Source organism: Gambusia affinis, linkage group LG16, assembly GCF_019740435.1.
Source record: "Gambusia affinis linkage group LG16, SWU_Gaff_1.0, whole genome shotgun sequence".
Taxonomy (NCBI): Eukaryota; Metazoa; Chordata; class Actinopteri; order Cyprinodontiformes; family Poeciliidae; genus Gambusia; species Gambusia affinis.
In genome coordinates, this window is record NC_057883.1 from 18900958 (window position 1) to 19136935 (window position 235978).

The 235978-nt window shown below is 37.4% G+C and overlaps 8 protein-coding genes across 11 annotated transcripts; 5 read left to right on the forward strand and 3 right to left on the reverse strand.

Moving 5' to 3' along the window:
* Window positions 1-431: 431 nt before the first annotated feature.
* gabrb1 (gamma-aminobutyric acid type A receptor subunit beta1) lies at window positions 432-34921 on the forward strand. Its single transcript, XM_044143560.1, has 9 exons — window positions 432-952; window positions 1055-1146; window positions 1223-1290; window positions 15313-15533; window positions 22638-22720; window positions 28229-28372; window positions 28607-28759; window positions 29807-30060; window positions 30920-34921. The coding sequence occupies exons 1-9, from the start codon at window positions 858-860 to the stop codon at window positions 31259-31261; spliced, it is 1452 nt and encodes a 483-aa protein (XP_043999495.1). The 5' UTR covers window positions 432-857; the 3' UTR covers window positions 31262-34921.
* Window positions 34922-37132: 2211 nt separating this feature from the next.
* Window positions 37133-40051, reverse strand: commd8 (COMM domain containing 8). Its single transcript, XM_044143730.1, has 5 exons — window positions 39843-40051; window positions 38353-38508; window positions 38122-38274; window positions 37643-37798; window positions 37133-37252 (listed from the first exon to the last, which is right to left on the reverse strand). The coding sequence occupies exons 1-5, from the start codon at window positions 39954-39956 to the stop codon at window positions 37232-37234; spliced, it is 600 nt and encodes a 199-aa protein (XP_043999665.1). The 5' UTR covers window positions 39957-40051; the 3' UTR covers window positions 37133-37231.
* Window positions 40052-40054: 3 nt separating this feature from the next.
* On the forward strand, window positions 40055-66935 carry LOC122846652 (phospholipid-transporting ATPase VD-like). 4 transcript variants are annotated; one of them, XM_044143728.1, is made up of 23 exons: window positions 40110-40289; window positions 43117-43466; window positions 45662-45856; window positions 51577-51781; window positions 53782-53867; window positions 53961-54067; window positions 55883-56014; window positions 56156-56268; window positions 57408-57660; window positions 57762-57979; window positions 58864-59055; window positions 59130-59799; window positions 60092-60198; window positions 60344-60470; window positions 60934-61118; window positions 61195-61465; window positions 61546-61622; window positions 61737-61862; window positions 62360-62560; window positions 64092-64172; window positions 64259-64363; window positions 64468-64655; window positions 66021-66935. In XM_044143728.1, the coding sequence occupies exons 2-23, from the start codon at window positions 43198-43200 to the stop codon at window positions 66214-66216; spliced, it is 4104 nt and encodes a 1367-aa protein (XP_043999663.1). In that variant the 5' UTR covers window positions 40110-40289; window positions 43117-43197; the 3' UTR covers window positions 66217-66935. The 4 variants fall into 4 exon arrangements, 3 of the variants coding, with proteins under 3 accessions (XP_043999663.1, XP_043999662.1, XP_043999664.1); XM_044143727.1 differs by having other exon boundaries at window positions 40189-40289; window positions 42826-43466; XM_044143729.1 differs by having other exon boundaries at window positions 40189-40289; window positions 43120-43466.
* LOC122846654 (phospholipid-transporting ATPase VD-like) lies at window positions 47959-48942 on the forward strand. The gene has a single exon (XM_044143731.1). The coding sequence runs from the start codon at window positions 48425-48427 to the stop codon at window positions 48914-48916; it is 492 nt and encodes a 163-aa protein (XP_043999666.1). The 5' UTR covers window positions 47959-48424; the 3' UTR covers window positions 48917-48942.
* Window positions 66936-68029: 1094 nt separating the features above from the next.
* On the forward strand, window positions 68030-76965 carry dapp1 (dual adaptor of phosphotyrosine and 3-phosphoinositides). Its single transcript, XM_044143732.1, has 9 exons — window positions 68030-68193; window positions 71046-71168; window positions 71394-71527; window positions 72030-72160; window positions 72924-72971; window positions 73149-73211; window positions 73362-73447; window positions 75793-75880; window positions 76376-76965. Exons 1-9 carry the CDS (start codon window positions 68135-68137, stop codon window positions 76397-76399), a joined length of 756 nt encoding a protein of 251 aa, XP_043999667.1. The 5' UTR covers window positions 68030-68134; the 3' UTR covers window positions 76400-76965.
* Window positions 76966-77167: 202 nt separating this feature from the next.
* Window positions 77168-80344, reverse strand: lamtor3 (late endosomal/lysosomal adaptor, MAPK and MTOR activator 3). The gene is made up of 7 exons (XM_044143733.1): window positions 80245-80344; window positions 80011-80049; window positions 78782-78816; window positions 78645-78703; window positions 78372-78505; window positions 77524-77587; window positions 77168-77451 (listed from the first exon to the last, which is right to left on the reverse strand). Exons 2-7 carry the CDS (start codon window positions 80017-80019, stop codon window positions 77378-77380), a joined length of 375 nt encoding a protein of 124 aa, XP_043999668.1. The 5' UTR covers window positions 80020-80049; window positions 80245-80344; the 3' UTR covers window positions 77168-77377.
* A 15103-nt stretch (window positions 80345-95447) lies between these two features.
* dio2 (iodothyronine deiodinase 2) lies at window positions 95448-104105 on the forward strand. The gene is made up of 2 exons (XM_044143734.1): window positions 95448-95846; window positions 99898-104105. The coding sequence occupies exons 1-2, from the start codon at window positions 95622-95624 to the stop codon at window positions 100471-100473; spliced, it is 801 nt and encodes a 266-aa protein (XP_043999669.1). The 5' UTR covers window positions 95448-95621; the 3' UTR covers window positions 100474-104105.
* A 6013-nt stretch (window positions 104106-110118) lies between these two features.
* Window positions 110119-226403, reverse strand: nrxn3a (neurexin 3a). The gene is given in 25 exon segments (XM_044143735.1): window positions 110119-113701; window positions 113704-113893; window positions 113896-114143; window positions 125392-125476; window positions 126635-126939; window positions 127697-127786; window positions 128354-128525; window positions 129074-129255; window positions 143203-143322; window positions 145896-146069; window positions 146519-146709; window positions 146889-147149; window positions 147882-148002; window positions 148226-148345; window positions 151787-151813; window positions 153301-153504; window positions 158263-158646; window positions 159574-159721; window positions 159872-160165; window positions 170612-170773; window positions 172381-172682; window positions 201274-201300; window positions 202381-202401; window positions 212073-213156; window positions 226202-226403. Coding segments are annotated over 24 exon segments (4971 nt in total). The 5' UTR covers window positions 212758-213156; window positions 226202-226403; the 3' UTR covers window positions 110119-113243.
* Between the last annotated feature and the right edge of the window lie 9575 nt (window positions 226404-235978).

Here is a 235978-nt window from a genome sequence, read left to right on the forward strand (position 1 = left end):
GAAAAATATTTATATTTTTGTTTTCAATCACTAGTTTTTTAGTGTAGCAATTTATGTATTTTATGTAATTTTTTTTTATATTAAATCAATTTTATAAAAATATATTTTTGGTTACTTTTCTCACATTTCCTGCAGTTAGTTTTGCTTCCTGTTGTAGCAGGTTGTTTAAAGAAATAATAAGAAATATTATTGTTTTATTGAACCTCAGTTTTAAATTGCCACACCAACATATACAATTCCCAAGCTTATCCTTTGGTTTTTGGTTCTCTTGTGCCCCCCCAAACCCCTTCTGACCACCCTTTAAAAACTTTGTGGATGTGCCCCTGCTCAAGAAGACTCGGGAAGCTACAAGTAAAATCGGTAATTAATAACCTGATTCTCTGTAAGCTTCCATGGTCGATCAGTCACAGATCAGCGTGCATCAGACCCTTTGCTATTTCTGATTAAGTTTCTGTGCATCCCGTCACACCGCCAGGAGTTGTGCGCAGCTTCCCGGACGTGCTCGCGTCGCGCCGCGCCTCCCACTCGTCCCGTTCTCCCTCCCTCCAAAGGTGACCGGAGAGTCGCGCTCTGTGCCCGTTATTTACCGTCCCGAAGTTGAAGCGGAACCTGACGCAGATCAGCTGATGGAGGTTCTCTGGTGGGCGTGCAGCTCTTCTCTCCATCCTTCCCCTCTGCAGGTGAATCGTTCCTCACATGTTCGTGTCCGCGCTGCTGCGCTCTTCTTCGCCCGGGCTTCGTCTTCATTCAAAGTCATGTCCCCCCTGACGCTCAGATGTTGGTGAAAGGACGCGCATGCGTTGATTTATTTTGGAATACTAATTTTGTCTCCTAAGTTGCGTCCCGGCGAGTATTCGATGTGGAAGCCGCTGGCAGCATCAGAGTTGCCAGCAATGTGGATTACAGTCTGCAGCGTGTCTCTGCTCATCACTGTGGTCTGCGGTGCGCAAAGGTGAGATCTGACAGCAGCACCTCTGATTCCACATAGGCCTGAGTTTATTTTGAGTAAATCTGAACTGGAAATGTTTTCTCTGCTCCCCTCCGAATCTTTTAGCGCAAACGAACCCAGCAATATGTCCTACGTGAAAGCGACTGTTGACAAGTTGCTGAAGGGCTATGACATCCGTCTGCGGCCTGATTTTGGAGGTAAACTGCAGCCGGTTGCCATGTGCGGCTCAGCGGGGCTGCTGCGCTGCTTCCTAACGCTCTGCTGTCTCCACAGGAGCTCCGGTGGATGTGGGAATGAGCATAGACATCGCCAGCATTGACATGGTGTCTGAAGTCAACATGGTAAGTTTGAAAGCAGCGGAGGGTGGAAATGTGTGTTTCGCTTTGGTGCAGCGTTGCTCCTGAAGGAACTCCCCTCACTGACCCCCCTCCACCCCCCAAAAAAAACACACTCCCCTCCCTCCCTTTCCCCCTCGTCCTCCTCCTCCTGCTTTTCCCTTCAGCACCGTGATGAGATCCGCAATGTGTCAACCCCAATCCGCATGCATCAAGTCCTTCCCCGCGGTGTCACAGCCGGCGGTGGCTGAGAATTAACAAGGCAGGCAGCTGAGAGGCTGCTTAGTGATTCCACGCACGAACTGCGGCCTCAGCGCGGCGTGTGGGACAGAGTAGGTGATCAGAAACACACAGACGGGGTGGGGGGTAAAAAATACGAATCCTTTTTCTGTACGTGTTCTGCTCGTTTCTAGCCTCAGCGAAGTATTTGCATAACGGCTGTCAGACAGCAGGCAGCGGGCTGCGAGTCTGTCTGCAGAATATGATGTGACCACTTCATACAGAGCATGAGTACAGCGCTGCCAAGGTGCACAAAGGCTGAGAGAGTCTGACAGATTCACACGTTTCCCCTCCCCACGCACTCTGGGATATACACACTTTGACTGCTGCATGTTTGACTGAATGAAGATGTAACCCAAACACACTCACACACACAGAGTTGAAATTGGGCGGCTCGGAAAAAGTTTGAAGTCAAAGCTGATGGGCTGGTGATTTAACCTTTCTTCTAAGGTTGTACCACTGATGTTGACCAAATGACTTTGAAAAGATAATAAATGAAAGGTGGCAGGCTTTATTTAAACGAACCTGAAGTAACACTAACATGGAAATCTGTGTAAGTGTGCAAATGCCTTTTGCTTTTTTGCATACTTAACTTAGTTCTACTTACACTCACCTTCCACAAATTTATGTACGCATTTTCAAGCCATCTAGGTGTGATAAAGAAGTCTCACGAAATTTCAAGTCAAGTATCTGAACATGAAATACAATTTGAGCAATTCCAAATTAAGGTGGTTTTGAATCTCTCATGTAACAACCAAAGTAATGCTATTGATCTACTGTCCTGGTGAAAACCTGCCCCTTGTTCTAAGTTATTTACCTCATACAAAGGGTCTGAACCCTTAGCTATTGAGAAATTATTGCTTCCTCTATTGAAGTTTTAACTGTTACTCAACTGCTAACATTTGCCTCTGACATGTAAGGCACCAGTTTGACGCAACGAAAATTGTCTGCAGTTTAAACAACCATTGTCCACAATGAAGCTGAACTAGACGGCTGTTAATGTTATTTTGTGGCGGATACAATGTATGTATTTCACACCAGAATGTATACTGACTTCCACAATTTCAATGTTTGGAAGCGTGGCAAATGTGGACTGAATGGCTTTGTTCACTTCCTCCACTGGTTGACAGCAGTAAGCCAAATAACCATGTAAGATGGTTCTGACACCACCACATTGCATGTCACACGTACAATCATAATAGTAATGCAGTACCAACTCAATATGGTCAATTGATAAAATCTCTTTAAAGGAAGCTATGTGGATTACATTAAGTTATTGACTTTACAGCAGTTCCTCATACTCAGCAAGTGTCAGTAGAAAGGAGCAAACGTCTTTCAAACCTTCATTCATTCGAGTATTTAAGATGTAAAAAAAACTGGTGACTAAAGCTCATAGTTCAGGAGTACTTTCTAAGTTCAGTGTACAAAGAGCAGTAGATGCTCCAGTAATAACTAGAAGTGAAGTTATCCTATCTTGTCTTGTTAGTACCCCAATAATTAACACACTTGGACAATAGGATCATTGTTGAGGATTTCAAATACTTCCCTCTGAGTGGTTTAAGTTACCTGAGTGGTTTGAAAGAATTAGTAACTTCAGTAGTTGTGTGTACTCTGATATAAGTTCCCAGTATTTTCCATTTTCAGTTTTGAATTCAAAATTCAAAATGAAAGGCAGGAACTGTTGACAGAATTTTTCTCCAAAATGGAAATGTTGACTTAGAAATAAAGATCTCAAAACCCCAAATAGCTGCTTCAGGGTTTAGTGTGTAAAATTCAGCAATAAATAGTTTGTTTGCTCTGCTGCCAGTTTGAGTCTCATTAAATCATCACGCTCACAGAGCTGTCTAACCTTATTTAGTGAACATCTTGTGTGAATGCATAAAAAGCAGAGTAATGTGCTATTACTTGTTCATGCTGGTAATCGTTGCCAACTCCATCAACACCTTATGCTGATTTTCTGACTTGCAACTGCAAAACTGTTGTGTGATTCACTTCCACAACTGATGCAGACGTGAGACTGTGAGTGGTTTTTACAGTTTTGCTCTTAACTTTGGAACTAAGAGCTCTAACCTTAAAAGTTAGAGCTTTCTATTGCTTGTTTTTGCATAAACCTAGACTGTTTTCCAACCTAAAAAGTCCTGGAGAGAAAAAGAGAGCACAGCTTGTACAAGAAGATATGAGACGGATGTTTCTTTTGCTAAACTTTCTCAATACTTCATCTGTCCTTCTCTATTTATCCCCTGGGTTTGTGATTCGGCACCCTGCCAGGCTGGTGACAATAGAGACGAACAGTCAAAGCAACCTCATGGAGATAACTTATGTTGGCTGTTAGTCTTCCATGATTCTGGCTCCTGTACCCCAGCTGGAAGTTCTCCTAAATATGTTTTAATGAGTCTGGGAAGGTGGCTTTGTTATCTAATTTTATGTAATCTGATTTCAGGGTTTTCTTGGATACACTTTGAACTACCATGTTACTGAAATGTCCTTTACACAAAAAAAAATATATATTGATTATTAGGCCTGAGTGTTGCTGGTTAAACAAACAAGTTGCAGTTGCAAGTAGCCCACCTTTACTTCACATGCATGAATCAGAATAACCCCGTTAAGGGATTTATCTTGATATACCACTCCCTTGTGATTTTCCTGTTAGTTTTGGTGGATTATACAGTGTTCCCATGCTGATAGACATGCAGTCTCTCCAATGAGTTCTCACCCCTCTGTCTGTTTTTTGTAGAAAGGTATAAGGAAAAATATGGATTTCTGTTCAAAAATACTTTAATGATTCCACAGAGAAATTAAGTAAAACACATCCAGAGTGCAGGTGGGTCCTAAACCCTAAAAGAAAACTCCTTTTTATACCTAAATGAAAGCAGCCACATGTTTTCTTCAGTTAAAAGATTGCTGAACTTATGAACAGATGGGGTGAATCGGTTTTATTTTTAACAGAAAAGAAATGTGAAGAAGGTAGTTTCAGCAGGTTTACTACTTCAAGACTTTGTAGTTTATGTATTTTAACTCACGCTAGATCTGTCAATATTTTTTCTACAATTCATGCAAGCTGAAACAGTGATTCATAATTATTTGCAAGTCTTGATTTACTGATCATCACTTTGACTCAATATTTTTCTACAATTCATGCAAGCTGAAACAGTGATTCATAATTATTTGCAAGTCTTAATTTACTGATCATCACTTTGACTCTGGTGCACAAATACATGTTGGAAATGAGCAACAGTCAATTTCAGCTCATGGATGCTTTAGAGTCTCAAACTAGCGGCTACTGCCCGGCCTAGCCATGAAACCGTGATTCATTAATTCATCCTGCTACAATTGTGTGGGCTTCTAACGCTGTTTAAATTCACATTTGCACCTACTAAGGCTGTAATATCACAGTAGTTTCTGCACGTCTAACACCACTGCTGCTGTGTGAGTTAGAACAAACCGTGAGTTACAGAGTGAAACTGAAGTGTTTGTCAAAAGATGTTCAGATAGGAAGAGTTGGGTTTAAATCCGATTTTGTTCTTTAAAACAAATCTGTTGAAAATGTTTGCACTGGACAGAAATCCAGTTTGTAAATATTGTATTATGCATTGCTACAAAATATTATAGCAGTCTGTATTGCGCTGCATGTGTGTGGTTTTTTGGAGGGGAGGTACCAATTCTTGTGGAGCAGTGAACTTAAAGGACGTAGGTCGGCATTTTTACTTTTTACTTTATCTCTTCAGTTGTCTGTTCAATTTATGACTCAGTAATGTTCAACAGAGAAACACACTAAAAAAATTTATAAAAAAAACTGTGATGGTCTAGAGTGGTGCTGAAGACTGATTGGTTTGGCCTGGATCTGGTCTAAGTTATTAAATTTAATTTGTTTCATAATTCAGGAGGAAAAGATGTTTCCATAATTTTTTGATGGGTGAGAAGAAATGAGCTCTTCCTACCTGTGTTTACTTATATGCAGCTAAACAGTGTTTGTTTACTTCAAAATAGGATCTTCACACCTAAATTGCTCATGATATTCTTCACTAGTAAGAAGCCAACCATTCATCTGACATATCCTCACTAAAGTAGCATAATTTTCTTTATGAAAACAATCTATTCTGTCAATATTATAAGACACTGCCAAATGTTCTGTTTCCAGAGCTCATGACCATAAAAGGTAGTGCTTCACTGTTTTAAAAGGCGTAATTCAAATAGTTTTTTTTAAACAGGTTTTAAGATAATTTTCCCAAGATCAATTTATTTCATTCTTCCATGATTTGTTAATTTTCTGGCTCTAAAATATAGTTATATATCCTCTGTGATGGAAAAAATGAATGTGAAGAAATCTGACTTGACAAATAGCACTTAACAGTTCCTGTTTTTTTGCTTTAGCACCCTATAATTTATACTTGGCTTCTCATGCACTTATTTGGTGGTTAAACCTCATCACTTGTTCAGCCGAAGGTCAGCAGGGAAAGAGGTGGAAGGTTCAGTCCCTGGTCTCGCCGTGATTTAACTTTTTGTGGCAGTCTCAGGTTATGCGTGTCTAAAATTAGAGGTCTAATAATCCTCTAATAAACTCACTTCGCTTTTAGACTTAATATGTCTGGATTTGAGGCTATGTCTGCAGTTAATACAGATCTAATTTCCACCAAACAAAGCTCAGCAGGTAAGAGATGTTCAGGGAGAGTTTGGGAGAATTTGTTTCAGTTTATTCATCTTTTAGGAAAATGAGTACAATACAAACAAAAATAATATGTGGACAAGTCTTTTTTTGTTTGTTTGTTTGTTTTCACTCTTCCTTATTTTCACTAATAACTTTACAGATGAATCCTGTAACATATGCACAAAGGACAAAGCGGCTCACTCAGTGTTCCCTAAGGACACGTCTCATGTCATTTTGAGACAAATCAAGCACTCTTGTCCCTGACGCTGACTCGACCCCAGTGGTCAGGGCCTGTACCAGTCATGAGGCACAAGTGAACTTGGCAGTTAGTGAACAGATTACAGGCGGGTTTTCAGATCATTGTCAGGCCTCTGCTGGTCTAAGTCATCAGACATGGTATGCTGTCAGAATAGAGGGCAGCTGGGGAGGTAAAATAACGGTGATGCAGTGTGATGTTTGTCTAAGAGTGATGAAATGTGGCACCCTGTGGGGGGTACAGGACTTAAGAAAAAGACATGAGCATGTAAATGGGTTTTAGGCTTGCAAAGGTATGTGCATACAAACATTTTGGTCCAGGGATGTAGATTCAGTGTGAAAAGCTAAAGAGTTTGGGAATTCATTGCAACTCACTGTCTAATCTCAATTCTCGGATGTCTTATTGCCACCAGTTTCATATATTCAATCCATTAATATTTTATTTTCAGAGATGTGTGTGAAATACAGTGATATTTATTTAAATACATATCACTCTTTTTGTCATTAAAGGGTTTTGGTCTGTTTTGCGACCCGTTCATCATTTAATCCACACCATATGAAGACTTTTATTTTTTGCTAGTGCTGAGGAGAAGAATTATCATCTAGAGGGATTTAGTGTGTTCTTGTTGTTATTTTGGCTGCTGTGTGAAATGATGAAATATTCTCTGGCAGAAAATATTACCCAAGATGCTTTAGGAGGCTGGCATCTGAAAAAAAAAAATTGATGCAATCAGCACATAGCCAATAGAAACCTTGCTAGCTGCTAATGAAAATTACATTAAGTCAGGATCAATTTCCCACTTTTCATTGCTTAAAAGCAGAATGTATGAGATAAATGTTAAAGTATTCCGCACACAAACATGTTGAGAGTGTGCTGTGTTTTTAGAGTCATGGGTTCTGCGTTCATCCAGCCAGTTGGTGCTATCGATCAGGACAGAGGAGTGATGGGTCTAGCGCCGCTGTGGGATTAGGATTTATGAGAAGCGGTGCGGACCCCTCTTCATCTCTGCATGGAGAAGATATCAAGGTGTCAGAGGAAGATATCAAGGTGTCAGGATTTGCTCAGTTAGACACAGCCCCTAACCTCCAGCCTTACAACGAAGGGATCCCTAGTTGAAAGGCTCCCTTATGACTAGGGAGCCTTACAACTAGGGAGCTCTACTCCCTAGTTGACATGAGTTTTGTTTTTTTAAATGTGCGAACCTCCACATAAAGCATGATTTAATTTACCTTTTGTTTATCAAAGGGTAAGTAAAAATTATGTTTTGATGAACTTTATTAAAACATCTTTATTTTACCGCAAACACTTTATTGGAAATGGAACAAAGCAACTAGTGTAGATAGTCAAATTGTTTTTATAATGTCCAATTAGGACTTAATTTATGTAGATATCCATCCATCCATCCTTCCATCCATCCATCCATCCATCCATTTTCTTACACCCTTGTCCCTAGTGAGGTCGGGAGGTGCTGGTGCCTATCTCCAGCTAATGTTCCGGGCGAGAGGCGGGATTCACCCTAGACAGGTCACCAGTCTGTCGCATATAGATGTACAGTAACTTGAATATATTCTTATTATAAAAATTATGAAAAGTAATAAGTTCTTGCTATAAAGAACTTGACAGTCTCAGATTTACACACAGAACAGAAACAGTTCAAGTCAAACCTACCAGTGTGATAATCACAGCCTCATTTGTCACTGCAGCTCTGCTTGCTTGGAATAAAAATGTAGTGCCTGACCACCTGATTAAATGAAGCTCCGTTAACCTCCAGTTTAATGTCTCTGTCTGTCTGCTCAGACTGGAAAGTGGAAACCAGAGAAGTCAAACCAGGACATGTAGACTGAGAGCCACTTTTCTCCTTGTTTTAACAACTTCAGAAGGCATTTGTTAAACCATATCAAATATAGAATCTCACATTGTCAAAGCATGGTTTCCCACAATGCTTAAGTTGTAAATCAAATGATTCCAGAATGCAAACAGCAGTCCGTGTGAGACAAGGATTGACAGAGGTCAACACAGATACCAGAGCTCACACGCAACAAAATGCTTATGTTTACATGCTGCTCTAACTTTTAGAAAAAAGTATTCAGGCTGTTCATTGCAACTGGTTGTAAGCTCGAGCCTTGGTACAACAGACTGATTATTTTCTCACTCACCCACAGCTCTCATACCTGCTCCATATCTTTATTATCACTGCCTTTGTGCTCAAATTAAGCAAACTAAGCCCTAAATCTTGTAGATCTTCCACTACAAGATTGTATTGTGGGTGTAAAAGGTTCAAGTAGGAAACTCTGAAAGTCCTTGCCTTAAAACTTGTCTTGAAAAATCCGCTTATGTGGAGTCTTAAATCGGTAAGTTGCAAGTTTGAACCTCCTCTCTGTCAGTCTTAGTTGTGTTCTTAGACAAGATAGTTCACCCGACTCGTCTGTTGATGGTGATCAGAGGGCCTAGTGGTGCCGACGCATGGCAGCCTTGTTTCTGTCAGAGTCCCTCAGGGCCACAGTGCAACTTGCTATCGAATGTGTGAGTGAATGACTGTAGTATGTAGTGCTTTGGAGTATGCTACTACAGTCACTTTAATTTTGTAACCTGAAAATAGTTCAGGTTGCAAACGTTGAGGCTTGCATTATGAGTCAGTTAGGAACCAACTTTGGTTGAATTGCATTAACATCCAACCACCCATTCTTGGATGACTTTCTCCTGTCGGCAGTCAAATAGCTGCCTCAAGATTTCTACATTTAGAAACTTCTCTATGGTTGCAGTCACTGAGTATTTTTAACAAATGACCAATCTGGTTCCTCATGAAGAAGCAGACTTTACTGTGAGCTCCTATCCCTAAGGTGAGATTTCACCTTAGTGATTTCACCTGTTTCACCTGTTTGTATTAATCTCATTCTTCTGGTTGTTACCTACAACTCATGACTACGAAGTCAAGTTCAGCTCCCTTAATCATAGCCATGACCCCAGTCTTTCTGGTATCCTGGTTCATTTTTCTTTACTTATGGACACTTTCAATTCTAAAGGTAATGCAAAAACATATCTCTGATCCTTCCTCAAATCTCCAACATCTCAAGTAAGAAGGGTCACTCAAATGTGAAATCATGCTGGTAAGTAGCAATAGATTGTGTTTTCACCTGTGGGCTGCAGTCTGAATGACCTTCAAGAGACTACATTCATGTGAACTCAACACTGAAAGCAGGCATAGTTGGGATTACTGAAACTTTCAGTGGAGAGCAGTCATTTTGGTCCTCGGTACAATTGGCAGTTGTTGAAACTTGGTTTAAAGACAGACTTTTTAAACTCTTATCTGTAGTTATTTAAATACCCAGCAAAAGGAAAAGAGCATGCTCTTCATTTGCTGTGGGAGTGATATCAGCAGGGCTTTTCTCCAGCTTCTCTCCCAGAGCCAAAGTGTTAAACTTTGCTTTCAGCAAACTGTCTACATGATTAATGTTTTACACTTTGCTTTGCATGAGCTGCAAGCTACAAACTCACTTTATCCGTTAACTAAGAAACGTAGTCACCCTAAGGGACATCTGATTGACACAAATGTGTATTGATTGATTCCTCCAGTGAGTAGTGGAGTAGAACAGGGAAATGGGTGGCAGCAGTCATGGGTGCCAATGTGATTGGGCCCTTCAGGAAGTCACAGGAAATCTGTTTGGCACACAGGAAAGATTCTGTGCTTAATTAATCCTACAGAGGGCTCAGCACTAATTTGTTAAACTTCAAGGATTCTGGTAATAACTGTAAACTAAACAGTTTTCCCTTCATTTGCCTCCTATGTATTTAAATCACTTAAAACACTGGTGATAGTATAAACAACCAATCTCTCAAATAAAACATATTCATTTTTGCTTCATATTTGGACTAACTTGATTTGTCCTTGTGATTGTTTCTGCCAGAATCTTGATTTATAGTGATTTGTCTCTGTCTACTTCTATGGGAAAGAGCTGGGGTTGGCATGGGAACAAGGAAAAGGATGCTGGTTGGTTTGGCAACAGTGAAAGCCCTGATGGGTGGAAGACAGCAAATGATTAGCATCTGTATTCTTATTGATCTTCACATCACTGATTTGTGCTATATTAGAGCATTTCTGGATATTTGGTCTGACTACAGGATTCAGGAAAACAACACGTGCTGTTTACTACGTTATTGTTTATGGTAAGACCAAATCAGCCAGTCACGTCAATTCAAGCTTTATTTCTTGTGTTGTTTCAAGAGCTCAGCATGGTTGGACTGACATGTCGAAATGTTCTCATTATTGCAGTTGTGTAATGAAAATTGTCATTTTGTTCTGAGCTTCATATACTCCACTCCTTTTCACAACCTTTCCAATGAGCATTTTGCCCCCCTCTGCATGCAAAACAATTGTGTGATTGGCCTAAATTTTGTGGGTGTGTTAATGTAGAAAATATATTTGGACCAATGGTGCGATAAACCCACTGACAGGCTGGTACCTACAAACTGACTTCCAGAAGTCGGTTTTATCATCTATAGAGTAGGATGGATAGTTTGCAGAGTCATTGTCAGAGGTAGTGAGGAATTGTGAACTGTTGAACCAAAACGCCAAACTACCCATGCTTTCAGTTGTTTTTTGGCTTCCAGTAACATATAGAAAAATAGATTTTTCAGCATTTTGCCAGGCAGTGTATGTTCCAGAGCTGCAAACCCCTTATTATTACTTTGATATTTCAGGAGTTCATAATCACTGACTTGTGATCAGGATGTGTTTTACATCATGTGTCCTGGTTCTGCTGGGGTTTCAGTATTTTCTGATTAAGAAGTGATGTTGCCTTTCCTCCTACCTCACTTTGTAATCCCTTTTCTGATGTTTGCTCAGTTTCCACCAAAGATGGTTATAGATAAGGAGGAATTAGGTCAAACCGCAGCACACTGCAGTGAGGTTATTGCAGTAAAAGACCCTTTGCCGCATGAAGATGAAAATATACATAAGGGTAAGTCAGACCCACAGGATAAAGAAATGGAACAAGTGTAATAGTGTTACAGAGACATATTTTCACAGATTAGGTAAATGTTTACAAGGAAGCAAAGCTTCAACATTAGGTCATCTAGGTTTGGTGTCCACATGAGGTGCAGGTCAGTGTGGTTTCACTGCAGTAAGGAAGCACCTCCTGTCCCTGATTCTAGGCTATATGAACTCAGTATTCAGTTCACGTTTAGGCTATCACTCAGCCTCTGAAACACCAAGGTGCCACCTTGATGATGGACATGTGGGTGCTAAGGGGAACAGCTGCTTCTAATAATAGTTCCATCCCCAAAGAGACTGTAAACCCACCCTCGCATAACACAAGCAGGTCTCTCTGCTTCATATTCTGTGTTCTCAGCTTTATGAGGCAGCATTTTCTCGCTGTTGCCTCATGAGACATAATGTCATCTCTAGTTTATTATTGCAACTAACAGTTCCAGTGGCTGGCTGAATGACTAATTCTTGTTTTATTGCTACTATTAAGCTGGATGTTTGGATATAACATTCTGCTGGTTAAAATGGATTCTAGTGCTGAGACTGGTCAGGATTTACAAGTTCATATTTGATCTATTTCTAAAAAATGATATGAAAACCAATTTAGTTCTTCCACAAAACATTGGTTTATGTCTTGAGTTTCAGTCCTTTCTAAATTACTTAGAGCTCAGAGTTGGGAAGCTTGATATATAAAATCCTTTACAAAAGTAACAACTGGAGTAAAACTGAGTACAAACAAATCCATCCAAAGGTCACAAAAAACTCTGAAAGACCTTTGAAAAGCATAGAGAATGACTGATCAAGAGCAATTATTCTCATCTGTCTACTTGTCCAGAATTTCACACTTCAAACCTTTTGATATCACTTTCTGAATAATACAATGTTCTTTTATCTTTTATTTGAACTTGCAATTACAGTTTATTTTAAAATTACGACAAAGTAGAAAGCTTTAAAAACTACACACTAGTTCAGTAGTGCAGTTTGCCTCATTCTCTGTTTGTATTGTCACTGGTTTTCTTTATCTTGTTAGTTCACTTTTTTTTTACCTTGCACCATGTATATTTGACTTGTTTTTATCACCTGTTTTCACAAAACTGGCTGAAGATTTTCTTTTGATTGAACCTTCTGCTGCTGAGAAAAATAAGACATTCAGCTGACTCCTCCTACTGTATGATTTGCTTTTGATTAAAATTTGTTTTATCTTTGCAGCTATGTAGTTTAAATCTGCAAATCTGTTTGTTCTACAGCCTGCAATCTCCCTACAGTCTCTGTGTTCTAGTTAAAGTATTTAACAGGCCAAAGCAGTTGCAGTGGTTGCCTTATTTTTTGCTATAGCCACGCTCATCTTGGTGTTGAACAGTGACCTCTGACGGTACAGATGGCCCTCAAACACACACATGCGGGTTTTTTTTCAGAAAGTTTGTTTCCCTTGAGCTTCCTGAGAAATGCACACATAAGCATCTTGGCAAAGTGCAACGGATGCTGAAAACGCTGAATAGCTGTGAAAAGAATTTTAACGGCTGCTCTTCTCCCAGATTAGATCAACTGAAACCAGGTGATTTTTCCTCTAAATGCTACCAGCTCTCAGCTGAGACATTTTGATGAGTTGTTTGTTGAAACATTTTAGATGGTCTGAATGCCTGTACTGTCAAAGGAAATCTAATTACTTGACCTTATCCAACATGGATCACTATGTTCTAAAGTAAGATTCATCCATCCAGTCATACATCTTCTTCCGCTTATGCGGAGTCGGGTTACGGGCGTCCGGTAAAGTGAGATTGTTGATTTTTAAATCATCCAAGAAGCAAAGTCTTGCTGCCAGATGCTTGTACAGGTGCTACTGGAGAGACTGGGCTCCAGACTTGGCTTTGGAGGATGTGGTTACGTTGCTGGGTTAGGTGTCAGGTGCCCTGCATCTCTCTTTGTGCCTCTTTGGCTCCGGGACTGTTTCGCTGCAGATCTACCATTTTGTTGGAGGTGCCTGAGGTTTTCTGCTCACGGATGCTGCAACTTTGAGGGTCACAACTGCATCCTGATGCACTCTGCCACACGGTGGAAATCAGTTTATTCCTATGGTAGGCTATATCTAAAATACAGATAGTGGAGATGCAAAAGAAAGTCAGACAGTAATGCAGTGTGGATAGGTAATCTGACCAAAAAATGTGACGAGTCACAGTTCGTGATTTAACAAGATATTAAATCACATAGGCCCAAGTTGGTTTGGGATAGCTTTTATCTCCTTAAAATACTTAGAATACGTCAGGAGAAGTTAAAGGGTGTCTGACTTTTCCTCTTATCTCCATTGTACGTAAGTAGAAGATAATATGTGGTCACATGTGAAGCATTAGATTTGCCTGTTACGAAAACATGCCTTAAAAAAGTCTAAAAGTCTTAACCTGTTCTTATATCAGCTTTTATGACTCTAGCCTCTCCTTTTCATGACATCACTTCCCTGGCTTCCTCATTTTGTTCCAGTCAGCAGCTAATTCGAATGCTCGAACACCTCGTGTATTCAAAGCCCTAACAAAATGCAATTTGAAGGGTTAGAATTACATAAAAGGAGGAAGCACACAGGACTACCAGCATTTTAATGGACCCGGCTGGAAAGTGAGAACATGAGTGGAGTGCCTTCCCGATGTTGAGATGTTAACCCTGAAAGCAAGAGACAGCAGTGAAACACATGTTCCCTGAGGCTCAGACATCAACTCTGAGCAGCAAAAAAATAAATAAAAAAAATAAAAATGACTGACGATTCATCCCTTTTAAGCTTCTTCTGGAAGTGCTACTGTTATGTGTTTTATGTATCAGATGTCTTAATCTGGTCCAATCCATGCTAGATTTCCAAATTCATGCAAATGTTTATATTGAGAGATCTTGGCTCTCACTGGAGAAAACTGCATTGTTTGTGTCTTTGAATGCTTTATGACAGCTCTTATGTAAAATGGGTTCATCTGACATTAGATGTAGACTAAGCTCAGTGATGCTTTAAAAACAAGACATCATCCCAAGTTATTTTTATTCACATCTAAACAAATAAATTTAGAACACCATTATGACTCTTCTATTGCATTATTCCACTATTCCTGTCTGAGTCACGGTAAGAAATGACTGGTGCAGCAGTTGCAGAGTTGAGACTGATGCAGGAACGGGAGCCTCTGAGGAGCAGGTGAAGCTGGGAGTTCCAACTGTCTGAGTCTCAGAACTGGAGCATGGAAGCCAGTGACTTTCCCCATTGCTTAATAAGAGCTGACATCACACATCATAACTCGCTTCTGCAGTCTTTACTGCTGCTGGAACACGTGTTTTTATGAGGGAGGAAGAGTAGGAGCTGCATAGTTTGTGGGAGTTGTGGGAGTTTCACCAATAACCCACATAGCAGTTTCAGTGATTAAATATTCAGGTCAATTAACCTTAATCCTTCCATCTGAACTTTGACAAAGTTCAGACTAGAAGAGGAAATCAATTCATGATGTTTTCATCTGGCATAAGGCTAATTATTTTAAACATTTATCTGGAGATGTCAGACATATTCACAGAAGATCTGAAAATGTCTGGCAAAGTTTTCACAGATTACTTTTGTGTCATTTTGAGTTTTATTCAGCTAGAAGTAAACATAAAAATCAAGAGTAAAACAGAAATCAAAGCACACACAGTTTCTCACAAGCTGGAAAAGCTAGCTGTCTGACAGGGCAGTTTTTACTACAACACTGGTGTGTTCTGAGAAATAAGTTGAACTTATGCAAGTGTGATCACCAAATGCACAAACCAGACTCTCAACATTGGAATAGACAAAACACTGAAAGCTGGTCCGATATCAAAGGGATAATAAGAAACTAAAGTCTTTCTGTCTCTGTGCCCCATCAGGACTACACCATCACCATGTATTTCCAGCAGTCTTGGAGGGATAAGCGGCTGTCCTATACAGGCATTCCCCTAAACCTGACCCTGGACAACCGGGTGGCTGACCAGCTCTGGGTTCCTGACACCTACTTTATTAATGACAAGAAGTCTTTTGTCCATGGGGTGACTGTCAAGAACAGGATGATCCGACTACACCCTGACGGAACTGTGCTTTACGGCCTCAGGTAACAATTAACTATCTTTTTGGCGATAGTCTGCTAAAAAGAAGACTATCGCCTTCTTTTTGGTACATTTTCCTGTTGGTCCTCTATAAAACATCCTGCATCATTTAAAATTGATGCTTTTGACAATAACCAATCTGCATCTCTCTGCCAGTTGCTTAAAGAGAGTCATAGATATTTTTCTAGATTTCCACAAAGGAACCTATTAGGTTTGTAAGAATAGCACAAAGAAGAAAAGAATATAACTTTTTGTAATGAAGCACATAAAACATTTGAAGTTTAAAGCTGGCAATTACACACGGTGCAGTGTTGCTCTAAATTCTTTCTATCATCTGGATAAATCATCTTGGAAACAAAGGATTTTGTTGAGGATGTTTGTACTAAAGACAAGGTTTTCTTCTAATGACATAAATGCATTCACACAAATCTGCCATATTTGCCATATTTCAACAAGCTTGAAATTTCTTGCTCTAGCGGAGGTTGATTTAAAGCTGTAGATTGTACATATAAAAGGGATTTAGGGACCAGGTTTTAATGAGGAACAGTGCTGCCTCCGGGATGTTTGTGTTTCCAAAAGACTTCTGTTCAAAGCATGCAAATCTTTCCCAGGGAATACTAACCCAATTAATTGCTGCAATTGTTGTAAAACCCAAATTCAGTTTTGATCAATGTGTTGGTGTTACCAGTGTGTAGCTTCAAAGAGATGATTAATCCACTAACAATCCGTGAGGCTGAAGCGATTTTGCTGCAAAAGACGGGGACATTTAAAACGCCAAAATGTAGCAGAAAATCAATGGATTTTTTTTTTTTGTGATTTTGTTTTTGGGTTGTAACCCATTAGACCAAAGATAATGTGAAGTTAATGGGAAAAAAAATTACTGACACAATATCAGTCTTTGCATAAATTAAAATTGGTGAGAATTAGTTGTTTAAAGGCTGAGTAATCTTTTATTTAGTTCTTCAATGGGCACAAAATTTCTTCAAATAGAAAGTCAGAAAACCTGGTCTGACTTGTAAATATTAAACTCATCAGCATTGTGGGCTCATCCAGTGCATATTTTGTATTCACCTTTTTCAGAAATAACTTGATAATTTCCTCCTCAGTTACATTTTCATTTTTATTTTTTAAGAAATTGCATTTATGGTTGGGGTTAATATATCATCGTTAACCATTTCTTACAAGATGAAACTTGCCTGTTAGCAGAAAGCTTTCAGAGCAAAATAAAACATTCATTTTGATTATAAAGAAAAATTATTGAAGTCATGGAAATTTCTATCAATGATGCACCAATCCTAACCCACACCATAGAGGATTTGGTGAAGAGATGCCAGGTGGCTGAGCAGCAGGGCTTTGACTGTTGACCAGAGCAGGATACAAAACCAACATGGTTTTCATGGCAACCCTTCATTTAACTGGAAATCCTTTGGTACATTGCTCCCTGGGATACAGAATACGGAAAGAATGTTGATGCACTCATAGACATATGTCTTTCAGTATGGTTCAAGTCAAACTGCAGCACTGACATACGGCATCAGCTGCCCAGGGAGTAATGGCTTCCTTAGTCTCATATGTTGTTCTGCTGTGAATAAACAGATACAGAGCTATATATTGTCAGCATATATACATTTTGGTATATTAAAGAAAAATCCATAATAGTTCTTTAATTTGAAAGACTTGTACTTCCAAATCCATAACAATTCTGTTGAGACTGGCTGTTTCCAATGCTGATACTACTTCTTCCTAACCTCATTGATTCTCCTCAATGAGATTAGATCTGGTCAGTTTGGTTTTTGAGAACTAGTCACATGGTTGATTAAGATCAGGAAAATATTTCTGACCACAGGTGCAAAATGTCAACATTTGGATATTCGAGCTGCTTCTTTGTCTTGTCTTGACACGACAGTTCATTGTGTTGTGAAATCAGCCAATTTGGTTTGTCCTGATCTTAATTTTCTCCCCAATATTGATCTTTTTTTACAAATGGGTACTGGAAGATACAGACTCTAAGTTCAATACCTGATTAAAGTTAATAAATTTGATGCCAGGTATTGAAAGACACATTGCCTTTCTTTTGTAACACACTTACTTCCTTGCTAGAAGGATCCAGGATGTTGCAGTTTCTCAACAGCAACAAATATGTTGCTTTAATAGTTTTTGTGGAACATCTGTAGTATGCCTTTCCAGCACAGATTTAATTTGTTAAGGATGTTATAATATTCTAATAAAATTTCACCTGCAAAGCTCAGAGGTAACTTGATTTTTTTTTCTGACTTTACAATCATCTACTTACAGGGTTTACTCTGAGAGCATTTTGCTGCAGTGCAAGGCTAATTGATGACTTCTTAGCATAATGTGATGACTCTTTCGTAATTCAGCTCATAACTTATGTTTCGATACAGTTTTATTTAATTGTGTGCAGGTAAAACATGAACATACCCTGCTTTTTTAAACTGTGTTTTTAAAGTTAAGAACTGTGTTTAATTCACACTAAGCACAGTTTCTTCTGCTACACAAGCTTCTTTCACAAAATATTTTTGTGATAAACCTTCGAAGAAGAGCTGACTCTGAGCTCCCTCTGGGCATTTATAGATCACAAGATATTCCACATAGCTGTTCGTTTCCAAAAATAAAGCCAGCAGCGCTGAACGACAGGAGGTGTGGGGCTACATCGCCATAAGCACTACTCATAAAATATGCATTCTTAATGTTTTGAAAAATACAAAAGATAGAATGCAAAAACTAACGCCAGACAAAATATGATATAATCTTGAAATGGCAGAGGAAATGCTTAAAATTAAACCTGTATATCTCTGGCCTCTGTATATAGCCTAGCAGCTGGCAGGGAAGATTATGAAAAAACTGTGATAAAGATGTGATTTACAGTGATACTAAAATACAAGAAAACAAGCTACAAAAAAAAATAAATAAAATCAAATTCAAAACAGGCCGTACCTTGTTTGAAATGCAGTTGACAAAATCACAGTCAGCAGACTAATAATTAGTGGGTTTTAGTCAAGGATATATGGTGACACGGAAGACATTTTGAATAATATCAACTTTGTATTAAAAGTGTCATGATTTACCGAATGACACTTTATGACAGCAGTCTTAAATATTTATGTATACTTACTCATGTTCATGACAGGTGTTATGTCATGTTTATGACAATGTCATGACAGTCTTATTCACAACCCCTCAAATAAAGTGTCACACCAGATTATTGGTAGAAGTTGCTCTTGGATGGTATTTTCATCGGTTTTCTTATCAGTTGGTCTCAAGTGGCAGCATTCGCCTTTTCTTCTCTAGACGAACTAAACAGTTGGGATGAGTTACTTGAGTCTGCTCACAGGAGACTCAAGTAAAGATTCACGAGAAAAAAATAACAGGTTTCAACTGGACATCCTTGAACTTCCTGCAGAATTTCATTCTGTCCGTGATAAATATTGTTGCTGCCTTATTCGTTTAAAACAGATGCTCTCACTCATACTTGCTGACTGTGTCAATCAACCTCTCACTATTAGCAACACTCTACAAATAGTTGCATTATTGTGCTAAAAAAATGACTCTATGTTCCTGGCAAATACACAATACTGCCCCTTAAAGAGAAACAGAGGCTGTGGGTTTTCTCCAGGTATCCCATCAACAAGTCAGATTCTGTGCAATCTGCTCTAATGCATTAACAAATTTAATTGAATTAGTTGATTTGCTTAAAGGCTTTTGTTCAAATTATTTGGTCCAAATGCCTTCATGCTTCTTAGGGGTCATTATCCTTCACAAACACATTATTACTATTTCACTTTTTTTTTTACATTTGAACAAACTTGAAATTTCTGGACTTTTATGTTTTTTGGGTGGTGGTGTTGTTTTGTGTCTGGAGGAGCTGTCTGTTCAGATCAGGGGTTTTTTAAAGTCCACATTGAAGCAGCTTTTCAATGCAGAAACAGGGATACAATGAGAGAGGGAAGCAGAAAGCATTAAGTCAGACCTGAAGCAGCCCATTGAAAAGGACAGGCAGGCTGGATTTACCCAGAAACAACTTTTCTTTTGAGGCTGAATGAACATGGGCCTTGCGGGCTGTTTTCAGCACTCTGTCCCTTCCTAAAGTGAAGCAATTCTCAGTGTATTCAGATAGACAAGACTATTTCCCTCTAAGCTAGTTTCCTTCCCCCGTTTAATCTCCAGTATGCATACTTTTCATTTCCCTCATTCTTGTTGACCTTTTCACCCCACCCTGGATCAGAATTTCCATCCTAAATAATATGTGTGTTTCCAGAACAATATAAAATTTAATTATTACAGAATATTGTCACTGTTCTCATTGTTTGGATAAAAACCATGAATCTAATTTGTCCTCTCTGTAAGCACTCAATTTCCATGCTCTAGATCATGGGTGTTAAAGTGTAACCCCTAGGTAATTTGTGACCCTTACAATGATTGTCTGTCCCCCTGGTTGGGGTTGGTCATATTTTTTTTCAAGCTTTGGCCTCACATGCAAAATACTCATAGGAGACTCAAGTAAAGGTTTAACAAATTTATTGAATAAAATGAATGAATGATGCAATGGTCCAGGAGGTTCTCCCTGCATTGCTGGGAGTATATTTCTCCTTCCTTCTCTACTTTGGCCCCAGAATCGGAAGGACTGATGATCATATCTTTCACACTGCTCTGCTGCAGAATCATTATCCCCCAAAGGCTCCGACAATTATTCATCCAGTGTGCTCGTTGCTGAGACAAGGGCTATATTTAGGTTTCCCAAAATGACCTCAGCTTTGATTGGCACTCTCACATCCCAATTATTGGAAATTCAGCACCTTGGAATAATGAAGACAACATCAAAGACCTGTTTATCTCCACATCATCAGCGGCAGATCTCGGGTATGGTCACAACTAAGAGAAAGCTTTTCTGAGTAATGGAAAGAAAAGATGACACAAAGGCTAAGTTTAGTCTGTGCTGCTGGGCCTGAGCTGATGCAGAGTCTGAAAAGCTTCTATTTAACGAGTCATAGTGATCACGAGGCCATATGTGGGGAAATCACAGTAAAAAGTCAGAGGTTATTAAATAACAAATACACATTACAACCACCGCTCTTGTTTTGTCATATTTGTCGGGTAGATGAAAATGTATTCATTTATTTGTGTTTATTTGCAATTTTATTATGGTTTCTGTCTTTTGACTTTTTCCTAAGGCTCTGTGCTTCAGAAAGTATTTTCTGAAAGGAGACTGAAAATAGCATGTCCAGAAATTCCAGTGTGACTTGTGAAAATGAAAAAATCCTTTAATACCTCCTTACTCTGACAGTAAAAGTTCAGCTGTCTTCACGTTTTCTCAGCTCTTACACTGTCATGGACGCTAAAAGCCCATAAAAACATAAATATTTATCCTTTACCTTCAGAATATTCCTGGCTATTCATCTTTTTCTTTAACACACTGAACACTTTAGGAAGCTTTGGATAAGTCTTAAAGCTGGTGAAGAGGCATGGACAGACAGTACAAATGGGAAGTGTCCATTCACTGACTTGTAAGGAGAAGGCTGCAGTTCTGTTTTTATAGTTGTGAATCCCTTAGAGTCACACAGTTGGGTGCACAAACTAGAGCCCAAGAATACTTTTCATTATCAGTGGAGTTCATATTATGCCATGATGGAATAGCTTTTTCTCCAAATCAAGAGAATACAATGGAATCTTGGAGAATTTGTTGCAGCTCCCCTTTTATTTTTGTAAGCAATGTGGTTCTGTTGGTGTTTTGGAGTCTTGACCTTCAAGGTGTACTAGATTGGTTCACAGTTAGTTAAGTATGAAGCAGCAAGAATGAGACAACACTTCCAAATCTGAGATACAGATAATGACAGAACCAGTGGTCAGGTTATACATGGGAACCTCCTGGTTGCTTCTTTTTACAATATTTGTAGACGTGACTATCGGAAGAAGAGACAGGGGCACAGCCAGAGCTGAATGGAGCTGAATACTTTGGGATTACTTATTCCACTTTACACATTGAACAAATCTACATTCCATGGTGACAAAATGAGGTGTAGCATGACATTGATATCTGCAGGATCTCTGCTAATGACTGGCTCTGATAAGACAAACCTGTTCAGCCGCCACCAAATGTTGGCCAAAGTGGAAAAAGTTTATTTTCACAACTGTTTTGAACCAAGGTGCTTACTCACGTTTTTGTTTTATGAAAGTATAGTTGCTACTTTATTGCATTTTTACCATGAAATCCGGACAAAAATGAAAAGTAGTTAATTTTCTTCACAATGAAGGAAAAAAAGAAACCAAACATTTAAAAGAATATTCTATTCATTATAAGGGGTGTATTAATTTTTTTTCCTCATCTTGTTGGGGTGGGACTGGCTGGAAAAATGTTCTCTAAATAGCTTCAGAGCTACTGCTCTAATTATACATTGAAGATCCCAACTGTGTATGTCAGTAAATCAACCTAAGAAATGAATAGGAATGTTTTATTTTAGACAGATTGTATTTCATTTGACAATAAATACTTTTTAATAAGCTTCACTGAGTATAATGCAGCTTTACGTATGTCTAATTAAAGTCTATGAAGCGTGCCGGCGTGTTTGTTTGCTCCATGTATTCCCTACGCCGCCAGATTTTTCTGTCTGAATGAGTATAAGTGCAGGTCACCCAGAAAAATGCCTGTAATTTATCCTTCCATTTCAGCACATTAATTATAATCTACCTACATGCTACAGTGGATTTCTGGGATGACCTTTAATCGTGTTTTCTGTCGTACACACAGATTATGAGGCTGTAAATAAGGTGTGGCTCCATCCGTACGGAGAACAGTTTGTGACTGTTGTTGCTTAAAACTTCACTGAGAGTTTCATCCGGTTTTATTGTTAACTCCTAATTACTGCTTGCTATAATTGAGATATAAAACACAAAGCTTTACAAAGGGAGAAGAGCTGCAGACGTCAATTCAGCAGAGCAAAGGCAATTATGGGAATGAGACGGATGGTTTCGCTCCACTCAAGGTTTAAAAGGATTTGTGTAATTCGAGGTTTAGAAGGTCGGTTCTGTGAGTTATACTCTACCCTTAAACTTCAAAAAATCAAATGAACATTTTTTTTGTTGTTTTCACCAAGGATCACCACGACAGCCGCCTGCATGATGGACCTTCGCAGATACCCGCTGGATGAACAGAACTGCACCTTGGAGATCGAGAGCTGTAAGCAACACAGTTTTTGTGACCAAACTAATTCAAGAGATGCTGAGTGAACCTGGATAGATCGGTCTGTTTTCAGATATCACACAACTCTGACACAAGAATCTGTCATGATCTTCATGTGGTGAAACTAAACACCTGATTTTCATCAGGGACACCAGAGATGAAGAAAGCCACAATAATGTAAAACAAAGAATCAGTTCATAGATCTAGATGAGTTTTACTAGAACTTGTTACTACATGCTTCAGGAGCTAAAACCAGGTGTTAGGGAAGCTATAGAAAATCCAAGTGATAAAAATGGGCAAAAGTACACAAGCCTGAGATAAAAGAATTATAAAATCCAAAGAAAACACAGCTTGTCAGAGCACCCTTTATAAATCTGAAATGATCATAATTCTGATTAATAAAGCAGGAAATTAACTACATGGTAATTCGTGTGCATGTCAGATTTGTATTGTTAGAATCTCAACTGCTTGTTAATAAACCCACATTACATTTGACTGTACATCCAACCATTTTTCCATCCCTGTTTCAATTTTGGTCCAGCCATGTTTCTATCCATCCATTCTTCATTTTTCCATTTGTCCATATCCCTCCTCTTGGAAATCCATAGGTGTTCATGATAAAAGAAACTTAACTGTGGGTCTTCACTGTGTTTTATTTCTTCAGTAAATTGATTATACCACCCAGACCATATTTGTCCTGGTTGTTGTTTTATTTTCAGTTTTTCTATGGAAATGGTTCTCAACCTACCCACCAAAAGAAGCTTGATAATTCTGCATTTTTATTAAAATTATCTGAAACATCAGTTTCCCAGGTCAGAATCCTCTGAGGTTGTTAAGGTCACATTCAGCTTAAAGCCATCTAATGTGAACTGACAGTTCCTGTTTAACTGGACCTGTCCGGAGTGCCGCAGTTAAATAATTAACAATGCTTACATAAATAGTTAAAGTCTCACACATTATACAGTATATATCTACATTTAGAGAGGGTGGAGCACCTTTCTGCCTGGAGCTTCATGCATAAGTCATGCATATGCAACAAAGCCATATGAGCTCTCCAAAAACTCATTAATATACATCAGTTTATTTATGACTGTTTTTAGTTTTCTATAGAAGTTTAAGCAGTGATCAGGTCTGAAAATTAACCTTTGGCTAGACATGACGTATAAAGCAACAGATGAAGTAGAAATTCTGGAAAAGAGCTAATCTTTATTCTAATGGATGACGGAATGGATTGCAGCTGCTTGTATAAAGGATCTTAGTCAAAATCCAAATCTTATGAATGTTATAAGTTAGTTTGGGTACAGATGGAACAGTTAAATCAAAGTTTAGCTTTTCAGATGAATTGCTTTGTTACCACAATAGACTAAAGCAACAATCTCATTGCACACCCTAATCCCTAATCATCCACACATTCTTGATGTCTATTAAAGATAGATAAAATGGGTTTTCTGTAATGGTAAGAGGGGGTGCTCATTAGCTGTACTTGTGTCTGTTAAATTATAACTTTCTCCCTTCTCAATTTTCTGACAGATTAAACTGATGCAGGCTAAGAATTTGTTTTGTGCCATAGTTTTAGAGCCTTGTTCATTGGTTACATTGGGTATAGAAATAAGGCTCATTGCCATGGTCCAAGTTCTTCAATTTTACTGTGTCTGACAGATATCAGCTGTCCTTAATAATCGAACAAAAGCATGCTCATGCATGCTCTTCTGGGCTGTCTTATTGAATCTAGTCAGTGTAGTATAAAATAGATATTACATTTGAGCATGAAAATTAAGTGGTGAGACCTGGTAGCTCTGAATCTGAAGCACACAAACATTTCATACTCAAATACAGATTGAATTAGATCAAAATGCCTATCCATCTTAATGTGTAAATTTCAATAGCTAAGAAAATTGAAATTAGAAATAAAGACTAAATCTCTAAGGATATTATAGTGGGCAGCAAAATTATATTTCCTTGCATATTTTATTACACAGCAACTCAAGACTGTAGTCTATTTTGTTTGGTTTTATGTGATAAACTAACACAAAGTAGACAAAGGAGAAGGCTAAAGGCAGAATTGTATTGAAAAACAATATCACAATTTTTGTACAAAGCACTGTACAATCAATGAACTGAAAATGGAAAACATATGGCAAAACTTCAAGTATACAAAGAGATGGGTGTCCATGACAGGCAGGATAAACAAAGTAGCCAAAGACCCTATGCTAGCTCTGGAGGAGCTACACAACTCAGTTGGGAGAATATTTTAATTGAACCATAAGCCATTCAATGTGTCAAGCCAAATAGAAAGCTAGGCTAAGTTTCTAGTTATGAAGCAGCCATTGAGATGCTCCCCTGCAAACATGTGGAAGGAGGCGCTCTGGTCAGATAAAACAATAACTTAACTTTTGGGCCACTTGCAAAACATTGTGCACACTTTTCTCCACACTAAGACATTACTCTCAAGAAACCAAACCCACAATAAAACATTGTTGTGGCAACAGCATCCTGTGAGGGCGCAGCAGAGATATTAAAGTGGGGTAATTGATTTGAAGACTCAATGGATGTCAGACTTTTAATAACGAGCACCTACATACCAAATTTTCCAAGTACCACCACCATCACATACTACAAAACAATACTACAATAGCACCTTTATAATAATTCATATAAACAAAATTTGCCATTTTTAATTTATGATCAATTGAATGTTTTGATTTTAGCATGTTTTATTATTTAGAAGGTAATTTTTTTTCAGGTTTTGAGTTGAAAATGAATAGAAATGTCCAATGATACAGTCTGAGCCTAAGTAGACAGGGCGTCTACCTACTATTCATGAACAAAACTGGGAGATGGTTTTACAAAGGAAGAGATTATATTTGAAAAAAAGAACTCAGGTGTGAAGATATGGAGCCTTTTTTTTATTTATAAAACATGTTGTAGTTCAGACAGGTAAAAACACAAACTCAAACTGAATTTAGTTCAATAAATCAGGAGATATTCGGAATATTTGGAAGAACTGACATTATAATAGGCAATTCTCCTTTTTAATCATTCAACGTGTTCAAATTATTCTAATTGTTCACTTAAGCCGTTTCTAAAATGCTCCTCTTCGTACTGAAAAGGGATGAGAAAAATGAAGTAAAAGCATAATGAAGCTCTTCCGCTCTTGATAAGCTGTTAATTCCCAGAAATCCTTCAACTGCCTGCAGATAAGATGGAGAGCCTGAAAAGAGAAACACATTGGCCCAATTAAATGGGTCTAATTGCCGATGGGGCATTGGGGGCCGGGTCACTCTGTTTCAGCCCGTGGATATAGCCCAGAGACCTGCCAGGGAACGTAAAGGGAAAGGCTTTATTTCTTGTCCAACTCAGCCTCTGGGAAACTGGAGGATGTCCAGCAGCTGGAAGGAAGCATGAATTTATTAAAATACTGTCAGTTTTGAGTTTAGAGGACAAATAATATGAGATACCACATTTAGCATCGGATCTGCAGCTTTTGTTTGCTGTTGTAATGCACTGAGCATTACAACAGCAATAAAAAGGTTAGCACTTAGATCAAGTAAGAAATGGAATAAAATGTTCTCCTTTGGAAAAGTTGAGGAGTCGGTAATATTTCATCTGGTAGAAAATTATTTAATGAAGACAGCATCTTGCTGTGTGTGTCATCTTAGAGATTGCTACCATATTTTTTTTTGTTGTTGTTATTTTTTGCAAACCTAAACCTTTTAGGCAATTAAAGAAAATCTAAGTAAATAGAAGATGCAGTATTCAAATTATTTCCTTTATTAGGTACAAAAAAGCAACTGCAGCAGTAGCTGTCACTTATTACAATAGCTGGTAATGAGTCTTTTTTTCATTTCTGTGGAGTCTTGAGACACTGTTCTGTACAGAGCTGTTTTATTTCAAACACAGCAAATGATTTATGAGCATATTTATAATATTGCAACAGAATCACAATTGGATTTTGGCCAATACTTTGACTCAAGAATCTGTTTTTGTCCAACTAATTCATAGGTGGGCTTGTCTTGCTGCATTTTCCAAGTGTGCTTCAATGGAATCTCTATGAGGACTTTTCTACTAGGGAGAACTATCTGTAACATCACCAAATTGTACAGGTCCCGAAGACGTAAGACTCTGACCATTACAAGTCTTAGAAATTTATCTTTCATTCTTTTTAAACCAGGAGATAATTTGATCTGTTTTTAAATTTCTTTGTTTAGAGAACTTGCCTCTTTTTTAGGATTGTCAGACAGATTTTGCTTTTGTCAGTTTGTATTTTGTCCTGCAGTTCTGGTTTGTGGCTATAGAAAGTCAACCATGTTAAGTTAATTGATGATTTTACAAGGGGGGTGATATTATTTTTTTATAAGCACAGGTTTATTTGGATATATTTTTTTCTCCGCAATTAATTGAAAGATATATTTACTCCATTTATCTTTGTCTGATGACTAAAATTTGATTGATCATCTGAAACATTTTAAGTGTTGGAACTAAATCAAAAACAAGAGAAATCTGTAATGGGGTGAACACTTTTTTATGGCACTGTACATTGACATTTTGTAAAAAGTTTCAGTACTTCTTGTCCCCACGGAATCTGCCCATATTATTTAAGGTAGGGCAGAACAAATAGTTGTTAAAATGGTTATAGCCAAGGCTTCCCCCAAAGCCTATGACTTATAACCAGGCTTTCTCTTTTGAAAGATTTAGATTTAGAAAAAGACAGTACACAGATTTGGAATGCTATTCTTCAGTGTCCTTAATCCACCAGTAAGGGTCCTGAAATTGCTCCTCACTAAGACCAGGGACTATGCACCACTGTCAGAGCTGCTTGTGTGTGAACTCCTGGTTTGTATATCCAGTGAGGTGTCACATTTTTTTGAAACTCTTCCTGAAAGCAGTTTGCTGACTGATGAGCACCATAAACCATTTTCATTCTAGCTGATTCATTCCAGACTTCATGTTCTCTGAGTGTGAAAGTATTTCCCTCGAGTCATTTTTTTCAACCTGCAATATATTTTCACTCTCCTTTTTATGATGTGAACGAATTATACTAAAACAGAAATAAAACTCTGGTAGATGTTCCCAAAGGATCTGCAGCTTATGTGGGTTCACATCCTGCTGAATAAATGTGTTGACAATCCATTCAGGAGGTCACCGACAGTTCAGGCTGTTCAGTCACACACTAACACAGCTGTGAATCTCCAACATCTGAGAGATGATGTCAGAGTGACTTTCTTACTTCCCTCACCAGTTTCTCTTCCTAACATCCTGCTTGTTGAAGAGGAGATTGGAAAAAAAAGGACTAACCCCTGAGTAGAACTAGACCAAATGCACATTCCCCTCCATTGAGTTTCATTGGTTTCTGGTTGTGGGTCCTAAGGCATCTGACCTGTGACTACCATGGGAATTGTTTTTAAGGACAGCTTTGATCTCTCCTTTCTTACTTGTGCAAGTACCCAAAGATAAATATTGACTTTAACTTTTTATTTTTATTTTGTGTTTTTCTGTTTCTCTCAGATGGATACACCACAGACGACATTGAGTTTTACTGGCAGGGAGGAAGCAATGCGGGGTCAGTCACTGGAGTTGAGAACATCGAGCTGCCTCAGTTTTCCATCATTGATTACCAAACCCTGTCCAAGAAAGCCGTGTTTGCCACAGGTAACAATTAACCTTTTTTTAATAAATTTTAAAAACGTATTTTAGATGAACTGTATACAATGTTTTGTAAATCTTGATACTGACAATATTCATTGTTTATACTGGAAAAGTATAATGTATGGGAAAAATGGACCTATTATGTCATAAACATTATGTTGTTTCTTTTAGTACGCATCTTTTTACCAATCTGTAAATAGATCACCACAGACTAATACTATTTTCCTTACCAAACAGGTTCGTATCCACGACTGTCACTGAGTTTTAAGCTCAAGAGGAATATTGGCTATTTCATTCTGCAGACTTACATGCCGTCCACCCTGATCACCATCTTGTCCTGGGTCTCCTTCTGGATAAATTATGATGCATCAGCTGCCAGAGTGGCTTTAGGTCAGTGACTTTTATTCATAATTTCTCTCAGGTTCACTCATTTTTGTTAGCTCTTATTATGTATATAGACAGCAATCTTCAACATATATATCATGCAAGTCTATAAGCTTACATTATATTTGTATCTCAGATTTGGAGAGCTGAAATTTATGGAGATAGAATCAGTCTTCATGAGCAATTGTCATTTGTAAAGTCTGTTCTGTCAGTTTTAGACTTGAATCTACTCAATAATTTGTTTTGGCAAATATAAGATTTTTCAGCTAATTTTATTTAAATATAGGATTCTCCATGCTTTTGTTTTGTATAGAAACTGGGGTATTGATTCTCTTCTTGTAGTCATGGTCCAACATTAGATTTCACATTATTTTTCAGGAAATACTTCTAGGCTAAACTTAAAATTTCACTTTATATGGATGATGACTTAAAAACAATATCACAAATTAATTAGTCTTAAAGACTCAAAATCTTTCTGAGAGATCAATTCTTGACCTTGCCTTAAAATGGCCTCAGCCACATAAAAAGCCAGTGGTTGAGGGGTAACCTACGACCCTAAAATTTACACTTCACTAAAACTAAATCAGGAAAACTACCTACTTTGGAATTATCATAGAGGAAGTGCACAATAATGTTACTATACTACTTCTACTCTACTACTAAAGAAAATCTTATTCTCCTTACAGATCTAACAGTTGTCAAGACTTTGAGCCTCTCAGGAGCTTAACAAAGGGTTTCATTACCTAATTCTGGTGGTTATTTCCACTTTTTTTCTGATGAGTTCAAAGTCTGTGGACCACTCGAAGTTGTCAGCTTTTGCAATCAGTTGTTGGTTCTCTCTTGGATGTATTGGTGGTTGTTTTTTGTCGGGTTCAGAACTAGGTTGGATGGCAAAGTTAGACACTGAATAAGCAATGTTGGCAACATGAATTTGGAGGAATGGCAAAATCTCGCAAAGATTGTCACAAAAAAAGGAAAAATAGTTCTTACAAGTGAAATGTTGAATCTGAGATGTCTGCATGTCCTACACTGTTGACTTTTGCACATCTGCAGGTATAACCACGGTGCTGACCATGACCACCATTAACACCCACCTGAGGGAGACACTGCCAAAGATCCCATACGTTAAGGCCATTGACATTTACCTCATGGGCTGCTTTGTCTTTGTGTTTCTGGCCCTGCTGGAGTATGCCTTTGTTAACTACATCTTTTTTGGACGTGGTCCTCACCTACAGAAGAAAGCAGCGGAAAAGGCTGCTAAGTCCAACAATGAGAATAAGGGCCGACTGGAGAGCAGCAAAGTGCAGGTGGGTGAAGATCTGAGTGGAAAATATCGGTCACTTATGTCTACGGCAGGTTAAAATAAGTCTGGGGCAGTGTTACTTGTCTGATGACCAACCCACCTACCCATTAGATAGGTATGAATGCTTTAAAAGCCAAATTTAGAAAACTTAAAATACTTTTTAAATGTAAATCTTAAAATTTAAGCCCTAACTTCTCAGCTTTGCATGATGATTATGGATAACTTAGATTTATGGTGTATAAGGTGTTGCTCATTTAACCTTTTCGCTTTTTTGTACCCATTTAGTTTGAGCATGAAACAGAGCCATCTGCAACTGGTTGTTTCATATCAATCATGCACCAGTTCTTGCTAATAAAAGGTGGACATTTCAAGCCTTCTTTGAAAACTTAGAATTTAAAGTTTTTTTTTTTCATATTTTAAATAAGTAACATGAACATTCCTCCAACAAATAATATCTACCAGCAGAAAGTCAGGCGGGGTTATTTTGGTCTTACTAGGTGTCATAATCTTTGATTTCAAGAAGATCAACTAATCCAAATGGAGATCAGAACAACAATGAATACAAAGCTAATTTACTAGCTGCAAAACTAGCAAATGGTTTGTGTACAAAAAAGAAATAAGATGAGAGGAAATGAAATGACAACGCCTGGATACAAAAAGTGTGAATTGAGGAAGGGGTAAGTCTACCCCTTCCTGGACGTTTTTCTCAACTAAAATCACAAGAACAAAACCCCCTCAAATTGAAAGCAAGAATTGTAGCAATGACAAGGCAGATGCCTGGAGGTGGCTAGCAGATTTATTTTTGATTTAACTTTCTTTTTAGTTGAAAATAAAACTGAAATGTTGTCTTGTTGCCTTTTAAGGTCGACGCTCATGGCAACATCCTCCTGACGAACCTCCCCTCTGAGATGGGGGGACCGGATATGATGGGCGCCCTCAACGATCCCCGGGCCACCATGTTCTCCTACGACAGCGCCAGCATACAGTACCGCAAGCCCATGACGAGCCGGGACCTGTATGGACGGCCAGCCCTTGACCGGCCAATTGGACACAAGAAAAGCCGCCTGCGGAGGAGAGCCTCACAGCTGAAAGTCAAGATCCCGGATCTCACAGACGTCAACGCCATAGACAAGTGGTCCCGGGTCGTCTTCCCGATCGCATTCACCTTCTTCAACTTGGTCTACTGGCTGTATTACGTCCACTAGAGCAGTGGTTGTGAGCATGAGTGGTGGCTGATGGGTACTCTTTTTTTTTTTTTTTCTCAAGGGAAGCTCAAACCTGTACAGTAAGGAAAGTAGAAGAGCCCATTTGTACAAATCCTCTTTTGGAACGAGTAGTTCTAGTCTTTACAGTGTAAATACAATTTAATATATGAAATATATAAATCAATATATATATAAAGACAGAGATATAATTTATTAAAAAAATTCAATTTTGCTGTGTACATACAGTTAGTTATAGAGAAAGAAGTAGTGGTGAATTAAAGACAGTAAAGTTTTGGTATTTACAGGTTCAAAGATGCCAAACACATTGGTGGCTTTTGTTTGTCTTCTTTTTCTTTAAGCCCTCCTTTTGCATGTTAATAGAAGTCAAATTTTGTTTGCTTCCAATGCAAAAAACAAAATAGAAACCGAACAAAAACACAAGGTAACTCAAACAGGATCAAACTCCAGCTGAGTAAGGTTATTGTGAAAAACAGAGGGACAAAATATAAGACTGATGCAGAGACAGATTAAACTCTCCATCCATCCTTGCATACTTACTACATCCATAGATCTGTATAGGTAACAAACCAATCCCTCTCTCTTCTTATAAAATAAAAGTGTTGCCAAGTCAGAAGGAATATGTAATCCTTTCACTTCTGTTTCTGCATCCAAGACTCCTCTCAGTGGGCTGTACCTGAAAATCCTTCCAGCCGAGGCCTCCTGATCAGAAGATCTATTCCTTTAAGAGTTGATCTGTAACTAATGACCAAAGGTGAAGGTGGGAAGGTCGACCAGTAAATCCAGAGCTTAGCCTGAATCCCAGCTCAGTTTGGTCTTCACCATGATAGACAGCAACAACATCTTCATTACTCCAGGCAAAGTCTAATCCATCTGTTCATTTCCTGCTCCATCTTGCCATCATCCGGGACAAAGCACCGATGTACTTCCTGTGTTCCTAGACCCAGGATCACTGGGGGTACCCAGGTCCCTCCATAACATTAAAGTGGTTCTGCTGAAGGAATTTTGTTCTTGATTGAGTTCTCACTGGTCTCTGACCTTTTTGTTGTTTGTAGAAAACTGATGCACATTGAAGATTAACTAGAATTGTTAAGCCTGCTAAAATTAGGCTTTATTATTCATAAATGCTGGCAATACTCTGCCCAAGAGCTGCAAGTCTGGTATCTCACCTGACCAACTGCTGAATCAGCTCTTCATCAGAGAACCATCTGAATTGAACTTAACATATATGTGAAAGTCACACAATGAACCAGACTCCAGGATTTAGAGTACACATGGATTCAAACCTCTACTGTAAATTAATAACTCTGGTAATGTTATTTGAAACTTAAACGTCAGCTAACTTTTTGATCCCATCCAGTGAGCTTTGTGCCATGTGTGTATTAAACAACATTGGCTCCAGTTATAGGTTTCCCAGCTCGGGTTTATCTCAGTCTAGATGACATGTCAGTAAAGATCTGTTGTATTTTTGCCTCTCTTTCTTCTGGCCTTATGTTTATAGAGATGGTAGAGCTAAGTTTCATTTTATTTACAAAATGGAAACTTCTTTTCATTATGTCACTGTTTAAAGATTTCACAGCCAGAGATAGGGATATATTGGAAAACTGGTGCTTATATTTTCTACTGCACAAGTCCCACAAATCTTTATGGAAGGCGCCAAGTCATCTGGCTTTTTCAGCAGGAAAGGCCTCTTTTGGCATTTAGAGCTGCGTCACGACTTTGGATTCTGCAGCAGAGAGAAACGATTAATTTTTCTCATCTACAGAGACAAACACTTCCTTTGGAAAAAGTCCACCGAATTTTATCTATGAACTCTTTTAATCTGGTTATGCTGCTATACTTTAGATCATTTGGAGATATAGGATAGATTTTTATCCTCTGAAAATGTTACTTTGTAAAACTTAGAGCAGCAAATTCCACACTATGCCTTTTTTTCCTCATTAATTTTACAGTTCTTGACAAAACAGTTTAGCACCCAGAGAGTGCTGGAAATTAAATTAACTGACTAACTAAATTGCGCCACTAGAAATGCTGCCATCTTTGCTCTAAGATTTTTTGCCATAAGACAACACAAGGTGTTGTAAATAGTGATTCCAGAGAGGTCGTAATGTTCGGAGCACAATGGAGTGATCCTCATTATGGTTAGCCTTGGATGACTGGAACCTTCATTCACGGTAACCCATTAGTTCAAACATCTGACCATTGAAAGGTCTGTTTACTGGCCTAGGTTGAGTAGATTGTGGGCCTCTGGGCTACACAGTTACAATAGATTGATGGTTTTTACGTGTTTGGGGTTGAGGGGTAGGTTAGAGTCAGTGTTGTGACATCATTGTCTTAAAATAGTTGTGCATTGCTTATCTATATGAAAATTCAACTGATGGAAAGCACTTCATTTGATATGAGCTTAGAAGTTAAAATTAAGTAACTTACCCTAAAATCTGTTGAATAAGACCCACCTTTTCTGAAAAAGAAAAGGGGGTGATAGTGTGAAAATCTTGGGATGCTTAGCTAATGCACCTGTTGGATCCTTTTTTATTATCCAGGTCAGTTTGTACCATTCACATGCTGGTACTCTACATGCTATGGTGCCTAAACTCATGCAAACAAACAATGCAAGCTCTTTTAAAATCCTTCCAGTTGTAATACAGCAGTTTCTGTCTCCTGACCTTCTCTCTTTGTTCTGACTGTCATATGCTCTGGTTAGTGCCAGATGCCAGCACTTACACTCTGTGGTGGCCATTTGAAACTCCATAGGAATAGAATCATGTCCATCTGTCACTGTTGTGCATGTGGACCAAAATACACCTAGATCAGGCAATTCCTTCTGGAAGCTGATCTGTTTCTCTCAGTCAGTGTATTATAAAGTCTTTTTTAAATTTATATTTTTTAATTCACTTTTCTGCATACGATTTTTCTTAAGAATTACCATTCTGTCCAATCACAGCTACAAGGCAAAATTAATCCCAACATGTTTTTCTTTGTTGTTATTTTTGTTATGTGAAAGTAATGATCCTCAGATGAAAGGCTGCAAGTTTTATGAGGGCTTTAATTACAGAGAATCAAATAAACACCAGACAAGCTTCTGCTGGACTCGATCACAGCGGTGTGCTCTTTCTGTGCGGCTGAACTTTGTGCCTTTATACCAAGAATCTCAACATTTTACAGGGTTATCTTATGAGTGGTAAGGAAAACATGTTGAGCTTTTTGTAGAACAATATGAATTGGAGACAGAACTCATTTCTCAGACTCTATTGTATGTTACCATTATCTAAGCGTAGATTGTAGTGAGACATTCCAGCATTATGACGACAATCTTTCAAAGAAAAAGGAATGGATGCTTGGCTTCCCTGTCAGAACAAATGAAGCACCAGAGATGGACCTCTTTTCTGTGGACGGAGGAGCTAATGGATGCAGCAACTGGTTTCCCTGCAGGCTGCATCTGCAGAGGATGAAGCTTCTGATTCTTTAAAGTGATGTTCCACATGTGCACTCAAGTGGAACGGCCTGTGCGGATTTCAGCAAACACAAGACACCATGTGTGACTGTCTGTGTGTGGAAGGTGAAAGAATGCCATGGACAGGAATCATTTGTGTCAACTTACAGAGAATTAAGAGTCCAAATAAAGCTGCTGAGATCTCTGCATACAAACTGCTTCAGGTTCATTTATTTTCACTTTGCTGAATAGTTGTGTGCAAAGCTGTGTTTTTCAGCCAATTTTCCAGAAAATATTTTGTCAGCATATGCCCTCAGTCCATGCATCAAATGATTAGATGTGTCCTAATAGTTGAGTTAATGAGGCTGCTAAAAGCCTAAATGTGTCCCTGTGCGCAGCTGAATGAGCAGCTTCAGCACGTTAAGTAATCATTATCTGGAAGGAGATGACGTCAGAAAATACTTATAAAGATCTCTATTTCTCTTTAAAAAAGGCCAATATCGCCAGTTGTGTTTGGAGTTTTGCTGGCTTGTTTCATTCTAGATGGTGACCACTACTGCCCCCTGCTGTCCACAACCCACGGGTCAGTTGATTTACCACAATTTAGGAAGTAAGCCCAAAAATGTTTCTTATGCGTTTGTTATATGTAACAATAACCCCGAATACATCGCAGTGACAGCTTTTTTGTGTTTACCCCTTTTATCCAATCCAAACAAATTTTAGTGGAAAACTGAAGAGTTTCCAATATGGATGGAGATGAAGCACCTGGAAAAGATTCTGATGAATAAGGACGGAGATACACGCTGAAGATAATGAATTTGGTCTTTAGCATTTTCTTATATACAGGCCTCTTTTGATTCTTCAAGTACACCAACTTCTGTATGAGACCTCTTGCTTTCTGCAGCTGCCAGTGGAAAAAATAATACAAAAAAATAAATCGCCATGGAATTGCTCAAAATCAAACTTTTGATAAATTCAGAATATTTCAAATTATTTTACTTTAATCATAACTATTATATTGCCTGATTATCTCTGAAGATAAAGAATAGTATGTTGAATCAGCTTTTGTTTAATTTCCAGAATTTGATCTGCTTTGATTCCACCGGCCAAATAGAATCTTATCAACTGTTAACAAAGTCGACCATCATAGATCCTGAGATTTGCTCTCTTGTGCCATTTGGCTAGTTGTCCTTTGCAAAGTGGTTACATAATATCAAAATAACCCTCATTCAATACAGTTTATTTGAGGTGTAAGTTTTTTGGGATTTTTTTTTGTTGTTTTTTGACATTACTCAACCAGGAACATTAAGTGTTGAAGCGTAGGATAGAAAGTGCATGCTAGATCAAAAGAAAAAACTATGAGCTAAAACTTGTATTTGTGCTATCAAATTCTTTAGTCAAGGTTTCAGAGAGATATTTGTTTTTACTTAAAATGTTAATAACTCTTTTAGAAGGGCATCTGTAAGTATTTTATAGTGAAACCTGCAGCTTGGATTCTTTCTTTTAAACTCCAGCTTGACTCATGTGAGGGGTCAGGTCTTTACAGAAAATGAGGCAGCATGCTGATGCCATTAGCCCAGTTAGCACGTCTGCAGCTGTCAGCACTCAGGCTCTTTCCCATGATTAACTGGACACTCTGGAGTGAAGACTAACATCATTACCACATTTAACTTGGCTCTGTCTGTCAGCATTTGTTCCAATTCTCATTAATAATCAGTCAGACTGACCGGGAAGCTTTAAACATTACCTCCACCATCTCATAGCTCCTTCTAGCTTCTACCCCTTCTTATACTTTGTTTTCCAGCGTATTTAGTGCTGTACTTGCTGAAATCTTTGCCTGCTCTTTTGGCTTTAATCATCTGACATCTTTCATCTGACAGTGGATTTTCTTTTCCTAATAGTGCCACAATTTAAGCTCTATTGATGTTTGTTGTTTGTTTTTTTTTAATCAATGACTCCTCATACCTCAAGCTTCATTTAAAACATCCCAAACTGACAGTTCTGCCTCTCTGCTTCAGGTTGTACAAGGTTACTCTTTTCCTTGAACCCTATTTTGCTTCTGTAGCAACTCTGTTGCTGTTGACCATTTGGTTCTGTGAGCTATTACACACCTTCACACGTTTTTAGTCTGGGAGTCAGGGATCACTGTTGTTATATTTGTTCACTGAAATTCCTCTAAATCTCTCCCTGAATATGGTTTCATCATTGGTTGTCTTAACAAGCTGCATAGTGGCACAGTTGGTGGCACTGTTTCATTGCAAGAAAAAGGTCCTAGGTGAGTCATGGGTACACTGGCTGCCTCCCACAATCCAAAAAGCTGAGTTAGGTTAATTGGTTTCTAAATTGAGAGAGTGGTGTGTATATATAGCAGTGTGTCCAGGATGTATTCTATCTCTCATTTTTGACAAACGTCCACAGAATCAGAAAGGCAAATATGGATTTTATTATGGAACAAAAGGCATGAAAAACATTAAGTTATTATTACATCAAAAACATCAGCTTCTTTTCGGATCAGTCCATCATTTCAGCTGCAATACCACCTGAAAGACATTTAGAAAAGATCATCAAATCACTTAGGACCAGGGATGAATTCCAAAGCAACAGCTTCTGCTTTCACTCTGTTCCTCAACAAAGACCTAGAGAGAATCTTGTGATAATGCTGCCTCCTAGTGTTTAAACTGCATCAGCTTTCAGATTCAATCATTTAAGCACTTTAAATTGCCTTGTTGCTGAAAATGTGCTTTCCAAATGAAATCGCCTTGCCTAGGTTTAAAACCTAAACTCCATTAAGTTGAGGAGCGACATAGAAGTGTTAATAATGACTGGAGTGTTCATCAGCATGAGCCTATGTAGAGCTGCACTCAGGGTAAACAGGGTGTCATGTTTCACAGTCACACATTGATAAGGTGACACGTTGCCTGTGTGTGTACCTTGTTAGCAGCCTCTAGTGAGCTGATGAGCATGCTCACTTCCTCTCTGTTCAGCTCCATGGTGATGGGCCGAAGCGCACCGTTCTCCCTCACATCCAGACAGAGGCTGAGGAGTGGCGTGTTCAGAGAGGAGATCTTATCGCTGGACAAAGCCAGCTGTAGAGGATGAAGGGAAAGAAAGGCTTGGCATAAAACTCAAAGCAGGTAGATTTGTGCAAAGTTCCTGTTCATTTAGGGTAAGTTACTGCAAGATAGTGTAAGGGATGCTTCAAAGTTCCTAGAGTTTCTGGTTAACGTTTGGGTTTAATGTTGGCACAAGGAGCCATGAAATAGTAAAGATGAAAGCAAGAAAACATGCAATAAGAGCCTACTTTTAATAGCTAAAAGAGCTTTGTTTTGTGGTGTTTATTATTACCCAAGATACCCAGTTTAATTCATTAGGGATGCAGACTAACACCAAATGCTGATGTTTGACTGACCTTCAGCTGCCAGTCAAAGTCCTGCAAGGTTGAAGAGGAGATGCTGCTGGTTCTATCCAGCAGAGCTCGCCGGATCTCCTCCCATCGTCCTCTGAGAACGCTTAGCACCGCGTCTGCGTGGCTGTGATCTGCATCCGAGAATTTAGCCAGGACCTGCACGGAACCAGCAGGACAAGATGTGACGATCTGAGCCGAGAGGCAAAAAACACTAGCCCCGCCTGCTCCTCTCACCTCTTCATCTGGGATGTTGTTCCCCACCGCCAGGCGGAACAGGCTGGTCAGGAAGTCTAGTAGCTGCAGCCACTCCTCCAGGCTCCAGGTGGTGCTGTAATCTCTCCTGCATGGAGGCTCCCGCCCACACAGTCCATCCACCACTCTGTGACACAGCTGGAAACATCAACAGCAGATCAGTGTTTCCTTTTGACTTTGGCTGATTTATATTTTAAAAGCAGATTAAAGGAAAGTTATTTTCGCATTTAACCTTAACTGTTCAATATTCTGACAGAAAAAAAATAATGATGCATCAAACAATAGGGCAATTTTTCCACATGGGTTGTGATGTGCAGGTGAGACACTGAAAAACTCTTCATGGAAAACGTTTTTTCACCCTTAAATGCAACATGTTTTCTGTTGATCAAGGAAAAAATGGGATTGGATTCAAAACTACAACCTCTGATGAAGTAATAGATAGCACTTTTTAATTATTTATGTTCATAATACTTTAACATTAAATAAAATCAAAGTTTTCATATGACTTTGAATGAACTGTAGTTGATTACAAGAAGACCTGAAATCAGTATCATGTGGTAAAACTGATCAGTTAATCAACAGTCACTAGAAGGTGTTTGAATTAATTGTTTCTAGAAACGTATTTATTTTCAAACAATTATCAAGCATCAAGTCTGTGTACATTTTCACCATACCTAATGTGCTTGGGAAGGCTTTCATACTGCTTCAACTTTTTCACAAGGTGTCACATTATAGCCACAAATATCAGCGTATTTTGTTAAGAATTTGCGTCTTATTGCCACAAACTAATGGATACTTACAAATTGAAAAGAAAATCAAGATTGCATTCTCCTAAATAAAATTCAATGCGGTGTGAAATTTAACCTCAGTAAAAAAAAAATACAGACGTCGTGGATAAAGTTGTGGAGAAGTTTAAAGTTATCCACAACGTTCAAAAAGTTTAATTTTTGAACGTGTCACAGAGCTTTGTTCAATCTACCATTTAAAAACAGAATGTGGCATAACTGCCAACCTACCTCGGCGTAAAGCTACACAATATTTAAGACTTGGACAAAGGTTCACCTTCCAACAGAACAACAACCCTAACAATACAGTCAGAATAACAATTGGATGGATAGATCGTAGTTCATTCATGCATTAGAATGAATGAACTATGATGTATGGACCAGTCAAAGTCCATACATAAATCTCGTTGTTGTTTTCTGCCAGTCTCTAGCTATTTTGCAAACACTATAGGTAAATATTTTAGTCTCGGGGTGTGCAACACCGTTAGGAAACATGTCTAAAAACAGAACAGATTATAGCAGTGAAAGGTAGTGCTGCAAATACTGACTTCAACCGCATTAGATCAGAAACAAAACGTCAGAACCTCATAGTTTAAAGTATAAATCAGGTTAATAACATCACCTTGGAATTTCTTCAAAATTATTTTATCAAACATGAATCATAACTAAAATACGTTTCATGCTCACTTTGACACAATCTGTTGCTGATATTCTGCTCAGAATCTCCATCCTATTTTTATCCAGTTCCACCGAGCTGCTTCTGGTCAGCTGATCTCTATCACGTGACCGGACGAGCCGCATTCACTTGCAGTATGAAAAATACTGCCCCCCCAATCAACCTTCAAGTCACGGAAAATAGAGCGTTGTTCAGCTCCTCTCCGAACAGAGGAGCTGTCCCATTGCTTTTTGAGACAAAGCGCCGGATGCACCAGTTCAAGTAGTTACAAACCCGACTGCTAAAAGAGAAGTAGATGAGCGTGTTCGTCACTACTTATTTACCAGGGGTATGTGTCTCGCATCCTGCTTCTTTTAGTTTCAAGTCTTCTGTTGCGGCTGAAACTCCAGAGATGTGACCAAAAAGATCCAGCCGACAGCAGTCGTCGAGTCCGGCCACGGATGGAAACAAACAGCTGGGTACGTAAGGAGGAATAAGGGGTAACGGGACTCTGGTTTCCAGGAGGGAGACACGAGTAGATCTCTGAGGTTTGCTTTGTTCACAGCTGCAGTTCAAGCGATGTAGCAGCAGGCCTCCGTCTGTCCGACTGTCCTGAAAGTAAACACTGTCCTTTACCGTTCGGTAAAGCTATTGTCATTTAAAAGTCCTGAAATCTTTGAAAGAGGTGCGAGGTTTACAGACTTTTAGAGCTTTTATTTTCTTTTTTTGGACTTTGGCAAATTTATGCGTAGTTTCAGTTCAGTTTTTCTAATACAACTGTAGATTGTTCGGGGTATTTCTGTCAGGTTTCAACACGAAATCTTTACCCATGCCTTGTTTGCAAAATAAATCAGACTCAGCTATATTGGATGGAGGATGTGTAAACATTAATTAAGTCTTGTCACAGATACTGAGCTGGATTTAGTTCAGGACTTTGACTGGGCTATTCTAACGAGTAGGCTTGGTGGAAGGGAAATCGTCAGCTTCCCTATTTCTGCTTATAAAAGGAATAATGTTTTTCATATATTCTTGCTTATGAAAGGAATAGTGTTTTTTTCTTTTTTCTTTTTCATATAGGCCAAAAATGTTGCGTTTAGTCATCTGATCTGTGCGCCTTCTTTTTTTTTTGTCCACAACATGGCTTGTCACTTGGAAACAACTTTTCATGTCTTTTTTCAGCAATGCTTTTCTTCTTGTCATTCTTCCTTCAGGCCAGGATTTGTGGAGTTCGCAACAAATAGTTGAAGTATCAACAGGTTTTACATCTGAGTTGAGCTTAATGGCTCATAGTAACTCTGGATATTTAAAGGCTATTCTTGCCTTTTGACACCTGCAGAGCTTAATCTATAATGTACCTGCTGTGTCTTTTGGCCTTCAGATGTTATTTGCTCACTAATAAACCTCTGAGACCTTCAAAGAACGGCTGTAAAACGTGTCAACAAAATACATGAGTTTGGAGGGCATAAAGGGTATGAAATACAAATATGCCACACTCATTCTATTTTTATCCACAAAATAAATAAATAAAATACACATATTTTCTTTACAATTATGGGCTACTTTGTGCTATAGGTCACCTAAAATCCAGATATAATATAAAGAAATTTGATTTTATAACATGACTAATTGTGGAAAAGTTCAAAAATTACTATTGCAGAGTATGGCATGTGCAATACCAGTCTGGCCCATCCCTAGTATTTAAGTGTTTAGCTGTCAAATTATTCTTAAAAAGGTAGAAATCAAATATTCCTCAGTAAATTTTCAGGCATTATTCTGAAACTGAGGGGAAAAGCAACCATAGTAAATAATAGGCACCTAGTTTATAACTGTTCTGGATGTCAGAACTTCCAGAACAGGTTGGTATACTCTAAATAATATGGGGTGTGCTGTTTGCTAATGCTGAACCCAAATCTCACTGCAAACAAATGTTTTAAAAATAACAAAGACCCTTCGCTGACCTTTGGATAATGTTAAATCAAAAAGAAAAAAAAAATGAAAGAACTAACTTCAATAATGTGTTATTATAGGTTTTAAAATACCGCAGGGCTAGTATTTTTACAATGAAGCATTTTATTGACATGTCCAAAATATTCCAAAGTTTAAACATTAAGCTGTGCTGCAAATTGGGGGAGGGGAAAGTTTGAGCACTCCTTTCCTGTGATCATCACAAACAAGAATTATTCTTATGGCATCTGTAAATAAAGCACCCGTAAATGAAGTTTAGCAGGTTTGGCCTGTTGTACAACTGCAGAGTTCTGACCTAGATGCGTTTTGGACTTGAAGAAGAAAATGTCATGTAAAAATTTAAAAAATTAAAGGCAACTACCGGTAAAGACATTAGATTCTCACCATATGATATGACTGAAAGAGCTGCTGCTATTCTGTTCAGACTGCCACCACTGCAGGGAAAAAATCCGACTGCATCCATTTCCCGCATGAGGACCTGAGATTTTTCTGTAAGATGTGAGAACATAGGAAAAATGAATAAAACTGATGGAGTTATTTGAATAAAGACGGGTATTAGAGCCTCTGGAAAAAAAACAAAAAAAACAAACAATTCTGACAGTTTTCACAGAATTCTAAAGTTAATCTCAAAATTCTAACTTCGATCTCAGATTTCTAAGAATTTTGAATGTAAGGATTTTGACTTTAATTCCAGAATTATTTTATTAAATGACCTTAATCCTCTATTGTATTGGAGGGGCAATATACAGGAGCATCTAAAAAACATAGAATGTCATGAAGTAAAACTCTTTTTATAGAGATTTCAGCCAATAAAAATCCAAAATACAGTTTCTCTGAAAATGTGATTTGTATGTAAGATTGATTTAAAAGAATTCATTACAGAATATTATAATATAAAGTATATATCATGGTACAGAATAGGCATTCAATGCTTCATCAAGCCTTCTTTAAAAATGAGATCCCATGCAATCATCAAGATGATTTCTGTTTCATGTCTTTTGTTTCTTTACGGTAGCTAAAACCTGTTTATCTGCACCGTTTTCATTCTAGGAACTGTCTTCCTCTTGGATGCAGACATAAACGAAAACGCCTTTCGTTCCAGTTGAGGTCATGCTGTCATTGTGTTGAAACAAGGGAAGAAGAAAAAGGGAAATGCATTGTCTTGCGGATTGTATCACATTGCAATTGAGGCATAACTTTTTATAACTTTGTGTTGTCTTTGTGAATATTCTTTGTAGGTGACAATGTTTGTCAGTTATTTAACACTCAACCTTGATTTAGACCAGATCAATCAAAATGTTGGAGAGGATTTTAAACTGACTTATTGTTTTACGTCTGCAGAAGGACGTCGTTAAAAGAGTTGAGGAAAAAGTCGGAGTTCCACGCAGGAGTAGGGGCCCGGCCGCAGCTTGGGCTGCGTAGATGGAGCGCTTCCACTGGGTGCGACATCGCTGTCGGCAGCTTCTGTCCGTAGACTCGGAGCGAGGCTGGTACTCTCCGCCTAATGGCTTTTCGAGCAAAAGCTCCCCTCAAAGGGCCAGCGGCAAGAGGAGGACAGTGTTGGCCCGCCACGGCCCCCACCAGCAGGAATATGAAGCCGTGTCCAAGAAGTACAAGGGCAACGGCATTCGCACGACGAAATACAGTCTGTTGACATTTATCCCTATGAACCTGTTCCAGCAGTTCCACAGGTCAGTATTTTTAGATATGTCACTATGTATAATAGGTTTCTGCTGAAGTTTGACTGCATAAGCTTGCTCGTACCGTTTTTTTTAAATTGCAATTTCCGTTTAGCAAATATAGAACACAGAAAGTGGTAAATATTTAAGCTTGTAGAGTTTAAAGGTAGCGTAACACATGTAATTTGATAAAGCAGTTACTGTACATGAAGGAAAAACTCCAAAACAATTTATGATCTAGATAAGATAAGCTTGGAAGCTGCACTAGAAGGTCTGTCTTAACTACTTCGTTAAGAACTTATTCTGGGATCTGAACAGATAATTAGCTGTTTCAGAAAGTTAGAAAAGTTAATAAATTCAACCTTGGATTTGATTTTTGAAATGAGATCCTCTCTGTGGTGAATTCAGTCATCCCATGAAAAAGCTTTTTTTATGTTTGTATGTTATTCTTTCTGTTATGATCCACATCTTATGACCTTAATTGAAGGTTAAAATGTAGACTAAACAAAAAATTCAGAGGTTGAACATTTTGTCTCAGATCCTTCTTTATCATGACAGATCAGAGCAATGTTATCCAGCAATCCATGTTCTGCCCCATCCTGCCCACAATCAGGGTTTAACACACCAAAATACTTAGTTCTCCAATGTCATTCCAGAACCAACCTAGACTTGAGGAGACTTTAAGAAATGTGCAAACACATAGTTAGCCCTTAAAAAGCTAGGTGAATGCTTAAAGAAGGAGACTTGGGAAGGGAAATGTAACTCCAGTCTGACCTGAGAATGCCTTGGAAGCGGCGGGAGAAGCTGGAGTGTCACTGCGTGTCAGGATGACCCAAACTCCTTCCTAGAAACTGATGGAGTTATTTGAATAAAGAAGGGTATTAGAACCTCTGGGAGAAAAAAAAAAGCTTTGTGTTCTTAAGATAAACTTGGACTTTGTCAGGATGGGGGAGAAATGTTTGTGAACAGTAATTCCAAGTTCTCCTGCATATTCTCGGTTGTATTTAGGTCTGGACTTTCAGTAGGCCTTTCAAACACACAAAAATGCTTTGATCTCTTACAGCTCTGGATGAATGTTGATGAATGTTGTCTTGAAATATGAACCTCTGCCCCAGTCTCAAGTCTTTTATAGTCTCTTAACATCTTTTTTTTTTCACAGGATTGCATTCCATTTAGCTTAATTCATCTTCCCAGTTTTGAATGTTGGCCAAAAATGCAATAATGAACACCTTTCTGTATGATCATGTCCCAGGAGGTTTGTAGTTGTATCATACGGTTTCTGTTTTCAGAAGATGGCTTGGGAAATGCTCTGGAAGATGAAAGCTTGTGATATTGTTTTTAACCTGACTATGGTTTAAACCTCTCCCCCACTTTCTCTCTGACCTGTGTGCTGTGTTCCTGGGTCTTTGTGATGCTGATTGTTAAATAATGTTCTCTAACAAACCTCTGAGGCCTTCACAGACTGTTGGATTTATACTGTGATTAAACTACACACAGATGGACTAAATTTACTAATTAGGTGGTTTCCAAAGGGAATTTGCTTTATTGGGTTTTGTTAAGGGCAGCAGAGTAATGATTTCATTGAGATGCACACCACACTTTTCAGATTTGTTTTTGTAAAGTACATGTTAATACACGTCTGTCATTTAGTTCTAATTATGTTTCTTCTATTTGATAACATTGTGATGTTAATAACAATTTGTGGTTGTGATGGGTAAAATGGCTTACAGTTTTGTCAAAATAACATTTATCAATGCCACATTAATCATTGTGGTAAAGATAAATGTGACAGTAATAGCTATAACACAGCTGTCATTGCCCTACAAACACAAATAGTGCTCTTGAAAACATTTATTTGTTAAAAGGTTCTTCAGGACAACAAGCCATAGGGTTTAGTGAATTTGTATCACTAATTAACACACAGTAGTTAATTATATTTTCAAATTTATCAGTATTTATTGGTACAACCATTGAATAAACAGTGGAGAAAATGGCATAAATAATAATTAACAACACAGACAATTTTACGGTTTTCTATAAATTGGAATTTGTTGAGAGAATGATAAATCAAAATTCTTACCATGACATAAAATTTATCATGATAAACAACACGATAAATGCTCATCCTTACAGCCTTGTCCACCCTCCTTAATGGTCCCACTGACTACACAGTCCTTCAAGATACCATGTTCCTTTGGTCTCCACAGGGCGGCCAACCTTTACTTCCTGTTCCTGGCGTTGCTTAACTGGGTTCCGGTTGTGGAGGCCTTTGAGAAGGAGATCACAATGATCCCTCTACTGGTGGTTCTCGCAGTTATCGCCATCAAAGATGCACTGGAGGATTACAGGCGGTACTTATTTGACAAGAAGGTCAACAACAACTTGGTTCGCGTGTTCTGTGGGTGAGTTCATCCAAACTCAAATCTTCTACTTGCCTCCATTGAAAGCATTTGCACTTTAGAAATGTTGCAGATGAATAAGCCTGTGTTATTTCAAGTGGAAATCTAAAGTAAAATGGTTTAAATGAAAGTGAAACGATTGAATAAAAAAATTTGCCGAAATTAAACTTTCTGTTTCATTTTGACGTTCATCAGTGCAAAAAAAAAAAAAAAAAAAAAAGAATGAATAAATAAAAAATTGGTTGAAACAAAGCTGCAACAGGAACTTTGAGATCTTAAGTGAATGTTTGCTGTCTGACAATGTTTGGGGAACTGAATGTTTTATGCATGTGACTAATGAAATGGCTGAATATATTTCCTTGAAAAGATCATACATTATTGTTCTGGAGTCGAACCAGAAACCAGCTGTAAACCTACAACCTGAGAGCCAAATGCTCTGTTAAGACCATATGGAGCAATCAAATCCCTGATGTTTTATGGAACTTTATTGTTAATGCCATTATATGGAAGAAGCCAGTCTTTTTAAATTTAAAATTCTTTTCTGAAATGAACAAGAGGCCAATGAAGAGAAGCTGAAACCTTTTATTTTAATGATGTGTTACTTTTTGAGGTGAACTACATCAACTTTCAAGGTGCATCATTTCCATAAGTGATGCACTTGCAGCACTCATGGAAGTATTTAGTCATATTTGCCTGATGTTTTGCAGAATTGAACCACGTGTTGTATTTTCTCAAGGTAAAACACACCCATTTTATGAAATAAGACACATTTTTTTTGGTTGTATTCTTTCTGTGTGCACATCTTTCTGCCCCACAGATATTATAATTTAATCAAAGATTTTGGATTGGTTTATGTGGTTGACAAAGGCTGTAGTTTCATTACTTTAGCTCTGGGGAACAAATCCCACAATTTAATTGCTCACGGCTGAAAGATGTTTCTAATAGCCTGTAAGAGTAAGCCAGAAAAGCACTTAAGCAGTCTGTGAAAGCTTATTTATGGTTTAAATTGGTTTTAAGTAGTTTTCACCACAACATGCAGTTTGCACTGTAATCCACCACCTTGTTACAATAAATGAAACTGCTCTTGGCTGAATGGGCAATAAGGCTAATCCAATTTGCTAATAGAGTTTGCAGTCTTACCATGTGTAATTTTACATGAGAAAAGGGTTAGAAAAACTAGTATTGTTGGTATGAAATGCCGGAGCTTGAGTTGCATCAAACCTGATTTAACGGTTATATTTATTTATTCTGCAAATTGATTTCAATATGATTTCTGTTTGCTTGAGGTAAGGTACCAACTAGCCAGGTATGTCTTGGTACTCATTTCTCAGAATAAAGCATTGGGTAGCAGCGCCACTGTTTCACACTTTCAAAGAAAAATAAATATTTACCACAAAGATTCTCTACACAAACTTGTTGGTTTTCTCTAAAACAGTTGAGCTTTACTCAAGTATTTGAGTAAAGCTACAATTTTGCCAATTGTAGTTTTAAACAGTTTCCTCTTATTGAGGTCTATTGATGGGGCTTCTTCAAGTTCCACATCTTGTTTTTTGTGACCTGAAATAAACCAATAAAATGTTTCCTGTAACGTTGAGAAAAATTCTTGGAGGCTTCTTTCAGTCAGCTGAACATGCTTGGAAGAGGTAGAACTGTGATATGCTGTACTTGCCACTGCACATAAAATTGTTAATTTTTTTCGACAACTTTTAAGAAGAACTCCACACTATCACTGGAAATTCAAGTGATGTTGTCAAAGTAACCTTTTTTAAAGCCTCTGTGCATGGATCTTGAACACTCTTTTTAATGAGAGAGTGCAATTTTGGTATCAATAGGATTACCTTGGACTCCTAATTTAAAGTAACATTACAATATCTGTTGTGTATTGAGGGTGACTACAAAAATGCTTTTATTCTCTCTGGACTGCTTTTCTCGAGAGGTTCTCTTGGTGGGAGTGAAAAATGGACTCAAGGAAGTTAGGAGTAAGGGAAAGAATCCAGATGGGTAAGATCTGGATCTTGCTTGTTGAGTTATATATATAAAAAGACTTGCAAAGTGGTCCTTAAGCATAACTTTATCCCCATCTAAGCTCCTGGAAGTTAGTTTTCCTTTTTATCTCCACGTTGGTCAGGAAGTCACAGTTGATCTACAGCTTTGTATTTAATGAAGGCCATTTTGTAGATCCACAGTCTGCAGCTCTGATCTTTGAGAAGTTTCTTCAAAGTAATTGAAAGCACATGGCCTTTTCAGATGTTTGGCACTCCTTGTTTGTTACATTTGGTTGTATTATCTATCAGTCTTCGGAGGTGGCTGTAAAAGTTGAACCTTGGTCTTGCTCTGTGGAGGAGTGGCATTGAAGCGCGTCATCCATGCCAGTAACTCTTCCAATCCAACCTTTTTCCGGGGTTTCTGTGCTTCAGCAGGATGTGGTGGACAGACCAAAATAATCTGATCCGGATAAAGGAAGAACAGATTCTAGATGAAAACTACTACTTGGACAGAACATTGAGGACAGGAGGATAGCATTTCAGAGTCACATACCTCTAGGTTGGATTTTACTGCAGAAGTTGACCGATGTATAGCTTGGAGCGGCCGACTGGGACATACAAGGAACACCTGAAGAAGAGGAGGACAGTAGTACCTTCCTTCACTGAAGATGAGGAGTTGAAGCAACTTCTAAAGTTATACCAAAGCAACAGGATCCGGACCACAAAGTATTCCTTCCTGTCCTTCCTTCCCAAGAATCTGTTTGAGCAGCTCCATCGGTTTGCCAATGTCTACTTTATCTTCCTTGCCACCTTAAACTTTATCCCGATTGTGGAGGCCTTTCAGCCAGAGGTTTCGCTGATTCCCATTTTACTGGTGCTGTTGGTTACAGCCATTAAGGACATCTTTGAGGACCACCGCAGGTTTAAATCGGATCGCTTAATCAACAATCTCCTCTGTCAAGTCTACTGCAGGTTTGTCCTTTGTGTTCTTTCAAACTTTAACAGATTTCCTCTAATTGGAAGTCAGATTCTCCCCCCTTTTACTTACAAACACTTCTCTCAAAAAGTTAAAGACTAACTCTTCTGGCTTGAAAAGTTCTTGAAGGCAATGACAAAAAAAAAAAATTATATTTCTTAGTGCTGTTAGCGCTATAAACCTGGTTTATTTTTAACAAAGGTAGCCAACAGTCCTCCACTAACCTAGAGAACAAAATTACTAAAAGTAGTTTTATCTTTTAAAGAGTCCAAAGAAGCTGTGAGCTTGAAATTAAAAGTATAGAGCTTGTTGATGTCTCTTGATTAAATTTGTTCTAGAAATAAAAGGAAAACTAAAACCTTTTCAGCTGTTTTAGTTTTGGCTACTCTAGGAAAAACAAGTCTACCAACAAATTAAAAGATTAGGCCATTAAGGGACTTCTATTTAGATATTTATAGTACTGTTTAAAATTAATCAGACAAACAAAACAGGAACCCTAACACCAAGCTATGAAATATTTAGAGAAATAGTTCGACCTGGACTCATTCAGTAGCAAAGTTATGGATAATTTATTTCTACTCATGATGGGAGTCTGAGCTCCTAATTTTAATTATAGAAATGAATGACTGCTTTGAATAAAAGACAAACTATAATCGAAGTACCACAAGTATTGAGCACTTTTAAATGTATTTAGATGAGAAACTCCATCATCTGGAGGATGTGCAGAGTAAGCTTGGAGTTTTTGCAAGACGCATTCTACTGGGACTCAGTGGAAAAACAGAACTTTGCTGCCAAATATATTCCCTCAGCCATTTAAATGCTTGAATTGAAGTGTTTCAATCACTTCCATTGAAACAAGTGTATGAAATCCAGTAATATGGCACTCAGGCTTTTTCTAAAAACTTTTGTAAAAGAATGGATTGTGCATTGAATGATTTCTTTCTGCAGTCAATAGCTATAGATAGTTATCTGCAGTGACAGAGCCTTCTTCTCAGTTTGACAATACAATGGATATTTCTAGCTTTGGGTAAACAACGCTGGACTACCTGAATTCTGTCAAGTGTAAACTTTGATGGAAGGTAGGCATAGAGGTGTTACACAGTTTTTCAGGTATAGGGCTTGGATCCATTTTTGGTGTATTGACATGTATGTTTTCATTGTGCATAGAAGTCTTTCATAGTTGCATGCTTTTAACTTTTTGAGGACTAATTGGGAATGCTCCCTTCCTCTTCTTACATTAGGGGACCAAAGTGCAAAGGGAAGTTCTTAAGGATACTTATAAGCAAGTTTGGTGAGGAAGAACTTGACTAGGTTGCTCAAGGTGCTGACTTCAATTTTAAAGGACTTCTTTAGAATTAAGTGGAGCAGAGACTGGAAAACATGCCTTTTCTTTTATCTAACATTATTGTCTGACTTTACTAATGCATTCCTGTAATTGCACTCCTAAACATTATGTTTCTTAGTAGAATTAAAGCTGTTATAGTTGTGTGTGAGGCAAGCAATTTCAGTACTTCCATGAAGTGCAGGTGAAACTATTGATCATAATCATTTATTAATCAATGTTTTGAATGTTTATTGGTCTTACAGTAAACAGGAACATCCAGGTCAGTGTATTTAAAGTGTCATAAACTGGCATAATATGAGTAAACATGCACTTTGAACACTTACAGTCTGTCCTTTGGTTGCAATACACATGGGCAGCATGTCAAAGAAGACCTGGAAGTTTATTATCCTTATAAGATGTCTGAAGAAATCTGAGGAATGTTAAAACTCCCCTCAGAGCTGGATTTCCATCAGTCTGTTTTTTCTAAATGTTTTTATGTTCAATGACAGCTATGCAGTGTCATTGATTATTAACAAGAAGTTATTGCTGAATATTTTTGAACATCTTATCTCCACACTAAATGGTATCTGAACAATAACAGTCTATCACCTGGCTGTGCTATCATCTGAAAACTGTCAGAGAGCAAGTATAAAAATGCTCAGACGACTACTGGTCATCTGAGCATTTTTGTTGCATAGAAAGCAACAAATTACTTAATAAATTGTCATTACCCAGCTTATCCAGTGTGATGTTTTACAACTCTTGTTTAATTCCTAATGTACATCTAGACTGTGATGTACATGTATAGAGTTAAGCTTACAGAAGTATTTGGCTGTATTGGTAGCATTATACGGAAAAAAATACCAGAACAAATCAGGACGACAACTGCTTTCTACTGATGGATGACTGATGATATGGGCTTGTTTAGCTAGTCACAGGAATTGTGCACCTTTCCGTCATGAGTTGACTATGAGCTTCTCTGCATATGAAATTTTTCTAGAATCAAATGTGAGTTCATCCATTCAACAGCTGAAACTTGTCAAAGCAAAATGGGTAATGAAAATAAAGCAAAATCTACAACAAGACACAATGTGTTCCAATGTGCCATGGAACCATTGTACGGAAATGAATGTCAGGCAATTTCAATCAACTGACGCAATGCTGGAAAGAAGAATCGGCAGAGATGGCCAGAATGCCCCATAACAATGGATTAGGCTATAAAGACAACAGAAAAAAGTATTTTTGAGTCTCTGATTTTGTGTTTTTGGTTAGTTTTGTGAAGTTGTGACAAAGGGCAATATGTGTTGTTATTGTTCTGGAGATTGTATTATAGACATTTTTCATCTGTTGGATGAGAGCATTTCTTTTCTGCTATTGTAAAATAAAAATAAGTATGTCACACATTTCTTAAATTTCTTTTGTCTTTGTTTTACCACAGCAAGCAGAAGTCCTACGTTGACCGGTGCTGGAGTGACGTGCGAGTCGGAGACTTTGTCCGTTTGTCTTGTAATGAAATCATCCCGGCTGACCTGCTGCTGCTGTACTCCTCTGACCCCCGTGGGGTCTGTTACATTGAAACTGCAAACCTGGATGGAGAGACCAACCTGAAACAAAGGCAGGTTGTGTCAGACAGTTCTCTACAGGTATCACCCTATTTTAACTTAATCTGCTACAGTTGACTTTACTTTGAGGGGTTGTTGGTGGCAGGTTGACTTTTAATATTCCAGAAACTGTTAAAAGGAAAAACAGTGGCTTTTATTTGTAGTCAGCCTCTCCTCTGGACTAAATACTTTGTACAACAACCTTTTATTGTACTTACAGCTTCAAGTCTTAGTTTGTGTCTCTACATCTTTACATGTCCAGCAGATTTTGGAAACTTTTGAAAACAGCAGACCACATTTTTGTTCCTTTGTTTTTTGGCAAAATACCTCAGTCTCCGTTGCAGTGTAAATTCTCCACCACACATACCATTATAAGACTAAAAGGTCAGACAAGGAATGCTTGCTGGAGACAGTGTTGGAGGTTTCAGCAGAAATGTGATAGCAGTGATACATTCCTTTGTTTGTTTGTTTATTTATCTTAAGTACAATTCATTTCTCAGTCATCTTCTGTTAGTTTCTCTATGTGATGTGAGGTTTTTACATTATTTTTAACACTTGGGGTTTTCCTTCATTTTCAAAAAAAAAAAAAAGGGACTACAGACCACATTTATTAATGATCCTGTTGTTATAAATTGGAGCCAGCACAAAAATGAGTTTTTAGCTGATTTAAAAGAACTTTTCGTTTCAGCATTTTGCAGTTTTCTGCAAGCTTATTCCAGATTAGTGGAGCATAAAAATCCAATGCTGCTTCACCGTGTTTGGTTCTGAGTCTGGGGATGCAGAGTATATTTGACACATTGATTTGTTCTGTGTATCTAGTCAACACTTGAATATGTTCATAGTAACCTGGTGACATTGTTATAAAGAGCTGCATGTCATCTACATAATTAAATGCTAGTTTTAGCAATTAGTCTCTCTCTTTCTCTTTTGTTTTAGAAAAATAATTTTGTTTTATCTCTTTCAACTCTGTCGTGCTGAGACTTTCTGCATAGTTGATATAACTCTGTCACACGTTTTTGTTTTTCCTGAAATTACTATTTCCATTCTTTATATGCAGGTTGATATATTTACAGAACATGAAAAATATCTACACCCACAGTAAAATAGTAAAACCTGAAATTTTAAAGTGATTTCAGCGAAACAGAATAAAGAAATATATACAAATAAAAATTGCAACGTCTTTAGCAAAGGCATTGTGAATGCCTTTGCCTTTGCTAAAGGCATGATTTCAAGTGTTACTTGAAATCATGAAGAGCCAGAAACTCTGTATTTCTAGAGTAAGACATCAGTTTTGTGACAGTTCATGTGACCCATATGTGGTTGGTTTATGGTAAACATGGGCTCCTAGATTAGACTATTTTCTATACAAACTGTTGATTTTTTTTTTGCTACTACAGGGTTAAATAAAACAAAAATAAAACTGAAAGCCAAAATGTGGGACATGTTTTCAGTTTGCAAGATTTTATTGATCTTATATAACTAACTTTGGGGTTTTATTAACTGTAAGTCAGTCAGCATAAGGACATGCAGCAAAGAAGCAGACTTTGGTTTTAGAGCATAGTACCTTGAGAGAAAATTAAACAATGTAACTAAAATAAATAAAGCTTTATTTGAGGGTTTGCGTATATGTAGCCCTTTCAAACCAGAGCAGCTGTGCTTTCATTTGCTTTGGTCAGAAGCAGTGAAACTAATATCGTTGCAATCACTTCTATTTTCTTAGATAAGCTAATGGTTTTCAGTGCAACTCCTTCAGACACAGAGCGTCTTTGCAGACGCCATCTAGTGGTCATTGGGGGTGTTGCTCTAAAAGGCTCGTTCTCATCCCGCACAGGAAGATTATACACAACCTACTAACGTAAACTTAAATTTGTATTTTTACTAACATTATTTTAGTCAGTAATAAACATTTGGATTGGGTAAATTTTTAATTCTTGCATATCAGGTCTCAGATTGAAACTGCCTTTCAATCACTTTGTGTTTCATTTTCTGCTTCTGTGGGTCAGACATGAACTATAGCAACCTCTGATGTGTTTTTCTAATAGGGCTCAGACTTCACACCAGAAAGCTTCCACAGTCGCATCGAGTGTGAGAACCCCAACAATGACCTCAATAGGTTCAAAGGTTACATGTGAGTCAGATTTTTACTGTGGAGGGTTTGGAAGGCATCTGGCAGGTACTGTAAACTTTATTATCGTGTCCATGTCTTTTATTTTGCTTACAGCGAGCACTCGGGTGAGGCTAGGATTGGCCTTCACAGCAGCAACCTTCTTCTGAGGAGCTGCACCATCCGCAACACCGAGACGGTGGTTGGCATCGTGGTTTACGCTGGTGAGACCACAGCATCACTAAAAACAGACCTGCACTTTACAGCACTGCCTCTTTAACTTGTTCACTTTTAGTGACTTTGAAATCACAAACTTCAGTGTATTTTAGTAAGACTTTTTTGTGACAGAACAACAAAGGCAGGCCAGTATTGACCTAGTAGTACATAATTGTACCAGCCATTAGATGTTATCTACATACCAACAGGTTGTCTGGACGACATGCCAGGAAAAAGCTTTTTCTGTACTACTGTCACAAATGTAAACATATACATTTAGCTAAAGTCTACTGGGACTCATAACTGGATCTGTGTGTTTTGATCAGATGAAATCAAGATTGATCTTTTGGATAGACCTATGTTCTATTTGTTAGGGACATATTTCATTGCAAAAGGAGTACTGTGATGGACCCGACTCAAACGAGGACAAAAAGAGTTCTAATTAGAAAAAAAATCTATTTAATTCTTCCAAAATAGCAAACAAAACATAAAGATTCAATGCAAAAATAAGTCAAAGAATAAATAACAATTTTGGGCCCAATTTAACTGAGGTCAACTGAACTCTAACTGAATACAAACAAAACTGACCTTCCTAACAAAGAACAAAAGGCTGCTTAAATATGGGTGGAGTCACCTAAATCTATCACTTGAGGGACATAACAAAAGAATAAATAAATACAAAATTAACTAAAGCATTCTATGAAACAAATAAAGCAAAACTAACTTTTACTTAACAGAAACAATAATAAGTGAATATTTAAGTGACAAAATTAACTAATTAAAAACAACTTGAAACAAGTCTCCCCCTTCAGTCTTTCAAGACAAATGGTATGCTCCAGGTTTCCTCCTCCAGCTGTTTTGAATCAGCAGCACCTCAAACAAAGAACAAGTGTAAATAAACCATTCAGACAGACATTAACTAAAGTGTACACCCATTAGAAAATGTATGTCTAAATGAAATAACTAACTTAAACATATAAACTGGAATATCATATAAAGAAAAAATACTAACACGATGTGGTGGTGGGAGGAGCATCCACCACAAGTACATTCTACAGTGATTAGATGAATCACAATGAATGTAGTATCCCGGGTTCTGACAACATGATTACTTGCTATGCTGAACCTGCTCTGTGGACTGTAAAGCATTGCTGTTTATTCTGAGTAACTCCTGATGTGACTAAATACTTACTCCTCTATGACTAAAGAGGTTAAACCAAAGAATGGCTCCTGCAACTCTGAATGCAGTGTACAGCCTAAACATGACAGAGGTCATGGTGACATGTCCTTCTCTTTGCTGGAACCAGGCAGTTGCATTTTTTTACACAGTTGAGCTCTAAAACTTAACTGTTTTCAGGCCTGTTGAACAGGCTACACTGAATACAGAAAACCTTGTCTTGCTTGGATTTTCTGTCTAAAGTTGTCAGTGTCTTAAATCATTGTGGAAGAATGCAGCTTACTCTTTTCACCAGTGAGCTCATGGAGGCAAGACATTCCTTTCTTCAGGTCCTGCAAGTCTTTTAAACAGAACTTTTCCAGAGCCAGTACAACAAACTGATACTGCAGATGACCCAGTTTGGGCCAAGTTTCCAGTCAGACAGATGGGTTTTCCTTTGACTTTATTCCTCGGGAGTGGTGTATGGTCAACACATTGCCTCATCTGCCTAAAGGACATTGTTCCATAAGTCTCAAGGTTCATCCAAGTGCAGCCAAAGGACTTTTTGTCTCTATCCTGATAAGTTAATTCAAAAATACCCTTGCATTTCTACTTATCATTCAGTGTTGCAGAGAATCAAATTGTCTGCTTTCTTTGCATGACTCAGGTCATGAGACCAAGGCCATGATGAACAACAGCGGGCCGAGGTACAAGCGCAGCCAGCTAGAGAAGCGACTGAACACAGACATCCTATGGTGTGTTGCCCTCCTCATCGTCATGTGTCTGACTGCAGCTGTAGGTGCGTAGCAACACACAAAAACACAACCCACAGTGAGAACAGTGGGTTCTGATTTCAGATTAACTAATATTAGCTTCTTCAGCCATTATTCTTTAATGTGATGAGCTGCTATGAGTTTTTTTTTTTTTTTTGCATTTTCAGGTCATGGTCTCTGGGTGAAGAACTTTAGACATTCAGTGTTTCAGGTCGACGGGGAGATCTCTCCAGCCTTGGCTGGGTTCTATGTGTTCTGGACTATGATCATCGTACTCCAGGTGTGCCCAGAATGTTTATTTTAACTATCATTGACCCATTTCAGGATAATCAGATACGCATTAGAACATTTTAAAAGGTTCTAATTAAGCGTAATAAATGTTATTATTTTTCAGATCAAAATGTCTTTCTCATATTTGGCACCAATAAATAAATAAAAACTGCTGACAGTTTAAGTTTTCAAAGGTCAGACTTCTATTAGAAAAGGTAACAACTGAGTACATGCTGAGTATGTTGGGGGTGTTTCTGATAGACTGCTCTTTATTGCATTGTGCAAGGGAGATAACGATGCTGCTGCTCCGATTGTTTTTGGAAATAATCTTCTGAGAACTCCGCCGAAAGGTAGTTAGAGGTACAATCTTGCACCTAAAGAAAGGGAGGAGTGTCAGAACAGTTATTGATCTTCTGACTCAGTAGGACCAGTGTTTGGTAGCAGAAGGACCATCTCCATTCCTTTTCAGTGTGGCTGACAGTCATGGAAATTGTGATTGACAAGTCTTAATGATTTGTTTTAACTTCCTGGTAAAGGCTTGTGACTGCGCAAAACACTATTTTTAAGTGGTTCTTGGAGAAGAGTAGGTGCTGGCATTGCTTTTACAGGCTCTCATGGTCCATGTATCACCAAAGAAAGATGTGTGACTACATGACAAAGAGTGGATTTTATTTTCCAGTGATGGTTGAACAAAATCTGAAGGTAAAGTTCTGAATATGGTACCTTTTTTAGAAACTTCATGGTTTCATCATAGCTTTTTGTAGAGGATGTAGAGTTTTGTGGCTTCTTCTGCTTTGGCCCCTGCATCATCTCACACCTGAGATTACATTGTAGAATCCTGGAGTACAGTTACCTCTTCTCAGTCTGAGGAAATAGTTTTTAACTGAACTGGGGACTCATATACAATTAGGAAATAGAATCCCTCCATTTTTCTGCTATGGATCTTGGTCTTGGACTTGGATGACTTTTATTCCAATAAACCAAATGTATCAATTACAATCAACTGTTGTTGGGTCAGTGCATGAAAACATCACGGCTGCATCTTTCAAATGTTCATTAAAGACTCGAAATTGCTTTTGATAACCACATAAAGTCAGGTTATAAAAAATTATTTTCCTTAAACATTCATTATTTTTTTCTGTCCAACAGGTGCTGATTCCTATTTCCCTTTATGTGTCCATTGAAATCGTGAAGCTGGGTCAAATCTACTTCATCCACAATGACTTGGACTTTTACAATGAACAGTTAGACTCCAGAATCCAGTGCCGGGCCCTCAATATTACAGAAGACCTGGGTCAGATCCAGTACTTGTTTTCAGACAAGACAGGAACATTGACGGAAAACAAGATGGTGTTCCGTCGATGCAGCATTTACGGGGTGGAATATCCTCATGTGGAAAATGGTGTGATCTCTGGAATGTCTTTGCCACCTGTTGGTGAAAGATTGTTACTGCAGAGAGAAATGCAGCTGTGTGTCTTGCTGACTTTTGTTTCCTTGTCTCAGCTCGGAGGCTGGAGGTGTACGAGGCAGAGCAGAATGAGGCAGCCGGACACACTGTGACTCTGAAGTCAGTCTGCAGTGGGAAATCTATGAGCTGTCGCTCCTTGAGCTGCAACCGTAGCTCTGTGTCTCTGCACACACTCACTGGCGAGTCACCAGAGGAGGAGGACCAGCTGTCCAATCATGCTGCGGCAAGGACCGGTGCCTTCTGCAGCCGCATGGTCTGACTCTTGAACATACCATTTTGAATTCATGATGTTTTGCAGCTCAGATAGGAGGATTTTATCTCTGGGTTCCTGTCATATACTGATTTATTTCACAATGAGATCCTACACCCTACAATCCAAGTGTTTGGTAGCACAAATGAATTGCTGTTCTAGGAAAGATTAGCTTCACTGTTATGTCTGGAAACAAAATAGACCTAATTAATATATAATTATTCTTAACATGTGCTAGGATTGTTTTTTCTTAAACTTTACTTTTTCATAATAAGGTTATTTGGCTTTAAGAGAGTGGCTTGTATACAATGATCAAATTGTGGTTTTTCTCTTGCACTTTTGTTGTGGCCCTAATAATCTAAACTATAAAATTATTTATTCAATAAATATCATAAGCATCAATATTTAAATAAAGGTAAATTGATAAATTAGTGCAGATCCATGAACAACAACAACAAAAAAAGATAATTCAACAAATACATTCCAGCATCCATGAAACTCATATAATACTATATTAGGAATTATGTAGTTATTCATTAAACTGAAAAGTAAGAGAGAAGTCTTTCTGGGCTGAAGAATTTAAAGGGTTTTTAAAAAAATAACAGGAAATTTCAAAATATAGCTCACAGGTATCCTTCCAAAAACAAAGATGAGATGTACTGGAGGTATGGTGGATTAGTTGATGTATATTGGTGTTAACATCTATAAGAATTAGTTTCAGGTGTGTTGTTTATTAGAATATTGAAATATTACAAAACTTCTGAAATTTCTTTTTCAAGTGTTAATTTTTAAAATATTTTCTTAATTTCAATTGCAAAGCAATAGATTTTCTACTTGAGTTTTAGGATGACACTAGATGACGTAGCTCCTGCTGGATTTTTGCTCAGGCGAAAGACGTGGTCCCGGATCCTGAGTTGGTGAGGAAACTGAATAGTCTTTGCTCCTCCACTCTGCAACTCAGAGACAGCTCCACTGAGAGCCTCTCCAGCCTGGAGCTCACCTACATCACCGACTTCTTTCTGGCTCTGGCCATTTGTAACAACGTGGTGGTGTCTTCACCTAGCCAGCCCCGCCATGTAGTGAGTAGAAACTACCCCGATTAAAGGTTTGGATCTTTTAACAGTAATGATTAAATATTCTGTATTCCTTACAGGTTCCAGAAGCCCAAGCACCTCTGAAGTCTCTGGAGGAAATTAAGTTGATGTTTCAACGCCTGAACTTCTATTCATTCTCCACTCCCCAAATCAAAGGCAGCCCTCGCAGTTTCACCAGCAAGTTGTTCACTCGTGGGAAGACTGGCTCCTTCAACTTCAACACCCCTACCAGCAACAGCATTGATGGGTCTGATCTGGCTCTGGACACCAGCCAAGAAACTTGCACACTGAAGAGTAAAGTGGACTTTCCTGATAGGTGGGATGGAGAGGATTCTGCAGCGAGGCAGAGCCCGGAGGATCTGGAGAACTTAAGGGACTTAAAAGGAGACGGTGATGCGGCCAAACAGAATGTGGACCTTGACAGAGATGTACAGTCAGACGAGGACAGTGATGATGAGCTGCTATACGAGGCGGAGAGTCCTGACGAGGCAGCTCTGGTCCATGCAGCACGGGCGTACCACTGCACCCTGAGGGGCCGCTCGGCCGAGAGCCTGCTAGTGGACCTGCCTGGAATCGGCTCTCTGGTTGTGCAGCTGCTCCACATCCTGCCCTTTGACTCCAACAGGAAGAGGATGTCTGTGGTGGTCCGCCACCCCCTGACAGGACAGGTGGTGGTATACACTAAGGGAGCAGACTCTGTCATCATGGACTTGGCTGAAAAAAAGAGAGGTAGATAAAGACCGAAGAGATGGTTTAGAAAGATTCTTGTTAGAGTTATTTTACGTGCCCATAAGGACTGCGTGCAAATGATGTCCAGCACATGCACATACTTTAAAGCAGAATGACATTTCTGCTTTTACTCTTTTCACTAATTATTGTAAAAACTGAAGTTTGGGTTTTTATCAGCTGTGAGACATAATTCTAGCCTAAAACCCCTAGGAAAAACATTACACTGTTAAATTACAGAAACACATCAACTTTTCAGTTTCTTCTTCTTTACTGTGATCACTTTTGTTTCCAGGTTCAGAACAGGCTCAGGAGATCTACAAGCACGTCAGACAGCAGACCCAAAAACACCTGGATATGTACGCTAGAGAAGGCCTCCGCACACTCTGCATCGCTAAAAAGGTGACATCCTAATAGAAGGATAATAATTCTGTCTGATATCAGGTCTGTTGGTAAGACATGTGAGTTTCTATTATGACAGAAGAGGCTTCTGTTAGCCATCCAAGCGATGGCCCTTTTGTTAACTTCATCTTGTTTGCATAAACAGATTCTGGAGGAAGACGAGTATGAAGTTTGGCTTAAGAGACAGCTGCTGGCAGAGAGCAGCATCGAGAACCAAGAGGAGCTGATGCTAGACTCGGCTGAGAGGCTGGAGAATGACCTCACTCTTCTGGGTAGGACACCTGACATTTTGAAGCAAAGCTGCAGCAGAATGATAATGGGAAATTTTCTCCTTGGTTACTATTGAGCTTATTAAACCTACTTACTCTGTAAAGTTTTTGAACATTAATGTTTGTACCTTGTAAAAAGTGATTGCTGTAAATAAACAAAGGACTGTCAGTCCTTACAGTTGACGGCTGGTATCCACTGTGTCATCTTTTCTCTTCAAAAGGTTTAAGATATAATGACAAGTTTTGTTTGTGTCCTTGTCTGCTTGTGCAGTTGAATGCGGATCACCCACCATATGACAGTAAAATTAACTGAAAAGGAATATTAGGCTTTTGTCTGGTTTTTGAATAGCTTTGCAGAAGCGCACACAAAGGTTGTTTTGATGTCTGTCATAGCTGCTGTCTCAAGAGCATTACGTTGTGTGCAGAGAGTCAACAGTTTCTGTTTCCTAAATCTGTGTGTGCACAGGTTGCACGGGGATCGTGGACAGGCTGCAGGAGGATGTCCCAGAGACAATTGAAGCCCTGCAGGAGGCCGGCATCAAAGTGTGGGTTCTCACTGGAGACAAACAGGAGACAGCCATCAACATTGCCAATGCCTGCAAACTCCTTCTCTCCAATGACCGACTACTGACCGCCAACTGTGGAAGCAAGGTCTGGGACTGCTGCTTGGAAGCCCATTTCAGATGTTCAAACATCTACATCACTGTTCTTCTTCTTTTTCCTTCAGGATGCATGTGCATCCCTGCTTGAGGAGCTTTTAATAGAAGTCCAACGTGAAGAAGACGGGGAGGAGTCTTCCTTGACCAGCACGAGCAGCTTCATCCTGGTTATCGACGGCCGAACGTTGGAGTGGGCTCTGCAGGACGAGCTGAAGGCCAGCTTCCTGGAGCTGAGCTGCAAATGTAAGGCGGTCATCTGCTGCCGGTCCACGCCGCTCCAGAAGAGCAAGGTGGTCCAACTGATCCGGGACAAGATTGGTGTCATGACGCTGGCTGTGGGTAAGGACACAAACGCGGCATCAAAATAACTATCAAAACAACAGGAGAAAATTCATCTCGAGATGTTTTTGTATTTTAAGGTGATGGAGCGAATGACGTGAGCATGATTCAGGTAGCGGACGTCGGAATCGGGATATCTGGTCAGGAAGGGATGCAGGTGAGAGAAGGACAGTCATTCAGTTGCTGTAGCTTTAACAGACACAGCATGGCAGCTCTTCTAAAGAGTCTTGAAGAAATAAAAAGAATTTCTATCCCTTGGCTTTACCCCCAGGCTGTGATGTCCAGTGACTTTGCCATATCCAGATTCAAACACCTCAAGAAACTGCTACTGGTTCACGGCCACTGGTGTTACCACCGCCTTGCAAACATGATCCTGTACTTCATCTACAAAAATGTGGTAAGACCTGCTCACCAGCTATGTGAAAAGTAGCTTCATTTATGACACCCTGTCACTGGCTTTTAAAAACGTATTCTGGAAGGGATTTGTAGATGGGCTGCACAGTGGCGCAGTTGGTAGAGCTGTTGCCTTGCAGCAAGAAGGTCCTGGGTTCGATTCCCGGCCCGGGGTCTTTCTGCATGGAGTTTGCATGTTCTCCCTGTGCATGCGTGGATTCTCTCCGGGTTCTCCGGCTTCCTCCCACAGTCCAAAAACATGACTGTTAGGTTAATTGGTTTCTCTAAATTCTCCTTAGGTGTGAGTGTGTGTGTGTGCATGGTTGTTTGTCCTGTATGTTTTCTGTGTTGCCCTGCAACAGACTGGGGACCTGTCCAGGGTGTACCCCGCCTCTAGCCCGGGACGCAGCTGGAGATAGGCACCAGCAACCCTCCCAACCCCATTAGGGACGAAGAGTGTAGATAAGACTCCAAATGCTGTGTCCCTGTGTTTGTGTGCAGATGTACGTGAATCTGCTGTTCTGGTATCAGTTCGTCTGCGGGTTCTCTGGGAGCGTCATGATCAACTCCTGGGTGCTCATCCTCTTCAATCTGGTTTTCACCTCAGTTCCTCCCCTCATCTACGGCATCCTCGACCGAGACACGCCTGCAGACACTCTGATGAAGCTCCCTGAGCTCTACGGAGCTGGAGGGACCACAAAGGTGATCCCATGCATGTGAGAGACAGGGAGAACAGGAACAGGCAGTTAGCTTATAAGTTATTTCTTATAAGCCTATGTATTTTCCACTCACTGAAAAACTCAGATTTTTAAAAAATTTCAACTGACGTAAGATGAAGTTTGATCCATCTACAGTAGACCAGGTAGTTCCCGTGGGTATAAGAATTTTTCATACTTCTATTGAAAGTTCCAAATTTCCTATAGAATTGAAATGAATAACCAAAAAAGCTACAGCAACCTGGTTGCACAGCCTTAAACTAACACTTTGTTGAGGCCCTTTTTTAATCAGTTTTAATATTTAGTCTTGTCAACAAGTAAGCAGAAAATTTTTAGACTGCTCTAATTGTAAGAATATTTCTTGTCCAGGGCCTTGTTTAGGCCATAGTAAAACTTTGTTCATTCTGTTATTGATGTGGAGGAAAACTTAAAATACTAGTAATGCTGAAGAATAACTTGATCCTCATTTTCAGCTTTCTTGCCAGGTTATTCTTGAAAAAGAGACAGTAGATTTTAATAGTTTTTATCTGTTTAAATAAAGGTTATTACTGCTGAAGCCTGAAGATTTTGCCTCAAATTTGATTGGGAACTGATGTTGCCAGCACTATGCTTCAGTGTTGATATGTTGTTCGTCTCCTGATATGATTTTGAAACTGCAGTTCAGTAGTTATTTCTGTCTGAATGCCCTGCAAGATTTTGTCATATTTTAGATATGCTTTGATGCTCTTTTTTTTTTAATTTTTTTAAAAATTTTTTATTTTACTTTTTTATTTTTTAGAAAAGGCTTGTTGCTACCCTTCTCCTTCATTGTGGTTGCCAGTTTCCTGGATCATTTTTCCCAGATCATTTGCAATCTCATCTTTTCATTAGTTTTTTTAAACTTCACTTTTGTATTTCAAATGTTCCAGTTTGTTCTCCAGCTACTGATGACTGTCTTCACTTTGCCTGATGTAATGGTTTTGACTCATACCTTTGTATAAATCTATTTGATTTGTAAACTTTCATCTTAAAATATAGCTTAACATACAAATAGTCATATGCAAAGAAAATTATACTTGAACTGTTCAACGTTCTATATTGTTAATTAGATTTCCTATAAGTGGCTTTTAAATGGATCTTCAGTTATATATTTCAATGTTTACTTCAGTTATGCAACTAGGATATTACAAGATTTTCTTCCTCTGCTAGGTTAGGTTTTTTTTTTTTAGCTGTACTAGATCTGTGTCACACTAAAAATGGAAAAGTTTGGTAATGATTCATCATCCTCTCTTTTTACTTGGGCAATAAAACCTGTCAATTTACTGGAGGAAAACATTTAAAACCACTGTAAATGTGGAGAAAATTGTAACTTAATGGATTTACTATCCAGCTGTCACCTTTCTGTTTTTGTTCATTGTAACCTTTCTGTTTTAGTTCAAGTCATGTGACAGTGCTGACCCACTGAAGAATGAACAGTAGGGAACGTTGATTTCTTTACATTGACAACAAAATAGACTAACAGATAAGATTTCCTACAGATCTACATTCCAGCCACGTTCTGGATCACCATCCTGGATGCCTTTTACCAAAGCGTTGTGTGCTTCTTTGTGCCTTATTTTGTAAGTTTTCTCTCTAAAACCTTTTATTGATGAGTTCAACTCAGGTTGCTTCTCACACTTACCATTTCCTGGATTTTTTTCCCCAGGCGTTGGCCGGATCAGATGTCGGAATCCTGTCATTTGGCTCGCCAATCAACACCTCAGCTCTTCTCATCATCCTGCTGCATCAAGTCATTGAGAGCAACACCCTAGTGAGAGCCTCCTTGATAAAAACTCCCCTCTCCTTTCCTCGGGGTGTGTGCAGGAATGTCTCTGCAGACTGTGGATTGAACCGTGTCCTCTCTGTGTGTTGCAGACGTGGATTCACATGCTGGTGTTGCTGCTCAGTGCCGTCTTGTATTTTGGCTTCGTGCTGCTCTACAGTGCCTTCTGCGTGGTTTGCAGCCACCCCACCAACCTGTTCAGGGTCGAAACAGTCCAGATGTCCCAGCCTCTCTTCTACATCATCTGTGCTCTCACTACCTTCACCGCTTTGTTACCAAGGTGCTGAGCTTCCAGATGTTTTGAACATTACCTCATGAGCTAATGAGCTACATGGTACTACATCATCGTTCATGTTATGAGCCAAAAATAAAGCAGCACAGTGATTAACAACCTGTTAAGTGACAGAGAGATCAAAGCAGGGTCAACAGACATAATATGTCAGATACATATTATGTATCTCTTTTATTGTATGCAATACTGCTGTTGCACAGGTGCTTAATGGCTAAAAAGTATAAGAAAAAAATTAATTTAACAGCCTTACATGTGTTAAAGAAAGACATGGCCATCAAGCTTTAGTGGAGTATTCCTTGCAGGAGGTTCAGTCCTAACCGCTATAGTTAGGAAAATGTCATGTTTGGAGTTAGAAGGCAGGTATAAACATCCCACAGCTTACAGTGAGGGTGATTAAATAAAGATTTTAAACATGCTTTGGGAAATTTAATCTTATTAATCAGGAATAACATTATAACCACCTGCTTAATAAGGTATCGGTCCACTTTTTGCTCACAAAACGGCCCTGACCTGTTTCTTAGCAACCCCCTGAATGTATTCTCTGGTATCTGGTAACAAGATGTTAGCACAAGATATATTAGGTTCTGTAAGTTGTGAGATAGGCCCTCTGTGAATCAGAAATAAAAATAATAAATTGCAAAAATAATAAATTGCAATGCATTCCATTTTCTGACACTTTTTAATCAAAACAAGCCTTAATATCTTCAAAAATCTGAATTGCAGTAGCTCTTCTAGAATCAGAATTAGTTTCCTGATTCTAATATAGTAAGAATGAGAAGAGAAATATTCACGTTGCTCCTTAGTATATCATTCCCACTAATGGGGTCTATAATGAAGATGGGATTTGACCTTAATCTGTCAGGGATCATAATCTTATGCCTGATTGTTGTAAATGTGGATTTCATAGTGAGGACTTTCTCCTCATGTCCAATGAGAATGAAAATTAGGTATCTTAAGTGTTAAGACAGTAGCGTCACCTAATGAGTTAAAGTTGTTATTTTATGGGAATTTTAAAATTTGTGTTTATCTATATTCTAAGGAAAACAATAAAACAAATAACTGTAGGAAAATATTTGTTTTTTTTTCCCCTTTTATTATACTTAGTAATAGACAAAAACACAAACATTGATTCATGTTTCATATGACATACTTCTACATCTTTGTTTTCCCACATCAGAGCTTGACTTTAACATTTTACCCATCATCAGTAAAGTATGAAGAGTGTCTATGCAAGCCGCCTTGATCTGGAAAAATAAGAAATTTTGATTTGTGATTTGTAGTATGTGTAGAAAGAGTCAGAGAAAATTGATGCTGAGCACTGAACCTCTCCGTTCTCTCTTTTCTCTTCTGCAGAATGTTGTTCCGGGCTTTATTCAACAGCCTTCACTCCTCTGCGGCTCTGAGATCAGCTCAAAGGGAAGAGGAGGCTGCAGAGCAGTACCACCGAAGGATGCAGCGCTGGAACATGAAGCACACTGGCCCCAGCAGCCTGCCGGTCTGCACAGATAATCCTGGACTGGAGCCCTGCGGGGACGAGGTGGTGTCCTGACCCCTCCTCAGCGGACAGACACAGAAGCTGACACTCAAACCAACGACTGAGATTTTTTGTGCAATAAAGTGTTAATCTTGGAAAAACTCTACAGCTTCTTACAGCTCAAAGAGGACTGACTCTGCCACATGCGACTGGAGATGTAAAATCCAACCAGCAGGTGAAAACCAGCCTCAGGTTTCAGCCACAAGGAAACTGGAACTGGAAAGACTGGGATGCCAGTTGGATCGTGTTTACATGCATTCATCCATACAATGTAGGAATGTTACGACTGTTTACCTGCTCGGCTTGGGTAAATGAAGGAATAATCTTCGTCCGACTGAATTCCTTTTGGAGTCTGCCATTTATTTATTCCTGTAAAAGATTCAGGTTCTATGAGAATCAAGGCTAAAGCTCAACTGGACAGACAAGAATCCAGTTTAATGAATGCAGTCTGAATTATTTACACTTAATTCAGAAATGAACATTTTCGAAGGCTGACAGCACCGTTCCGGTGTTTATAAGTGACTCATTGCTACTTTATCAAGAAGAATAAAAACAATAATGAATTAAAGCGAATTGTGCAACATTTCAGTGACCTTTCAGAATCTGGGCTCTTAACATTGTCTCTTCTTATGCCAGATTGAATGCAGTTTTATTTTATGTAATAATTCGGCTTTTGTAATGGACTTTGGTTCACTGATTATTTCTAAACTGAAATAAATTTTTCACTCACTAAACTGCTCCATTTGTGTCAATATTTCAAGCTATTATATGTAAAGAGCTTAACCCACATTAAAAAATAAGTCATATCTAAAACCATTTAGGGGAACAATAACTAATCTGCTGTGGTTTATCAAGTATATTTATAGTTCTGGTGAGATGTTTCACTTCCTTCCTCCTGAGCATGAATGTAAATAACTTTCCGTGTTATGACTAACTTTCCAGGATGGACAGATTCCACAATATGCAGCAGCAATTATTAGTAATATCTGGAACTAACAAGCATGATTTTTTTTTTTTTTTTTTTGAGAATGTTCTCTAATTGGTCCAAGGTTTAATACCAAGCTGAGCATCAACCATTCACTAGCGACAGGCTTCTGGCTTCAGTCTTCTTGTCAATGTTAGTAGAATTCATTTATACTAGTTTGTTTCCTGGAATGACTTTGACTTTTAAGCATCGTTTTGTAAATTTTCCAAAAGCTTCCAATGTGGGCAAAATATTTGATGTGTGTTTGGCATCATTGTCCTTTTTGTTTGTTTGTGAAGTGTGTCTCAAGTGTTCCTGACAAACTATTCCAAACAAAGCCTATAATCTGAAACATTCCTTGGTAAAGTTTCACTTTAAGAATGTTTTAGAAATATTCTTCGAAATTTCCCTGATGATTGTCTGGAGTTCACCCTAAATATAAACCCAAGCTTTTTCTTTTTTTCTCTGTGTGTCGGTATCTTTGGTTGTGTTTATTCTCAACAGTTCCTGCCTGAGTGGTTTTAGGTGGCCAGAGAACTGGAAAATGAACAATTCCAGTGCCCCTCTTCCCATTAAGGCATGCCTCAGAAAACCACAACCTCATTCATGCTGCTTCTCTCCAGAATATCATTCTTATGTCAAGATCCATATAGCTTGTAATTTAACTCATTAGCAATTTATTTTTTACAAGAAAACACCAAAGGTTTGTGAGAATTCAGAGGCGTTCCATGGTCACAAATTTTGTAAGGTGCTGCCTCAGTGTTTGCAAGTTAATTATTTATCTCTCAGCCAAGCTCCACTGATAAGAGTTGTGTAAATACTACAATACTTAAGGAGAAGGCTCTGCTGTGTCTCTGAGCTCATTTCCCTCCTGGGCGTGCCGGACTTACACTGACTGCTTTCACTTCCCTGTACAGCTGCAGACCTTCCAGAGGACCTCAGAAGCCCGACGTGGCGGCAGACCCAGAGATGAGTGTTTACAGCGATGCTTCCAATGAGGACTTGTCTGACGAGTTGGAGACTTTGGGGTGAGCTTATTAATATCCTGACTTTTCATATTTACTTCATGTTCAACACAACAAGCAGCTCAAAACTGCCCTGCCTTCTCACAAACAGAGGATTTTACCCTTTGTTTTAACCACTGAATATGGATTATACTTTGACTAGACTTGTTTTGAATACAATCATTTGTTTGCATTTGTAGATTATGAAATATTGGAATTGTTTTAATATCAGGAATAAGGTGTGGATAGCATACTTATCATAATATTCTATGGATTTTGAAGAAATAAAACAAATTCAACAAACTAACCAAAGAGTGGTGTTCTATAATTGTTTTCTCTTGAGTGAAGGAGAATGTAATTACCATCAGGTTGTTTAAACTTTAAACTGAAAGTCATTATTTAATCCCTATCCTCTCAGGAGTTGTGTACTCTGGTTTGTCCTCAACTTCAGAAAGTGTTTTGTAACTATCAGATTTACACGCTACGCAGCCTGCCTGGAAATGTTTACTCTTGGAAGTTGGAAAGGAGGGTCTGACCTGTTCTTAAACCTCAGATTCAAGAACAACAACAATGCCTAAATCAGAAAAGTCAGCTGAGGTTTTTCAGGTATCATAGATGCCTCGTGGCTGCTTTGCAATTTATCCAGTTTGTTACTGATTCACCTTTGCTGAAGTACAGATTTATACTATTTGTTGCTGGACATAATACTGCTATGAATTTTTCCATTTCATCTGTAATGGCTTGAATAGTCAAATTTTTTGATTTTGTTACGGCAGAGCAGCCTGTGTACTTGTTTATGATATGAAAGTGATTCTGATTCTGAGATGTTGGTATCCTAAGTAGCTCAACTACAAATATTAATAAGCTCTAATACATGCTTTACCTCTGGATTAGTGGCATTTCTCCTCCGGAATGCTCCTCCTGGAGGATTTTTCACCTATTTCCCACTTTCTATTTGTAGTTTATATTAAAATAAAATATCATTCTTGTTATTCAATAATATAAGAAGAATGTTCATTCACATATATGAATCTGTCTATTGCCCAGGGATTCAAAAATGAACAGTTCCAGTGCCCCTCTTCCCATTAAAGCATGCCTCAGAAAACCACAACCTCATTAATGCTGCTTCTCTCCAGAATATCATTCTTACGTCAAGATCCATATAGCTCCTGATCCTGGCAGAGGGCTTGGAACCATTTTGGGTGGATAATGAATTTTATGTAGTTTCGTAGACACATTCTGCTATGTATATTTTAGTGATGCTGTCGCTAAATAAATTTTAGTGATGCTTGTGTTTTATTTCACGTGAAAAATGTTAATGTCAATTACGTCACCATAACTTGTAATTGTTAGAAGTTGTTGGAAGCAGAACATGTGTTAGATTAGTTCCCTAATAAACGCAGTCAGCTTTAACAGCCGGAGACATTAGAAACTGGACATTAAAAATGAAGTTTCAGCTGCTACTTCAAGTGGAATCTAACTGAAGAAAACAGAGAAGTTGTAAAATGTTACCCTCCCTAACATGTGGTGTCCATAAAACCCAGTACATTGTAACCAATCAAATGTAGTAAAATAAAACTTGTCTTTCCAGTTTAAAGACTATATTATGAGCTTATGAATCCATGTACGACTGACCCAAATCAGATCAGTGTGGTTTTATGTCGTCTTTTTCTCAAGCTAGAAATGACAGTTTGTCTTTACAGAACTTCTCCCAACCTTTGATGCAAATGGAGAACTTTCACATCCCTTTTTACCGGTTTCATTTACATCTGTGGCACATTCATACTTATGAAATTTCTTTAAATTTCCTGTACAGATATCTCTGCTGTGCCCGTTGTTCTTTCACTTTGTCCAAATTTCAGTTTAAACCTCATTGACTTTTCAACAAAACCACAGATGTAAAGCGCATTCTCATTAAGCTCAACTTCCTTTCTGCAGCTAAATGAAGCAAGTGGAAAAAAGGAAAACAGAAAAATGCATTCAACTATGCAGAACCTATATAATGGTATATTGTAAAAGCAAAAAGGTGAAAAAAGGTCTAGTTCCAAAGCACAGTTAACATAGTGTGAGGAACAATTTAATCTGAGGAACAGATTTTTTTTTTTAGCTTATTTAATTAATTTATTATTTTGAGCAACAATTCTCTAAAGTTATAATTCATATATGGGAACACTTGTGCAGAAAACAAGTATGCATTGTTTCACAGGTATTGTTCAATCTTTTTTTGAATAATAATATTGGAACACTGAAGGTGCATTTTGACTTTATAACACCTGACAGCTTCATTTATAAACAACAAAAAAACCTACGTAAGCCAAAGTCTGAATTGGCAGGAAAGATCAGTGGGAAAATGGCAGTCCTGCTAGTATTAGATATGTGAATTTTAAAAAATAAATAGCTAATTTTAGTTTAAATAAAGCCTGAATGAATTTAAGAATAAAAAAACCAAAACCTCACATCACTCCTTTGCTTTTCCTTAATCAATCAATCAATCAATCAATCAATCAATCAAACTTTATTTGTATAGCACATTTCAGCAGCAAGGCATTTCAAAGTGCTTTACATCAAATCAAACACAAAAATACAATGCAACATAGAATCAACAATAAAAACACAACATAGTCAGATTCCGTTAATAAATTTGCAATTGATTATGTTTCGAATACAACTCTAAACAAGTGGGTTTTTAGTTGAGATTTAAAGGAAGTCAGTGTTTCAGTGTTTTAATGCCTTCCTCCAGTCAGCTACTAAACAAATCTTTATCTGCTCAACATATTTAGGACCTGCTGAAAAATCTCTGAAAAATCAGGCTGTTCAAATCAATGTGTTTATTTCTATTAAAACATTTTTTTTTACTTTCATGATTTTCATTGGAGGTGGTACCACTATGACCTGTCCCGGCATGCTGCAGAGGCTCTCCTCCTGTCCAATGGAGGGGATGGGAGTTATCTCCTGAGGAACAGTAATGGCGCTCCTGGCTGCTTTGCCCTGTCTGTCCGGTCAGTCGCATGCCAGAGCTAAAAAAACACTAAAGGAGATTGTTTCTCGTAGAAAGAATGTATTTCATGTTTCTTTGTTAAACTAGAAAGAAATAAGTCAAAAATTAAGGGCTATAGACATTCAGGCAATATATACTGTATATGTTGAATCTCCATGTTTGGCAGATGCAAAACATAAAAAAATCCTAAATTATATATATTTTTTTCATTCTTTGAAACACGCAGAGCAAAGGATTCAGTGAAGCATTTTCATGTGACACGCAGAGACAATGTCTACATCTTTGGGTTTAACGAGTTCCCAAGCCTTCAGGACTTTGTCAGACACTTTGCTAACCAACCTCTCCTGGGAAGCGATGCAGGTATGAAGATCTAGATTTTTGATTCACTGGACTCACCAACAAAACACGTTTTATTCCATACCCGATTTCAGTCCGCCCTAATCACTCAAAAGAACCCAAATTTTTTATACAAATAGGAGTTTTATAAGAAGTAATGCTGAGTATTAAGTGTTTTCAATGTTTATTTCAGTTTTCCCCATTGCAACTTTATTTTTTTCCCCAGAAATTATTAAGAAAAAGCAAAATATGAGGAAGCCAGACCAACATATATCTATACAAACTTACTTTCATGGTTCTGTTTATTGGTTCACCTTAAAGTATCTTTGCTGCAGTAAAGTTATAACTGTTTGTATTTAGACATAATCTTTCCATGTTGAGTTTTTCAAACCTTAATAGCTTGCATAGTCTGAGTTAGTGGTGTCCAGATTAGCTCCACTCTAAACAGGAATTAGCTCTAAAACATATTTACTTCTTGTTTAGTGGTTATGTAAAACAATTAACTTGCCCTCTGTCTTTGAACCAGGGACCCTCCTTGTGCTTAAGAGTCCATATCCTTGGCGTGTGGAAGAGCCATCCATCTATGAGTCGGTGCGAGTTCACACTGCCATACAGTCGGGTCGGACAAAAGATGATCTGGTCCCCAAAGCACCATCGGTATGATGAGAAGCTTTGTTTTCACTTGTTTAAGTTGTTTAGGTTTATAAACTAGTAAAGTTCATTGGAATGGTTGTGTTTGATTTAGGTGTGAAACTTTATGATTAAAAGATAACATAGAAATTTACTTTTTCCCTCAATCCCAACTTGTAATAAACCTTTCTTTCCTAAATGTACCCAACTTTTTGTGTATTTCAAGCTAAATTTCACAGTCAAAATATGCAATGTCAGTCAATCAGGTGTTTTTAAGGAAATTATGTCCAGAGGAAGTTCTACATTAATATGTTCCTCATGTAACAGGTGTGAATAGATGTAGAAGTGAGTTTCAGTCCCATTTATTGCTTTCTATGCTTGTCTCTAATGGGTCCCATTTATTGCTTTCTGTGCTTGTCTCTAATGGATCCAAGCTGTAAGACCAAGCAGAGCCTCCAGATGGAGATTCAATCAAATAATGAGTGCAGAGAGATTAAAACGCCTTTCTGAGTTTGACCATTTTTGTTTAAAATAGATTATTTTATTTATTTTATTTAAAGTTTAAAATTTTTGAGGCACAAATTTTGCGTTTTTGTTATATGTAAACCATCATAATGAATGCCACAAAAAATAAAGGCTTGAAATGAATTGTCATTCTATCATTTGTGGGTCTTGGTTGGTGAAAGAAGTTGTCTCCAAACATTGCTTCAGTTTCATTTTACTGAAAAAAGGTTTTTTATCTTAAAATATTACTCCTGCCTTTCTACTGACACATATTATGTCATTATAGCTGGGAACCAAGGAAGGCTACCTGGTGAAACAAGGCGCAATTGTGAAGGTGAGAACATTGAAATAAGGCCATCTCTACACATTTGGAAAAGCAATCATCGGATACTCGGATCCATTTAGAATCCAAACTGAGATTTCAGTTTTACTATGACTTAGCTGCTCATTAAAATCTAACATCATCTTTAATTCACAGATAAATCTGAAACTTGCTTTCTTTTTTTGACAGAATTGGAAACAAAGGTGGTTTATTCTCCATAGAAATGAACTTAAGTACTTTAAAGACAAAATGGTGAGGTTATTTCACATTCCAGATTATAACTTTGACATAACTATTTGACAAGTTCATTATTTGACAAGTTCATTATTTGATAAATGATAAATGTGTTGATCAAGTTAATCCATACTTGCATCTTATCAGTTACACTGTTCCTTGTTGCAGTGCGAGGAGCCCATTCGGACGCTGGATTTAACATCTTGCTCTGCAGTCCAGTTTGACTATTCTCAGGACAAAGTCAACTGTTTCTGGTACGTAACTTATTGTGTTGGTATGAATCTTTTATTTGAGGAGCATTTGTCATTAACGAATGGAAAGAAATAGCACAATAGGGTCAAACATAAGATTTAAGCAAAAACAATAATAAGCTGGAAGTCAAACAAGTTTTACAGAGAAATACTCCAGTGTTTTCCACAACTCCACACCCTTTTGGGTTCAGGAAAAAGCCCTCATTATGTCAAGACTTTTAATGATTCGACCACATATGACTTAAATAAAGACACGCCTGTGTTTGCCAGTCTCGAACACAATGCTTCTTTGTGTGATATCATGGAAAATATCTAAGGAAATCAAAAAAGATATCAGGAAGAGAACCATTAGATTTGATGAGTGTAGTTCATCCTTGGATACAATTTCCAGATGACTGAAGGTCCCATGTTAATGCATTTAAGCAATAATGTACAAATACCATTGAGATAGGTTCTCTGTCCTAGAGATAAAAATGTTCAGGTGTAAAAATAGCATCTCATTCCTAGCAAAAGAAAATTCTGGCTAAAGCACGTTACATAGTGTCATTAACAACAACATTAACATCAGGTCATGTTGTAATTTACCAACATGACCTGAGAGGCCCGTCACAGATGAAGAAGCCTTTACTCAAGAGGCAATGTAAAAAATTAGACTGTATCGACACCCAGTTACCCTAATTTTTGAAGATCTATCTTATACTTCGATGAAATAAAATTGAAGTGTTTGGCCACAATGACCACTGTTACATTTGGAGGGGAAAAAAACTAAAGCTTTTAAGCTAACTTTCAAATACAGTATTATCAGAGGACGTCTTTTGCTGCTGGAGGGACTGATGTACTTCCAAAAATAAATGACATCAAGAGGAAAGAAAACTATGCAAAAACATTGAAGTAACATTCCAAAATGCCAACCAGAAAGTTTTCCCATTCCAGATTAGGCTTCTAAGTACACAAAGCACTAAATATACCACCACATTTGTTACAAAGTTGTTTCATGGTGACTAAGTCCATGTTGTGAGGATATCCAGAATGTTTCACCCAAGTTACGAAGTTTAGAAGGCAATTCTGCCGAATACTAAGAATAAAAAAAAATGATTTAGAACTTTTGAGTCTGAAAGAAGAAAACTGTCCAAAAGGTGTTTTTTTGTTTTTTTTTTGTTTTTTTTACTTAGCAAAGATAAATGATTTGAATTGAAACAGGAAATGTTACATCTGATTTAATATCAGACAGTGATATGTAATATCTACTGAAGGTTTGGAACACCACTGCAAACTGGTTTGTACACTCTGTCTTCCAATAATATAAACCATATGTAAAGTTAAAAAAGAAAAAATTATAAAAAATAAAAAATGATATGCTTCTGTTAATGTCAAGAAAAAAACTGACTTAATGCAAAATGTTTCTATGTCAAAACATGAGACCTTTGCAAACCAAAATATTTTTTTTAGATTTTGTTCATAATCTCCAAAATATAGAAATAAACAGAAAATATTTGTGCTGTCGATAGACAAGCTTCACTTTGTGTTACTGTTACTACTTCTACCTCCTTAGCTATGCAACATTTTCTGTTACACAACTCATGTTAGGAAAAAAAAAATTGCCACATTGTTTCAGTTTTTTATGGGAATTTTTTTTTTTTTTTTGCTCTGTGCGCTACTATGTGTGTTATTCTGGTTTTCTATTATTTTACAGCAGTTTGAACCCATCCAAAACACCTGCAGATATAAACAAAACCCTCTTCTCAGTTCTGAGTTGAACTTCCCCATATTGACTTTTTTTCAAACACTGATATTTTTTGTGTGAAAAAAGGGAAGTTTAAGGCGACAGTGAAGGAAACTGACCTAAGTTCCAGCTGTCGGCACAGTCATTTAAATAATTTCACATTCAACCCATCTGTCTTAACAGGAAAGAAGGGATTTGTTTTTTGTCTAACCTGGCAAAAATACTTTGTTTGCTTTTATTCTGTAAATTGAAACATAAGAACAAGAGAAAATGAAAAACGTAAGAGTTAACAAAATTGAAAAATGTGTTTGGAAAAAAACTGATTTAATGCAAAGCTGAAACTTAAAGAGGAAGCTGATAAAATAGACAAAAAAACTGACAATAGAAAGAGGAAGACAAGATTACAAATAAAGTCCCCAATGAACAAAAAAAGAGCGAGGTGAGAAAAACAGAGCAGAAATTTTTAACAGACGAACATTTCAGAAACAAACTGGAAGCAAACTGCAGCTGACTGACTTTATAGATTTTTTTTTTAACCATCGTTTTCTAGCTTTCAACAGACATATTCTACTTGATTTAAAACTATGTTTGCTTGAAGTAACTTTGCATGTCTCTGTGTGTCCAGTCTCGTGTTTCCCGATCGAACATTTTATCTCTGCGCAAAGACAGGCGTTGAGGCAGATGAATGGATTAAGATCCTCCACTGGAAGCTGGTGAGTTCCATCAGACTGATTCACACAGATTATTTAATCTGTGGTACAGTCAGTAGGAAAATAAATACAAGAACATGGACATTATTCATCTGTTTTTACTCCCAAAACTTTCAATTTCTGGAAAAAAGAAGAAAAGGGTTCCTTTAAAAAGGAGGCAAAGTGAAACCTGTAATACCTAAATCTCTCATTGGCACCAGAAAGGATTCAATGTTTACCAGAGTTTTATCAAACAGAGGGAATTGCCTAGATTGAGCAGCTGAGGGAAAGTTGATTATTACAACACATTGTTTTTGGGTCTGAAACATTTAAGCTTATTTACCATAAATCTACTTCCTTATTACTGTAATGCAATTTCCTTTCTTGCTGCTCCTCATCTCTTCTGTTTCACAACCACTAAAAGAAATTTGCAACCACTGCTGAAAAAAAAGAAACCATCACCATTTCTGAATCCAATGTTCTCAAATCAGCTTTTGTAATCTTTACTTTTGCTTTCAGTCTCAGATAAGAAAAGGGCGATGATGGTCATCTATGAAGAAATAGGAAAATAGCTCCATTCTCACAGAAGATACCAGGATACCTGAAGGAATGAGAAAGACCTTGAATATGTTGCACAGCACATCTTACAAGAGGTCTTTGAACAACCTATTGAAGGATTTTGACAGTTCTGTAGAGTTCCTGGACAACAAATGTATGAGCAGCAGTGTTCTCACTGAAGAAAAAAAATCCATTTCAAAATTCACACAAATGTTTTATGTAGATATAAAAATTATTTCTTTTGTTGCAATGTGCACTTTCAAAACAATGTTAGCTGTAAACATAGACATGTCAGTGTAGTTTTGATGGACACACAGCAGTACAGGATGGTTTTGGCTATATTTAACAGTTATGACTGACTTGTAGCTTTTGTAGACTCAACATGGGAACGAGGGTGGAAGCAGAAAAACAGGTGCTTGAAGCAGAGTAGTGCAGTCAGAACCAGTACCAATCACTGGGTCTGAATGCTTTATATTACATGTTTGTGTATGTAATTATTTTATTAATCTGAAGTGAGAGTAAAACTGGCTGAAATATCTGAATAAAAACTCATAATCAAACTGTTTGTAGTATATCTATCTTTAATGTTCTGATGAAAACAGACAACCTGAGAGTCTGTTTTCATCAGCCTATCAGGTGGTTGCAGTTATTCTGACTCGCTCTTCTTTGCAACATTGCTTCAGTTCATGGAAGGCTGCACACAAATAAAATATTCAATCATGAATACATAAATAATAAAAAGAAGAGGCACCATTTTGGTTGTCAAAATTTCAACATTTATTTAGACTTTAACTCAACAGAAGAATGAAAACCTTGGCAAACAGCACACAAAGTTTATTTAAACTGATCCACAAACAATGAGAAACTACAGAAATCTCCCCAACATGACATGAACATCTCAGCAAACTGACAGAAATATGATGAGCTGGGAGTAATTTGGTGCAATCTGCAGCCGATCTGAACTCATGTCACCTCAACCACCTGCCTCAGATTCTCTATTAGTGGAGCCAACTCCTTCTCCAGACTCATGATGAGGCCTGAGGGCACAGAAACACGTCTTAGCTCAGCTGTTATCCACCTTTTAAAATGGCTGTCACAATGCATTTTACCTGTGTTGGCGTTGCTGCTGGCAATGAAGCTGATGACCAGAGGAAGCCGATTAAACTGCACAATCTGTTCAGCACAAACATAACACGGGATCATGGAGGCAGAATACCAATCCTCATCTTAATCCAACATAATGGATGTGTGGCATCAAACCAGCAACACGGTATGATGTCATTATGTCAACATGGATCAAGATCAACTAAAGGGTTAGATGTTATTGGAAACTGCAAAATAAATGTTTTTTGTCAATTAGGAACATTAAATGAAGATTGAACAACATCTAAATGTGATGATTTACGGGTTAGGGAATCCTGACAAAAATTTAAGAAACCGCTAAGAGTTAATACTATTTGTGAAAAAAACATTCACTGTTTCTAGAATTAACTCTACACTATGATTTAACCTACAGTTATGGGAAACAGTCCCCCTTACAGGTACCTGTACCATCTTGTCTAAAGCACTTTCAGTAGAACATTTCTCTGACTTTATCAGTCTCACCTCACTGTGATAGAATTTTGGCCCACCCTTTTTCCCAGTATTGCCTGACCTCATTAAGCCTTGAAGACCCAAATATGTACACATCTCTCTTGTGCTCCCACTACAACATTTCATGCAGAAGGAAGTCTGGTGGAGTGATCATAACTCATTGAGGCTATTCTTTTTGCAGCCACTCTACTGATGCTTCGTTCAACACACTAGTGTTTGTGGTTGACTCAGTGGCTGCTAAACGAGCCTGAGTCTTCTGTTGTTCTTTTTGCCATTGTGTAGACAAGACATTAAGAACAAAAAAAGAAATTAAATAAGTTTGAGGAGGTCAAGTCTAACACCAGAATATTTTGTATCTTCTAACCTGGTAGGAGTTGTAATAGCAGATGATGCTCTTGTTTTTAGAGAGGCCAAGCTTGCTGCCCTGATCCGTAGCAAGAGCAAAGGTGGATAAGAAGCCAGGTCTCAGGGCATGGACTGGGGCGTTGTCATTAGCAACTGCAGGGATACAGTATTCATCCACATAAGAGAAATAGAAACCATCTCCATCATTAAAATATGTGCAACTCATAGAATATATTTAAAGGTTATCAAAGCATTTCCATTACTACGGCTGTCATAGGAGTCCCAGCCTTACCTTTGATAACTGGAACGCCATCTCGGTCTGTGACAACAACAGCGTGAAGACCTTCAACACTGAGGAGAACAAACAGCTGATTTAGCAACTTTGAAGAAACCCCGAACTGATAACTGTGATTCTCCAACACCACCAACCTTTGCAGCTGTTTGTACAGGTATCTCTTTAAATCCTGTAGAAGAAAAATATGTTGGGAACTGGATTAAACAAAATGGTTCATAGGTGATTCATGGGATCTAATCACAGTGAGTAAACCAGCAGAAGTGCTGAATGTCAAGAGGCAGACAAAGGAAAGAGCTATATCAATTTTCTTTCCTTAAATATGGCTCAGTTCAAAACTCCTGATCAAAACTAGTCCTTTACATTTTACTTCCAAGTTACCAACCTACTCTGTAACCATTTTACAGTAAATTAAATACAGACTTTTTATGGCCCCATTTTAAATCACCAATAATAATATTAGATCCTTTGGTTGGAATTTAAATTGACCTGGTCCAATTACTGTGGATCTGGTTTGAAATTCTGATTAAAGAGTCTAGAAACCAGAAGTTCAGTGACATTGTCCCAATTTGAGTTTTGACTGAGTGGGAATTTATCTGTGGCCTCTCCAGCAGAAACTAAAAACCCTTAAGAATTGAAGGGTTGGACTCAAAAATCAAGTTATGACAGCTAAAACAAATGCAGGCCCATTTGTTTCAGACAAAAGCACCACCATTCACACTTGGCATTGAGATCTGAGCAATCAAGTCTCAGTTTCTTGCTTTAATAAACGTGCTGATTTACTCAATTACACAAATAATCGAGTAACTATAACACTGCAATGCACAGATTTTTATTATGTTGAAAGTAGAGATTTTACAAAGAATTACCACACATACATTTAGTCCCACAAACAGGTTTCAGAGTACAGAGAGCAAATATGGCAGCTGTGTTCTATAATGCAGTAATTGACATAAACATAAATTGTAATTCATCATACTTTTTATCAATTTTTTTACATGTTTCTGAAAAGATATTTTCTTGATCCCCAGCAGAAGAGTTTGTGCAGAATGTGAATGTTTAACTACTTCGATAGAGAACTCTTCAAATGATTTTGCAAGCATGACTGTTGGATATATCTGGTCTGGTACGTCTACAACCCATCATGAGACTCCTGACTGACCCAGTGATTCACGTAAACAGAAGCAAACAGCGAAATAAAGTCATTTCTTTAGTGTCCCAGCATTTAGTTTTCCATCTTCACCCAAACGCACCAGATCTTCAAGCTTAATTACATCCGACTAAAGGATATTGACGATCATTTATAGTTAAGATAGTGTAAAATATCTGTTGAAGCTGCTATTAGAAGTAAATAAACCATACTCACATCTGCCATGATGTGTTTTTTATCTCCCTTTCTACTACTCTGTGGAGAAAAAACAAAGTTTTAACGTCAAGATATTTTAATAAACAAGGAGAAGCGGTACGTTTCTTCTGGTGCAGCTTTTATGTTAAATGTAATAAGCTAACATGGCAGTTAAGTTTAACTTCATTCGTTTATCAAGTTCAGCCACTAACAGTTGCTTGTAAACAAAACAACGATTTAAAAGATTTTACCTACCTTTAATGATTTTATCTCAGACTTCTACATGCTAAACCAGAAGCTAACATCACATGACACACTGGGTTTGTTTCCGGTATTAGAGGGTGGAGCGTTTATAGACGCTTTTCCGCATAAGCGCTGAATCTTACGTCAAACCCGCACCATATTGTGAGTGGCATTTTCAAAGTAACATCATTACATGAATATGATATATTCTCAGGCATTTACTGTGGGCTGCATCTCAACTTCTGCCATCAGGATAGAGATACATAATTACTGTGTAAAACTTATAGGCCGCTGTTAGACTCATAGATTTAAGCCTGTGAGGACTCTACTGACCCCCTGAAAAATCTTTGTCTTTGAGATTGTTATAGTTTTTTTTAATTATTATTTATTTTTTTTATTTCTTCATGCGTGTCATTGTTGACTATGCATCAAAGTGGTCTTTGGGGACAATGAACTTAATCGAATAAGTCAAATTATAACACGCCTATGGTGGCATTCATTAAAGTTTGTGGTTGATTACAAAAAATGTATGCAATCACGTTTTAGACTCTAGAGGGAAACATTTCTCTGCTCTCATATGCACACCATGGAGGCTGAAAACACTTACACAAATGTCATAGTTTAATATAAAATGCATGTATATATTTTCTTTACTGCATTAGAATTGCCTACTAAATAATTTTATGTCACATGAATACAGATTTTTTTTTGTTATTTGTCTTTATTTTGTTTGTTTTCAGAACCGGGCAAAAAGAAGCAAACAAGCAAAAACACACACACCCACACACACACACACGCACACACACACAAAAAACAAAAAGCATCTCGTTAACGAAAGCCAACACTACAATTACCTGGTGTGTTCATCTCTTTTCTTCTGCCTAAAATTACATAGGGGGTTGAGTAAACCAGCTGATACCTGGGGAATAACACCCTATTGGTGGTATTGCCCATAACATAGTAGGGGCATAACAAGCAAGTGGTGGTAGTGTAATGGTGTGGGAGATTAATTTCTTACAGTATAGGCACCTTACAACCACCTGAACACCATTTTTCCTTACTTTAGCCTAACTAAATGTTGTCTGTGATGTGGTGACTGAGGCTATCTGAGAGAACTGAGTAAGATCAGGTTTCACAACATTATATTATTTTTGCTAAAATAGAAGGGAAAAACATTTAGCTAGATCCAAGAATTCTCAGGCTTCTCTCAGTACATTCCAAACAAGTTCTTTATGGTCAAGAACCACACAAAGACTATCCAGGTTCTTAGTTATGTTTTCTGTTCCACAAGGGTCTTTATCCAGTGTAAGGAGAGGAAAAAGTGATAATAGACCAAACATTTTATGTCAGCAAAGTTTAAGTGAACTTTTATGGTTTTACTAAATATTGCAATAAAGGGTAAATACATGATTATTAACTAATTATTTTTTGTCCTTCATAGCAATGAAGTTGTAAGAGTTAAGGCTTTTTGGATTCCCGTTCTGAAGACCACAACACTTTTATGTGAAACATTTTTTTTCTCTGAGACCTTAAGCTGAAATAACTAACTTCTTTTTCAGGTACCAGTTGAAGCAGTCCGTTGTAGACAATACCATGTGAAGGACACCTCGACCAGACATTAGCTCAAATAATCTGTCCAGTTGATTTCCTGCTCGCTCTGTGGCTCAACAATATCTCTATTTATTTGGGTGTTTGCTTTCTGTCTGGACTCCCAGACTGGTCGATATGCTTGTCATACTCTCTTTACATGATTCTTTTTTTAATATTGTGATTACCATGTCACAGACACAGTGATAAGTCCAGTATATCCATCCTGTTCTAACTCTGTAGCCTGACCATTGTAACAGTTATTTCTATTCCTACAGCCTCAACATGTAAAATAAGGGAGCGACTCCCACACTATCTGACGGTTCAAAGACTGCAAAGTTTACTCTACTGTTTAAAGTCTATAAAAAGGCATATGCCCACACTCTAAAGTCCAACTATGTTTGTTTGTATCTCCACTCTGCTTATCATATGATAGTCCAACAGAAATGGGAGTTTCTAGTCAACAGTAAAATAAAATTTAATCAGGAAACCACAGTTCACTCAAAACCCTGAGTCAGAGTTTGGATCAACATCAAAAAAGTATTGAATATTCCAGCAGTACTTAAATCACTGCACTGACCCCCTGTTTGAAAAGAATAGCTTTTAAAATCTTATTTGTCTATAAAGTAATGAGTAGTCTTGGGCCTAAGTCCATCTAAGATTAACAAACACATGGAAGGCATATTTCCTATTGAGTAGTTTAGGAAGCTGCAAGACTCAAGACAAGCTCATCCTGGCACGCTCAAGGAAGAATGAGATCCAAGCTCCAAGTAAAGATAAAGATCCAGACATTTTCATGTGAATTGTATGACTGGACTAAAGTTTTAAATTTTTTTTAGCATTACGTGGGATTGGGATATTGCAAATGACAGTAATAGCTATTCAAACACTTGGAAAGTCTTGCAATTGTTTAAAAATTTGCATAAAAAGTTATGACACTAGCATAAGGTGGTGTTGCAGAAACACAGGCAGCTACTTTCACATTTACAAGTTTCAGGTTTCAACTACACCAAGTCAAGTGCTGTGTTTGCATTTCGAGCATAAAATCAAGCTTGTTACTTCTGCACTAATATCTCAAACTTGGAGGAAATAACTTCCACAGCCCTTGGAATAGAATTTAAAGTGCCTTATCAACTTGGTTTTAAGCCTTGTACATGCTACATCCAGCAGGCCCTGATCACAGTAACAGATAGACCTGCAAGTCAATGCAAAAAAAAAAAGGAATTTGAGAACTTAATTCAAGTTGTCAGTAATGTAACAGCTTTGAACCAACTGCAGCTGCACCAGAGCAGCTTTGTTTACTTTGGTGAATGATGAATTATAAGAGTTAAAAATCCAAAATTAAATAAAGCCCATTTAACAAGTTTCAGTTTCAAAGTTGACACAATGGTATTTGATTTTGCAAAGCTTCAGAAATAATAAAACCATGAACAAATGACTGAATTGACCTAAGCAAGTATGTAAGACCTTGGTCAAATCTGAAAGGCAGACTCAAGCATGACTGATTAGTGTCTTTGATCCTGTTTGTGCATATTTGGCCAGGATCTCAATTTGCAGTCTTGGAGAGGAGGATGACTGGTCTTTGTTTTAAGCAGATGAAGAAAGGAGAAAGGAGAAGGTAGTATGCTTAAATTAAATAATAATAGACATATACTTATATATAACACAGTATACTATGTGAAAAGAAGAAGAAACCTACAGCTGCAGGTGCTCTAAAAAGTCCTAGCTGTTGTTTAGTGGAAAATGAATGTTTTTCCTACATCCAGAGCTGTTGAATGAATAGTCTTTGTTACAGCATATGGACCCCTGATTCATCTATCCAAGTCCCATCCCTCAATTACAAGACACTAAGATCTTTCAATTCCTCCATGTCCAAGACTTAGAGTAACTACCACTAATTCCAGTTGCTCCAGTTCAGGTGAAGGTCATGGTTTGGCACCAAATAATATGAAAGAGACAAAAATGAGACCTGAGGTTCCTAAACCAGACATCTTCAAATCCATAGCACCTTCTGATCTAACAACACTTCAAAAATTACTAGGATTTGATTCTCACTCTCATATGCCTATGAGGCATATGAACCCCTGCCAAGCAGTTCCCTGGTCCCCTTCTTGTTGCCATAACATTCTGACCTGTTGAGGCATGGACTCCTCCAAAGCCATGGTGTGGTGTGTTTTCAGACAGTAAGACGCTAGTGCAGATCTTTTACGTCCTATGAGTTGTAGGGTGTGGCTTCCATAGATTGAAAAAGTCTTTAGCATCTGTGGGATGCTGAATTGAGATGAGACCAGGGGAATTCAGAGGTATAGAAATAAATGTGTATGCATATGTGTGTGGATATTTGTCCCTCTTGTCTTGCTATCATAAACTTTTTCTGATTCTTAAATTTTTTTTTTTTTCTACTTTTAACACAGCTTGAAGTTTAAAAGTAAATTTACTGCTTCTTTATGCTGCATTAGGTGTGAATGTGATTGGCTGATAGAACTTCGAATTAAAAAAAGAAATGTTGCAATCCTCTCCCACGCTCACATTTCTGAACACTTATTAAGGTAGATTTAATATAGAGCAAAAGCAGCACTTTTTTCATGCCATTGTAGTCACCAGTTCACCCATTCATAAAATGTGTGCTGTGAAACCTCTGCCAGCGACTGAGGGCAAAATGCAGACAAACACAGAGCCAGTGTTGTGTGAATGAACTCTTCCAGTCTGGCCTCACTCTTTTGTAACATTATATAAGGTTATACCATCTACACTGACTTACTCATTGTTACATATTTGCCAGTCGGTTCTGTAATGGAGTTCAAAACACAGTGTCACAGTTATTGATTTCTTCTCTTTAAAGTACTGTCTCTTTATTCATTTGTCTCTTTTTGTCTCCAAAAGAAGACAAAATACCTAAATAAAGAACATGCACTAAAACACATGGATATTATAAGTGGCATAGCTGTTTTCTACCATGTTTAGGTCAATGTTAATTGTTTGGTTATGCCAACTATTATACCCAAATGTTATTTTAAGAAGAATTTGAACATCCAAAATGACTTCAAAGTCCAATACAGCTTTTTGTTCAAGGATAACTTAAGATGTCATATATATGTATAGCCACGGTATCAACAGGAGCAGTGTGTTGACCATTTCATTTGTTATGTATTGATATTACTCATGAAGTGGTCAGTAAATTATAAATGGTCCCTCTTTCTGGAAATAAAAGATTTTTATCTTTCGCTCTACTAAATTCAGTTGCAAAGGATTCGTGGGCTTTGAGCATTTCATGTTTTCATGTTCACCCCACTGTCCTAAACAAGTATGTTTGTTTTAATTGGTATTTTTAAATTATAGTTGTGCCCTATCCTCATCCAATACCTAGATTAATTAGGTTTGTGAGAGTTTTCTAAATACAAAATCAATTGTGATTACTGTATGGACAGGACTGGGCCTGCTCAGGTAGGAAAAAAGAGGGCGTCTGTATCATATCCATATCAACGTTTGTGACCTATCACAAAAGCCTTTTATTTGTGAGCAAATAATTCACAAAGACAAATTTCCTATATTTTTATATATGTATATATATATAAATACCTAAATATTTTTATTTATTTATAGTTCCCTTTACTACATTCACAACTTTTTCTGGGACGAAGAAAATTTTCCAGAGAAGTACAAGATCGATTTAGGTCTTCCAACTAGGTTGTGGATTTAATTCCAGCTTGGTGCTCCACCACTTCTCTAAGGCCAGTTGAGCATACCATTACTTTTAATCTGTATGTCACCGACTGGGCTTTTCTGAATGTGACTCCAATATAATTTCTTTGAGTGGTTGTATGATTAGAAAAGCATTAAAATGGTACATCAAGTTTATTTACCATTTGTATGAGCCCACAGGTGAAAGACACCAATAAAGACCTGGTTCTTGTAGCAAACCATAGCTTCTCCGGCAAATTCTCAAACTGATTTTGTATTAGAAAGTTTCACTGTGATAGCATTGGCAACTGATAGGAAACATGAATCACCAACATGTTGTGCAGAAATAAATGATTAACACATTAACTGATCTTTGGTTAGATAGAGTCTGATAATGGGTACCTCAAACCGGTTTCTGCTTTTAGAGTAGTACTGGCCTATGATCTGTTTACTGGGTACACATCCAACTTTGGTTAAGAGCCTGCTGTTAATCGATTCTTTGAATTAATGCTATACTCAGAATTTGAGGAGTGCTTGGGAATACAAATCTACTAAAATACCAAAAATCAGTCAGCGGCAATATTTTCTTCACGATAAGGGATTTTAGAAAATATTAAAATTGCAGCATAAACACAAAGAAAATCTTACAAAAAGCTTATTGCTTTAAGCTAATTTTGTACTTACATGTAACAAACACCGCAAAGAAACAATAAATCACACAAACTTTGGAAAAAATAATGTGCTGGAGTAGACATGCACCAAGTCATGTACGGTTTCTTTATGATAGAATCGTTTGCTCAGTGACCTACTCTTACTCAGTCCCCACTCCATGTTCTGGTTCCAACTTCATGAATGAGTTTATTGTAGCAAAGTTCATCAGATGGCACAGGATGGTGGAGTGAAAGCAGAAACAGAAAAACAAAGTCCATTCAGTTCCATCTTTGACAAGATCAGTGTTGGTCCTCCAGCCTGTTTCATTGTTAAAGTGCAAAACATCAATTACTTTTTTCAGTCAACCCCCTCATGAGGTTAATTGGGTTGGCCACAATTCCAGAAAGTTTTATGAAAAAACGTTTTTCCTCAAAGAAACAATTTAAAAAGTTTGCAGATTTCTTCCTCCTTGGAACAAACTGATCTGGAAAAATAAATCGGAAAAAATATTAAGATGTAACCTGGACAGCTGTGATTCCCAATTCAAAACATGGCAAGTACCAACACTCGTTAATACCTGAAAGAAACACACAAACAAGCAAATACTATGGGCAATCTTTGTCAAGCTCCACAGGCCTTGTCCAAAGGCAGAATCCACCTTTCTGGTTTGGAGAAATCTGGGATGGAAGAACAATTTCAATGTTAAAATCTGACTTTTGGGGGCTAATAATATGCGGTTGTATCAATGTTCATCTCCACATCACAGATGTGGAAATGAACATTTCTCTAGAAATTTTAGAGTTTTGAGAGACCAAGAGATAAAATAGAACTTTTTTCAACTTTCATGTCAGCCCTCCTTGTTTCTTTTTTTCCTTTTTTTTTTTTTTAAGTCAGTGGTGCATTGCTGATTATGTTTTATCAATAGCCTCTTGTTAGAGTATAATAAATGGAAGATTTATCTCCTTGTTTGGGTCATTGGGTGCATTTCCCCATGTTCAAGGAATTTAAGGTCTGCTGATCATATTTACTTTGGCGAATCTGCCTGTACCTAGCAAGCATACAGAGAACAACCGGCAGACTTTGTTTAGTGATTTGATGATCTTTTACTGTCCAAGGTCTTTCCTCAGACGAACAGAGGAATATTGGTTTTTATTACTGTAACTGTTGTCAAGGCAACTGCATCTGGTTTGTTGTTTTTTGTTATTTGATTTAAGTGGCAGTAGTCACATTTTATCTAATATAACATTAACATTAAAGTTTAAATGTGTGGTCGTTTCCAGTAAATTTGTGTTTGTACTCATTAGGTTCAGTTTAGTGTACATTCAAATGTGGGGGGAGGACCTTTTATTTCGTTCCGCGGACCATGTGTTGCCCGGAAAAACATTGGCTGGCGCACTTAGAGCCACATGGGCTTCAAGTTGAAGAAGCTGATCGCTTGAAATTAAGTTTATTCCTCTGGAGTCAATGCGGCTAATGAGGTACGGTTTGTTTATTTGTATCTTTTATTTATGTAAATACTCCATTTATTGTGAACTAATTTGGGTTTGTGTTACCTTTGTTTTTAGTTCTGACGGCATTTTTGGGGACTTTGTAAAAACGTGTCCACAATGAATGGCTGTTGAAACCGAAGAACTGCGTTAAACCTATATTAACTCGAAAGGAGTAACAATTACCACCCCAACAGTAATCATTAATATCCAAACACCAGACAAAAGTCCCAGGAGGGTTTACCAAAAAAAACAACTTCATTTTCCAAATCCCAAACTTTCAGTCCTCTTTTGGAGACCTCTAGGTTTGAGGAATAATACGTACACCAGTGATACCTTAACACTTTTCATTCAGTGGTCTACTTCTAAGTTGGAGCTACTAAAATACTGGAAGGGAAGTCTTTATCTGTAGAGATCAGATAAATCATACTATTCTACCATTTCTTACTTTCAGATTTGAACAAACAATATGTTAGTATTGTTACTAACTGAAAACATATTTAACATTTAACTCATCATCATGACAGATTTTTAACATTTTAACAACAGATGTTAAAGAAAGACCATGACTCAAAATCACCATTTCCTTCTTTCCCCTAACAACTGCAAATTACCATAGTCTTTCTTTGTTAGCGAGAACACATTTTGTGAGTAAGAATGATAGTTCCCTTACTTTTTCACTAAACATGAACCCAACATGGATGGGATAGACGAACTGATGCGTAGTCTACTGAGTATGTAAACACAATGTAGCATGTTGATTAATGAGGGACAAGTTTTTTTAAGTGATGGTTAAAGGAAGTTTGGATTGTCTGAAGTGGGTTTTGTAGTAATTTCATATGCAAACACTGGACTTTTTTTAATACTGTGCCAAGTTTGCCTTCCAGAATTGCCCCAGAATATGGACTGACAATCAGACTATGTCTGCTTCCTTTTGAATTGGTTGGTTCATTTTACATAGAACTTCAAGGTGGTTTGTACCAAATGCAGTGTTATATAATCTGTTACCAGCTATTTCTATGTGAAACACTCAGTGCAAACAGAATATCTTAAGCATAATCAGACAGAGTTACTGCCTGATGTGTCTAATGTGTTGTAAAAAAAAAAAAAAAAAAGGTTTTTGGAAAAACAATAATTTTTACTTTTTCCCTCATTTAAGAATTCAGAGTAGATAATAATTTAACTCAAACACAAAGGCAACTTGCAAAATAACATTACAAAGAATCACCAGGTATGTTTTGAAGACCGAGGTTATTTTAAAGGTTGCAGAATTTTGCTTGACTCTTTGCAACATTGTGACCAGGCCTGTGTTCATGTTGCAGATTGCTTAATGTATCACAAGAGGTCATCTATCAACATATCTATTGGATATAAGATATGAACACTTTTAAAAAGTCTCACAGGGCAGAGATGTGAAGAGGGTTTGCAGAACGTCACTGCAGCTTCATTACATAAGCAGATATTATTATGAGATGAACTACAAGGTACAAAATGACACATAATATGAAAAGGTGAGTTATGTGATCTTAACAGTCTTATTAGTATGATTGTCCTTTCAGCAATTTATAAGTCTGGAACTCTTATCGCACGATGAAAACTGAATAATTCTTTTCAGTGAGAAATGAAATGTTTCCAAGAAACGAGGGAAGAAACCCAATTGCGTTCCAGCCGTTTTTCCAAATGACCATGTTTTTCCCTTTTTCCAAGATTGGGCGATGGAGGTCCAGAATGGAAACAATTTTTCTTTCCCTCTGCTCCTCATGGAGGATACCAAAGGTGTTGACAGTAGACAACCATGTGGAGCCAAGCTTGGGCAGAGGTGGGGGTTTACTTAACATAATTTAAAAAATGTCTACCCGTTTAGAGCGTGACCAGGACAGAACAAATAACCTTCAGAGCAACCAATTAGCAATTGGTAAAGGGGAGGGGGGTGGGGGGTGTACAGAAAGTAGAACATGAGAAAATATTTTGCGTAAATATTACAACTGTACTTTTGTCTTCCTGCTGGCTCCTCACTGTCTAATGGTGGGCACAGACCTACAGAAATCATTGCACAAAGCGGAAAATCCACTCAACCATATGATAAGTTAGTTTGGGAATTTAATGAACTACACCGTCCATGTCAAAGCAAACCGTCCTGGTAGGATAACAAAACAAGTAAACGTCATCTCTGTCCTAATTCTTCCTGTCTTTGTCTTCTATTGGCTTCGTATGCATTTGTTGCCTGAAGAGGAAGTTTCTGGGAAGTCCAAACAAAGGAAACACTATGAGGATAAACCTCATCAGCACAAGTCATTGTGTCATGGTGTGATCAAGTCTCTGAACCCACATGCGCAGAACACACTCCGGAGACAGATCAGGTTAAGGAGATTTATTAAATACAATGTGCAAATATGTACAGGTGATGACAGGAGGTCTCTCTCTCAGAAACGCTGGATCTCTGGAATCTAGGAGAATGGGAATAGGGTGAGTACAGGGGTTGTGGAAGTCTTCAGGGAAAGGCTCACTGTGGATCCGGGCTGGTGGATCTGAGAGGCCGGGTTGCTGAGGGCGGACAGGTGAGTGAAGGAGCTGGGGTCCAGGATGGAATAACTTTCCCAAAACTCAGGTCAGGCTGCTAAGGCCACGGAGGAGAAACCTGTGTCAAACATATAATTAGTTACTTTCACAAAACAGGTGGTCAGAGGATGGCTAATAACCACAGATACCATTACTGGCTAACACTCTGGCACTGGAGTGTCAGCAGCTCCATCCAGATATACTCCTCCAAACGAGTCAGATATGCGTCAGGTGTGCAGCCGTGAAACCACGCCCTCCAGGAACCTCCAGGAAGCCCCCTGGTGGAGAAAGTGGGAAAGAACCCCAGCCAGCCTTCCCCAGATCCCAACACATTGTTACCAGAGAGTGCTATCATAGAGAATCTGATTTTTGTAATAAGACAAACTTGCTTACTCACAGAGAGCAAGTTTCTTCAGTTTGTTGACACACCTAAATGATTGTGATCAAACAAAGATTAACATCAGACAAAGATAAATACAACAAATACAAATAGCAGTTTACACATAAGGATTTTATTTAATAGGATAAAAAATATCACCCAAACATGCTCTGTGTCAAAATATAATCCTGTTTATTGTATCATAAATTTGGTGGGATTAACCACATATTTAGTTTCAGCAAGCACACCCAGGATTCATTACCGCCTGTCAATAAATCACAAATATAACCGGTAAACATGAAGTAGGCTGAAAAATATCTAAAATGAACACATTATAGCCTAATCTAAAAAAAATAAATAAAAATACAGAAAAGGGTAAGAGAAAAAGTCATTGACATGTAGCTGTCTGGAAATTCTTACAAAACTACTTCTAAGTCGTTGAAACTTCAGCAGCCCCGAAAGTAAAAAAGCACCAGCAGAGTGCTTCATAAAGTAGTGTTTTTTAATAAGACAAAATGTAGTCAGCTACAATGGCCTCTATGCACACTTACTCTGGAAGGCTCCACTGCTGAAGTGAAAGCATGTTGAAACAGTTAATCATCTGACTATTACCAACTTTTAAAAAGTAAAAAATATGGTATTAACCCTCTATGGCATGACTTTGGTTTCAATTCATCAAATATAAAATAAATAACTTTCATTAATGAATGGCACTTTTAAGAAAATTACTAAAACAAGCATTTGTGAGTTTGTATGTGTGTATGTTTGGCAGAGTTGGAATCACTAAGTATGTTGCCATCAGTCTTTTTCCCTATTATATGTAAAACATCAGGAAGGAAATGCTTGTTGATGTGGAAAAGAGTGTATATCACATTTCTGGTACTTGATTATTGACATACCAATAAATCACCATCTTTTTATCTGATTGTCCATGGGTTGTAGCAACCAGATTCACACCAGTGACTATAGTTAGGGCTGCAGATTCTTTTTGCAAGAGTTTGTAGTTCTGATTCCTTGGTAGAATTTGAGCCAAGCAAAGGACAACATTTCCACCAGCTCCCATGTCTGGTAGTTTTGGTGGTGGCACAACTCGCGCTGTGTAGGTTTTAAAGTTGTAAGGAACACTATCTGCACCAGCCATATGAAGTACACTGCAGCCCCATATTTTTGGTTTTGGCAGGTATTGCTTCAGTCTTTGCCTGCCTTGGAATAGAGCCATTTGTTCATTGATGACCAGCTTATCGCCCTTTTGGACTAAAGTTAGTTTTGAGGATAAACAAACAATGGTTGTACTGTGGATCCTCATGTTTTTATTGGGAATAACCTCAACTTATGAACATGCACCTTTTGTCCAGTAAATGATCTTGTTCTTGATCCTGATCTTATCCTGTTGCGGATAGTCAATAATAAAGTGAAAAAAATAGCTTTATAATTATTTTATAATCAACTGCATATCAATGCATTACGATAATATTGTCTGAACAAAAGGGCCCCAAATGTACAATGAATTAATTTGATTTCATTTCATTGTGTGCAAATTATTTGGGTTGGTACTAATATGTGGTAGGAGTTTAATGACAATTGACACATTGGACATATTTACGTGCTTTTCTCACTGTACGTTATATGCTGCTCAGACAAAACAGACCCAAATTAAAGCAGGATGTACAAAGAAAAGAAAAGGATTTATTTTAATAAAGCAAAACAAAAGCCGCTCTCTGCAGAGCCGGATGTTTGTAGGAACAGTCTGACCACAGCTGACAATGAAAACAAGACCTGACATGACAAACCTCACAATGCAAGCTAGAACTATATCTGACTGGGAACACCTTAAGCATGGAACTACACACCCTGAGGAGGCGTGAGACTGATTCAGAGCAGGATTTCTATCCATCGCCACAGCTGCCCTTTCAGAATCTTTTTTTTAGTTACATAAATTCAGTTGGAAACTGATCATAAATCTTTAGTTGTCCACATTTCTAACATTGTAACCATCAACTTCAGAGTATTCATTTTGGTTTCATGTCACAAACCAATACAGAACACTACATAGTTGGGAAGTGGAAGAAAAAAGATCCATGGCATTCAATATTTTATGAGTAGAATCAAAATAAGGCCTGGATTCAGTCCTCTTTTCTATGATGCCACTCAAAGGGGCACAATAATGTATTATCCATGCACAGAGTGCCATTTAATAGCACAACCAAGTAGCTGTCTTACCTTCATATAACACACATAATTTGACTTTCATGGCTTAAACTTGATCATTGACTCTTTAAAAACCTCCTGCCCTGTCTAACACTCTCTATTCAACACGTCATCACAACAATCCCTTTCTATTATCCAGTTTACACCCAATTTAAGGAGTTACAGTTTAACAAGGTGTTTGGTAATTAATGCTGCCACTAGTCTGGTGGAGCTTTCACAAGCTTTCGCTCTGTGAGGATAAAGCTTGACTGGAGACTGCAGCTCAACGGAGGAACTTTGTGGAAACAGGCAGCATTTTGTGAGAGGAATTACCACCAGAGATTCATGGATTTCTTAAACATCTATTAAAGAACCAAAGCAACACTGCAGGTATTGTATTGATGAGGGAATAACATCATAACATGATGGTAAAAAAGTAAATAGCTTGTACTTACATGGTGCCTTATTGAGTACATGGGACCCCAAATTGATTCACATTACATTCTCATTCACCCATTCACACACACATTCACATGCTGATGGTGGCAAGCTACTGGATTGTAGCCACACCTGCCCTAGGGCAGTCTGACAGAGGCAAGGCTATCATGGTTCTCTGACCACCAGCAAGGTGGGTGAAGTGTCTATATTTTACCCTGAACCATTTCTGCCCTTTAAGAATATCTTGAGAAAACATCTTCAGACTTCACCTAAAAAGTAATAGAGTCCTCCAGTAAGTTAGTAATCAGAATCATTGTTAAGCCTATGTAATTATTAATAATTATGATTAATAATTTATTATCAATGAAATTATTAATAGTTAAAGGGGGTTGGAGGTGTTCTGAAAAATCAACTTTTCTGAGCTTTACGCCATGTTGTAATGTTATTGCCTTATCAAATATATCAAGTGTTACTTTGATTCTTTCAAGCATGTTTGAGAAATCCCTATGGGAGCCATTTGGAGGTGTCTAAATGCTCAAAGCTGCAGTCTCCAAACCGAACCTTTGCCTCAGAGAACATCCCTCTCCTTCGCCTAAACCCGCTCTGCTCACCCAGCTTCTCACCCTTGTGTCTCCGAGAGGCTGGGCCTCAAAAGACAACCCTTATATTTCCAGCTCCGGGTTTTATTGGAGGGGTGAGTTCTTATCTGTGACGTCTCTGATGCAATGAATGCTGAGGAATGTGATTCAATCAATCCGTGGATAAAATGGAAACTCAACAAGTTTGCAACTTAATCTCAACATAAATTTGCCTTTTCTGTCAAGACCCTTGAGCGTCTTTGGATGACATTACTAACAAATAGCATCATGAAGATCAAGATATCCAGTCGGCAGGTCAGGAATAAAGGCTTGTTTAAAGCAGGCTGATTATTATTTTGTTTTGCAAAATCTTTTACAAACCATGTTTCATTTTCATTCCAGGTTGCAATTATAGAGTAGTTTATGTTGGACTGTAGAATAAAAGTTTATGTTAAAAAAACACAATAACAAAAGCATGAAAAGTTCAAAGGGTTTGAATACTTTTGCAAAGCACCGTGCATTATACGCATAAGCCGCTTTGCTTTGCTGAAGTTTTATAATAGATTTAATTTAAATGAAAAGCAAAATAAAAGTAACTCAACCTGGCAGCAGCAAATGAAACTGTCTGACTTTCACCTGGTGTCATTAGGGACAAGTATTTGGTCCTGTTTTGCATGTCACATGCAAACTAAAACAAATTTTTGAAATGAATACGCACACACTTTGTAAATACTTTGTAAAAGCTTTCACTATATATTTTTGTGATATGTCTATACAAACTTTGCTCATCTAGAGACTGAAATTTGCTCATTCTTTTTGACACAACAGTTATTGCATAGTCAGGTGCTGAACACAGTATCGCCACTTTTTTTTGCATAGCTAGGAGTTTATCATGTTTCAAGTAGAAATGTATAAATGATCACAACTTATTCTACTTCGTCTGAGCTAATCTACCTCAGTTAACAGCAAAAATGACCAATCAGGAAATCCTTCCTTAGTAATTGCAACAGCCAAGAGCTAAAAATTATCATTTATTGGCTACACTTGTAGTTTCATATACTGCTGCCTGTGGCATTTTATTATCTTTTCCATTGACACTAATAGCCTGAAACATGTCAAATATAACTTAATATCCCTTGATATGATATTGAAAAGCTTTAAGCACAACAAAACAATCCTTTGATTAAAGAGCACATGGTCTGAAAACAAACCGTGACCTGAACATTCTCCAGCCTTTATCAGGCACACTCATTCATCTGCTCCTTGGTTGCCAATCACTAGGTGGTCTCTGTGACAGGGTCATACAGGTTATACAATCCTCAGACTTGCAAGCATCAGTGACAATGAATGTTTTGTCCCCAAAAGGACACCTTGTAGACGGGAAAAGCTGGGACCAAACTGTCCAAACTGCAGATGGCTGCAGATCAAAAACTTTAACAATCTTAACAAAAGGCCGTCACATTTCTTCACTGCGACCCTGTTAGGTGGATGCCCACAAAATTAGATTAGGAACATGGAGACCCTCTTTTATGAGATCTTTTCTTCGGTGTTTGGACAAAGTGGACAAAGGAAGGAAATCTGTGGTTTGATCCAGTAAGTCTGGACGCCTCTAAGGGAGGAGAGAAAGGAGGAGACTGGAGGTCTGCGCCGAATCTGACGTCAGGATCATTCTGCAAAGATAAGCCGTGGGGCTCAACATTAACTACAGAGTCCATCCTTTCCAGGGAGGTGCTGGATATCAGAAGGGTTCTGGTGCAAAGTCTGGCGCAGATCCGACACTATGAGGGCAGCAGATCAGAGCCGCGGTCTTCAGCCTCTCCACTGAACCGTCAAAAAGAGAAAATGGGAAGTGCGAGTGAAGACCTGCTCGTCACACTCCAGATCTTGCCCGGCTTCTTCTCCAACTGTCTCTTTCTGGCTCTGTACGACTCCGTAGTGCTGGTGAAGCGCGTCGTAGCCCTGCTGAGCCGGTCGCGCTCCGCCGGCTGCGGAGAGTGGCGCCGCATGCTGACATCCGAGGGGCTGCGCTCCATCTGGAACAGCTTCCTGCTGGACGCCTACAAACAGGTAAGACTCCTGACCCGGGACCGGGTCGCTTTCTGTGGTGATGCACTACTCAAGTTTTTTCAGCCTTCAGGTTTGTGGTAGCGACACAGTAACCAAAGCGCCGCGTAAATTTCAGTTCTCCTTGCACAAAGATTAAAGTTTTTTTTATATAGTATAGGCTATATATTATGAGTCATCCTGATAATATAATACAAGATTTTTTATTTTTATTTTTATTGAATGGTTAAAGATTATGTTTAACTATACTGATTTTAATCTGCGTTTTCCAGTGTAGTCACATGGAACATTGTTTCCTCACCAATAGTCTTATTCCCTCTGTGTAGTTTTGTATTCTGATAAAATCTACAAATTTGAATTTTATGTTGTAAACAGTTAATCTAAATCAATATTCTGCACCTTCCTCATGTTGTAGACCTTTTGCTAATTAACGTCATTGTTTGCGATATGTCTGTGTAATTATTGCTTCCTGCTTTTTGTATTGTGTATTCTGAAGAGACCACAGAAAAAACAATTCTGCATTAGTTTTCTCATCTAATTTTTTGCAATACTAGTATTTACTTCAAAACTATTCATTGCGATTTTCCTATCCCTTTTCTTGTCATTACAACTCTCTTGAGTTTCATTATCTCATCAATTGGAGATTTACAGTTGATTAATTTTTAAAAAAAGCATTGCAGTGAGGCTGTTTGTCAGATTAAAAGTAAAATAACTTATGCAGGTGCTAAAGATAATTTTCATTAACCCCACATTTCTCTACTACATATGTTTTCATTGGGCTGAGGCAATATTCTACTTTTAATGTTATCAGTTGTTTTATCAGAACAGTCATAAGGATCATGGATAAAGATGGCTTGAGAACATTAGTCAGAATGTTGTTAATTTATATTCACTAAGTGTCTCACTTAGTGATTATAGATGAACAACATACGGTCTAATGTATGTTAGCCAGTAAGTGTTTCACTTAGTGAATTGAGGTACTAGTAAATGAACTTTTAAATATTCAAATTTATTAAATATGACTGGATCAGATATGGGCATGGCCACAGTTAAACTTCATCCAACTGTTCAGATATAATAGTAATATGCTGGACATGAATGTCTGGCGCTTGAAATATAGTATTTTTCAAAATTTGGGGTTCCAGCAGTCTTTTGCAGCTGTGCAATTACACACACTGATATTCCATGATGTCTATGATACTGTGAACCTCTCGTCCTAATTATCCCCCTCTAGCTCAGTGAGTGTTTAGGGTCTTTGTTCTGCTCAATGACAAAATTTCACTCCTACATCCAATTTTGCAGTCTCTAACTTCATCCATGTTCCTACCATTACCTATCCTCAGCATCCCAACAGCATGATGTTACTACCACCATGTTTCATTCTGGAGATTTCTGCCAAATAGCATTTTGCATGTTGGTCAGGCAGTTCAATTTTCATCTCCTCTGATCAGAGCATGTTCTTGCACATATTTGTGGTGCTCCCCATATGGCATGTGGCAAACTACAAACAAGCCATCTTATACCATTCTTGAAGGAATGACTTTGCATGACTCAAAGCTATGACAGATGCCCAAAGCTTGATATATTTTATTACCTAAACCTCCTTCAGTCTTCTTCATGTCTTTATTTGGACATATCTGATGTGTTCCTTTATTTTTATGGCATTGTTCTCTGGCAAACTTCACAAAACAGCTGGATTTAAACTGAGATTAAATTACCCACAGGTGGACTCTATTTTCTAATTAGACTACTTTTAAAGGAAATTATTTGCGGTGGATTTTATGTAGGGGTCTCAGAGTAAAAAGAGCCGTATACAAGTCCATGTCAAACTTTTAAGATGTTGAATTAAAAATTATGGATCCAATTATGTGCTACCTTTGTGTTGATCTGGCACATGCATTTCTATGAAAGTCCACTAAAATTTGGGATTGTGGCATGACAAAGTATTGAAAATGCACTGTATATGCAGCATTTTTTCTTAACCCAGAACAGATTCATATCCATAACATAAAAAAAGTATTCATCACACACAAACAATGATCCATTTCTGTGTTCAGTCCAGTTCATTTCACTCTGTGTTTGAACTGAACTCTAGCCTGAACATAGTGTTCTATGGAATGAGAACATTGAGAATCTTTTGAGTTTGTTAGGAGCATCCTGGTTTGGATGTTAATAAACGCTTTTGCAAGGCGCTCTAATATGGGTATTTTAATGAGTTTCTCAACTTTGAAACACTCACAACATAGTCTGTTAATCACACATGCTGTGTGATTAACAGACCACACAACATGACACTACTCTTTAAGCATCTGTATTGTTTGTTATGATGACAGGTTAAGTTTTAACTCTTAATCATTACCATGAATCCAAATATTCTTAAGCAGGATGCATCTTAAAACTTACCCTTAGCATATTTTAAAGGTGTTAGGTTTTTTATTTGTGTGAAGCCCATTCCAGTTACTCCACTGACACCATAAACCCATTTAACCTTTTAGCACTTCCAGATCATGGAATGCCACATCTGGAATTTTATTGTAAACACAAGTGCTGAACCTTTTTTATTTAAAGCAGCCAACTTTAGCACATCCTCTGTGAACCAAAACAGTCACAAAAACTATTCCTTAAAGAATTTTAGCATGTTTTGAGCTCACTGTAAAAACACAAAATCTTACCAACTATTTTTAGTCTAGTCTCTAGTGCAAATATCTTAGTGCATTGAAATAAGACAAGTCAAAATTGCAAATAAATTTTCAACAAGATGTAAGAACTTGCTTTAGACAATAATTGCTTAATACTGATAAAAGTACTACTTGCGCTGGCAGAGCATTTTACTTATGGGAAAAATGTGTTCTTAGAAGCAAAATAATCTGACAGTGGAACTAGTACTTTTTCATCAATAGCAAAGAATTATTATTTTTTCTATGAATATCTAGCCATGGTACAATGAAGCTTGGCAGCTTTTTGACAGTGGAAACCGCTATACAAACACAGTCCATGTACTTTTTTCTTCTGCAGTGGAGGATCTGACATCTGGATACATCAAATCAACGTCATAGTTTCCACTGGTCTAATTTCCATCCCTTGTGATTGCAGCAGTTTTTTCTCATCTCAGCTTCCCTACATTGTGGTTTCTTTGTACAGGTTTTCCCACGAAGGCCTGTTTTAGCCATTCTCAAATAAATTCCTTTCCGGAAGTGACTGACTTTTATTGAATGTTAAATACCTTCATAAAACCTACAGGGAAACAGTCCGTCTGTACATCCAACCACTCATTCTCGTCCTCTAAATTAAGATCAAATCAAAGCAGTAATAGGCCCAGCAGGTAAACCCAGATATTTTCCAGTTCATTAGGGTAGATACCAATGAATCCTGATGTCACAAAGCGTTATAGTTCCTCAAAATAAGTGCTGGCTCTCCCCCATGGTCGATCCACCCAGAGGAACATACTTGAACCACCTCTGCTAACACCTTTGGAGGAGTTTCTAATTTCGGCTCTAAAGCAGGAATATTCAATTTGAGTTGTCAAGGCTCCTTTTCCAACATGCTTTAGATTACTGCCTGTACTAACACAGGTGTTGGAAATGGTCAAATTATTTCTTCAGCATTTCATCAAGTTCTGCAGAGGCCTGTTATTGAACCATTATAGATGTGGTGAACTAAATGTCTAAAACATAAGCAACACTGGCAATGGTGGCCTGAAACAAGACATTGTTGTTCTAAGGCAAAGCCCTGTCACCCTAAAGAGAAACATAATTTGATCTTTCTGTATCCAGGATCTTGTTCCTATAGTCATGATCCACATCTCATAACAATAGCTAATTGCACTATTAATTCCATGGATTCCTATTTTAGTTCAGCTTCTTCTAAACTAAAATGTAGATACTCCAATCTGTGACACAAGTAAGACCTAAACAGTATTCAAAGACCTAAACAGTGTTCAAAACACTGCAGTGAAATAAGGTAATTGTAATACAGACCTATGATCACACAGAATAGAAATGAATCAGAGATTGTTGTCTATAAGAAATAAATGTTAATATTTGTACCTCCTCAGGTGAAACTTGGCTGTGAGGCACCGAACTCCAAGGTGGTGAAGGTTCCTGATGGACCTCGGTGGAGCAGCACTGTTGTCCCATATGGGTCAAGGATCCAGACTGGAGGTGAATGTCGCCTTCTGGATTTTGAGTCATCAGATCGCCCTCTGGTGGTGAACTTTGGGTCGGCCACCTGACCCCCATTCATCAGCCACTTGCCTGCCTTCCGGCAGCTCGTGGAAGACTTCAGCGACGTGGCTGATTTCCTGTTGGTCTATATTGATGAGGCCCATCCTTCCGATGGCTGGGTGGCCCCTCCCATGGGGCCCTGTTCTTTCAGTTTCCGAAAACACCAGAACCTTGAGGAGAGAATAGGAGCTGCACGCCAACTCATCGATCACTTTTCCCTACCGCCACAGTGCCAGCTAGTGGCTGACTGCATGGATAACAATGCCAACGTGGCTTACGGGGTGGCAAATGAACGGGTCTGCATAGTGCACCAAAGGAAGATCGCCTACCTGGGAGGAAAGGGACCGTTTTTCTACAACCTGAAGGATGTGAGGCAGTGGCTGGAACAGAGTTACGGCAGACGGTAGGAGTTATGAATGACATGACAGAGGACACGTGAAAACAGAGCTTCTTGGCTTTGTATAAGGTAAACTGAAAAAGGTTTGTCATAAAGATGTCAGCCATTGGGCTCTAAACAACTATTTCCTGGAACTGCAGAGCACTTTTTTTGTTTTCGTACACACCGAGTGTGTTTTGTCCGCGTTTGTACCGATTTGCTGCTGAAAAACCTGTTTTAAGAAGAAAAACACAAATTTCCAAATTTGAAAATATTTAAAAAAGATTTTGTGATTATTTTTAGAAGGATTGTATATTTTTTACATCTTTGTTAGATGTTTTTTGCACTATTCCAACAAGTCAACTTTTATCTGCATCTTTACCTTCTTGCTTTTCCATGCAGGACATGCTGCAGCATTGTTCTCAATCATGTTTTGATATAAAATCAAAATAGATTTAATGTGGCAGAAATTTGACTCAATGTGGTATTTCCTTTTCATCTCATTGTTATTTTAAAAGGGGTTCTTTCTTACAATAACTGCATGCAGAGGACATTATTCCATTGGTTTAAAAAAAAAATCTAGGTTAGGGCCACAGGTCTTCATGTATTGTCTGTATTTTATTTCCTAGTTCCACTACTTTAATACCAGCTCAGGGATTTAGGACGGCAATTGTGTGTTTTTGGTTTCATTCCATGTGAGCTTAACTAAAACATAAAGCCCAGTTTTAATCTTATCTGGCAATTAAAACTTTCCTCCAGCTGACATGATGCTTTGCTGTGTTCACTAACTTTTAGAAACACTTCTACCTGCCTTGCTGTTTTGGAGAGATTCCCACAGTTCGAATTATGCAGAAAGTTCAGGCTTTTGAAATACCTCAATGCTGAGAATTACATTTGGACTAGACTTGATTTTGAGGATCATCTTAAAAAAAGCTGCTTGTAATTGGCATTATTTAGGCATAATAAAAGCTTTTGGTACATTTACTCATCAGTAATAGGTTTTACCACACTTTTATTTGACTAAGGGGCTCCTTTTAAATTATTTGTCTTTTGAATGATTGCTGGGGGTTTGGAAAGAGATTTGGTCAAACTTTGATGTTACAGCATTACATTAAGGTAGATACAACTTACCACTTTGTAACATTTCAACTGTGGACGAAGACACTGCTGCGGCGCAAAAATCCGTCTAACAGTAGGTGATCTTTACAGGGTGTTGGTGAGGTCAGGCAAGCATGAAGAAGTCAGTGTGCTCCCAGTTAGAGAAGAATGGATCACAGTAAGTCATGGAGGGTTTTGAGCATGCATGAAAAGTCAGAATAGAATAGAAACAGCTTTTATTGTCCAGCAAAGGGGAAGTCAGGGGGATAACAGCAGGAGCAGATATAAAGGTTTACTCAAAAAGTGAACAGAAGCAAGTTTTTCAGTTTATTAATATGGTGGGAAATTTGTAGCTAGTATTTTCTGCCAAGCAAAACCCAAAATGCCATTGTTATTTAGGTGATGGTCATCAAATATAAAGTTTAACATAAGTTCTTTAGAATAACTTTAAAAGATGATATATTTTTATTATTATTTTCTAGCAGCACTTCTTACTGTCCCTGTGATTTCAGTGCTGAACATTTATGATGATGAATTGAGTTGTCCCAGATCTACTTCCTCCTACTCCTGTTTTCAGCCAACAATTCTCCAAGAATATTTTTAGTTTCATAAGGGAATTCACGGGGATTTAAGGTGCTGGGGTATTTATTTGATCAGTCTTTTTGCAGTTGTTGTATGGCACATATTGATTTGACCAAGGCATAATGATTGGGACAAGATATATTGTTTTGCTCTACTATCTAAATCCTCATCATTGATTAAATAAAATGGCATTTTGCTGGATTTCAGAAAAAAAAAAACATGTTAGTCTGTAAAGATTAAACTAAAACCATTTATAAACAGGTACGTTATTTTTAAAGATACACCAATAAATTTGATCCAAAGATTATAAATGTTCAAGGTTCCACACAAATTAGCTAAGAAAGTCAGAATTTTACATTTATTTATTACAGGCAATATAGCTAACAACTCTAGTCTAAAAAACATAGGTACTTTGATCCATTGTTATTGAATTTACTACACATCTAATAAAAGTTTATAATATATGCTATGATTCATAAATGGGGTTAATATTTTTCTTCCAAAATTCTGTATTGGGTTCAATGCTACAATCACTATCAAAAAGTGCTATTTTTGTGTGTTGCAGTTCTCAGAATTAGCAGGTGAGGCCATAAAGAAAACTAGGAATCGGTATCAGTAGAAATCTGATCAGTCAAGCTTTTATTCTTATTTCAACATCTCCAAACATTCACAACATGCAAATAACTTCTGGACTGCTTCAGTATTGATACAACTAGAAGTATGATTTACTCTGCAGATCTTTGCATGACTGGGCATGGTTGCTATGATGCTACAGAGTAAACAGCGCTGCAATAGACTGACATCAGATGAAATATTTGTTCTGTATTGTGGAACAGAAAAGCACTTGGAATTCTTGAGGAAACAAGAAAAAAAATCTTTTGAAGGACAAAAAAGAAAAGAAGCCCAGATACCTTTTGTTTTAGCACTTTTGCATTAAAGGGGTCACAGGATTAGTTTGAAAGCCACATTAAATCTATTTTGTTTCAGAGAAAGATTTACCAAGGCATGCAAATTTTTTCCTGTTTGTTGGAGATAAACCACAGTTTATCAGGACTATCTGTTTTTACCTCTTTAAATTACACTTGTTCAGGTGTATGAGATGTGACAATCATTTCAGGTTTAAAAGGGACATCAAATTCTTCTAAACTCTTTTGTTAATAGCTCACTTTATGGGGTTTTAGGGAGGTTTAGAAAGTGACAATGTTACTTTTTGCTTCAGGATCAGACATACTGCCAAATAACCATAACAAGAAAAAACTTTTGCACTAACCTGTCTACCAACGCCTCCTACACTACATGAAAACTGACTCATTAACTGATCCATAGCTTTGTAAATTGGCCTGCAAGATCACAGATAGAGACATATATGGATGCAACTCATGCTACCTTCATAGAACATTTTAATGTTTTGCAGGATGTCTTAAAGATGACTGGATTGCTGCAAATGTTTTAGTCAGGTGAGGGTGATTTGTATTCCAGCGACAGAAACCCGCTTCCTCAGTTAGGTTGAAAAAGTTTAATCTAGGATGCAATAAAAACCAGCAAGCTTACAGGTTCAGAATTCCCTTTCTTCAGCTCCTAATGTAGAATTTGTACCTGTACATAAAAGAGATTTTTTTATGTATTCTCTACATGTTAGGATGGATGGATAGACGGCAGAAATGAAGGAATATAAAACAAAACCAGGCAGAATTGTTTTTTTCCGGACAGATGGTTTGATCTGCCCACAGTGATAAAGATGTGCAAATGAAAACCTTTGACGAAAGAGTCAGTGGCTCAGTCTCTGGTTGGATAATAAACAACACTTTGTCATCATGTCGCAGGTTCATTGCATCTGTTTTTATTTTCAAGTTCTGTCTCGTGTTACAGTCTCATGCAGACAGCTCTGGTTTCCATCTCTGTTTAAGTGTAACACTTATTTTTATATGTAAAATGGGGAAAAGTCCAGTGGTAAAAAATAAAGTTTAATGTTTGATTTGAAAATGTTTGATGTGTCATTTATGAGCTATTCTGTTGGTTAATCTCAAACCATTACTAAGACATGCAACAATAAACATGTTGTCCTCCCATGCACATTAAGAAACTAATGTTTGGAACTTTGTTTTCAGTTACGTCATCTAAATAGCTATTTTCAAAACAGCTTTTTCCACTTTGCAATCTTCCCAAACCATAAAGTTAGAATTTTTGAGGAGTTTCAAATGTTACTTTGTCCCATTTATCCTTTAGACATGTTTTAGTTTCATCATACCATTTGGGGTTTCTAAATTCAACAGCATTCTCTGCTGAGAAAACATCAGTATGGCAGGCATGCCTTTTAGAATGTGAACAGAAAATGGTTTGCAAAGGAAACAAGTTTTTAGAAGAGGTCTGGTCTTTCAGACAGCAGTATGTGTTACATTTCTGCATTAATGCTGCTTTTAAAGAAATGGAAATGAGGTTTGCGAAGAACACTGATGTAACCCCAAGTGGTTGCTGAGCCTGAACTTTGTGACTGGTTGAAAACACGCTGGCCTGGATGCTATCGTCCCTCGTTGCTTCATTTCTTCCAACACGTAGAATACTCCTCTGTTGGACTACACTGTGTAATGATCCAGTCCAGATGCTGTCAATGTCCAGAGAAGTGGACCCTGCTTCTATTTCATCATAAAACGTTTTATGATGAAATGACAAGTTTGGTTTGCATTATTATTTGTTTGGGCAGTCAACTGTGCAGCAGCTGGCCTGGATGCTATCAGATAAAATAAAATTGACTTTCAGCTATCAACTGTCTGTTTGTTTACGAAGCTACAAGAGTGATAAGTTTGACCCAGTGGACCACTTTCCACAGAGCGACATCAACTGTGCATTAGGGTCAATTACTAGAATTAACTAAAAGTAAAATAAAATTGATTCTAGTTCTAAGAGCCATCAATATCTGTTGGTGCCATCAAAGGAGTCAGAGGTTTCAACTGGTTTTTGCAAAAACAAATATTGTATATTAGTCATATACTAATTCACAATTTATGCAAATCCTATCAATGTATTATTTAGAATGTCTTACAACATGTAATCCAAGAATGGATGGATATATGTAAATGCATCAGCAAGACACAACATGACAATCTAGAGTCAATAAATATTTAAGTAAGTATAAAAATCCTTCACTGATTTATTTGTCATCTTTTGCAATTTCTTCTTTTTTTGCAAATGATAGCAACATGACTTCTCATGAAGTCTAGTATTTAACTTCCTAAGAGGGTGAGGGGCTAGCTTCAGAAATTCTTTTCTGGTGGATCCTGGTTTCTTGTTCAGCTGAATCTTTGTTCTGATTAATTGACCAGTTAGTCTAAGACAAACAAAATATATGAAACACAATAAAATGTGGAAGTGTATACATTTGGAAAGGCACCCTTCCAGCTCCAGTCACCATTATTGTTCACCCATATTACTCCAAGCTTCTAATTTTCCATTATCTCGCCCTTCTGCTCCCCAACGCTGTCATCCGATATTTGTGACAACGAATCCAGGTCACGACAGCCTTCCCTGGACAGTGTTTGAAAAAGAAGCTTTTGTTGCAGATTCTGGGCAATCACACCCTGTGTTTAAAAGGAAACCGGCTGTCTCCTCACCCCTGAGAAGCACACAGAGTCCAGCCAGACTCCCAGTAATGTTGGAAGAGTGACAACGAAAAGAAGCATTACAAGAAAGAACACAAATTAGCAACACAATGTCAGTGGAGAGAGGAAAACATGCAAAACAGATTTCCTCTATTATGGTTTCATATAAATATCTGTGCATTTGTACTTAATAATTTCAATATTCACAATTATATTTGCATAGATTCAAACTAGAATAGGTTTGTGGACTATATAAAAATGCTGATTACATGTAATACACAAAATTATTCTCAGATAATGAGATGAGATTTTACCAGATCAGTTATGTCTGTTTTGAGCTTCTTAAGGGATGTGCTGTTTTCGGGCCATGTCATTATTATATAAATGAGCTGCTGCTGGGAACACCTCCTAACTCAGTGTTTACACACACACCTCCGACACATGAAATGGCTACCAACAGATACACAGTGGCACAACCATACATCCTTGACCCAGAAGCAGAAGAAGTGGAGCCTCCTGAACAACCATCAAGCCAATCACTATAGAATTAAAGACAGGTAAAAATAAGATAACATTTTATATCACTATTTGATGCCTTTGACAAAACATACCATATATCAATATCCACAATGTTACATTATTACACTGATGAATGTTATGTTGATCAATTACAGTACACTTGTTCTTTTCACTATGTATTTCTTGTCTCATACTTAGGTCTAAAATAAATGAAGAATTAATTATACCTCTCATTTTCATTGTTATTTTAATGACTGACAATGAAATAATCTCTAATTATTTCATAATCTCCCTCATGAAATAATCTTGTATGTCAAAAGTATCATCTACCATTTTAATCAATTTTCTGCAGAGCAAAAATTTAATTGTTTGCAAATACCCTATTTCTTATTACATTTTATTTCCTGTAACCTGAAACAAGTAATTTATACAAGAGGTTCTTCAAAGAAACATGCAGCCAGGTTGAAAAAAAAGAAAAAAGAAAATTTGTTGATATTCACATGTCATACTGTAACGTACTGCACTCTAAAATAAATCCAAAAATATAGCATAAATGTGTACTTTGGGGCCCTATTATTATGCTTCATTTTCAAAATTTTGTTTTGCTTCATAATTAATTTTTAACTATTATCTATTAATATTACTTTTCTAACAGTCAACACATTCTTATTAATCAGTTTCACTCAATGTTCTTTTTGAAGCTATGAAAAAGATAATTTATTAAAAAATGTGTCATTTGTAGAAGTAGTGTATGTTTTTTTTTTTTTATGAAAGTACAGAACCTGTTGATAATGAATATTTTGTCTCACCCCTTCACATTGGGGTTTTAGGGAGGTTTAGAAAGCGACTATGTTGTTCTACTAACATCTTACTGCTTGCTTTCAATACATTAATTTTCACATTTTTAATTTTCATCTTGTACAGTGACTACCTAGCATATCTCTACATTTGATCACGTGTAAACTTTAGATGTTTTTCTACAAAGGATGTCAAAATATTTTACTTTGTTTCATCAGCTGATAACTGAAGAAGCACTTGTAAAAGCTCACATTTTCCCTTTGGTATTTTTGATGAAGAAGCTAATCTTTTTGCCTGAATCATAAATCACTGTTTGGAAATCAGTGGGCCAGTCACTGGAAACTGATCAAGAAAGTGATACAGAACAACTGTCTGCCTTTTATGTTAACAAGAAACATCCACAGCAATGAAAACAGCAAATCTTCTACAAAAACATGTCTGGATATAATAATAATAATAAAAAAGATGATTACCAGACATTTGTCTGCTTCATCTCCCCACTGCAAAAATAAAATGCACCCAACAGTTTCCAAAAAGTAGGACACAGATGTAAACAATCAAAGTTTCCACACGCAAATATGCAGAACATTAATATGATTTCTGCTTACTGTTCTCAGTCAAAGTTCTTAGCATGGCTTTGTTTAGTAACATCTTGTTATCTTTATTATTATCCTTTTTATACTCAATATGAGTTTAGACCTCTTAAACCTGTCTAGTGGTCTCTTAAATTTGTAGTCCTGGAACTTACAGTATTTAAAGAGACTTTCTGAGAACAATCCGCTGTCTGAGTTTTAAAATTGTAATCATTGGGAGCTAGTTTATGCCAATGACAAAGCCTGTGTTTTACTTTCCTCTTCAGACATTTATGACTGAAGACACATCCCTACTGAACTACTTAGAAACTACCAATACTTGACAAAACAAAAAAGAATTTCAGAAAATATTACTTTAAAGCTCTCTTAGGAGAAGCAGAATAAATTTAAATAGGTTTTATTTGCTCTGGAAAGATAAATAGACAAAAAACACCACAGAAAATTATACCTTTTTGTTTATTGAAGAAAGTATAGCTATCCAAATATAGTGCCTTCCAGACATTTTCATTTATCTTGGACTATGGAAAGTGAATAATGCTATGAAATGGTTATTTAAATGCATCATTAATTTTTTTTTTTAAACTGGAAATAAATACACAATTAATTTACTAAATGTACAATTAATCATAAATGCCTGAAATGTATTGATTTCATGTGAAAAACTTGATATAATTATGTAATAATTTAATTCATTGTTTCATGTTCCTGCGCTGAAACATATCAAGAACTGATTTAAAGGGTGAACTTCACCAATCAAACTCAGAGGGCAGGATTAGGGCATCTTCTATAGGGACCGTTACTGTTTCAAAGAGCAAGTCAGGAGAAGTTCCTCCAGGTTTAACACATTAACAAAGTCAGTTTTGTCTTCAGCATTTCATTCATTCATTAACATTTTCTGTTCCAGTAAATATTTAATATTCCCTCAAGTTTATCTATCCCTGCATTTGTGTCGATATCTCTGTTAAAACATTTTTGTGTGATTACCTTGAGAAAGTGGGCATATCCACAGCTTTCACCTCCAGACTTCAGCAGAGCATTCTGTCAGAGGGTCTGAACATACCTACTCAAATATTTTTACTTTTTTACTCAAATATTACTCCATCCATTCATCCATTTTCTGTACACCCTTGTCCCTTCGAGGGGTCCGGAGGAGAGCTGGTCCCTATCTCCAGCTAACATTCCAGGCGAGAGGCAGGGTACACCCTGGACAGGTCACCAGTCTGTTGCTGTACAGAAGAACTCATAGATCCTAAACTTTTTGTCATATTACAAGCCCAAATCTATTAGATCTATTTAAGTGATAAGACAGCAAATTATTGTAAAGTGAAACCAAAATTATAGCTGGTTTCCAAAAATCTTTTTTAAAAAGTGTGGTGTGTGTGTAGTATGCAATTTAATCTCACTATACATATGTGTGTTCTGTGGAGGCCTTTTCAACTGCATCGATTAAAATATGTAGAAGTATGAAGCAGGCTTGGTTACAAATCAAGATGTTAACATGTCATGGACCACTATTCAATTCATCATCTGAAAATAAAAACGGCAAACATGCCAAAACATGACTCTCCACCGAAACTAACAAAGCAAGTAGGGAGACCATTAATCAGAAAAGCAGCCAAGTGTCTCATTGCAAAATTTTGCAGGAATTCACAGGTCAGATGAGAGAGTCTGTCAATTGGAGAACTGTTAGTTTTGGACACCACAAATCTTACGGAAGATCGGCAAGAAGAAAGCCATTGTTAAAAAAAAACAAAAAAAACAGAACTCCCATTTAAACCACAAATTATGTAAGGTGCAAATCAAAAGTGGAACATGCATCTTCTGCAGAAAAGTAACACCTGGAACAAACCATCCTCACAAGTGTATACGATGATGGTAGTATCACCCAGTGCAGACGCTTTTCTTTCCAGCTGGGAGAGGGAACAGCAAATCTACTCTACACAAACGGTGTCCATCCACTTCGACTGAGCTCCAGCTATTTTGTTATCAATAATTTGCAAAACCAGTTGAGGTATATCCAAAAGACCTAAACTACCAAGTTTAGCAAAAGGTAGTATTTCAAAAGTATTGACTTTTTAAAGATTTCTCTGCCAAGAATGAAAGTAAATAGAGTCTGTTTACGTTCATGAATCTTATGTAATAGACCAACACAAAGTAGCGCATACTAGTTTGTGTTGGACTATTACATAAGATTCCAAATAAAGACATGTAAACCTTTAGTTTTAAGATTACAAAATGTGACAAAGTTCAAAGGATAATACTTTACCTATAGGATCCCGGGATAGTAGTCCAATGATGAGCTTGACCAGTTCTTCCTCAAGATGCAATACTTAGCACATACACAGCAATGTTAAATGGTGTGGCTAACACCCACTAAAATGATGATGTCCAAATATGACACACTTGATTTGTAGGAATGATTTAAACCGACACAACAAACAGCAGTAAAAGCATACAAACTTCTGGACTTCATTAATGGTCAGTGATAAAGGTTAACATTTAAAATGTACAAGGCAAAACCCTTTTGGCCACAGAGTTTTAAGCTGTTGATCCTAATGTTACTTTCACATATAGCATTGCAAAGATTCTAGTGCTAAAGAGAATAATCTTTCAAAAAGTCAATACCTTGTAATAGATGCCTAATGTACAGTGTTGGTAATGTCTGTCTGCTTGTAAACACCTGATTTAAATGAATGTGTAATTCACAATGCAGACACTATGAAGGAATGATTTAATCATTTGAATCAGGCATGAAGCAGACTATGAACACCTAATATTTGTACAATCTGAATTCATGTGGAATCTTGAATCAGATAAATGAGAGCTGTAAAAAAGTTTATTATTTTTCCCCTCCAAAGTTTGGAGATGTTGCAAGGATTTCTTGAAGTTTGCTGTTCCAGTCCTCAAGATCAAGTGTATTGCCAAAACATCTAAAACTTGAGGGATAATATCATGTAAGGACTGGAATTGGCCACCAGAGGTCTTTGAACTTCCTAAGAAAACATATGATGCAAATAAATGAATGTGAAAACAGTAAACTGAAATCCAACTTGATTGGCAAATCTGTTAAAGAGAGACTTTCACTGAGTTTATTTAATTTATTCCACAACTTTACCAGTGTCAAAAAAAAAAAGATTTCAGTGATTTGGTATTAACACCAAATTCTTTCACTGGTTGGAGGTTCTGGTCCTCCTGTAGATCTTAGTGACCAACTGAGGAAATGTTTTTTTAAGTTGAGGGAGTTGGAGCAGAAACGTTTAAAATTAGCAAGACACTGACTCTGGAAGAACCTACCAAAGGATGGCAGCCAGGGGTCCTCAAATCCAGGCTAGAGGGCCAATGTCCTGCAACTTTTAGATGTGTGCTTGGTTTAAAATACTTCAATCACCTCCACAGTGCAGTCAAGTTCTCCAGAGTGCTGCTATTGAGGTGATTATTTGACTCAGGCTTGGTGACACATAGTCACATATTAAATTTGCAAGACACCTGCGCTCAAGGCCTGTATTTGAGGATCCCTGGTCTATGGCCTTCTCAAAAACAAAAGATAAAAACACAATTGCTACTTTGATGAAGACATAAATTCCAACTGGAATAACAATCTGCAATGAGAAGACTAAGATGGGGATCATTTGATTTATCCCACAAACATCTCGGTGTGGTGGTCATGTCATGATTTCTATCAGAGAAAACACTTCAATGTAAGAACAGATTAGCCTGGAACCTCAAAAGGCTTTGTGTTTTGTGTTTGCCCTTCTTTGGCATCAGAAACATAGAGGTGGGACTACAGATGAAGGGGAAATGTTGAAATGATATTACTATTGGGAAAAGCGTTACTACACTAATTGCTCAACTGTATTTACCCATTGATAAGAGAATAACTTCAGAAAAAATGTTTATTTGTTATCAAATGGATGAAAAAGAAAAAAAAAAAACAATTGTAACCCAAAATATGATTTCTAAGAAAAAAGTATCCACTTCTTTAATAGCAATGTCAGAAAATGCAAACATAAATGAGTGGTAAAGTTTTTCCAAAGCAAGATGTCAACTAATGACAAAGAAGAATTGATGTCCTTTTCAACTGTGAACCCCCCTTTATAGCTTTTATTTTAGCTTTACTGTCTTCACCATGAATCTGAGCCCATGCTCTTTCTTTCTCCCTATAAAAAAGTACAAACAAAGCAAAACAGAAATCAATGTACCCCAGGACAAGAACGCCATGGTTGAGAAGAAAGGGCACCTTGTATTTGTTGGACAACTGCAAGTAGTTAAATATTCATGCAACTTTAGAAACATCTCTGTGTAGATTTCTAGGCTAACAATACATTTTTTTTATTCTTCATGATTATCAATATGATTCTCCACAGTCTGGTTAAAGTCTTTCTCCATGTAAATTAACAGATAGATTTTTTAATGAAATCTGTTGATAAATCATATCTTCAGTCTGTACAATAGAGGTACTAAAAATTACAACTGTCATGGTATATGTACAATTTACTACCTACAAAGTACAACAGATAGCATGTAATAAAATATGTAAACAAATTTCTCATTTTTTTGACACAGTTGACTGTGACAGCAGATAGAATTCACACTTTCAACATCTGGTTTATTTCTGTATACACATTGGTTAACAGTGTAGTAGTACTGCATCTGTGTTCATCCTGACACCTCCATAGAAAAAGAGAATGATAGGCAATGAACCAACACACACTTGTGCAGATAGATAAAACCACCACAGACTGTGCAGCAAGAAGAGATCTGTTTGATGGGTTTCGAGAAGAGGGGGGCGTCCTGATCTTAGAAGAAGAACTGCCTTTGTGTTATCCAAGCTGAACACTCTTTACTGGACTTTTACAGTACTGCACCTTACTGTGGAATCAGGATGGCATGCATTTTACAATCAGGCGCTTCTTATCAAGAGAACCAACAAATTCTTCCCACAAAGAGAGTCACTGTGTCTGTCAGACAATGAGAATAATTGTGGTGAATTAGATGCCAGAGCAAACAGATGGTATGAGGTCTACCCTTGGCAATTGGCTCACTTGGATTCATATTATACACATAAAATAGTTTTCTTTTCTTACTGTTCTCTTTTAATTTTTTTTCTTTTGCTTTAAGCAAAAATAAGTAAGACACCACACTTATATTATGTATAAACCATAAAAATCTGTAATATTTTGATTACAAGAGTCCGTTGTGTGCCTGACCCCCTCTCATTAAGCACTACTTGTTGCTTACATGCTGGAAACGTTTAAGATAATGAGCCTTTTGTAATTAACAATTTCACAAAAATTGTTTAATGCCAAGGATCACATAGCTCTAAAAGTCACTTAGGAGAATGATGCTGTGAAATATTTGTATACCGACAATGTCTCTGACCAGATAGAAGTGTAAGGTTTCTAAAGTTGCTATTTAACCTTGCCATTAAGCCTTTTGCTTAATAGTAAGTGTGCTTTATGTTACAGTACATATCAGTTCAACTATTCAGCACAGTATAGAATTATTCAAGTCCCATGTTATACCATCATTTGTCAAAGCTCCTCACAGGGAAACTGGTAATAAAAGTTCTCTCAGTGCCTTCTCTCTTTGTTCTGTCGGGTTGACCAAAGTCTCAGTCACACATAATACTCCTTATCCTTGTTTTTCTGTCTCTTGTTGCTGCCTTTCAGGCTCTGCTGTTTGTCCTTCATGACAGCGCCATTGCTCTGCACAGCCGAGTTGGTTATGTAGTGCCGGCTCTCGTCCACCTGGTAGGAGCCTTCATCCCTGTTCCTGTACTTATACATGGCGTACAGGAGGATAAGGATACACAGCGCTGCGGCCGCCACTATTCCGATGACCATCCCGGTGGTGCTGCTAGATTCACGAACCACCTCCGAGGGCCCCGGGACTCGCCTGACGCCTGGCTCTGTGGGGAGTGCTGTGGGTATATTATGGAACATGACGGAAATTATTAATGGGCCCCTCAGCTTGCTGCTGTCTACCTCACAGGATGTGGCAATAGAAGCAACACTAGGTTGGGGCTGGGGTTTTAGCTCGCGGTTTTTTGTTTTGCCGGAGAATTGTGGAGGGCTGTGGTGGAGGCAGAGGTGCTAGTGGTGCGGCTCTGGTTGGCGGTTACTGGTATGGTGGTTGTCCTACTGCATCTGAAGATGGAAGGTTTGTTTGGTATAAAAGTCCTGGGCGCCTGTGCTTTGTAGTCACCTTGAAAGTGTGATGTAGGTCTTAACAAGGAGAAGTTCGAGTGAAAATCTTCATCATCATCAGTGGGGGCAGGTAAGACTTCAACGCTTTCCCAGAGCCATACCCCGATATCACCAAGCCATCATCATCACAATCATCGCTGCCTCGGTCCGACAAGCAAGGTACCCCCGCCTCAGTGGCCTTGGACAAGGACTCTTTGGTGGTCTCAATAATGGTGAGGAGTGGGTGGTGGGTTGAGGGAGTGGGAATGAAGGGTGCACGGGGAGCTACAAAGGGGTGCTCTAATGGATCCTCAATGACTAATTCAGCTCCTGGAAGTGGAAAAAGATTTATTTTAGAACCAAACTCTGGGATTTATGAACCAAAAAAAGCCAGCAAAAGCCATATGTGACAACATCTTAAAAGGCTTAAGAGGTAAAATGGGAGCCAGGAGGATAATTTAAGCTTTGATTATATTTCAGTTATTTCAGCCACTAAACCCTGGCATATTTGTTTTCCTTAATATTGTCTTTTCTGATAAAAGTAATCTAAAGTAAATTGTGTGTAATTATTATTATTATTATTATTATTATTATTATTATTATTATTATTATTATTATTATTATTATTATTATTATTATTATTATTATTACTACTACTAATAATAATAATATTATGGTAAAGTTAAGACGCCATCTTCATCATCTATCTTAAATAAATGACAAAGCTTCAGTAGCATTATTGTATGGGACCAGAATGGCTGCTGTGTTGCCATATATATATATATATATATTTTATTTTTTTTTTTTTGCAAAAATGCACAATAAAAATTTTAATATAGAAGGTTTTTTTTTTAAAAACGACAGTTTTATTCATTCTTTATTGCACTTTATTGGGAAAACCTAGTCCACCAAATATCCTCTAGTTTGTAGAACCACCTCTCTCACAATGTTGCGGAAAGTGTTTAATCCACTGATTATCAATGTTGCCCCATTGCAACACCTAAAACTGTCTGACTCAGTTTTAGGTCAGAGGGCCACACAGTTGACTTTTGGGTAGTAGAGTAGTTCATGGTCAGCTGAATTGTACCAGTTTGCCCAGATTGTTTGACTTCAGAACAAACCTATGGCATTAGAGCTCCACATGCATCTTTGGCTTTTGCTCTGAGTTTTTTGTTTAATTTTCTCCAACCCTGAATTTGCATTCAGATCAAACATCTAGACCAGGCTGCTCAAATCCAGTCCTGGGGAGCTACCATCCTGCAACTTTCAGATGCACCTTTCTTCCAACACTCCTGAATCAAATGAATTGCACATCGCCAGACCTGTTCAGAGTGGAATGACTGCTTGTGAGGGAATTCTGCCATTTGATCCAGGTCTGTTGGAATAAAGATTCATCTAAAAGTTGCAGGACAGTAGCTCTCGAGGACTGGAGTTGAGAATCCCTAATCTAGACTTGCTTCCCATCTCTCTGAAGGACATTAAAAAATATTGTATTTCGATCAGACAAAAGAAAAAGAAAATAATTTCTCTAAACAAAGTGCGGATGTCTTTCCTCTGGCAAAGTATACATATTCCTGCTTTCATACTAGTCCTCTGATAATACTTTTATATTATGTGTTGCTTTCATTGTTGCAGAAATTGTTGCTACTTTCTTTTTAAAATCTTGTTGAAAGGCAAAAAGCTAATCATCATTTTTTACAATAAAATTATGTTTTACCTGTGCATTTCAGGTACTAAATGTATAACTTGTAGGGTTGTTGCTGTTGTTCACATTTACTGAGTGAATGCTCAGCCAGCTTTTTCCCCAATATGGTCCTTGAAACATACTGCTTTGCATGTTTCAACTTTTCCGCTGTTTTAGGACACATGGTTTAAATTGACGGGTTAAATTACCAGCCTTCAGCAGATCTTGATAACAAGCTGTTGGGGGACTACTAACATGTACCCCATCCAACGCTGCAGGGCAAGGAAGTGCTCCAAAGAACTGATTTTAATTATTGTGAAACCAATCGTAATATTGCTACTCAGTGGCTCCCAGTTCATCTTAAGCCCCTTGTTTACTTAGAGTAACACATATAAATGTAGCAACACCTTCATAAATAGTTCTCAGATGCAGAGCTGAATCCTTCATTAGTGTTATAGATTGAGTCTAATTTAGATTCCTATTTTAAAAGTAGCAGCTGAGTAAAAAGGTCAGCATTCCTTGTTTGTACATTTGTTCTGCAATTATATTATCAAATTCCAGTAAACTGATGTTGTTAGTGAGTTATTTGCCCATTTTGCACAACAACCTGGCTAACATCATTAGCATGCTCTGTAGGTGGGCCCTGTTATAACAACAAAAGTATCCTACAGGGTAGAAGAGTACGTAGATAGTAAAAAGAGGGTTTGTCACATGAGCCACAACAGCATCATATTGTCTTGAGTGTATTTTGTTGTAGAATAACTCTGTTACCAGAAGCAGCTCTGTCACCAGACAACATTTGTTTAGTTTGCATTTAAAAGCAAAGCTTTTAAATGTTCACCTCTTATGAAACAGCACTCTGAATGAAAGGAATTCTTTAGAATTTTGTTAACGATCTCCTTTTTTTTTTTAGAGACAAACAGGATAGAAAAGGGTGGAATCATAACTATTCCTTTAATTTACAAATTACTGCTCAAACACCAGATAGTTTATTTTACCTTATAAATATAAATGGACCATATAAATTTTGGAGTTTGGCTTCAAGTAATTTTGATTATTTTTATTGAGTAATGGCAGGAGGAAACAGGAAACAAATTGGTAGATGTACATTTATCCTGGATTAATGAGATAGTGGAGCAATCTGTTGTGGTGATGAAGCTGAACTGAAAAACGGAGCACAGAATTTACTGCTCCATTAATGTTCAAACCCTCACCTATTGTCAAGCGAAATAGATAATACTGTAAAAAATAAGCTCCAGAATATAAATTTCTAAAATTTGCATTCTTTGTAGGGTAGCCAGGCCAGTTAGGCAAAGAGGTTCCTCATCCAGTTTTAGCTCTGGATACTTATTCAAATCCCAAAGAGTCTGCTGAGGTGCTTCATCTGATCAGGACACTGTCTGGACACCTGCCATTGGAAGCAGTGGGCTTATCCCAATGAAAGGAGTCTCCTGGCCACACCCTAAACTCACCAGAGGAGATGTACATCTAATAACCACTATAAGAAAAACATTTAGCTTTTTGGAATGATCAGGAGCAGTTCTAAGGTGTCATTTAACCAATGCTCAGCTGCTAATAAAAAACTCCAATTATGCCAAAAAAGTATCAGGCAATGTTTTTCCAACTAATTGTTACTCCATTTTGTCGAACCTATGGGAATTGTAGCCTTATTGACAGGAGTGGGATATTCTGCTGCTGTAGACCATTGTTTTAAAGCGTTTGACATGTTGCATGTTCAAAGATTGTATTTCACATGTTCTGGTTGTAATAAGTGGTTACTAGACCTACAGCTGCCTTTGAGTCATCCTGAAACAGTCTGCTCATTCTCTTCTGACATGAACAGGACTTTTGCTTCTTATTGTGGATATTTTCTCATTTTCAGAAAATTCTCTTTCCAGGTGTGTTTATGGGTGAAAATCCAAGCATGTCGGCAGATTCTGAAATGCCCAGACCAAACCGTCTTACACCAGCAACGACACCATATTTCAGCCATTCTGATGGCTGAAGTACGTTTCAGTAATTTGTCCTTTCCAGGTTTACATAGGTCCTATGCATTGAGTATCTGTCATGTAATTTGCACTTTTTGTATTAGCAAAAAAATTGAACAGCTGTATCTAATGAAGTGGACAAATGATGGTCTTGGAAGACCTTGGAAAAGGGATCTTTGGGTTTTCCCTTTCGGCCTGTTACAGCTAGGACTTCATCTGATAAGAGGAAATGAATGGATAGATGGGGCTACTTTCTTTTTATTTCCCCGGAACAAAATCCAACAGTTTTTGGCATATTCAGGGCAATTTCCAATATTTTTCTGATTTTATATCAATGCTGAGTGTTGCATAGCACAAAACAATATTTGGGTCATGTGCTGTTATCACTGGAGTGAACATTCAAAGCACCGACTCATTAACATGAAAGTTCCCACTGTGATTTAGTATGTCTTTTGGAGTCATTCATGCAAGCTAACACTTCATACAAAACATTGCTTCATGCACTTCAACTGCAAACACATCCAATTACAGGCATACAACACGTGCCTAAACAAAGGCCTTCTGTAGCATTTCAAGCTTGACTGAATATTTATCAGTTGTAACATGTCCACAAATTCAACAAAGATGCAGTCTGCAGGTTTTCAAGAACAGATTTATCCAACCAGCGTCATCATCTGATTTTAGTTACTTATAACAGAAAGCTTTTGAAACGTGTCAATTTACAAACTGCGTCTTAAACAAGCATCACAAAGAGAATCAGAGCATGCACATTTTGTGTCATTAACTTACATCAACAATTTTCCCGCATAATTTTTAGGCAAGAGGAAAAGAATTTACAAAGGAAGAAAATTGTAAAAATGTAGGATAGCCACTTGGTACCGTTAAAGATAATTTTTATCCACTCTAGAATGGGTTCTATCTTAAAACAATGACGGTACAGGGAGGCAACAGCACATACATCCAACACCACATAACAGAAAAATAAACACCATATTTCTGCTTTTTATCCTTTGTTTCTCTTTCCTTGTAAATATTTTTTTTTACAAAAAATCTGCATTTTTTTCATAGCAAGAGACTTCAGTGAGCCTAAAATCTATCCATGTTACAATTTTTGCTTAATTTGCTCTTTAGTGTAGAATGGATGGATGACTTTATATTTCAATATTTCTAAAGACAAGGGAGGAGGTGAAGAAGGGGTTGGACCTATGAACATACTACAAAGGAGATGAGTATGATGAGGGTGACAGTGTAAGTCAGTTGCCATGTCCATGTAAAGGCAGTACGAAGCGGTCGGGCGGCATTAGAGGTTTTGGCTGTAAGGAAGGGATGGGGATATACAAACAATGAGCAATATACATGCCCATCTACAGAAAAGAACAGAAGAACTCTAACACTGACATGTCTTACAAACCCTAAACTGCAACTTCTTAGCCATGCAATTCAATTTGTATTGTTCTTACAGTAAAGATACACTCCCTGACAAAAATAGTGACCCACCCTGAGAAATGGTCTGATTTGGATGTAGTTTGATTCACATGTTGACCTGTGATAAGAATGCAAATTATTCATTTTGCAAGGAGCTAGCACATCTCAAAAAAGACACTAGAGAGCTTGAGGGATGAGATCAAGAATGATCAACAGTTAGTCAGAAAAGTCCCCATACAGAAAGGAATCCTCAGGCTCATTAGATAGCATTACTAGCACTTGATGGGATTTTATGGGATAACAATGTGAGTTGCATGAGGACCAAACGCAACACATTTATCTGAAGCTAAAACCAGAATCATTGTCAAGGTTCTTGTCACCCAAGACAGGAGAAAAACATTGTGCTATACTGCAGACAAAACCGAACTCCATGGCATTTGCATCTCCCATTCGGACAGAAGCACTGGCAGTATTTTGCATTAATGTGTTCAAATAAAGACTTTGGTACCTCCTCTTCTTGCCTACACATTCATAGTAGTGAATGTATATACTAGGTGACTCATGACACCATGACTATAAAATTCCTGATGTCATAATAAGACTAGGAGTATGAACTAAGTTTAGTTTGTTCAGGTGATGAACTATGAAACAAAATTTATTTCATTTTAACTTTGAAAACTCAGCCTGCAAAGTGGTCCTTAATGAGAGTGACTTGGCTCAACACAGGAAAGACCTATTGGACTTTTAAAAACCATAGTCACCCTGTGCAGTGGTTTAACAATTTGCATCAGGTAGATTACAGGTTTACCCTCGCATCTGTAGTCTGACAAAGCAGAGATCAGTAACCAGAAAAAAATAAACAAGGACTTTGATATTTAGTGATGGACTGCAATTATTTTACTCATGTACCAAGATATAAATAAATGATAAACAATCCTGCCAATTTTGTCAAGAGAGACACTAGAAATAATGTTGAGGGTCACAAAGTTCAAGTCATCCATAGTAGTAATTTGGAGGACAATGATGGGATAAGTCTTGGGGTCCTCTTAAGCAGTGGCATGATACAGTCACTCACAAAAGACAACTGTACAGATAGTATGTGCATTTAAAAACATTTGACATGGTGGATAGTTGTGTTTTTCAGTCTCCCAGTGTCTTACAATGTAACAATTATCAAATGCCATCAAGTGCTAGTAATGTTGCTGAAAAGCATCTAGAAGGCATGTTCTGTATCTGCTGATCTTCATTTAGTGTTTTCATTTGCTGTTAGATAATATTTTTTTTTATCTTTCTTGCTGCATTGGTACCACCACCGATGCCCTTTGATGGTCAACATGACAGCTCCATGTAAATCAATTTATTCCCATCCCTATCATGGACTACATGTGGAACAAATTATATCTAAATTGAACCATTCCTTCAGGGTTAGTACATAGGTGCTTGACTGCTTTGGTCAGAGTGTGTATTAAAAGGTTTTGTTTTGTCAAAGTAGGTTGTAAAAAGTCTAAAATTGTTATGTGAGAAGTAGATCAGGAACTGCATCAGATCCTAGTCTGTGTGAGTTTTATTTTACATTTTCTCAAATCTCATCCTGAAGTGGGGATACATTTTATTAAATTTATGTTATTGCATGGGTGTTTATCTGGGAATTAAACACACAAACTAGTTACTGAAGGAGTTCCAAATCCAAAAAAGTCAAAATATAGGAAAAATATTTCACACTTCGATTTAGGTATTCTCTGAGGAAAAAGAAGAAAACATATATGCCAAAAAACATAATCAGAACCAAAATGCCAGCAATCAACTGGGTAAAAAATATGACCAGTTTCAAATATTAAATGAAGAAAAATGTTAAGATGAAGGAACAAAGCCATTTAAAATTTTGCACACACTACAACCAGATGCACACAATAAAAAACAGACACGGATGGGAGAGGCACTCGACTGGAGGACGGGCTCCTCTCTCATGTGCTCCCTATAATGTTAGTCCTTAAACATGAGCCGGCCGTGCAGTCTGGGTGTACATCAGAGGGAGACGGTACTGGCTGAGAATGGGTTACCACTTCTGTCATTTGGGTTTGTTTTAGTCGAACTGCAGGATGTTGATGCATGCTTAAAGTAAGTTGCATTTAGGGAAAGTAAAATAAAAGAAACAACACAGCAAACTGGCAGGACTGACCGATGTAAGAACAGGAGACGGACACTGTGTCCCAATCCCATAAAACAAACATGCAGTTAAAGTAACACTGTGTACTGGCACAAAACAATATCCTGATGCAACTTAATGAGGTTTCTATTCTTATTTTTCAATGAGCTGTGAAACAGTGAAAATGTTCTCATTATGCAAACCGATTTGCTGGGAAATAGATTGTTAAAGTTTATTATTTTCTGTGCAGACAGCAGTATGCAATTGGGACACATGTTCACATGTAATAAGAGAACTTGAACAAAACACACAAAACATATGTTTTTAATACACTAATATTAAAATAAAACAGGAAATACTTGTTTGTTTGTTTTTTAATTCAGAGATAAAGCTGATTTCCAAAACATTTTAGATGTACTTCTGGATTTTAATGGACTCCTGCTTAATGAAGCAAATCTGAGTAAACTAATCTGAAATACGAAGAAGACAGAAAAAGTTTGCTCACACTGGTGAGACAGTAGTTGTACATCCCAGTTTGTAAGGACTCTTTGCCTTTACTTAGGAGTACAGTGCATCTGGAAAGTATTCGTAATGCTTCATTTTTCAACATTTTGTTGTGTTACATCCTTAGTTAAAAAGTGTAATAAATTAATCTCTTTCCTCAAAATTATGCACATAAAAATCTCATTATGACAATGTGGAAAAAAGTATTAGAGGTTTTTTTCTTATTCATTATAGTTTGAAAATCAATAAATAATATTAACTAAGTATTCACAGCCTATGGTATGAAGCTCAGTGGAACAGTGGATCAAGGATGGCCAATTGAACTGTTTCCACTGATCATCCTTGAGATGTTTCTACAACTTATATGAAGATAAAAAAAAAATACTTAAGTTGAACACAGATTGGTCCATGGTTTGGAGGGGTGAACTAATAAACAATAGCAACTAACACCCAATAGCAACCATTCTTTATGGAGTCTTTTACATTATGTTGTTCCTATGTTGGAATAGATAGAAATAACTACTGAAAGAAAATGTCAAGAAGACCAGCTTTAAATCTGCTTTCTCTTTCAATATATGTCACTATGATCTTTAAGTCATGTTTTAAGAAATTGATTTTAATTTCATAAGATGGCACATCTGACCATTATGTATTCATGAGCAAGGGACAAAGTTAGTTATTTTTTCTACTTTTTTTTACTGTTTTTTTCTGCTATTTTTTAAATGTGTATGTGCCATCACCAGATTTAACATGATGTACTGGACTTTGTATGACAGTCCAAGCTGCGACATTTAATAATTGATTGGGATGAAAGTTAATTTCACTAAAAACACCTCAATCTGCAAACTTAGTCAAGTAATTATTTGCTGAATAAATTATGGAGAAGGTTGCAATCCCACTGGAGACTCTTCAAGTGTTTGGCAAAAGAAACAAGGTGGGAACTAATTTCTATAAACATTATTTTTCTTGTAAAATATTAATGCTAAATAAACTGGACTTAAAACGGTGTGTTGTCTTTCATACCTGAAAGTTTCTACATGATAATGTTATCCTACACAAAATTTTTATTGATAAATATTTTTCTTTATTTTAAATGCACTGTTATGACCTAAACATGTTTCCAGATTGTGGAAACCAGTAGAGAAGAGGTTCTTATTACCAAGTAACAGTTTGTGAGGCGAGGTGTATCTTTATCTCTAATAATGTTTGATAAAAATGTATCAAAGATCTCAATTTATTAAATGTGTAAATGTGTAGTTCATAAATAACTGAATGACCCATTTTTGTTGCCATCTTATAAAATTAAGCTGAAAAAAGGACAGAAAGGTTTACAACAGAGAACAGAATCACTTGATGAATTCTCCAAACAAAAACTGGCAGTCCTACTGACAAATAAAAAGCGTGGGATAAAACAGACGGTTTGATGACGCTGCGACTGCAAAAATGGCTCACAACTTCAACAAAATGCAGATAAAACACTGAGTTAAATGGATGAGGTGCCTGGTGTTGTGGGACGATCAAAAACATGCAGTGAAATAAAAGATTCACCCTGAACAGACTGATTTGGTTATCTAAGGACTTTTTTTTTTTATGTTTAAAAAAAAACTAGAAACTGGGAGACAAAATAATATGAGATGTGAAAGAAGGAGCCAATGTCTCGCTGTTCAGGGTGGACAGATAAATAGTAGATGAAAATGAAAATGTAATTTTATCTTTGAAAGCTGAACGGCAAGACACAAAGCCACACGATACACCAAGAGTTGTGAGGAAACGGTTATAACCAACCAAAACATCATGCCACAAATGATGAGGCCAAAAGAATGCATTTTGGCACAGTTTGTGGAAAGACGGGAGTGAAACCTTGGCAACAAAACACCAGGAAATAGCATTGACTTCCCAACTGAAGGGAAAAACAAAGTAAAAAAACAAAACAAAAACTAAAGCATGCAGCTTTCAATCACGCTAACATGATGTTAGGGTTAGAATGGTGTGAATTTCTGTGTAAACACATGACTGGATGACTGGGGCCCTGTCTTTGTCTTTCTTCACAAATCCCCATGGATCTCAGGCTTCACAGCACCGTTTGAATCCCCTTTTACACCACAAGATCAGTCTGTTTGAAAACATTTGGGAATGACCCTTTGACCTTTGGTGAAGTTAACTGACATATCACTTGATTTAAGTTCATTTTGGCAGTGTATCTGGCAATCTATTAAACCAAACAGTTTTTGGATTTGTCAAATATTTACTTAGCCATATAAATCTAGAAGATTCATTTTATGCCAACTTTAAATATTAGGTAGAGTTTTAAATTTAGAATTAAACATAATAGTATGAAACAGTGGTTCAACTACAGATAATTTTCCACAAGAATTGTTCACTTATTGCAGAAAGCATAAAACTGTGCCCTAACTCCCAGGCCATATTTGTTCCAATATTGGTAACTCTAAACCAAAAACACAAATTTCAGGAATTCAATTATATGGTTCTAGAAAACCTTTTGGAAAGAGACCTGTGATTCATGGAATGGAAACTGGTATATTCTGAGAAAGAAACCTGTAAGTTCAAGAAAAGTTGCCATAAGTTTGAGGAAGGAAATTTGGGTTTTGACAAAAAAAAAAAAACACCAACCGGCAGGGTCTATGAAAGGTGTAAATTCCACAAAGGTAACCTGCAAAGTATCGTTGACCTGGGAGTTACTGAAAAGAATATTTGCATTTCCTGACAGGGAATTCAAAATTTCAGGAAAGTGAATTGAAAGTTCTGAGTAAATAACCTGCAAAATTCAAGGAAGGTATCTTTTAAGTTCCATAAGAGTAGCCCATTAGTTGCAGGAAAGCTATAGGAAAGTAAGTTATCAAACAGAAAAATGTATGCAAAAATATTAGTTGTACCAAGTACTAAGGACGCAAAGTACTTATAACAAATGTATAGTTGTATGCTTTCTACAAGAAGTGTACATGTCCACACTTTTAATTGCAAAGGCTTTTTTTTTTATAGAGAAATGTTATTTTAATCATTTGGCATTATCACTAAAATAGGTTAAAACTACTCTTTTAAATATCAGGGAGATTCCCAATTTTTTTCAAATTGATTGATTAACTTAAGTTATCAAAATTTTTGAATCTATTTGGATACAAAAAGACAGAATAATGAGTACACCTAAGAGCAAAAGTATGACCCAAAGAAAGAAAAACCTGTACACAGAAATTCAATGATATCTGTTCTCTATCACATTTACCAGTGCAAGCTTCTAAATGTGAAAAAACAAACACAAATGAGAACAAACAAAAAAGACTGAAATTAAATCTGGAGACATTTCTCAATTTATCAATGGACATATTTTAAAATACAGTTTTTTAAATGAAAATCAGAAGAGCTGTGAACTGCAGGAGCGATGATCTAAAACATGATGAAACACATTTAGCAGCATCAGTGCAGAGAACATGGTTCACCTCCATACAAATTTGACAGATTTATGATGTAAATTCCACAAATGTTTTAACTCCTATTGTTCCTCTCAGCTGTCAACATTTGTATGTATTCTGGAAACCATGTTTACTACTTTAAAAGACCCCATGTGTAAGTGTAGCTCATTATATTAGATCTAACGTCAGCTAGCATCACACTAATTTTCTTTTCAGATTTCTTTTTGAATATTCCTGGAACAAATTTCTGTTACTAAACTGGATGTTTTGCAACTAAAGCTGGTGAGAGCTTAAGTTACACTTTGTATAACCATGGGGGGTGATGCTTTGAAGATCATATGATCCTCTGCTGCAGATGAGTGTGCACAAAGAAAGCAAGCAAATGCAAACTAACCTAGCCCACCTGGATGGATTGTTTCACACTCCTCCAAGTCTTCATCATCGCTTGAACACTCTGCAGAGGACACGATTTCCTCTGTCCCGTGCTTCTTCATCAGACCATACCACAAAGCGCATCCAGAGTGAGGAGAAAGAACAGAAAACAACATAGAGGGTGAACAGAGAAGTTTGGAGGTTTACCGACTGCCTCCGTTGTCAATAACAGACCTTAGTGACTATTTATTAGTCATTAATAAATAACCATCAAATATTTAATAAGAATTACTTGACGTGGTTAAGCAATGCTTGTAGCAGAAATTATTTGGCCTTGTAGTATTTATCTGGTATCTGAAATGTTTGCTTTTTTTGGCAAAACAAATATGCATTTGCAGTTTTAATGTCATTTTGACATTTTCTCCAGGTCATACAAAGTAAATTCACTCCACACAACTAATTGAAAAATAGAAACTATTATGTAGAAAAAGTTTTAGGTAAAAAAAAAAAAAAATGCTTATATATCCTGACATATGTTCAGCATAAATAAAGTGGTATATATGATGTATGACTAATTGGTCTCAAAAACACTATGCAGTGGAATATAAAATAATTAATTATTCCTTTGTACAACTTTGAAAAGCTTTTAATGTTTTAAAATCTAGAGGTAGATTTTCCTGAGAAGTAGAAAGACAGAACAGACACATACACTCACCAATTCACAATGAATGACCAGATAAAATTTAAGCACTATACAGCATACTAACAGAAATAAAATAAGCTTCGCAAAGGTAAGCTAAGCTATGTCAAACTAATGTAAGCTAAATTAATACCATGTGTTTTTAATCAACATTTGGTTGTACACCACATTCTTCATTAAATGTGTGTTTTAAACTGATGTTGTTTATTTATTTTCTTACTTTCTTTTTTCCTTTTTTAATAAATCAGTAAATGTGAAAACTGCCCTCAGCTTTAATAAAACAAATGTGGACACGTCCATTTTCTGGCTCTTTAGTACTCACCTTGTTAGAGTTAAAACTGCCTTGTCAAACAGATGTATTTGCATCAATAATTTACAGGTCAGAGTTAAATGGCCTAAGGAAATACAAAGTTCCTCTGAAAACTATTACTTACATAACTGGACTAGAAAATAAGTGAAAAGGTTTTCAAGGATACTGTATTTAAAAACTAAGAGATTTTATAAAGCCTTGAGAACTAAGACTTTGAAAAAAAGTAAAAAAAAAGACATTGACATAGTTTGTTGACCGTCCCACCTGTACCGTGGAGGATCTGTGTTTCCGTGTGGTTGTTGTAGTGGTCGTGGTGGTTGACTCTAAAACGTTGCTGGATAACTCTGGAGTCATGGTTGTGGTCCTGGCTGAACCTGCCACACTGGATCCATTCCCCACCAGCCTCACACTGCCATTAATCTTGATGTTGACATTGGCTTCAGCTGCCATTTTCAATACTTTCAGGCCATTGTAATACAGACCCGCCAGCTGACCCTGAAAAGGTCGGCCTCTGTCGCTACCTCCAACCGTGATTGTTGCTTGAGTATTGAAAATTGTAAGCTGTCGTCCTAAAAATGACATACACAGCAAGAAACAATCATCAGCAACAACTCTTCAAGGCTGGGGTGCAGTTGTCAGTTATACATGTTGTATTGGCTCTAAATATACATTTGCAAGTTAGTTAAAGCTGTCTTGAATTACCTTTTCTCAAAAAATATAACTTTTTTTATACATAGAAATATATTTTGAAGTGATATATTTCAATATATTACTTACTTACATTCTTATATTACTTATGACTTATTAATTCAAGGTTATATCATTCAGATTCTAACATAAATGAACATATTTATACAACTAATAGAGCTACAAACAGGCCAGCTAAAGTCAAGTTTCATTTCTACCAACATATCACCATGTATTCACTTATGATCAATAACATATCACCATGCATTGACTTATAAAGAATAAAAACATATGTACATCTTGTTATCTTTTAATTAAGGCTGATGATGCTTTATTTCACATTTATTGTTTCTTTTGTTAATATTTATTTGGCTATTTCATACTTGTTCAGTTCTCATTTTCAGCCTATGATATGCTGTATTATACAAATATAAATTTTATATTAAATATAAATAGCAACATTTATTTTGATATATAAGAACAATTGGGACTACTTCCAAATCTGCAACAGAATAGCTTTAAAGCATTCCAAACACACAATATGTAAAGGGCAGAAGCAGACATGCTTTTACTACCACTATTTATGCAACTAAACATCAGGACAGTGGAGACAAACAGAAACTTTTTATTTTAAATTACCTTTCTCTTGTAGCCATTCTTCAACTGGTCTGACATATTTGAAAGGAATTTTCTTATTGGCCGTTTGATAGCGTTCAATGTCGCTGTTCCCTTTAAAGTTTAAAAAGACATTTATAAAAACATTTATTGATATTAGCATTGTGAAAATCTCAAGAACACTTTACATCAGGTTAAAATAATTTTAGCTGGAAGATTTGTTTTAGATGTGACCTTTTCTGCATAAAAACAGTAAAACAATTCTTATATGTTAACTAGAGACTATGCTCATAAGTTTTTCAATATCCATGCAACCTGTTTATACATTCTAAGACATTTGTGTGTCCACTAGCTAAAGCAAAAACTAAGGCTCCTGAGAGCTGATCACAAATGAAGAAATGGAACCTGGTGTATTTGACCAAAAGGAATTATGAACCAGGTTGATGGGAAGGGAAAGAAGACATAAAAAAACAACAGAGACCTTGGATGTCATTATTAAAATTCAAAGTTTCTTTTTTGAACAAGAACATGCTTTGAGCCAAAACTTTAATTACACTAATTTTTGAGGTGGATGCTGTTCAGTGACTTTCAAGGTGTGGCACAACAATGTGACTCCACTGCCTCATTAGAGCTCTTTAAGCAGTTTGTTATGCAGGTGAGAATTAACCATTATTGCTGTACCTGTAGGGAAGTGCTCATTGATTGACCAATTATCCACCTGCAGCGTAGCATTCCCACCATTCCTGGTAAAACGAACCACATGATACTTCAGATCATTCACTGGGGTGCTGCTTTCTTGAACAGTGATGTCCTCAGTCCCAATGTTGAAGGTAACTCCAATCTTCCCTTGTTCCTGAAGTAAGAAAATACTATTATTAAGGTACTGAGATGTTGGGAGATCTCTTTATTAACGTTCTGTTTGGTTGGGAATTATTACTGAAATTTGAAGGATCATTTCTTCTGCAAGGAAGAAATGATTTGCATATAATTTATGAATGGAAGAGAGTTGATGAATCATTATTTGGGCTTGAGTTGAAGATGATGAAAGCGTAAACATTTACTGATAAAAAAAATCATTATGTTTAAGTACTTCAAGAAGTGAAATGTTTCTGAAACATATTTTTAACTTGAAGAATCATTGTTTTGGTTTTTTTTCAGAACTCACTGGAAAGCTTATATTTAATATCTATATTTGGAAACATGACATAAACAACAAGACACATACCAAAGATATTCTTGTCAAAATTAAGAAAATAAATAAACGTATGACTCCTGTTGCAATTTGCATGAAAATGTAGATAAAATACCAACTTTCACTGGACAGTTTTAATAATGGGCTGAATTAACATGCCTGATTAGAACACAGAAAGGAAGAATGGATGGATGTTTATGATTACTCACTATATGCAGCATAAGATAGTCCCCCAGACCAGGCGCACTATCAATTCTGACCAATATGCCATCTTTCAGGGATGTACTGAAGCCAACGGTCAGCCTATCAGTTCTGGTGCTCGGTCTCTCATTGGCTGGCCAGTTGAATGTAATGAGGCCTCCCCCTTTGCCAAAGATGTACATGGTTCCAGCTTAGGGGAATAGAAAATGAATTAGAATTTAAAAACCATCAGCAGTAACAGAATAAGTAGCAAACTTGCCAGTATAACTAAAACCATTTCACACCACTGAATATTCGATTTAAACTCACCACTTATTTTGCCAAAAGCTTAAACTCAAATCAAACATGTCAGATTCAGTAGGTCTTGCAGGAGTTTATGACAACAGGCATCAAACAGGCACCAAGATTCTTTTGTATCAAATGAGCAGACAATAAACAGAAACTCAGACAGAGCCTTACCTTTTCTCATCCTAACAAAATACCCCTAGTGCCTATGTGTTTTGTCCACTCCTATTTTCATAAAATTATTAAAGAGTACCCCTATGGAGAAACCTAATTAAATGTGAATGTCCATGGAGGTTTCAATAAACTATTTGGACCAGTTAGGGTTGGAGAATGAGTGCATCTGTATTCAGATAATTGCACTGGGGTTGTTTGTGAGAACACTAATTTTCTGCACCTACTAAACAAACAAAAAATACACAATCTGACACATGTGTGAACAAACACAGAGGCTAGCTAATGCTAATGAGCAGGCTCAGGCAGAGGAGGCAATTCTTGGCTCTGGCTGATAATGCTTGTCACAAAAGCACTTTGTTGCCTGAGCCAGGATCCCCCCACCCTTCTCTCCACAAGCTGCTTTAGTCTGTGCAAATTAGTCACCTGATAATAACACTGCAGTTTTCCCTATCCCTGCTGAAGAATTAGAAAAACTTTTATTCACCCCCTAAAAGAATATGCTAATACAGAATACAGGAGGACACTTCAAGTGTGTTTCCAAATAACGCCTCACTTGTTTATTCCACTTCTAACCTAAAAGGGAGATGTAAAGATCTGTGTATCTTTATCCGTGGGGAGTCACTGAACAATAAAATATTTACTGGGAGTCGGTTGTTTTAGAGTCATAGTCAGAATTCATATTTCAAATACAGATCAGATACCAAGCTGAACAAAAGTAATGAAAGTGGGTGCTAATGCATGTGTTTGCACATCAAAGAAGACTACAGAGTAATGATAAGGTTCTGAGGAGATTTTTATAAACTATTCAAGGGACTTGCATAAAACTGCAGTTTTCAAACTCAATACCTAAATCATGGGGAGAAGGTTCCAGATTATTTTATGAGAATTTGGGAGGAGGGCAGCTGGGATGGGAAGGAGTGCTGTTTTTTTTTTTTTTTTCTGAAGAACAAATATTTATATATCATGCTACTTTCACTTGATGGAAGAAAATAGTCAGAGCAGAATTTTATATGAGCTGCACTGTGTTATGGATACTAGCGTTGGCCCAATAGCTTTGTACTATACAATGATAAACAAAGGCCAATATGGACAATATTCATGTTCTTTATCATAATATTTGTTATTTATAAATGGCAGTTAAACCAAGGTACTACTACAATGTGTACCTTGGTAATAGTAAGGGCTACTGCCTTCCTGTGTAATTGTGCTCACAAATAAAAGAAAAATCTCTCTTCCCGCACAGTCTGTACTTTCTCCTCTTGACTTTGATTGTTGCTGGCAGATTTATTTATTTTTATCAGTGAACCGAAGGAGAAGATGTAAATCTCAACCAAAAATCAGGACAGCTATCCTGGCTCTTTATATAAGCTAAAAACCATCCATCATCTGAGTGTCATAGTTTCAAATTATTATCTAGTGCCATGACGGCAAGGTAAACCAAAATAAACTTTCCTTAGAAAAACAGATATGAATGACACATTTTCTGGAAATAATGGGAATGAAGAAAATATATTTAATGTTTATAAGTGCAATCATTTTTATTGAAACAGAACATTTGATTCTACCACATGTCTGGTGAAATGCTCTTTAGCTTTCATATATTAATAGTTGTAGTTATTTAGTACAACTGTATTTTAGTATGTTGTCCATTATCCCTAGTTGAAACTGACCTTGGCCAGTGTCCTTGGCCCATATCTACATGCTAAAATCTCTCCTTTACATTAATCAATTTGCCAATCTAGGGTACTTAATCCTTGAATCTTGTATGCCCTATTGGCCACCTACTCTTAGTCCTATCTAAACAAAAATGGCTGGCTCATAAGTGCAACTCTACCTGGACTAGATTACCCAACACTAGTCACTGAATATTTGAAACCCAGTACATGTCAAATAAAGCAGATAACCATTATAGCTATGGTAGTTGTTAGCCATTCTGCCAGTCTATCTGTGTGAATGGACATCAGAAGAAGTAGTCACAGTTATTGTTTGTCTTGAAAATCTGGTGTCTTCAAAAGTGAAATAAAACTAAATATTTGCTTGCATCATAAATCAAGTATAGTGGGATATATATCAGTGTTGTTAATGTGGTTGTGTGAAAGATGGGTTTACAAAACTTTCTAAAGCAGTAGATAGAACCTCTCAGTCAGCTTTAACTATTTCAAAGTCAAAATATTGGAGAAGTTCATAAATAGATTGATCCTAGATGGGTTTATCTATTTAGCAAAATAAATTACAAGCTTTACAAACCTTAAGACATGCTAGTTATGTTGCCTGATGCATATCGCTGTAAGGATGGTGCACAAAGAAAAAATATTAACTTTTGGCTCATAAGACCTAATTAATCAAGATCTAATTGAATTAAATAAAGCAATTGTAAAAAGATAAAGCTCATCAGCTCCCCCTACTGTAAGTCTATAAAATATTGTACTGAGGAGAGGAATGCAGAATACAAGTTTTGGAGGAAAAATCTAAAACATCCTTGAACAATACTTCTTAATTTAGAAAAACCAACACTGACAAAAGTCTGCCTTGCAGCATCCCACCAGCTTGCAAGAAACAAGTTAAGCAGGTATTGAACATTTTTCTTTTTCAAAACCAAGCATTAAACCCCAAACAGACCTACCATTTTTCTACATTATTGAACCCGAGATGGATAAGAAGTTGCAAGAGTAACATCTTGCAAGCTTTACAGTACTTGAAGCTTTACCACTTACCATGAGCACCCTTCAGATTTGCTGGAAAGCCGTAAATGGATACAGCCTGAGAGGAGCGATGCCGCCCCACATGCAGTTGTTGATCGAATGGGTTTGTTGCCACTCGAAGTCTTTGGTTATGAGATGAGCTCTGCTCTGCAGATGCAGCACTACATCCTAAAATAAGCCACCAAATACAAGCACTGTGGTAGAAGACAGTCAGTCCAGGAAATTGACATGAACTCCTTTTCTTAGGACCCCGTAATGGTAGAGAAGCAATGGGACACATGATGATGAATATTTAAAAAGTCACACTGTATGCCAGAATACTGCAATGAAATAATCTCATGTTGAAGCAAATAAAGCTGATTAGGAGTCGATGAGCTACCAGTAATTCCAGCAGTCCTGACTTTTCATGTCAGAGTTCATTAAACTTGCTCAACTAAAGGAACAGAAACATCCACCTGAGAAGAGCATATGCTGCTCTGAAACACACAATGAATGGCCCATAAAAAGTCAGCATGGATCAACACTTCGTGCATCCTCCTCTGTTTGAAAGTTGTGGTTTCGCTGGTGCTCCTGACTGGATGGTCCAAATGTGCTTCACTATTCTCACATCATCTCTCCATTCACTTCTGGAAAAATATCTTGAGGAATCCTTAGAAAGTAGATCACAAGATGGGCAACCCATTCGTAAACCTGAATACTGTAAATCCACTGGAGATTTTACTTTATCATGTTCCTCTTGTTTCTTTCTCTTTTTAATTACAAAAGGGTTAAAATATCTCCTGAAGCACCTTATCTCAGTGACAGTAAAACTCCTTTTCTGTTTGTCGTCCAAATCCATGTAGAGCCTTCATTTGATGTATGCGCTCAGTCTGGACACTCTGGCTGTTTAACGAAGGGAACAGCAATGAACTGGATCCCATAGCTGCCAAGGGATGAAAGAGAGGGAGTGTGGAGTGCAGAGGAGAGAAGAGGAGGAGGGGTTGGATGGCTACTGAGGAGGTGCTGGAGAAATGACAGAGGTAAAAGCAACGAAAAAAAGTGACTTCAAGGATGAAGGAATGTGGACACAAATCCAGGATGCAAAGATGAGAACTCGGGACAAAACAACAAAGGAATAGTTTGTTTACGCTGAGGCAGAATTTGAAAACGGATGGATATGATTATCCTCAAAGAGCAAACTAGAGGATGAAAAGAAAATTATTTTTTCTTGTCTCTTATGAATGCATTTCAAATAATGGACTCTAAGGAATAAAATCACTCTTTTTAACTGAATGGTCAAAAGAGTTTCTTGCTTCTTTTGCAAAATTTATAGTAATTTGTCTTGTTGAGAATAAAATAAAATTCTGATTTGTTAAACCACATTACCCAAAATTGCTTATCTGCAGTTGGACTTTTGAAAGTCTGGGGCAGCATTACATATGAGGGATTATTGCTTTTCAAATTGATTGACTTATATTACTCCATAAATCCTTCAATACATCCATCTACCAGTCTATCCATATTATCCTTTAAGGTTCGGGGTGAGAAGCATGCAGATAAATAAGTTATGGGGTGATGCAGTGTATTTGTCAGCTGAGGCAAGGTTGACCACTGCTCAGCAGGCAGTTAGCAGCAGGGAAGAAACTGTTCTGGCTGTGTGAAGTCTGTGTCCTGATCCACCAACAAGGCCAAGTGGAATCTGGCAAAATTTGGAGCTGTGCACTCTTCTCACAAAAGGTAAGCACATCATCCATGCAGGGATGGAAACACTGGGAATCAGTCTATTGATGAATTTTTACCAATAACAAGTGTCATGGGGAGCTGGTGCCTGTCACCAGCAGACTTCAGATAGGAGGCAGGTTACACCTTGGACATGTCAACAATCCATCATAAAGACGAACAACCATGTTCATACACACGCTAGGATCTAAATGCATTGTGTTAAAAGTCAACAGTGCCAACAACTGTGCCAATGTGCCACCCAAACGCCATACCAGTAACTTCAAAAATACAGTCCACATTAATCAATTAGATATCAAGACAAGCTGATTTACTGCTGGTGCAAAGCATTTTAACATTTCTTCACAAAATTGTTATCTTACCAGAAGTTTTACACACAACGAAGCCTACAGCAAAACTCCTAGGAATAAATACTATGTAGACAAAACACAAAAAGTAATTTGTAAAATTTTTCTTTGACAGACTGTTCAATACAAGTTAAGCATATATCGACAAAATAGCATTTTTAATTGTAAAACTCTTTTTGCTCCTAAATTATTAAATAAATGGACATGGGCTCAACAATAAATGTATTTATGATTTTTAATACTGTACTGTACACAAAACACATATAAAGTAGTTATTTGTAAGAACAGACCACACAATGGAAAATAAGCTGTCATAAACATTTTTTATTCCCTACAGAAAAAAACAAATGGTATAAATTAATTTGTGTAGTCTAGCTGCTTACTACAGAAATTAGGAGACACCTCGGTTACTTCTGTTTCAGCCTAAATCTTAAGACAGAAACAACTAACTTCTTCATAAGTGCATTTTTTAAAATAAAGAAATATTCCCAACTCTGTGTTTTTGCAGCTCCCAATAATAGGAAGGCAAGAGTTACAGATACAGTAAGATTATGCAGGTGCTGTTCTAACTTGGCGTCATGAATTATTTAATTTGTGGACTTCTGAAATGACCTTCATCTAGAGGTATGTTTGTATGATGTCTTCATCCTTGTGACACACCTCAAATTCGAATTTTGAAAGTCAACTTTGATGGCTGCAGCCAGGAAGGCCTTTTACTGCTTTTCTGCCCGAGGGGATAAAGTGAGGAAGCTGAATATCATTTTGGGAACATGAAAGGACCCATCAACTTGCTCTCTCCTCTGCATAACATTACAGACCACATACCTGCATTTGATAACAAACTCACTTTAAAGCTTGTTTGTTTTTCTGCATCTTCTACAGCAATCAAAAATGTTTATTATACTGTTGGAAATTGAAATAATAAAAATAAATAATAATAATAATAATAATAATAAAAAAAAACAGGTTCAAGGCCATTGCAGGATATTGCATCACTCCATTTTGCCAAAGTCAGAGTCGTTGATGCCATTTTAACTGAAGCAACTTTAATCTTGGTTTAGTTGCACAATTTTGTGCATATGGATGTACTAAGACTGTTTGAAAAAAACACGTGTGTGAAGCCTGGAAACTATCTTGTTGTTAAATAAGACATCTTTGAACATTTAGTCATTTAATGTCTTGCTTTAGTTCTCAGTGTGTCCTCACTGTGCAAAGGCATTACTTCCACATTTCCAAAGTTAAATGCATTAGGCTTTATCTTAAAAATGTTATTACCTGCGGCGACAGATAGGTTGTTTTCACCTTGTGAGCCTGTCTGTGCACCGACCCTATGGGTTTATGTGCCTATTTCAGTGTCAACATGATAAAATGTTGGTGCAAAACACAAGTAAAAAAGGTTGTTTTCTTTAAGGTTTGTGAGTCTATCACTTAAAATTATTAATCTAATTAATTGTAAAGTTTGTAATTAATCACATTTTAATTTTTAATTGGAAAACCCATTTTGCTGCTAAATTATTAAATAAATAGAGATGGGCTCAACAATAAATATATTTAATGTTTAAAATATGTTATTTAGGTTACTCAACCATCAGTTGAGTAACCAACACTGTTTTGAAGTGTTGGAAGAACCCCTGATCATTCATGTAGCTTCTTTAAAAGACTACTTCTTTAGGAATGTGAATGCTTACATGTCTAAGTTTAACAATGTGAGGACATCAGAATTTTATATCTATTCAGCCCATATTTTATTGCATTCAAAAAAATGTTACAATATGTTAACAATATTTTCCTTTTTTAAATACCAGAGAAAACTATCAACTCATCATTTGTCCGTCGATAAGATGGACAAATAACAAATGATTGACACATGGCAGTCATTCTGATTGGCTCAGCACCTCTGTCTTTGCAGCTGGGGAGGGTTATTTACAGCGCATACAATTTCTCATAAGCTTCTCAACGTCAAACTGGCATATTATAAGGTCACAACCAAACGTTAGCCATTGGGTAAAGTCAGATTCAATTGTTTACACTTCAAAGGAGTCCACACCTCCAGCAAGCAATTGTTTCTCAACAACCAAGGGTCCAGACCCTGTGTACAAAGCAAAGCGTAGAACAACTGGCTGGTTTTTGCCAGGCAGCCCATCTTTCCTATGCCACTGAAACACAAGGTAGAAGAGCAACAGTGTAAAAGGATGATGAACATATTTGTTAAAATAATTTACCTTTCACTAACTAGTGTATTTATTCTTTTTTATTTGCAAGATAAATTCTAAAAATATAGGATTTTTATCACAGCTGTACTTATCCTTTCTGAGGGAATGTTAAACCAGCAAACAAAAGCTCTTTGATTAAATGAAACTTCTTTTAAAAAACTGTTTTATCTGCATTTCAGAGGAAATCATCAGTCATGCAAGCCTTATCAGTGCAGAGGTTACCTACTCATTTATCATAACGTTTCAAACTTATCATAACTGTGTGCTATGTTTTTGGAAATTATCATTAGGATAATCTAGGCTCATGTCTTTTGCTGTTGAGAAATGCAAAGACGGAATGTAAAACAGTGACACTGGGTCCAATTCTGATAATCCTGTCCACAGTTTCTGCTAAACTTTGTGTGCCAGCGACGTCCTTCCTTTTATCTGGGGGAAATAATTAGAGGACGACCTCTGTTTCAGAAAGCAAGGTAATTCCAAAGCCGGTAAAATCTGTGAGCATGCTGTTGAAACAAACACAAAAGTTCCATTAAAGGAAAATTAAGAGCAACAAAGGCGATGCCTCAGCAGAAATATACAGCAAAGCCTGTCACATTAACATAAAGCATGGCCCTCAGAAATTATTAGCCTCTCTAATCTCCTAAACCCTTAGACGCAGCATTGCACTGTTCAAATGACCTGTCCGCTGTGATGCATGGCCGTTTTTTCCCCCCACCAGCTGAAGAACACCAGCTCAACCTCCTCCCACAACCACACATTCTTTAGTTCCTACTCTCCTGCTTTTTATTTCACCTCCTGCTCCAGATTTATGTGGGTTGGAACAGCAAAAGGGCAAAGATTAAACAAACAACGGCTGAGGAAGACCACCAAGGTGAAGGACAACAAACACATTATCCTCCGCTTATCAGCAGCACATTAACACAGCTCATTCAGTACCTGCTTTACCCAGAGATAAAACAGGACGAATCAACTTCTCCTTCATCAACCTCTCATATCTGCAAAAAAAAAGTTAATGACAATAGGGCATATCAGTCCAACAACCAGGGGAGGAGAAGCAGCTCTGCAGCTTCATGAATGCACTTGGTGCTGATGATTAGTCTTGAGGTTGGTAGATCAATGAAGGATCCAGCACACAGCTGAACACATATAAAGGTCAGTGAAGAGGAAAATAGACTCTCTGTCACCCTGCCAATCGTTCTGATTGCCTGCCAGTCTGCTCACTTGTGACCAGTTACCCCACCTCATCCCATTCTAACGATTTCCTGCTGCAGTTGAAAATTTGTTCACAGCCTGTAAGAAATTAGCATTTTACTGCTTAAAGTCATAAGAATAAAAAAAAACACACCCATTTTTGATTGAGAAGGTTTATGCATCAAGGCACTAGAAAGGTCTATTTCTCTAGGTGGAAAAATCACTTTTAGTAACAATAACTGTCTAGGGATTTTCCGTAAGAATATTTTAGTCTCTCATCTATGGAATCATTTTGATCCACTCTTCATTCCAACATTGCTTCAGTTCATTGAGGTGTTTAGACAATTATTTCTGCACAGTTCACTTCAGGTCCCATTGCACAGTTTTAATATGACTGTGCTCTGGAAGCTTCATTTTTCTTTTTTACACATTTTTACACATGGCAGGAAATCTGTTGTAGATTTCCTGCCATGTTTCTGATTATTGTCTTAATAACAATAATTAATTAATTAATTAATTATTAATTGTGTTAATATTATGTTTGTTAATATCCAAACATGGAGATGAAGTGAGGTAGAGTCCGACCACCCTATAGAATATAGAAAAACCTATAGAATGGCTGAATTACGTTCAGCCACTTTATCCAGGATCACTTTTGCCTCTGTGTGTAAATACAGATAACACTCATTGGTAAACTGAGTGCATTTCTTGTTGAGCTAAACTTTTTTCATTACCACAGCAAACCAGATTAATGTTTACATTATGGCAGATAAGGCCCATCACACCATCCATCTCAAATTCTATCCTCCGATCACTGATGAACAAGACTACAAGACATTTACCGTATTTCTTTTTAGTTGACAATATTTGCCTAGCAGTTAGAGAAAGAAACTAATCTTTTCCCGTAACACTCACATCGCCATACTAGGTCATGCTAGTCTTTTTTTTTTACTTGTAACATAAACATTGGAGATTGTATGGTCTGAGATTGTGCTCTAGGATCTTTTTGTAATTCCTGTTAGCATTGGGTGTTATGCCCTTGAGGTAAATATCTGGAATGTTCACTCCTGTTGACTTAAAGCCAATAACTTTAGGGCAACTTGAACATTGGCTGGTAACATCATAATATTCAACATCCATAAGAATTGAATGCAGTAAATTTAACAATGAATATACATGGAAAGTTCCTGATGAACTTTAGAAACACTAAGTAGTAATGCCGTGGAGATGAAAGCTTGTTTGATTTTGAGGTAAGTGAGCCACTTCAATTCAGTTTATGTATATAGAACCAAGCCACAACAAATGCCCTCTCAAGGAACTGTACAAGACAAACAGGTTCAATTCATATTCATAAAAATGCTCTATCCCTCCAGCCCTTCGACTCTAATACAAACAACCTCCTTTCACTTTTCTCTTATTTCAAAGGAGCCACACAGACATAAATTAACTCAGTCCAATTCCACAGTCCCTTTATTTTTCCAGCATTCTATTCATCCCCATTTTTTAAGTTTATTGCCTTACTTCACAAGTTCATCTTCTATCGGTCTCCTCACAGTTATGTGAAAGCCTTGTGATGGATATGCACTCCAGCTCCAACAGTTATGGACACCTTCAGGTCCTTACAAAAATACGGTATGTGAAAATTTTGTTTGAAGGATGAATCCTTTGTCTATTCTGGGAAATTATTCCATTACCATAAAAATAAGCAAAGCACAAAAGTTCATAATCAAATAATATTTTAAATAATTAAATCTATATACACAAGTTTAAGTAAAAAACATAAAAACAAATAAGAAACTAAAATGTCTTACAACACTTTTACAGGTGGATATGAAAAAGTTATCTTAAAGGATAAGGGAAGTTCAAAATTTGAAAACAATTGTTTTTATTAAAATATTTCTTGTTACTTGGTCTCTCTATTGTTTAAAGAAAGGGCATCACAGTCTAATTGGGAATTGTAATTCCTGTCAGTAATTTTGCAGAAAGAAAATTGGAAAAGAATAAAAATGAGGACAGGAATTCAAAGAACAAACAGTCTTTGGTTCCATCAGCTTCTCACACCAGAGCCACCTTGATGAAACATGGAGGAGCTTTTGTTCTATTGAACTAAAAAACAGTTTTTTTATACTGCAAATATTTAATTTCATTCTGTTGCTTAGGTGCACAGAGTGTCAGGGGATGCAACATCAACAGTGACTGTGACCGTTCACTGAAACAAAAGGAAGGCAAACAAGGAAATTGGAAACACATGAAACGGTAAAGTCAATTTCCAATAGTGAGGCTAAGTCGTTGACAGGCAATGATGCAACCTCATGTCAATGTAGAGTCAGCTGCCTGTTTCAAAGAAATATTGTAGAAGGCTTAAGTACATTCATGTTTGAGCTTGTGAAGAAAAACAGGTTCCACACATTGTGTCTGTGAAGAAAAACAGCTCTCATAAATTGTCTCTGAACACTTAAGTGCTGTGTTGGGGCATCTTATAAACTCATTAAGCAAATATTTTCCCAGACATACAAAGTTATTTCACTATATTCACTATAAAGTATTTCACTATATTTTAAACTCATAAGAACTCCTCAAACCATGAGATGTGTCCAAATACATGAGTGGAGCCACATTTATCTCTGACACACATGCTAAAGAACAAAAGGAGAAAAAAAAGAGAAACCACAGAAACTATGAACAAAATGACAAGCAAGAACCAAAAAAACAGTTCTGATTTATATCGTTAGTCCTCCCTCCTGCTGTCCCTTCTTCAGTCAGCTCTTTTCAGCTGTTTACATCCAGAATTTGATCATTTTCATCTATAACTCATAACCATAGGTACATATCCAGGAAGTGAGATGTTCACCTTTTCTGAACATCTCACTATCTTACGGCTTGTAATCTCAATAGCGGATATAAGCAGTATCATCAAGATATGGATTAACTTCATAATGTTTTATCAAATCATCCATAAAAAAACTAACAAAACAAAAAAAACAAGGGCAAATCCATTTGTGGAATAAACTTTAAAGTAAAAAAAGGTTTCCTCTATACTTGTCTTTTTTTTTTGGCATAGGGCACTTTCAATCTTTGATAGAATGAGTTCGGATAGGAAACACGATTGTCAGGTCTCTGAGTCAGCCTCTACTCATAGTTCCTCTGACAGAAAACACATTTCAAAACTCACCAAAGGATGGATAAAAGAGCAGCAAGCCTCAATCTAAATAACATAAGTTGTGCGAACATCCAAGAGCTGAAACTCTGACTCAAGTGGAAATTTATGAAAAAAGATCTTCAAAAAGTGTTTTGTGCTACTTTGATTAGAGGAGTCCAGGTGTAGCATACACCCTGTATGTTCATTCTGGGTTTATTCTCTACATCACTTCAAAGACAAAATATACAAGAAAAAACAGCCCTGATGTTTTGGATGTTTAGTGATTTTTGTTTAAAAATAAATCTGATATTGCATAAAACAAAATTGGAAGTCTCTTTAAAAAATAATTTAAGTAAAACATTGAAAACTGCAAGGAAACAATTTATATGATATTTGTGTAAATTCTAAAGAAGAAACAGTAAAATCAAAACATTGGTTAGCATGCTAAAAGATAACATTGTCACTATATGGATATTTAGCTAGATATGTAGTTTGTTAAAAGCATAAGACCATTTTTTAACGTACAAAGGTTTCTAGCAATTGTCTTACATTATCTTTAGAAGGAGAAGACTCCCTTAAAGACCTGATGTAAAGACATTCAAAGTTTTTACCACACAGAGAGAGGTCTTTTATCAGAGTTAAGAGGGTGTAAGTCCTATGTTCTTTAGTAGATGAGACAACAAAATTAAATGTTCTGTCAAAACTGATCCCATAACTCAAAACAAGGAAATCAGAAACATTTCTGTGTAACTGTGAGCAAAAACCATCAGCAAGACTTTCTGTTTCATAAATAAGTTGAAAAATTGTGGCCATTACGGTGGCTTAACAAGATCAAGGAGAGGAAAGAACCATAAGCAAAGGAAACATTTAGAAAAGCAAATTCAAATGCTGTGCTAAAACACATAGACCTATTAGACCAGCAGAACAAAACACTCAACAAAAAACAAGACACAAAAGAGCTAAGACTGAAGACAGCTTAATCAAGACAGCTATGATCTGGCAAAACAATTGGAAGACAAGGACTAAATGTATACTACATAATATTCAAACAGTTGGATTCTTGTTATCACAATAAAAATGGCACATGCAGCTTTTCCTTTTATGAACAGATGTTGAATGGTGTCATAGTCTCTCGGCTGTAACTTGGTGTTCACCAAGACTCTGAACACTGCTTTTAAGAATACAACTTCTGATGAAACTCTCATTGAGGCATGTGCAACAGGCCACACTTTTCATGGTCCTCTTAACCCTCGTACGATCCTAACATTGTGTTTACTCCCCTTTTCCCATGGGTCAAAAATGACCCACCCTAACTAAAGACCCAAAATAAAGCTGATTAATTGAATTTAAAATTTTATGCCGAACATACCGTACTTAAAAATCTTCTGTTCAGCATAATCTATTGAACTTATAAGATGTTCTTATGTTGAACATCTTCAACATCAGTCGAACATCCTATCCTTCCCACCCCACGTTGAACTTATGATGAAGAACATCCCCATGAGGTGGAGATGTTCTTCACTTTATGAAGATGCTCTCAAAATGAAATGCAAGAAGGAGATAAATCATTAAAGAAGGATTTATCTTCATCTTATAGTTCAACATAAAATGAAGATAATTCTTTCCTTCCCACCCCATGGTGAACATAAGATGAAGAACATTCCACATTGAACACAGAATGCTCAACACAAGATGTTCAAGAAAATCTTTATAACATGAAGATGTTCTTCACTATATGAAGACGCTACTATGTTGAACATCTTCAGCACAAGAATTTGTTCAACATCTCATGCTGAAGATCCCATGTAGGACAGTGTATGCAAGCGTAGGACCTGTTGAATAGTGAACCGTCTACTCATGGCGTCAGCAAGGAACCATCTAGGGGTATTCCGATTCAGCATACCTTCATATCCTCTATACTTAATTTGTTTTTATGTCTGAGATTGTTTTATGTTCTGTTTGGGAAATTGTGTGATGTGAGGGGTTAGCTGTAGATTGAGACTTCAGGTGCAGGTCAAATGAACGTTCAATTCGTACATCACCCAGTTTCTTTGATATGTGTGTGGGTGGGGTGGTGTGTGTGTATGTATCAGAGAGAGTTTGTGTATGACCTTTGAACTTTTTTTCTGTTGCTGAAATGCTTTTATAATGCACGGGTCAAAAACCTTTAGAGCTGGAGCTGTTGTCTGTAGTTTTGCTAAACGGTGTCTTTGAGAAGAAGCTCAATAGCACAATATGAAATTAATAGGTTGCGTAACAAGAAATATTTTATATGTTTTCCAATGAAATGCTTATTGCATCATCAATGTGTTAATAGAGAGTTGTGTGGTGCAATGCTAGACATGTGGGCACAACAAATGAACTTACGGTCACTGCACTGCGTCCCAGTGTAGGAGGTCATGGAGCAGTCGCAGGTGTAGTTCTCCCACTGTTGGATGCAGATCCCCATGTTGGCACAGGAGTCTTCCTGACAAGTAGTGCTGGGACCTGTGGGAGTCCGACAATACCCACCAAACACACAGACAGGCCCTGCATTTAACAAGAACCATGAAATGACTAGAAATAGCACATATTTAGATATACTCCTTCCCCCTTTGGAAAAGGTTGTATTGTTTCTGTGAAACATGAAAGGGCCAAGCAATGAAGTCAATAAGGTGACAACCTACATTTATTGACTTCCCTCTGCTACGAAATCATTTTATTTTATATGACTTTCTGTTCTCTTGCAAACAACACAGCTTTCATAGTTCATCAAGTGCTCGTACTGCTGTGTAATGTGCATATTCAAAATGTTATATTCATCATTCACTTTTATATTAACCTATGATGAATGAAAAATGAAGACATTCAAGATCAAGATCAATAAAATTCTTCTCCACTTCTACCTGGTCACAACATAATTGTTCTGCAGGCTATACTTCTTTGAGATTAAACTGACTAAAAATATGAAAAATACAAAGCGTCTATGGTATCTTTTTAATCATTTAAGAATGCATTTTAATTTTTTCCCCCAAGTTTCAATATGTTTCTTGGTTTTCAGAAAATTTCCCAAAACCTTTCTAGATGTTTGTCCGATATTCTTTCCAGAAGGGTCAGCCAGTTTGAGCAAATATGTTCAACATCTCAAATCAAGGCTTTCCTGATTTTTGTCTGTTAAAGAAGGATTTCTGACCAGACCTTTAAATCTAAGAATGAAATTAAGAATGATACCTAAAATAAAGAGAATTTGTTGTTTACATTCCCTTTATTTTTGGTGGTTGATGTGAATCAGGGTTCATGTAAGATGTTCAATGGTTACCAGAGGCACAGCAGCACCATCTAGTGACGGTAATAGAGTAGTGCTGTGGCCTCGAACTATAACTTTACATTTTTGCCAAAGAACATCAAAACAGCTTCATGTGATGAAAGCTTGAAATAAAAATAAATAAAAAGTTGAACAGTTAGAATGACAGTGTCGACATAAAGAAACCAAAGCACACATAGAATGATTTATTAAAATGAGATGGACACCCAGCTGTGATCGATGAGATTTTATTTGGAAAAATAAACCAATCAACAATCACTTCCCACAGTTAATACAATACAGTGCATAACATCACACAGATTGATCTTTTACAGCAACAAACACATTCATTGAGCTCTGAGTTTATGTTGAAAAATGTACCTTCAGAGTACATTATGTCCAACTGATGGCAGGTGTAAGAAAAACACAGACTTCCATGCAAACAAGAAGAGATTGTGGAGGATGGCCCAGGACCCTCAGAGGATGACAAAACTAACGAAGCAAAAAGAAAATCATTGAAGAATGGAAACATTTTCATCCACAGTGACGTTTGTTTGCCAGTGCAAAATGTTTCCATGTGGAGCGGTATTACATTGAAGGCATGGATAAGGCAGGAAGCAGCACAAAACATTCAAACCTTTGGCAAGTCTTGGTTTTAAAACAATAGGCATTGACTACACTCCTGACAGAAGATTCATCGCCCAACCTAAAACTGCACAGCTGAATTCAGAAATTCAGGATTAAAGTATTTCCTATTAAGCCTCTACAGTTGTCCCTTTACTTAATCCACAGTAGAATTTGTTCAAAAAGAACAACGTTGAGGTGCTATTTAGAGACCAAGAGGTCAGGCATATCTGGTGTCATCTGCACATTGGAAAGATATTCTATAATAGGCAGCATATTACAGTCAAATTTACTTTTTAATCACAGGAAAACATTTAACCTGGTTTATAATAAAAAAAGAGCTGTGTTCTAAAACTGGGATTAAAATTTGAACTGTGGATTAATGAGCATCAAATGCTTGACTACTTTTTTTATGTATTATAATTTATATGCTTTACAATTCAAATGAAAAAGTGAAAATATCTTAGAGGGATAATCAAGTGGATTCCGAGGAATAAAAGTAAGTATGAAAACTATTAGGCAATGACTTTATTGAGCTTTTTGATTCAGAATCAGCTTTTAGTCATATTTTGCAGAAGGCTGTCATTATTCCACAACTGGATTTGGAAATTGTCTCCTAATCTATCATATTGTGTTGGTAAACATACAAGTATCCATTTCTTTCAGTGTTTGAAACATTTAACATAGCCATAAATCTAATTGACTGTGCAGGATAGAAATCTACATGTTTGTTTCATATATTACGATTTAACATTTACATCAATGTAGAGAAAACAAATCTTACAAAAGAATGTTGGATAAAAAACCCCCAAAAACAACAACAACAAAAACCAAACAGCACCAGTAAGTAGTTTATGTTTCTGAACTGGCAAAACTGCTCTGACGGTGGCCGACGGTACAGTAGATAAACAGCCAATGTGGCTGATAATGTGGTGGTGCACATGAGGAAGCACTGGATGTCTGGTATGAAGCTAGCAATGGGTAAATGAGGCAACAAACACAGTTAGTAGGATGGAGTTTCTCCCGTATGGATGCAGAGCTGAGGAGCTACTGTTTGCATTGAGTAGGAAGAAAGGGCTGCTGGAGCTGAAGTTGGAGTTGGACTTTGTGTTGTAGGAGTCTAAATCAGGCAGAGATCTTAGCGACGGTGTACCTTCACATCCGCGCTCGATCTGGCCGCTGCGGAACAAGGCATCGTTTAGGAGGTCTGGCAGGCGACCGTTGAGGTCCATGGAAGCCAAGCAACCCTGAAAGCCTTCTCTGGAAGCCACCAGTTTGGGGAGGTTTCCATACATGCCTGGACCGAGTCCTGCGATGAACAGATCACCTGAAGAAGAGACCGTGCAGAAAAAATATTTTTATGTGGTATATGATAACTGGCTCAGATTGCAGAAAAAACTTTCAGTACCCAAATTATTGCAATACAACAGTTTGCATTACAGTCAAAACACAATTTCAATTCAGTGCAAAGATGCTATTACAAATAAGGGAAAGAATGCATGAATGAACCAAAACAGTTGTTAACATCCAATTAATTAATCTAGACCAAACAAAAAAGTATCTGAACATTGCCCATAGACTGACTTCAGACGTAAGAATTTTAACAAAATAAAAACAAAATGGGGGTTTAGCTTCATGCCTCAACATCCTGTTTATCATTTTGAGCAAGTTGTTCATATTTCGGATAGTAAAATGTAATATGTTTTTCTTAAAAGGTAAAATATTACTACGGTAATTTAAATGAAAAATGAAAAATTAGTCACATTCTCAGCTTACCTTTCAGGTCAAGGTTCTTTGCTCCATTGATAGTCTGACTTGTGGTTGTAGCATCTACTTTTAGTGTGTGGGTATTGCTGTTGTCACGGGTGATAGCCACATTGTGCCACTGATTGTCATTTAGCGACCTTTCACTTTTGCCTTTGATGAGGTTGGGCCCATTTCCAAGATCAAAAACATAATGGATGTATCTGCAATGAAAAATGTGTTTAGTTTAAAAGAGATTTGGTCAAATTCTTGTCACTTTGCTCTTAAAGTTATATTTTTTGGCTCCAAATGAAACAAGACACACACATTTGTTTTAAAGCTCTTCCAGAAAATATTTGACACAAACAAAAATAATAGACAATCCTGTTGATGTAAAACCTACCCTTTGACCAATTCCACAGCAATAAAGTCATTTCCATCCCCAGAGTTGAAGAGGATAAAGCCATCAGAGGAAGTAGTCTTGAACTGGAAGAAGAGGTGCATGGATGTGTAGGCCTGCAGGGTAGCCAGACTCAGGTAGCTGCTTTTTGTCTTGAAGGTAACCGGGTCAGCAATAATGGAACGAACTCCGAAGCGAGCATTGAGCTCACAGTAATCAATGTCGCCGTTCTTGCACAAGTCAATATACAGCATGCCGTTAAACCTGTGGAAAGGAAGAGAACATGCAGCTAATATTTCTACAGTAAGCGTACAGGTTAGAATGTCCTTCAGAATGTGAAAAGCTGTGAACAATCCTCAGAACAATGAGGATTGTTTTCCCCAAAGACCCACACTGTCAGACAACCACACTTTGCAAAGGTTGTAAACATCTCCTAAGATCTAAACATTTCTTGACTAAGAGTTTCCCAGGTTTCTGAAGGCTTCTTGTTATTTACTCTTCTTCAGTCTATTACTTGAACATTTTCAGAAATATTTGTTCTTCTTTATTAAGATTTTCTCTATTGCTATTAGCTCCAAAGAGAAATGAGCTGAAAAACCATACAGGAGACACAGGAGATGGTAAATTGAAAAGTGATGAATCTCTCATGAATTTCTCTTTTCGATTTAATTTTTTCATATCTTATAAAAAATTAAATCAAGGCCTAATAGCAATTAACTTTTACAATAGATGATGACAACATAGTTACTTGATTGTGCTATAAAATGCATTTCCCAGGGACATACTTTCATTTTCTATTTTATTTCGTTCAGAACAAATATTGGAAAAATTTTTTAGAAGGGGTGCTTATAAGAAATGTAAACCTTGGCTGGTAGTTATGCTAAGTGAGACGTCATTACAAGGTCCATGTATTGACTTCTGAAGGATTTAGTCTGAAATGTATTTTTATATTGCCTTCCTCTGCCCATTTCAACTAGAAATGACTGTAAAATGTACCTCAGGCTCTGGAGGTGACCGATGAAGCTGGATGGGATGGTGGAAACGAACCGACGTTCTGTCATGATTCCCGTTTCGATGTTGTGGAACTCCAGCCGAGTGTGATCGCCCACCATTTGTCCTGCAGACGGGGAGGGTGCAGGGGATGGGTTGAAAAGAAAGACAAACAAAACGAAAAGAAAAGAGAACTCTGTCTGACACTAACACAAAAGGGCTGATTTAAGGAAAAAAATTACATTAACAGTATTAGAGGAATGCTTCATAGCTAACACACCCCAGCATGGTGATAATACACTGAAAAAAGCAACACTGAGAACATTTCCAGTTGAAGCAGGATTAAGTACCTTCTGCTACATCATCGTCAACCGTTAGCTTGTAGGTTTTGCCCCGACGCACCACGCGCACTGTATGCCATTCATTATCATTGAGCTTTTGCCCGGCATACAGGGTCTCCGGTCCCTTGCCTGAGAACAATGGTCAGTCACAAAGTTAAGGACAAAGTGAGCCTCAAACCAAACCTTTGTCTTCCCACCAGTCAGTCTGGGCACAAAGTTGTCGGGCTATGAAGAGACTTGGAAATGTATCCAAGAATGGTTCTAATTCATTTGGGAAACAAAGGTTTGGTTCAATCAGTGAATTACACAATGAAAAAAAAAAAAGACAAAATAGTTGACAATGCGTTCATATTATATTTAGATTTATGCAGCAGAGAGGGAAAAAAGCTTCTACTCATTACAGGCCCACAGAAATCTTCTTCCAACTGCATTTTGAAACTAACTGAAACACTGCTTAGAAAATATAACTTTTGGACAAGTGCTTGAAGAATTTGGTACAAAATATATGATAAAAAAAAAGGCTGAAAGAATATCTACACAATTATCTGGCCATCAATTGTAATGAAGCAGTTATTTTAACTAAATAATTGTGCTGTATACATCTTGGCAGGTTCTACGTAATCTTTTACCTCCGATTCCATAAGCTTAGCTCTAACTCATAATTCAAAGTGAAAATCATACTGGTATGATCACAATTGGAAACACTTCTCAGTTTAACTATAGAACTCCCGTAAAGCCTCTTAAGGCTCTTAATGCTCCTGGATTGACTCTTTTAAAAAGACCATACAACTTCCATATTTCAGGATTAGTGGTTTTAGATTGGTAGACTGGCATATTGGCCCATTTTTAAAGGTGACAAAAGGGTGTACTTTTAGATATAAGATCCCATATTTCTGCCTACACCTGTACACATTACAGGAGAATTCAACTGATGGTCAAACTTTGGACTCAGACGAAGTAGCCAGGTGTTGTTTGGAGTTCTGTGGAGAGTACTTTGGAAGTATAACACTTCATATAATTTTCCATTCAGTCTCTGTACAATCAATGCAAGATTATTTTTTGAAGGTAATAAGTCTGACTCGTCGTCATGTGTTAGACTCTGCTGGTGTTACCCTCTATCAACAATTGCTGCTCCTTGTCTTTCCTGAGGGGGTCTTTGACATGATAGGGTGTCTGACCTCTTTCTAAGGCTCATTGAATCCCTGTACAACTCAAGATTAGCCCTTTGCTACCAATTTAGTTCATTACTTTAATGGACAGATTTTTTTCTGATTTAGCCAGGGGGCAGGAGGTGTGCAGCTTGTGAAAAGTCTTTCGGTGCTATTACCTCTGATAATAACAGTGATTTGAAGCTGATTTGAGTCACAGAGAAGCAACATCTGTGATGTTGTTGACATGAATGACTGTTAACACCCTCAAGATTGAAAGTATGGTCCACCTTGCTTTGGAAGATGGGTAATCGTCCTTAGGGAAGGACTTTGTGTATCTCAAAGTTTTCAGTAATATTTTCATGCATTGGTATTACTATTTGGAAATGTTGGGGTAAAAAGACAGCTGCTTTTGATTTACTAGTTGATGTGTTTCATCACTCATCTATGTTCACAAACAGTGGGAAATAATCAAACAACTATGATGTGAATACAAGCAGCAGAAACAAGTTTCTTCAGCAGGATGAGATAAATCATCCTAAGACACATGATGAGGAGCTTGGTTATTCAAGAGTTGCTGTCTCTCCATATTGACCAGAGACATTTGTGGTATTTTGGGCACCAATCGATGCCTTTATAGGGAAATGTTTCAAATATGTTCGAGAAGCACAAGGTCTCCTGGCAGGCCCATGACTTACTGGAGAAAATAGCTCCATGACTGGCTTTGGAAAGCAATGTCAGTCATAGAGGAAGTGGAGAAAGGGAAGCTGCTTTGGGAATCTTTGATGTCCCTAAAGTAGGTTGAAAAAGCTAAAGAGGGAAATCGCAGGAATGAACCCCAAAAGGGCTATGCTAACCAAACTCATACCACGTTTTGCTAACAGAAATGCTTCACTCTTGTGCATGAAATGCATACACAATCAGGTCAAAGGGACCCATGGGTTGACACTAAGGATTACAATGTGAAATACTGACTCTTTGGAACCACTTTTGGAACAGTTCTTTTGCATTGGTAAGTTTAGACTGCGGCCAACTTTCTGGATTGTTTACCAACGCTTTTGTTTAAATTGGCAGTTTATGAACAATGGCCACTGCAGCTCCCCGATTTAAAATACAATTGACTCTTTACTTCAACAGATTATTGTTGTTCTAGTATATTCATATTGTAATTGTTTTGATGTGATCATCAAATCATCTATAAGAACCCATGCAAGTGGAGACACAAAAGGCTCCCTGGTTCTCCAAAATACTTAAAAATGTATAAAATATAACCCCTTAAACATTCACCTAAAAATCACTCTTAGTTGTTGGTGTTAAATTATTTTCAGAAAACTTGTGGAGATCATAACAATATCAATTTTTGTATTGATATTACTCAACCCAGCAAGAGTTGACAATAAAATTACTTTTAAAAGACATGTCAGATTGAACATGCAATCAAAATTAGGAAGGGTTGGTACAGTTTGTATAGTACCAAAATAACAATGATCGATATTTAAATAAAAAAATATTCCGTGCTTTGTTTCACTTTAATTATCTTTGTAATATACATCCATATGTCTTTCTAAAACAGCAATACCCATAAAAGACTGAGCCCCTTTGTAGCATAAGATCTCCAGCATGGAAAAACTGGGAGGGATTTCCATATTTCTGCTTCTATAATACTGAACATCATTAAACCACTCCAGGAATTTGAGTGAATTTCATGGAGCACGCCTAGGCTGGAAGTCCTTGATTTCCTATAACTCTGAAGGCACTGCATCAATAATCAACACACATCAACAGCTGATAGAACCACAAGGATAAGGAATAAATTACGAGGTCCTCATGATATAGTCTGGTTTTTAACTTTAAAAAAAAAAAAAATTTTGCACTGCTTTTCCAACATATTTAGTTTCAGGATCACCACTGATCATCTTGAATATTTATGTGTTAAGATTAGAAGGAATTTTGAACTTTTATTTATATGCAGTAAGTTGGACGACATTAAGATTGTAAAATTCCTTCTTTTATAAACCTGAGGATTTAATTACCATGCCTTTAGTTTGAGAATTTGTATTAATAAGGTTTTCATTCACTATGCCACCATTACTGAGCCTGTAAGGCGTAAGTAGCAATCCCAACCTTTGGTCCTCAAATGGTCAATGTCCTGCAACTCTTCTTTCATGAAGGTTGGTTTTGTTTGGTTATTTGTTTGTTGTTATTGAAATAAATAATATCAGAATTAAGACTATACACCCTTCAGATGTCCACCAAAAGGAACATTTTCTAATCTTCCTAGTCATTTCTAATCATTTTTTTACTCAAAACTGACACAAACTCAATATCCACATAATAAAGGTTACAATAAGGTGGAAGGCAGTGCAGAGTAGATATAAGAAGACAACAAGTACAACAAAATGAAACTTGAGTGTTAACTTACTGGAGTTACAGTTTATCCTGATACAGTCTAGATGGGGAAGAATAAATGACAGATGAAATTGCATCCTTCAAGGTTATAGCTGCAGACATCCAAAAACAAGAAGTCCACCCTTCCGGGGACGCACACATGCAAGAGGGTAGCCATTTTATTTCCTTAGATTCTTATCTTTAATTCCATACCAATTTATCAGAAAAAAAACATAGACAGAAGAAGGTAAAGACTTAGTTTTTTCATAAAGTTTAGGCTTAACATTTTTCGTTTTTTTCTTTACTTTAAAATGGCCACTTATGGTACCAGCTACGAGGCTTTTCCAACCCAATGGCAAAGATGAAATGTTTGCTGCATTCTTTTGTTTCCAAGTCACAAATTTTTGTAAAGCAGGAGAAAAGCAGGTTGATTAGCTTTTCATGGAGAGAATAGAGTTAAATGGTGCAATGCAAAGCCTGTCCAGCTGCTGCCAACAGCTGTGACAATATCGTGGGTTGGTCACCACGTGGCTGGTGGGTCATGTGTCGTCAACCGCAACAGAAAAGTGGGAGCAAACAGCCTCGATCCAATCAGCACCAGCACCATACAGAGGCACCGGATCCCCAGTTGTGAAGTCTGGAGCGCTACTTGGCTACTATGTTTGGTTCTAAGCTGCACCAGAAGCTCAAACTGGGAAGGTCTATCCTTTTTAGGAAGAAACTACAGGCCATTAAAAGCAGAGAAGGAAATCTAAGGGGCTTAATAACTGATAGGGATAAATGTAATCAGTGAGAAAATGACCGAAATGGGATTTATAGATCATCTAACACCTGTTAACACTATAAATCCTAAATGTTCTATAAGACAGATATATGTATGTAGAATTTACTGTACAAATTAAAATAAGAACCTCAGTGTTTGGAGGTTCATGGGGTCGCAGCCAGCTGCAGGTTTTGCTGGGCTCTGTTCTCGGGCTGTTCGCCTGACGGGCCGCAGGCTTAAGGCCTTTGAAGGGGTGAATACCATCTTTTGACACAGTATGATGGAAGAATGAAGCTGACAGGAAAATGGAACGAACAAGACACTGAGAAAGCACACAGTTCATTAAAGATACTGCTGTTAGCAAACAAAAGACATGATCTGGAGTTAGTGAGAAATGCAGAAAGAGTTTATTCAATTGTTCTCACTGATGGACTCAGAAGCTATAATATTCTGGGTATTTGTGCTGTAACTGTCTTAATGATTCTGTAAAGAAAATCTATTTCTTGTGTAGGAGATTATCTAATTTGTTTTAGCCATAGAATAACACCTGTGTGCAGAACCTGTTTTTATTACTCATGCAAATAAGAGAGAAAATGTAAACTATAAGTCTATTTCAAAATTTAAAGTCACTGGAAGTATTAAAGGGATGATAGAAGAGAGAAAAAACAATGAATAGGAGACGTTACCCCTGGAAGGTAACGCGTCTCATGGCGAAGATGGAGATGTGGGGACAAATGAATGAAGAAAGAGCTGCTGGTGCTGCAGGTGTTCTGGTTATACGATACCTAGGTTGACTGTGAGTTTGACACGGCTCCCATCCAACTCGAGCCGCAGTGTGTCGGCTGAGTCCTGGGAGGTGGTGGCCATGAGGAGGCCGTAGGCCCGCTGCGAACGGAACCGCAGGGAGACATCTTCAGCCTCGGTGTGCATGACAGTTGGCATCACCACCTTCATGTACATGCTTCCATCATAGGAGAGAATGGAGGCCTCTGTGAGAGAGAGACCAAATGGATGATGATTTTCACATTTTCCTTACAACAGGGAGCAGCATGTCCAGTTCTTGAGGGTCACTGGTCTGCAACTTTTCAATGCATTCCCGCTCTAATAAACTTGACTCAAATAAATGGTTAATTACCAGGCATTTGTAAAACTAGCTGACATCCCAAGGAGGTAGTTCAGCCTTACAATTCAGATGTCTGGGATAAAGCTTGGACATTGTCCATAGATTACTATAAATAAGAGTTCCAGAATATTTTTAATGCTAAAATGCCTGTCACATAAAATCCAAATAAAATGCTCACAAACACGAGAAAAAGTGAAAAATGTATACCATTTTCAAATCTTGAATTTGGGAGAATTTGAAATCTTCTAACATAGGAAAAAAAAACAAAACAAAACTTTTCTAATCCTCTTTGGTGATGTCTGATGTGTAGTATTTACACAAAAGACAGGCTGATATACAGTTCATTTATTTAAATTAACATTTTACTGAAATTTTATTTATTGTTTCCTGGATTTAACAAATGTATCTTAAAAGTTCTAGTTTTTTCCTGGTGCTGTTTGTCCCCAGCTGAACAGCATGGCTAGTTTCCTTTTTGGGCCTTCTGTTGAAATGAATCAGATGTGATTATTGTTCGTGTCACAAGAATCTAATATGATAAATGATCTAACAATGTGCTGAAGCATTAGGTGTCCTCTAAATGTCCTTTTGTTCCCTTTTACTGCATGATCAGTAGGGTGTAGGGGTGTCAATAGGCCACTTGGGGGAGACAAAGTCCATCTCCCGGGTTGCCACAATATATTACCAAAACATATTGCAAATTTAAACGTTAAAAATCAAGCTTGAAATAATCATTTAAGCTTTATAAAGTGTTTTGCACAAAAATTCGGCTCATATCAGGTTTGAATTAAAAACTTGACATATTCTTTGTCAACATATTTTTTCTGCAGATAGGGTAGGTAGAGGAAGGCAGCTGAGACTGAGAAGGTGTATGTCGCCTTGCTATTTAAACCCTCGTTCCAGCTGCAATGTGGCCTGTCAGATTAAGTCCGACATTTCTTGTTTACTTGGACGCAGCTGCTTGGGAGACAGAGGGTGTCCACACAATTAATATACTTAAAATATCTAAGACCTCCATGCACCGTGTCTTATTACAGGTGTATCAAATAATAATAATCTATTATTATTATTATTATTATTATTATTATTATTATTATTATTATTATTATTATTATTATTATTATTATTATTATTATTATTTCCATTAATTCAATTTGAAAACACTTGCATATTATCCAGATTTAACACAGAATAAATTTAATTCTGTTCATTTTGATGGTTGTCAACTAATAAAAACTCCTAATTAAATTTCTCACAATTTCAAGAATATTAAATAAGAAAAAGTTTTAGGGTTAGGTATTGTCAAGAAGAAGATGAGCGATCCCAGACCCAACAACGCAGAACAGCCAAAGGCTGCTGGGCTTCCTTAAGATGATTACCTCCATGACACATTACAAGTAGTAATTCTTGTAAAGAGGTCGCCTGTGAAGTATTAAATACATATACGATACAGTATAGCTTGCCATATGTTTCAGCAGGATAAAAATTCTCATGTAAAATCCTTATTTTATTGATCATATGTAGTCATATTACTAAAGTTTTCTAATGAACTGAGGTGTGGGTTTTAATCTAAATGAAATAATGGTTGTCAAAACGAATGTATTTTAAAGAATGACATTACCATATATAACTGTCTTTCTGAAATGGATTTAGATAATAATAACTCTTGGCCAAAAAGCATAACATACCGCAGTGCAGAAATGAAACCAACAATTTATCATGACTGAAGTTCTCTTTTTGTAAAAACAAGCATCACCTCATGGCTACAGTGACTGAAAAGTAACCCCTACACCTTTTGGCTCACTTTAAATGCACAGTTCTATATAAATGCAAATGGGTTCCTCCATCTCCACAGTTCGCCTGGCTGCCGCTGCTCATCCTCAGCTCTACTTTAACACTTTATTACCAGAGTAAATCAGCTCGACATGACAGATCTGATTCTGAAGAAGCAGGGAAATATCCGATCCTTTCTGATACAGCAGGAAATGACATCGGGATATCCGGTAACTGCTAAATCTCATCGGTAATGCCAGAAAGAACAAAATCCTGATAATAGGTTCCCTTTAGATAAACCTGGAGTTTCATAAATTATTAATAATGACAGAAGAAAAGTGCAGCTAATTTCCTTTAAGAAAAAAAAGAAAAAGAAGGGCAAAGTTTATTTAAGATTAATGTAATAAGGATTAAAAACATACAGGAACTGGTTCTACTCATCAAAATATGGAAGGCAAATAATATCTCCTGATAGTGAAATAAATTTTTAAAATCTTTTAGAAAATGTTTCTAATCAGATTGACCCATGATGACATGCATCTTCTCTTTTTCAAAGTAATCATGGTAGTCAGAGGTATTAGTATTATTCAGTAGGTTACTGGATGGGGAAAATCAGGGGTAACAAGAAAACTCAATTAGGAGATATGATCAGAAAGTGGCTACTTAATATGCTAAAGGAAATGTGAACAATTTGAAAGGTTAGGGATGTGAGTATTGGTTTCCATCTTTGATCAATCTTTAATAAATTGTCTCAACACTAGAAGGAAATTAATCAGGCGTACAGGACAGTTTTCTCTGATTGACACACTGAGGTTTCTCGTGGTTAGGTGCCTTTTGGCCTCTTTACCACTGCCAACCTACCTTAAGTGGAATCAGTTGTAAGATAATTAATTATGTTGGAGCCATCACAGAACATGCATGAAACAGGTCAAACATAGTCTGATGCAGGATGCAACATGCCCTTTATACAGTACTGTTCTGAAATATAAAATCACTCAACAAGCTCCTTAAGTTATCACCTTAATAGTGCTCATTCAGCCGTGTTGCATGGCGGAGCAGAGTCAACCTCTCAACAAAAAAGTATTGATGTGCTACGAAGGCAAAGATGTAATGTCAGAAAAGTGGAGAGCATTACTCAAAAAAAAAAATTTATATGATGGAAAAAGACACGTCGCCAATGTAAAGTTATCTTTCAAGGACAACCATAACCTCTTGTTTAGAGGATTGCTACAAGAAGGAAGCTGAATTGAAAGCACAACTAATAAAATGTCTCTCTCACTACTAATTGCAGAATGAGCTGATAGGAGACAGCTCTATCACAGCTAGTGTCCACTTCTTGGACATGGAGTGGCAAGTAAAGTCTGCTGTCCTCCACCCTGTTTTTGTCTCAACCCAACTCTGTTCATAAGGGATTAATTGGTTCAGATATTTTGATCTCTTTATTATTTTTTCTATTCAGCAACCTAATAGGTTATTGTTTATTCAGTCATTATTTAATACAGCTAAAACAATATGTTGTTAAAATATAATGATACTATGATAAATTTCAGCCCCATGTTACGGAAAAACCCTTTTGATACAAGTGAAAACTCTGGTTATCAGAAAGAAATAAAATATTTTGATTTTCTATTTCTATAATTTGCAAAACACTCAAAAACCTTTTCCACTTTGTCATAATGGGGTGTTTTTGAGCAGAAGTTTGAGGAAACAGATTAATTTAATAAGCAACATGACAACATGTAAAGAGAAAAGCATTTTCAATGCACTGTGGATGTTGTGCGCCAAATGGTTTGTTCACAGGAGTTTATTAACTATGAAAGTTTTCCTCCTAGTAGGTTCCTGGCCTTGGGAAGACCTTCTTTACAACTGTGGTGAATTCAGGAGAGACTCAATGCTGAACAGAAAAATTGTGTGTCAGCTGTAAACGGATTAGGAATTAATTTACATCTCTCTGAAGACAACGTCTGCAGTCAGCTCAGCAGTAAAGCCGGACGGTGGTGAGATTATGAAGAGGCAGAGGGATGAAGGAGAGCAGAACATTTTTACTCAGGTGAGAGTGTGTTGTAATCTATGATTCGCTTGTTTAATACATCAATAAGAAGGTTTTATACAGAGCATAGCAGCAGGATGCAAACAACCTCCAAACATTGAGATCAAAACACGACTATTTAGGTGGTGACTTGTTTGTCTTAAGCTTTTAGCTGACTATATGCTGCCTTTTAAAGAGATACTCTTTACATAAAGGTAGATATAAAAATATTATTCCATCATTTGGTTTGAAATGAAAAAAGTAAAAAAATAAAATAAAATAAAAAAAGTCAAGGCATTTTAACAATGATGAGGGACATTGATAGATAGTTTGATTGTAACCAGAGAGGTTTCCTTTTCTGTTTGGAGCTAATACCGTTGTTTCTAGGTTGACTTGAGTAGCAGCATCAGAAAAAACTCAAGCACTCCAAAAAACAAAAACTGGATTACCGATATCAGCTAAGCTTTTCATCTCATCTAATTTTAATGTTGCATTGCAGTTATCTTTATGTGTATTTGGATATCCTATTTTAGGAAAACTTGTCAGGATGTGTTCCTCAGCTCCACCTCATTTCAAGTCATGTTTTAGATTCAGCCATATGACGAGTTGCTGTAATTAGATGACGGTATTTTTGAACTCGGTGCATGTAATTTTAATGTCACATGTGTAAATTTGAACCTCAGACCATTACTGCGGTTTAAGTAACTAACACCTTCTGCTTTTTTGGCCATATTTTTTTGTCGTGTCACTACATTCCCTCTAATTTAAACTATAATCCGCTCTCGTTTTCTCATAAAAGCACACAAAATGCAAATCCCAGTTTACCTCTCTCACAGGTACGTGACCAGTAACCGGTGCCAGTGCAGTCACAGATGAATCGGTTCCAACCCTCTTTGCAGACTCCCCGGTTTTTGCATGGATAGCTCTCACACTGCTTTCCTTGCTGCTTGTTGCATGAGGGTTTGATACCGGCACCATTTTGTGCCTCTGCGATCTGACGAATGTCCTTGCTGCGACCGTCAATGAAAAGGTCACGAATGCACCCGACGTAGCCGTAGTTGAGCATTGCCGTCCAGAGCTCGGTGGGCAGAATGAGGTTGGAGCGGTCAACTGGAAGGCCTCCCAGATACATGTCTCCCTCCAGGTCCAGAATTTCACTCTCACCACTGGCTGTAAATGGCGTCCGTCTGCTGTTTACAGAGATGGTGCCTAAGGCAGTCAGTGATAGGACAGGTTAACAAAAAACAACAGCTGGAGCCACACGTCAGAAAAATGTAGTGCTATGCCCTCCACATGAGCACTGGTCTGATATTGTGGGCAGAAAATACTTTGAGTGTTCCAAATATTAGCTTATTTGATACATGAACCATTGAATTTTCAACTGTTAGTTCTGGGGCTTAAATGGAGGTGTGCAGTACTTCTTTGGGACTAAAAGCCACCCCATTATGTCTTGGATTTACCCTTGGACCTTATAGAGCTAGAAACTCAATATTAGGCACTGTGGTGCTTTGGAAGTTTTTGCTGATAGAAAAAGTCAAGATTTTTGTCTTATAACCTCAAGTAGAGGTTAAGATTAGTGATGCCCTAATTTTATGAGGATATTTAGAATTAGTAAAGAATATGAAGCACTGTAGAGGTAGGGAAAAAAATGACCAATTTGAAACTTTACTGGCCATGGCTTTCCTGAAAAAGTTTTCAGTGTGTGATTGGAGTCTAAGTCACTGACTCAAGTACACATCACTGGTCACTTTAACTTAGATTTTCTTTAAATAATGGTTAACGTCGGACCATTTTAATCTTAGATGTTTACGATTAAGATTGAACATGTAGATGTGAATGATTTGATGCAATGGACCTGGGCTGTTAGTCTTACAGGCATTTCCTCAATTATCTGACATTCAGAACAACATGAAGATCAGCAGACAGATGAGTTCTGGGACACACATTATCAATACTAATAAAGTTTGATAGGGGTCACATAGTGGGCTTGGATAAAGCTAGGTTGGTTGCTCCTACTAAACAAAATAATTGGTAGGCATATATTATGTAGGCATATATTGAGTGCTTAATTATAAAGGCAGTAAGTCTGTCTCATCAAGAGCAATTCCCCCTTCTACAAACAACTAGTTTGCTTACCAGAGCGTCCATCTCTCTGAATGTCCACATGGTACCATGCTCCATCATTCACTTTTGTCTGGGTGGCTTTCACCTTTATTGTTCCTGAGCCCATATCCAATAGTAGGTACAGGCTCCCATCAAGGAGTTCCACAGCAAAAAAATCCACCTGTGCAGGAAAACCAGAACTCACCAATAAGGAAAAGCAAAATGTTTTTTGGTCTTACAGCATCCTGCATTTGCAGACATGGTGAGAGGAACATTGTAGAAATGGGAGCAAAAATTTAAAAAATATATATTTCAGGGGCCACAAACTAACCTTGGTGTTTTTCTGGCTGCGAGCAGTATCTTTGCGCTCCTGACGCTTTCCATGAGTGAAGAGGATGAGTCCATTGGGCTCAGTTGTGCGGAAGTCGAAAGAGATTGATCCCATCCTCTTGGTATTCCACTTGGGGAGGCTGATGTACGCCTCAGGGGTCTCAAAGGAGATTGGGTCCAACGTGGCCACGTTCTCACATTGGTAGGACACCTCACCTTGGATTTTCATCTTTGGATCCAGAATCCGAGCCATCCGGGACAACTCCAGACGGATGTCATTATTCTTGTACACCACCTGTGATGAGTAAAATATGGATTTGGGTACTCTTCTCTAAATGCAACAATGAAGTCACAATCAGCTAAAAAGCATGGCATTAAAACAACGTCACTTCAATTTATATGTTTGCAATTAGACAAAGAATAAAAAAAAATAATTATCTGGGTTTTCCAGATGAATACAGTCCTCATCTGTGAAAATGAATTTCTATTCAAGCTCCTGTTAATTAACAGCATGCCTATTCAGACTATATAATGATGGACACATTCGCCATTTGAAAAAATACATAACTTAACCTATTATTAAGGATTCTAAATAATGATGAGAGATGTATTTTATCTTAGTACTCGTACATTTCCACAATATTTAACAGTTTAAATAGAATATCCAAAGAATAAAATAACCAAAGATGGAAATGACACAACTAAGACTAATTTATTTTACCTAAGGAAAATCAGGTAAGGTAGGAACAATTTTGGCTACTTTTGCTAGTTTATTTTCCCAAAACAAGCAAGCCCTGTGATAAAGCAAAATCCTTGATGAGGTAAAGTTCTTCTCAGCCCTCACAGTGAGAACATAAAGCTTTTGGATGAAGATCTGCAACTAAAACAGGTTTAAGACAGAACAAAATATTTTAATAAAAATTATCAGAGCAAAATCTCTTAGGTCTCTCTATCAAGATAAATATTAATGCCTAAATCTGATGGTGTTGGATATGAGAGTTAAATGCATAAGACCAACTAAGCAAACAAAATTCTTGTGGAAACTCTCACAACTTGAAGAAGCAAATAGCATTACAAGGCAAAGTTATTCAGAAAAATCCCGTGGGTTATATTCTTGTTCCACTCCCCAATAAAATGAATGAGACATAATTTAAAATATGTTAAGCTTAACCGACAAGTGACTATGATTTGCATAGTGTTCTTTTTTACACTCATGATGAGCATTTGGATCATGTATCTGAGGTTGTGAAAGTGTTTGTGGGTTTTGGAATGACTGTCAATGTTGGCTTTGATATGTTAATATGTTAATGTTTATTTCTTTACAGAAAATATTCTACACAAGATCATGTTTGCGCTTGATTGTGCCCATATAAGGGTAAATGAGCATTGATCTATAAAATGTTTCTCAGAAAAAACAAAAACAAAGATTTTGTATATTTCTCCCTCCATACAGTAGAACATCATCAAAGGATCTGAAGGAATTTCACAAAGCAAGACGAAGCTGGACAGCCATGACCTCCGATCCCTTAGATAGCTCTGCATCTAAAACCAAGATGGGATCAATCGCTGATGGATCAGGATCTACTTACATTCACCTAATGCTGTAGTTACAATTTTTCACAAAATATTTTTTTTTTGTATCTGCAATATTAAACAAGAGATTAGGAATAAACTGAAGTTTATCCAGTTTGCACAGACAGTCTTATTATTGATCCATTATGAAGGACAGAGAGATCATACACCCATGCTTATCTTCCTCACTTTTTCCTGCTCTGTTTCTGACAGTTTTATTATGATGATGCATCACCTGGAAGAGATTACATTATGATGAATTCAGTTAAATACTTTTTTGTTGGTAAAAGACATAATTTAAATCCACCTCAGCTTCCCTGCTTTTATTAACTTTATTATTGAAACAAATAGATATTTGCTCCTACTGGAGACAAAAAGCACCATGTTACATAGATTGGGATTCATTCTTCAGCATTCTTTAAGAACATTGAGTGTTCCACCCCACTGGTTTATTTTGCATTTATCATATTGTATGCCTGTGCCTTTATACTGTACACATTCATCAAGCAATTTACTCCTCAAAAGTTTGTAAATTTAATGACACAATTCTAATATTCAACTTAGAAATAAACTATTCCCTATTTCGGAAACATACACCATTTTTTGAGTTACTTGTTAAAATATTTTGAAAACAAAACTACATTTTATAGTCTTGATTTGTAGCCAAGACCTTGTAAATCATGCTTGGAATGGTTAACAGTGCATATTTATGTGGATATCGTTTAATATTTTGACACAGAAACGGTGAGCACAGAAATGGGGCTGAAATGCCTCAATGTTGTTGGTCATTCTTAACAAGGGGGTGAATAAACAATAATATTTTACAATGCTATGCTACTTCTTTCCTGAGACAGGCTGAAGAAAAATCTGGATTTTATTATCATTTATTCAAATCCTTTTGGAAAATTTATGATGTTTACATTTCCTTTCCTTTTTTGTAGGTAGTCTAATCATGCCTCATTCACCTCCGAATAATGTGTTTTGCTCAAGGCTTTAAGGTTTATGTGCTGCATACCCATGTAGGGATGCACAGAGTCATCCTTAACGTTTATCTGAAACAGAAATTGTTTTCCTATTGATATCACATCATCCTTTGTTCTTTCTCTGCAGTGCATTCAAAGTTAACTGGAGTCAGGAGAATTGATTACCACTGAACACAGGAAAAATATCCTTCTCAAATTAAAATGATTGTATATGTTGTCTTCTTTAACATATATGTAAATAGTTTAGTTTTGTTTTCCTTTAAAATAAATAATTTCTGTCAACATAATGGCATGTTAAGTTCTCATAACCATGGTGAAAACAGATCGTCAAGCAGATATGAAGTATTTTTTTTCCTCAGCAGAAGCAAATTTTGAGTTTGCATTTTAAGCCAACAACTTCTCTGTCAGTCAAGTTTTGTTCATTTTTAATCTTACAAGTTAAAATGCATCAATAAAAATATAGCTAATTTTTATCTTCTCATCCATGGTGTTTCTGCTCCTTTGTCTAGTAAAGCATTTGGCAAAAATGAAAATACAGATGATGGTGCAGGCTTCCAGTTACTCCTAATTCATTTGTATCCTGAAGCTGCTTCCAAACACATGCGGTTACTCCATTTGATGGGAAAAAAATGATTGAGAAACAGTCTCTTTCATCCCAGCAGCCTAAATGTTGTCGTGAACAAAGGGAGGCTGGAGTCACGGAGGGGGATGAGTGTGGAAATTGAAATCTGCTCGAGTGGAAAATTGGAGGCCTCTTTTTTTTCCCCTCCTCTAATTCTCGGGACAGAGAAACACTCGGAGTCTGTCTTTGGTGGGTTCACAGACACGAACAAGACAAACAGCCTCTGCTCTGTTTGCTTTTCCTGTTTTATTTGAACATCTCAGATACCACAGCTCTGCTGGATGTGAGGATAGATTGAGGATCTTGGCTCAGAATATTGATAATCCAGCTGCACATTTGACAGTAAATCAGATCATCCCTAAGGGAGCTGAGGGACCGCACAGAAAATAGTCCTCTTCTTTTCTCCCTCTTTCTTTGTGTTCTTTCCTTCCCCTTTGTTTAGTTTTTTCTCTCCTCTCGCTGCTCCAGTCGATATATTGGATTTTCCAACATTTCATAAAGAGCCAACTCTTTTTCTCCAAGTGAACAGCTTCAGTCTCTTCTCTCCAAAATGGAATAAAAGAAAGTATCAGTCTAGTCTTGGGAAGTATTGGAGGACACCGATAACAGACACCTGCACTCAGACTGAGGAAGCTGAGGCTCAAAAACAAATGCCTTTCTAGAAGAGAAAGAGCAACAATGAGAAACAATCCAGAATTTATAGAAGAACATGGGAAAATATGTTTCTGTTACTTTGTTGAAGAACATATTGGCACCTTTTAACCAAATAATAAAATATACACAAATGCAATCCTAAATACACTCAGAAAAAAGAGGAATTCTTTCAGCCTGTTTCCATTTTTGGCAATGACAAAAATGCAGCATCTTAACTTGTTATCTTGTACATGATGAGAGGTGCTTTTGTCTATGCATGTTTTACATTTATTTTACTTTACTGTTTTGTGTCAATGTTGTGAAACCTTGCTATTTTCACTCAATTGCACATACAAAGAGAATCTTATAATAGTCTGGGAAGAAAAAATATTATTTTATGATTAAACAACTGAAAAGATTTCAGGAAAATAACTTATTTATTGGGTTAGATTTTATTTAGACTGCTGGGTTAATCATGAAATATAGTGTGGATTAGAGGAGCTAATATTTACCCCAGATAATAAGTTAAATTTTTTCAATGGTCAAAGAAAGACTGACATCATCTTCTGCTGAAAACTCAAAACAGACAGCATAGTTTAGCTTCAGTCGACAAGGGATTCATTAATAAAGATTATGACAAGTGTTTTACAAGAATTTATGGTTCAATCAATAGTTGTAAGTCGTTGAGTTCCTAAAGCATGACTACCACTAGGATTGGCTGTTTACCTGCTCTGCTATTGTTTTCACATATATACAACTTCCACCCAGAAAAATTCACTTATCTCTCCTCAGTATCAATTTTTTTTAAAATCTGAATGGTAATCAAAATATTTGGGGGGAAATGTGAGCATGGTTTTATGGTTTTTATTAGAGCTTGAATAAGTATATGGGTATTTTTGGCAGGCCAGTGTCTCATAAGAAGGTTCATAACTATTCAATGCTTTGTTACTATAAGACACATTCTAGTCCTGAAATCTTATGAATTAATTTGTATCCCTTTGCAGATTGATTTCTTTAATTTTGATGAATTTCTTTAGATCACAGCATGATGTTCCTACTTTTTAAGACAGTTTTATCTGCTTCACATTGTCAAGAAAGTTCTAGTTCTAGTTAGGTGATTTATTGATTCAATTAATCTGAGAGGTAATCAGGCCAGGTTGTGGTTCATCAGTTAAGTCATTATTTACGAATGGGGTTGTTATATTTTTACACAGGGTCAAGGTGGTTTGGATAGCTTTTTCCCTTAATAATTTAAAAATTGTTTTTGTTATTCACTCATGATACCTTTGACATTTTATTAATGTTTCAAGTATGTCAAAAAAGAACAAAAAGAAGCAGAAATATTGATAGTGAGTATATTCTGTGGTGAGAAATGCACAATTACTACAAAACTGAAAACATCATGATCGACTCCAACATGGACACTCTGTTGGTGTGGATGCAGCACACATTTGTACACTCACAAATAGAACATGTTATAAATTATTACAAAAAAGGAACATATGGAAAGGAGGAGGAACAAACGGAGGGTATAGCTGACAATTTGACAAGTCACTTTCAGCTTTCTGCCACTTCCGAACAATATGTACAGAAAGAGCCTTTCAACATGCAGAGGGAGCTTTATCAGCACTTTGCAGATCCGGCGGCAGGTTAACATGAGAATGAAGCTCGAGGAATACCCGCTCTGAGCGAAGAAAGCATGCATGTGCACACAAACATGCATGGAAATTTGAAGATGCGTGTGTGTGTGTGTGTGTGTGTGTGAGCAGCAGAGGTGAGGGAAAATGTTCGACAATGGTCAGATGAAAGAAATCCATCACTGCATTATCTCTCTGACCAGGCGTCTAGGACACACATCATTACACACGCACAGTCCCTTATCAGTGTGTGAGAACGAGCACTGTTACACAATATGACTGAGGCTTGAAATTACCTCTCTGGATTGCCGACCAGCACAGACTCAGGTGTTATCTCCACCTGAGAAATCCTACAAAAGTCACACACTCTCTCCATCTGTGGTCCAACAAAACAGACTAAGCTTTTCCTTATAAACTTAAGAAATATGAAAGAAAGACATTTTCTACTAAGAAATGTTCTTAGTCTTATTCTTTTTGTGAAGCAGATGTACAAATTTTTCTTGCTTAATATATGCTTAGTGCATAAATCTCTGCTTCAGCAGAAATATCTGCATATCATTGTAATTCTCAAATAGACACACCTGCAACCAACACCTTGCTGCTGGTGTTGGTCTTGTAGTATCAGTGATCACATGGTTCTGACACGAGACTCTCTGAGGAGTGTTTTGCAACCTCAAATCCCTGACAGTGTGTGCTCTTGTCCACAGGGGGGCAGGGTTTGCTTTGCAGAGGATCACAAACTGAACCAATAGCCCACTCAAGTCAGTCCAGTTTAATAATGGCACCTTTGGAAACCGACTAGTTTAATTTGATAGAGACAAGCTTTGAGTACATGGATATGTATGGGTTATTCAAGCTGAATCTGTTAAGAAATAAATAAGAAAACCTGACCAGTGATTAAGCACTGGGGCTAATTTAACTGCTCAAATTTTCATCTAACTATAGTTCTGCAGAGTTGCTTTTCCTTTGTGTTTCTCTGAGACTTTCTCAGTACCTGCCTGAGTCTACACAGGCAAGTTTTGATGCTGATTTACCATCTTTATATAATGTTCACAGTTCTGAGAAAAGGTCATCATATATTCTAAGTCAAACGTTAATGAATAGGTAGAGAATGCATTTTGCAACCTATACAACTTCTGGTTCTTGTGCTTTGCGGTAAAATTAATTCATTGCAAATTTGCAAACTCAGTTTTACTGTAGTTTGTCCAATAATGATCATCTAACTTATTTTCAGCATAGATTAGTCATATGATGAGCACAGTGACCCTGTAAAGGACTCCACCCGAAATAATTATTTAAATCAACATAGCAGACAGATTGGCAATGGTTGCTAACAAGCATGCAATTATCTTGGGTTTGCATTAAAATTGCCTCGTACATGCACAAAACCGCTGCAATAATGTTGCAAATCAACGTTTTTGTTCTAGATCACAAAGAACTTTAAACCAAAGAGTTCAGTTGCAGTGAAAAAGGAAAGCCTCCAGACAGCTCTGGGATCATTTCCTCCTGTGGAAGTTGTTGCTGCCAACGCAAAGCTTGCAAAGCACTGACAGCAGGTAGGTGTGAATTGCAGGAAAGAAGTCTCTTCTGTCCACAAAAAATGTCAAGGACAGACTGAAACAATGGAGGACGTGCACGATTAGACAGCAGGAAATTGGCAAAAAGTTTATTTTACTCATAATTGTTCATGACATCTGGAGAAGAAAAGCTGAGATATATGTATAGGAATGAGAGAAGCCATCCTGTGTGCATCTTTTCCAAGGACTTAGTTTTATCTCAGTTCTGCCAATGAATGCTGAAAATATATAGCGGGATAAAAACATGCTTCATAGAGCAACTTCTTCCAACAAACTAGGAAGAATTTGATCACTATTTGTTAAGTAAAAAAAGACATTAGAGACACTTTTCACAACAGTTAATTCAAGCTCTTAACATGAGTGTAATGCTAATATCTAAAAAAAAAAAGAAAAAAAATCTGACTTAGAGAATCTTTGCAGATTTAAAAGAAAAAAAAAAACAGTTTATCTTTTACTTGGCGATCACAAAGTCGCCTATGGATTCCACCTAAACTGAGTTTGTGACATTTTAATGCCAGCTAATGTGTTAATTTTGTGGTTTTTTTAATCAGCAAGGGATAGGTTTATTAATTGTAGTTGCACTGGGTGTAATTTAGTGGAGTAAAAAATTTATTTTTCCAAAGAACCCTCTGCATAGAAACGATGAATAAATTATGGTGAAATAATAATAAATCAATGTGAAGGAGTAAGAGTCATCAGACAACAGCCATCATTTGTCTCTTTTCTGCTTGTACTCGCTATCCGGTCCGTGAACTCCTCCTTTGTGTTTCTTTGTTGGTGACAGTATACGCTCCACAGCCAGAGGCCTCCATACGAGTGGCTGATGGAGGTGTAATGACAACCACAATTACAGCAATTATGTGTTATTGTAGGCCATTATGTATTTTGTAGGCTCGGAGAGGTAGGCTTTTTTTGTAATTGCTGGTTATGAAAGGCATAATAATCACGGGCCGGCCAGCCAAAGGAGCTACCAAGGGCAACCAGCACCTGGTGCCATGGTAACAAAACATTTATCCGTAATGCTGCACAGCGGATGGCGAGGACAAGATCACTGGCAGCAGGGAAATTAGCCCTAATGGTAGAGAGAGAAGAACGAGGAGGTGCCGGACTGCAGACTGGGGGGAACTGGTGGGTGCTGCAGATGTGTAGCTGGCTGGGTGGGGTTCCTGACTGGGAGGTGGGTGCTCAGAATAACTCGTGGATTTTTTGGGGGTGACCAAAAAACTGACCAAACCAATATGGATGAATGGCTAATAATTAAAGCAAGCATTAATTTGCTTACCATTTTAAAGTTTTTAAAGTTGAAAAATTTGATTGTTTATTTTTATCCAACATTTTGTTTTAGTTGGAGTAAAACCGGAAAACTAGGCGCAAATATGCAAATAAGCTCTGGCTCACTGATAATGTTTTAATAACTCAAACAGTTTCCCAAAACTCTAGGTTCCTCCAGGTGGTTTGATTGTTGACATCAACCAGACAGATTCAATAGAAAAAGTTAGTGATCACCACACATCTCTAAATAGAACTGACTGAAATGCAATTTGAAGTTAAGGAAAGCCACAATATAATCCCTAAATCTGATGCAACACTGAGTGGTTGTGATAGCACATTAGGTAACTTCCTGTTCAGGTAGAAAAATGTGGAATAAATATCACACTACGACTGAAGCAACAATATGACTCCACTACTTTTGCAGACTTGAACTCTGTATCTAACAAAAACTTAAACTGTTCAGAAATTATGTCTTATTCATTAAATGCAGTGAGTGTGTGCCAGAGGGATAGAAATTAGTTGAATTTGCATAAAAAGATTAACTGTATGCATCTTAAAAGTATAAAAAAAGTAAATAAGAAACCTTAAAATAGCAGCTCATTTTCCAGAAGGTTACGTTACAAAATTGTCCATCCTTTTACTCTGCTTCATTGTATGTTGATGAATTTTGCTTGTGTGCACATCAAAGGAAAAAGAAAACAAAAAAAGTACATCCCTCTTTTTCATACGATGACACCACCTTTCATATTGGACTCTGTGGTTCATGACTCAGTGAATGCATGGTTGTGCACATCTCTAATTATCTGTGCATATGTGTGCATATGTGCGTGTGGGTGTGCGTGTGCGTGCACATGCATGACAGGAGTGGGAGTGAGTGGTGCAGAGACCTGAAAAAAGGCCCAGCGTGCCACAGAGCAGGAAGTAGGCCAGAGGGGGATTAAATGGCTGCTGCGCCACTTCCTCCATCGCCCTGCAGCCATATGATGCTATACACTCAGTGTGTGCGTGCGCGTGTGTGTGTGAGATGGAGAAAGCCAAGCCCCTGCAGTCACAGTGCACTCCACTGGCTTTACTTAAGTGCAAAGATATGACATCATAAGCTTCAGGGAGAAATATATTTGTCCACACGTGGGTGTGTGTTTGTGTGTGTTGACTCCCTGAGCAAAGTTTCACGTCTTGGGTATTGGTATCAGGATGCAATAACCTTTAAAAGCCGCTTTTACAGTCTGCTGCTCAGCTGGGGTACCACTTGGATTTAGTAGTATGAAACAAAAATGTATAAAATCAGTTGTTATTTCAATGCTTGCATACATATAATCAATTTAATCTCAAGTATATTGTATACAAGGGGAACCTCTCCTTTAGCTTGAAGTTTTAGTTATTGACCCTGAACAAAATTCTCACTACAGAAAGTAGCACAGTTGCAGTGGGTTTAAAGCACAGCCGGTGAATCCTGACTCACTTTGTACATCACATACTTTATAGCGCCTTCATGAACTCCAGGTAAAATTTTAAACCAAAGGGCCACATTTATTAATAAAAGCTAAAACAAAACATTCACTTAAATCTTAATGAAAATTGGTAGAATGTCTTTCAAATTGACAAGACCAACTTCTTTTCTTCCAATAAGACACTGCGACTCATTGATTGACAAAAAACTCAGAACAATATAACCTAAAATATCTTTGATATGGAAAATGGTAGATTTAAATAAGTTGTACACTTCTGAATATCTACAGATTCCAATATCATCAGTTTGAAAAACTGAACAGAAGTTGCTTTTTTGTAGATTTTTTAAAAGATTTGCTGAGGCCTGAAAGACATTACCTTGAGATGAAAAGATTTTGCTCAGAAACTTCCAGAAATTTCTCTGTACGCCACACATCGCCTCCCAGTGAGGCCAGCTGAGCAATATCAACAGTTGCTACTTGGACTGTTTGAAGATACTTCTTCAAAGCACAAAATTTGAAACCAATAAATTCAAACTTGAGTACCTTATACTTATTCCTTATACATTACTGCTGCTGAATGACATATAATCATTCCATAGAAGCCATTAAACTGTTCACGAGTCACTAAATGAAGTGTGTGTGGAAGTTGAAGAGTGGGAGTGGCACACTCTGTATGTTATTTATCCATGTCTATTTTCTAATCCACTTCCACCTCTTTCAAAGTTAACAACTCTTCAGTTTTGGTTTGCACATTTTCTATCATCTGCATTTTCACCTATTCCAAATTATCATACTACTCCCCCCCCAAAAAAAAACAAAAAACAAAAAACAAAAACAACTCAAAGTCATGGACTGAACCGTGTTTCTATGGACCTAATAAAATGCATTTCCACGTCTGTGCAGTCAGGATTTGTAGTGAAAGCTTACAGACTTCTTGTGGCCTGATTGAAATTCAGCAGCAACACTTTTTATCTCTGTGAGAATGCTACATTACCTCCTTGAGACAGCCCATGAAGTTGTTGCTAACTGGAGATCCCGGCAGGTCGGCTGTGCTGGGGCTCCCACCCACGTAGAAGAAGTCATCTGAGCCCAGCATGGTGTAGTCCTCCTGGGTATAACCCGTGGTGGTCAAAATCCCATCCACAGATATCGTCACCTGACAACCGCATGGGCACAAAAAGCGCAATTTAATATTCTTTCTTTCAGATTGTAGATGCAACTTGTTGAAGAAAATAATTAAAATGAACAACTGGCTGAATTGATTGGATTAATTTTACTGCTGTACATTAACAAGAAAAGCCAACTTAAATGGTTTACATTGCACACAAGTCAAAAGCAAACATGCAGGACAAAGAAGACGTGCAGCTAGAAAAATGACCAATATATGAAAGAGAAGTGCACTACTAAACAACTGTGACCAATATAATAATAAAACGTGGTATCATAATTTAACATTTAAACATTTTTCTTTGTAGGAAGAGAAAAATGTAGTGTAACTAACTGGGTGTTACTGATGCATTTAGTAACCATTTGAAACGGTGATTCACTGACAAAATAGCCAATAAAATACACAGCAATTACTTTTTTAACAGCTTTTCTTACTGGTCAGAGTTTCACTTGTGGGCTCTAATCCATTTTTACTATTCTCAATACCTTTCAGTACAAATCATTATCCTGTAAAATGTACATGTATTTGATTGTTTTAAATTTCTATTAAGTTTCTAAACTTATTTTTAATATCACTGGACTTAAATGGACTTGCTGCTGAAATGCCTTGCTCCTGGAATGTGCTATACAAATAAAGTTTGATTTGATTTTGATTTTTAAATTTGTCCATGTAGTCTAACTTCATTTTTTAAACATTTCTGATCTTTATTCATTCTTTCCTAATTCAATACTAAATGAATGTTGGTAAGTTGAAAATTCAGACCTACTTTGTTAAATAATGTTTATATAATTGTTTTGGCAGTAAATTCATAACTAAATCTCAATATCATCTTGCCAATAACTTTTAAACTGGTTAATCCACAGAAGTAAAGTCACTACTTTACTTAGTCAGATCCACAGAAAAATCTGCAAATTCTGAACTGCGAATAGGCAGGGGTCCATTGTAATTGGGCAATTGGGCTATCAGGCAGTAACTGGAGCACCTAATGGGTGAGCTCCTCATGGGTCCAAAGTACTCCTAAATTAACTACTGTTACTGAGAGTTTATTACAGGTAAAATGTTTTAGTTTGGTTCGATTCAGTTGCCTCCTACAGTGTGTTTTGCCTTGTGTTAATCAGTATAATGATGCATGAGTCGGCCTGATTTCTACATACGTAGAATTTGATATTGAAGTGAAATAATCAGAAAAGAAAACTCAAGAGAGTGAGGAAAAACTTCAGAACCCAGTTAGTCATTTAATTCTGTTGGTACCACTCTCAGCAAACAGCCAGAAATCACACAGGAGGAAGAAAAGAGAGATTGCAAACTAGGGAATGACAATGAGTTAAATGATATCTACCATACAGTGGAGTTTGTTTACTAAGTCGGGTCCAGTACCTGTAAGCTTGGCAAAAAGGTGGGTTGGGTAAGATGTGAATTTACTAAAAATTACAAATAAAACAAATGAAATGAATATGAACATCTGTGCACACAAAAACAAGGCAAATTAGGAGGAGAGGCATGAAATGAACAGAACTGTCATGATGGTGCAACAAAACAAACAGGTTTCTAATCTAACTGTAAGTGGAGTAATTTTCCCCAACACTGGGCCTTACCTGTCGCAAGTTCCGGGTTACTTTCACATCATGCCATGAGTTGTCATTGAATTTCCCGTTGACCGGTTCAACGATGGCTTCAAACGCTCCGGAACCCAAGTTGATGACAAGGGAGACCGCACCGTCCTTTAGAGCCAGGTTGACGTAGTCAGCTGACTTCCCCGTATGCAGGATGAGGCCGTTACGCTGCCACGTCTTGAAGGACAGCGTGATCTCATCGCTGCTGCTCTGGATCGGGTTCTGGGAGAGGTCATAACAGAAGTACTCCGAACCACGGAAGGTGGCAACGTTTTCTTCCCTTGCTGTGGTGGGAAGAAAATGAATCAGGATTAGAAAGATGAGAAAGACAACATTAAGCTGTGGGATCATAAGAATTCAACAGCTTGTAAAAATATTTAGAAGGAATTAATCATTAGTTTTTTTGTGTGACATATCTGTATTCCACATTACTCCACACACACTCTTCTTTTTTAAGTTCTTGTTGCTTTTTTAAAGTAATTAGAAAGAAAACCAGCAGAAAGAACAGCAGAAACCATACATTGCTGCTAAAGAGGTCAAACCCTGCAAAACTGTGTCAAAAACAAATAGCCTCCATATATGGGGTAGTAGCTCTACTGCTGTAAACACCATGTATACATAAAAGCTCAATGCTGGCCAGATCACCCTCTTCAATACATTTGCTGTATCCATTACTACACTTATGGTAAAGTGGAACTGGTGGTTGTTAAGGCTTTCTTTAAAGAAGGGTGTATTTGTTGGTGTTAGGCTATGCTTGCAAGGAGCTGTGTGCTTTATCTGAATCTAAAAGCTGCTTTGTTTTGAAACCGACAGTGCTGTAGATATAGATCAGGCAGAAGATGCAATAATCCTGTGCTAATCTTTGTAAATTTGGTCTAAAATAAGTATCATGATAAGACACCTTCAAAAATCCTCAGCACGTGACAGAAAAGAATGCTGGGAGCTATCACGTACCAACATCAAAGAATAATCTTTCCAGTGAAATTGCCTGTCAGAGAGACACTGTGACGCAGTGGTCACGTTTGTGATCACACAGAGGGAAGCCACAGACTCTGGATGTATTTATGACCTTGATCGAAGGGCAAGGGAACACACAGAAGAAGAAAGGAGTAGGGAAAGAGTAGAGCGCAACAGAGCTGAGGTCTAACACAGAAAAATGGTCCACTCAGGAGTTGTTATCTGGAACATCATCTTCAATTAACTTGCTGTCTCTTCTGCAAAAATACTGGACTTTGTCCAGATAAAATCCAATACAAAGATACAAGGATCTGTTTCTGCGGTGGCACTTTAGAAATGAAGCTACTTCCCTCTTGTTTCATATTCAGTTTTATTTTCATAAACAGACCATACCCAAACCATTGCAGTAACAAAGTTTTTTATGTTATTCTGTGGACTGTCTAAGACAGGGGTGGGCAACTTCAGGCCTCGAGGGCCAGTCTCCTGCAACTTTTAGATGTGTCTCTACTTCAACACACCTGAGTCAAATAATGAGGTCATTAGCAGGACTGGAGAACTTGACTGCACTTAGTAGGTGATTCAGTTATTGGATTCAAGTGTGTTAGACCAGAGAGACATCTGAGATCTGCAGAACACCGGCCCTCGAGGACCAGGATTGCCCACCCCTGGTCTAAGATGAGGTTGACTACCTCCAACCAAGTTACACAAACCAACATCTGGATGCCATCATTCCGATGTTATTCAAAGGTCCAATGGCAGCACTAGAACAACATTGTTGTTCTAACTATATTTTATATTCAATGGTTCCACTTTAATGACGAGCAGGTTTTCACAAAAAAACTTAGATTTTCAATGATCGCTGTAAGAAAGAAAGGAAAAAAAGAAAAGAATGTTAAACTTCCTCTGGTGCTAAATGCTTAACATAGTGGTGATATTATCTGGGTATGGATGCTCATTGTTAAGAATGAGTGAAGGTTGTCACATTTCTGTGGTATTCATTCCACTTTGCCAACATCAAATTTCTCTCAAACATTCAGTGAAGCTACGATCGCTGTACTTATGATACACCTGTTTTAATGCAAGACCATACTGTCAGAAAAATCACAGATTAGGATTAAACAACTCAAAACTGCATGTCTTCACAAAATCCTCATAAAGTCATATGAGTAACACGGAACATCAACATAAAACTAAAGTAATGCAAAAAAATAGGCAAAGATGATAAATATAGTGCTTTTTTCTTAAAGTATGAGTTGTCTTCTTCTTATCTGCTGTTTTTTAAGCAGGCAAAGTCAAATTGCATCTGGTCTCCAACATAGCTCCCCCAAGGTGAGAAAGCATCCCTGTTTCTGTCTCCATCTATAGCCCACTGTGAAGAAAAATGCAGCTCAGTCTGTGTGCAAGAGGAACTACGCCAGTGCATCCATAAGCAAGTTTTTCCGCAGGGACATGATAAGACTATGGCCCTTCTTCCTAAGAAAAAAATAAATAAATAAATAAAAGAAAAACATTATATATAGAAAAATGAGCCACAAAGCTACTATAAATTCATACTGTATGTCCCCTCTTTTATGGATGTGGTGATCCAGTGAAAGAAAAAAATATATATGAGATTAAACTTGTCCAGAGAGGAAGCCGTAGTGCTTGAAAGATGGTATATTAATGAAGTGAGAATGAATCTGAGGTCTTTATGGCTGAAATGAGGCTGAGGTGAGGAGATTGTTATCACCCCATAATAGTTTTAATGGCATCCATAAGCTGTTCTATTTGGAGCTTTCATTTGATGGATGAGCTGGAATGAGTCCTGTGAGGGGTCATCCATAAAAACGTCAGAAGGAGAGATGGCAGAAGAAAAAAAGCTATAGACACAGTAAATATTCGTAATATCCAAAGACTGTTAGCCACTCCTAGTGGCAAAGAAGTAAACTTTTTTGGCAAATTTTTACCATTTTATTGTTGAAAGAATTACTACAGAGGGAAATCTTGCTCTTGTAACTTCAACCTACTGTTGAGTGGATGATGATGAATGACCTGAAAGCATTTATTAATGAACAATATGGATTGTTTTGCATGAATTTTTTATGTTTTGACAGGCCTCAGTGGCACCGGGGTAATAGGTTTAGCATGAACATAAACCAGCAATAAATAAGTCATTGGCTTTTAAATAATACATTGACATTTTGATATATGAAGTGTGGACACTTTACTGATTTCTGCATGGCCCACCACGATAAATCATGAATTGTCTGGGATATTGGTGTCACCAGCGTCAATGATGACCAGAAAGAATAAAGATTTTGTGAAATATTTTACAGTGGTTTCAACATTTCTCCCAAAGTGAACATTTACATGGATCAGGCCTCTATCTGAAGTGATATATACAAACTGTGTAGCTTTGATATATTTTAAAAGGTTGAAATAAACATGCAGAAGCCCATGTTGTGCATGTCCAGTATTGATTTGTTTTAAAAACTACAACAGTAGAGCTCTTTAGGGACTTTCAACATTGATTTCACTTGTAGTGTTCATTAAACATCAAATATAAGCTCTAGACGTTAATGACCAAATAGAAATGATAAACCATTTGGTTGTAAAGCTAAGAGCAGTGATACCAATGCCAACTCAAGTAACTAAAGTGATACAAGCATAAACCAATTATACTAGTTTCAAGCTTGGTAAATAAGCCACACAAAAACATTCAAAAATAATAGATTTAGAGCTCTGAAGACATTGTCACAATTTGCTTCAGCTTTGCCAGTCATGTTGCAATTGAACAACGAAATATAATAATTTAAATAAAACCTGGTTGTCACAACATCAGTTCTGTACCTGGACCAGCAATAGGCAGAACCTATAAATTGTTACCAATTAACCATAAGGAACATTTGACATGATAAACACAACTCTAGACCTCATCACATCCCTTAAACTCCAAATCACATTGTTTGAATCAAGAAAACTCCATTTACTGACACTCATCTGTCTCCATTTCTGTTCATTAGGTGTTGTTCCTGCCCCACTTTGGAGACTATTTTCTCCTGGAATGCAGCCCCATCAGTCTTTTACTTAGCTAATGATCTTTTCCTATGGTCCTTACATCTCTCTTAATCTATTTGCTCAGCCTTCTGTTCTTCACAGAAAAAAGTTTCCAGCCTCTGCTTGAACGCTTAAGACATTATTGTCTTAATCAGCCCTCCAAATAGTGAAGGATTACGATTAAAAATCAGACGTTTTATAAATTTCAGAAACCACAAATTTTTGTAATTTTCTCAAATTATCTTTTATTCATTTTACTGAAAAAAAGTTTTTAAAAAATAGGATGTAAAACCGTTTTTGACATCATCTCTCATCGCCTGTTATAAGAAAAGGTGAGACAACACTGCATGCAGGTCCAACTAGTAACTACTGTACATCTGTAGGAAGAAGCTTCTCAACTATGATAACCTGGCTGCAGTTTCTGATTCTTTTTAAATAAAAAAATTTAGTTTTTTTCTATAATAACTCAAATACTTGAAAAATAGAGTGCCCAGCTGTTTGCAGACCAGGAAAAATCAAAGTGATTTCTTTTTGTTGTCTATAAGTCATTTAGAAGGATGTGAGCCCATTCCATTATGAACGTTATTGGGGCTTTTCTCAGTGGAGTTCCTTTTACACGTGGAAATTACAACAGAGGGATAATAAAACACAACTTTAAAAAAATTAAAAAATGTTGTTATATCCATTTGTTCTTTCTTTATAAACATGGTAAATTAAGAAAATGTCTTCAACAATAAAAAATTGACTGAAAATATTGCAGTAACAAGTTAATCGTAAACTAATGTTTTTTGGAATCTCAAACCCTTCTAGTCCTTGTCATTAACGGCAGTTTTAGAAACTTTATGTCTCAGACATCATAGCTGGTAAACACGCTTTTTTAAAGAAAATAGATACTCTTGCATATACTAATATACTGCTTAAGGCTGCATATACTCTTGCAGCCTTAAGCACGACACCATCTTTTATCTATGTTTACAGATTAACAGAAATTAAAAGTACATATTGATTTAAGAGGAATGAAATTTTTTGTTTTGTTTCGTAGAACATTTTCCAGACATGAATAAAGAATTAGGCTTTTTAATTTTAGGATCAACTTTGATGTTAGGAAGCAAAATTTTCATAATAACATCCTGTTTCAGCCCAGTGATCATCTGAAGAAGCAACTGACATTGCTGCTGTGAGGACAAGTTAACCTGCAGAGAAGTACTGTTCATAAAAAAAAAAAAAGACAGGCAGTGATGAAAACACATGTGTTGAGTGGAGCATAGAAGGAGCAGCAGATTGAGGGAAGCATTATCTCGGTTTGCACTGAATACGAATGTGATTGCTGGGCTCTTCCTTCCTCTCGGGGCAGAAACTGTAAATTAGAGTTGAGGGAGACTCCGTACAGCAACTGCATACCAAACGGAGCTGTGACACTAAAACTTCAAAGAAGAGGATTCATGCAAGGCCTCAACATAATAAGTGGACATGAGTTGAAAGGCACAAAATGGCTGACTTGTTCCAGTAGCTCTGGAGATACTGTTTCCACTTGTGAGAAGGGTTCAACCAGATAAACATGGAGCTTTGTAAAATATGCAAAGAACAGCAGGCCGAGTGCATTGTGTTATACGCTCATTGTGTTAAGTAAACATCTAAAACAAAAAAGTAAAAATGAACAAAAATTAATTGACTTAAAGTACCTGAAGACTTAAGCTGAATATGTTGTTCATCTGTGAAGGAAATGTCTGATTTCTGCTGAATCTAAGTTGCACGGGAAACTTCCTCGTTTTAATAACTATCTGTAATGTTTAATCTCATCATTTACTTTGTTAAAGTGTATTAAATGAATTTCATAGAGCGATGCTTACATCTTTCCCACCTTACAATGTTTTCATTCCTTCTCCCAACACTTAAAATCCATTCTGAAATTGACAATTCATATCCATGAATAGCTTGAAGTGTTTTTGCGTTTTTAAAATTGCATTTAGCAATGGAATTTAAAGCAAATATTTTTTCCATGTTACATCATCTATAAAATAATATAACGGCAAAAATAGGGTAATCATTTAAAAATGCGCTGCATAATAGAGTTACTTTGAATAAAATGCTTGTTCTGAAGGTTCTAGTAGTGCTGCAGGATCTGTGAAACACCTACATTTTAGCAAAAATACCAAAGGCTACACTAATTTTATCTGGCAGTAAGCCAACTCCTCTCGGCAACAAAATCAGTTCAGCACCCAGAAGGTTTTAGTAGAAGCAGTGGTTTCAAAAGGAAGATGTTGTCTATCAGACAGTTACCAGAGCTATTCTTAGAGTCCTGCAAAAAATATTTCAGCTCTTTGGTTCAGGTATGTTGGAGTACAGAGTAATGTAGAATATGCACTTCTGTTCCTGAAAAACTGGAATTGTTTAACCCTGCATTAGATCACACTATGCTAATGTGCCACACCATGACTGGCTTATAGCGTAAGAATGAGACCAGCATGCCCAGTCGTCCTATAAATTTTCTATGACCACTGGTGTGAACAAGTCCCCACTGAACTGATATTATGTATACAACAACCTAAAAGACTCCCTTGAAATATCTCACCAAGAGCTGAATGAATGTTTGGTCATCCAGTGCAAAGTCAACCATAGAAATGTTTTATGGCTTATTCTAATTCAGGTCAAATGTCCTTTGGAGAAAATAATTTCCCTGTTTAAAAAAGTCTTGGCTTCAACCTAAACAAACTTACCACTTAGGATGTGATGAGAACATGTGATTTCCTCTGTATTATGTTGAAGCTACAATAATAATCCCCAAATAAGATTGCAAAAACTTCAAATTTGATCCACTGTTATAAATATGTTTGAGGCTCTTAAATTGAGATTACACCAGAAGTAGTTCTTTACTTCCCCAGTTGAATGACATGGATGGCTTACAAAGACTGTAGAATGAAATGGTAACAATTGATTCTAAGCATATGCTGACAAGCTTGTGCTGGAAGAAGCACAAGCATGTGCAGTTAAATCATGTGCAGTTGAATTTTGGCAGCTTATCATAAAAATAAAATGGTGGCAGAGATACAAATGGGTACAGGTAATTTGTAAACACTACGGCAACTGGAAAGTATCATAGTGCTAGCTGGTAACAATGCTTAAAGTGAGATCTGCTCTGGACCTTCAGAAATTTTTATTTTTATGTGGCAATGTCTCAATAATGCTAATATCATGTCATGTTCTTGGCAACCCAACATGGTGAATTGTCTTGTCTCATACATTGACAATACTGTCACATCTTTACTCGCCATCTATATATCTGAGTAGTGGGTGCATAAGAACACAGTTGCTGTGCCCATCGTTTATCATGTGGTATTTCTGCAAACTCTGAGAAATGTGGAAATTGACCGTTTTAGAGGCCCTTGTTTTACTATTTCCATTTTTTCCCTATCTTTTTGTCAATTAAGCAAATTACAATTACAATTCAAAGCAGCTGGTGATATAATTTTAGAAACAAATAAGTCTCCGTCAGAAAAAAAAAATGCTTCTAATAAAACAAATCTCTAGAATCATAATTATTCTGTTGAGTAAACGTTGCGCCATATTGTACCTAATTTAGATGCACTTTGTGTGAAATAAAAAAAAAAAACAGCTGTTTTTATTATTAACTGCTGTAATCAACCTAAATGGTCACAACATGTGGAAGACATAAATTCTAAGGATGTGGAGAATTAAAGAGATGAAAGCAGCTATAACAAGAGTAATCCACTTCCCTGAACAGTGCAAAGACTGATCGGATGGCTGAAGGAAGAGAAACTCCAAAGGGGAGGGAAGATGGTGAAAGGGTGGAGATAACCATCAGTAATTTCAGCATGCTGGTGGATTTCCATTTGTTCCATGGCTTGACCAATGGTGCGTTGGGATGTCTGCTGTGTGATGCTACAACACATACCAGCTGCAGAAGGCGGGGGAATGGAAGCACTCAGGCAACATCCCACAGTGGGAAAATGATGAGATGCTGCCATCCTGACTACATTTGGACAATCGGGTCAGCAAACAAAACCATGAGTACATGAAGACAATTAAAGTCTGGTGTTATGACAAGGGATTGAGGAGGCCTATAACCTTAACGATAATCCACTACGCAACACCATAAAACTTATTCAAAATATAGCCAACAAGTTTTGCTTTAGAAACCATTGATGAACACCAATTTCATATATTTTACCAGTGTGAAACCTTTGGGAAGGTCACTCAAGCCGAAATCTCACAAGGAATGACAGAAGAGGACAGCTCACATCTCCGCCTTTCCTTCCACCAAGGAAAGAAACGTGGAAGGAAGCCAATGAGAAATGAAAAAAGGAAGAACACAATAAAAAGAAGGAAAGAAAGGTCACCAGGAAAGAAGACCCTGGAGGAGAATGAACTCAATGAAGTACGCAAGGAAGCAACAATAGACAGAAATGGATAGATGGTTGGAAGGAAGTATTCTTTGGATGATGGGACAACGTATAAAATCTGAAATACGAATATTTTTCAATTCACTTTTCAATACCTGGAAAATATCAAAAGCAGATTTCAGACTCATTCAATGTTCCACGACAGTCTCCTATTCTCCCATTGTAATTTATTTTTCACCACTTGGTTTTAGATTTTGCATATTCCTTTGGGTATGAAAAATATTGTGCTAGCAGGTGGGAAATGAGCAGCAGATTTGTTTGTGTGTATTTGGAATTGTAAATAAATTTAAAGAGGCCAAATTGAGCCGAACACCACAGATCATAAAAACATTTAACAGTTATGTTAATATACAGGCTTGTTTTTGCAGTATATAAATAACTTCACCTCACTCTCATGATACTGTCAATTAATTTTATATATTTTTTTAAAATCAGAACGTTTGTGTGTAAATAAAATAAAGAGTATGATGACAATAACACAGTATGACAATAGTTTGCAATGGGATTAGGGTTAAGCTGTGGTTAGGTTACATTTTTATTTTACTTTCCAAATTGGGTTGGTCTTGACAAACAAACTCCTGGGCTGAAAAGTTCTACACTCGGTACATGATAACATCAGAACCGTTAGCTCCGATACCTGCTACTGGTTGCAACAAATTCCTTGGTATGTTGGATAGAAAGACTGTTCATTAAAATTGATGTTTTCCCCTTTATTGAAATTCTGTCAATTTTCAACACTGAATTATACATTTGTTTTTAAGTACATGTAAAAAGCAAATGTGGTAAATGAAGTAGTGTATATTAGATCAAATGTGAAAAATAATACATTTGGATCAGAAAAGGTTAAAAATGTGAAGTGGGTTGTAACGGCTGTCTGCATGTGTTCATTAGAAATCCTTATATATGTCTGCAGGCCTTCACACATGCTCGTCTTCCCACATACACACAAAGTACGAAAGGCGCACACACACACACACACACGCACATGCAATTCTCTGAACAATGACAGAGAGGTTGGCTTCATCCCTGCAGGCTTTTCATTTACTGCCCGACATAATGCCACATCCCTAAACACACACATACACACGCACTCATTGGCTATTATTTGGGCTGTCAGAGCTTGTGTTGAAAGCTAATGAAGGGCCACCATTGCCATTTCTCAGTTGGCAGTCTCCATGGTTACAAGGAATTGGTGGGGGCAGAAGGGGCCATGGAAGTCTTACAAAAAGAGAATGAAGTTGAATAAATGAGGAGGGAAGGTTGCTGAATGAAAAATTATTTGGGTTCTCCTTTGATCATAAAAACATTCTTTTGAAATCATTAAACAGAGCCTGTTTATAACCTGTGTGAAAGCTAAGCTGGTGTTTGATGGTGTTTTTCTTTACAGCCATTGGATATTTATTCTGGGAGCCAACATACCAGTAGTAAATATTGGGAGTGGGAATCATTAGGCATGTAGCAAATATTCAGTTAAACACAGCAGGAAACAATGCGACTGTATATCGATTAATGACATAACATTGTCAGTAATATGTCAGTTAACTAAAAATTGCTCTCCATATTTCAAATGTTCTGTTTCTAAAATACTGTGGAATATTTGGAAAGAATCATCATTTCTGTCTTGAAGGAATTTTGATTTAAAGAGTAACTAAAACCCAAATCAATTATTTTTTGCCAATAAAATTCCTAAACTTGTTCTTGAGGATCTTATGCCAATGTTGTTGTTTTTTTGTTGTTGTTTGATTTTTAACCAATTTTGACATTTTTGTGTAGATTTGTTAAATTCAGTAATATCTGGCCTGAGACAGTCTCAGTGCTGGCATGTTTGGGTTGAATTGTGGCTACTGCAAACAAATCGTCATTTTCGTTACTACAGTACAGCTTGGTTGATGTCTACATCACACAGCCCCGCATTTTGGTATAAAATCATCTGACTTAAATACCTGACCCTTTGGTCAGTAGTTTGAATAACAAGTGTGGCAAGCATCCATCAACATCCATCAATAGCACTTCTCAACTTTGCACATGTGGGATTCCTTTGCAATGTGGTTATGAAGTAAAATGGTTCTCTCTGCTCTGACTGCTGGTGGTTTGCATAAGGACTGGCTGCAGTGCTTAGGAAGCAGTAGAGCAGCCCATGACATCATGGTAAATGGCTATACTACAAAGAACACAATTTTAAGCCTTCTCAAGACCCACAAAGCCTCTGGCCTCAGTTATTCTGCAAGGGAAACAATCTGGTCCACTGTAAACCCTTGTGTAGAATTCCAAAGGAACCCTTGAATCTGATTCCTTTATAGATGGAGCACACTCTCTGTGCCCATTTCTTAAAGATTTAGGTTACCATCCATCCCAGTCTACCAATCCAGAGGTGTGTCCCCTTTCTGAGCTCCAGAGATGTGATTGGACCTCAGAGGAAAGAATGTCTTACCTACTAGAGTCATTTATACATATCACCTGCACTGAGAATCTGACACTTTTGGCAATAGTCAATTATGCCATGATTGTTTCGTTTTCAAAGTCTATCATTCCCCCATTTTTTACATTAAATATGAATTTGTAACTCAACTCTTTGCCCTTTTTTCTGTGATGTTTTCCTTTTCTTTCTTGCTCTCTTCCACATTGAAGCCAGTTAAACCAGCACTCCTCTTCAAGCTCCTCTGCCAGTCACCATTTCTCTCTGATTTGTAATCATGCTCCTCTGATGGACAGTTTGTCCTTTAACTCAAAAACATAATTGCATTTTGAGGGGGGACAGATGACACGGGGGACGCATTAATCACGGCACTAAAGTGATTTCTGAAGGACAGCTGTAGGGTGGTGCTTCCACACAGTGTGTCCAGACCCGAGTGGACGTCTGCTGCGATGAGATGTGGCAGGCCTAATGCTGCGTGCACGTCGCAGCCTAATGAGGAGACGCTGCAGAGGAGAAGATGAGATGCCTGTCAGAGTCTGTCGAGGTAAAGCTGGTGATGTATGAATATGACTTTTTAACAAAGCAATATGTTATAATTAGGATTATTGAAATTTAACTGAATTACTGCAGGTAAGTGATTACAAATGAGAAAATGACACAGCAAATCAAAGATGTTGAAAATTTCTCAAATATCATTACATCACGCTCACATCTACTCTGCCGTTAATTGCCTCACTTTAAATGGCTCTTTGCTTTTGTTTCAATTGGACGCATGTAGGTTTTCTATAAAACTTGTATTCTACTTTTTGCTTTTCATGCTGGCCTGATTTTATTAAGTAGTAATATTTGGTCTGTTGGTGGGGAATTTTATTCGTAATCATCTCAGAATATGACACCCCAGTGATTGTAGGTCAGATTGTACCACTCTGCTTCACCATTATGCAGTCTTTGGAAAAGTGCTCACTCTATGTAAGTACCACAGGACTTGATACCTGGGCTTCTATTTTTTCTTTTCATCTGTTGCCCCCATTCTTTGAGAATGTTTTCCTTTGTTATCCAGATAACAATAAGGTTTATGTACCCCTTAAATGAAAGGATGAATTTGCTGTACAAGCAATGAATTGAGCAGGAGTCAAACTCCAGTTCTTGAATGACAATGACCCATAACGTTTTGATGCATTCCTAGCCCCAACATACCAGGCTAAAATAACTGAGTGACTTACTTTACTTTACAGACATTTTCCTTACACAGGACCAAATTATTTGATTCAGGACTTTTGAGGTGCATTTCAACATCATAGGACACCAGCTGTAAAGGACTAATATTTGATCTTGAGGAATTGAAAGCTGAAATTGTTAATATTAACAAACATGAGACAGATATTTTTATTTTTGATCAATGGTGGGTTGCACCATAAAAAGAGCTTTCTGGAAAAATCCAAAGAGCCTGGTGAGGTGAAGACTGAAGCAACATTTGAAATACTAGGAAACAGCTTAATTACCAGACCAAGCACTTTCAGTTTGTGGCCTTCATCAGGGTCATCCCAAAACACATTTTGGGTTTATATTAAGGAAGTATAATTGAGAAAATTTTAAAATAAACAAATCAGACATTCACACATTAAAAGGCTGACTAGCTGTGATTCAGAATGGGAAACTGGTCTAAATTACATATTTGAATTTTCTTAAAAACAGTAATCTTATTACTAAACCAAATTACTGCTAGTATTTGGTCAGTCATTCTTGCATTTTCAGGTTGTTCCAGAATACCCTTACTCCCATTTTATCATTACTACACTTACTCTAAACTTTACACATTTTGCAGGATACTCTGAAATCCATTCAAGTACCTGAACTGCGAGATTTGAATTAAATAAAGAAAAATCTTATGGATATCAACAGTTTTTTGAAGGAATGGAAGTCTATTGTCATCTTGGACTCAGTTTAGAAGTACACTGTGTATGAGAAATCAGTTCTCTTTAACAGAAGTTGGACTGAGTACCAACTTCTGTTAAAGAAGTATGTTTTTTTTTTCTTTTTTTTTAAAGAAAGATGATTTGTCCTTAGGATTACTGAGAGAGAAAATGCTGACTTTAATATAGAAAGGCATTGGATGGGGGGAACATTCACTTCCTGAGCCAGGTGACATGCAGAGTCGTAAAGAGGTGGAAATCGCAGTTTAAACTGAGCTACAGGACATCTGGAATTATAAACTAAAATCTACTTAACTTCAACTTGAAGGATAAAAGTCAAGTTTTATTAAGTGGAGAAAACAAGAGACTTGCAGCTTCAACTGTAAGATTTGGCTCTCATAAACTTGATGGGAACTCAGTTTAAAAATCATAAGCACAAGCTAAAAATCTACTTTACATAGCATATTTTCTTTTAAATTGGCCTACTTTACCAGGCCTTGTGTCAGTATTCAGCTGACAAGAGACTGAAGATTTGACAAAAACATTAAGTGATTTTGGTCAGCAGGAGAGCAATAATGTTCCTCGACACACACTGACAGCTTTGAGAGGCCTTCCTCAGGCTAAGTAGCTTTAACCTCCTTTCTCTCATGGGGCCCAGACAAAAGCCCCCAAGGAGGGCTAATAATCACACAATGATCGACCCCTCCTCTCCCTAGTGAGGCTCCAGATTCAGTCCGTCTGTCAATGGCACACAATCACAAAAAACTCTAAAAAATTTAACAGGTCACTGTTGTTCTACTGGTTTCTAAGTCCACAAATAAGCCTCAAGTCAGTGCTGTCCAAATATTTGTACTAATCTGGAAAATAAATAAATAAATAAATTAATTAATTAATTAATTAATTAATTAATTAATTATTTAATCATTATTCTTTTTTTCTATTTGATTTGTAAATCCAAAACATGTAGAGGATACTTTATGACTCCACCATAACAAAGGCATACATCTGTAATTATTAGGGCAATTATTTTTAATTGTGATAGCCCATATGCTTTTTTTTTAATCTTTCTCAGCCACATGAAAAATGGTCGCTCTTTGTCTGTCTATCAGTGAACTTGTCAACTAAACATTTTTTTTAAAATGATTAGCATCCAAGTGCCTATGCAGGTGGACCAATTTTAAATTTTAGCATAGTCTTTGGGACTCACACTAAACAAGAAGGAATAAAAGGGTAAATTTCTTTTATTCTGTCTTTTCATTGGTTTATTTTTCTTACTGCCTTCACCATAATGACCCATAGTGTGACTAAAAAAGGCACTGATATCTCCCTCTGGTTTTTGCAGTGATTAAACTTGATTGTATTAATTAAAGCTGATCTTTCTGAGCTAGAATTCTAATTTTTGTTTCATTCTTAAAACGTATTTTAAGCTATCATATCGGATTTTACATCAATGAACTGTTATGCGCAAATGGAACATTTATGTGTGAAATTGTGGATTTTGAAGCTAATCTCAGTGTAGGCCTATCACTTCATCATAAAAAAACTAATCCCACAAAAAAGTGGTAATTTCCTGACGAATTTTCCAAAAAGGATACTGTTTCAGCAGCAACAGCATTCCCAAATATGTAGAGCAGCTCTTATTTTAAACAAAACACTCAGAAATATAGTACAGTCAATAAAATCAGCCATAGATATGCACATTATAGGGTGTTTATCACATTTATTTTGCACTTGTGTGTGAGAGGAGACTGTGTGGGTGAAACTCATCCTACACATGTGGTGGAGCGTGTAAAAAACAATAGATGATGGATGAAACCCATTGTGTGCATTGTCCTTTACTCTGAGTGTGTGTTTGGATTGGAGCTGAACAGCCGGGGGTTGGGACGGTATTAAAGTGGGAGTTACTGGTGTGGAACAGACCACATGCTCCATCTTGATTGGCTCATTTTCACCCAACAGTGTCATTTTTCCTTCCTATCCCTTATTTTCCTCTTGGAACAAACACACACTCCTTTCCTCTAATGTTCAGTGAGGACGTGGTTCAAATAGAGTTTCAAAGTTAAACAATATTCAGAAAACCTCCCGTAAGCCAAAACAACTATTCATCTTAACTATATTTTTTCTCCGACATCCTCAAATTCCCAGTGAGATCCACACTGCCACCCACTGGCTTCATTTTGACCACCTATATGTTCTGTCTGGTTTGCAGTTGGCTCATCTCCACCTTTGTTTTAAACACCTGCCACAACAGCGCATGTGCCTGTTCAGTGTGACTCCAGTTTTAGCTCCTTAAGTCATAGATAAAAAAAACAACAGGCCGCTAATGAACAATTGTGCTAAAATGAGAACAAGGGGATAAAAGAATGCAATGTGAGGGGGGCTGGGGAGAGGGAAGTGTGTGTGTGTGGGGGGGGGGGCAGCCGGGGGGAGGTGAGGAGACGCTGCAGGATCTGGAGGCAGAGAGATAACAGCTCCCCCTCTCTCTGAGTCGTCATGTGAGTGTCGTGTCGCAGCGAGCATCTGGCTGATAAAGATAGCAGGGACCACTGCAGTAATCTGCTCAGCACACAGCAAACGCAAACACACACACACACACACACGCAGAAATCCGTGAAAGACACACTTTATCAATTTACAGATTTATTCAGGTGAGGTGGTCATCTGAACCTATAAACTCAGTAAACCAACAACCAGATGGTACTAAAGAAAATAAGCTGTCCAGCTCTGTGTACAGGAACATAAAGCAAACCTTCTATCTTTACAGAGAAACTGATGCCCACTTATGTTAACTAGACATGTCTGAATTAATCAAACACCTTATTTTGACTAGAATAAAACTATTGTTTCAAAGGGGGTTATATGACCTTCTCCTACCTATCTGAGGTTTATCATTATTTTTGAGGGAAAGGTGAAAGACGTTTCAAACAAGCTGCCAATCTTTCTGAAGCTGAGGTCCTAGCAAGTCTACCTCAAAGTCCATAAATGAGAAAAAATGAACTTAATTAGCTCCATTGAATATTAAGCTTTGTGTTAGGACAATCAGAAAATGAATTATCAGAAGGGTTAAATGAGAATGATTTGTATCTCATGAACCACAAGACTTCTTGAACAATAAAGACTGATAAGATCAGATTAGAACTGCATAGATATAATGCTAAGCTCATAGCATATCAGCACAAACACGTCAAACACGTCTTGCCAATTACCCTGCACGATGGTGGAAGTCTTATGACTTGCTTTATATGCAATATTTTTGACTCAGTGACTGCAAAGCATTCTAAAGTCAAATGTGAGACAATCTGTCAGGCATCTGAAGCTTTGCCCAGACTGGGGTAAAAACATAACGATCTCACAAAACACCAGCAAGTCCACAACAAATATGCTAAAAAAAAATAAAATAAAATAGGGACCCAGTCATAGTGCAGACCTCAACCTAATAGATTGGGACCTTAAGATAGCTGAAAAGAAAAAAATATATATATCTCTATTACATAAATGAGCTGAAGTAATGTTGGGGAGAGGTGGAAAGAAAGTGAACCAAAATCCTGATACAGAGAATTGAGACTAATCAGAGTGATCGCTGTTAAAGGTGGGTCCACCTGGAGCTGGATCATGAGATGGATGTTTAACATTTTTCTGTATTACATCCCAATCTGTAAAAAAAAAACAACAACTATGATTTAAATGTGGCGATCATTCTTTACCATATCTGAGTAAAGGCAATGATAAGATTCAGTTTTCCATTGTTGCATTTATCAATGCCACCAAAAGGAAAGATAACATCTGAATAGAGTTTCATTTGGTTCCCAATAGGAAAAAGAAGAGGCAATTAAATCTGACTGGGATCAATTGAATTCTTTAAAATTCACTCCACTGCAAACAGGAAGAAGCATGGGCAGGAGGGGCTGTGGGTGTTGGTGAAGGATGACGAGGTGAGCACTGAGGCAATAATTACCAATCTCCCACCACAACTGAACTAATTTACTAAATGTTTCTGTATGCATCACTCAACCTTTGCATCCCAAGCTAGGCTGCACCATGTCACTGCTTGTGCATGTAAACGCGCTTGCCTGAACCACAAGTTCATAGAAAGTGAAGTCGGGGCTGCAGGACGGTGACATGCAGATAATGTCTGCAGAGTGTCGACGCCTGTCATCGCTCTCTGACCGCCAGCTACAGACGACGCCTCTGATGCATTGCACAGAGGTCTCAGTGAGGACAGAATAACGAGGGGACGATAAAGTGGGGCTATGCTGTGATGACAGTTTACACTGATATGACCAGAAAATGGTCATTCTTGTAAAGAAAAACGAGGTAGAGGAGTTGGTCTGAATTGTTCCAATTTCAGATAAACAGCCTTGGAAAAAAAGTACTAGTAATATTATAAACTCAGATAACTACACAGTAGAAAAACTGAGGATCAAGCTTATTGATTCTGGTATAAATAGGTTCAAATTCTTAACCAGTTTTGTTGGAAAATATAATTTTCTTTTAATTTAAGACATACAGATCTAAAATTCAGATTACATTTTCTGTATACTTTTTTAGTTTTCATTTGACTTGAACCAGTTTGCTCATTAAAATATATCTAATTGCTGATCAGTTCAAATAAACCCCTATTGTCTAGAGCCACTTATTTATGCATAGCCCCCAGGACAGGTGCCTATCTCCCACAGTCACTGCGTACAGATTAGCCACTATGAATACAGAATTGATGTGCATGTAACTGAATGTTATAATTTTAAGATTCTGATTTATTCAAATTTCATGCGCTACTCATGACGCGTTATTCCTTAGACTATAGACAAAAGTAATATTTCTGATATGTATTACAAAAATGTAAACTCCAGTGTATTTTCTGGGGGCATCAGTGAATGTAAATCTGTGGAGTTTGCATCACAGACATTGATACCTTTTCCCACAACCTGCAGAGAACCACCAGTGGAGGTTTAGTTTGTTTTTTTGCACAGTAAAACCTGCAGATATGAGTCAGTAAGAGGACGCCTTCAGCTTGATGTGGTGCCAGCAGGGAGATGCATGTGTGAAGCTCTGGAAAATGTCCCAGGCTTGGCTGGTTCCAGTTCTCATGTTCACGCTGTATTACCTCACCAGGCGTGACCTACTCCCACGGTAGAGCCGAGGCCAAAATGACACAGATTTCCACTATCCACACACACACAGCAAAGAGAAAGGAGACGGCACCCAAGGAGGGCACAGGGCACCCATGTGTGTATCAGTGTGAAAAAACATGAAGCAAATTTCTCAATGCAGACCTGGAGTATTGGACAGCATAGGTTCCTACAGAGCAGAAACTGAGTGAAAAGTAAAGTATTTATCTTAAAAAAAAAAAAGATTAAGGCAATAGTAATCAGGCATAATTTAGTAAGATATTAAGCTAGATAGAATAAAGTAATTGACCTCATTTTTGATCAACATTACAGTAGTCAGTTAAAATGAAAGAGGTAAATATTTCACCATAAGTCCCTCTATACATATATACTTTTTAACCAATATTTTTTATATTGTTCATGATTGTTTTTCCTACTTTACATCATCCCAATGTCATCTACAAAAAATAACTTTAAAAAGCTATGATTTGAAAAGGTTATTAAAATCAAAAACAAGTCAGATTTTATTTTGCAGACTTTTTCCTGTGAAAATATTAATGTCAAAAAGTACACAGTTGTCACTATATTTTTGGATTATGAACTTGAAACATCCGTTACTCAGGTCCTAGTCATGTGTTCTTCAACTGGAAAAGGTAGGTCTGCATTAGGGTGAGTTTCAAGAAGTGAATGCAAGTACATTGTGTTGTTTCTAAGAGATTGGTGCGAGAGATGGGTAGATGAATTAGAGATTTGTCTACACTGTTGCAATAAGTGAAGCACTCCATTTACTGGTTCCTTTTTTATTCTAAACCTCATATAACGTCTTGAGATCTGGATCAAGCCTGAGAGAATAAGATCCTAAATACAAGTGATTGAAATTAGCTTCCTCTGAAGGATAACTGAGCTATACCTAGGAAACATGGTGGATAGCTTCATGGTCCAAGGTGAACTAAGGGTAGAGTAAATCAAAAATAGTCTGTTGATATTGTTCATTGTATTAGAATGTAGTGGACCCCTGCCTTTTTATGGCTGAGTATAATAATATTTCACGCTCAAAAAATTCACATATTTCACATTTTTCTGTCACGTAGCTTAAGTTATTTGTACATAACTTTGGAAGCTGAAATAACAAGCCGCTAGGCTACTTGGCAGGCTATTGGCTGTCATTTGCAAAGCAAACAACTCATGAGTTGCATTTATTTTCTGTGATGCTGATTGTCTATACTCACCAGAGCAAAAATAAAAAATATAAAAGTCAATGTTAGTTTCTGCAGTAGAGCTAAGACGATTTTCACTGGGGATAATAATTAAACTACATTAGATGGTTGAACTATGAAAATAGCCAGTTGTAAGCGTGTTGTAAGGGATCTCAAGTATTCACGGATTTTAACTATTCAAGGAGGGTTTACCAAAAATAGTGAATGGTAAAGTTTAAGATGTATGTGTTGGTATGGTAAAGATATTCTGTGACAAAAGACTAAGAGACCAAGACTTTTTTGGATTATTTTTGTTATATTTGGACTTTTGACAGCCATCTTGGGTTTGAATAAATCACTCAAAATGCTGTCTATTTTAGAGGGGAATTTGCATAACTTTGCAACAAACTGTGATCTCAAGCGACTTTGTGTTAGCCTCTGGAAAAATAAGCCTTCACAGCTTTTGTGGCATCAAAGCCAGCTGATGAGCATTCAGCATGAAACATAATGGACTTCTCTTATCTGGATATAAAAGTTAAAAGCTTATTGGGCCCAGCACACAGCCCTCAGGTATATCTTATTTTCTCATAACTGCACAAATGTTTTGCAGTCGACTCTCTCTGTGGGACTTTGCATTAATTTTAAAGGCTGAGGGGAATATTTAGTAGACTGAATTATGCTGATGGGAATTACATAAAATGGATCTGAGAGGAAGATCAATCAATGATAGGCTTTTACCTCTTCTGCGTGGATGTGGTGTTTGTATTCGCTTAGCTTTCCTCAGCATCTGATAGCACCGACGCTTTAATTTGCTGAGCCAGAATGTTCAGGTCACCTTCAAGAGCTGAAACACTGGAGTTTTTCTTCATCTGAGATAATTCCTCTCTGGGGTCGGATGATTCTGATAGCAGCCAGTCAGAGCTACATGGCAACAATAGATCTTTTCTCTCCTCAAATGTCCACCATTACGCTGTCACAACTTCAGGATTGCGGCAGTTATGGTCAGTTAAAGGCAATCGAACGATCACCGCAGCTCATTGGGATCTCAGCCATAAGGAACAAAGCAAAAGCTGAAGAAGATAAGGCAGGCCCATTCTGACTGTCAAACACAGAGCAAAGAAGAAAATGTATGCAAAGCTAACTTTGGTGCCATGCCATTGACTTAAACTGCACTGCATAGGAGCCACAGAGCAAGCGGAAAATAAATGTTCCCTTTTCACATCAGGCTCATTTAGTGATTTCTATTCAAGGAAATGTAGCAGCAGCGATAATCACAGAAAGTTCAAATTAGCGTTCTACAAATGACTGTTACATCATTCTTCACCGCTTTTTCATCAAGCCACCCAAAAGATTAAAAAGGCAACCTTAAAATTCTCTAAAAGATCTGTTCAAATTCACTTCAGCTTCACATTCACTACAGGTCTTTTATGTAACTACATAAAAATGTAAGAACCATTTGGCAGAATCCAAAAGTCTCTTGACAATCTGAAAGACTTAATCCATTAGAAAAACATGAATATATAAATAAAATAAGCAATCAGAGGACAAAGGCAGCCCACATTATGGCAATATAAAAGTGCAGCTGTGATAGATGCTGCAGGTTGTTAGCACACATTGCTAAAAGGTAGTTTGAATGAGTTTGGTTAAAAGAAAAAAGTTTGAGACCTGTAAAGCTGTCTCCTGTAAAGCTCGTTTAACATCCCGTCTATTTATTTAGGTCTCATTCAGAGGTCTAATTCAGGTTGGCATCATTAACAGTGATGATATCTGGGAAATAACCAGGATTTGTATGTATCCCTGTCAAAGCAGGAGTGCTCTGGGGCATGCAGGTGTGTGTTAATATAATGCCAATAAGGAAATACACCAGCAAGCATCTTAGAGAAGGAATAGTTGCCAAAACTCCACCTGGTAAATGTTAGAATATAAATCTATATTTTATGTCCTTTAATCTTTAATTTTTAATTCTCAAATGGAAAACATGTTTGCTGCAAATTTTGCCAAGAAAGATCACAAAGTATTGTTCTCTATTCAGAGAAATATCAAAATATCTAAAACTCATCAGAATAAACTGGCTTCAGCTAGCATGTTAAATGTTCATCTTCATGGCAACACTACATACATGTCCGGCTTGGAATGGTTGAAGGACAAAGCTTCTTTTGTATGAAAAGCACAATTTAGGATTGCAAAGTTGCATCAATGTAAAGCAAAAGATACAAGCTTCATCTGCTGGCCCATCATTGACCAGTTAGATCAGGATTCATTGTAGTTCAGCCCTTATGTTCTTTAAAATTAACACCACATTCCAGTCTTTGTCTTTACCCAGAAACACAGCTAAAAACGCCTCTTTGATTTACAAGGCAATTTGTAAAGTGAGAAAAAGGAAATCAGGAGAAACATTGCTCAAATTGTAATTCTTTTAAAACCCAAACAGATCAGCACCCAAACACTGCACATGGGTGCCTAATTTGGTTGTAAAACAAGGGTGCAAATTAATTTTGGGGTGGATTTACTAACAGGAACCATGAAAAAAATATTACAAAAAATAAAAATAATATATAATTTTGTCCCACCACTTTTAAATAGAGAGAGAGAAGTTAATCAACTTTCTCAATTGCTCAGGTTCCAGGGATTCTTTAGTTAAAATATCACACACACAAACATTGTTGGTGTACAGTAATACACTTCATCACAATGTTCCTGTAAAAACTCTTTATTGTCATGGTGCAAAATACTAAATAAAGTTGTATATTACCTAAAATATATTACAAAAAATGAAGGACACTTTTTTCTCAAAGTGGACCCAAGGAGGTAAATCAGAGTAAAAAACAGGAACGAAACACGGCCAAAGAAAAACAGTAAAACAAGTCAAGTGAATACAAGAGATATATCAAAGATGAAAATAAAAATGAGAAGCAGAATGTTGACTTGGAAAAGATGAATGATGTGGTCTAAATGAAATGTCATTCCCAGTAATGGGGAAAAAAGAACCCATGCCAGAAAGCAGGTCACTAAAATAGCAAAAGATGTATTTAAGCAGTGTTGCCTGCAGCACAGTCGCTTGACAGAACTGTTAGCATTAACTTTCAGGAATCAAAATAAATGGAAGCAGTGCAGAAGGGGCGGAAAGGGAGAAAAAGAATAATGCTTTGGGTTTGTGTGTAGCCCGGCCGGGATCAGCACTGTAAAATAGATGCATTCATGCAATCAGGAAAGCAGACACCTTTCCAAACACTCAAGTGGATTTTTCTTTTGTTTCGTATTTGTGATTTCATTAAATTATATAGCAGCCATAAGCAGTTTGTGAGATCTCAGTTTTATTATTTAGTACAACAAAACTCTGAGCAGTTTGTCGACTTCAGTCGTCACCCCAGTAAAATCAGCTCCACAGATCAGACGGAGCCTTTGAAACACACACAATGTACACACTGCCCCTGGCACAAATCAATAGGAGGAGGATGAAATGCACTTCCATTTAATTAAGATAACCAGCACGCTCCCTCATGATCTCTCCTCCTTTTCCTCCTCCTCCATCTTTCTCTCCCTCCTATGCTGCTGCCCATGTCAATCCCCTCAGGGGGGGCGAGCTATGTTGTCGCTCGGAATCTGGATTTAATCGTTTTTCAGATCACCGGCATGTTTTTTTTCCCTTAAGATTGCTATCAACGCCCCACCCCCTTCCTGAAATGTTGTCTAGGGAGCGCTCTGCTGCTGAAATATGTTTGCTCCAGGGCAATTTGACTATTGGGGTTGACATCTTTGACCAAATAGGTTACAATCACAACCTTGTGGGCCAGCAGAGCAATGCTGCAGAGCACTGGAGTGTTTGTAATAACCAGCAACTGGAAAAGGCTAAGACACAAAGAAGAGAAAAGCAAGAGTTAAGGACTTAATGCTCTACAGTAGTGTTATGACCAGAAAGGAGTTCCACGAAACCAAGATTTTAAATCCTGTCACTCTAGAGTGATATTCAATGAGGATTATTTATAAATAACAAATATGCCACCTTACTGCTGTTCTTATCTGAGATGTACCACAAAGGGCATAGACAACAACTTTACAAAAATAGACATGTGCATGACCAGTCGAAACGGAACACGCCCTCACCAGACTGGATCTGTGTTTTTATTTCATTGGAAGAAACTATTTGTGTGGACAGCAACAGTGAGTATATGTGTTCACTGCCATGGGACCATGGTGGCTTGGCTTCAAACAAAGAAGTGCAAAAGGCTATATATATTTGAAATTTAGACAAGTTGAAATATTTCAGCATACACAAATCCATTTCTTGTCTATCCTTAAAAACAGCATTGACATCATTCTGGGCCAATGAATCAGTGTTTAACTGATTCATTGTGAATAAAAATGGGCCTATGGAGACCTCACATTTTGTTCAGTCACTCACCCAGATCCACCTGGGCAACTCTGCAATCATATGCAGCTCAAACTGGGTGTAATCACCACATACCAAAACAGAACTCGAGTAAAAATGTTCAGAGTGTAGCAGGTTGTGACTTCCAAACAGCTGGAGGATTGCCGCATCGATTGGCTGCTGCGTGATGTCCGTCCGCTGGCATTTCAACACTTTACAACAAAATGTGCTTATGCTGTTGTTAATCTCAAGGGGACTCAGGAGCATTTGTAACATGGGGAGACACATTGGTTAGGGCAGTAGCGCCGAAAGCGCTTCTCAAAAGGTTATCTCTATTTCTCAAAATCTTTTTTTTTTTTTTTTGAGAATTAGCAAATTCCACATTTGTTTGACTTCTTTCCAGCACAGATGTGTATGCACGACTGCAGCTTAATCATTTGTAATGCAGTTCAACTGGGTTGCTTCAATTGACTCAGTTGAAGTAACTTTCAATTAAATATTGTAATGTCAATGGTTAATTTACACTCATTTAGTGTTGTACATAAAAAAGAGGTTGCATGTAATCACAAATGGACTTTCAAGAAACCACAATCTTCCAATTGCAAGGCGACCGCTGCATCACAGTTGTCAGATTAATCAAAAGCACTCCACCCATATCCAAACTTGGTCTATATTCCATCATTCAGAGTGGAATCTGTCCAAGGTGAAGTCTAAAAGCATAATTTGACATTATGTACTAATACTAGTGAGTTGTCAGTCCTGCCATGTTGACATCTGAGTGTGTTTGAGACAATTCCCAGTACTCATTATCTCCCGATTGTCAGCCTCCTCAAGGTTACCATGAACACACCCCTCTATAGTGCAATCAAGCCTGATTAGCTGATTAGCATACTACTTGATGATCTTTTGCTGCACACTCCTACCTGCTCACTTGGCACACATGTAGACACAACACCCACACATGCTACAAATTTGAGGGCAAATGTTGATGCAAGTTGATACACTAATTAGATGACTTTTATTACATAAAATTGAGCAGATTTTATTTCATTGAAAGATCAACCTAATTTTTCAGGTATTTCAGTGGGTTAGCAGGTTGAGAGTTAGAATATAAGAGAATGATCCAAAGAAAGAATTGGGAGTGGGGGGTCTGAGAACTACATGTGAAGCTGGATTCGTCGACATGTTATTAAAACTTTGGAGCATACAGCTCCACTCTGACAGTACACTGCCACCATATTCCACTTAAAACCCCAAAAAACAACCATTGATATAATAAAAACATCAACAAAGGCCCTATAAAACCATCAACATATTTTTTTTTTGAAAATTGTGCGAGAGAACACTCTCTCAAGTAACTACAACAATGATGTATGCATTGCAAGACATCCATTCCCATTGTGATGTACAATCAGTGGTGTAGGCACACATTAGGTAAATATAATTTTAGAATTTTCCTCCTAAAAATATTTTGCATATAATGTATAAAATTCTAACTTAGGATCTTAATGTTCCCCCAATAATCAATGGTATTTAAAATTTCTACTTAGTGCTGATCAGGTCAAAACACAATTTGGATATGCTTTACTTAATTTTTCTGTAACAGGTAATTGAGTGGCTATATAACTCAATATGTCAGTTTTCAAGGGTAGTACTTGTTGTAGTACTATTGAGTGTTTTTGTTTTTTTTCGATTCTGTTGTCATAGCGTAGTGTTCTCCATTTTGTCTGAGTCTGTTGTTTTTGTTCTCACTGCTGTTTCTTGGCAAACCGGCTGTGCCAGCAAACACTCTGCACAGTGTGGTGCCACAGAGCAGCTCGCCAAGATGGGTCAAAGTCACATGACCATGTGTGACTGTCTTTCAGTTTCTAGAGGTCTTCCATATTTTATTCAAAGATTTCCATAAATATGGCTTCATCCATACAGACATCCACTGTTATGTGGGAACTGTAATCACAAAGACACCACAGCATGACACCCATCCACTGTACTCTGAGTGCAAACAGGCACCAACAGCAGAATAACAAAATAAAGGAGTTCTAATTTATAGAAAATTAACTTTATTTTTGGAAACTATTCCAACCACTCAGATGTCGGATCTTAAACCACTATCAGTGGTTGCAGATTTTAATATGTCGCCTCGGTTCTTCCCCCTCTTCAAAATTGGTGCTAGGGGATCCCAGTCTGGCTCATTTATCAGCACTCAGTCAAGCACATAGATCCCAACTGTCCAAGTATTCTTGAACCCAGTAAGCCACCCAGTCATGATCTCCTTAATAAACAGGTTCACTGAATTCTGCTACTGGGAGATAACTGTCTTGATCGCTGTTTTAAACACATGATCCTTTTTACTTTAATAGTTTGTCATTATTCCAGGTTTCTCTAATCCTTCTTCAGGCAAAGAACCATATTTAGTAAATCCTTATTCCCGCATTTTCACGGGGAGTGTCACAGTGCCCCTCGTGGATCAATTTCTGAAAACCTATTAAGTTTGTTTGTTAGTATTTGGGTATTATCAGCCATTAAATGACATAAATGCATTATTAATCTGCAGATCATCACAAACTGCAACAAAAGCAAATCACCTTGGACTTTCCTGGTTGGAAAACAAATCTTAGGTTTTAGATGTTTTAGGGGCGAGGTGAGGCACTGAATTCACAATTTTATTATGATTATGACGCTTTTTCAAGCTGTCCTTAGTTTGATGATAAACATGCTGTATAGATTTCAAGAAAAATTGCACAAATCTAGCTATTAAATCATCTGCACATCACTGTGTTTCTGTTAGATTCCCATGAACACCCATGTAGATAGTGTGTTTAAACCAGAGGGAGGCGATAAGATAGTGAGAATCAACTGAGAAAGAAGCTAATCAAACTGAGAAGAGACAAAACTGCAACTGTTTAAAGAAACTGCTGCAGGTCAAAGAGAGGCAAAGAAAGGATGAGCTAGTTAAGGCGGGAATGAGGAGGGAAAATAGAGAAGACACAGCAGGGGATGAGAAACACTGCCAGATAAGGGGAAATGAACATTTCAAAAAACAAAAAAGGAATCAAAGAGAAATCTAAAAGTTAATATAGAGAAGTTTGTTTGAGCTCATAACAGTAAATTATGACCCACTCTGAAGCAAAGGCTGTTTCTTATCTTATTTTTCCTCTGCCACTAGTGCGATGGCATGCAAACAGAGCTAGAATGGAGCCTCTCGTGTGCCGAACAGGCGACAACAGGGATCCTGTGTGTGTGCAATACCTAATAATGGCAACCATCTCGCTGAGGGATTAGACACAGCAACAAGAAAATATAAGAGCGGAGGTGAGGGAGGGGAATGGAAATCTCTGGGAGCAGAAATCTTCAGAAGCAAGCACCGGGCTTATGTACGGGGGAAGCCATTTTGGGTGCACAACTAATCATACGCCAACAGGAAACAGGTCTAAATGTGTTACAAACACAAGCCACCAGCCTTTATCCTTTCTAAAACAAAGTCTGCATTTTCCACGTTATTCAATATAATGATTTTCATGTAAAAAAGACAAAGGATTGCATTTTAATATCACTAGATAAGACATGGAAACATGATAACAAGCCAATCATCTAACGACAATTCTTCAAGCCATTATCCATTTCTTGAATTCATGTAATCACACTAAAGCATTACTGCAGACTACCGGTACTATGTATTTACTGAAGTGAGATGTGAATAAAAACAAGTTTATATGTGGTTTGAGAAGGGTGGATATTCCATTTTTAAGGCTCCAAGCCTTAAAACCATGCGATGATGGGAATCAATATCCAGCCTAAAACCTCCAATTATTTCCTGAAAAATTACTAATTAACTAACTTATCTCTTTTGTAGTTTTTACTGCTGCTGTTTACATCATGTCATAAAAACATAGAAATGCATGTCTAGTCATAGAAATGCCTCAAGTAAGCAGGATATTCTGTCAGATAAGTTTCTGATGGAAAAAAAAACCGTGAGCATCTCATAAATCCTGCAGAACACAGCTGCTGAGTGGACACTTTGGTTTGCAGAAAGCAAAGCTGGAGAGGGTTTTTCTGAAAACTGATCAGCTGTGCGGCCTTCCTGCACACACTTAAAGCCTTTAAACAAATCATGAAACACACTCAAACACACACAGAACACACAAAGCAAGTCTCTTTTCTCCCCCTTTCATTTGCTGGTGGCTTAATTACTCACTTAATACAAGCACCCTCAGTGAGAAAGCATTATAGAACACAGACAAGTAAACACATTAAAACATCTAACACGTTCCACTCAAACACTCACAGAGCAATCGCCGCTTTTCATACTGGTGGAAAAGGAAAGATTTTGAAAAGGCTGTACCTTTGCTTTTAGCTAGAAGAGCAGCAGCAGCAGCAGGAGGAGGAGGAGGGGGAGGAACAGACAGTCCACAGCCGAGACAGGCCAGGCAGGGAGGAAGAAGAGGACAGGGTGTAAGTTCATGAGGGTTAATCAGAACAGAGCACCTCTCAAACATTTAAAACATGCAAACACAGCAGGCCATAAGGAATCCTGGAACAAGCTATTACAGCTTGAATGAAAACATTTGAAAAATAAAGTTCTGTTCAACGTGGATAGGACAGGATCAACTCATGCAAGTATTCTGTTCTGCAATTAAAGGACATTTACCATCCATCGTTAGTCAACTTTAAAAAATAAATAAATAAAAACATTTGCATATATTCCTGCATTTTTGTTTTATTACGAGCTGGAATTAAAATGTCTATGAACGCTCTATTGGTTAAAAGTAGATCAATTTCCATTTTCATTTCAGTTTTCAGTTGAGCTATTTTCAATTAGACATTTGATTCTTAGAGGAAACTTAAGTCACCCAGCTAACTGACATTTAGAGACTTCCAGGGAAGCTTCTAAATGTCCCTCATTGATATAATGAAACTAACACTTTTGGGGATCTTCCATTGAGTCAGCAGCCAACTGGGCCAAGACTCAAGGCTTTCTTTGCTACTTTTGAACTTGACATACACCCACATAGGCAGACCTCAACATCTTTGTTCGGCTTGGTCAAGCCGTAAGAAATTGGGGGCCCGACAAAGCATTTCTAGAGCAAACTGGTTTATTGGTTTATTGAAAGCCGACAAGACCATGACGATAACTGAGCTAGATTAAAGGTGAGCTAGTCTGGAACCTACCACTTATTTTTAATATGAAAAAAGTGAGCATTTTTACAAATTTTTCAAATGTATCCTGCTGAGGGAGAATTTTCCTCCCCACTTGTTAGATGCCTACGATTTACAAATAAAGTCATGTTCTACCCGAAAGTTCTCAGATTTGTCTACAAGTGACTCACCTTCTGAACTTATTGTCTCTGTGTACAGAAGCATGCACTTCCATAGACAGCACTCACCGCACCAAAACATGCAGTTCCACACCAAAATCAAAACAAAGAATATTTTATGGAGAAGAAGTAAAGAAGGCGTACCTTGTTCTGCCATCATGTGTGCGAGGCCTTGAGAGGAAAAGAAAAGGAAATGAAAGAGAGACAGAGAGCACTCTGATTCAATACTCTGTAGTATTGGGATGAAACATGCTTTCAGAAGGAAAAGCATAACATCCGAACACAATCACTTTCCAAAGCTTCCTGTGTCTGAGCAGGAGGCTTCCTGAGAAAAATTCACACTTTTAAAGAATACTTCAACTGGAAAATCAGAACCAGAACTGACCTGGTAAACCACTTGGTACCTCACATAACTGTAGGATTTTAGTTTTGGGAACAAAAACAAGTTTTGAACATTGTTATTGTCTTTGAAATAATAAATAACTAAAATATCATCATACAGCTACAGCTGTTTCTAAAATATAGATGATGATTATTATCTAGACCTGTATTTGTTTGTCTTCAGGGTAAAAGGTATGTTTCTTAGTTTGAAACAACAGTGACAATGGCAAAGCCTTCTAGAATCATCAATACAATTCTGTCTTTTGTTCTTATTTGTTTTGTTGTTTTGTTTTGTTTTTTCCAGATTTGTAGCAACTTTATATTGCATAAAACTCTGGAAAATAATGGCTCAAATCATAAAAATTATGGCATTCAAGATCATGGTGGTGGGTGGAAACTTTTGATTTCAACTGCACACATTAAACATAATTTTGGGATCAAAAACTATAGAATAAAGAAGCAGCATAGTTTTTCCCCAGTAATAACATGGTAGCACTGAACAACAGAACTGGGACTGGTCTTCAATTATTTTTTTTATTTTCCAAGAAAGGCTTTGGAACATTTTTAGAAAATATTTCTACAAAAAGCTTTAAATGTAAGTGATTTAAACAATAGATGCCTATTTTGGGCCAGAAGTTGCTGTTTGATGATGCACTTTTTAATGACAAAAACATTTAAAAACTTGATCTTTTGAAATTTCAAAGGAATGAACTGACTTCATATGAAAACTAAATGCCTCTGCAGTCACATTTCCCATTTTAAGACTGTGATGTAGTTGTGAACCCATAAGCCAAATATCTTTGTTTAAATATTTGCAACTGCACAATGTATTCTTCCTGATTGGTCGTTTCAGATCCCATTTCAACTCACCTGGTATGGTCTTCCTGACCCCTGTAATGAAAGAAGACAGAGAAAAGAAGCAAAGAAACCAGCATTAGAAACACACTTTGTACTTGCATGATGAATGTCATGCAACTTTTAAAACACTTTACAATCAATGCAAGTGGTTGGCAGTTTGCACAATCATTTGCATCTGCTACACAGTCCAGCTTCTCAACAGTAAAGCGATAAAGAAGCAACATTTGATTTATGACATTTGGATAGAAGAAAAGGAAGATGACCCACTGCTGCCAGATTACTCAGCAAAAGAAATTATGCATTCAATATAAAGGAAATGTTCCCAGAACAAAAGTTTGATAAAAAGCCATGCAAAATTCAGATGCTGTTGAATTTTCTGTTTTTGAACTCAAGAGTATTCAATATTAGGATTAAAAATGTTATATCAAACATTGAGCTTCGGGTGCATGATTTATGTTATTTAAGCCCAAAGATGGCTTCACATCACACTGAGTAGACCATTTTCATCACCAAATTGAGTTTAACTTTGGTTACAGAGGAGTTTCAATTGTATTGAGCTCCTGAAAAGCAAAGTAGCTGCAGAATAAAATGAACAGTAATCGACTTGAGATGCATTAAATGTTCAGAGCATGGACTAATTGGGCATGTTATGGTGTTAATATGTGAACACAAGCAGATGGTGGTTGATTTGGTATGCATTAGATATTAATTCAGTTTCAACTGAGCAGCTCCAACATGGAAGAGGTCCAGTTACTTTGGGGAAAAGACATTTGTGATGAGAAAACTACTTTTTTTATTTGTATTTTAATTTTATCTGTGTTTGACATTTACATTTTTGAACACCACAGACAAATGTTACATAAAGAGCCAAGATAATAAACAGAATAATACTGGGATTGCTTTTTGGACATTGTCTCTTTGTTCAAATGAAAAACCTGAAAACATTCCAGCTCATCTCACATTTTACTTCATTGTACCGAATGAACCCCATGCATGCAAAGCTTTGTGTTTCAGGTAAAACAAAAGGCCCTGATTAACATCAGGACCATATTTACTGACCACATGAGCACAATATCATGTTTTACTGAGTGATGCTAGTCTTTTAAATCAAAATTTTATTTATGGACCAACTATGGATACTTCCCAAACTTTCAGAAGACAATCTGAGTAAATTGTACAAAACTTCATTCTGGCTTGAAATCCTTGCTGAGGTTAATGAAAGAACTCCCTGCTGTTACTCTAAGTTGCCAAAGTAGAGATAACAGCATGGTCGTGAATTTATTACCGGTAATCACTAAACAGTCACAATTTACGAGTGTATGTAAGAGATATTGCACAGATTACACCACAAGAAATTAAACTTTGGAAAATAGTCCATATAACATAAAATGTAAGCTTTTTAACTCTTAGATCACAGTGCTCTTATTATCTCATGATTTTTCTGGCAATCCAAGATTTAAATTTATGTAATGTAAATCTTATAATTTTCTCTGTAACAGGGTCTTTCGTTATGACCCAGCACTCAGATGGATTGTGTCTGTGTGCTGAACAGCTGGATTCAGTCAGTCCCCTCTCTTTGCTATTCTGTCATTTTCTTCTCCATCTTGACCTACTTCCTCCGACAATTTCCTCCCCCTGCATTGTGCCGCTTTGTAGCATCAGATTTTGGTGAGACAGCAAGTGAGATAAAGATAGTGAAGCCATAAATATTTAATGAAGGTAACAGCCCAGAGAGCAGTCAAATAGTTGCAGGTATTTCTAACTCGTGCCTCCAGCTGCACACAGAGAAATGCCTCCTGATTAATTTCACGCAGATCATCTCACTGCGTCTTAGACAAACTTATTTATTCATCAGTGGACATATAATCCAAGTGAATGTGCTTGATTTTCTTTTACCTCTACACCCAAATGGTGAGGTGAGGATATCTGTGGATTAGAGCTCAGAGTGGATTACCTAAAGGATGATTCATGATGGAATTCAGAAACTGGGAAAGCGTAATTATTCAAGAGGTATTTCACCACTGCCAGATTATTAACAATGACATCTGCAGATAAATATACCAATTACTGTGAATGCTCATCATCATCCCGAAGCTTCAGGATCTCAGATTTCACCAGCAGCTATGTTTCATGTTGATATGAACATATGGACAGCTGGAGGAACAGCAAGGAAGGCCTGCTGAAGCCATCTGGTGTCAATGGGTGTGAAACTGGACAGTTTCAGAGGACAGTTGAGACGGTGAACACTGTAAGTGTTTTACCTTCAACTTAAACAGTCAGCAATCTGATAGCAGTTATTGTGTTTAACTGGCCACAGAAACATCTTGCTGATCAGAGTGGTGTACGGTCGATTAACGCTGATTTAAAGAAGACATACTGTGAACACCGCTCTTTATCAGGGGGATGGTTAAAGAAAATTAGTGAACTAACAGTATTGTGAAGACCAAGAAAGAGAACAAACTGTTCATGAAGAAAGTTCTGGAGAAGTAAGTTTGAAGTAGATTTATATGATAAAACAATATTGCAAGTTTTGACTATGTCAGAGTACTCTCTTCAATCCGTCACTTGATGGCATGGCTGCAAACCATGTGTGACCGTTGTAATAATTACATATGAAGGGAACGTCTCCCTATCACATTTGAAAAATATTTGTTTGGATCCCCCACATTCACATTACTTCACCCAGTTTTTGTTGTTTTGCAAAAGAATTAATTCAACATACTGCAAACTCTCCAGGTTTTCCTGGTCACCTACAACAACCCACCATAACAAATAGCTACTCCAACCATAATCTACAAAGGTAATTCCGAATGGCTGCTAAAAACAAGAAAAGATAATGGCAGTCGTATTGATATCTCATTTTGTCTGACTTGTGTCATGAGGCAACAGAATATTATGTTTAGCTGTGCTAGTCGTTCAGTTGGAGTAACTGCAAAAGATATAATTGAACTGCAGGCGTGTGTAAAGCGTCTTTGCTGGGGAGAAATTGATTATTTTTCAAAATAAAATCCTCCACAAACTACTGTTAAAATGAGAACCTTAACAGACCAATAAAGACACCATGAGCCACACATGAGAAACAGAGAAGTCGTATGCAAATTTAGAGCCGCACATTAACTACCCCTGCTTTAGCTAATGTGCCAGACTAGCACACATGGGATGTATCAGTCTGAGCTGTCAATGGCAATCAGTGGGTTTCTGGTTCAATCCCCACTCCATCCACCTCTGCAAGGAAGACACTTCATGAGCTTTGCCTGCTGGTGGTGGTCAGAGGGCCCTGTCCATGGCAGCCTCACCTCGGTCAAACTGTCCCTGGGCATCTGTGAGAACTATCCAGTAGCTTGCCACCATTAGCATGTGAATGTGTCCACAAATGGGTGAATGACTGAATATAGTGAGAAGGGCCTTGGGGCCCTCTGAACATGATAACGCGCTATACTAGTACAGGCCATTTACTATTTTAAAAATGTTATTGAGGAGAATTTTTCTAAATTTAAATTTGAACAGCAGCTCATGTCTGGAAGACCAAACACATCTGAAAAAGAGAGGAATGACTAAGATAAACACGCAATTAAGACCAATGGTAGTTTTGAAACTAAATATGTTTCACCTTTATATTTTGGTCTCAATCTTTCAACCAACAGTCTAAAGTAGCAATTCAGTAGTGACAAAATTCTGCTCAAAATTAGACCTTTAAAGCAGATTAATCTGATGGGCTATTTCCTTGTTACCATCACACAAGGCTTCCTGAAGTTAAATATTTCTTACCTAAACTTTATATAGTTATTTCAAACAGTAATATTCTACAAACACTCATGCTCCACCTTGATGCAGAGGTCTTTTGAGGTGACATGACTTACACTGCCCACCATGTTTGTGCTGACTTGTATCATCTGTTGTATAAAAATGAGTCAGTACTCCCATCATCACATAAGACAGACCTCCAGTCTTCTAAATCTGCCCAGGTCATCCATGGTCGGTCTGTTGTGACAACAGGACTTCATTTGTTGTGGTCTACTGCTTCTCATCATCCTGCAGTGCTTTCTGCTAACCCTGCCATCTCTGGTCTGTGTACAGTATTCCTTTTCCATGACTTTGATTTCCCTAAACTCAACATTTTACTACCTATGCCTTATAGTAAACGAGAAATATATATTTTTAACATGAGACCGTCCATTAGCAAGGGAAAAGTATCTGAACTAAAAGAGGTAATCTTCTACTCAAATCAACCCCAATAATCATCTTTAAAGTGTTGGGCAATACGGTGTGGGCATATTGATGCAGGTTCTGTTATTAAACAAAAGTGATAATAGCAAACTTTTAGTAGTGCATATTTTTTTTATCACAGTTTTGTTCAAATACATACTACACATAACTCTCTTGTTTATATTGACAGAAAACTCTGACTTGTCTTAAGATGTTCACTTTAGTTCTTAAAACGTTTACTGTAATTTTTTTTACTGTAATTAGCTGAACTAAATAAACTTTCAGATTTATTTACTTGCTATTTTCAGATAGATCAGACTCAATAACTTATGCACTTGTCCTTGTATCTGTCAGATCTATTTTGATTTTAAACAATCACTCATTCGAAGACTGGCATAGAAAATGGCAGAATAATCTAACCCTCATAACTCAAATTATTAACAGAAAGTTTTGGATTTATATATTTTTCAACTGCTACAAAGACGAACAGGAAGCATTTTTGCATATCTTCATTATTGAAATTGCTGCAAGTTTTCCACTTTTCAAAACAATTAGAACAAGTTTAAATGGAGACCTTAAACAATGACAGTTTACCCAAAGCGTAGTACATTCTTTAAATTCTTAGTTTTTCATAAGACCTTCCGACTACTTGCTGTATATGTGTGCAAAAAACAGACATAAATACTCTATAAAGGGCGTCTAACATCTTGTAAAAATAAAATATTAAAAGCATGAAGAGACTGCTCTTGCTTGCATCCTTTATATTGAAAATTTGCTGTAGAACCATTGTGCAAAACCAAGGAGGGATTATCTAACTTGAGATGCATTTTGTCTCGTTCTCCATACTCTTTATGAGTAGTAATAAATTGCAAAGACTATTTTGGTCTAAAATAGTTGTGAGCAGAGATAGATTACATGAGGAAAAGTGAGACCTGCACAATGAATGCATCTATCTGTAACATTCTATTCTGGTTAAAGATGTGATGAGCAAAGGGAGGGTTTATGTTTGTGGGCATCAGAATAACAATGCTGGTCAGAAAAGGGTAAAACATTATGTCTACATTTCGTCAAAATGAGAGCTGCCAGAATGTTAGCATTTTGCATAGTGTATCAGTTTGTTACATCTCCACACTACTCCATTTATCTATATTCACTCCCTCCTTTTTCAGTAAATGAAACACCCACTATAAATCCCCACTTTGTAGACTAATTCGAGCTGGAGTCTTTGCCATCTCTATAGTTGCCCTGAGTGGAATTTGTGTTATGAATGGATGCCAGCTGCAAGGTCATCACACTTTTATGATGTTCTCAGCTTCTTTGTACTTGCTGGAATTCAGTCAAAAAGGAAAGGTAGTAACAAGATGGAAGTTTTTTCCTTTAAGAGCTGGAACCTTTAAATCTCTTGACTACTGCTCTATGATGTGCCTAGGTAAAGGAATCCTTCCTGAAGTAAGTCAGTAACAGCAGCACGACTAGTTATAAAAGAGCACTTCCACACTGTCTACTATATCACATGTTGTCGTCAACATAGCACTGTGACAATTTCAACTACTTTAATGTATCAATTTGGATGTTACAATCAAAATTGTTATCTGGGATACATCCAAACATTCTGATGTATCCAAATATAGAAATTTGGATACCTCAGGATCCAAATTTGGGAAGTAACCCTCCCAGATTTGTTACTTCTTTTCAAAAAAGTTGAACTGAGGCCTGAACATTCAACCAAGTCTCTGGAATGGTAGGCAGCAGGAATGATATCTTCAACATTTCAGAGACTGATTTGCTGCTTTGCCGCATGCTATAATAAACGTTTACTGGAAACTACCTGAAAAAAACCCTCATTCCTAACTGTGCAGCCACATAATCTTCAGTCTCTGGGTATTTCTCATGTTTCAAGTAGGAAAATATATTTTTAACACTTGTAAAAGTGTGTTTTGCTGAAGATCAGTTATCCCACATTACCTGAACAACAGGCACCCCGCCAATCTAGCTCAGTCAGCCTCATTAAAGCTGTTATTTATCCCTTAACAATAACTAATCTAAATTCTCTCAGGGCTGCTTAGGTTCCCTGCTTCTTGTCACCTATCACCACCTCGCAGGAGGCAGCCAGGCAGTCAGACGACGGAACGAGGGAGAGCCAGACATAAATCTGGAGCAGGAACAGGTTCCAACATGGAGACTGTAAATCAAGGTAGGGAAAAGCAGGCCATTATTGTACGAGGGTCAATGGTGCAGCCACTCTGAAGCGGTGCTGAGTCATGCATCATGTTCCAAGGCAGTGGAAAGAAGGGAGTTGTTTAGAGGGACAAACTACTGAGAGAAAAGATGTGGAGCAATAGACGTAGGAGGGAAGATCCTACAGTAAAAGATGTGCAGAGTATTGTATTCTGTAGGGAAAAAGAAAATAAAAGACAATCATAGGTGAAAATGGAAATGCCATGTAGCTAAATGGAAATAACAAAAATAAAATCTTATTTTTTATTCAATTAAATTTTCATTAATAACATTTGGTCAGCTCTGGAAACCAACTGGTGAAGCACCTGAAGATTTTAATCACACTTCTTGCATTTGCATGTACTGCCCTCCCACTGCATTTCAGAGTGAAGGAGCCCTTTTACTCTGCCATAATGAGCCGTCATACTACGCTTATCAAATGTCAGGTGAAACCAGATGCTGTTCCACACGAGGCTATGAAGGTTATGCATTTAAATGTTCAGATTTATATAATAAACAGGCTGTGTTGTATTGTTCTTGTTCTTTTGTTGTTTTCTGGAGTTCTGAGACTTCCAGACATGGAGTCAGAGAAAAATTTACATTATCAAACAAGTATTAATGTGTATTTTAAAAAGTTAAATAATAAAATATAATAAGATTTAAATTATTTAAAAAATAGTCCTTCTTTCAAGATATTTGAGAAAAAAAGACAATCAAAATGCCCAATATTTTCAATAGTAAAATATAAAACTATCAATTGTAACAGTTTGCTGTTCTGGAGCATAAGAGGAAGTTAACTCAGCCATCCTTAATGGTGGGTTGATTTCATCTTTCAACAATCTAAAGATTTCTATAAATGCAGAACAACCCAACAGCATCCAGTAACTAATTTGACGTTACAGTAAAGTCAACCCGGTGTCTATGCACAGGTAATCTCCATGAACTCGAACTCAGACCCTGTTACCATGCTAAATGTTAGAGTTCATTACAGAACAATTAAGGAATGAATGGGTATGGGTTTTTTTTATTTATTTTTTGACAGTTCATAAGAGAAAGCCTATAATCTCTAAAAAAAAATCATGTGGCAGCACAGCTTGTAACGTTGCATCTAAATGAAGGCTTCTGGAATAATGCCCTTTGAACAGATACCAAATTAGATACGTCTGGCCTTAAAGCACAGCAACATGTGTGGAGAAAACCAAACAGCACATAAGCACAAATGCCTCATACCAACCATCATAAAAGGTAATGGAGAGCTCATGACTTGGGCGTGTTTGCAACCACAGGAGCTGGGCAGTCAGAGTAAAGCACAAACTGCTCTAAATAACAAAGTATTCCAAAGTCAAATCAGGTGTGAACTGCCCAACCAGTAAAGCTTGGCTCAAATTAAGTCATCAAACAATCATCCAAAACAGATTGGCTGGAATAGACATCACAATGTTACCATGGCCTTGACAAAGTACATGACGGAAATGTTGTGACGAGACCTTCACAAAGCTATCAGATAAGAAGTAAGATGGAGCAACCAGATCAAGGGGTGTACATTAATTTTTCACAATGTTTTACATTGTTGCCTCACATAAGTGAGTATGTAAGTTTTGTGGGCATGTGGTTCAGTTGAAATCAATTTAAAAGCTAGTGAGGAAAGATATTTTTTCTGAGATTTTGATACACTAGAATCAAAACACTGGGCATGATTATTTTTTTTTGCTTGAGACTTCTGTCAACTTAGTGTTGATCAATGTGAAAATATGCCTCTCCTTATGTTATACACATTAAAATACATCAAATTAAGAATACTTCACAAACACGTTTCCCCACTGGGACAGTAAACTGCTACACATTTAATCAGTTGACAAATGTAACAGGAAAAACCCCAACATGATGGATTAAAAGAATATTACAATTTTTTTAATTCCAGATTTGCTAGCAATTTCTCTAAATGTTGAGGATTTGGAAACCACCCAAATGGGTTTAGATTTCTTATTTACATTAAAAGAAAGACTTCTCAATGAGAGACAAAGAAGGAAAAAACAGCAGAACAAATATATTCAAACAAATCACATCTGATCTGAATTAATTATAGAGAAACTTTCCCATTTAAGTAGTATTGATTATCTTATAAGGCTTTAGATTATTGCGTCTCCTCAGCAGCTGGATTTGGAAACTTGAAGAATGTGTATTGATTGTGAATAATTAAGTCCATAGTTGAAGTATTATTTTTACAGCGGATTAAAAAATGATGCCTGAATCTGTTTAATGTGATGCCTGATTACAATTTTACTGAATATTCTCAGCACCTGACTAATCCAGCGACAGGGAGTTTCTAAGTAAGGCAGATGGAAGTCTCTGATATTTGGCCAGCAGGGAGGGGAAATGAGTAAAAGGCTTTGCTTTTAATAGAAATCAATTTTAGCTTGCCAGCTGCAGTGCAGAGCAAGTGAAACACGCAGAAATCTCTACACAAAGGGATGTGATATAAAAACACCTGCCATCTCGTGATTGGGTGAAGAAAAACGGCTCAGGGGGTTTCATTCTCTCCAGAGGCGGCCTTATCACTGCCTGCAGGACCGATGCCATTAACCTGGCCCTCCTTGGTTAACTGTGCTTTGATTAGCTTTCTGATTTTACAGCACAGCTGATACAATGATACTGTGTGGAAGAGCAGAAACAGTCTACACAGAAAAAAAAAACCCTAGTGATTGAAAAAATTGAAACTTTAAAGACTTGTGTGCCAACAAGCCTACACCTTTGAACTGATATAAGGAACTTTTATATAAAGCTATAATTAAAATAGGTGTCTTTGGTTCTTCAGAACAGAAAGCAACAAATTATCACTGTTTATCTTACTTTTTTCACCCCTGGGTGTCACCACCAGAACAGTGCAAATTCCTTACTTATGAGAACTGCAGACTCAATGCCACTTCCATAATTTTACCGTTTTACCAGTTTTATATTGGTTTATTCTTACAACACTTTTTAAATCCATTGAGTACTGGTGCAAAGATTTTGAGATAAAAGGCCTCTTTTTTATAGTATAACAAGAAACATGGACAAACCTGAGGGTAAAATCAATAACTCAGAATACTCAAAAAGTTAATGTTTTATTTAAGAAAAAAAAGGTTTGCTAATTATTTATAGCTTATTATGTTTACTAAAATCAGTTTTAAGGTCTGATTAATCAATTGGCAAAGATGAATCGAAGGGGAGTGTGTTTCACAACTGGAGCTATGAGATGATACAGCAAAAAAAGAAGGGAAAAAACTGGAATCTTCTCTTACCTTCATTACAGAAGCGGCCCTTGTATTTCGTCTGGGAGCAGTCGCAGACCGGTTCTCCGTCTATCACCATGCATGTTCCACCATTCTCACATGGGTTGACAGTGCACCAACCTTCTGACTCCAGGGGCACCTTAAGGCTTCCCAGGAACAGGGGCTGTGAGCTGCCAAACTTGAGGTCTGTAATTGTTCCCCTGAAGGGTTGCATGGTTCGCACCGTAGGCAGTGTAAGTGCACCGTTGCGGATATCCTGAGGTACTCCACCCAGGAACAGGTCGCTGACTATTTTCATGAACTGACGCTGAGGTTTCACCTCATCGGCTTTGGCCTGGCCGTCCAGCACCAGTACTGTGCGCAGGTTATACCTGCTCAGCGTGGCGGCATGCCAGCTGCCGTCGTCCACCCGCCTGTCGGAAACAACCGTGGTCTCAGCGCAGTCAATGCTGAAGCGCAGCTGTAGTCGACCCTCCACCACCCCCAGCTGCAGAAAGTCACAGTATCCTCCATCATCGAAGTACAGCAGCAGTGACTCTGAGGCCTCTGTCTTGAACTGAAAGCTGAGGTCACCGCGGGTGCTGGCGTCCCAGCGGAGGTAGCGTGCCCACTGGCCTGGAGTACCTAAAAATTCCAATCCCAAACAAGAGCTGAGGAATAACTGCAGTGTGATAGAAAAGCCTACAAGATCCATAGCTGCAAAGAGTTAATCCAAGAAAATGTCCAACAGGGATTCAATGGGATGGAAATCTTCTAGCTGAATTTCTGGAATCCACTTTTATCCACAATATGTGTTGAGATATATACATATAGATATTTCTTATAAAAAATATGCTTTTAAAGGGAACAAGGAGATAGAAGGATAACAGTCGTTGGCGTTAACAGTCTTAAGAGTAAGAAATTGTCCAGACGCTGCAAGGCAGTGATCATACAGAGGAATCCTTTTCTGACTTTTATGCTTTTTTAATCTTCAGAGCATTATTTCTGGTGTAAGGTCTGATCCAATATTCTTCTCTGGTTCTCAGGGAAAGTGGAATTTCCTCCATGTTTTTAGATGTGAAGTGGAGGTATGAGAGGATCCACGGTTTCATTACTGTTAGGAGAAAAAAGAACAATGGACAATCAGCAAACCACCATCAACATTTCATTTAATTAATATTTTCAACATTTACCCCAAAGAAATCTTCTTTAGGCTTCTAATTATAAATATTTTGCCATGGCCTCTTCCTGAAACAGGTCAGACAACTCAAATAGTTGAAAGTCTTATTTCATCTGTCTTTGTTTAACACACGAGCAATTTCTTCCCACAATCTTTCCAGTCTTGGAAAGACTTTCAGAATCTCGAAGAGCAAAATGTAAATTCATCGTCCAATATCTAAGATTGCAGGAGGCAGCAGGTGCAGGAGGAAAATCCAGATATTGCAAAGCACAGTTAGTGACACTCTACAGCTTCAGTTGGGAAATCCAGAGGTGTTCCCAGGCCAGAAGGGATATATAAATATAAAAATAATCACTCCACTGGTTTCTAGGTTAGTGAAAGAAAGATTTGGCTCAGCTCTTTCTTCACTATGATAGTGTCCAGTCCCATCTCTTAACAAAATCCTACTATAACTTGAGAACTAGACATCAAATTCAACTCCAACTCAACTCCTCCAACTGATGCAGGTTGTGACTGTGACACATAAGGTGCAATTCAGCATTTTCTCATTGAGAACAACAATAAAAACCACACAAAAATAGTTACATTTGCATTTCTCTGAAAATACCTATATATGCAGTCATATAAGAAATTCGAACTAAAGAGACCTCTTCAGTTCCAGCTTTGAAAAGAATTGTTCAGAACTGAAATACACACAATTGAATACAATAAGAACAAAATTGAAACTGCAACTATGTAAAAAACAAGAGTCTATCAAAATACCAGCTTAGTCAGGTAATCCCCAATGTTTTATGATTTCTTTCAACTGAATAGTGTGCCCTAGTGTAAAGTGTTGCTGAGCTATGGAGCTCAAAAGTTTCTCACTCCTCAACAAATTACATTAATATTTACAAGCTTTTAACTTGTTTTGAACTGACCAGGCATTTATTTCATGACCAAAGAGTGGAGGTTTAACAGTTACTGTTACTATTAATGTAAGAGGTTTAACAGTTACTGTTAAACCTCAGTTTTTATGTCAAGTTGAAGCCAGAACTCATTTAAAAACCACCAACCTCATTTTGTATAAAGAAGTAGAGCAAATGAGCAGAGGAAAACCTTTTAAACCTTCTGCAACAAACATAAAAAATGAATATGATGCTTTACTCATCTAGTGAAAAATGATTTGATGTCATCACTCGTGCCTGTGAAAGAGCCGCATTCTTCCTCCTCCAGAGGTTGTTTGGAGTTATCGGTCATCTGCTGGGTAAATTAGTCTCATTATTCTCATGGCACAGAATGATTATGACTCAGCCAGGCAGACTGCCTTTATCTGATGACCAGACTGCAGAGAAAGCTTTCTGCTCAATCCAGCTGAATAATAGGATTTGCAGGAAAAACACAACTGCATTCTGAAGCCGAACGCCATAAATGCTGCTTTACATATTTCAGTATAAGTGCTAGAGATGATTAAGGTAAAACAATTTTAAGATAAATTTATTTTATTTTCTGAAATATTACAATTTTTTTTTTTTTCCTTTTGTAAAACCAAATTCATGCAAATCATAATATTATAAGTAGGGATGCTCCAATCAGGTTTTTTGCCGCTGATTCCGATACCGATCATCCATGAGGCCGATCTCTGCTGATCAATGATCACTCAGGTCCCTGGAATGGCTTTTAATTTGTGGCTTTAGGTATAAATGATACTATGTTATCTGGCAAAATGGAAAAATTGTGTGGCAATAAATTCACCTAATTTAGACATAATAGACATATTTTAATAAATATCTAAAATCTTTTTATTTATTTATTTTATTAAGATACACGCTGTAGCTTTAAGCCGCTGTTCGGTGTTAGAGTTCACTGTCTGGTGGAGGTTGAACGGTGCTACGTCTGTGAAATATTACTACCTGTAGCGCGTAGCGGCGGACCAAGAGCGAGAACAGAACCAGCGTATTACACCGCGAGCTCGAAGACTTTAATTATTTTTCGGATTATCGGTTTAGCTTTCTGACCGGAATGCTAATTCGGGTGAGTGTTGCTAGTTGTGCACTGCTTTGCCTGCTATCTGGTCGCTTCCGAGTCCCGATGTCCTTTTGTTCCCGTATTGAGCCTCGATATAGCCAAATTCCGTCAAGTGCTTGTCTTGATGTGTTGATGCATTTTGTCATTCTCCCCCGAGGTAATTTTCCGCCGCAAAACGCAAACGTCCCCATTCACTCTCAGAGCATTAGCTATAGTTATACACCACAGTATTTGTTACCGCGCGCTTGCGCAGTGTGAAGGAATGAGGAGATAGCTGCAATGTGATCGATTTTGGTGATCGGCAACAAGAGACAATGATCAGCGACCAGCCATCACACACTTTTTTACGGAAATCGGCCGATTATGATTGGTGGCCGATCAATCGGCACACCTCTAATTATAAGTGAATGTTTTACATTTTTATATTGGCCTTAAAGATATAGATGAGGTAGAAGCCATCTTGGTTTCACATTTAAAACCAAAATCATTGAATTACTAAGATTACAGTTTTTTTCTTAAAAATGTTGCAATAAGACAAAGACAAAAGATTAATGTTTGGAAAATGTTGGCATATGTAATACAAGCATCCTCTGCATCTATAATGCAGATTTGGGTTGTTCCATGTAAGATGTTATGTTTTATAACCTATGTGCACAGTGTATGTAGGATTTCTAAAATTAAATTGATGTGTCCTCTCTGTACAGCCATTTGGTAATACTTTTATAGAAGCCGGGCTTTTCGTCCGACAATATTTTTATTTTTGTGTCTCAGGGTAACATCAAAGTTATCCTTTTATCCCAAAAAATAAAGTCAAGATTTTGCAAGAAAGGAATAATGTTGTCTAGGGAAAAATGCTTTATTTTGGACTCAACCAATGGCTATTTTAAACATGCACTTTTGTTTTCCATCCAGCTTTGTCTAATTGTTGCAAGACGACAACACATATATTCTCATAATGAGTTAATATTCTTGTTATTCAGGGAAAACAGCACCCAGAATGTCTACATCGGGAAAGAGCTAATCTAAACTTTATTTTTCTCTAGGTTTTGCATCTCCTAAAATAAGTTAACAGGTTGCTTTTTAATCAATCCAACTAATTAAAAAAGCAGGTGAAGCCTGCTTTTTTGTCAAACCACTCAGGAGTCCTTTAGATGAACAGGGAAAGCCATGCCGGTCCAGAAAAAACTGAAGTGCTACAAACCGAGAAGAAACTGCAGATTAAGCTGATGCTGATAATAACCCACTAACCGGGTTAGTCTTCACAGGATCTTATTTATAGGGACGTGAACTCACGAGGGACGACCAGCTGACGTTCTGTCTCAGAAACCTGCTCAGCAGAGGAGACAACTCAGTTTTCTGTTTCAGCATTTCAGAGCTCAGACTTTAAGACGTGACAAAAGAGTCTCAGTGGAGGAAAACCTTCAGTGAGCAGAATGGGGTGTCGCAAAACCTAAGGATGAAGTTTGGTATCCCATCACAGTGTGTTACAGATGTATGCTTTCTTCAGACTTGAATGTTAATGGTTGTATTTCAAACAGAAGGATTGGAGAAAAAAAATGACAGATATTTTGCTTCTGAACCCATCAAATGACACGATCAATAAAACTCCATCCTGCTTGGTTATTTTTTATAAACTCTAGATCTGTCTGTCTCTGGTCTGTCAAGGCAAAGACACAAATGAGCTTATATGTGAACTTCTGGTTGCACTGCTCCTTCTGTCATCTGACCTTCATATGTGATCATGAAAGATAGAGATCCTGGATACAAGCCGCTGAAAGAGCTTCCTCAGTAGGGTGGCCATGCTCTGCCTTAAATATAAAGTAAGAAGCTTGGAGTGGAGCTGCTGCTAAATCATGTTGTGGTTCAGGCATCTGAAGCAGTTCCTCTATGAAATCGATCTTTGGAGGTAATTCAGTCACATCCCAGCAGAAGGAGACCTTGTGGCAGACCAAGAACTCTCTGAATGGACTTCTAACCTAAGGAAACACAGCAAGTCTGCTGCTTGAGTGCGGCTGTTCTGCTACAACACATCTGATGGAAATTAGCAGGCTCATTCAGAACCAGTTGAAACTACAAGCTATTTCAACAATCGAATTCAGACTCGGTGGAGCATAAATAGATTGAAAATATGAGCCTTGAGGAGGGGGAAAGTCCAAACCAGCTCCAGGATGGCTCTGGAGAATGAGGATGTATTGTTTTCTCTCCTGAACTGGTTCCCACCAGAATAAAATAGACTCTCTTAAGACTGATTACTGCACATTGATGGTTTGAAAGCAGCACAGAGACTGTCTGATATGATAGAAATGTTTAACGTTACAAGTGGGACACTAGAAATAAAATGAGTCTAACATGGGAACAATAAAACAGAGCATTAGATAACAACTGACAGTACTGACTGCAAAAGGATTCTTGAGTTCTGGATCCAGGAAATCGAAAGAGAAACAGACCAATCTCAGACCTATTTTATAATATATAAGGAGCTCTGCATAAGGCTCAGCAGAACCAGAAGGGACTCAAACAACTGCAGCAATTAGTCTATTCTCCAAATCAGCCAGCTCTGAGAAATAATGCTTCCTTGCTGTTTTTCATCTTTAGACTGTAGCGGTTAAAAAGCTTTTCACCGTGTAGTTCTGCTGATCAGAGAGTCATTACTGCCATTTACCTGAGAAACACTGTGTGCAGGTGAGAAGCTACTGCTGGTCACTGAGCACAGCAATGCAAGGCAGCTTTCTTTCTAATTTGTCTTTGTAACAACCTGTACTGCTCAGACAGCAGACGGCTGTAATGGCCATGTTGGACAGGTTCAAGTTGGTGAACATGGATTCACTTTAACACAGATAACGCTGAGAGCTTCTCAATTTAATCCACAGAGAACATTGCTGAAACAGAGCAACCCAAAACTGTCAGCAAGCGGTCATTTTTGTCTCTATGCATTCACAGGGGAAAAATGCATATCACCAGCAGTCATTAGACAAGAGCTTGAGTAAAACCTGGACAGGTTGCTATGGAAACATACTAGAACAAACAATAATGTGCACACACACTCATAGCTAAGGATAGTTTAGAGAGCCCAACAATCAATCATATGTTTGGCCTGTGGGAGGAATGCAGAGACTTAAGTCCCAGAATTCAAACCCAGGACATTGTTGGTGCAGCCTAAACATGCATTATTGCTTTTTATTCAAAAATAAATAAAGACAAAAAAAAACATTTATGACTCTTACTTGTGTAGATATTTATCAATCTCTTGTGTAATTTCTGACTTCTTCAGGTTATTTCTTTTCAGACACAAGACAATTCAGTGGGGCCCACAGGATTTCAAACTATAACATACAAACCACAGTTTAATATCTTCTCATATTGTCACCTTGAATCAGAGCTAAACTGGATCTGTTTGTCTGTAAAAGCGCTCTGATTGTGTACAATTTAAATGGAAACCAAACAATATAAGGTTGCAGTTGGGCTGAATTTTTTGATAAATGCAGTTCGTGCAACTATCTTTCCGATTTAAGTTGGTTTAATGTTTGGGGAAAAAAATACATGAACTCTCTTTTGGTCAAAACTCTCCAAACTATTAAAAAAATACATGATCAAAGCTAATTAACCTTGGCATTTAGTCTGAAGTAACACATTTTCACTGGTATATTATAAGAGTGAAAGTTGAATCCATTGAGCAAGACCAGAAATATTTCAGTTTAAGTGACTAGTGTGGAAGGTTAACTTCTTTCCCTTTGGGAAAAAAAACTCATTTCTCGTGATTTACAGGTGGGAATTGTTGTTGTTTTTTTGTTTTGTTTTTTTAGGGTACACTTTTAACTTTTAACAGAGGAGGAATGATATATGAATGTTTCATTAGTTTTTAACTGAAAAATAAAATGTCTAAGTTTGTTGTTAGGACTGTCTTTACATAACCAACAACTGCCTGGTGTTGAAGTTGTTTTTTTATTTTTATTTTAGTGTGCATTTATCACAGTCCTTGTCTGAAAAAGCTTTATAGTAAAGTTTTAAAACTGTGAAAAGTTTAATCTTTGAGAGTTAAAACTAACCCAGACAACTGTGATAGTAAAACCTGTCCAACACACTCTCACTTCATCAAGTTTTAGTGCCACTGCATTCAGATGATATTTGGGTGTTGGATTCTTCCCGTTGAAACAAACGGTGAATCCAACAACTGAGAACCTTTAGGTCTCATCAGATTGTGCTCATTAACTACAGAGGACAGGGGTCAGGTTCAGCATAGTGATGTGTTTCGTTTCCGTGACAGTCTTCAGTTTCCAGCTAAAAACTTTTTGTTGTCTTTTTCAACTACATTTTATTGGCCATTGTTTTAATACTTTTCTGGATTATCTAATATTTTAAAAATGTTATGAATAGAGATTTTTTGTATCTTTTATGTCTTAAACTATGCCCTCTTGCAGAACTTCTACTGTATTTCAAAAAGTCCTAATGTGTTTTGTTAAATGTTCCTTTTAGATTTTAACCAAACTGAAATTTGTATTTGTACTTTTGTTACTGGAACATTAATCCAACACTCAGAGAGGTTTTCTTTTCTCCCAATTAGTACAGTTCTGAATCTATGCCACCCCCTTGTTCTCGATTTTCTTTATACAGAGGACCTGGACCCTCGGCTATTAAGAAATGATTGCTTCCTGGAGGTGTGGACTCTGTTGACGATAAACATTCCTTTGCACAATTTAATTTGACGCAGAATCAAATTTTAGCTAAATCAAAAAACTCAAATGTAAAAAGTAGCTCAGGCTCAAAACATTTGGTAGTTGCAGATCATTACTGAAAAGGGAAAGCAGGGAAAAGCAGGGAGGTGAAATGAAAATACAAAATCTCAGTGAAAATGGTGCAGAAACATTTTTTTCTTTATTTGCAATCAAGTTTTTCCTGGCCAATACTGATTTTTGGTTTCCTTTGAGTTCTGATCTGCCACTTCTGATTTTGAGATATTCAGTTGTTGTTTTTTTACCCATTTCTTTGGCACCTGATAGTTAATTATCTAATTTTATTTAACTCCAGGGAGTGCATTAATGGACATGGCTGACACAAATGGTGGATTTAATTTTAAATCTTTAAAGTCAAAAGAAATGTTTTCACTTTTCAAGCTTTATTTTTAAAAGGGAAGCTTTCTTAAAATGTATCAAGATTTTCAGTCAGATTTAAAACAAGATTATTCACTTATTTTGTATCATGCAATATTGTTTAATCCTAAATGACAATCAAATGTGACTATTTTTATGGTTTTGTATCCAAAATTAATAACAGCTTTGTTTAATATAAATCCATACCAACTGTGAGATTGTCATTTTTCTTTTCTTATTGTCTTTTGTAGTTCAAAATACAAACATTTGCAAGACCCACCTGTCTTTGCAGCAGATCACCCCGCATACACGTGCACACACACTTTATGCACTCATGCACATGCAGCGTAAACTCATGTTTACCAAAGCAGACATCATTTTCAGATGGTCTCATTGTGTCGTGTTGCAGTCCGGCGAGCGTCAGGGGTTAAAAGGCTAAACGGCATGGATCATTGTTCTCTCTGAAAGGCTTCTTTTGACGAGGCCCGCAGGGACGAGTCCACATCCACTCAGTGACAAAAGGCTGCAGCACTCTGGATCCTATTAACAGCCTGACGGGTGTGTGTGTGTGTGTGTGCGTGTGCGTGTGTGTGCGTGCTCACGCGTGTGTCTGTGTGTGTATGAATGCATATAAAAGCACCGGCAGGCCTCTTGTGCTTTAATAGGAGCCACTTGGTGGTGTTTTACGGCGGTGATCAAACACTGCAGCGGTGACAAAATGTCCTCCACAGTGATAAGATCTCAGAGAGAACACGCAGCAGTTTGTCATCTCACACTGACGAGGCGCGAGGAGCTCAAATCTCACTGCCGTGGAGTCGATTTTCTGCACCATCATCTGGGCAGGACATGAGGAGGGGGAGGACGAGGAGGTGGGACAAAACAGAAAGGGAGGGCTGCTCCACCTCATCCACTCCCACTCTTCCTCACACCTCAGACATACACCTTCGGCATCCGGCCTCCATTTTAGGCTCACATCTGTCTGTTTGTTCTCGAGGAGGTGGCCTGGATTTTTACCATCCTCGACAGTGATGCACTGGATCATTTAGTCCAAAAGAAAACCTACATATTGATCCTCTGCATGAGTAGATGGAACAAAATCTGAAATAAGCCTTTGAGTTTTTTCCTGTAGAAAAAACCCCAAATCAAATGTAAAAAATGAAATCTGCAAAATGTTGCTCTTTCTTGGTGTCTGAGATTTCTAACTGTTTATCCCCAAATAAATCATGAAAAATAATAACCCAATTAAAAAACCTGAATGTATGAAAGTCTTTAAGGATAAATGGTAGGATTTACATTGGGTAAGTGGTGGGAGCTGTGGAAGGGAGTGGGTTTGGTCTGAATGTATGCTTCAGAGTCCATATTTAGACATTTGAGGTTGTCATACATTACTCATACTTAGATCCACCCACCTCACCCCATCCACTCCCAACCTTGAATGTATAAGTTTTGAGCCTCAAACTGCAGCCAATAATCTATTTAGAACAAGAACACTGGATCTGAGTAAACACAAATTAAAGCATCTTGTCAACAAAGTTTCTGAATGCAACTTATGTCATGTCAGATAACTGTTTAAATTCGATTTTGATAATTTTATGTTCAAGTATTATGTTAGATCATTAGAAATAAAAATGGACACAAAACAACAAAAGAAAACTGTTGTTCTCTAGAACAAAATGTTCTAGAGATTGGAGTTATTGGTTTGTGTTCATGTCAAATCTAATGTTATTTCTCTTGTTCAATTAATAAATGAAAAACTCCAGTATTTTTAGTCATGAAACCAATCAGGCCATAACATTTGTTTTGATTATTGGGGTTTAGTAAACATTAGATCATGGCTAGGAGTGCAAGCTTTCATGGATCATTTTTAATTAAATTAATTTTCTCCTGGAGACAAAATTCTCAAAATTAAATAATAAAAAAAAAAATTCTAAAAAATCTCTACAACTAATTCCACATTCTTGCAAAAAAAAAAAATAATAATCAGACTATGTTAAGATGCCTGCTTATTAAATAATTTTCTCATATACGTTTAGTGAAAGATAATGATTCCACATTTATTTTTGTATGGTTTTAGAGCTTGTTCAAATATTCTTTTCATTGGATTTGATATCTGCTAAAATATCTGCTCTATTAGTAAAACATTTCAGTGTATAAACAAAACCCAAAGCAGAGAGTTGAATCCACTTTCTACATTTAAGACAAATCAAATAACAGTAAAGGCCATATGGTTTGATTCATATATTTTGGAATAGCATTCTGGTTCCTGTATTTTCTATTGACCTTCAAACTAGTAGATTTTGGTCCTTTATTGTGTTTTTTGTTGTGTTAGAAAAAAAAATCAGAATTGGACAAAACTGGAATTGGCAGATATGATTTAAACAGAAATCGATATCAGCCAGATATATGACCAGTGCATCTCTAGAAATATGCTCTTTATTGCATTTATCTGCAAAACAAAATGAACATAGATAAGATTCACTTTAATTTGTATCTTTATCTTCCAAAATCCGTTTTTTAAAACATATTTTTTTGTTATTTGGTTTTGTATTACTATGTATGTGCTAATGTCTTTAAATTAGGGGGGGGAACTTTCAGCTGCATCTAAAGGAACGTATCTCCTGACTGGACCAAGAACATGTCATTGCACACATTTAAAAAGATTTTTAGTTTTTCGTTGGCCTCTTTGTTACATAATGTGTCATTTTTACGTGTATGTCATAATTTAGTGCCTTCTTTTTCTTGGCTCTCATTTTAACCTGGACATGATTGCATTTGATCATTTTATATTTGAACTGTTTTGTTCTAATTAAATATTAAATTTTTGATTTTTTTTTTTCCGCTTAGCAGAATGATGGTATCACATTAATTCTTTTTTTTAAAGAAGCATCTCTCAAATTGGGGGCTTAGGTTAGGGTGTCTGTTTTGGCGGAAATTTATGTCTAGAGGACTATAATGGGGACATTCTCCTAAAAATATAATTTGGTAAATGTCCAGTAAATTGCTTGGATGGATATGATGTGATAGAATAATTACATAAGAATTAAAAAAAACAAAAAAAACTCAGTATACTGAACCCCCCTGTCACCTCCTTCCCAAAATTAAATAGTAGTCTGGACGCAAAATCAAATACTGATTAAATACATCCAACAAAATTGAAAATTATATAATTTGTGTTTTAATGCGTCGTTTGTGTAGATTCTTGTAATGGTGGGCCAAAAAAAAAAAAAAAATCCGCTGTTCGTTTAAAGAAAGAATAAAACTAAAAAGGTCCTAATTACAGACATGCAAATGTGGAGGGGGGTTGGGGGGGAAGTGCGTGGATGGGTGCGTGTGTGCATGCGTGTGTATGATTGCGATGCAGCGTGGGCACCGTGCTGTTCACCAGCTCCTCAGCAGGCAGGACACACCTTCTCCGGGCTGCAGCACCCTTCATGGCATTACATCATCACAGACACCTCGAACCCACGCGCACGAGAATGCATTTACAACATCTGCACATGCACGCTCAACATGGATAATTGTTCCCACCACAACAATGACCGAACTCTTCTACAAACGATGGAAGGCGACAATTTTGCACACGCACGAGTTAAATCCACACACGTTTCTGGTCAACAACCTCCCAACAGCAGCAGCTAGAGCAGCAGCAGCGGTTTATGCAACATCACATGGACTTTCTCACAATTTCAGTTATTGCAAAATACATAAAAAAAAATGTATAGCGTAAATGGAGTAGAATAGCTTCTATCTGATTTTATTAAGATAAATCCAGAGTGGGTAACATTTAATGCACCGCAGGGCCGCGCACTTTCCCACACTCAAATCTGAGACACGGGGAGAAAAAAAAGAGCATTCTCCAAAAATTCTGCGTAGTATCAGTCTGTCCCCGCCCAGAGGAATTAAGTGTTACCTTGAGAGCCCTTGGCTTTTTGCGGCTGATTTGTTAGAGCAGTTAATCAGCTGTCAAGCATAAGAAATACAGTCTGAAAAGCCTAAATTATCAAAAATAAAGGGGAAAAGAACGCCCGTTCTGCTACGCCACCTGACCTTAATCCTAAAACAAGCAGAGTTAAAATGGAGAAGCAGAAATATTTTCTTGCTAATTGATTTGATAGAAATCTGATATCTTTAAATCGGATTTTTGTGTTTTATTTTATTTTTTTTATGAAGAAATACAATAATTTCAAAATTGACTCATGTGAGATTGTGTATGTAAAAATGTTCCAGTCTCCATCAGGTGAAGGGAACATCTTCAGGCCTTTAGAAAAATAAACAAATAAATAAATAAATTCTGGCACACGGGTCACGCCCATTCTGTAGGCGGTTTGGAAAGAGGGAAGAAAAAATCCCGATTAGGAATTCCCTCTGCATACATCCATGTATGCATACATAAACGCACAGGAATAATTTTTTTTAATCCTATTAACTCTCTGCAGCTATGAAGGAGAGGAAAAGAAAATCCGCCTTTTTTTTTTTTTTTTTTTTTTTTGTAAATCTGAACGTAAAAACGTTCGGCCTGGAGATGATTTTAGGGATGCAGACAGAAGATCCAGCCCTGTTTTTGATTATTATTATTATTACTATTAATATTATTCCTTGTTTCGTTCATCGGGCGCATTGATTGCAAGGCCTAGTATTTAACTGCAATAAAATAAAAATAAAAAACGCTGAACATTCTCCCTACAAATGGGACATCTCGCCCCATCCGTCGCCGTGGAGGTGACACAGATGAAAGCTGAAGGACTTGAGCTAAAACGTTAATTCAAGATGAATAGAAGTTAAGCTGTCAGGTTAAGAAGGTGCAGCATGAAATGCGTTTCAGGGAAAACATGTCAGCGAACCCCTTCTGCAGATGTCATTTGATCCGCTGGGGAGCCCAAATTATCCCGACTCATCAGAATATTTCACAATTTCTCTCCCTTCAATTATGTTCCTGATTTTGCGTCGGGTAGCGAAAGGATTGCTCCAATTTTGATCGATAATTCTGAATCTGAGAGGAGCAAATTTGGGATGTTTTTACATTCATGTTACTCGTAAAACATCACGTGTCTAAATTATATATTCAAATTGCGATTATTGTTGTTAATTTGATCTGATGGATGTGAAAATGAAAACGCCAGCTGCGTGTTTTTCTCTCTCGCTCTCTCTTTTTTTAACCCCCCCAACAGGAGGGCGATGGAGGAATGCAACGGTCACTGCTGTCCATCTCCGCGCAAACGCAAGGTCATGCACCAAAAACGAAAAGCTGCTCGAATTACAAGAAAACGTGTATCAATATTTAAAGAGCCCACGGAGAGCGTGCGTGACATTTCAACACGCGACTGCAGCCGAGAACAATGCGTGCAAACAATGCGTGCATGGAAACTGGACACTTTGCGCGCATATGATTTATAATTCATCAACCTAAAACAGGGTGAAGGAAATCCTCTTTTTATCTATTCAATTTTTACTCCATTCTGGTTCCAAGCCTATGTTTACAACCACAGGGCCCATTTTAAGACTTGCAGTGTTTGAGGTATGTTAATGATCAAAACAATAAAATTGATATTTTATCTCGTAGCCATACGGGGAGCGCAGAGGTCTGTAATTCTACTCTTGCCTGTCAAAGTGACATTAGCGGCCAACATGGCAGAAAAATTTTGCTTGAACCCCCAAAATGTCGCGATTCCTTCAAGGAGACCCACAGACAGCCGCCGAGTCCGTGCGCAAAAACCGGAAAAAGGAAAGAAAAAAAAAACTTGTAAAAGTCTTGTGATACCTGTCCACCAGGAACTGAAACTCGAGCCTTCCCTGCCTCCTCTCCCCTCCTGCTTCTGTTCCCCTAACACTCAGTCTGAAGGTGGACACTAACATGAACAGGTTGAACTTACACAGACTGCGTTACTGACCTCAGATCAGCAGACCAAAAGTATCCACCTGCTAAAATCCAGCTGCCAGTGTACACGGACCCACTTTTTCCCCCTTTTTTGCTTTTACAAAAATATCCAGAATCCAGTTAGAAGCAGCGCCGTCTCCGGGCTGCCTTTATCGCTCCTCGCAGGTGCGTCCAACACGGTGAATCATGCGCACAAAAGCCGCTATTTGCTCTGTGCCACTCGCAGCGGCTGCGGGCAAGAGGCGCGCACACGCTGACACGCACGCGCGCGCGAGACAGGGTCCGCCCTCCACTCAGCGCCAGCGCGCGCCCTTTAAAGGCACATGGAGCGTGCGCGCAGACACGAAGGCGCGACTGGATGCTGTTGATTCATTTAGTTTCAGTTTGTTTTTAGTGGAAAAAAATGCTATTGGAGAAATCCTGCAGTGCACAATGCTCGAATGGGAACATGTGGATAGAGAATGTAAGAAGAATAAATTAAATAGCATGGAGCCAAAGGAGGATAAATTCCTACACTGTACAAAGCGGTACCCTCAATTAGTTCTCCTAACTTGTTTGCATAGTTAGGATGGAAACAAGTTCATCCTAACTATGGGAACAAGTTAGTTGAAGTAATTCATATAAAATTACTTCAATTTTATATAAATTCTGAAATTACAACCTAATTTCATGAGTTGTTGGCATTGCAGTTTATGGTTGTAAGCTAGTTCAATGAAATGGAAATTTAAGCGTGTCAGCATACTCTACAATTGGAGTTTTACAATGGTCTGCAGGAGTTGACATGCTCTTTTTTATATTTATTTAATATTTTTATATAGTTAAAAATTTGACATAACCTCAGTGCCTTCAAAAGTATTCATATTCCTTGAATGTTTCCACATTTTTTCACCTTACAACTACAAATCTCATTTTATGTAACCCATCACAAAGTAATACAATATAGAAAAATGGAACATATGTCGATAGCACTTTTATTAGATTGTTTTCCAAGCATAAATCCAAGATTTACAGTGTATTTAGTATATTGAATTAAATTTATTGTCAGTCTAAATCCAGCTGTTGTGTGATGGCCTCAGATTTTTGTTAGAAAACAGTGAACAAACAGCTTCATGGAAAGAAAAGAACACGCTGGCTAAATCTGGACTAGCATTATTGAAAAATTTACAGCTGATCCATCTAATAAAAAGTAACCATGGAACATGACGCAACCACCATCATTTCAGTCAGAATAGCTCAGACCTTACTGCAATACAGGATCTGCAGCAAGGTTTTAAAATCGATGTGTTCAGATGGTCTCCAGCCAATATGACTGAAGTATGGCTCTTCTGCTTAAAAGGTAAGAAAAGGTTTCTAGATGTACAGCCCGGATGGAGGCGTACCTCAAACATTTTGCTGCTGTAATTGTAGCAAAATGTTGTTCTATGAAACAAAGACTTAGGGGGGCTTGTTACGAATGCGCGAGAATGGGGAAAAGAAATGTTTCTAATTAGTTACCACCAATTCCATTCAGAGTTCTGACACCACATTCTTGATTCTGAATAATTTTTTCTTATCACGATTCTATTTTGAGATAGATTCTTTTCATTAAGCAGAGTTCATATTGAATTTCTAATTCTGGACAGATTCCTTATGCTGAACAGATTTCCATATTTTTAAAGATTCCAGATTCAAAAGAGAGCATGATAGATTATCTTCTCTGAACAGATTTCTGACCAAAGAAAACTGAAGAAAACTTCATTTCTGCATATTTCTTAAAATTTTCTTGACTCCAAACACATTCATGGCACTGAGCTAAGTCCTGATTCTGTCTGCTCCTAAATTTGGAGGAGTTTAGTTTGCTTACACTCTGCTGCTTTGCCCAGATGACACAGGTGGCCAAAAATAAATTCACCTACACAAAGTAATTCAATTCATTCCCAATTGTATCATCTAAATACATCAGTTTGCTTCCCCAGATGGAGCCACATCCACCTGACCCCACAGGGATGACAAAGTAATGAGCAATCAAACAACCACAGGGTGAGAACCAAACCCAGTCACCCGGCTGCAGTCAACGATGAGGAAAACATGCCCCAGACACACCTGGAGCTTTTTATTTACTTTAATCTCTTATAAACACCTCTCATCATTCAACTAATTCCATCTATCATGAACAAAAACTCCTTCCTCTGAGGGATATTTAAGCCTGTACCTAAATATGAAAAGATGTGAACTTAAGAAATGTCAAGCATCTGATTAATTATACAATTCTCCAGAAGAACTTGGCCATATTTTATAAATAAAACTACATACACAACAGATGATACCAAAATGTCTTGTAGCTTCCCTTCACTCTTGCATGTTCATAAACCTTTCCACCCCTCTCCTCTTTCACTTAACACTTGTCAATAGCGCACCTGTCATTAGGAGGGATCATGTTACTTTGACGCCTGCATAATACAACCAGCTCAGTTTCAAAACCAAGTTGTATCCCACCTGTGAGGGCACAGAGATATCTTGCAGTTCTAGCAACATTTCACAAAATTCAGGCTCCATATCAAGAGGTTAGGGTTCTCAGCCAAGGCATAGTTACTTAAGGTATTGTTTTAACTCCCTCTTTTTCACCCACCATCATAGCAGCGTCTGATTTGGTACTGCAAATGCACCCATTAAATTCACCAGGTGAATAGATGTATATGTTGGGCTTCTTAATGACACTCAGACAACAATTCTGAGTGGCACACTGTCAGACATAACATATTAAAAAAATAAGAAAATAAAGACGTGAGAATGAGAGTTAGTTCCAAGTCCAAGAAACTGAACAGAACTTCAGCAGGAACTTTTGACTGAATCAGGATAGTGTTTTTAAAATTAGTGATGCAGATTCTATTAATGCATCATTACAGAGTGAAAATGTAAATGCAGTGATTCGTAGCTTTAATAAATTCAATGAACAATATTCTCTTTTTCTTTTTTTTACATTTTTGCCTCGATAGTAATTCACAAAAGAACAGGAAATTTGTCCTCTAGTGCTTAATGGCTAATTTAAATATGGTCATTGTACTTTGTATTCATTTATGATTGTTTAAACAAAAAAAAAAAGAGGAAGTGAAAACTCTGACAACATCCATAGCTGAAATCTTTTTCATGATCTTTTTTCAAGTTTTATTAAATGTAGTTATCACCCAGTCATGTTAAATAACATTAAAAAAAGGTTACAATATGCATAATAGGGAGGACAAGAGAGCACAACGAATCAGAAATATTAATATTAATGTAATATGTTGGATAAAATCTGAGATATTATTCTGTGCAGCTCATCGTGTGCACACATGATTAAAAAATTCTTTCAACTCCACAGTGCTGCCATGGAAACCTGTTAATGAACGATGTTTATTAAAGCTGCAGAATGATGTTCTCTCTATGCCTCTGCAGCCACTGTACCATCCAACATTTCAGCTTTTAGGAAAACCAATACATTCATTCTAAATTATAAGTGATATTAGTGTCATTAGATTTTACTGGTTACACAAACAGCTTGAGATAGGCACCAGAACCCCTTCCGACCCCCATGGGCTAGGGGCGTAAGAAAATGGGTGGACGGACGGACAGGTGGACAGATGGATGGTTAAACAAACCACTCTGCATACTTTTACCAGCAGTTTTAGGTTTTTCAATGTGGATTGTAGTATTGTTCTAAAAGTTTAGAAACACAAACGTATTCATAATTTTCTTGAAACTTTCTTCTTTCATGTTGTTTTTCACTTCAGGACTTTTTTGTTACAGCTTCCATCCTGCAAATCTTTGCACTTTCTAACAAAAGGCAGTGATATTGAACACTGGGTGTCTGTAGAGTTTGAGGGTCTTCCCTGAACCTCTTTACATTTCAGCGCCTAAAGACTTTCAAATCAAACCATACCTTCCTTTGAACTCCATCTTTTGCTGTTATTAACAGTTTTCTGGTGTCCCTTTTCTGTTTCTGTAACATTAGGCCTATTTTACATTCCAGAAAACTGCTGGCTGCCAACTAGGTTGAGGTATGTAGCACAGCCTTTGTGAAAGTTTTGCACTGGTTTAGTTCTGAAAAGCATTAATCCATCTGGCTCATTCTGTTGGGTAAGGAATAGGTTTAATAGAAAAGAAGAATTTATTTTGGTCTTAAATAAATTAAGCTATATGTTTTCTAAAGTCCTCTGACTGGTTATTAGCCTCAGCAGGTCCAATCATAAGCTTGGACCTGCTGAGGTCCAAACATAGTATCCAGAGAGGTGGGAAAGCTAGTTTTTGGACCAAAGTAAAAAATAAAAAAATATTCTCTTCAGTTTCATTGTGCTTTTGAAAGGGACTGAACTGACCGATGGAAGGTGACTCCCCAACATGTTTACCTACAGACTTTCCCCTTCAATACAAATCAAGTAAGACAGTTTCTAAAGATCTACAAAACCCTTTAACTTCAGGTTTCAAAGACACTTTCATAGAATGGTGTAAAGTTAGATTTAAAATCCTTTAAGACTCACTTCCCCTAGACATTTGTTTCAGCTACTTGTTCACTTTTCAACTTCATTAAAATGAATGATATGATTATTTAGCAGTGTCACTCATATGCAGGGAACACTGAGATGAGAGAGAGAATGAAGTTTAACAATTGATTGAAAACACAGATTAAAAATGTACAGAAAATGGATTCCAGGGAATCCATCAGCATACTAAACAGAAACGTAAAGGATTTTGATGTCTAGATTATGGTAAGCATAATGTAGATGAGGTTTGAAATAGCTTCAGGTTTCAATTATACTCTTTCTTCAGTGTGACAGAGCAGAGCATCAGCCCCACTACTACAGATGAAACCCTGATCCTGAACCCAATGATTGTCATTGTTTTTAAAGGAAATGCTTTCTAATAGCCTTTAACTGTTAGCTGCACTGTGTTATAGTCCTCCTGGCACCTTTATAGTGCAGGGAAGATGAAGAGAAGGTGGTTTATGGTGTGTAAAAATTGACTTGTTTCTTTTCTTCTCTATGTCTTCAGCAGGAACGCTCTGAATCATGCTGAAGTTTGCATTTCAAAGCTAAACCTTTGACCAAATAATGCTTCAACACAAAACCAAAAAGCAAGCATAGAGCTTTGAAAAAATGTTCTCTTCAAATTTCCAAGTTGGGATAAATCTGCATAACTGTAAAAGTTATTATTATTATTATTATTATTATTATTATTATTATTATTATTATTATTATTATTATTATTATTATTATTATTATTTTAGAAATGGATAAAAAAATGAAATCTGTCTATAATGCAGATTTATATGATTTGCTTTATATATTTCACCCTTGTTCTCAGGCAACCATATGAATGTTCGGTATAGAGCTCCACAAAAACGTCAAGTATCAGTTAACATGACTGTCAATACGGACATAATGATTTTAAATTTTTTTACAGGAGAGTAAGCATTGAAATGGGTTCAAACTCCAACACAATCTTTTTTCAAACCAATCTAAATTCCTAATCTAATCCAACCTCAGAGCTTAAAGTGATGCAGAGCCTTTTGACGTGATGTACGATGACCCTGAAGCAATGAATCCTGGGTAGAAATCATTCTGCAGGAGTGTAAACATCATTGAGTTTCATGACATTAAAACATCACAAGATAGAGGCGGATACATTAAGGATGGGACAAGCACCGATAACTCCTGCTAGGAAGAATATGCATGATGTGGGAATCATTTTTATTCTGAAGCATTATCATAACCTGTAGTTATCCCCTCTTCCAAGACAGAGCATCAGTTATTCCTCAAAGCCGTTTCTCTTGTCATCCTCAGAGAAACAATGAAACTTGGAATTTGTATAATTTCTGCAGAAAAATTTATCAATAATTCTGAATTAAATAACCCCTGAAGGCTAAAGGTATGTGTTCAATTAGAGAAGAGAAAATCAAAAGAGACAAAATGATGGCAGCGCTGTTTGCTACATCCAACACAATGTAGAATAATGTTTTTGTCTGAGTCCCGTAAAAGGCCTGACAGGCTGTGCTGTGTTTTACATAACTCATGAATAAAAATAAGCCACCAGCAAAACTCGGAGTGATTGATGGGATTGAGTCCTCCGTCTAAAAGCTGCCATTCTGTGAAAGTTTAAATTTATTCAATCTATTGCAGTGAAATTTCTTCATACGGACGATCAGTGCTCTTGTGATGCGTCCGCAGCCACAAACTGAGCCATGACATGGAGTGGGAGCTCCGAGGTGATCTTTGGGAGGATGATGGTGTCTTTGTTGTCTCTCTGAGAAGCATATATTTTACGTCAGGGAATGGAGCTGTGAGCGACAGAGATGGGGATGAAGATAAGGTGAAATAAACAGAGAGAAAGTGAGTCCTCTGGGCTTTTACTGCCCTCTAACAGCATATATCCTGAGGGCACAGGGACAGGGAGTGGTTGCCACTAAAAAGCTATTGATCACATCACTGTGTTATCTCCTCCACTACAGAGTGTATAAGTCACGTCTTCCCGCAGGGTGGGTATGTGTGTTACGATGAGTCTCTGCTGTCTGCGTGAACGGTGGCTGGAGCATATATTGACAGGAGCAGCTTGACATGCCAATGACCTGCAGTGTCAGTTTATTGAACTGCTCCATAACGCAGAGTGATTACACAGGAGTGTTAATTCACTCCAATACAAACAGTCCATTTTAAGACAACGACACATGAATGACCTCAGACACAAAGCCCCTGCAGGGATTTGGCTTTAGTTTGACTACTGACAACCTATTGGTATGTTGGGAAGATGAAGAGGCTCCACAAGTGGGAGTTTCTTTGCAACAGTACCTGCACCATTCAGTGTCCACTGTAATTGAATAAGGAGAGGCCGAGCCAGAAGGCAAAACTTTGAATTTACCCATTGATCTACGTCTTATTTATCTGTGGGAGTCAAAGCCTCAGAGTACTGTATATTAATTTAAATCAATAAGTTTTGAGAACAAGAGGGTACAATAAGCTCCTTCTACAAAATGTCAACACTCAACCTTGCCAGTCTCAGAGGTCTTGCTGAGTATTACCAAAGGTGCAAGTATAAATATTCTGGGGTGTTCTTTTGGCAATCAAAAGCAAAATTCTGGATCAAAACAGTTTATAAATTAAAAGAAGGACATAAAAAAACAACAACAAAAACATCCATCTATGCAGCAGTGTATACCAGTGATGACCTTGTAAACTAAATGGCATATGAATAAAAAAAAATTAACTTCGTAGGAATTTTCGGTCTAATAACATTCAATCTTTTGCCAATACGATCTCATTGACTTTCTTCTTTTGTCGTTAAACAAAATAAACTATATATTATATTGAGGTAAAAATGGTTTTAAAATGGTGAGTGCTTATGTATATACTTACAAACAGTTGGCAAGTGATACTCAAAGAAAATGGTCAAAATTAAGCTAACCTAATAGATCTGAACCCAGTCAGATATATGTAACATATTTTAGTATTGACTGTCTCATTGTCAGTTGAGATGGACTTTAAGATGTGGAGAAAAGCACAGAGAACAAAGAGTTTCACAATTAGTGGTGGATCGTTTTTTTTTCTTTATTGTATCTCTCTATCAGGCTCTGTAACAAAGACTAGCGTATCACAATATTGATTAAAATGTGTCGGTTGTTCGGGGAAGGTATAGAGAATGTATCTTAGAGGTCACATGAGTGAATACCTTCATGACCAAACATGAGGTTTTAAAGAGGTGCATTTTGCTTTAGTTTGTATTAAATAAATAATGACATTGTGACAAATACATGTTCATGATGGAGTCGCTAAGGCAGTGGCCCATACAGAAACACTGCCTCTATAGTTCTTCTTGGAGTTAATTAGTTAATGATATGGTTTCACTTTTAATTTAAGTCATCTGCCACCTCAAGTAATGGCTGTCTGATATGATTTATTCTTTGATTGTTGTTGCTTCTACTTTGTATTTTCCACACTCTTTGAGATCCCAGCTGTCTTTTGTCCCTTCTTTAGTCTTGTTTCTATGATCTCTGTTGTTTTGTCTGGCATGATTCTGTGTTTAATGATAATTGTAGCTGCTTTGCTGTTGGTTGTCTTTATTTTTTGAAGGTCATATCTTAGTTTCCATTCTTTTCCCTGATTAGTTTTTTTTTTACTTTTCAGTTCTTTCCACTTTGCTTGTTCATCACAAGTTCCTTAACATCCAGTTTTCTTGCCCTTTAGTTATGCAAGAAGACCATCATTCTTTCAGTTAACCTGCTTTGCTTATAGGTTACAACTGATTGGAGTATTTATATAAATATTTATAACTCCCAGGAGCTGATGGATCCCACAGTACCTATCTCCAAATGGTCCTTGTAGTTACCTGGGAAGCCATTTTAACAAAAATGCATGTATATAATTTTCTATAACTTTAAGGAAAAGAGTTGACATTCAAAAAATTGTCCAGAAGCAATGGCGCCTCCTAGAGTTGCAATATACAGAGGTTGCAGAACAGCCTATCAATGAACATGTGAATATGATTAATTTCCAGGTTTCTTTATAAGAGATTTCATCTGTTATTTTAAAAATGAAAAGCAAATCTAATCAGCTTTTCAAGTTTTCTGCCTTGACTATATTCTAATGTATGGTTGTGGATTTTAATCAAATAATCTTATTAGTATAGGGTTGTGCATAAACAGGTAAAGGAAGTCTATTTATATCCAGTCTTTTAGCTCTGGGTGGATTTAGCCTATTATTTTTCAAAACCATGCTGACTGTTGGTATATTTTTTTAGTCTGCTACACAGTGCTTAGTAAAGGTTCAAACGTGGGTTTCGGCTATTTTTAATATCCAAACACACACTTTCTAAGTGGCAAAAGTCAAACCAACAGTATATTAGACTTTTATCCGTAGGACATCAGCCAAATTTAACCTTTCATACACAAACATTGATGACAGAGAGTTACCATGCCAGCTGCTGGCCTGAGGATGACTGTTTTCATATCTGCTAGAGCGTCCAGCAGGCTGCTTCAGACGCAGCCTGCTGGCAATCTGAGAGTGGCCCACATGGTAATAAACACATGCTTACCAACACACAAACAGGCTGACACACACTTCAGTCGCTACAGTTTGTGAGCTTGTGTGTTCGCCAACTGTCAGCTGTGAAATTAGATCAGCCACCCTCTACAGATGTGACGGCTAACAGGAAATGCAGCGAGGCACTGAGACAGAAGCTCTGTCACACAGGGATAAAATGTGTAGGAATCCGTATTTGTTAGCCAACTGATTTTTGGACTGCAATTTTCCTAAAAAATTTTGTAGTTTAGAAATCCTTGACAAGAGACAAAAAGAAAGAGTGAATAGTCAAATAACTACTTAACAGGGGTTAAATGTTTTTGTGACAATAAAAGGTAACCAAATGATACTTTTTTTTAGCTCTGAGAACACTGAAAAATTGTAGCCTTGGTTCTTAGAAAGAACAAACAGATCAGGAGGGTAGTATTATTCCAACTTACAAGGAGAGTACCATGAAAACAAAGGAGAAGAAGCACAGGCAATCTATTAAATGAAAACAAAGTAGTCATGCTCAGGGTGATAAAAGAGCATAACGGGAAAGGTGTACTTTACAAACCCCACTTTGAGGCAATACAAAATATGTTTCATCTTCAACATAAAAAATCATCCAGGAGCCTGGAGTTTCAGAAAGTTTTGTTCATAATACCAACAAATAGTCCAAGAGGGACGTTAGTTCAGAAAACCTTTCAGTGACTGCTGTACTGGTATGTCATGGTAAGGAGAGAGTTTTGGGTAATTAGTGAAAGAATAAACTCATAGTTACA

What these genes read in the sequence shown, in the direction of transcription:
- LOC122846654 (XM_044143731.1), top strand. Translation starts at nt 48,425, where the DNA reads ATGTATAGCTTGGAGCGGCCGACTGGGACATACAAGGAACACCTGAAG.
- gabrb1 (XM_044143560.1), top strand. Translation starts at nt 858, where the DNA reads ATGTGGAAGCCGCTGGCAGCATCAGAGTTGCCAGCAATGTGGATTACA. An exon ending in GTGGTCTGCGGTGCGCAAAG is followed by an intron (nt 953 to 1,054) that starts GTGAGATCTGAC and finishes CGAATCTTTTAG; the next exon opens with CGCAAACGAACCCAGCAATA. An exon ending in TCTGCGGCCTGATTTTGGAG is followed by an intron (nt 1,147 to 1,222) that starts GTAAACTGCAGC and finishes CTGTCTCCACAG; the next exon opens with GAGCTCCGGTGGATGTGGGA.
- commd8 (XM_044143730.1), bottom strand. Translation starts at nt 39,956, where the DNA reads ATGCGGCTCGTCCGGTCACGTGATAGAGATCAGCTGACCAGAAGCAGC. An exon ending in ACAACATCCCAGATGAAGAG is followed by an intron (nt 38,275 to 38,352) that starts GTGAGAGGAGCA and finishes GGTTCCGTGCAG; the next exon opens with GTCCTGGCTAAATTCTCGGA. An exon ending in CACTAGAGGCTGCTAACAAG is followed by an intron (nt 37,253 to 37,642) that starts GTACACACACAG and finishes AATGTCTTTCAG; the next exon opens with GTGGTATTGCAGCTGAAATG.
- lamtor3 (XM_044143733.1), bottom strand. An exon ending in CTGTACAAACAGCTGCAAAG is followed by an intron (nt 78,704 to 78,781) that starts GTTGGTGGTGTT and finishes TGTTCTCCTCAG; the next exon opens with TGTTGAAGGTCTTCACGCTG. An exon ending in TGGCGTTCCAGTTATCAAAG is followed by an intron (nt 78,506 to 78,644) that starts GTAAGGCTGGGA and finishes GTATCCCTGCAG; the next exon opens with TTGCTAATGACAACGCCCCA.
- dapp1 (XM_044143732.1), top strand. Translation starts at nt 68,135, where the DNA reads ATGAGTGTTTACAGCGATGCTTCCAATGAGGACTTGTCTGACGAGTTG. An exon ending in TGCTTTGCCCTGTCTGTCCG is followed by an intron (nt 71,169 to 71,393) that starts GTCAGTCGCATG and finishes TGAAACACGCAG; the next exon opens with AGCAAAGGATTCAGTGAAGC. An exon ending in TGGTCCCCAAAGCACCATCG is followed by an intron (nt 72,161 to 72,923) that starts GTATGATGAGAA and finishes ATGTCATTATAG; the next exon opens with CTGGGAACCAAGGAAGGCTA.
- LOC122846652 (XM_044143728.1), top strand. Translation starts at nt 43,198, where the DNA reads ATGGAGCGCTTCCACTGGGTGCGACATCGCTGTCGGCAGCTTCTGTCC. An exon ending in CTATGATCATCGTACTCCAG is followed by an intron (nt 56,269 to 57,407) that starts GTGTGCCCAGAA and finishes TCTGTCCAACAG; the next exon opens with GTGCTGATTCCTATTTCCCT. An exon ending in CTTGGCTGAAAAAAAGAGAG is followed by an intron (nt 59,800 to 60,091) that starts GTAGATAAAGAC and finishes TTTTGTTTCCAG; the next exon opens with GTTCAGAACAGGCTCAGGAG.